Genomic DNA, 253,494 nt, shown 5'->3' with positions numbered 1-253,494 from the left:
CACGTGTCATCACTCACGTGATTGGCTTGTAGGGCACCTATAACTAGCATTAATTCCCTATGTTATCAGGCATGCAAGCCTTCCCAAAATAAGAGTTGATAGGGTGTGATAGGTTGCTCACGACAAGTGACCCAAAAAAGGGGAAAATAGTGATGGGACTTGTTACCAAGGATTAATACATCGCACGACTAGCTCATGCGGCCTTCTCGGAGACCTTAGTGGGCAGGAGCCAATGGATCGTGCTCCAACTGGCGACCACAAGAGAGGGGCATGAGTTCTTCCGCCTATGTCATTGCTATGTGGCAATCCCCGAATGGGTGAGTCGATAGTATAATGCTTACTTCATTATTTTTCCTATTAAAAAGGAAATGAGAAGAAGCGCGAAGCAACCAAGGGGGTGAGAGTCGGGCTTTTACGAGATGAGAGCTTTAAATAGAAGGTGAGGGAGATCTCTCGCTCCCTTCCTTGTGGGTTTCTCGTGTGTACTCTTACATAATTACTCGTAATCATGAGGTCTAAAATGAGAATGGAGATTTCTATGTAATTTTTAGGCAAATGGAAAGACCGCTATTTATAATATATGTTCCACAATCATCATCAATTACAAAAGATAAAAAGTTCATGAAATACTACTCTTATACAGGTCATATGCCTTCTAAGTTCCAAAAAACGAAACATCATTATCAAACATATGGCATTTTCAATGGTCTATTATATACCTTCTATACTTGGAGCCTATTAGTATTATAGATCTTATATTTAAAAAAATCATATTGAGAACCTTTTGAAAGTAAAGATTTTATATTTATCCTATATTTGTCGACTGCATCAACAAAAAATATAATATGTGACATCACATATTGGGTCGACATAAAAATGATAGATAAAAAAATAATTTAAATATATATTTTTTAAATTAAAACATCTTAGTCATTGTAAAATTAAATAAAAACTTATAATTATGATTTACAAGTGAGCTTTAAGTGAATGCTTCTCTTGACCTCTCCACGTTCCAGCTCACCCCTCCCACCCTCACTGTAAAACCAAAACCAGTGAAAAGAGAGAGAGAGAGAGAGAGAGAGAGAGAGCGAGAGAAGTGACGGTTCTCAAACGCCTCACTTGTTCACCTTCAATCTCTTCTCCCAACGACCCTCCTTAGTGCAACTGGCCATGGTCATGTTTGCCACCGGCACCATTTCCTCAGGCACAACCACCAACAACCCTAAGCTTAAATTTCCTCAGAACAATCACTATGGAGCTTCCCAAGGTTTTCTCCACCCGGCCATGGTCATGATTGCCACCGGCATCATTTCCTCAGGCACAACCACCAAGAACCCTATCATCTCCAGCCCAACAAGATGGTGACTATCGAAATTCATTAATCCAGAGAAAGTCATCACGGATGATGAGGACGCTAACATCCACGATCATGATCACACGCCAATTGCAAGACCTATCGTTGCATTGAAATGTACCATCTCATGGAGGCTACTGTTTCGGCATAGCAAGAGCAGCGAGGGGAGATGGTAGAGTAAGAACACATCGATGAGGTTATTGCCGTTAGCTCTCATGGCTCCCACAGTACTCTTAAGTACTACACGTGAAGATACTACAAATTGGTAACGTACAAGTTTTCAATCATTTTTATAATAAACTAAGACATTTTAATTTAAATTTTAAAAAAAGTTAAAAATATCAACCTTCATAATATCGTGTTATTTTCCATCAGTATAACTCACAACGTTAGCGTAAATTGGATCATTTATTTCACTTACAAAATTATAAAAGATTTAATATAAATTTTTTAAATATATGAATAAGTCCAAATAAAAGAGATAACAATGCAATTATAGCCTCAATTTCAAGGAGAACAAGTACTGTAAGTACACCATGGAGATTTCAAGTGATGATTATTGCTTTTTGAATACTGTTAAACACCACAAATTAATCGAATGGCTGAAGCTGGTTTTCACCTCCCATCAGAAAGCATATACGCTTCTGTAGCATTAGTTTTCCTCTCAACCTTCTAACTTAACCTGTATGATTGTTTTAAATGATGTACAGGAACACAATAGACCAGGATGAGCAATAGCACCTTGCAAATGAAAAGATAGGCTTTGGTGTCTGTTTTTTATTGTGACCAGCAGAAGCTTTCCACCATGATTTCATTTTTTTCCTTTCTGAAAAAAATCAGAAAAGAAAAAAGGAACAACCTACAATTATCAAGATCTAGTCCGGCAAGGCCATGCAACCCTGCATCTCAAACCTTCTTCGCAATTTGGTTTTGCGGAGACAGTATTGTGGATCAGCAAGTCAGTCCGGTAGTGATTACCTGTCATCAAACCTGAATGAAAACTTCATTGTTAGACACGAGTTTATTAACACTTCGTTGATGCAGGAGCTTATCAATGATAGTATTAAGCTTTGGAAAGAGCATTGAGACTGACCTGAGAGTTCCTTGATTTATGTTTTTGTAGCTCATCCTGCATGCACGCTAGCCTGCAGTGACAAGTAAATCATCTTAGCAAGCCAAGCCTTGAGACACCTTCTCAATTCATGCATAAAATGATTACCGCCACTGCAACTCAGCTATCTCCTGCATCAACTCCTTCTCCCTATCATGAGCTGCTTCTAGCTGCAAAGGCGTAGATTCACCGGTGCAGGGGAAGACAAATAAGAACAATGTTATGTTCCCAAAAGAACAAGTAGTGCAGCCATTGCTTCAAAGAAACAAATCAGCCTAACTATATTAGTCATCGTGTACATACCAACGACTTCTCACTTATCATAGAATGCCCACATAAGGATACTCCTTCAGCCAAACGATTGGATGAAGCACCAAAAAATGGTGATGAGTCACCAGTGGTCACTTGTCTCATCAAACTAAGGATATTATCCTATGAAATGTAAGGCATAATATATAAGCTACAAGAACAGAACTGACAAAGATAATTTATGTGACCATACCCTTTGAACAATGTTTGCCTGCAAGATATAATGCAGCTGTGGCAGCATAGAACAACCAAGATTTGATGTAGCATCAGCTGGTAATTGTACGGATGGTGAAGGAAGTTGAGAAAACATCTACATAACTCAACTTCTATTAGCTGTTTGATAAAACAAAGCATCTCATGACTAGTGAGAAATTGTGTGATCCTCATATAGTTACTGACCGGAACTGGTCAATTGAATAGTTACTGCCTAGCATGATAGTCACAATTTTGACACAAATAATTACGATACTACAAATAATATCAATGAAAAGTATCAACATCCTTTTTGTTTGCCTTAATATCAATGATTGAACGACACAAAACAGTTTGTGAACAGTGCTGATATCAATGAAAATGTACCATAACATGTTTAACTAGTGATAACTGCAAGCAAATATCCTTCATTAGTTTTAAGAACTAGGCTAAATGCACACATGCTTATTCCTTCCTATCCGATGTAAGGTGCGTTATAGCATCAGAAATTGCATATAATACACTTTATAGTGAATTAATTATATATAGGCAATGAGAAACATCAAGGTTTTGGTGCATTATAGCATCAGAAATTGCATATAATACACTTTATAGTGAATTAATTATATAGAGGCAATGAGAAACATCAAGGTTTTGGTGTGATGTAACCAATTTAAGCATATTGTGTGTTGCACATCTTGTTATGCTAACATCAAATTATCTCTTTGGCATTATTTTTTGGATTAAATTACTACAAAGACAATGGGAAAACACAAAATATGGGTAGGATAAAGTGCAGCCAGATGTGAGGGTGAAGACTTTGAATCGTATGACACTATGGACATTTTAGTTGCAAACAGTTATATATTGCACAATTATATAATAATTTAAGGATTTGAATTTTTATAACATTATTCACATTTGATATCCTATATTTTCTGACAAACATTCTAGCTAAATAGTACAACATACTAAATGGGATCTTACAACAAGAACCTAATTTTTTTTACAAAACTCCATGGAACAACCTGGAATAATAGTTATTTATTAATTATTTATGTAATTGTTTCTTGCACACACTGGCTCCGAACTGACCTGCATACTGTAACTTTTTTGAATGCCAAGAGGAGTAGGAGTAGGAGCCTGAAGAAAAAGTGGCCAACACATTAGAGCACAAAGAAATACATATTACATATGTATGTTTCCTCATGTAAATGATGATAAATAGATTTAAAATACTGGTAGATAGCTCACTCTATCCAAATCAACATTCTCAGATGTCACTTTAAAACGACCCTTTTGCTGCACAAGCGGAGGCTTCGATTTATCATCAAGATCATCGATAAATGATGCTGTGGCAGAAAATACTCAACTTAACAAACTATATACTCATCATAGGATTAACAAGCCTATTTAGGCAAAATATTCTGCAAGAAAAAAAGAATGTAATAAAGATGGACACTACGATTACTACGCATGCCTGATGATTTTGTTGTGTCAATTACTAGCGGTGTTAACCCTCCATTGCAGTTTCCTATGCTTTGCAGCTGATTTTGGGGCTTGAAACTGATATTTGACATGTATAGTCAGATCAAAGTCTAAACAAAAGAAAAGAGACAAACAGATTATTACATATATAATGTGATTTATGTGCTGGTGCTCACAAAAGTACTCTGAATGTGTCTCAATGCAGAAGTGAAATGTTTAATGAGAAGAAAACTCTCCTGCAAGTAGAAATACAAAGGCCATTCTAGTTAGACCTATTGGCAGATGGACTGACTAGTATAGAGTATTAATAAAGGTCTCCTTATCCTTTGTACCTTTCTTCTAGTTCATTAAAAAATTTTGAGAAATTTATAGCCTGCATATATGATTTCTTTGGCTTTTTAGATGAGACAAAATACTTTCTGGTCTTCTACTCAAAGGACCTCAAATTCTGATGCAAAACTTGTTGCATTTTTTATTAAAACGTGTAAAGAACATGGTCTTTATGGAAAATCTACTGCCTATGCTATAATTGCAACCAACTCAAGCCGTATCCCCTGCAAACATCATCCACCTGGTGTGCACATGCAGAAAAATGATATCTTGATTTGAGAAATTCACATAACCAAAATTACAATCATATGTTTGCAATTTCAGTTCTCCATTCAATACAAATAGTGTAAGATGAATAACAAATATCAATATCTATTTGATGATTATACAGATCAAGGAAGAACTTTTACATAATAAAACAAGAACAATCATAAAGATTAACTAGTTCAATGAAATGTGCGTTGATGTTAACAAAGTAATGTATGCCGGCATCTAAATAATAGATTAATTGGGTAATTTACATAAAAATGTAAGATGTAATAAACCTTTCTGCTTTTGCCACGGGAAGAACTTCTGACGAGCATGAACTTGTAGAAGGCTTTCGATCGTGACAACCATGTAGTGCATTTTCTAAATGATTTTCATCGATATCTGATCCACAGTTTCCACTAAAACCATTTCCCATCTCACTGTGGTGGAAATGTGAGCCATTCTGAGCATTCTGTTCACTTGTCCCAGCAAATTTAAGATCATTATCAGAGCCATCAGACTTGGTTCTGAAAGAAAGACACTAAATTTGTCATTGTCAAAAGGTATTTTACAAGCAGGAGTTCTGTAGTGTCAAAACGAATCTACACCCTAGCAGTGGCTTATATGAAAAAAAGATAAAAGAGAACTTGATGCTACCTCAAAATACATATGGAAGAAAGTAAAGATAAGATTACATACTGGAATAAAGTGCGTGATAATCAAGTTGCCATCTACAAAAACATGAAGAAAATTGGGCAAACCTTCTTACACATTACCTCTGATAAGTTGCAGTTTTATCAGGTGATGAGAGATTTGATTTATTATGCGGTGGTGCATTTTCCTGGTAGTGTCATATCTTGTCAGAAAGCAGCTGATGTCTGAACAATATAACACAACCAACTATGAAGGATTTGTACTTACAAATTCATCATCCTCCTTCAATGAAAGACTAGAAGATACGGTCATGACTTCTGGCACTCTTTCTTGCAATGCATCAATCTCAAACAAAGAGTTTTGGAATCCATTTGAATCTTTGTTGTCCTCGTTATCTGGAATCTGACAATGAAGCTTGGAATTTAATACAATAATCCATCAAAGTAATCATATTTAAGGATATAAATTTAAATGCTTACCAAGGAAGCCTGAGCCTTCAAATCCTCAGTATCAAAATTCCAACCACTGATTCCTCTTTTGTACTCATTCTATGCAAAGGGAAAAGAAGGCAACAACATTTTAGACATCAAACAGAACTACTGTTAAATAAATAATAGATATGACATCATGAATAGTAGAACATCACAAGGTTAGCATTCACGTCTATTAATAAAAAAATTTATGGCCTATTAGATAGCATCAATATTTCTTTTGTCAACAAACCCTTTAACTTTTCCTAGAATACAATTTTTTCTTAATGGAATAACTTAGTTTCACCAACACCATTTTTTGCCTTGGCATTTAAAGCAAAGAACTGACTGGACATTTGGTTCAGAAAAGGCAAACATGCACATTGGGAAATTAACGAAGCTTAATTCTTTAAAGCAATTCATCATATTTATTATATATATATTTATACACTTTTATTTTTTGGGCTTCAATGATCTATATAAAGAATTATCAGTTAACTTTGTTAAGGATATGAAACTCCAACCTGTGATATCTCCTCTTTTTTGCCGTAAGGCATTTTCTTTTGTGCAAGCAAGTCTTCTTCCTTTTCCTATAAATAACCACAATGTCATTATACGATATACCTAAACAAAAAAAATATTGGCAAGCTACAACAACAGAACTAGTAAAACACAGCTACCTTCAAAGCTTGATGGCGATCACCAAGAGTAGGCAAACCCTCTAAGATCTTCCGCACAATGTAATCCTGGGACCTAGCTTGCTTGAAGAAAGGTTGCTTTAATAGCTTTTGTGCAGAAGGCCTTTTTGAAGGATCTTTTACCAAGCATGTAGCAATCATATGTTTGAAAGCCTAATAGAAAGTACAATTTGTAAGAAAAGTTAGATGTTTGTTCATATAAAAAGAACATAGCTTGCATATACAGCAGTCGTAATACCCTAGAGAATTTCTTGTCTCTGTCATAGTCAAGGCTTGGAGGAGCATTTTGCAAAGTCATGAGCAAAACCTGAGAAGTGATCAGTTATTAATAATTATCCAATTGGAACTATGGAGTATGGACAGAATATATTATTTTTGCACAGAAAAACTTGCACTTGGAGATTCTTGATTAATCCATATCAGTTGCACCGACATGAAAAAACTTTACACTCATCTGTGCTAGGCATCATTTTGCAACCAAAATCCCTTTCTTTCAAAAACTCAATGAGAACAACAAACAATGACATCTGAGCTATATGGGATCAGCTATATGAATCTATTCCTATTACTAGAGCTCTATAGAAGGCAATATCTCAAGTTAAAGCAAGTTCATTCAAGTCTATTCTGATTGTTTCTAGTAAAAATCTTCTTAGGTCTCTCTATCTCCTTGCACCACTAATACTAATTGATTTGTCTTGTGTAACCACAACACTTTGTTCTATGTAAATATCATCTCATCTTAGACAATTCTCACTCATTTGGACCTCTAATGGAGTTGAACAAATCATTTATTTCTAAGTATATCATTATTTCCTACCTTTATAAATTAGGTATCTATAGAATGGTCATTAAATAATCTCCATCTTTCCTTAGTTTTCATATTATTAGAAAGTATCTTTTAGTTTTTATCCTTTATACACCAAAATTACATAAATCTCTAGTCTTTCTTTATTTGCTTTAGTAATCCAAAAAATAATTCTTCCCATCTTCAGCACCTTAGTAGAAAACTTTCATAAGCCTTGTATTTTGACACACTTATAGTTTTTCTCTCTTTCCAGATGCTATATATTTTATAAAGTTCCCTCATTTTCAAAAGCATGATCATTGATAGTGATCGTCTTTTATTCTTTATTATACTACTACCAGCTCTCTCTTTTCTTTAGAGTCTCTAAGAATCTTTTTTGTCATGCTCTTAAACTTCACTGCTACCAAAATTCACATGATACTAATATTGTTACCACCCAAGCTCCGGACCTCCTCTATGTTTTGTCAGAAATTAAAGAAAAAAACAAAATAGGAGGGAAGAAAAAGGAGACCATGGACAGATAAAAAAGATGGAAGTGTTGGAACCTTGTGAACAAAAATTTCCCAAAGTTTAGGATGACTGAAGTAGAAAGCCAAATCTATGGCAATGTATACCTTCAATGGAGGGTATTTTGAGAATGGAGCATGACCATGAGCTAGCTCCAAAGCAGTAATTCCAAATGACCATATGTCAGCTCTGCCAATAAGTTGTAGAAAGCATTTGCAGTGAGAACAATCCACACAAAAAACTAAATAAAAATATATAGAAGTCAGGTGGCCAACTAGAAATCTTAATCATGCATTAATAATTCATAAAAAGCATTTCTAGTGAGAACCATCCATGCAAAAAAAAGAAAAAATAAAGAAATATTGGTAGACCAACTTGAAATCATAACCATGTAGCTGCTCCATCACCTCAGGAGCCATCCTATTTAACAAAAAAGAAATATAATGTCAATTGAAAAGCCCTTAGCCATAATTGAATGAAAAAATAGTCAAAATAACAAACAGACTATCAAAAAAATAAGTAAAAGATAGCATATCCACCAGCAGGGTGTTCCCACGAATGTATTCCTTGTGCGCTGTCGATCACCTGAATCAAAGAGGCAAGCAGAAACCCCAAAATCTCCTAGTTTAACACCACCTCGTGAATCAACCAAAATGTTTCCAGCCTATAGAACAATGTCAATTAAAGTAATAAGCAGTGCACATTAACAATTTCAGACTAAGACAAGGTTAGAAAAATGTTATGTTCAAATGAAAAAAAAATCCACAATGAGATTCAGACAAAGTTCTTAAGGTGTGCATCCTGACAACTTTTAGGATACATCAGTGATGCTACTTTGTTATATTTATACGATTGCATAAAAGCACAACTCAAAGTCTTAAAACAAACCTAGTTTGGAAAATCTATCAAGGATTGCATGTTTACTAATGATTCTGATAGTATAGCTTCTGGTATTGACACATAACTAATCTTAAAATGAGTAGCTTGTGTTACTTCTAGCTCTATGCAACCTTATCAACATCATGTTATTGAGTTTTATCATGCCTCGCTTTCTCATGACTCATTTTCGACAAGCTAGAAAGGTAAATTATGTCAATCCACCGCACAAATTTAAGAGGACAAATTACATGTAAAATGAAGAAATCTATTAAATAGTCAATATACAGACTTTACAACTAAGCATTGTGATCTATCGATTGTTGAAAGCAAGGCATACGCATTAGGCTGCCCTTGATTACAAAGAAGCGACTTTGCCTTCACTTGATATATCACTTGGGTAGCTAGCTGTTGCTACAACTTAGGTGAATAGTCTTTGACTAACATGTCCATAATGTATTCAAACTATTCTTTAAGATAAGTACCAATTTACCTTCACATCACGGTGTATATGCCCATGACGATGAAGATATTCCAAGCCTTTCAGTACTTCACGTAATATGGTTGCAATTACAACTTCCTCAAATCCATTGGGATAGACAGACTTCATTATATGAAGACAAGAGCCACCAGCCATGAAAGGCATAACGACCCACAAGTTGTGATCATTTACGAAAGAACAATGTGCCCGGAGAACATTGGGATGGTCTATCAAGATCATAGTCTGTGCCTCCCTGGTGATGTTATTCTAACAAAAAAATAAACAAATAAATTAGATAGAAAATAAGACAAGAAAAACATTCTAAGACAGCACATGACAATTCTACCATATGCTTAATTTTTCAAATTACTCGACTCAAGAGCATTATCAATTATTAACTAAACTACATTAAGACAACAATAGTTTAGCAAAGCGAATATATGATACTTGAAGTATATTTGAGTCACATTTTCAATTATGATAGCATCTGATAGAATAACTTTCAGTCAAACAAGTACAACGAAAGAGCAGTTCTTAAAGTTGACTACAGCAATACTTTAAAATCGACTGCAGTTCCATTTACTTCAATTGCCTTGTTACAGTAATTTGTCTGCCTGGGAAAAAAAGAGACCAATTTGCAAACCTCAAAGGTTTGTATAGTGTGATATGAATAAGCATAGAGTGATGGTCCTACAAGAGTTTATTAAGACATTAGTCTCAGAGCATGCTGGTGATGTAGCATATAGGGTATGGTTGATATCATCTCATGGTCAACAACAAACGACAAGAACTAAAATGCCATACCAAATGCCTGCGTCCTCTTCCTTAACAACATGATATACAGGCAGGTGCACACCACATGGGAAAAAAGTATAGAAGCAGCAAAGATGTAGACACAACCCCCACATGGAACAGAAAGGACAGAAGATCGTAAATTGAAAATAGAAAAAAGAAAACATCTGTCAGGGATACCATTAAAGAAAACAGAACCATTAAAGGACATAACAAAAATAATAACCTAAAGAATTAATGATAAAAATGTCCCACTAGGCACTTCTTTAGCTGAAACTCAAAAAGTTCCTTCTAAGCATTTGTTAGGGTGAAACTCAAAATTTCCTTCCAACAATTGTTTCATTTACTTTTTTATATTACAACTGTCCTCTGTGTTAGTTTGTCCTAAAAAGACAACATATAACTACTGCTTATGCATCATTTAGTATGTCCACAATGAGAAAACGTATTGTTAAACCAACCACATCATTGTACACCCAGATCTATGTCCTATTACTTCGGTTTCATTTTCGACATTTGTGAATGTTACATGTCATGCTTAAGCTTAAGAAGGAAATAAATAAATCAAGCTCAAATCACATTTACAAGCATTTTGTATGTCTCATCTGAATATGCATATAAAGGCAAAATGTCTTATAAGGAAAATATGAGAGGGAAAAGATCATTTTGTAAGAAGAAAACAGCATGATGTCCACATTTTTTAGCACATAATGTTCACCTGCCATGGCTCATGCATGTTCTGATCACTTCAGCTTACATATTAAAGTGATTACATATGAAGATCATCAACAAAATTAAACAATTCCATCGCATAGACATTTTCCATCTCTTTTTACAGAAAAACTCGACAGGTTCTCTCTAACTTTCATCATCTTTTTTAAGCCACTCGTTAGTTCCCTCAAATATCTCTCTCGCTGAGATGAATCCTAAAATCTCTCTCTCGTTACAAGGCACAAGTTCAACCCAGAATCCAACAAATTGCATAAGTATCAGAAACGTTATATACATTACAGGTCGTATAGAATTTAATAAGATTTGAACTTTGACCACATATAAGTTGTTCTCTTATTAATATATTTGAAGCAGTGACTCCTTTTATGTAAACATAGACATATATACAAGAAAAGAATTGAGTTAGTCACTAGATATATACCATGATAGCTGTTCCATCCGTAACAAAAATCTACAGAAATTTGAATCACATACCAAACTTCAATATATTCCTTATATAAAATCGTACCAAAAAAGGACGGAAAAAAAAAAGCGAAATTCAGCTGAAATCGACCACCACACCGCATACCAGATCGCTGTTATTCCTCTCGAAATCGAGAATCTTGGCCGCGACGATCTCATCGAAAGGAACGCAAAGCGCTCGATAGACCTGCGCGCTGACCCCCTGCCCCACGGCCTCGAACAGCTGGTAATCTTCAACGCGGATAGGGTACTTCCTCCTCTCCATCCTCCCACCGAACACCGCTACCAGCACGACGAATTCAAACCCTAAAAGAAACCTGTTGCGAGATCCAAACGCGCCGCGGAGAAAAAAATCGTAATGACGATGGATGAACTCGACCGCGCGTGTGGTTCGGATCGGTCGAGAGCAGGAACCGGCTGGATGAGAGAGGGGAGGAGGAGCGGTCAATAGGTGGTGGAGGAGGAGGAGGAGGAGGAGGAGGAGAGATCGAGGAGGGTTTCTCGTGACGGAGGGAGCGACCGCGAGATTTGGGCGCCTTCTCTTTCTGCACCGTCCCCGTGGCAGTTTGTATGGGAAAAGCGCGCCACATGGGTGCAATCGCGAGCTCGGTTCCCTTTCCGGCCTTTACGCAGTGTACATTTGTTGGGCCCCACGATTGATGTTCCATTAGTATTACTGGTAAACATTGGGTAGTCGGAACAACGGTGGCAAAATGTTTGATCTCCACCCTCCGACGGCCGATCTTTTCGGAACAGAAAAGACTCTCGAACTCGAACGGGTATTACCCAACTCCTACTCACGTTACGCCTGGAGGCAGTTCAAGGTCCCACATGGGACCCACCTGTCGAGCTACCGACCTAAGGATGCTTGACGGCACGGGTGTGTCGAGAAAGAATGAAGAAAAAGTGGTTTGGATCTTAGAAATCCCGTGTACATCTCGGTTTGGGTCCCGCGTGGGGCCTCCCCCGTATCATGGCCAGTTAAGACCGGTAAAGCCATTGCGTCTTCCGCTGGCAAGACGGTTGGCCGCAGGTTGGCTGCTTGCCTTATACGGCACATCTTTTCGGAGCGACGGGCCCACCCGTGCCTCGTGCCACATGGCCTGACATGGATATGGTTGATCAAGTATGATGAACGATCGAGATGATACACGAGATCTGGTCCATAACTACGCTATTGTTCTCTGGTGTCTTCCTTTGTAATTTTTATTGGACATTATCTTATATGTTCAAGAATCTTTGAGCTTTCCAGCGAGGGGAGTCATTGTTGCCTCATCTTTACTTAATTCTTACTCTTCACCTACCATAATGTCTGCATAATGACCCAAGGATTTTGCTTACAAGCTCAAATTTAATATAGCGTCAGCTAAAAAAAATACTTGATTTTAAGAGAGAGAGAGAGAGAGAGAGAGTTATTTCTAAAAAATTAAAATATTTATTACAATAAATTCTCGAAAGACATCACCTATTATGATAGATCCTTTGTATATTGAGACATCCTAATCGATCGATCAATTGATAGAGGAAAGTTAATTAATACCATTTAATACATTGCATATCATTTAATGCCATAAACGAAAGTTAATTAATAAAAAATAAAGAGGAAACCTCACTTGGAAAATATAAGAAAGAGTGCTAAGGGCACGAGTCAGGCTCCCACGGTCTCCTCTATCAATTGATCTTTCCTAAGGAAAGCACGAGTCAGGCCCTCACGATACAAGAAGAGAGTACTAAGGAAAGCTCAAGTACTTTGATTACAAGAAAGTGGGAAGAATAAGAGGAAGGTTTAAGATGATAGTGAATGCTTAATAATCAAAGTTTCTAGAGGGTCACGATGACCGGTGACAGAAGGAAATATCTCAAGAATTAGTGCACACATGATCTTTAAGCAGAATTTTGGTTATCCAACTCGATCATGATTTTAGGTAAAATATTGAATTTACTCGTCAAGATTTGATAAAATTGTATTAAGAACGTACTCGTAAAAACCTCTCTAATGCTTAAGTTAGCGTAGGATTCAAATGACTTATTAAATATCGAATATGTAGAATGATTAATTTAGATTAAAATAAATATAATATAAGATGATCTGATGTGATATATTACATCCTTTGCTTGGTGACTTTATTTTCAGCCTCAACGCCCTTCCTCTCCACCTTAGTCAAATTATTCTTGAGCGTGTCTCGCTTGTTTATCAAGGCTACTACTATAGCGGATACGATGATTCTACAAGCATCAAAGAAGATGGAATCAGTATCAAAGACAAATATGAAGACATTAAGAAGACGAGGGATTCGACATTTACCATATCAACATGCTTATGAGTGTACGAGATGAGGTCCTCGTTTGGTCTCAGATACAGGTCCCATACCAACCCGAAGAGCAATAACGCATGGTGCCTTTTTGTGTAATGTCGTATGACTGATTCGTAGAATTAATCTACTAGTTATATATATATATATATATATATATATATATATAGCAGGCCAACCATACATGCCACATTTCAATCCGGAGACAATCAATCTATACATGCCAACTTCGTGAGCATCCGAAAGTATCCTATCCTTTTATGTTTTATGTTCACATTGCATTGGTTCATTAACATGAAATAAGTGCACGATTTTGCTTAGATTACTTGTCTTATTTAAATTCATGAATTCTACTTTTCTCACTTCCTTCCATATATTCATTTCATTAATGTCAGTCTTCCCAAAATTAAGACATACGTGTGTGTCGACAAAAAGATTTGGGACGTTATTATTCAGTCATAAAGAAAAAAGAGTATCTTCCCAATATTGTTGATGAACTTGCAAGTTATATCAGTTCTACAACTCCTGCACAGCAAAGACGGAACAACTGATATCAAAATATAAAACGCATATCAGGCATGGCTAGGCAGAAAAAAAACGAGTTGAGAATGAGTGAAGATAGTGTGCACAAATCTGAAATACTAGTGATGCAAATGATCATAAACTCTACTACAAGAGCTAAAGGTAATTAACGAATCTTGAAATACACATTTAATTGTCACTTCTAAACGTTTTGATCTTACATGTTAGTTTGCACGTTCGACTTTGTATGAAGATTCTTACACATGAAGCTTCTTAATGGTTTTGAAGTGGTCTGTTCTACAACAAGAAAGGAATGAGGTTGACTGCCTCCCAATTCCTTATGTAATAATTATTTCCAAAATCCAATCTTCTATAATTATTATTATAGACTATTATTATTATTATTAATCCAACAATCCAGTTTATCTTGGAGCAAGGGATATAGAGATAAATGCTAATATATATATATATATATATATATATATATATATATATATATATATATATATATTCTTTTACACATATAGAGTTAAATAGTTAACCACAATCATCATTGATGACAAAAAAAAAATGTCGGAATAATGATGAGGACTTGACACAAAATAAATTCGATATCTGACGCAATCCATGAGAGGGACTCATTTACTAATTCCTTTTATCACTCATAGGCTCAAATCTTAATCTGTTTCTTTCATCCAATCTTCTGTCACTTATGATTAGACCACCATGAAATATCCACCAACAAAATTCACATTTGCCTCATCCACTTTATCTTAATATAGATATTATCATTGTGCTTAGCTCCCACCTGCACCATGGCACAAAAGGCATTGCACTTACAACAAGCCTTTTGTAATGTCAATTGAGACCCAAAGGATTTAAGTACATTTATGTAACATCTTAGCATCCATTCCCAGTAAGTCATTAAGAACCTCTGTTGCCTTCATCTTACTGTATACCTTTCAATTGTAAATCCCACAGGTGCTACATTTAGCTCAAGGCAAACATGCTTGGAAGAACATAGGTTAAGAACTCAACTATAAACAACAGTGGAGAAACTAGCACCACCAGAAACTTGAAAAATGTTTATGATCATTGCAAAGATGTGACAATATTAAAATGCACAAGTTTACCTTCCATTGCATAATATTGCTACACATAACAGTAACACCTCAAAATTACCAATCTAAGGGAGAGGAACATTTAGCTTTTGATTAAAAATCTCACAGGGCACAATCATGCTTTCATGAAAAGTAAGGTAATTAGCAGATCAAAACTTAAGCTAAGAATGCTATTGCAATGTCCTTCTTACTTATTGCTAATAACAACCAATAGTTAAACGATTCCACAAAAACTTCAGCTTGAATACTCTCCATGACATTAAAGAATTCTTACAATCATTGCAAGATATATTTAACTTCCAATCTATATTATGCTTACACAGTTGTGTAATGAAAACAGATACATAACTTACAATTGGAAGAAGAAGAAAAAGCAGCAGACTTGATGAAGAATTCACAGAAATCACACTTACCTGATTGCCTGAGGAGCAATCTATAACAAACATTTAAAGAAAGTAAGATACAGGGTTGAGTGTACGCACGAAAAACGGGCTGCATACGGGTCCGTAATGGGTTCAATTGGGCCTTACGAACAAAAGTAAGAAAACATTGAGCAAGTCTACACAATGCGAAAGCCCAATTTAGGCCGATTATGGGTCTCGATATGCCCATTGAGAATTGAGATAATAACCAAATGATTTTGAAACCTTGTTATACCAAACTCGCAACAGATTAAATAAACTAACACACTCAAAAATAAAACAAAAACTATGAACAAGAATCCAAGAACCAATTCCAATGATTGCTTGCAAGAGACAAGATTCATAGCATACTCTATAGAACTACAAACAAGCATGGCAGGAACAAGAATGTAATTAGAAAAGCAGTTTTCGCATACCTTCCAATATTCTTGATGCACTTGTTAGTTCTATCAGTTCCACAATTCATGCACAGCTACACAAAATTCGCTGCAAAAGATGAACAGCTGATATCAAGATTCCGAAAACATTTTACATATGAGAAAGATGATCGATATTCTTATGATCTTATCTGAATTGTGATATTAAAAATATGCACAATTGCATGGAGAGGCCGAAACAAGAGTAGCTGAGAATGGGTCAGGATAGTTTGCACAATCATAAGTAGTCATTTCTGCATTAAATGTGGGACATAAAACCTTATGATGTAATGATCATTAACTCTAAAACAAATCCTAAAGACAATTACAGAAATTTGAAATATACATTTTGTTGTCAATTTTAAAATGTTTAGGCATATAAATTAGTTTGCATGTTAGAGTTTGTTGATGCAGGAAATGCCTGAGCAACAATTCCAATGAGGCTGAAGACATTTCAGGATAGCAAACTCAACAATTCCAGTAAGGCTGAAGACATTTCAGGATAGCATACTCAACAATTCCAATGAGGCTGAAGGCATTTCAGTATAACATACACAAGTTTTGATTCTCTGAAGTCCATTCAACCTGCAAGCAAAGTGACACCTTCTTAAATGCAAAAGAAATGGGTGAGTACCAAACCAATGGTAATCCTGATCAACACAAAAACTGGTCTTCCTAATTCCATTGAGGCCCCTGAATGCAAATATCACAATACATAACATAAACATAAATGGAATCTTCCAATTAGCACACAAGCAAGTTTGCATAGAAACTCAACTGACAAGATAACAACTCCTTGAAGACATCCAAATCCATAAATCCGTGAAAACTCACCTACAACAAATTATAGAAACAACACTTTGGCGTTTAAATTTTTTTCAGCTACTAAAATCATCAGAGCAAGTACTACTCCATGTAACTTCTCATCATCTTTGGTGGTGTATACATACTGCATAACTTAATCTGAAACATGGCTCTTTCACACTCACCCAACAACCAATAACCGATCCGGAATTAAGTTGGACAGAATCCAAATACCCGTTCAGAATCAATTTGCACAGAATCCAAATGTTCCTAAGATCCAAAATAATCTACATTGGACTGCTAAGCAGAATTTCTAAAACCTGCAGTTCACATACAAACCAACAATACTGTGCCAAACACAATCAGAAAATGATTCGAGCAAACATTTAGTAAGACAAAACAAAGTTGGTTTATAATCAATGCTAAACTAGCTTGTCACATAAAAAGAACCTCACACCTCAATAGACTTTTAGAGAAGCCATAGGGGAATAATCTACCTTCATCTATCAGAGATTTCAAACAGGCCAGGGACTTTTGCTTTGCAACAAAGAACAGACTTTTCCATGAACCTTAACGAGTAAAACTGGAAGACATTTTGTGTTGAGCACTGCATAAACCTTCCAATTACAACATTACTACCATATGACACCAAAGGAATAATTCTTTCACTGGACTGCAACTCAGTAGCCAAGGCTGGTGGTTGATGTAAGACAGCTTGTTGTCAAGGAAAAAGGTGCCGAATCACTGCTTAGCTCCTGATGAGAAATTCAAATGTGAGTTCGACCAGCAGCTAAGCCCTTCTCATCCTCCTCTGATACCAAATAAAAGGGCTCATTTCCCTTCACACTCACCTGCGACTCTCAAAATATCAAGAAGCTCAGGAACCTTTTCTTTGTAGGGTAGAACAATCTTCTCCATGAATTTTGTATTTGATAATTTCACATAGGACAAAAACGTGCCTCGTCGAGTCCACAAGCCTTTCGTATTCAACATCTCCAAAACACGAAACCGAGGAATTACCGTCTTCTGCAGACTTGATAGCAAGAGATTTGGATGGGAGGCAATGAAGGAAGGGGTGTACCCGACCACATTGATAAAAAATTCCACTTTTCTGCGCAACATATCGAGGGAGATGCATACGAAGGTGGGTGCTTTCCTGACTGCAGAAGAAAACTCCAACTCCGACCACCCGAAGCTCCTCATGAGCTCGGCCTTGGCCTCGAACGTTTCTTTGCTTAGCATTTGGAGAACATCAAGTGTCCACACGAACATCCGAGATAGCCGTGGCGTCCCCAGCTCATCGGCTCTCGCCACCAAAGCTCGGAGTGACTCTGGTTTCTGTAAGATTAATTGTGGGTGTCTTCTCAAGACGAGAGAGAGCCTTTCTTCAGGAATGCCGCACTCATCCCTCAAGAACTTTAGGTTAGGATGCAATGTCTTCTCAACGCTGGAGTAGAACAACCATCGGGTCTTCTTGAGATGCTTGAGAACGAGCTCTCTCGATCCCAAGAGACTTTCCCACATCTCCAATTTGGGGACGATGGAACGGTGAACGTTGTAGAGGAGGATGCCATGGTTCTTCAGGATGACATCGACGATATCCGACTCCGATAGGCCCAAATCGCGTAAGAACTGAAACTTCGGGGCGAGTCTCTTCTCCACGTTGTAGCATAAGTATCTAGGATCCGCAGATATCACCTTCCTGATACCAGCGCCGCCGAAGCCCTGAGATCTCATGAAGTTAAGGACGGCGTCGGGTTTCTCGGTGGATCGGAGGTGCGCAAGGGGTTTAGAGACCTTGGCTGCCTCGGAGGGGGAGAACCCGCAGGAGTTCACGAGGTATTCCACCATGAAGGGGGGATCTGGAGACATGGTGCCGCCTACGGCGGCGGCGGCACGGTCGACAGAGGAGGAGAAGAAGAGGAGATCTCGAAGATGGCAGGTTTCGAACAAGGGCAGCAGGCTATTGCGGCGGAGGACGGAGCGGAGAGTCGCAGCCGCCATTGTAGGAGAGAAGCGAGCACCCCAAGCGAAACCCTAATTCCTATATGCAGCGTGTGTAACGTTCGCTATGCTCAAGAAATACAAAATTACAGGAATAAATTTTGTACATCAAAATGGATAAAATGATGTATAAAATAATTATATAATTTTATCTTTTTCAGAAAAAACACACTTACTAAAGAAAATAATTTTGATTTTGGGACGAATTTTGACTGTTTAACTTCAGGTTTGTCTCTTAGAACGCTCTAAGTTTTAAAAATTATATATAAATATTTTTTTAAGAATGATCATCATACCACTATTCATTATTATTTTTTTTAGACTATAGGTAGGCATGTTTGATAGTGTTTTCGTGATTCTTTTCTTTACTCTCGAAAATAGCATCTCGAAACGTATAAAAATTTATAAAGAAAAAAAATAGCATCTCAAGTCAAACGGAATCCACAACCTTCGAGTCTTCTCCTACGTCATATAAGAGTTAAAACCTATCATAACAAATATTAACTGACAAGGTAACTTAACATAAGTGGAGATACGACTAAGTCAAACTTATATACAAAAATTTTCTATGTTATGAGATGACAATGATCTTTTCACACGATAAAAAGATGTTATATGAAAATTTTTTAAATTTGAAGTGTTACTGAAAAAAACACCAAAATTATATTTTTTTTTTAATTCATCCTTATCATTCACACTTTAAAATATAAAATTATTAATTGCCAAAGTGAAAAAAAAATATTTCTTTTGTTTGAATTAATATACCTTAATTAATATTTATGACATGTAAAAAGGTATTAAAAATTCTTGATTAAAGTTGATCATGCTTAACATATGTTTTAGTTAAATTTGACTGTACGTTAATATATTGTTAATTGAAGCACAACACATTTCATGACACGAATCTCCAGGCATCAATCTATACCGTGCACGTGTCTCAAAGCGCCACGGAAGTCGATCGTACTTGCACAGTAAACACCACGCGGGACCGAGTTGAGGATGAGCATCCGACCGTTATTCTAGAAATGAACGGTCTTGATCAAAATTGTATCCCCTTGCTCGTGATCTCTTCCACTTGATCACATTGTTCAGTGGTATCGCTGGTATCGCCGCCCCAACCCCCGCGGTGACGCCGCCCGCGTCCGCCACCACCTCCTCTCTCCTCATCGCAGCTCCACCCGAAGGGATGCCACTGACTACTCGCACGCTCCCTAGTCTCCGGTCGTCTCCTTCGACCCCGATCCCTCTTCGCAACCCGTTGTCGTCTTCCCACCCCGCGAGCCGTTGGAGTATGGGGAGGAAGCACAGCAAGCCTCGCTCGATCAGCTGCACCGTCCGGTTCCGCCCCTGCATCGACATCCACAAGGTACTGCGCATTCTTCTCTTGCTTTCTCCTCGGGTTCTCTTGGCACCGCTGAGTAGAACGAGATCCAAAGTGGTCGGTTAAAGTGAAACAAATCGTGGGATCCACGCTTCGTGATTCGACAGACGGCGGCGCGTCGGACCTGGTGACCAACTTCGAGTCGGATAAGTCGCCGGCAGAGTTTGCGAATCTGTACAAGAAGGACGGGCTCAAGGGTGGCCATGTCATAATGCTTGGCGCCGACGCCGCAAGCCAATCTGCGGCCTTCGAGGCCCTTCGTGCTTACCCTGGTAACTTCGTGATCATCCATAGGTATATTATCCTTCGTGTGTAAATGTGCATTTTGTTGTATGTTCACATTGTCACGGTTCATTAACATGGTATAAGTGCATAATTTTGCTTTAATAACTTGTCTTCTTCAAATTTATGAATTTTGCTTTTCTCAGTTCCTTCTACGTTCATTTCATCAATGTCCATCTTGCCAAATTGGAGACTTATGTGGGTCGACATAAAGATTTGACGCATTATCTTTTCCTTTCTACTTTAATGTTGGAGGTGGGATCAATGCAGATAATGCCATGAATTATCTTGAAGAAGGGGTAAGTCATGTGATTGTTACCTCGGTATGTATTCATTTACTTGCATGTAGAATGTTTGTAAATGTTTGCAATCCAATCTTCTTCACAAGCCTAAACCAACTCCCAGATCAAAAGATGATTATCGGGGGCAAAAGAAAGAATGTTTAGATAACTCTATTGATTCATCCTTTTTTACGTAACACATTGATAGTTCAATGACTTATTTATAGCTATCAATTCAACAGACCAGAAGGGATATGGCTCTTGTCCAGAGTCCCCTTGTGCATTTGGACATGGACACACCTCCTGTAGAATGTCTTTCACTCTTTCTCTTGACATATATACACAGTATAAATAGTAAAAAGAACTGGAAAGTCTGTTTTTAGATAATGCTTTATTTATATACAAAATATATAATAGAAATTTCTTATTGATTTTATGTCTTTTTTTTATTACATCATATTTTGATTACTAGTTCTATTATATGCTTATATATGTTGAATTATGATACCAAGAGCTACTTTCTCACTTTTATAAACATATAAAAATAATTAGGAGCTGAAACTATAGGTGGCAAAGTTGGGGGATAGCCTCAATTTCCTGATCCTCCAAAATCTTAAGAATTCAGCTGCAGTTATGCAGGCACTTTGTCTGTTGAAAATTGTATACTGATTCATTCCCATTTGTTGGGTCTAAACCACCAATACTTGTTAATCTCTTGCAGTATATTTTTAGCGATGGGAAGATGACCCTGAGCGACTTAAACATCTTGTCAATATGATTGGCAAGAATAGACTTGTGTTGTATCTTAGCTGCAGAAAGAAGGTATACTATTTCTTTGCTAGTAATTGTAGCATGGACTTGTATGCAATTGATGATGTCTACTATAAAGTTCTGATTTTGGAAACCTATTCGAGGAAAAGAGGGAATTTAAGGAGAAAGTTGACATTAGATTCTCCAATATCCTGATGGTTTCTCAATTTGAGAGCAACCTAGTAATACTGAGTCTGCATGGAAGACATGGTTGTTTTTCTCTTTCTTCCACATTTCTAATTGCTCCATGTCATTAAAGGCATCCAGGTTTAGAGCTTTTGGCGGATAGCTGCAAAGGTCGTGGTGAGGGGAAGGTAGTGGCAGGGAAAGATAAAAGAGAAAGAGAAAAGAAGGGAATGTAATGTTGCCAGAACTTACATTTGCTTTATTCACTAGCATGGTTTTTAGAATTTGTGGCTGGAGATGAGCACTACATTGGCATATGACTGAATACAAGAGTTGATTGAGATGAGGATTCTCTCTAATGAGATCCACAGTACTAGATATAGTGATGGTATGTTGCACTGCCATTATTTGTGATTTTTTGTTGATTGACATGACAGTTAAAATCCTCCATACATTGGAACGATCATGGTGGAAGTAAGAGTAGTAGTGATTGTCAATTTATTCAGCACATTAACTTATTGTTGTTATGATGGAGAAATCACTGTAGTCTGTAGCTACGGATAATGCTGTAAGCATAAGCATTGTGATTATGTGTCTTCTCTTGATGGAACGTTTTAGGACAACACCATTGATCGCAAATGTTGTGGGATGGTGAGTGTTCATTGCATTACTGTGAGACCCAAATGGGGTAGAACAACTATCCAAATTGGTAAAGTGATCACTCAAGTCTTGTGGCATGGCAGCAGTTTTATATCTGATTGTGAACAATCTGTAGATGACTTCCAAAGTATATATTCCTAAAATTTCATGTAAGATAATTGTGATGCAGCATATATGTGATGATTGACATTCCATGGAAATAATTTTGTTGTATATTGCATGTGATCAGTTGTAGAAAGGTTAATTATAGGATTCTGATGAACCCTTGATCTAATGAGGTAACAACAATGTACAAAGGGGGTTCTCATTGTGAAAAGTCAATCTACAACAAAAATAGTCTGATGAGAAGAATGTTTGATGCACATGGTCAAATATTTTTTTGACTAAGTTAGACAACTAGTTACAATGTTGGAAAGAACCAAGGAACTGAGCAAGGTGAGATATGTGAATACCAATCAAAAATTGATTGAATGTGACTCTGATATAACTCAAGTCTCTGTTGGGAATTCACTTATGGGTGGTTTGTCAAGTGAAGATTTCTATGCAAGGAAGTTGTGAGATTGTAAGAGTATATATCTGGAGATGCTCCTTGTAGTTACTCTCCACACCTCAAAGATTTGGGACGTTATTATTCAAGACATAAAGAAAAAAGAATTTTTGCATATCTTCCCAATAATCTTGATGAACTTGGAAGTTCTATCACTTCTACAACTCATGCACAGATTCTCTGTAGAGATGGAACAACTGATGTCAAAATTCAGAACACATCTCACGCATTGATAAAGATTATTGATATTCTTATGATCCTATTTGAAATGTGATAATAAAGATATGCACAATGGAATGTGCATTGTGCATACCTTTCTCCCAAAATGTGATCCATAATTAGAAGACCAGAAAAATAGGGAATTTATAATTCTGCCTAAATTGACTTGCCATTGGGCCAAGCCATTCATGACGAGGGAAACATAGACCACAGACTCCAAGAATGAAGAGATCTGCTAACCAAATCACAAAGGGTGGATGAGCTGAAGCCCCCGGAGGCAAGTCAGAATTTGTTGATGCAGGAAAAGCTTTAACAATTCCAAATGAGGCCGAAGACATTTCAGGATAGCATACTCAAGTTTTGATGCTCAGAGAAAAGTCTATACAAACTTGAAACAAATTTAGTGCTAAAGCTGGTGACTCCTGATCAACCCAATGCAACTGCTCTTTCAAACTCCATTGAAGCCACTGCATACTAATATTACAATGCATAAATCAAATTTCAATATCCAATTAGCACACAAATAAATAAGTATGCAAAGAAGCCTTCTTAGACATCCAAATCCATAAATCGGATGACGACTCGTTTCAAAACAAATTACAGAAACAACTCTTTACTGTTCTATGATTTTTTTCAGGCACCTAAATCGTTAGAGCAACTACTACTCAGCAACTTCCTGTGATCTTTGGTGATATTTTGTATATACTGCATTACTTGATCTAAACTATGACTCTTTGAGACTTACCCAACAACCAAAACCCCATCCGGAATTGGAATTAATTTGGACAAAAGCCAAAAGTCCCTACGATAGATCCGAAGGTCATCTCAGTTGGGACTGTTGGGTAGAAATTTTAAAACATGCAGCTTACGTACAAAGCAACAATACTATGCCAAAGACAATCAGAAAATAATTTAAGCTAACAATCAGTAAGACAGAACAAATTTGATTTCTAATCAATGCTAATCTAGCTTGTCATAAAAGAAAAATCCCACACCTCAATTCACCTTTTGATAAGCCCTTTGCATTCTATTTCCAAAATCTCAAATTAGGGGAATAATCTACCTTCGTCGTTGGCAAATTAGACCACCAGCTAAGCCCTTTCTCATCATCCGATACCAAATGAAAGGTATCATTTTCCTTTACACACGCCCGCAACTCTCAAAATATCAAGCAGCTCAGGAACATTTTCTTTGTGAGGGAGAACAAACTTCTCAATGAATTTGGTATCTGATAATGTGAGAATGCATGAAAACTTGCCTTGTCCAGTCCACAATCCTTTCGATTTCAACATCTCTGTGACACGAAACCGAGGAATTACCACCTTCTGCAGACTAAATAGCAAGAGATATGATTTGTCGGCGATGAAGGAAGGGGTGTAACCGACCACATTGATAAAAAAATCCACTTTTCTGCTCAACAGATCGAGGGAGATGCCTAAGAAGGTGGGTGCTCTCCTGACAGCAGAAGAAAACTCCGACTCCGACCACCCGAAGCTCCTCATGAGCTCGACCTTGGCCTCGAACCTTTCTTTGCTTACGTTGTGGAAAACAGTAAGGGTCCACATGAACATCCGAGATTGCCGTGGCATCCCCAGCTCATCGGCTCTCACCACCAAAGCTCGGAGAGACTCTGGTTTCTGTGAGATTAATTGTGGGCGATTTCTCAAGACGACAGAGACCCTTTCTTCAGGAATGCCGCACTCATCCCTCAAGAACTTTAGGTTAGGATGCAATGTCTTCTCAACGCTGGAGAAGAAAAACCATCTTGTCTTCTTGAGATGCTTGAGAACGAGCTCTCTCGATCCCAAGAGACTTTCCCACATCTCCAATTTGGGGACCAAGGAACGGTGAACGTCGAGGCGCAGGATGGCATCGTTCTTCAGGATGGCATCGACGATATCCGACTCCGATAGGCCCAAATCGCGTAAGAACTGAAACTTCGGGGCCAAGTTCTTCTCCACGTTCACGCATAGGTGACTGGGATTCCAAGATATCACCTTCCTGATACCGGCGCCATCGAAGCCCTTAGATCTCATGAAGTTAACGACGGCGTCGGGTTTCTCCGTGGATCGGAGGCGCGCAAGGGGTTTAGAGAACTTGGCTGCCTCGGAGGGGGAGAACCCACAGGAGTTCACGAGGTATTCCACCATGAAGTTGGGATCTGGAGATATGGTGCCGCCTACAGCGGCGGCAGGGTCGACAGAGGAGGAGGAGAAGAAGAGGAGATCTCGAAGGCGGCAGGTTTCGAACAGGGGCAGGAGGCTATTGCGGCGGAGTACGGAGCGGAGCGTCGCAGCCGCCATTGTGGGACGAAAGAGAGCAGCCGCCATTGTGGGACGAAAGAGAGCAGCCGCAACGGCACCCTAATACAAACCACCGGCTTTTATCTGTAGTGTAAATAACCTTCGCTAAGCACAAGAAATACAAAATTATAGGAATAAATTATTTATATCAAAAATATGGATAAAGTGATCTTAAAATACTAATTTGACCGTTTCATTTGTAATCAAATCTTTCAGTTTAAGTATAATTATTTATTTTTTATTATTAAGAAAATTTATAAAATAGATATTCAATATTTTAAGTTAATATTATGTTTTAATAATACACGCAGATGTTTTTATTATAATTTAATGATTGTATAATTTAAAATTAAAAAAATTAATTATGATTTGAATTGAAATCAATCAGTATATCAGACTCAACCTATAAGATAACCCACAAATTAGACCCATTCGTCAAACTAATATGACATTACGTTTGATAATTTTATTGGTTGACGACTTGATATGAACTTATTAAATTGATTTTTTTAAGAAAGGATTCTTTGGTTTCTCAGGTTTTTGTTCTTGACCTATGCTCTCTTACATATGGGAAGTATGTCATTGTTCTCGATAGATGGCAGAAGTTTAATGATGTTATTCTTAGTCAAGGAAAGATATAATGGAAATAAAATTTTGGTTTATAGGGGAAAAGGTGGTGTATGGGAAAAAAAAAGGTGATTGAAGTTACTCGGACTTTTTAAGTAACACATTTCAGTAACTGTGGTTTCTAATTCCTCCTGTTGTTTAGTGATCTCGCTTGGTATCCTGGGTTAAAAGTTAAATTACTCTTATTAAGATATGTCTTTCTTGAACCATTAATTTTTCTTTTTATATGGTGATAGAGCATATTTTGGTCCCCGGGTGAGTCACCACCGACGTCACACCTCACGTCCCAACTAGCGTCAGAATCCGACGCCACATGCCATCAGAACCCCATGGTGCACGTCACGTCGGGTTCCGTACCGATATACTATGCGACATGACTATCCCGAAGGCTAGGGGCGAAGTCGTCTGACGTCGCTCAGGCACCCCCAAAGACGTCAACTCATCAGAGAAGCAGTTTCATCCAATGAAAGTCAGCAGCCACACACCGAACCATCCTACGAAAGTTAGCGGCCACACCGAACCGAGGCGCAACCAATCCTCGCGCGATGGTATAAAAACCCCTGGCCGACACTCGACTGGAGAGAGGATGAAAAAAATAACACTCAACTGACTTGCTCGTCGGAGGGACCAAAGTCGGGGAGCACCCGACGAAGGCCATTTTTGTAGGGAGACGACCACCCCCGAGCGGCGAGCGTCTCAACCCGGGAATCGCCATCCGGTGCACGGAGGAGAGCAACCAATTGGCCCGGACCCCAACCAACACTCTTTCCCGAGGGCACAGCCACGTCACGAAGACAAGCTGCCAACCACCCCAGAGACGGAGGGACGCGACCCATCACAAAGGACACCCAGGTTGACGCACCATGGAGCGCGGATCAGCTTCCTCCCCCGAGGGCCCAGTTGACCCCGCTGGTCCAACTCTCGCCTGAGAAGCTCCAAAACGGCCACCCCCGAGCGGCGAGTGTCTCAAGAGATACCTCACGTCGCACCAGGGAGGGCAGTGGGCTATCTCGGATCCCGACCAACGCCTACCAATATTTCTTCCTATGGGCGCGGCCACCTCATCATCCTACTCACTCCACCAGAAGATCCCGACATCGGCCCGCGGACCTAACCATGCTGACTCATCAGCCACGATACTTTTGTTCACTAACATTTTGGCACTAGAAGGAGGGCCCGATGTCGCCAAAACGGCTGACAGGAGCCCTCCTCGGGAGAGAACCATCGACCGACCTCCCTTCCGTCGAACCAGAAAGTCAGGCCCTCCCCGGCCCTGGAGACGGGGGGATCCCGGCTTCGACGCCAGATCGCTACTGGCATCTGTTCAACGATCCGGGACTATCGTCCTTGAGGCTCGCCACAAGGCCCTCGGCCGTGACACCCGAGGCGTTCCTTAGCTTAACTAAGCAAGTGTAGGATATGGCGGGCATGATGCAGACGCTCGCTTCGATCATCCCTCAAATTGTACAACTAACGACGCCCCCGACCAACCCGACCCAGCAGCCCCCAAGTGGGGAGTAGGTTGGGATAGGAGAAGCCCGAGAGCGAGCAATGGACCCGAGGGGTCCTCCCGGGCAAAACATACCCACGCCCTATGAGTCACGCTATCTCATCTCGGCCATATCGTCCGACTCGGTGGACGACTCGCTTAGAGCCCAGCTGTCCCGAGCCAACCAACGCCTGGACGCGTTCCAGCACGAGCTTCGAAAATCGCGAAGCGAGTCTAGCGAAGACGACTCGGGCGGATCCCCTTTCACTCAAGAAGTACTAGACAAGCCATATACATATACATGTAAATACTATATACATATACATGTAAATATATACATATTTACTATATACATATACATGTAAATATACATATTTACGAACCTAAACATCGTAGGAGCTTCACCGACTATGCACGGTTTTATAAGACCTAAATGAGTGGATTCAACATTCTTCTTAAAAAAAGATCATGGTCGATCCGAGTCATTCTCTAAAATATATTTTAATATTCATAAAAATTCAAAAAATAATATAATTATTATTATAAATCAAAAATTAAAATATCATATCATATCAAAATTTCGACATTCGTTCGGTAGAATATTGTATATCAATATATATATATATATATATTCCGTTCGGGAACGTACGGTTGGTATACCGATCAGCTAACAAACTGATACGTATCGTCCGATACAAACGGTATTATTCAAAACTATATATCTTATTATAAATTATGAATATATCATCGAATATCAAGTTACTTTATATAATTTTATTTTAGATATTTGTAAAAGATAAAATTGATCTATATGGAGCTGCCACCTTATCAGCGATCATAACTGTCACGTGAACGACCATTTATATCCACAAATATTGGAGAAATTTTATATCCACAATTGGAAGGTACACACAAAATCACATAGATATGATTTGTCTACGAATTCAGTCTATTCAGACAAAAAAAAGAAAACTCTCTCTAATTTGAATACTATCTGTACTTCTCGTCCCATTTCTATTACCGAAAGTTAGCTGCTATATGGTCCTAGCAATCATGAGCAAGCTCCTTTAATAATAAGGTTATGGAATTTCTTCTCCACTGTTCCTTCTCTAATTTTAAATGAAACATATTTATTCTTTAGCAAACATATATCACGCGACTTCACGTTGAATTTTGTACCACATAAATTATTCAGCGTCCTTTCCGACACGAAGGTCACCAATTTTTTTATTCGGCTTGACTGCCAAATAAACCGGGCCGAGTCAGATTGTGAGCTCGAGCCCATATCCAACCCAACACTAAATTATTTTGAGAAATCCTAATCAAACGACCGACCATTCCCCTTCCGGGGCCAGATCCACTGTCCTGATCCACGTCTTACCGATCGTGGTCAACGCGAAGCACATTGCTGGCAGCTTGAGGAGCACCGTATCGTTTCCACTTAACCTATTCCTCCTCCAAGAGCAATAACTTAACATGATTCCGTAAATATGGGCCAACCAACCAAGTCTGCGTCCGGGGTGGGGCCTTCCACACCCTCCCCCCCCCCACCAAAAAATATAATAGCAGATTAATAACACTATAATTAGCGAATTTTCAGGTACAGAAAGAGGAAAGGGGGTAAGGCGTCGTGACCTTGGCAACCTACCCTGTGACTGGAGACGGAGGTGGGCCCGCAGTCCGTCTCTGCTCACTATGCACACACAAAAGAGTCCCGAAAGGAAACCTGGGCGGACCCAACCGTGAGATTAGGTGTCACGTTTAGGGCGATTTTTTTAGTGCGCGTGTTTGTCTAAAGCACTGCAAAAATAACCGCGTTCACGCGGCGTTCCTCGCGGTTATTTCGCCCGCTCTGCAAACCTTCCCTATTTATGCGTCGCGTCCCCCACACTTCTCTTCATAGCAGGCGCAGAAACTGATAAAAGGAAAAAATAAAGAAATATTTCTTCTGCCCTGCTTGCATTTCTATCTACGAATACGGATTGAAGTGCTGAAGGAAAGGAAACGAAGAGGGAAAGGTAGAGGCTTAATACCTGCAGATCTTTAAGAGGCGGACGGGTCGGGCAGAGGGTGATGATGAGGGTCATCGAGGATGAGCTGTTCCCTTCGACGCCGGGGAAGGTGAAGATAGAGAGGACGCATGCGGCCAGCAGGCAGTTCCATCGCTGCTTCGCCTCCACAAGTACTCTCTTCCTATGGGCGCTGCTCCTCATCGCCCTCACCGCCTCTTACCTCAGCTTCCAGAGCTTCGTCGACACGTCTTCTCGCTACTTCACTGCCTCCTGGGGCGGCCTCCACTGGGAGCGCCAGATCCGCGCCTCCGCCGCCGTCCGTCGCGACGATGGGATCGCGGTCCTCGTCACGGGCGCCGCGGGGTTCGTCGGCACGCACGTGTCCCTCGCGCTCCGCCGACGCGGCGACGGCGTGGTTGGCATCGACAACTTCAACGCTTACTACGACCCCTCCCTGAAGAAGGCCCGCAAGGCGCTGCTCGCCGGCCACGGAGTGTTCGTCGTGGACGGCGACATCAACGATGCCCGCCTCCTAGAGAAGCTGTTCGACACCGTGCCCTTCACCCACGTGATGCACCTCGCCGCCCAGGCCGGCGTCCGCTACGCCATCGAGAACCCGGCCTCCTACATCCACAGCAACGTCGCCGGCCTCGTGACCCTCTTGGAAGCCTGCAAGTCCGCCGACCCGCAACCCGCCATCGTCTGGGCTTCCTCGTCCTCCGTTTACGGCCTGAACGACAAGGTCCCCTTCTCGGAGACGGACCGCACCGACCGCCCGGCCTCGCTCTACGCTGCCACCAAGAAGGCCGGCGAGGAGATCACCCACATCTACAACCACATCTACGGCCTCTCCATCACTGGGCTCCGCTTCTTCACCGTCTACGGGCCCTGGGGCCGGCCGGACATGGCCTATTTCTCCTTCACCAGTAACATCCTCCAGGGGAAGCCCATCACCGTCTACCGCGGCCGCGACGGCACCGACCTCGCCCGCGACTTCACCTACATCGACGACATCGTCAAGGGGTGCGTGGCGGCCTTGGACACGGCGGAGGCGAGCACCGGGATCGGAAAGCAGAAGCGGAGGCCGGCGCAGTATCGTATCTACAACCTCGGGAACACGTCGCCGGTGACGGTGCCGGCGCTGGTGAGGATTCTAGAGCGATACCTGAAGGTGAAGACGAGGAAGAACATGGTGGAGATGCCAGGCAACGGGGACGTGCCTTTCACGCATGCCAACATCAGCTTAGCGTGCGCCGAGCTCGGCTACAAGCCGACCACCAACCTGGAGACGGGTCTCAAAAAATTCGTGAAGTGGTACCTCTCTTACTACGGCTACAGTCGAAGAGCAGGAGGTAAGCACCAATAACTTGTAGAACAACAATATTATTCTTATTTTTTGAACTCATTTTATTAGGTATGATTATGAATGGATGACAAATAATTCTATATTCTAAATTGGTTTATCCATCCCCCCTCCTGTGATGTCTCGTTCCCACTAATCCTGTGGCTGCCTGGAGATCCGATCCCGCGGATAGTGGAGGGGAGTGGCAGGACGGTAAATACCCCGTCGACGCCAGACATTTCTCTTTTTACTAAATGGTGGGTCCCACTTAAGGGGACACCCGAAACGTAAATTTGGGAGAAATATGCAAGTTTTGACACGTTTTCGGGTTCGACCGCTTAAAGTGTTCGCCGGCACTCCGTTGGTGGGACGGTGTCGGTTGGGATGATCATGACGTGGGAGCACGCTGCGGTGGTGTGGGGCCTGGGTCGTTGGAACGGCCCTGATGGCGCCACCAAACCGGTGTGAAAGGGTGGCGTGGCGTGCATCCGAAAACACCAAGCGACGGTGTGGCTTCCGCGAGAAGACACCGCTAGAATACTTCCTATGATATTATTTATTGAATTTAAGTTGAATATAAAATATTCTATTCACCTCCCAATGTAACACAATACAAGATTTATTGACTATTGTAATCAAATGTTGCATGAACCTAATTTTATTGAGAAATATCTCACCCACTTCCGCCATTAATGTTGTTGGGATGCATGTGGCGATGCGGCGGATTATAGTATATGAAACGATGCCATGGTTCATGGAAGGGCATGCGACGTGCCAATTGGTACGACTCATGTGGCCGTTGACTCACACTAGAACTCTCGGTTCACGTGAACATGAGCCGATTTGGGACTTGGCATCATTCTATCTTCTAATAGCGGCATTAATTCGTTACTTATGCAGCAAATCGAGCAAATCTTGATATTAGGGAAATTTTAGGAATGGGACCAAATAATTAAAATCCTAATATTGCAAATATCCAGAAGGATCTTGTATTTCTTGTATGTTTGGAAGGTTGGAAGGGGACTCAAGGAATTTTATAATTTTGGAAAGACTTTAATAGTTTTAAAGGGTATTATTTATGGAAGTTTATAATATTCATAATATTTTCAAGTATGAAAATCATATACTAGTGATTTTTTTTATTTTTTAAAAATATTTTTTATTTTCTCTGTTCTCATAAATATTCTTCATCGTCTCTCAAAGAAGATGATCATAATGGGATTTTTCGTTCCTCCTTTCTCACATGGACGAGAGCCAATGATAGCGAATGATGACAATGATGAGAGGTATTATAGGTATTATAAAAATTAAATACGAGCTGAAATCTCAAATTTTATAATTACCACCAAACTTAGCCATTAAAATTATTATTTTCATCATAGAGTGTCATGTGGGTTGATCACGTATAAAATTATTGTCATATATATATATATATATATATATATATATATATATATATAAGATTTGCCGTGATCGAGATTTAAGATTGTAACCTAAATATTGGTAACCATATGTCCTATCCATCGCATATCTAACCATCACTAACATTATAATCATAAGTAGATATATAATTGATGTATATAAGGTAATTCCCCTAAACATTATGTATTAATATACAAGTAGCCGTTTTTCTCAGGTTGAACTCAAAAGACTCTTCCTCACGTGATTTCGCTCATCACACTGAAGCATCACAAGGTTACAAGCCACTACAACGAACAATGATATATGTCATTGTTTCCTAACAATGATATATTAAGTTTCCTAACATTTTTAAATTAATGATACATGTCAAATCAAGGATTTTACTACATAAGTTGTGTAAATATTTATGGTATAGAAATTTAATCATCGAATTAGTTTAAATGAGTGGATATTTATGCCAAACTAGCAAGAGATAATGTTTTACATGATGTCTATGCTAGAAATTCTTACTCCCCTTTGTCATTGTCAAAAAGAAGGGAAGACCCTTACATCAATTTTTATATTATGACAAAGGTAAGTATCAATCTTATTTGTGCATTATTATATTAAAACATACACGATTTCAGAAACCTTATTTTTCATGCACGATACCGAAAACTAAATCAATCATCATTGATAGGTATATCATACATGATACTCAATCATTAAAATTTTTAAGCATTTATCAACATGTTGATCATGATACCAAACATTCATTATTTAAAGCATTCATGATACATATCAACATCATGGTATTTGTAATATATCAATATTATTAATTTCAAGACTATATTACTTTCACATTCATTATGGAAACCAAGACACAAAGTTTTCAAAGTTGGTATTATGAAATCCGACAGTGAGTAATGAGATTAAGCAATGTAACCCTGCATATTCTTGCATCAAGTAACCATATTGTGATCAAGGTGAGTAATAAAGAGTTTACAACAACGTAATTGTTACAACAAGAGGTTATTGTGTCCACATATACAAACGCTATTCAGGAGGTGAAAAATTAATATGCCTAAATAAAGAGTCAAATTGTCGACGAATTTGCTGTAGTTCAGATAGGATTTGATCTTGTTGGTGTTCAAGCCGATCTTGTCTTTGTTCAAATCGGTCCATCTGAATCCTAACGTCTTCAATGGATGATGCATGAGCTTGAGTGCCCATAAAGACTGGTGTTTCAAGTTCTGGTTCAGGTTGAGGATGATCGGTTCTTCTAGGCATTCTAACCCAACTACCATTTCTATAAACACATCTCAATCGATGAAGTAGATTTTTGTTTATTATGCTAAACCTATCCACTTTCATTACTTCTTCGTCGGGTGGGATTTGAATATCGTAGGCTTTAAGGATTCTAGTGATTATACCACCATATGGAAGCATCATGTCTCTGTTAGATAGTTCTATCATGTTTTGTTGAATGAGGTATCCAAAGCAGATGTTATGTCCTTTCATGATCCAATACATGATGCCTAACTCCAATTGACTTACTTCATCATGATGATATTGTTTACGGGAGAATGATGCTAGTTAGAATATAATGAAGTACTTTAGTGTTTAGTGGTAATAGGTGTTCACAGCTTTTATGAATTATCACTAAATTGGGATTACCGAAAATTGTTCCTAAGGCTTCAATATGTGTTGTCCCAACTGTTTCATTGTCCCATGATCCTCTAAAATAAAGTCCTCTATTTTTTAAGGGAATACCTATCATGTCACAAATGAATTTATCCGTAATGGAGATGTGTTGTCCTTGGAGATAGGTGGACACTCTTTCTTCTTCATCTACTTATAGATTGTTGTAAAACAATCTAACAAGTCTTGGATAGATGGGTTCACTAATTTGTAATATAGGGAGTAGATCTAGGTTGGCAAACCATTGGATTGTCTCTAAGTCTCTTAATTCATCTAAATCTACATGTTTTCCCTTCTGGACACTTCTAAATTCAAAGGAGGAAAATTTTTCAGCATGATACTTTGAATTAAAGAGGGTAAGATCAAAATCTTCCACTAATCTCCTCTTTCCTTTGTCCCTTGAGGATCTTCTAGAGCCCATAACTATTGTTATTTGAGAGGATAGTAATGAACATGAGTGAATGAATCAAAAACAGAATTTAGAGGGCTCTTAGAGAATACCTTGAGTGAGATCTTCAAGAGAAGGAGAGATTGTTGATCTTTTGCTTCAAAATGAGGAGGATTTGGGATGCTAAGATGGGAGAAATGGAGGTGGAGAGGCTTTGGAAGAGAGAAGAGGGGAAGAGAGTAAGTTGGGGTCGGTTCCACCGCCGGCCCTAGCTCGGTTTAATAGGGGGCAGAATTGCGAGCGGTTGCACCGCTGGCTGGGGCGGTGCAACCGCTTGCAACCCGTGACAGCCAGCGGTGCTACCGCCAGCTGGAGCGGTGCCACCGCCTGTAGGCAGTGAGCACTCGTTTTGACTGCTTTGTGGTTTATTTTGAATGTGTCTTATTTGAGAAGAGTTTTTATTCATGGAGCAGTCAACTTTTCTTTCGTAATTAAGCAAGAAATTTCATTTTAAGATGAAACATTTACACGATCAAGATAGATCTAGTGACGCGCATATTCTTCTTCAAATGTCGTTTTCATGTTTGTGACAGTCTATCCACGTTGGTAAGCTTTGCAAGTTTATGGCAAACTTTGCTTACAAAACGTAAAGTTCATGATTATAGTTGATTTTAAAAGTAACGAACTTATCAGTTGATGGGATCAGAAATCCAGTGGATATGTGAAGGTACATATGGATTTCCCATTCTGAGGGATAAGCAAGGTTTGTATTGCTTTTGTAATTTTAGTTTTCTAATCTTCTTTTTATTTACGCTTAGGGAGCATCACATGTTCTTTTTGGATCTCGGGCTATAAATATGGAGAATCCAAAGAGCAGGATATCATTTCTTGCTCACAACTTGTGATTGTGTATGTCTCTACGAGGAAGGATAATTTTTAGGTACCCATTTACTTTTGGGTGCCTCAAAAGTTGATCTATATTGTTTGTCATGTTGCATAGAGTTTATCATGGTTCCTTTAGGAACCCAAATTAATTTGTTCGGACTAATTTTCTTGAATGGACAATAATGCGTTTTGTGTCCATGCTTGCAACAAAAGTTGCATTTGCTTTGGTGTTGAACATGTAGGATAGGGCTTTTTATGAAGGTTGTTGGATTTAGGTGAGAATTTCTCACGAATCCGATTCCCCTTCTTTTGGGAACGTGACCCTTGTTTGTAAGGATCATGTTCAAAGACTTGCTACCAACCTCAAATTTCTTCAAGGTGTCCATGAGTAGCAAGTTTTGCTTTTGGATAGTTTCTAGATCATGGTATTTGATACAAGAGCCTAAACTATCATGATATTCAGTCTTTAACTTATCGAAATCACAATTAAGACTATCATGCTCCTTTTTTAGCAACTTGTATTTTCTACTAATAATCTTGCATTCATCAAATAAATCATGGAAGACATTTAATAATTCATCAAATGATAAATCTGCATCAATTAAATTTGTTACCTCTTCTCCGATAGCCATTAAGGCGTAATGAGCAACTTGCTCGGTGTTGGACTCCTCTTCTTCGGATGCGCTCGAATCATCCCATGTTGCTTTGAGCGCATTCTTCTTTGATGTTCTCTTCTTGGCTTGGGGACAATCACTCTTGTAGTGTCCCGGCTTTTTGCACTCATAACACATAACTTGGTCCCTTTTGGGTTCAAGTTTATTTTTTGTGTCATTTTTAAATTTATTTCTCTTAATGAATTTTTTGAATTTTTTTGTTAGAAGTGCTAAGTCATCGTCACAGTCCTCATCACTTGAGTTTTCTCTCAAGTGGTCATCAAAAGTTCTAAGTGTCATATCCTTCCTGTTCTTTAGAAGGATGTCTTCTTGCTCTTCATGAGCCTTGTATGTCATTTCATAAGTCATTAATAACCCGATTAGTTCTTCAAGACGGAAGTTGCTTAAATCTTTAGCCTCTTGAATAGCAGTGACTTTAGGGTCCCAACTCTTAGGAAGGGATCTTAGAATCTTATTTACAAGCTCAAAATCCGAAAAACTTTTGTCGAGTCCTTTTAGACCATTGACGACATCAGTGAAACGGGTGTACATGTCGCCAATAGTCTCGCTTGGTTTCATTCGGAAAAGTTCGAAAGAGTGTATCAAGAAGTTGATTTTTGACTCTTTCACGCTACTTGTGCCTTCGTGAGTCACTTCGAGTGTATGTCAAATATTAAATGCGGTTTCACAAACCGAAACACGATTAAACTCATTTTTATCAAGCGCACAAAATAAGACATTCATAGCCTTTGCATTAAGAGCGAAAGTCTTCTTCTCCAATTCATTTCATTCGATCATTGGAAGAGAAGATTTCGAAAAACCATTTTCAACAAGATTTCAAAGTTCAAAATCCATCGAAATAAGGAAGATCCTCATTCGGATCTTCCAATAGGTGTAGTCTGTTCCATTGAACATGGGTGGACGTGTAATAGAATGACCCTCTTGATTTCCGACGTATACCATCTCTCTTGGATTTTAATCCGTTTGAGAGTGAACCGAGCTCTGATACCAATTGTTAGGATCAAGAACACTAAGAGGGGGGGGGGTGAATTAGTGCAGCGGAAAACTTTCTACGTTTTAAAACTGAGTTCGGACAAAGCCGATTTCAACAGAAACTTCGATTCGTAAATCACTTTGACTTGTGATTTGGCAAGAGGCAACTAAAACGAATCTATTAAGACAGTTTGCTGTTGTGATAGAAATCAGAATGTAAACGTAAACTTAAACTCAAAAGACTCTTCCTCACGTGATTTCGCTCATCACACTGAAGCATCACAAGGTTACAAGCCACTACAACGAACAAAACAGCAACGACCATACACTAATATTAGAAATAGTAACCTCACATATATATATATATATATATATATATATATATATATATATATATATATATATATATATATATATATATAAGTATTAAGTTTCCTAACATTTTTAAATTAATGATATATGTCAAATCAAGGATTTTACTACATAAGTTGTGTAAATATTAATGGTATAGAAATTTAATCGTCGAATTAATTTAAATGAGTGGATATTAACATTAGTTAAGTGAGGCGGATATATCACTCACTACCTGACATTGAAGTAAATTTGTGTACAAAAGTATCACATGAAACCAAGTCCGTATCTGATTCCCTCTCATCGCCAACCAATTCGTCGTCTCTGTTCCCTCTGCAATTTAGTCTACTCTGCTCATGGAGGATCTGATTCCCGGCCTCACCAACGACGTGGCACGCGAGTGCCTCGCTCGAGTCCCCTTCAATGCCTTCCCCACCCTCATCTCCGTCTGCAAGCTCTGGCGGCAGGAGCCTCGCGACCCGACGTTCCACCGATTCCGGAAATCCACCGGCATCGCACAACCCGTGGTCGTTGTAGTCCAGTCTGTCCCTGACATCGCCCAGTCTGCCAGGCCACGGCCTGTGGTCTACCGCCTCGTCATCTTCGAACCGGCCACCGGTGTTTGGAGCTTCCTATCCCCCAGCCCCGACCTACCCTTTGGCCTCCCGCTCTTTTGCCGGCTCGCCGCTGTTGGTACCGAGCTCGTCGTCGTCGGTGGATGGGAACCGCGAAACTGGGCGACAACCGACAAGGTCCACGTCTATGACTTCCTAACCGGTGAGTGGCGCCGCGGGTCCCCCCTCCCGGACCCGCTGCGGTCCTTCTTCGCCTGCGCGGCGATGCACGGTTCCGACAAGGGCTGCCGAGTAGTGTACGTAGCTGGCGGGCATGACGAGAACAAGAACGCGCTGCGGTCCGCTTTCGCGTACGACGTGACGAGCGACTCGTGGAAGCCTCTGCCCGACATGGCGCGGGAGCGCGACGAGTGCTGCGCGGTGATCCTGCGCGGCAAGTTCCTCGTCCTCGGCGGGTACTCCACGGAGGCGCAGGGCATGTTCTCGCGGAGTGCGGAGGCCTTCGTCGCGACCGCGGGGAGTTGGGGCCCCGTGGAGGAGGCCGTGCTGGAGAAGGAGGCATGGCCCGTGACATGCGTCGCGGGAGAGGACGGGAGGATGTACCAGTGCACGGGGAAGGAAGTGATTGTACAGCTAGAGGGCGGCGCGTGGGCTACGGTGGCCGAGCTGCCAGGAGAAATGAGGCTGGTGCTCAACGCGGTGGCGTGGGAGGGGAAGCTGATGGTGATGGGGTTAGGAAGGAGCGGAGGCTCCCGTGTGGCGAACATTCTCGACATGAAAGCAACTACGACGATGACGACACCGGCTTCGGCGTCGTGGAGGAAGGTGGAGGTGCCACTGGAGTACCAAGGGCGCCTTCTGGGTGTGTGTTGCTTGGTGATCTAACCATGGAGCGTCGTAAGGGTTTGGAGATTCGTGCAGTCGTTGATGGTTTGTCATTTATTGTCGGATCAGGTGTTCAAAACCAAATTAAGCTTTAGATAACATCACACTGTAAATTATGTTACAGTTTGTTGTTATTATATATCTTATTTCTTTATATTTTAGAGAAAGATATTTTGCAACATCCTGATTACTAGTAAACATGTAAGGATAGGAAAAATTAGATAATATATTAGAGAAAGATATTTTTCAACACCTCGCAAAAAGGATTTAAATACTATAAGTAAACCAAATAAAATTAAAACATTAAAAATAATTTGATATAATATATTAAGATTTAAATATATATTTATGTTAGTTTAAAAAGAACATCATCCGAACACGGACTAAAGAGGAGGGTGAGGAGAAAAAGGAGGAAAAAGAAAAAGAGAATATATACGTCTATTTATAAATGAATAGTTTAAAAATATTAAAAAATTTAAAATAAGATTATAAATATTAAAAAAGGGATTACAAATGGTAATCTTGGTTTTATCCTTTTCCCTACTTAGGATGAAAATGTGCTTAGATTTTTGCTTAAGACCTCGTCAAAATACATGAATATGTTCTTTTAGGATGAACTGATCTGATTTAGCTTACTAAAATCCTACTTAATAAATTTATTCTCAAAATTAAAATAAATTACACTTGATTATATCATACATTCAAAATATCTCTAATTTTAATAATCCCAAAAAAATTGAAATTTTGATATTTAATTATCGTATAATTCTAAAAATATAGAAAAAAAGTATTAATCTTCTTAGAAGTATGTCATAGTTATTATATGAATGTTAGGGTTGGTTTAGTGAATATTGATGAAGTTACATTTAATATTAAATTAAATTTTACTCAATCACAGGACCTATTAAAAGATTTTTAAATTTAATAATTAGTTATCATAAAATATCGTAAATATAAAAGATGGTACAAATCATCTTAGAATCATAATTAGATAGTTTAGTCAAAGTATAAGTTGGTTTAATAGAAGTTGGCTAAGTTATACTCGCAATCGGACTAAATTATACCTCAACATATTCAAATTTTTTTTCTAATTTTAATAATTAATTATCATAATATCATAAAAATATAAAATAATAAAATAATAAAATAATAAATATTTTAAATATGCCCTAATCATTTTGTAGAAGTTGTTGTTTAGTGAAACTTGATCAAATTATGCTAAAAAAATGAACTAAGTTATACAATACCGATTCAAAAAATCTTAAATGTTAATAATTAACTATCATATGTTCTCAAAAAATAAGAATTGATATTAATCATCATAGTTATTTTGTGAATTTTTGTGTTAGTTTAGTAGTATTTGATCCAATTACATCCATTTCATAACTCATCCAAAACATCCCAAAATTGAGTTTGGTTCATAGGTTTTTTTTGTCACAAAGAAAAAATAAACCATCATCCTATAAAAAGTGAATAATGAAAACTTTCTTGATAAAATGACCAATAAACTAGTAGTGGATAATAAGTTAATTGTTGATTAAGTTAAATTTAAATTCATGATATTGTAGGATAAAAATTTAATCATCAAATTAAGTTAAATAAGTAGATAATAACATTAGGTAAGTGAGTAAGATATATAACTATCTTAGACTTTTGCTTAAATGACTTGGATGAATAAAAATGCATAAATCGATTCTTTTAGAATGAACGGATTCGATTTGATTCAATGACTTCCTACCTAACAAAATTAGATTCAAAATTGAAATAATTTACACTCGATTATACAAACTATTCAAATAATAATAATAATTATTATTATTATGATAATATCAAATTTAGATAATAAATTATCATAAATATCTTAAAAATTGTAAAAACAGTAAATTTTGATTGGTTTAGTGGAAGTTTATTAAGTTATATTCAAAATTGAACTAAATCACACTCTATCATAGAACCTATTCAAAAAATGGTTACTTTTAATTATTATTTATTATAAAATTTATAAAATAAAAGATGATAAAAATCATCTTAGAATCATGACCAAGTAATTGAGTAAAAGTTTGAATTGGTTTGATGGAAGTTGAAAAAGCCATATTCGAAATTATATTAAATTACACGTGAACATATTAAAAAAATACTTAATTTTAATAATAATTTTTTTCAAAATAAAAAATACTAGTCATCTTAGAGCATGTCCTAATGATCATGTACGGAAATGATTGGTTTAGTAGAAGCTTATAAAATTACATTCCTAATTAAACTAAGTAGCACTACAATAAAATACGGATTAAAAAACATAAATTTTGACATTTAATTATTGTAATTTTTTTAAAAAAATAAAAACATATAATAATATTAGTCATCTAAGAATCATCATGTTCTTTTCACATAAAATGACCAGTTATTCTTCTCTTTTTCAGACCACGAGGTTAGAAGCCTCTATAACGAACAAAACTGTAGCAACGACCATACACTGATACTAGAAATTAAATAAAACCTTACACGTATGTATTTATTTATAAGTGATCAATTATCAATAAAGTTATCCTAACATTTCTAAATCTATGATATATGTCAAATCAAGGATTTTAGTAGGCCATATAAATATTTATAGTATAGAAAAAAAATAAGGGAATATTAACATAAGGTAAGTGAGGAGGAGATTTCACTCACCACCTGACAGACATTAAAGCAAATTCGTGTGCAGTATTGTATGAATAACTCCGCTTCTCCTCCTCATCACAACCCATTCCCTCTTGATTGTATAGCACTCTGCCCATGGAGGATCTGATTCCCGGCCTCACCGACGACGTGGCACGCGAGTGCCTCGCTCGAGTCCCCTTCAATGCCTTCCCTACACTCTTCTCAGTCTGCAGACGCTGGCTGCAGGAGCTTCGCGACCCGAGGTTCCACCGGCTCCGGAAATCCAACGGCCACGCTCAAGCCGTTGTCGTTCTGGTCCAGTCTGTGCCTGACTTCGCCCGCTACACAGGGCCACAAACCTTGCCCTACCGCCTCGTCATCTTCGAACCGGCCACCGGTGTTTGGAGCTCCCTCCCACCCTGCCCCGGCCATCCTCATGGGCTCCCGCTCTTCTGCCGGCTCGCCGCTGCCGGTACCGAGCTCGTCATCATCGGTGGATGGAAACCTCCCGAGAGGGCCACAACCGACGAGGTCCACGTCTACGACTTCGTATCTGGCCAGTGGCGCCGCGGGTCCCCTCTCCCGAGCCCCCTGCGGTCCTACTTCGCCTGCGCGGCGACGCACGATTCCGACGAGGGCTGCCGAACGGTGTACATAGCCGGCGGGCATGACGAGAGAAAGAACGCGTTGCGGTCCGCGCTGGCGTACGACGTGGCAGGTGACTCGTGGAAGCCGTTGCCCGACATGGCGCGCGAGCGCATCGAGTGCCACGGGGTGACCCTGCGAGGTAAGTTCCTCGTCCTTGGCTGGCTCTGCGCAGAGGCCTTCGACGCGGCTGCGGGGAGTTGGGGCCCCGTGGAGGAGGCCGCGGGGGAGGAGTTCTACTACTCCAAGACGTATGTCGCGAGAGAGGACGGGAGGCTGTACCGGTGCTTGGGGACGGAAGTGATGGTACAGCTGGAGGGTGGCGTGTGGGCTAAGGTTGCAGAGCTGCCGGGCGAAATGAGGAGGGCGCGATACGCGGTGGCGTGGGAGGGAAAGCTGATGGTGATGGGCTTGGGGCACGATTATGGCTTTTTGGCGAACATTCTCGACATGAAAGCGACTACGACGAGGACGACAATGGCTGCGGCGACGTGGAAGAAGGTTGAGGTGCCGCCGGGGTACGGAGGATCCGTTCTAGGAGCGTGTTGTTCGGTGATCTAAGCATGGTGCATCGTTAGGGTTTGCAGATTCGTGCAGCCGTTTACGGGTTATGATTTGTCATGGGACGAAGGGTTCAAAATCAAATACAATATTGGGGTAATCTTATGCTGATAAATCATGTTAGAGTTTATTGTTATATGTCTTTTTCGAGGGGTAAGATTTAGGGTTCGAGAGAAACATATTCCGTACCATCTTATTTGATAAATGTATTATTATTAATTTGATCATAAATATTTTAAACTTGATAAATTATGAGTTGATTATCATATATGATAAAATTATAATAGATATTGTTGTGGGATCTAACTATCGATCATGGGTCGACTCGATTCAATCAAGACTTCAAGGCCCAGGATCATCCAAAAAAACTCACGCGACAATCTTATAAGGCGATTGGTCGGGCCTCGAGGTGACACCAAGATGGGTCTTTCAGGTGGAGTTCAAGCATTTCAAACGTATTCGAGATTGAACTGTCTCAAGGGGTGTTTTCCGATATGATCCTTTTGAAGGTCATGTTAGGTTTAGGGAGATTTGTGGTCTTACATTTCTTATAATTAGATTGATTGAAAATTTTAATACTAAGCCTACTAAACTGATTATTATAATTCATAATAAAAAAATATCTTTTAAATTATGCAAATCTTAAAATATAAATATGGATTAGATGCAAATACAACTCTATCTCAAATAGTAGTAACAAGATACTACTAGCCCAAGATTAAACTAAATAGAAGGAAAGAAGAAATTGAGATGGAAATAAAAACAAGAATATATTAAACTTTTCAAAAGAAAATTATTTATAACTTCTTACATCTAACCCTAGACTTGAGCCTTTTATAGGCATGTATACTTCAAACTTAGATATATCTTCATATATATAGGTTTCACCTACTTATAGGTTGTTGTTTGAATGTAATTGACTGAGTCAGTACAACTTGGTCTTAACCTGAAGGTGCGAGGTTATTCGAGAAACCTTTGTGACGGTCTTGCATAACAGTTGATGTGGTGCTAAGGTGTCTGACGTGATCTTTGAAGTGGCTTCTAAGGATTCGGGATGGTCCCAAAAGTTAGCCATGAAGTTTCCGGACCCAATCCCTCTGACACTTAAGTTGGCTATTTTAGGATTTTGAGTAGTGTGGAAGGATTTGGAGAGAGGCTCGACCATTGGGCAAGTGTTGGGGGTCAACTTTTATAATTGACTGGTTAAGGTAATCACTCATAACTGTCATAACAGCCTCTCCTTGACGCTTTGCATATGTGGGCGATAGAGTCAAATGGTCTCTTGCGAGTTGTCATCCACGGAGGTCGACCGAGAGAGAGAGGGGGGGGAGGAACAAATCTAAGTGGTCATCAAGGGACGACTGTCTACGATAGTGGATCAAATTGATCCATACGACATCTCATGGACTATTATCCACAAGGGTCCATAGGCCATTATTCCCCTTCCACATTGCTCCTTAACGACCGTTTGCTAGTGAGCTATGATTGGTACCAAATATTCCCTATCAAAGATGTAGAATAATAATTTAATCATGAAACTCTTATATCTAAAACCATATCTAATCAACTTATCTAAAAATTAAAAATCATCTTATCAATTTATCTTAAAAATATTTATCTTTAATCGACTTATTTAAAGATAATAATTTAAAATACTCCAAAAAGATATAGATATAAATATTTGCAGGACATCACTTACACCAAGCTATGAGCTCCCTCTACCCTTGTCCCGGAGTACCCTATGGGCTCTCGCTCGTATGCCGGTTCGCTATTGTCGGTACCAGTTCGTCGTCGTCGGTGGATGAAAACTTTCCATCTGGGTCATAATCGATGAGGTCCATGTCTACGACTTCGTATATGGCGAGTGGCATTATGGGTGTCCCCTCCCGAGCCCCCTGCAGTTCGTCTTCGCCTGCGTGGAAATGCTCGATTCCGACAACGATCGTTGAGCAATGTACATAGCCGGCGGGCAAGACGAGATCAAGGACGTGCTGGCGTATAATGTGGTGGCGACTCGTGGAAGCCCTGCCCAATAGCGTGCGAGCACAACGAGGTGATCTTGCGCAACAAGTTCCTCATCGTCAGCAAGTACTCCATGGAGGTGCAGGGCATGTTCTCGCGAAGCAAAGAGGTTTTCATTGTGACCGTGGGGAGTCGGGGCCCCGTGGAGGAGGCTGGGCTAGGAATACACAATGTCGTGTTATAAAGCATATTATTTTGGCATCCACCTCAGGCGACAAATCAGCTACCACAGCAGACTCGGTGTGGCAGTCCAAAGCCGACGTGTTGCGCCGAGCCAACTCAACACCATGAGCCCGAGGCCAGCCAGCCGCCTAACACCATCCCCCGCACCCACTCCTCTCAAGATGTACGGGGAGGTGCGACCAAGTATCGGGTCACACAAGACGTGGGAAGTTGTGTCGAACGAGACTGAATCGAGCAGATTAGATGTCGCATGCACCCAACGCACAAGCTGACCGCCTGCTGCGTAAGCGGGCATTAAACACCCACAAACGATGACGATTGGAGATCATTAAAGCTGCCACATACGATCGCATGCAGGAACAGTGCCGAGGGTCGGACCTCATATACACACACTCCAATTCTTACTGACTTAAGCATTATAGTGGTCGAGGCGGAAATCCTCCTCCTGATTCTGACCTATATGTTGGCACCCGACGAATGACGAAAGGAGTTATCTTCAACCTCCATCCGCGGGAACCCGAGTCGCAACCCTTTAGTCCGACTCTAAGCCACTATGCTTTATCTTAAAGATCGTACTGATAACCTTGTATATTGGGATAGATCGAATCGTACTGATACCTCAGCCACAATATAAAGGTGTAAAACACAGTGCATTGCGAGGGAGGACGGGAAGATGTATTGGTATATGGGCTATGACAGCTGATCTGCCACGTGAAATGAGGGTGGCGCTCTAAGCGGTGGGCTGGGAGAGAAAGTTGACAGGAACAAAACAATAATAATGGTGATTAACTAATATTAGACATTATATATATATATATATATATATATATGATCAATAATCAAACTAAACAGCCTAACATTTTTAAATTTATGATATATGCCAAATCAAAGATTCAACTATATAAGCTAAATGATATATTTTAATTTATGGTATAAAAATTAATCATATTAGTTAAATAAGTACATATCAACATAAGGCAAGGAGGTTAGATCACTACCATATATAGAATAAATCTGTGTGCAGTATTACAGAAACTAATTCCACTTCTCCTATCTCTCATTACCACCCAATTCGTCTTCGTTCCCTCTACAATTTAGAATACTCTGCTCATGGAGGATCTGATTCCCGGCCTCACCGACGACGTGGCACGCGAGTGCCTCGCTCGAGTCCCCTTCAATGCCTTCCCTACACTCTTCTCAGTCTGCAAACTCTGGCGGCAGGAGCTTCGCGACCCGAGGTTCCACCGGCTCCGGAAATCCACCGGCAACGCTCAACCCGTTGTCGTTCTGGTCCAGTCTGTGTCTGACTTCTCCCGCTACACAAGGCCACGACCCTTGCCCTACCGCCTCGTCATCTTCGAACCGGCCACCGGTGTTTGGAGCTCCCTCCCCCCCTGCCCCGGCCTACCTCATGGGCTCCCACTCTCTTGCCGGCTCGCCGCTACCGGTACCGAGCTCGTCATCATCGGTGGATGGAAACCTCCCGAGAGGGCCACAACCGACGAGGTCCACGTCTACGACTTCGTATCTGGCCAGTGGCGCCGCGGGTCCCCTCTCCCGAGCCCCCTGCGGTCCTACTTCGCCTGCGCGGCGACGCACGATTCCGACGAGGGCTGCCGAACGGTGTACATAGCCGGCGGGGATGACGAGAGAAAGAACGCGTTGCGGTCCGCGCTGGCGTACGACGTGGCAGGTGACTCGTGGAAGCCGTTGCCCGACATGGCGCGCGAGCGCATCGGGTGCCACGGGGTGACCTTGCGAGCTAAGTTCCTCGTCCTTAGCTGGCTCGGCGCAGAGGCCTTCGACGCGGCTGCGGGGAGTTGGGGCCCCGTGGAGGAGGCCGCGGGGGAGGAGTACTACTACTGCAACACGTATGTCGCGACAGAGGACGGGAGGATGTACCGGTGCTCGGGGAGGGAAGTGATGGTACAGCTGGAGGGTGGCGTGTGGGCTAAGGTTGCAGAGCTGCCGGGCGAAATGAGGAGGGCGCGATACACGGTGGCGTGGGAGGGAAAGCTGATGGTGATGGGCTTGGGGCACGATTTTGGCTTTTTGGCGAGCATTCTCGACATGAAAGCGACTACGACGAGGCCGACAATGGCTGCGGCGACGTGGAAGAAGGTTGAGGTGGCGCCGGGGTACCGAGGATCCGTTCTAGGAGCGTGTTGTTTGGTGATCTAAGCATGGCGCATCGTTAGGGTTAGCAGATTCGTGCAGTCGTTTACGGGTTATGATTTATGATTTGTCATGGGACGAAGGGTTCAAAATCAAATACAACCTTTGGGTAACCTTATGCTGATAAATCATGTTACAGTTTATTGTTATGTGTCTTCTTCGAGATGTAAGATTGAGGGTTCGAGAGAAACATATTCCGTACCATCTTATTTGATAAATATATTATTATTAATTTGATCATAAATATTTTATACTTGATAAAGAATGAGTCGATTATCTTACGTGATCCAGTCATAACATATGATACCATAGGTCGACAAGATTCAGTCAAGACTTGAAGGCACAGGACCATCTGACAAATCCACACGACAATCCTATGAGGGAATTGATCCAGTCTCGAGGTGACACCAAGATGGTCTTTCAGGTGGAGTTCGAGCATTTGAGATGCGATCGGGGTGTTTTCCGATCTAATCCCTTTGAAGCTCAAGTTAGTTTTAGAGAGATTTATGTTCTTACAAATCTTCTAGTTAGACTGATTAAAAATTTTAATAATATCTATCAAATCGATTATTATAATTCATAATAAAAAAATCTTTTTTACTAAGCATATCTTAAAACATAAATATAGATTACCACTCTTGTAACTGTACCATGTGAAAAAAGAGATGGATTAGATACAAATACAACTCTATCTCAAATAGTAGTAATAAGGTACTAACCCAAGTTTAAACCAAATTAAAAAAAAAGAAATCTAGATGGAAGTAAAAAAAAGAATATATTAAACTTTTTAAAATAAAAATATTTATAAAATCTTACATATAACCCTACACTTGAACCTTGGATACTTGAAACTTAGGTATATCTACACATATAGGTTCCATCTATTTATAGATTGTTATTTGAATACCGTCAACCATGAGTTGGTATAGCTTGGCCTTGACCTGAAGGTTCGAGATTGTCCGAGAAACACTCGTGGTGGTCTTGCACAACATTTGATGTGGAATTGAAGTGTTCGAGAAACACTCGAGGTGGTCTTGCACAACATTTGATGTGGAATTGAAGTGTTCGAGGTAATCTTCGAAGTGGCTTATAAGGATTCAATATGGTCCCAAAGTAAAACTCGAGGTAGGTTTCGGTCTCCTTTGTAGATTCTTGCACAAAGGTTAGTGTCCAAGAGTTATTCAATCCCTTTGACTCTCAAGTTGGCTCTTTCAGGATTATGAGTAGTGTGAAAGGTTTTGAAGAGAGGTATGATCCTTGGGCAAGTGTTGGGAGTCAGCTTTTATAATTAGGTGGTTGAGGAGATCAGTTGTAACTGTCACAATAGTCTCCCCTTTTGCTTTGCATATGTGAGCGATAGAGCCAAATGACCTCTTGTAGGTTGTCGTCCATGGAGACCGATCGAGGGAGGGTACAAATCTGAGTATCTATCCGAGGATCACTATCCATGATAGTCATCAAATCGATCTGAACGATCTCTCATGGACTATTGCCTACGAGGGCCGATAGACTATTATTCCCTTCCCATGTTTTGCCAAGTGGGAGGATAATCTGACCCTCATCCTCCATGTTTGTTCCTTGGTTGATTAGCTAGCTAACTATGATTAGTATCAAAATATTCTCCGTTAAAGTTGTAGAATAATAATTTAATTATAAAACTTTTATATCTAAAATCATATCTAATCAAATTATCTAAAAAATAAAAATCATCTTATCAATTTATCTTAAAAATATTTATCTTTAATCAACATATTTAAAGGATAATAATTTTAACTACAAAAGATATAGATATAAATATTTGCAATACGTCACTTACACCAAGCTATGAGTTCCTTCTACCCTTGTCCCAAAGTACCCAATGGGCTCTCGCTCGTATGTCGGTTCGCTACTATTGGTACCAGTTCATCGTCGTCAGTGGATGAAAACTTTTCACTTGAGTCATAATCGACGAGGTTCATGTCTATGACTTCATATTTGGCGAGTAGCATTATGGGTCTCCCTTCCCAGCCTCCTACAGTTCGTCTTCACCTGCATGGAAACCTCGATTCCAATAATGACTGTTGAGCAGTATACATAGCCGACGAGCAAGATGAGATCAAGGACGTGCTGGCGTGTGATGTGGTGGTGACTCGTGGAAGCCATGCCCGACATAGCGTGGGAGCACAACGAGGTGATCTTGCGCGACAAGTTCCTGATCGTCAGCAAGTACTCCATGGAGGGGCAGGGCATGTTATTGCGAAGCGAAGAGGCATTCGATGTGGCCGCGGGGACTCGGGGCCCCGTGGAGTAGGCTGCGCTAGGAATACACCGTGCCGTGTTATAAAGCATATTATTTTGGCATGCACCTCACGCGACACATCAGCTGCCACAGCAGACTCGGTGCGGCAGCCCTAAGCCAACATGTCGCACCGAGCACTCACTCCGCTCGAGATTGTATGGGTCGATGCAACCAAATACTGGGCCACACGGATGGTGGGAAATAACACCGAACGAGATTGAATCGAGCATATCATATATGTCGCCTACAACTAATGCACGTGCCGACCGCCTGCGACGTACGACCGCATGTAGGAACAGATATAAAAGCCACTCCCAGGAATAGCGTCGGGGGTTGGACCTTATACACACACTCCAACTCTTATTAACTTAAGTATTGAAAAGATTGAGTAGAAAATCCTCCTCTCGATTTTAACCTCTGTGTAAGCACCAGCGAACGACGAGAGGAGTCACCTTCAACCTCCATCCATAGGAACCTAGGTCACAGCCCTTCAATTCGACTCTAAACCATTATGCTCTAGCTTAGAGATCGTACTGGTAACCTTGCACATTATGATAGATCAAATCATGCTGATACATCGATCACGATATAAAGATACAAAACACTATGTATCGCGAGAGAGGACAGAAAGATATATCAGTATATGGGCTATGGTAACGGATCTGCCGCATGAAATGAGGGTGGCGATCTACGCGGTGGGGTGGGAGATAAAGTTAACGGGAACAAAACAATAATAATGGTGATAAACTAATATTAGAAATAATAATCTTATATATATATATATATATATATATATATATATATATATATATATATATATATATATAAGTGATCAATAATCAAGTACCTTACCAAACAGCCTAACATTTTTAAATTTATGATATATGTCAAATCAAAGATTCTACTATATAAGCTATATGATATATTTTAATTTATGGTATAAAATTTTAATAATCTTAGTTAAATAAGTACATATCAACATAAGGCAAGTAAGGAGGGTATATCACTACCTTACATAGAATAAATACGTGTACAGTATTACATAACCTATCTCTCGTTACCACCCAATTCGTCTCCGTTCCCTCTCCAATTTAGAATACTCTGCTCATGGAGGATCTGATTCCCGGCCTCACCGACGACGTGACACGCGAGTGCCTCGCTCGAGTCCCCTTCATTAACTTACGCACCCTTTTGTCAGTCTGCAAGCTCTGGCGGCAGGAGCTTCGCAACCCGACGTTCCACCGGTTCCGGAAATCCATCGGCATCGCTCAACCAGTTGTCGTGCTGATCCAACCTGTGCCTTATTACGCCCAGTCCACCTTGCCAGGGCCCGTGGTCTACCGCCTCGTCATCTTCGAAACGACCACTGGTGTTTGGAGATCCCTCCCCCCCTGCCCCTTCCTACCTCATGGGCTCCCGCTCTTCTGCCGGCTCGCAGCTGTCGGTACCGAGCTCGTCGTCGTCGGTGGATGGAAACCTCCCACCTGGACCACAACCGACGAAGTCCACGTCTACGACTTCTTATCGGGCGAGTGGCGCCGCGGGTCCCCCCTCCCGAGCCCCCTGCGGTCCTACTTCGCCTGCGCGGCGATGCACGATTCCGACAAGGGCTGCCGAGAGGTGTACATAGCCGGCGGGCGTGACGAGAGAAAGAACGCGCTGCGGTCCGCGCTGGCGTACGACTTGGCAAGCGGCTCGTGGAAGCCGTTGCCCGACATGGCGCGCGAGCGCTACGAGTGCCGCGGGGTGATCCTGCGCGGCAAGTTCCTCGTCCTTGGCAGGTACTCCGCGGAGACCTTTGATATGGCTGCGGGAAGTTGGGGCCCCGTGGAGGGGGCCGCGGTGGAGGAGGAATACCCCGCGTTGTATGTCACTGGAGAGGACGGGAGGCTGTACCGGTGCGCGGGGAGGGAAGTGATGGTACAGCTGGAGGGCAGCGTGTGGGCTAAGTTTGCAGAGCTACCGAGCGGAATGAGGCGGGCGCTATACGCGGTGGCGTGGGAGGGAAAACTGATGGTGATGGGCATCGGGCACGATTATGGCTTTTCGGCGAACATTCTCGGAATGAAAGCAACTACGACAAGGACGACAATGGCTGCGGCGACGTGGAAGAAGATTGAGGTGCCGCCGGAGTACCGAAGATCCGTTCTAGGAGCGTGTTGTTTGTTTATCTAAGCATGGCGCATCGTTAGGGTTTGGAGATTCGAGAAGCCGTGTACGGGTTGTGATTTATGATTTGTCAAGGGAGAAGGGTTCCAAATCAAATAAAACCTTATAACCTTATACTGATAAATTATGTTACAGTTTATTGTTGTTGATGCCTCGAGCCATCGACCAAATAATCAATACGGCATGGTACTGTTTCGAAAGCACGGACCCATCCATAAAGCCCAAGCGGATTGCGTGGGTATGATTCAAGTGTGAGGCTGGGTGACATGTAGACTCTCGAGGCTTTGCTAGCCCACGACGATCGACTTGCGACCCTTCGTGAGCATGGTTCGTCTATTGAAGGAAGCTCATAGTTGTCCCGAAGTGTGCCTTGGTCTTGTCTAGTGATGCTCCATTTCACCATGAAGTGCTCATTTGATGCTCTAGGGTCTTACATAATTGGTTAGCATCGAGAGATATCTTGACCAGACCTCTCCGATACTTCAATTAGTAGAGAAAGTGGATAAGGTTTAGTAAAACTTAGGAGTTTTTAGGTAAGTCTTCTTACCTCATTTGGTTTCATGGGTGGGCTTTTATACTGACATGTCGGTGGAGGGTGGTCAGTTGCTCGTCCCCCATTTAGCTTCTTGTATCATCAAGGGTTTATTTATGTCCACGACTAGTGAACACTCCTTTCGTTAGTTACATCAGGGAAAGACAATTGTGAGCATACCATATGTTAGAATAGGGGTATGCTTGAAATGGAAAAAGGATGGGGATCGACGTCACGTGCCCGAAAAGTCGGGCTATGTCATCAAAAATTAATACTTGTGCGACCCCTTTCAAAATATTGGCCGAGGGCGACGGATTGCTAGCGACTAGTGGCACGATCAAGGGGAAGCTAAGAAGTCGGTCTGGTCACCGTGTACCGATTATCGACTTGTGAGGGGATCATGTTCCGATTGACGATCACACGAGGGGACGGTGCGAGCTTTTGTGTACATATCGATTCCAAGTGACAGCCCATGATTGAGCGATTCAGCAAAGCAAAGCAATGCATGTGCCATTGCTTTTTCTATTATGCCTCATTTGTTACGGTAAGTAACTTTTTAAGCCGTGGCCTCGGGGCCGACGCGGCTCGGTTCTGGGGTCCGGATGTCGGGGATCTCGGGCGACGTCCCTCGGGGTCTCCCTGCGGTCGGGTACCGTGGTTCGGGTCGAGAGGAAGCTCCTGGGAAGAGGCGACACCGTCTTCGTACCTGCACACAAGTCGAGTCGGGGTGCTTGACCCGACTCCTCCGACGATCGAGTCAGAGAAGGATGTGGAGGGGGTTTTTGGAGGAAGAGAAGTAGAGGTGCTTTCTAGTGCCTTTGTCCCCCTTGTCCTCAGGACTCAGGGGTATTTATAGAGGAGGTTGGATATTACCTGACGTGCCCATTTGCAGGGGCAGGACAGTACCGTTGGTGGCGTCTAACATTGCCACTGGGGCTGCGTGGAAGGCCGAGCGGCTGCAGGGTATGGCGAGCCTCGGTCGGTGTGATCCTGTGCCTCGACCGAGCGCACGAGGTCAAAGCTAAAGTGATTGACTGAGGGCTGGTGACGTCGGCAAATGTCGAGTCTGCGTCAGTGCTTGCCTCCTCGGGCAGTGTGTCTACCAGGCGTGCTGACGTGTTACATCGCCATTTTTACCCCTATCATATGCCCCCCCCCGAAAGGAGCTATGCGTCGGTTTTTGCATGTGGGGAGCCCGATGCATGGCTTGTTACTTCAGGTAGGCTGTCTATGCGGAACCGAGGGGCACGACGCAGGCGGGCCGGCCGCGCGAACATGTCTCGAGCAGTATGAGGTCGGGGTGCGCAACTTAGTCAGGAAGCCGAGCAGGGTTGGACTCGGGGGCAATGGGGCCGATGAGGGTAGAGGAGCACAGCGCAGGCGGGCTGGCCGCGCGGGTGTGTCTTAGGTGGCGTAAAGTCAAGGGCCGATGAGCGTCGCAACACAGGCGGGGTGACCGCGCAGGTGTCTCGGAATGGCGTAGAGCCGAGGGCCGAGGAACACAACACAGGCGGGGTGACCGCGCAGGTGTCTCGGGATGGCGTAGAGCCGAGGGCCGAGGAACACAGCACAGGCGGGGTGACCGCGCAGGTGTCTCGGGATGGCGTAGAGCCGAGGGCCGAGGAACACAGCACAGGCGGGGTGACCGCGCAGGTGTCTCGGGATGAGGAGGTGCTTGGCTTGTGGCCGCCGATTGGTTGCGGCCGGGGATCGGCTGTTTGAACGCGCGCGGGCGCGGGAGGCTGGGTCGCCTTTCTTCTGGGGGAAGTAAAGGGTTTCCCCCTTTTGGGGCTGCCGGTTTTCGAGGCTGACATGATTGGGCGCCTTCGCACCGCGCTGCTGCCGGCAGCCACGTCATACTTCATTTAAGGCGAGGTGATGCTTTCTGTTTTCGAAGCGTGTTTCGGGAGACGAGGGGTTACGTTTCGGCGAGACGCGGCCTGCATATAAGCAGCCTGAGGTTAGCCGCTGGGGTTTCCTTCATCTGTCTTCATCGCGCTACTTCGTATACCCACACTTGTCTTGCATCAGTCGTTCCCTCTTTCCCTACTAAAGGTCAGTGAGAATGGCGTCTTCCTCCTCCCTTTCGTCCCCTTTGAAAACCGTGGAGACAGCGATTTCATCGAATCCCGCCTCGTCGTCCGATGAGAAGGCGGCCCGGGCCCTTGAGGCCCTGATGTGGTCGCACGACCATGACTCTACCGTGGGTGAGTCGTCGCTGAGCTTCCTCCGGGATCGTTATGGTATCCCGGAGGAGTTCGTCCTTTGTGCTCCTGAGCCCGGTCAACGGGCATATGGCTCCAGAGGCTTAGAGAGATCCTCCCAGCCTCCCGAGCCATCCGAAACATGTCCGAGCGGTGGTTGGCGGAGGCGGGTCTCAGCCCGGTGTCTCTAGGTATACCCCTCGGGGCGGTTTTAGGGGTTCTCTTTTCGCTCATGGGTTGCCCGCTTAACTGATTGTTGTTTTTGGCTTTTCCTTGCAGAGATGGTGCGTCTTGAGGCCCTTCGAGGGGTAGAAACTCCTGCGGCTGCGTCGGGCCGCTCGCCTTCTGTCACCAGGGCGGGAGCGAGGGAGGCCCCCGTGGACGTCGAGGCCGGTCAGCCTAGGAAGAAGGCGCGGGTGCTTTCGAGCGACGGTCCTAAGGTGGTCACGGCCTCAGCGGGAGGTGTCATGGTACCGGCGGGGGCTGAGGGCGTGGTGGCGCCGGCGGCGGGGGCTGAGGGCGTGGTGGCGCCGGCGGACCATGCCGCGGGGAGTCAGGCGGAGGGCGAGGCTGGTCCGAGTGGGCATGTGGCAACGGAGGCGCCTCGCCAGCCCTCCATTCGCGAGCTCCTTCGTCTTCCACTCGGGGGAGAGGACGAGCTTTACTTGGCGCGGGAGGTGGGCGCTCTTCCGCGTGGCGCGGCTACTGACCCGTTAGTCGGTCGGTGGGACGGTCTCACCCGGGGTAGCCGGGTGTGGGCCGATGGTGATTGCGCGGCCAGGTTCGTCCGTGGAGGGCTGCATCCCGACATAGCTCGGGATTTGTATACTTTATCCTCCGAGACTCTGCTTAGCAAGTCCGCCAAGTCGCTGTTGTGGGTAAGTGTTGTCTCGCCCTTCTGCTTGTGCGTTTTAGGACGCCTGATTTTGACCTCTTTCCTTCTCCAGGGTAACTATTACGCCGCCGCGCTGATGGATCGCGTCCGTGATGCGGGACGGGTCATCACTGCCCTGAGTAATCGCAATGCCGAGCTCCGGAAGCAGGCGGACGAAGCTCGGGCTGGAGCGGGCCCTCAGGCTGTCGCGGCGGCCGAGCGGCGCTTTTCGAATTTGGAGGTGGAGGCGGTGCGCCTTCGGTCGGAGCTCCAAGCATCCACGGAGCGGTCCGCGGAGCTCCAGATGCGGCTGGAGACGTCCGAGGGGCATAATACGGAGCTCCAAGCGAGCCTGAGAGCGTCGATGGCCGAGGCTCGTTCGGCGAGGGTGGACTCCCTCGAGCTGCTCCGACGCCTTGAGGAGTCGCGGGCCGAGGCGCTGGGAGCTTCGGAGGCTCTTGATGCCGAGATCCGCCAGAGGCCGGGGAGGGACAAGAAGCTGATTGAGGATTACAAAGGCTCCCCGGGATTCCAGCTCGGCCTTGTTTGGACCGGGCGGGTTTCCTACGAGTACGGGTATCGGGTTGCCCTTGCTCGTTTCAAGGTGCGCAACCCCGGCTCGGAGGTTGTGGAGGATCCCTTTGGTTCCGTCCCCGAGGACCTGGATGTCGGCATGCCATCCGATGTTCCTTTTGACGACAGCCCGGATGCCCCTGAGGGGTGATGATCTTTGTACTTTTTGTAACCCGCTTTTTTGAATGAACATGTTTTTTCCCTTCGAGTAGGTTGTCTGCGTCTCGGTCCGGCTCCATCTTTAGCCGGATTTTTCTTCACGGAAAGTATTTTTTGAGATTTTGGGCGTTCCAAGTCCTTGGCAGGGGATGACCTGCCATTGTGGTGAGTCGGAATGTTCCGATTCTAATGACTTCGGCCACCCGGTATGGGCCTTCCCAGTTTGGGGCTAACTTGCCTCGTGCCCTGGTCGGGTTGCTGACCTCGGTCCTTCACAGGACCAAGTCGCCTAGTTTGATGGGTCGGGGTCGCACCCTTCGGTTGTAAATCTTTGCAACCGCCCTTTTGTACGAAAGGGCTCTCACATGTGCGTTGGCGCGCCGTTCTTCCAGCAGATCGAGGGCTACTCGAAGTCCTTCGTCCGAAGCCTTCTCGTCGTAGCTTTGTGTTCGGAGGGTGGTGATGGCTACTTCAGGCGGCAGGACAGCCTCCGTTCCGAACGCGAGGCTGTAAGGGGATTCTCCGGTTGCGGTTTTGGGGGTGGTGCGCAGCGACCACAACACGCTGGGGAGTTCGTCTGTCCAGGTCGATCGGGCCGCGGTCACTCTTCTTTTGAGTCCATCCAGGATGGACCGGTTGGTTACCTCCGCTAGCCCGTTGGTCTGAGGATGGGCCACCGAACTGAATCTCAGTTGGATGCCATGATCGACACAGAACTCCCGGAATCTTCTACTGGAGAACTGAGGTCCATTGTCTGTGATGATGGCCCTGGGCAACCTGAACCGAGTCACAAGGTTCTTCCACATGAATTTCTCTATTTGATGCTCCGTGATTGTAGCTAGCGGTTCGGCCTCGACCCACTTCGTGAAATAGTCCACCCCCACAATTATGTACTTCCGCTGTCCGGAGGCTGGTGGGAAGGGTCCGAGCAGGTCCAAACCCCACTGCGCGAATGGCCATGCGCAGTCGATGGGGCTGAGCGGGACCGCGGGCTGTCAGGGTGTGCGGGCGTGCTGCTGACACGAACTGCACTGCCGAACGTAGGCTTTGGCGTCTTGGGACATGGTTGGCCAGTAGTAGCCTTGACGGAGTATCTTGTGCGCCAGGGTTCGCCCGCCGATATGCTCTCCGCATATCCCCTCGTGGGTTTCTGTTAGGACCATCTGGGCTTCGTCTGGCTCTAAGCATCGCAGGAGGGGGTAGGTGAAGGATCGTTTGTAGAGGCGCCCACACTCCACGGTGTACCACGCGTGCGTGCGACGCAGGCGCCGGGCCGCGACTTCGTCGAGGGGGAGGGTTCCATCTTGCTTGAAGCGTAGCAACTCTTGTACCCACGTGGCCGGAGCGCCGCCTGGGGCTGTAGTTGTTATTTCAACGGCGCGGGTAGGGAGCTCCTCGATCTCTGGCCATGTTTCAGAGACCGGTTTTGACGCCAGCTTAGCTAGTGCGTCGGCCCGCTCGTTCTCCTCCCTCGAAATGTTGGACAATGTGAAATAGCGAAACTTGGCAGTTAGGTCCCTTACCCGTGCCAGGTATTTTGCCATGGTCGTGTCCCGAGCTTCGTATCCGCCGTTGAGCTGCTCGGCCACAAGTTGCGAGTCGGTGAGGACGCGTATCGCAGCCACCTGCATCTCGAGGGCCAGTTCCAGCCCCGCCAGGAGCGCCTCGTACTCTGCCTCGTTGTTGGTGGCTTTGAATCCGAACCGAAGGGATCGCTCGAACGAGCGTCCATCGGGGGCGAGGAGGACCAGCCCTACGCCGGCGCCCTTTGGGTTGGCCGAGCCGTCAACGTGCAGGGTCCAAGCTTCGGGAGCTTGCTCGAGGCCTTCGTTCTCTAGCTGTGTCAGCTCCGCAATGAAGTCGGCTGCCACCTGGGCCTTGATGGCGGTCCTGGGCAAGTAGCTTATGTCATGTTTGCCGAGCTCCACTGCCCATTTGAGGAGCCGTCCTGCAACATCAAATTTTGTTAAGACCTGCCGAAGGGGTTGGTCGGTGATGACCTCCACCGGGTGTGCCTGGAAGTAGGGGCGCAGCTTCCGAGCTGAGAGCACCAGGGCGAGCGCGAGTTTCTCTATCGGCGGGTAACGCTCCTCAGGCCCACTTAGAATGTGGCTGACGTAGTAGATCGGGAGTTGTTGGCCGGAGCTTTCCTTGACCAAGACGGAGCTGACCGCATGCTGGGAGGCCGCCAGGTAGAGGCCCAGCTTCTCACCCGGGGAGACGGAGGCGAGCCGGGGGAGGCTGGCCATGTGCTGTTTTATTTGTTCAAAAGCTTCCTCGCATTCTGGTGTCCACTGGAAGCTCTTCGGGCTCTTGAGCGCCTTGAAGAATGGGAGGCAGCGATCGCCTGATCGGGCGAGGAAGCGAGACAGAGTGACAAGTCTTCCGTTAAGTCGCTGCAGGTCTTTAACCGTCCGAGGAGGCTGCATATTGATTATAGCTTGAACCTTCTCCGGGTTAGCGTCGATTCCTCTCTCGTGCACGATGAACCCGAGGAACTTCCCGGAAGTGACGCCGAAAGCGCACTTTGTGGGGTTGAGCCGCATGCCGTACCTGCATAGCGTCGCGAAGGCCTCGGCCAGGTCGGCAAGGTGTGTTATGGCCTCCTGGCTTTTCACGATCATGTCGTCCACGTAGACCTCCATGTTTCTCCCTATTTGATGGGCGAACATCTTGTTTACCGTTCTCTGATATGTGGCCCCATCATTTTTCAGCCCGAACGGCATGACTTTGTAGAAGTATACGCCTTGATCGGTAAGGAAGGCCGTGTGCTCTCTGTCTCCGGGTGCCATCCTGATCTGGTTGTACCCTGAGTAGGTGTCCATAAAAGAGAGTCGCGCGTGACCGGTCGTTGCGTCGACCAGCTGGTCGATCTTCGGGAGGGGGTAGCAGTCTTTAGGGCATGCATCGTTAAGACTGGTGTAGTCAACACACATCCTCCAGTTTCCATTGTGTTTCTTTACGAGGACTACATTGGACAGCCACTGGGGATATTTGGTTTCTTCTATGAAGCTTGCGCCCAGGAGCCGGTCCACCTCCTCTTGTATTGCACGCTATCGGTCAGGGGCCTGACGCCGGGCCTTTTGTTTTACCGGGCGGGCGTCAAGCGGGATGTTGAGGTGGTGCTCTGCGACCTCTGGGTCGACGCCCGTCATGTCCGACGGGGACCAGGCGAAGACGTCGGCATTTTCCCGTAGGAGACTGACGAGTTGCTCCCGTTCTTGCTCAGGTAGTTCCGATCCGATCTTCACGGTCTGGTCTGGTCGGGCTTCTACCAAGGGAATGTCGACGGTGGACCCCGTCGGCTGGGGATGAGGAGTCGGTCTTTTCGTTTCCCGCGGATCCGCCAGGGGTGACTTGGTCCTGGTTTTCTTGCCCAATGATACGGTGGTAAGGTAGCACCGCCGGAATTCTTGGGGGCTTCCCGTGGCTTCTCCGACTCCATCGTGAGTCAGGAATTTAATGGTCTGGTAGTAGGTCGAGACGACCGCTCTGACTTTGTTGCGGGTCGGCCGACCGAGTATGGCATTGTAAGCGGTAGGGAGGTCGACCACCAGGAAAGTGGTCATCACCGTCTTCGACCTCGGTGGGGTCCCAGAGTCAAGGGCAAAGTAATGGCCCCCAAGGGCGATATTGAATCTCCCGTAAAACCGGTGAGCGTTGAGCACATCGGGCTTAGGTTTCTCCTGGCCAAGCCTAGCTTCTGAAAGTTGTCGAGGTAGAGTATGTCGGCCGAGCTCCCCGTATCGACCATGATCCTCCTCATATGGGCGTTGGCTACCCTGGCAGATATTACCAGGGCGTCGTCGTGGTCGGGTTGCTCGGCAGCTCCGGTTGGGAAGGTAATCTCGGGCTTCGGCTCGTGCCCCGAGGCTTCGAGGGCGGCTCGAGCATACGCCTTCCTGCCTGACGTAGAGCCTCCTCCTGATGCAGGACCCTCGGCTATCACATCGATGTGCCGCTCGACGGGGCCCTCCGGGCGAGGAGACCGTTTTTTGTTCGGCCGGACGTACTGGCCGAGGTGTCCCCTGAGGATAAGCTCCTCGATTTGTTTCTTCAATTCGTAGCATTGCTCGGTGTCGTGCCCGTGCTGCCGATGAAATCGGCAATATCTTGATCGGTCCGCGAGCTCCCGCGGGTTCCTCATCGGGCGAGGGTCTTTGAGCAGCCCTTTCCCCTTCTCGTGTAGGAATATTTCAGTCCGGGACGAATTCAAGGCGGGAAGAGGGGGCATTGGGTCAGGTCTGTCCAACTTTCGCCGAGAGGCGGCGGGTTGTTGTTGTTGGGGGGGCTCTGACTTAACCTTTTTGTGTTCCTCCCGCCTTCCAGCCATCCAAGTCTCCGCGGCGATAAACTGACTAGCACGCTGGAGCATCTCGGGAACCGCGACGGGGGGTCACTCCACGAGCGACCAGAAGAATCTGGAGGGTCGGAGACCTGTCATGAATGCCTCCATCAAGAAAGAGGGGTGAGCGTCCGATAGTCCATGGATTTGGGTCGTAAATCGGTTCACAAAATGGGAGAGGGGCTCGTCCTCCTTCTGATTGAGCCCGAGGAGCAATGCCATGGACGGCTTGGGTCGGGCGTATGCCAGGAAGTTAAGTTGAAAATCTTTGGCGAGCTGGTCGAAGGAGGTGACGGTCCCTGGCTTCAGGCCGCTGTACCATGTGCGGGCCGGCCCCCGGAGAGTCGTGGGGAATGCCCTACACATCAGGGCATCAGAAGTTCCGAATAATGCCATCTGGGCGCGAAAGGCGGCCACGTGGTCTGTCGGGTCGGTGGCGCCGTCGTACGCATCCAGGGAGGGAAGGCGGAAGTGCGACGGGATCGCCTGCTCTTGTATCTCGGGGGTGAATGGAGATCCTTGGCGTCCGTCCACCCCGAGCTCTCCTTTTGACTTGCGGACTTCCTGTTGTACCTCGTCAAGCCTTTGACTGACAAGGCGTAGCTGAGCCCGCAGGGCATTAGTCAAGTCGGCGGTCGGAGCGTCGGGCTCGGGTCGACTCGGTGTGTTTTCTGCTTCTCGGCTCCCCGGCTGAGTTGCGGGGTTTCGAGGTGAGACGGGGAGCTCAGGGAGTGGCGCGTGAGTCTGGACAGGGGTCTCCTGTTGTGGCGAGGGCTGGGCCGCGTGCGGAGGGGTCCATTGGGAGACGATCGGGATGATGGTCTGGATCATGTCGGTTAGGGTCCGGACCTGATGGGCAAGGTCATGAAAAGCCTCGGGTGATACTGACGGCGGGCCAGCAGGTGCGCCGTCGGGAGGCGTCAAGCCTGGGTCATTGAACAGTTGCCAGTAGCGTTCTGCTACCGCTGCGGGGCGTTCGTCGCGGGCTCCGTCCTGCGGGGGGTGTTCCGCCGAGGCGGGGAACCTAGCGGGTGAGGATTCGCCGGGGTGGACTCGCTGGTCACCTGACATCTGGGGCCCTCCTTCTAGCGCAAATCTGTTACGGTAAGTAACTTTTTAAGCCGTGGCCTCGGGGCCGACGCGGCTCGGTTCTGGGGTCCGGATGTCGGGGATCTCGGGCGACGTCCCTCGGGGTCTCCCTGCGGTCGGGTACCGTGGTTCGGGTCGGGAGGAAGCTCCTGGGAAGAGGCGACACCGTCTTCGTACCTGCACACAAGTCGGGTCGGGGTGCTTGACCCGACTCCTCCGACGATCGAGTCAGAGAAGGATGTGGAGGGGGTTTTTGGAGGAAGAGAAGTAGAGGTGCTTTCTAGTGCCTTTGTCCCCCTTGTCCTCAGGACTCAGGGGTATTTATAGAGGAGGTTGGATATTACCTGACGTGCCCGTTTGCAGGGGCAGGACAGTACCGTTGGTGGCGTCTGACATTGCCACTGGGGCTGCGTGGAAGGTCGAGCGGCTGCAGGGTATGGCGAGCCTCGGTCGGTGTGCTCCTGTGCCTCGACCGAGCGCACGAGGTCAAAGCTGAAGTGATTGACTGAGGGCTGGTGACGTCGGCAAATATCGAGTCTGCGTCAGTGCTTGTCTCCTCGAGCAGTGTGTCTACCAGGCGTGCTAACGTGTTACATCGCCATTTTTACCCCTATCATCATTGACCTTTCTCTGACGGATAGTTTCCGCGAGTGGCTCATGTCTTTGCTTAGATGGTCTTTTCAGCCTTATGTGATAGGGTGAGTTAGCAGCATTGTTATTTTTCCTATCAATTATTGTATGTATTATTCTAAAGTTAAGATTTGGAGTTTGAGAAAAACATATTTCGTACTATATAAGTGTATTATTATTAATTTGATCATAAATATTTTAAGCTTGATAAATTATGGAGTCAATTATAGTACGTTGTGATACAGTCATAACATATGATACCATGAGTTATTGTATCGATTAGCTAATGGTTAGAATTACCATATGATCCCAAAGCATATGGTTCATAATCCATTCTTTTATATCAGAACTCATCAATAAATGATTCATAATCCATTCATGTTCTAGAAAATAATAATATAGTCCATTGCCACCTTGCTCTTGGCACGTATGATGGCGATGCTGACGTGCACTGCTATGGAAAACGAGAGTACACGGAAAACGTGGATCCCGGCCTTTGCCTTTGGGAAGGAACGTGACGTGCTAATTGGCGTGAGACGAAGCTGACAATCCACTCACAGTAAAAACTCATGTACCTGTGTGGTTTTGTAATGGAGAGAGGCAGCTGTGCTCACATCACATCCTTAAACAATTATCCGTCGCAAATGATGAGGACAAGTACACATGCTTTTACCAATTATGTGCTCCTCATCCAATTCGTCTCTGTTGCCCGGCCTCCCCGACGACTTGGCACGCGAATACCTCGCTCGAGTCCGCTTCGATGCCTTCCGCGCCCTCCTTTCTATTCCCAAGCTTTGGGAGCACGAGCTTCGTCGCCCCACGTTCTATTGGCTCCGGGCTGCGCTTGACGTCGTCCTCTCCACGATCTATTGGCTAGTACGTATGTTTCATGGTATATTTTATCTTATTTTTTTTTATATATATTTAATATAAAAATTAAGAGTATAAATAATTTTATATGTCGATCTAATTTTTATAGATTACATTGCAATATATAATATCAACTAATTTAACGCTCTAGAATCACCTACGTGGCATATGATTAGAAAGAGGTTTAAATAAATGCTGATCATTGGATTTATAATTTTATATGTAAAGCTTATTGTGACTTATCAATAATTGTTTGAGAACTTGTTTGAGAACTTGTGACTATTTGTTTGTGATGGGGATATAAAGAGGAATAACATTTGTATATGAATAAATACTAGAAGATCATAATACCAAGTGGAATAAAATGGAAACACAATCAAACAAAATACCAAGATATACGTGGAAAACCCCTTCAATGTGAAGGGTAAAAACCACGGGGCAAACTAGAGATAATCCACTATGAGAATAATGAATATACAAATCTCAATCTCTTGCCCAAAACTCTAACAACAACCACAAGAGATTAACTGGGATATAAGGATTACGTCACTGCCCACAATATCTAAAACCTCCCCAAGTAATCACAGCAAGAGTCTACTGTAGATTTGATCTAACCTGAGATGAGAACACTGCTAGATGATTGAGAACAGTCTCTCTGCGTTTTCTTTGTCTTCTTCCCTTTTTTTCTCTTATTTTTCTGCCTTGTTCTTCTCTCTTTGTTGCTACGAGGATGTCAACGTTGCTGCCCACGTTGCTGCCTTTTTCTGCCTCTTTTCTGCTTCTAAAACGCAGCCCCCACACCCCCCTTATATTGATCTAGGGTTAGGTCAAAGGGGTGTGGGTTATGGGCTGATAAAGCCCACCATGGGCTGAACCCACTTTGGGCTACCAGCCCAACAGCCTCCCCCTTCAGCCCATAAGGGAGGCTGTCCCATGACTCCTCAATGTGAAGTCATGCCGATCAACTGTCGGCATATCTCCTGTCTTTCTTTTGGTAAGGTCTTCGTCAACATATCTGCTCCGTTGTCATCTGTATGAATTTTCTGAAGCTGCAACTGCTTCTCTTCAAATACATTTCGAATTCAGTGGTATCTGACATCTATATGCTTTGACTTGGAATGAAACATTGGGTTCTTACACAAATGGATGACACTTTGGCTGTCACAATGCACCACATAATTTTCATATTTTAGCCCCAATTCTTGTAAGAATTCTTTCATCCATAACATTTCTTTGCATACCTCTGTAGCAGCAATATATTCTACTTCTGTGGTGGAGAGAGCAATACACCTTTGTAACTTGGATTGCCATGACACAGCTCCCCCTGCAAAAGTAAGTACATAACCTGAAGTGGACTTCCTCGTATCTATATCTCTTGCCATATCTGCATCTGTGTAACCTATCAACATAGGTGGTCCACCTCCAAAGCTTAAACAAACCTTAGAGCTCCCTCTGAGATATCTAAAAATCCACTTCACTGCTGCCCAGTGCTCTTTGCCTGGATTTGCAAGAAATCTGCTAGTAACACCCACTACATATGCGATGTCTGGCCTCGTACATACCATTGCATACATTAAACTTCCAACTGCTGAAGCATAAGGAACCTTTTGCATTTTCTCCTTCTCCTCATCACTTGACGGACTCTATTCTGAGCACAACTTGAAGTGACCTGCAAGAGGAGAACTAACTGGTTTTGCATTTATCATACTGAATCTTTCCAATACCTTCTCGATGTATTTCTTCTGTGATAACTAAATCTTCTTGTTTTTTCTGTCACGAGAAATCTGCATGCCTAGTATTTGCTTTGCTGGCCCCATGTCCTTCATTGCAAAAGACTCACTCAATTCCTTTTTCAACATGTTAATTTTAGACATATCTTTCCCAAGAATAAGTATGTCATCAACATAAAGTAAGAGAATAATAAAATCCTCACCAAACCCTTTGATGTACACACAATGATCTGAAGTCGTTCTTTTGCATCCATTTTCTATCGTAAATGAAGCAAACTTTCTGTACCACTGTCTTGGAGCTTGCTTTAGCCCATACAAACTCTTCTTCAACTTGCAGACAAAATTATCTTTACCTTTGACTTTGAAGCCTTCTAGTTGCTCCATATAAATTTCCTCCTCCGAATTACCATGAAGGAAAGCTGTCTTCACATCTAACTACTCAACCTCCAAGTCCTGGCTAGCAGCAATACCAAGAGCAACACGAATAGAAGACATTTTAACAACAGGAGAAAATATCTCTTCAAAGTCAATATCTTTCTTTTGACCAAAGCCTTTCACAACCAATCTAGCTTTGTACTTTGGTTGAGAACAATATTCTTGAGTCTTCAACCTAAAAACCCACTTGTTCTTCAAGGCCTTCATTCCATTTGGTAGCAGCACCAAATCATAAGTGTGGTTCTTCTGAAGAGCATCCATCTCTTCCTGCATAGCAACTAACCACTTCTCTTTCTGCTCACTCTCAACTGCTTCCTGGTAACTCTCTGGTTCACCTGCATCAGTAAGCATTACATACTCATCTGTAGAGTATCTTCTGGAAGGTTAACGTTGTCTAGAAGATCTTCTTAACTGAGGTTCTGCGGGAACTTGCTCTCCTACTTCTTCTTGCTCAACATGTCCTGCAGGTAAATCAACATCAGGCTCTACACTATTTTCCTGCACATCTCCCCCATCACCCTGATATACTGAAGGAATAACTGGGTCACAATCTGCTAATCCTTCTGCAGAAGTCTTGGCTAGTGCCTTCTTCTTCAAATCCTCAAAGGTTTGATCCTCAAAGAAGACCACATCTTTGCTCCTGAACACCTTATGCTTTTCTGGATCCCAAAGCCTGTAACCAAACTGATCATGTGAGTAACCAAGAAAAATACATTCTTTAGACTTACCATCCAGCTTAGACCTCTCATTATCTGGAACATGTGCAAATGCACAACAACCAAACACTCTCAAATGTCTGTAGGAAACATCTTTCCCTGACCATACATGCTCTGCAACATCACCATCTAGGGCTGTACATGGTGATAAGTTGATCACATCAACTGCAGTCCTCAAAGCCTCATCCCAAAACCTTTTGGGTAGCTTGGCCTGTGAAAACATACATCTGATTTTTTCCATGATGGTGTGGTTCATCCTCTCTGCAATTGCATTATGCTGAGGTGTACCAGGAACTGTCATCTCATGTTGGATCCCATGTGACCTGCAATAGTCATTAAACAATCCCGTATACTCACCACCATTATCTGATCTTATGCATTTCAATTTCCTTTCTGTCTCCCTTTCAACCCTGGCATGAAATTCTTTGAAGACATTAATAACCTGATCTTTGGTCTTCAAAGCATAAGCCCAAACTTTCCTGGAAAAATCATCTATAAAAGTGACAAAATAAAGTGCACCACTTATACCAAGAACATCAACAGATCCACCAGGAGTTTTTGTCCTCAAAGGACCATATACATCTGTATAAACACGGTCTAAGGCATGCATTTTTCTAGACAAAGCAGCACTAGCAAATGAAACTCTATGTTGTTTACCAGCCAAACAATCAATACAAGGGTTCAGATGTATACCTCTGAGATCTGGCAATACCTCTCTCTTGGAAAGAGCTTGCAGCCCCTTCTCGCTCATGTGTCCCAATCGCCTATGCCACAACTCCATACTAAAGTCTTTCTCTGTAGCATTTAACTGCTCACCATAAGCTTTAGCCTGCAACCTGTACAAAGTATGACATTTCTTTCCACTAGCTATAACAAGAGAACCCTTACTGAGCTTCCATTGCCCTTTGTGAAATCTACTTTCATACTCTTCATCATCTAGTCTTTCAACTGAAATTAAATTCAACCTCAAGTCAACCACAGGCCTCACATCCTGAAGTACCAACTTGCAGCCAAGGTTGGTCTTTAAATGGATATCACCCATGCCAACGATGTCTGTTGTGCCATAGTTGCTCATCTTGACAACACCAAAGTTTCCAAACCTGTATGTAGCAAAAAACTCCCTCCGTGGTGTAGCATGATAAGAAGCACCTGTGTCAATCACCCACTCAAAATCCTGACATACACAAGAAAAAATATCATCAGAAGGAGACAAAATCAAATAATCACCACTCTGCACTATAACTGTAGTATTATCTTTTGACTATGTAGACTCCACTTCTTTTCCCTTTTTCTTGTTCTTCTTAAGTTGCTTACATTAGTTCTTGTAATGTCCTTTCTCATCATAGTTATATCAAACAATATCTTTTCTTGATCTTGACTTGCTCCTACCCATACGTGAACTGCTTCTAGACTTTGACCTTCATTTGGTCTCTGAGATAAGTGCCTGTGAATCATTCTGAGATATTGCCGAACTCTTTCTTCTCAACTCCTCATTCAACAAACTGCTTGTTATTTGACTCATAGTGATAATACCATCTGGCGCAGAATTACTAAGGGAAACCACTAGTGTCTCTCAACTTTCTGGTAATGAACTGAGAAGTAACAATGCCTGCAACTCATCATCAAGAGACATTTTCATAGAGGATAACTGATTAGTAATGCTCTGCATTTCATTCAAATGCTCAGCAATAAAAGCACCCTCTCTATATTTTAGGTTCACAAGTTTTCTGATCAAAAAAGCTTTGTTGCCAGTTGTTTTTCTTTCATAGAGACTTTTCATTTTTTCCAAAGAGAATATGCAGAAATTTCAGTAGAAACATGGTGAAAGACATTATCATCAAGCCACTGTCTAATAAACCCAATTGTTTTTCGATCTAACCTCTTCCACTCATCATCTGTTATAGTTGTAGGTTTTGCACTATCCCCTGCAAAGGTCCATACAAATCTTTGCAATACAAGAGATCTTTCATTCTTGGTTTCCATATCATCCAATTGTTTCCATTCAAACTAATCATGCGAGAAACATTATTGGCCTCCATGTTCAAATACAAAAATTAAATCACCAAAACCCTGCTCTGATACCAGTTGATGGGGATATAAAGAGGAATAACCTTTGTATGTGAACAAATACTAGAAGACCATAATACACAGCGGAATAAAATAGAAACACAATCAAACAAAACACCAAGATATACGTGGAAAACCCCTTCAATGTGAAGGGTAAAAACCATGGGGCAAACTAGAGATAATCCACTATGAGAATAATGAATATACAAATCTCAATCTCTTGCCCAAAACCCTAACAACAACCATAAGAGAATAACTGGGATATAAGGATTACGTCACTGCCCACAATATCTAAAACCTCCCTAAGTAATCACAGCAAGAGTCTACTGTAGATTTGATCTAACCTGAGATGAGAACACTGCTAGATGATTGAGAACAGTCTCTCTGCGTTGTCCTTGTCTTCTTCCCTTTCTTTCTCTTGTTTTTCTGCCTTGTTCTTCTCTCTTTGTTGCTACGAGGATGTCAACATTGCTGCCCATGTTGCTGCCTTTTTCTGCCTCTTTTCTGCTTCTAAAACGCAGCCCCCACACCCCCCTTATATTGATCTAGGGTTAGGTCAAAGGGGTATGGGTTGTGGGCTGATAAAGCCCACCATGGGCTGAACCCACTTTGGGCTGCCAGCCCAACAGTTTGTTTTCTAAAGTTTTTATTTTCTTCTCTTTTACATACGAAATGTTTATTGAATTGCTTATAACACTATCCTTTTTGTGAGACATCAAAATTTATTAGCTGCTAATTTTTTAAACTAATTAATTTACTCCTTTATATACCCTTTAGGAGCTAAGTGAGATTACAACTAGGCTAACTCTTATGTGGACAAATAATGCAAGGATGTTTCACAACTTCGATAATTCCAATGAATTCCATCACATTGTGGTATTAAAGTGAGCAAGCAATTTGAGCAAATAATAAAACTTCACAATCTTACCATGGTGAAGCATCGTAGTGAATCAAGCAAGATTGGGCAAGCTAGATTATTGCCCTAAGCAATCGCAGGTAGGCTACAAGTGCAAACTCATTCTTTAAGCTATTAGAGTTGCTCAATAGGAGCGCAACAAGGAAAATGGTAAGTGAAAAGTTGACTATTCTCTGAAGAAAGTATAATTTGTAGTATCAATCAAAAAGAGAAACCCACATTGATGTCCTTAAAGTGAGTCTAAAAGAACTCTATCAAAGCCAATGAAGGTTTTTTTTAGTAGAGAACTTATAAGATAAGGTGAAATCATGGATCAATAATGTCGAGTCACAAGTAGATCGATTGACGAAATAGACCAAAGACTCCATGTAGCACCTGCATGAACTTATGACAAAACTCACATGCAGGATTATGTTGTTCATGAGGGCTCTTAATGAGGGAACAACACCCTTGTTACTCCAACACAAAACTTGATGCACCTGTGATATGCTATGGGAGTGCCAAGAATGCGAAGGAACTTATGAACTTTTTATTTAATATAGAATAATACTTTAAAGCTATGAGTCTCAATTCTAAAGAAGTCATAGTTTCAATAGCAATCATATATTTAAAAGAGATTTAGCAAGGTCGATATCTAGTGGACACATGAGAAGACTTGAAGTAAGAGTTGAGAACTCAATTCCTTCCTGAGAACACTGAGTTTATCCAAAAAGGATAAGTTGTTCAACTTCTTTGATAGTCTAAATCTATAGTTACAATAGAAACTGAATTGAAGGAATATCGTCGATTTGGTCGGACAATCACAACTACAAAATGGCTCACAAATTTTGTTTTTTCAAAGAACTCTAGGAGAAAGGAATAATCTTTAGGAAATTGCCCATCTAAGAATTCCTAAAGAAGAAGCCTGCAATAAAGCAAAAAAAAAGGTTCCCATAAAGGATCAAATTCAAAAGGCAAGGCTCGAAAACCTAAATGATATTTCTTATATGAAGGACCATACACGATGAAGGAGTGACCACAAAAATGAACACCTAATGCATTAACAATATTAATCTATCCTCCTATAATAGACAAAGACAAGGTTATCGTCCTTAGTTCGAGTAATTTAGAATTCACAACAATGATAATGAGTCACAAGGATCCCAGATAGGAGAAATGTGTTAAACGTATTGCAGGGACAAGTGGGAGACAATGTAAATATGAAGTAATTGAAAATAAGATCCTAAAATCAAAAGGATGCTTCTTGTGTGAATGACTGCATATGAAGAGGAGTACCCACAAAAGTATCCACTCAATATATTAACAATATCAATCCATCCCCTTAGATCGGACAGAGGCAATATCGCCATCCTTAGTTCGAGTATATCAAAATCCATAACAACAATAAGGAGTCACAAGAATCCCAGATGGGAATAATATGTTTGTTGGATGTGTTGCAAGGTTAAGTGGGAGAGAACGTGAATATGAAGCAATTGAAAGCAAAGAGCAATGAGCAGATATAAATGGACATCAAGTTAAATGATCAAATAACTCATGCAATGGGGAACACAGATGCTACCCACAATTTCATTGCTGATCAAGAAGTAAGACAACTTGGGCTAAACATAGAGAAAAACTCAAGTGGATAAAAGCTATAAACTTGAAGGCTAAAAATATCTTCAAGTTGCAAAAGAGATTCCTATAAAGATTCAGACATGGAGTAAAAGCACAAACATAATAATAGTGCAATTGAATGACTTTCGAATGATCCTTCAAATAAAGTTTATGTAGGCGATGAAGATGGTGTTAATATCATTCCTAAACTCTCTACTTGATTAGGAGGTGACAATCCTTGCATGATTCTAGTTTCTTGAGAATGAACTAAAGACCCACAACAAATATCAACTTTGTAATAGAAGAATGGGGTGCGAAAAGATGAATTAACTTTCGTGGCTATAATAAAATCGAAGCCACTTGATGTGGAACTCACTCATGAAACTATTGTGATAGCAAATATTTTGAAGAAGTTCACAGATGTTATACCACTTGAGTTGTCAAAAACTCTACCGCCATGCAGAAGCATGGATCACCATATTGAGTTAGAGCCAGGAGTGAAGCATTCAACAAGACTACCATACCACAGAACTTAGGAAGCAGCTAGATGAATTGCTACACGATGGTCTCATTCATAGTTCTAAAATACCATTCGGAGTTATAATCCTCTTTTAGAAGAAACAAGATTGGAATCTTCAATTATGGATTAACTACTAGGTCTTAAAAAAGATATAGTGAAAAATAAGTATCTCATCCCACTTATCGTGAACTTGTCAATCAATTAGGTAATATGACATATTTCTCTAAACTTGACATTCGATCGGGGTACTCATAAGTATGTATAGTCGAAGGTAATGAAGTGAATACTACCTGTTTGACTATTTATGATATGTTCGATTTTTTAATGATGCCTTTTGGTCAAACTAATGCTCAAGCCACATCATACTTTCTACAAGTTATAGAAAACTTAGGCTATGTCTTACATTCTTGAGGCATTGAGTCGATAGAGGATCCATTCGATTGGACAAATCAAAGTTGTCGACTATGACAAAGTGGCAAATACTATGACAAAGTTGTCGACTATGACAGATCATTCCTTAGTTTCAACAATTATTATCAATGCTTTATTGTTAGGTACTTAAAGCGCAGAGCACCATTGTCAGAATTATTGAAAAAAGAGTAGCATTAGCAATAGTCAGATAAATGTCAAGTGACATTCCAAGACTTCAAAACTATTGTATTAGAAGATTTGATACGTAAATTATCAAACTATAAAAAATCTTTTGAAGTCTATATAGATGCTTTGGACATTATTATTAGAGAAATACTTATGCAAAAGAGTCATCCGATAACTTATGAGAGCCACAAGCATAAAGAGACCAAGTGACGATCATTGGTATACGAGAAAGAGACAACAACGATAGTCCATTATCTATGAATATGATGACACTATCTTTTCATAATGTGATTTGTGCTAAAAACGAATAATATCACAATAAGTTATATCTAAACTCAAAATAACCTCTCACAACGTGGTGGACTTCTTCACTAAATTTAATATGATAATAAAACATAAACCTCAAAAGAGCAAATATCATGATCGATATATTAAGTAGGAAAATAAAGTGAATGATTCTCATACAACTAAAAGGCGGAAGCCAAGCAAACCAACTACACTCTGACTTTCTTTTCAGGATTAGAGATGGACTATAGTAATCCTCGGATAATAATCCTGATGTAATTGATAAAAAAGATAAAGTATGATGATGTTGGATCCATAAGAACTCATTTTGATAAGAATAAAATTTATATTTTATAAATATATAATTTGATGTATGAATTTTTGAAAGAGTATCACAATTCTCTCTCTTTGGATAGAACATATGGGTATTCACCTCAATTTTCATCGATAAGACCTTCTAATCACCGAAGACAGGGAGACGAGCGACGCTGACTAAGCAAGCGGCTGCGACGGCTGTTGCTTGATGATCAATGCGTCAGTGTTTGCCACATGATGCAACTCATCCATGGTAACTACCGTATAATTGCTAGCATCACATCATCATCACTCCAAATTCTAATCTTGATGCAGCACAGTGACGGAAATGTGATGTTAGATATCACAGCGTCATTCACTATTTGGCATGGATATGTATCCACGTGTCTACGTCGTAAAAATACAATTATGGTAATATTGTTCATTCGGTGGCGGATATTATTATCTACTACGAGACCAGTTTGCATATAATTTCCTATATATATATTTTTTTATTTTATTTTAGTTTTACTTAACATATGCGTTTTATTCTATTATTTTCAAAAAACGATAACAGACGACACAATTATGAAAGAGTTATACCATTTCCTATTTGCCGAACTATGAATTAGAAAAAGAAATTGAAAGATGATGAAATAAATAATTTATCACAAAAAAGTGACGATAGAAATATGTAATAAATAAACTTATGCACCAAATAAAGCCTGATTTGGGTTTTTATTGGGCTTGGGCTTGGACATCAAATCCCCATCTCCTTTGAACATCCACATGGCTCTGCTGACTTAGATTATATATTCCCAACAATTCAAGTGACCAATTAATTTTGTGAAAATTGATTCAATTATCCTCAAAATTATACTATATTATGTTCGACTAAAAAATATATCTAAAATTTTAATTTTAATAATTAATTATCATAAATTTTAACTATGATGGTTTTGTGAAGGTTTGGATTGGTTTTCGTGAAAATTAATCAAGTTTCACTCGAAATTAAACTAAATTATATTTGATTACAATATACGTTCAAAAAATCTCAAAATTTAGTAATTAATTATTATAAATATATAAAAAATAGAAAAACAATATTAATCATTTATGAATCATGTTCTACGTATTATGTGAATGTACTAAGAGTCTACCTTAACAACTAAACAGCCTAACAATTTAAATTTATGATATATGTCAAATTAAGGATTCTACTATATAAGCTATATGATATATTTAAATTTATGGTATAGAAATTTAATTGTCTGAGTTAAATAAGTACATATCTACATAAGGCAAGTGAGGAGGATATGTCACTGCGTTTGCATAGAATAAATGTGTACAGTATTACATAAACTTAACTCCGCTTCGCCTCTCTCTCTCTCTCTCTCTCATTAGCACCCAATTCGTCTCTGTTTCCTCTCCAATTTAGAATACAGTGGTGCGATATGATTCCAGGCCTCACCGACGACGCGGCACGCGAGTGCCTTATTCGAGTCCCCTACAGTGCCTTCCCCACCCTCTTCTCAGTCTGCAAGCTCTGGCGGCAGGAGCTTCGCGACCCGACGTTCCACCGGTTCCGGAAATCCACCGGCATCGCTCAACCCGTTGTCGTCATGGTCCAGCCTTACTGCACCTACGACAACTGTCCAGGACTCATGGTCTACCGCTTCGTCATCTTCGAACCGGCCACCGGTGTTTGGAGTTCCCTCCCCCCCTGCCCCAACCTAACCCATGGGCTCCCGCACTTATGCCGGCTCGCCCCTGTCGGTACCGAGCTCGTCGTCGTCGGCGGATGGAAAATTGACACCTGCGTCACAACCGACGAGGTTCACGTCTACGACTTCGTATCTGGAGAGTGGCGCCGCGGGTCCCCCCTCCCGTGGCCCCTGCGGTCCTCCTTCGCCTGCGCGGCGACGCACGATTCCGACAAGGGCTGGAGAACGGTGTACGTAGCCGGCGGGCATGACGGGAGAGCGAACCCGCTTCGGTCCGCGCTGGCGTACGACGTGGGAGGAGACTCGTGGAAGCCGCTGCCCGACATGGCGCGCAAGCCCTTCAATTGCCGCGGGGTGATCCTGCGCGGCAAGTTCGTCGTCCTCCACAGGCACTGCGCGGAGGCCTTCGACCCGGCCGCGGGTAGTTGGGGCCCCGTGGAGGAGTTGGTGCCTCCGGGGGAGCAATATCCGACGATATGCGTCGCGGGAGTGGACGGGAGCATTTACCGGTGCGTGGGGAGGGAAGTGATGGTACAGCTAGACGGCGGCGTGTGGGCTACGGTGTCCAAGCTGCCGAGCGAAATGCGTGTGGTGATGAACGCGGTGGCATGGGAGGGGAAGCTGATGGTGATGGGAATAGGGATGCGCAACGGCGCCCTTGTGGCGAAAATTCTCGACATAAAAGCAACTACGACGATGACGACACCGGCTTCGGCGTCGGCGTCATGGAGGAACGTGGAGGTGCCGCCGGAGTACCAATGGCACGTGGAGGTGGCTTGTTGCTTGGTGATCTAAGCGTAGAGGAGTACCCGTATGATTGCTAGCATCACATCATGAGCACTACAAAACCTAATCTTAAAGTAGCACCCAAAAAAAAAGAGGTGAGCAAAATGTCACATAAAGACACTAGTATTTTTAATATTCCACATGTTAGATATCACCGCGTGATTGCAAACGATGTGTATTGTCTATATGTCTGCAGCATTAAAAAATATATATATGGTAATATTTTTATATTTTCATCTACTATGAGACCAGTTTACACATAATTTTCCAAATTTTTTATTCTATTTCATTTTTACTTAACATAACCATTTATTCTATTAATTTCAAAAAAAAAAGAACTGTACCATTTCCTATCTGTGGAGCTATGAATTAGAAAAAGAAATTGAAAGATAATAATAAACAATTTATTAAAACAAGTAAAGATAGCAATATTTAATAATCTTAAGCTCGAAATAAGGCCTGCTTTGGGTTTATTATTGGGCTTGGGCTTGGGCTTTGGTTTGGACATCGGTGTTGATGTCGAACATCCATCCACATGATTGGATGATTGATCTGCAAGGCAGAAGGGACACGGATCCTTCATCTACTTTTCCACTGCCTCTTCTGCTCTTTCCTCCATCAGTGGTTTGGTTAGGTCAGTTTTATAACTCAGTTTTGGTTCTATTACTATGGTCACTTTGTGGGAGTCATCTCCTGGTTGTGACTTCCTCTTGGGGTCCAAATCCTTGGCTTTGCCCCACAGAACCATGTACAGGCCGCTCACCACTGCAACTGCACCAACCAAGCTGCAGGAGAAGAAACATGTCGTATGCTTCGGGATGAAGAAAGACGATGCGAGGTTTGGAATCCATTCGGAGGCAGTAAAACCATACCTTCCAAGATGGAGTTGCTCATGCAGCAGTATCAAAGCCAAGACTGTGGTGATGACTGTCGAAAGTGGGTTGAACATTGCAGAGAAGAGCGGTCCCCTCACTGATATGCACCATGATTGCAGGTAAAAGGTGACTCCAGACCCGAAAATTCCCTGCACACGCCCCTTTGTTCAGTCTTTTGGCCTCCTACTTGGCTGGCTGTGCGAAGGAATAGAGGGATGGATCAAGGGAGAATCTTCTTACCGCAAATAAGCAACTCAAGAGCTCAACCAGCGAAGTGATCTTCCATGAACTCAACTGTGGTTCTAAGAAAAATGTGATAGTGGCGGATTGGAAGGTTGATATCAAGCACATCCATGTTGACAGCGACAACGGGTCTAAGTAGTTGTTGCAGATCGGCACCTGCAAGATGAGCCAAAACGACCAGCAGCAGCTGCTTCCGATGAGGAAAAGTGCGCCGACGACCCACTTATCGGTTGCTGAACCCAACAGCAGGTGTCGAAACTCCATGGATAGAAGCCTCGGGCCTTTCAAGAATGCCATGGCGGTCGCGCCTCCAACGCAGATGACGGTGCCAATCACTTTAGCCATGCTTCTCAGGCTCCTCGCTTTCACTTTCTCTAGGCTGCAAACACCATGAAAGATTTGAATTCCTATTTTCTTTTGTGAGCGAGATGATTTGGTGAAGGATTTACCCCAGAGAGGCTGCCATAACAAATGTGATTGCTGGGATTAGGTTGGTCATTGCTGTGGCCACTGATGAGGACGCCAAGTCCATCCCTCGGTAGTAGAAGAACTGGTTGAGGGTGGCACTGTTTGTTTCACAGAGGAACACGCACGAGTCTCATGTGACCGTGATACCACCCAACAATAAGAACCCGAAAATGGAGTGCCAAGAGCAAGCATCACTTACCCAATCAGCGAAGCAAGAAACACCAAACAAAAGCCTCTCGTTCCCAAGTCGATCTGACCTATGTTCCCCCTGCACATCGACATCCATATCAAACACGCGTAGAGAGCGAGAGCGAGAGCGAGAGAGAGAGAGGAACCTTTTAGTGATGGTGTTTATAGGAAGCAAGACGAGGGAGGCAATGGCCTGCCGGTAGATGACGAATACCATGGGGCTCATGCCGTGGGTGAAGGCTGCCTTGGCCGAGAGGGCCATGGCGGCGTAGATGCACTGGACGGCCACCATGGCCAATCCGGGCTTGTACTCCTCGAGGAAAGTGTCAGCCATGGATCAACCTCGAGAAAGGAGGTGGAGGAGGAAGTCACGGATTTGCAGGCTTCGCGAGGAAGAAGAGCCGTATAGATCGCAGGCATTTATAGGAATTTGCCTTCATCATACGTGACACATTAATGAAATGTATACTAAACTAGAAAATTCTCGAGACTCATTTGTAGCCCAGCCGTGTCTCGATTCAACACGCAATTATTGAAGCGAGACAAGCCTAGCAAGTAGATTGATGATACTTAGAAGTTTGGCATGAGCTCGACTCGAGTCGAACTCAAACTAGACATGGCATTACCGAGTCCACATCAATAAGCATGATTTGAATCCAGGGAATAAGATAGATTGCATCGATATCAAATGATGTCATCTAATAGTTGATTGTTTCGTCCTTTATTTCCATTGTCGAATGGGTAGGGGTGCACAAAAGTCACTCGTCCGCACGATTCAACTGGCTGCTTGCTGAATTATTGTCCTGCGTTCGCTGCACCCCACACAGTGCATTACATAATTGTAGCCCCCATCAATTGCATGTGCGATTTGGGATTCCCGGCCCTCATCGTTCCACTCTTAATGGCCGCACGCATTGTCTTCCTATCGATATCTGCATTTGGTGGAGTTCCTTTTAGCTCCATCGTTTGACAACTTTCGGGTGCGTAATTGATGTTATCTCCAAAGTCCATCGTTCGGAGGAGATCAAGACGTAATCCGACCTGAGCTAAACCCGAAATATAGGTCGGCAAAAGTTTTCTGACTCGATACCTTCGTGTTATATATAATTGAGACTTTCAAACCGTAGCTTATTAGTAAAATTTTCTTCGAATCAAGCATGATTTAAAGAGTAAATTACTACTCGATATGTAACAATAATATTTGTACCGAACGTATATCTTGAATAAGTAGACTATTAAATCGGTAAATATCGTTTACACCGAAAGGATGACATCATCGCAAGAAGGCCACGTAAGTGCCGTAAACTTGTGTGGCTCTACTTTGACGGCTACGGTGGAGCTATGTGATGGTAATGCAACCTCAGTGCGCAGCTTTCGTGGATCTTATGGTATAAGTTGATCACACCAACGAGTCCTTTGTGCCGCGTTGACCTTTAAATATTATGGAGGTGATTTGACCCCAAACATTACAAGCCTTTATCGAAGAATGTGAGAATTTTCCTTCGTCGATAAATGAGACATGGAGGGTAAGAATAGTGTGAATGCAAATGGTATCATTGGGAAAGCAATTGTCTGTTTGAGTTGGTGAAATCAAGGCTTGAAATTTATATTATATGTCTTTTCGTTGAAATTAGATGAATGATTGAGTGTGGGGACATGCAATGTGGAATCAAGGCTTGAATCGCATGGTGTGAAAAGCAAGGTTCGAGTGGGGTTGTGCTCGTCTTGTGATGTGCCATGAGAGAAGGGACGTCTTCCAAACGATGGCCTATGTGAGGAAGAGCACATCAAATGGCGTTCAAAGAAAGGAGTAGGTCATTCTGCACATCAATGAACACAAGCAAAACGACGATGCTGTCAGTTTCTTATGCACGCTTTGATCAATTAGTGTGGGGGACATGCCACCGGAATCCTCCCGGCGTTACTAACGACACAAATCTAAAATATTTACGAGACGATGATGATTTAAAGAAAGGAAGAAATCACATGCACACGTAATGCAGTTATTTTTTAAATAATAGTAATAACATACTATTAGTCTAACATCAAACCTAATAAAAAAAATTATATTAAACTTTAGAAAGAGAAAAATAATCTTGAACTACTTTTGGACTTCTAGATCTAAATGCTCAAATTTGATGGATCTGAGTGAAATAACAATTTAAACTAAGAGACTTTTTATCTATGTAACTCTATCTAATCAATTTATTTTAAAAATAAGAGAAAAAATAATAATTTATTTTTTTTTTATTTTTTTATTTTAAATTATAACACTCCCATTTAAAGTATACTTTTAGATATATAGATCCCCACTTGCTACTAAGATCTTAAAAAGATCTTTTTGAAAGATATTTCATAAAGATATATGCGATACTATATTTGTTCTTAATCTCCACTTATTCTCAATAACTCCTTGAAGTATATTTTTTGGATGAAATAATATTTAATTTTAATATACTTAGTTAGATATATAATCAATTTTAATGTACTTTGATTATCACACTGTAAAATAGTTAATTTTTTTTAATTTGATAGCAAATGTCCTTGATTAAATACCTGAATAATATACATTTTTGAGTGGCAAATAAGGAAGCCTTGTATTTCGTTTGATTATAGAAAAAAGACTCATTGTTATTTCTTAGTATACCATGAGATATAAGTAAAACTATATAAAAAAAACATAATCAGAAGTGAGCCTATGATTATTCAAATCATCTCCTAGATCAGCAATTATATATGTATATTCTTCTTCTAGAATAATCCCAAATGAAGAGTAGAATTTATATATTTTAAACGAAACTCTTGAAATTTAAAAAAAAACTTCTGATTTGTCTTTTACAAATAGACCTAACTGAAACTTGTAAAGCCATCAATAAAAATAAGCATATAACCAGGACCTAAATAGGATGGAGTTTGAGTAAGGTCCATTAGATCACTGCGACTAAGCTACGAGAAAAAAAATATATCTAGAAACTGATCTCTCGAAAGGTTGCTTGTACATTGTTATATTTGTTGAATCTAGGATTTTGATAATGAAGTTAATTGTTATTTGTTGTGTAATCTATGTGTTGAGATAAGTGTGCAGGATTAACTACGATGAAAGTTAGACATGTAGCAGGAGTTGCGCCGGAGTCAAGACAATGATCACGTTGGGAGTTCGAGAGTTCGACGGAAGTTCGGACAGTCGTCGGAGGTTCTGCGGGAACAAATCCGAGAAGTCCATAAGCTTGCCAAAAGAAGCTCGTCGGAACTCGCCAAGTGAATCGTCGCAAGTCCAAGAGTTTGCCGGAAGTCCGCAGGAGCATCACCGAGGGTTCATCGAATGATCGACGGAAGTTCGCCGGAAACTCGCTGGAAGAAGCGATTGACGCACCGGAGCAAGCTGCAGAAATTGTCTAAGGAATAATCGTAGTTAGCACATTGATTAAGTTGGAAATGGGAGGTGATCCCATTAACTTAATCTTGGGGCAATTGGGCCCCTGAAAAACCCAAATCGGGCCGAATGGATCAACCCATTCGGACCCTGATTTCTGCCAGGTGGTTGAACCGCCCAAGGTAGGAGGTAGCACCGCCTGGGCTAAGTCTCCCAAGGAGACTGGGCGGTGCAACCGCCCCAGCCAGGAGGTAGCACCGCTTGGGCTCAGTCTCCGAGCGAGACTGGGCGGTGCAACCGCCCCTGACAGGAGGTAGCACCGCCTGAGCTCGGTCTTCGAGCTTTGGCAAGCGGTGCAACTGCCCCAGTCAGGAGGTGCAACCGCTTGAGCTCAGTCTTCGAGCTCTTGCAGAGAGGTGCAACCGCCCCTGACAGAGGTGGCACCGCCTAGAGGCTTAGTCTTCGAGCTCTGCCAGGCAGTGCAACCACTCCAGTCAGGAGGTGCAACCGCCTGATCCCGGAATTCCGGGAATTGACAGTTTTGAGCTCCAAATTTGAACTGGGTTGGGGCCTATAAATACCCTACCCATTCAGCACTGGAACAATAGACTTACATTCGAAATCTTGATCTCTTTCTGTGATTCTTAGAGCTCAAAATTATTGTAAAGGCCAAAAGTTCTCCTCCTTCTGTTCTTCAAAGTTTTTAGTTGTAAAGAGAGGAGAGAAAATTTCTGTAAGGGTTGTCTCATAAGCCCGTCAAAAGGAGTGAAACTGTAAAAGGGTGGTTGGCCTTCGTCTATTGAAGGAAGGCCTCTAGTTGACGTCGGTGACCTCGTCGGTGGAGGAAGCCAAAAGTGGAGTAGGTCAAGATCGACCGAACCACTCTAAATCTCGGTTTGCATTTACTTTGAGCATATTATCTTTACTGCAAACCTCCTCTGAAGGTTACTGCTTTCTGCGCATATACGATCGGGTTTCAAGCTTTGCACTTTCCGAATCAGCGTTTAGACGTAAATCTGCTTTTTCATACGATCATCATATTTCAGATTACGTTTACGTTTTGATTTTTACCATAACTGCAAACTACCTTTATACCCTTGCTTAAACAGAATCTCGCCTAATCAAGTGATTTACGAACGTCGTATTCAGTTTCTTTATACCTTTATACCATAAATCAGTTTCTTCGTACGAACGTCGTATTTCAGTTTGCGCTTATATTCTGGTTTTCATCATAACTGCAAATTGCCTTCATAGATTGACTTTAACATCATCTTGCTTGATCTTAAGTTAAAGTAATCCTAGAATCGACTTTCAAACAGAAACCGCTGCACTAATTCACCCCCCCCCCCCCTCTTAGTGCTCTTGATCATAACAATTAGTATCAGAGCAGGGTTAACTCTCTAACGGATTAAAACCCAAGAGAGATGGCATACGCCAGAAACCAAGAGGGTCATTCTATTACACGTCCACCCATGTTCAATGGGACGGACTACACCTATTGGAAGACCCGAATGAGGATCTTTCTTATTTCTATGGATTTTGAACTTTGGAATCTTGTCGAAAACGGATTTTCGAAGTCTTCTCTTCCAATGATCGATTGGAATGAATTGAAGAAGACTTTCGCTCTTAATGCAAAAGCTATGAATGCCTTATTTTGTGCACTTGATAAAAATGAGTTTAACCGTGTTTCAACTTGTGAAACCGCATTTGATATTTGGCACACACTCGAAGTGACTCACGAAGACACAAGTAGAGTGAAAGAGTCAAAAATCAATCTTCTGTTACATTCTTTCGAACTTTTCCGGATGAAACCAAGTGAAACCATTGGCGACATGTTTACCCGTTTCACGGATGTCGTCAACGGTCTAAAAGGACTCGGAAAAAGTTTTTCGGATTTTGAGCTCGTAAATAAGATTCTAAGATCCCTTCCTAAGAGTTGGGATCCTAAAGTCACTGCTATTCAAGAGGCAAAAGATCTACGTAACTTTCCTCTTGAAGAACTAATCGGGTCATTAATGACCTACGAGATGACTTGTAAAGCTCATGAAGAGTAAGTAGACATCCTTCCAAAGAACATGAAGGATATGACACTTAAAACTTCAGAAGGCCACTTGAGAGAAAACTCAAGTGATGAGAACTGTGATGATGACTTGGCACTTCTAACAAGAAAATTTAAAAAATTCTTTAAAAGAAACAAGTTTAAGAATGACACAAAAAATAAACTTGAACCCAAGAAGGACCAAGTTATTTGCTATGAGTGCAAAAAGCCGGGACACTACAAGAGTGATTGTCCCCAAGCCAAGAAGAGAACATCAAAGAAGAAGGCGCTCAAAGCAACATTGGATGATTCGAGCGCATCCGAAGAAGAGGAGTACAACACCGAGCAAGTTGCTCATTACGCCTTAATGGCCATCGGAGATGAGGTAACAAATTTAATTGATGCAGATTTACCTTATCATGAATTATTAAATGCTTTTCATGAATTATTTGATGAATGTAAGACAATTAGTAGAAAATACAAATTACTAAAAAAGGAGCATGATAGTCTTATTTGTAATTTCGATAAATTAAAAGCTGAACATCATGATAGTTTAAGCTCATGTATAAAATGCCATGATCTAGAAACTCTCCAAAAGGAAAACTTGCTACTTAAGGACACCTTGAAGAAATTCGAGGTTGGTAGCAAGTCATTAAACATGATCTTTGCAAACAAGGGTCACGTTCCCAAAAGAAGTGAAATTGGATTTGTGAGAAGTCATCACCAAAATCCAACCACCTTCATAAAAGGTCTCATCTTACATGTTCGACATCAAAACAAATGCAACTTTTGTTGCAAATTTAGACACAAGACGCATTATTGTCCATTCAAAAAAATTAGTCCAAACAAATTGATCTGGGTTCCTAAAGGAACCATGATAAATTCTATGCAACATGATAGAAAATGTAGATCTATTTGTGAGGCACCCAAAAGCAAATGGGTACCTAAAAATCACCCCTTCCTGTAAAAACATTAAAAACATAAAAATTTTAGGCTGGAGCAAGAAATAATATTCTACTCCTTGATTCTCGATAGTCATGACCCAAGATCCAAAAAGGAACTCGCAATGCTCTCTAGCCTAAATAACAGATGGAGATTATAAATTTAAAATCACAAATGCGATTTAGATACAACCTTATTTGACTTTTCAGAATTAGAAACGTATGATTCCCAAATTCACATATCCTTTGGATTTTCGAACCCATCAATTTCATCCGTTCATAACCTTCGAATCCAAATCTGTATCATGAAGTAACTAAGTCTGTCATGAACTTGCAAGGCTTACCAACTTGAACAAACTATCACAAACATGTGCACGATATTGAGAGTATGCACGTTAAAAGATCTATCTTGATCGTGCAAAAGTCCTTGCCTTAAAATGAAAACTCTTACGTAATTATGTAAGTAAAGTTGATTGCTCTAAATGAAAATTCTTCTCAAGACAAAAAAAAAAACTCTCAGATCAGATCACACTGATCAGAACAAGTGCTCACCGCCTACAGGCGGTAGCACCGCCCCAGCTGGAGGTAGCACCTCCAGCTGTCACGTGTTGCAAGCGGTTGCACCGCTCCAGCCAGAGGTGCAACCGCCCGCAACTCTGCCCCTTTTTAACCCAAGCTAGGGCCGGCGGTGAAACCGACCCCAACTCACTCCCTTCCCTCCTCTACTCTTCCGAGCCTCCTCTATCCCCATTTCACCTCTCTTAACATCCCAAATACCCCTCATTCCGAAGTAAAACATCAACAATCCTTCCCTCTCTTGAAGATCTCACTAAGATACTCTCTAAGAAGCCCTTAAACTTTTTATTCGTTTACTCTTGCTCATCACTATTCTTCTAAACAACAGTAGTTATAGGATCTAGAAGATCCTCAAGGGATAAAGGAAAGAGGAGATTAGTAGAAGATTTTGATCTCACCCTTTTCGATTCAAAATACCATGCTGAAAAATTTTCCTCTTTCGAACTTAGGAGTGTCAATGAGGGAAAATACGTAGATTTAAATAAACTAAGAGACTTAGAGATAATCCAATGGTTTGCAAACTTAGATCTACTTCCAATTTTACAAATTAACGAACCCATCTATTCAAGACTTGTTAGATTGTTTTACAACAACATACAAATAGATGAAGAAGAAAGAATGTCCACCTATCTTTTAGGACAACACATCTCAATTACGGATAGATTCATTTGCGACATGATAGACATTCCCATGAAAAGTAGAGGACTTTACGATCATGGGATGATGAAACTGTTGGAACAACATATGTTGAAGCCTTAGGAACAATTTTTGCCAATCCCAACTTAGCATTTGTTCCTAAAAGTTGTGAACATCTACTGTCTCTAAACACTAAGGTACTTCATCATATCCTAACTAGCATCATTCTCCCTAAACAATACCATCACGATGAAGTAAGTCAATTAGAATTAGGAACTATGTATTTGATCATGAAAGGACATGACATCTGTTTTGGTTATCTTATCCAACAAAACATGTTAGAACTATCTAAGAAAGACATGATGCTCCCATATGGTGGTATAATCACTAGATTAATGAAAGCCTACGATATTCTAATACCACCGGAAGAAGAAATAATAAAAATAGATAGACTTAGCATAATAAATAAAAATCTACTTCACCGATTAAGATGTTTTTATAGAAACGGTAACTGGGTTAGAATGCCAAGAAGAACTGATCCCCCTCAACCTGAACCAGAACCAGAAACACCAGTATTTAGGGGTACCCAATCTCCTCTGATCTGTCCCTTTAAGGAAACACATCCATTTGAGCAAACTCATACATCATCTGTCGAAGATATTGGGATTCGGATGGACCGATTCGAACAAAGACAAGAACGACTTGAACAACGACAAGATCAAATCCTATCTGAGCTGCAGCAAATTCATTGTCAATTTGACTCCTTGTTTAGGCACTTTAATTTTCCACCTCATGAATGAGCTTGTATGAACACAATCATCTGTTGTTATTGTAAACTCCTTATGTTACTCACCATGATGTGCTTTGCCTTAATCCTTGATATGGTTACCTGATATATTTTGAGCATATGTAGAGTTGTAAACATCTATCGTGGTAAATATATGCCTTGTGCCTTGTGGTAAATATAAACTAAATGGTTATCTCGGATTTTAGATTGAAACTAAAAGTTTTGAAAACCTTGTGCTTTGATAAAAATAGTTTGAAAAACTGATATACCAATACAGTTGATAAGTCATTGCCATTGATACTAAACATCAACTAGTTGACATTTTTACAAAACCTCTAAGTGAAGAACAATTTGATTTCATAAGAAGAGAATTAGGAATGTTGATGTGTCCGAATAGATAAACTAGTTAAAATTATTTTTCGGACTTTATTGAATGATCAAATCGCTTGATTGCCATTACATAACATGTGTTGAAATGTTTTGTCTTCATGATTGTATTTGAAAATTTGTAGCATAGTCTTGTCCGAATGCATGAAAGAGTTCATCTCATTTTCAGATTCGCTTAACATTTGGAATGCTAAAAATCAAATTTTCTCATACACTCTTATGAAAAATATTTTTTGAAATGGATTTGATGAAATGATTCCTGCTTATGAATTCCATCTTGAAATATGGATGATTGTATTTTTACTTGCAAGGATTTGTTTTACATACATATCTTGATCCTTGTAAAAATGAAGCATGAGTTAATCTCTCATCGATTCTAACTTCACTCGAAGTAAACTCACAAATAGCATGTATCACAAATGGCTTTCCTCCTTCATGCACAAAGGATTATAACAAAAAAAAGAAGGAAGAAGTATTCAAAGTAGTCTACGTATCATGCCCTCCTTTATATGCTTGATAACTTGCTTATATTGTTTTCCTAGTATCACAACTACCATGCTTTTTGTTGATGACAAAGGGGGAGAAATATATGAATTGATGCTATAAACACTGATGCTATGATTATGCCATGCTTGCATCACCAAGAGATATATGAACAGATTTGCATTATGCCTTGAGTTGATATCTTACCATATGAAGAAATACAACACTTACTAAAATATTTGAAATGTGTACATCATGTAATGATATCAAAATCTTACTTCACAGCTTTACATGTTGATATCTTACAATATGATGAATTATTACTATTGCCATCATTCAAACTTGTAATGTAAAATCTGAAAATGAATGTCAAGCCTTGACATCATCTTCAGAGAGATACATCATGATGAGAATCATGATGGGAGTATTGATAAGTTCAAATGATTTAACTTATCAATATGTCACTTGAATTCTTAGGTCTTGAATTCAAGAATGACTTATCTTAAGTATGGCATATAGACAGGAGGAGTTAAGGTTAACTCTATTATCAATTGATTGTCATCATCAAAAAGGGGGAGATTGTTGAATCTCGGATTTTGATGATGAAGTCAATTGTCATTTGTTGTCTAATCTATGTATTGAGATAAGTGTGCAGGATTAACTACGATGAAAGTTAGACATGCAGCAGGAGTTGCGCCGGAGTCAAGACAATGATCACGTTGGGAGTTCAAGAGTTCGACGGAAGTTCGGACAGTCGTCAAAGGTTCTACGGGAACAAATCCGAGAAGTCCATAAGCTTGCCAAAAGAAGCTCGTCGGAACTCGCCAAGTGGATCGTCGCAAGTCCAGGAGTTTGCCGGAAGTCCGCAGGAGCATCACCGAGGGTTCATCGGATGATCGACGAAAGTTCGCCGGAAACTCGCCGGAAGAAGCGATTGACGCACCGGAGCAAACTGCAGAAATTGTCTAAGGAATAATCGTAGTTAGCACATTGATTAAGTTGGAAATGAGAGGTGATCCCATTAACTTAATCTTGGGGCAATTTGGCTCCTGAAAAACCCAAATCAGGCCGAATGGATTAACCCATTCGGACCCTGATTTCTGCCAGGCGGTTGAACCGCCCAAGGCAGGAGGTAGCACCGCCTGGGCTAAGTCTCCCAGGGAGACTGGGCGGTGCAACCACCCCAGCCAGGAGGTAGCACCGCCTGGGCTCAGTCTCCGAGCGAGACTGGTCGGTGCAACCGCCCCTGACAGGAGGTAGCACCGCTTGAGCTCGGTCTTCGAGCTCTGGCAGGCGGTGCAACCGCCCCAGTCAGGAGGTGCAACCGCCTGAGCTCAGTCTTCAAGCTCTGGCAGAGAGGTGCAACCGCCCCTGACAGAGGTGGCACCACCCAGAGGCTCAGTCTTCGAGCTCTGCCAAGCAGTGCAACCGCTCCAATCAGGAGGTGCAACCGCCTGATCCCGGAATTCCGGGAATTGACAGTTTTGAGCTCCAAATTTGAACTGGGTTGGGGCCTATAAATACCCCACCCATTCAGCACTGGAACAATAGACTTACACTCGAAATCTTGATCTCTTTCTGTGATTCTTAGAGCTCAAAATTGTTGTAAAGGCCAAAAGTTCTCCTCCCTCTGTTCTTCAAAGTTTTGAGTTGTAAAGAGAGGAGAGAAAATTTCTGTAAGGGTTGTCTCCTAAGCCCGTCAAAAGGAGTGAAACTGTAAAAGGGTGGTTGGCCTTCGCCTATTGAAGGAAGGCCTCTAGTTGACGTCGGTGACCTTGTCGGTGGAGGAAGCCAAAAGTGGAGTAGGTCAAGATCGACCGAACCACTCTAAATCTCGGTTTGCATTTACTTTGAGCATATTATCTTTACTGCAAACCTCCTCTGAAGGTTACTGCTTTCTGCGCATATACGATTGGGTTTCAAGCTTTGTACTTTCCGAATCAGCGTTTAGACGTAAATCTGTTTTTTCATACGATCATCATATTTCAGATTACATTTACATTTTGATTTTTACCATAACTGCAAACTGCCTTTAAACCCTTGCTTAAACAGCATCTCGCCTAATCAAGTGATTTACGAATCAGCATTTAGACGTAAATAAGTTTCTTCGTACGAACGTCGTATTTCAGTTTGCGCTTATATTCTGGTTTTCATCATAACTGCAAAATGCCTTCATAGATTGACTTTAAAATCATCTTACTTATCTTAAGTTAAAGTAATCCTAGAATCGGCTTTCAAACAGAAATCGTTTTTATCGTTCGAACGCAGTTTCGTTTTAATCGCAGAAAGTTTTCCGCTGCACTAATTCACCTCCCCTCTTAGTGCTCTTGATCCTAACAATATTGACAACCTTCACAAACTATATTACTTTTAAGATCATTAATTAAATTTGTCTACATTATAATTTCTAATTTGAGAAAATTTAAATGACCAAGTATAGAAGCTTAACTTTATCAAGACTAAAAATAATATAATTTTTAGCATCAACTATATTAACAATAGAGAAAAGATTTTTCTTCGTACTTATATATGATACACACTCTTCAACATAATAAAATTATTATCTTAATCTAAGATTATTATAATGCTATCCTTTTCCACTTGATGAATAATATTATCTATCATGATAATTACATTATTACCTTCGTATTGATGAAGATTAATAAATTTGGTACAATCACTAATGAGATGATAATTATATCTTGAATCAATTATCCAGTCATATTCCAAATTGATAGATGCTACGAGCTTAAAAAATTTTAGCCATAAAATAATTGCTCCAATCTTTATTAGTAGTATTTGAATGGTCTTCTTTATTTATAATATTTTCTCTTTTAGTCTGATAACTTGTCATTTATATAATATTTAAGATTCTAACTTGCCTTAACATTATCCTTCTTTTTTTTATCACTATCCTTTTTCTTATTTGTAAAAAGGGCATCTAATTAGGAACTCTCGTTATTTTAATAAGAGTTAAGGATTCCCAAGAAACAAAAAAATTTCTAACTCTACTAAGGATGGTTATTGAACCATTTTTGAATAGATATAACATAATCAATATATTATTTTTAAAGACCATGAATAATATAACGCCTCATTCCTACATCAAACCATTTGGATATAAGAGTGATATATCTTAATATAATTTTTTAATCTTAAAAAAAGTATTGAGAAATTAAGAGATTATCTCGGATAGTATTTACTAAATTATTCTCCAAGAAGTCGAGCAATATTTCTTTTATCGAACAATGCATCAAGAGTAACCCAAATGTCTTAAATTGATTTATAATTAATAATATATTCAAAGAAATCATGAGAAATAGATACTTTTAATATAAATATAGCTTTCGCAACTAATGACCTTTATCTTTTCATAGCATCTCCCATCTAGTGTTATTGTTGCATTATCACTAATTATATCCTATAAATTTGCCCTGTGAGATAGGACTTCAAATAAGTATTTCATATTTTATAGTTAGATTAATTGAAAAGTTCAATACCAAATCTACTAACTCGACTATTGTAATCCATAGTCGAAAAATATTATTTCTTTACTAATGAGATTTTGAAATATAGGTTACCACTCTTGTAGTTCTGATACCATAAAGAAAGCGATGATCACATTCTAAGTGTAGCCTTTTTTTAAATAATAATAATAATAAGGTATTACTAATTCAAAATCATACCAATTAGATAATGAAGAAATCAGGACGAAAAAAAGGAAGAAAAGTTATATTGAACTTCTAAAATAGAAACATAGTTACAAATCATGAACTACTATCTCAACCTTATAGGCATGAACACTTATTTGGATAGATCTTCTCGTTTAACATTCTTTTGGATCTCATTTGTATACCCTTTAGATCTCATTTGATAACTTCTCTCAGACTTCGATTTTTGATGGCAAGATTTAAGGATTGAATCCTACTAATCATTCAACGAAATTAAGTCAAGTTTTGGTAACATTTCATCGAGTTCAAAGATACATTATTAGTTTATAATTTAGATATCAGAGTAGCAAGTGCTCGTGCTATATTTTGTTGTCATTCAGAAGTTGACATTTGTATCTATTGACTGATTTAAACTGAATTCGAATCCCATTGATTCTGAGTTAAAATGGATGAAGTTTATGAGTATTTTATCCGCCATCATTCATAAGATTGTCATTCTAAATATCGGAAGGGGTTTTTATCCTGTAGAAATGGGCTTCTATCCATCATCACAACCTCGTGGCTCATAACGGGTTTCTTTTATTTCTTCTGATTTGCCACGGGTCAACGCAAACAAGAGAAGAGAAAAAACAAAAAATAGAATCCAAAAAATATCTTATTTGCTCTCTCTCTCGATCGATCGACTTGTTTTCAAAGTATTAGCTGTTTGACGTGGAGGATGATTTGAATTCAATCGTAATTGTTTCTCGAGCCCATCACAAATAGATTCGGCGTCAAGAATGTCGAATCATCGAACTATCATACTAAGATGATGCAAAACTAGTTAATAATTGGGTTCGAAGGATTTAGTTATGTGTCGAATATAGTGAGAGTCGATCGTCGATGTGGTGCACCGAAGGCTTTTATATTACGGTGAATGACTCGGAGATATAATAGTTATGTATTGGCCGTAATTACTGTATCATTGGGACATGCATTCATCCAATACGATGACATGTGAGTAGACAGAGAGCCCACATGACATGTGAGTAGGCATTCACAGTCTGTCGAGTGACGGCTTCCCATATCACAAACTAATGAATGCATTACCGTCGCTAGCAATGGGAAGAAGGTCGGTTTAGTGTCACCGGTCGTCCATTAAGAGCATTCATGGGTTGGTTGGATGGACACACCACATGCAATCACATGCTGTTACTCTCCCAGTGCATGACCTGAGATTGATCCTACCAAGGAAGGAAGCTGTGGGCATGTAGTGAAGCATGCACGGTGGGAAGGCGACGATGGAGCTCGGTCCTCTTCTCGTCTCCTCTTCCACGTGAAGGTAGGTTGGCAAGATCCGGGAAACATGGCTGCCGTTCCCTTTCACCCACATCATGAGGCAAGCAGTGCAGTAAAGAAGACGTCCGAAATGACCCTCTTAATCTTTGGATTTGGCCACCTGAAACGTTCCTTCCATCAGCTCTCGCTGTTTCCTCCTCCTCCTCCTCATCATGATCACGTTCTCCTTCTGCTGCAACAGTAACTCCTCACCCATGAGAGAGAGAGAGTGCTCTCGGTGCATGCATCCAGTCATGGGGGGACACGAGGTGTGAATGGTGGCATTCAATGCGGCGTCTTTTAGAGGTGCAACGTATCTGATAGATTGACATGCAATCTAAGAACGTGAAATGTGGATTTCTTCTTTTCTTCCTCCTCTCGCGTCTCATAGATTTGACCACTCTAAATCTCGTTCTTCTTTCACTTCAGTAGTCGACAGAAAGAAGAGTTTTAGATCGAATCTATCTCGACGAAGCTTGTTGGTTGCATTTGGGAAGCTAATTCTGCTCCTCCTGCAAACCAAACGCAACAAAAAGATGGAATGCTGCATGTACCGACACAGTGGAGTACCGTACTGCTGAGGTTATATCCGCCCAAGTGATGATGTTCTGACAACACAAACTGGTCACTTGAATGATCGCATTACGGCATGCATATGATGTGTTTATTGAGTCCCATCGGATGAACTTTAAATCCAAAGTCGGCCGTGGTTGCAAGACAGGTCACGCACTACTATCCGATCAGCATTGTCACAACCTGTAATGCTTCAGAGCAACATCACATTATATCCGACATGTTGAAATATTAAATTAGATTGATTTTTTTTAATAATTTAGAAATCGATTACATCAAATCATTTTTTTTAATTAATTAATTTTGAAATATTTAAATGTTTATTAAAATCTTCTTACCTCTTTCTCTATCTCACCCTCGAGTTATAAGTACTCAAAACTTTTTAGGTCTTTTTTTTTGTTTGAAGGTCATATGTTAGAATACTAAATTATTATAGTTTCTATTAAAGTTTAGAGTACTTAAATTATAGATTTGTAAAATTTAAAGAGAGAGATGATATGAATTTTTTAAAAAAAGTCTTTCATATTTGGAGTTAATTTTGTAACATAAAGTAATAGCATACAAACTAATTATAGTATTTGAGAATATGAGAAAAATACATGTCAATTAAAGCAAGGAATTATAATATTTACAGAACAAATCGTAACACATTATATTCTTTTTCTTAGATCGAATCAAACTTCTAACCCATCTCAAACATTACCAATGGGAAGGAAGAATAATTTGCATCGGTAGTATTGGGATTGAAGGATACAGTTCTTCCAAAGAAATGGTCATTATATCCTACAATGTTATTCGAATACATACTGAAGCTTACTAGCAGAGACAAAGATACGATGAGTAGGACTAGAAAGGGGCATACAACTCTCTTTTCAGCCAAAGATCAACACGTTACACACCATGGAGGTCTAAAATCCTCTTAAGAACGATCACTTTCAGCTCCAAAAAGGATATGTACTCGGCAGTCCTCCGCAGCAATCCCTCTAACCCTACCGCATTCCTGCAGCAAGGAACAATCTTCTTGAGCTTCCTCAGTTTCTTTAGCACGAGACATTGCAGCTGGGGCTTCCTCTCTCTTAGTGGCAGCACTCTGCTACTTCCCCTTCTTGAGGCCCTTCTCATCGCCAAGGAACTATTTGTGCAAAAGGAAGAGATGAGAGATGGGGAAAGCAGGAATCGGAGGGTGTGAAGAGGCTTCAGGTGGCCATGCAAGTGAAGGCGATGGGAGATGGGGAAGGCAGCGAGTAGAGTATTAATAGAGATGAAGCCGGGCAGCTCACCGTGACAAGCGGATGGAATTATTGGGTTCCTCTCTCGCATTCAAATCCAGTCATGTCAAGCAATAGCAGCAAATGAAGCACTCCTGCACCGGAAGTTGACAACCGATCCACGTCTCGATTGCATCGTGTCAAGGAACTCACACAGGAAGTCATTCGACGCACTGTTCACTGCTCCTCCTTAGGGTTGAGGATGAACTGCATCTTAGTGAGAAGTGGCCATCGAGAAATGTGATGTCGGAGGAGTGCAATATTTGGTTCTATTTAACTGTATTTTTCTTTTTCAGTACAATATAAAATACGTGAGATTTTTATTTTACTTTAGGTAGCAAATATCATTATTATGAAGTTGAATTAATGCTCGTTAAGGTTAGTGCATGAGAAGACATCTCCGGTACATATTTTGTAGCAGTTGAGCAAGGTGAGGAAACCTTGGAACTCCATCTACAAACGGAGACTTAATGCCTACCATTTCATTGTGTTCCTCAGTCTGACACTACAATTTCGACAACATTGTTAAAGAAATATAATATCTGTTCTGATTTAATGAAAATTCAAGAAAAGATATCTAAAATGGATAATTCCAAAACTGACATATGGCCAATTTATCTCAATAATGAACGCTTCCACCTCAACAATTCGATATCACGGTTTCACCACATCAGCAGGCAATTGAGCCAGCTCAACAATTCGATGTTGTAGTGTGTTCTTCTTTGTAGTTGGATCCTTCGAATCCAATGAAGCTAAATTTAGTCGAGCTCATGGCTAGTTCTTATCATACAAAAATTTTAATGGAATTCAATTTGAGAAAGTTTAAAAGTAGAATATTTTTATCGTCCAAAACGGATAATTCCTCACGAATCTACGGACCGCACCAATGATCAACCGATCAAATTGTCACTTAGCCACATCAATAACTTATGCTAATATATTCCAGCATTATTTTCATTCTTTATCCTAATGTATAGGATAAAGAATATTTCTCTCTGTACTTATGACGCTTAGTGAGCCTATTTCTGTAGCAAATAATAATAATTTTTATTAAGCAAGCCCAAGAAGAATCAGCTAACTGAGGGTCGAAGAAAACCCGTGCTATGTATGTAATATATTTCTTTGATGTTGATGCTAATCATAATTGTCATCATTTCACGCTAATCCATCCATCAAGGTCCTCCACCACCCTAGACATACACACGCATCAATGCTACAGCCCCACCCTATGTATGGGTGGTGACCATCACAATGGATCATCTTCGATGTGTTTGGGAAAGATCTGCTGTTGCAATGTAAAACAAGAGATCTATCTCTTCTCATTTCATCAGTACTCATCTTGCATGTGATGCATGCATGAAGCTGGTTAGCATGCAGGCGTATACTAGGTTAGGGTTGGGGGGAAACCCTAGACGTTGTAGTGAGTGCCGTATGGGGACCTCACTCGCACACACTTGTCCAATCCGTCACCATCGACAATGTGCAGGATTCAACCCCATGTCACTGACATCTCCATCACACTGTTCTTTGCACCGCCGCCGCCGCCTCCTTCTCCTGTCCTGAGCTTTCAGTCGCCTGCATGCGTCATCGGTGCATGCAGCAGTGTCGACGAGCGAAGAAGCATCTATTTACTTAAATGATATATGATTGAATAATCACAAATCCTAAATATTTAAGCTGTTAGGAAATATCTTAATATATACTCTGATATCATCTCTCACGAGAAAGTCCGATTAGATTTGACATATGAAGTACCGCTCACGAGTAAGTCGGATAGATTTGATGTGTGACTGAAACCTAAATATATATAGTACAAAACCTAATGAATATAGCTCATGATTAAGCTTGTCGCGTGAACGAAATCCAATTATATGGTGCAAAATCCCAATGGCAAACAAGTACGAGATCGATTCGTATTGAATTAACAGGCAGACATGAGTGTTGAAGACGATGCAGTTGACTGATGGACTCCTGAGACCAAATCCTAAATCTCCTTCTTGATTCCATGAACTCATAGCGAGCCACCGACATGTGGAACGAAGAGGAGCTGTTTCCAATTGCTGCAATAAGGGAGTTAAAATGACTCGATCGAGACATGAAGGTGATGGATGTAATGGCGTGAGTCGCTCGTCTGAAGAACGAGAAGGACCATGCAATAGTAATGAACCGACCGTGTGGCTCACCTCAGTAATAACAGGATATCTTCACTTGGTTTGATACATTAAAAACAGTCCTGTTTTTATCTTTTATCGTCTCGATAACAAAATATCAAACATTTAGATGTTCTCAAGAGTACAAGCACTTGAAATGGGACGCATCAGATCATGGTCTGACAACTACAAAGATCTAAAACCATCTGATCCCGGGGCAGAGAAAATGGAAGCCACACAGGGAAACCAATACCGACGCTTTCCATCTCTATGACCATCGTCGATCATGGCAAGACCTTCCTGTATTTTCCAATGCGAGAATCATTAAGTATTTGCTATATTTAGGAATTAGGCATAAGCAACCGGCACTTACCTTCAACAGAGTCTCAAGAGCATCGATCGCACGACCAGAGGACCACGAAAGTCTCTTCTCCAGTTCTTCGATGGTCACATAGCCTTGAGCCTGCATGAGTATAATTCAACAGCAGGTATTAAATGTTGGATGCTCATGTCAAGCTAGATTATCCATTAATTAATTCTGAACTTAATAATGTAAAGTAATCCTATTAGCATAAGTATCGAGGACTGAGAGATTTATGTCAAAAAGTTCATAGGAAGTTGGTCGATACAGCATATATCACAGTGAGAAAATATCAAGAAGGAACTCCAAGATCTCAGATGGAATCTAAAGACTTGGGAGCTGTCACCACCAGGCACCAAGCCTTATGAACATGCCACCTTTTTCTTTTAGTCTATGCACCAACATGATAAGTAACATCATCATGACAACAAAGCCAACATGTAAGAGTATACTAATTCACCAAATTGTCCATTTCGGTGATTTAGGAAAAAATTGATTCGCTCTAGCTTACTACGGAAAAAGTTTCCTGTTATACTGATTATACTGATGCTTCTTGTTCGGCTGTATCTTGTAGCAGTTTAAATGTTGTTTCAGTGACATAATTTTCATTTCTGTGAAATTGTATGCAATCATGCACTATGTAGTAGTATATATGTTCCAACGAACAAACAATGAATATCATGTTACAAACAAAACCTAGGCCAATTTAAATAAGTATATATATTGAGAATTTTCCCAGATAACAGAGTAGCCAATACAACACCGATTATTCCTTTTTAGTGTGAATGGATGCAGATAGATCAACACAAATATGGTTCCATCAGAAGCTTGTTTTTACTGCAAGCTACTTCTCCCTTCACTTCAAATTTGATCTACTTTTTCAAGGCAAGTGAATTAGATATACTTCCTTTCTTTTGTATGCTACTAAAATCCTAGAGAACAAACCATCAGGAATGATGAAAGAAATTAAAGTGTAAATGGTGTAAGTAACGACTAAACAAAAAAACTGTACAACCCAAGACGACATCGTGAAACAGACAACAAACCTGAGCCACTTCAAGAATTTCATTATGATCCTTGTTCAATTCAGTAGGCACTGAACGAACAAGCTTTTTCTTGCCAACTGCTATAACTTCAAAACCGCTACCCAGGACCTGAAAATTTATAAAATGAGCAGACAAATCATGTCCGGTCAACATATATGTTCTAAACTAAGATCATTAGACGTTGCCAAAGGTACAAGAGACGGAAGCAACCTCAAGAAACACTCTACAAGAGATGGCCCTAAAACATCTTACTGAAAGAAAAGAAAAAAGGACAGCTCTGTATATAACCCATCATCAATTCAATACCTTTAGCTTACTTATAGCACGGAGGCAGTCATCTTCAGTGACAGCCTCCCGAGCAACTTTACGCCTCTGACAAAGAAGACTACAGAGCTCTTGCAAGTTGATTAAACCTCCATTGTGAGATCTAGTTGACAAGCATATGTCTACAATCTGAACTCCTGCCTTACCATATAGCCCACATTGGAAGAAATAACAAATTAGCACCAAACATAGTATACACTATACAGTATGAATCAGCTAATCCAAATCTAAAGTTGGTACCGGAAACTGGATTAAATGTTTGCACAGAAATTGTATGTGGAGTCACAAAAACTCACCAAGCTCATAATAGAAGTCACCAATCCCTAGCAACTCAGCCCAAAATCCCTTGTTTGAGGCCAGAGGATCAACTCCAACTTTGGCACACATCTCATGGAATTGTGATCTAAATGTGGGGTTTTTACGGATGTCATTCTGCAACCAACCCAATCATCAAACTGGAAGCACTTTAATCCCAAATCAAAAGTAGCTTTACAGTGATTCTCAATCAGGAATCTTAAAATGAAAAAAATAATAAATGACTTATTTAAACAGATCACAGCTAACAAGAGGAATTTCAACCTTACAGAAAGGGGAAGTAATCTGACTAGTCATAACAAAACAAGACAAATATATGAGCCTAACTGATTAATCTAGTAAATAAACCAAAATATAAATCTAACTTGATCCAATTCTATATTTTTAATCTTTCCTTGGATGGCTTCCTAGGACAGATATCACTATGCCTTAACCAAGAACAGCCCTTGTTTAACTAATCCAACTTTCTGTGCATATCAGTTACCAAAAACAATCTCAGAGTTATTTTTCTAGGCATCTCAAACCATTCTTATTATCTCTATACCGCCAGTTGATCCAGGAGATGGATTTGTAAACTGTTATGCACATCTTAAACAGAAATTGCCAACCAACTTTTTGAATAATAAAGACAAAACAATAAAGAGGTCAGAGGAAAGTTGATGCAGTTCAGTTTGAAGTTATTTTAAGAAAAAAAACTTCAAAGAAACATTGAGCACACAAATATTGACAATAGTCACCTAAAAATTCAAAATGTGGTTCCAATATTGCATAAACAGGTATTAAAAATCAAGTTATATTCCTAGTGTAAGAAACAAAGAGAACTGAGGAAACAATTCTATAACCATTCAATAATGTTCAGTAATGTTAATACACAATAAAAATATAAAAGAGAAAAAAATTTATTTGAACTGTAGATGTGCTGACAATATGCAATTGAATTGTAGTTTGCTATTTAACCTTCAACACATGCAGAAGAAGTCGAGTAGATCTTCATCACCAACTTCAACAAAAAAAGTTCCATTCTATTCAACTCTTACAAGATTGTATTCTGTAATTAAATATTTTGAATCAACAGCACAAGAAGTAATATGTTTCCACTTTTTTATGTATATATTAATGGACACAGACATGAAAAGGATCACAAGAATATCCTTCATGATTATTAATATACTGCTAGACAAAAAATGTAAAACCATCATTTTTCATACTAAACTCTAACAAACGTGAACTTCCATGAAGCTTGTAAGAAACAAGAATTTGTCAACCAAACAAGATGTTTTGTGCAATCTTCATCACTTGAATAGAATGACAACAACAAACTTCCATACAACTTCAAGAAAAGATCAAATTGTGATTTCCGGTCCTTTCAGTTTATCAGAAATGAAAGCTATAGTTTACACTTTAATCTCCAACGGAAGTTAATTTTGTATATTCACGTATGTGTATATATAAGTAATCAATAAACCAAAAGCATCTGTTTCTTCACCAACTCGGATCTAGAATCACTCTAATTCTTTCATAGTTGTTGCAAACACCCAATAAGCCACAACTCTTTCAAACAAATTTGCAAACCCCAATCTGGGGCTCTAAGTGAGACAAAAAGAGAACAGACAAGCAAAACACACAGATGCATGCTCAAAAAATCAACTATATTAACACAAACAAAACAAAGGACAATATGCAATGAATAATACTACCTTGTGCTTGCGAGCAAAATCCTCTAACTGAGTTCGAAATGTTTCGAGCTGTTCCTTCATGACATCTGCCCTGATCCTGGCAACATTTTCACCAACTAGTCGATATTGATCCTATTAATCAAACAGAAAATAACTATTTAAACATCCATGACGTGAACTAATAAGCAAGAACGTAGATTTTGGTTTATGATGATAAACAAATATAAGAAAAAATAAGTTATTTGAAAAAGAAAAATACAAACCGTGTTTTAACACATGTACATAAACACATCAAGCACAAAATCATAGTCAGAAACTAGTACCCGTGCAGCAGCCGCACTCTTTAAACCTGCAATCCCAGGTCTTCTCCTCATGCTTCTGAAACAACACAACAATATACTCAGAACAGCTCGGAAGTTACAGTTAATTACGCTCTAGACATAGTTGAAACTAGAAGTACCATCAGCAGGACAACAATTGCGGCCAATTAGATTAATTAGGAAGAATTGATAGGGCTCAAAAGAATAAGGAGCTATCCGAATGAATCAAGCAGAATAAACAGACCTTGAAACTCCCAAGAATCTAAAAGTTCCGATTAAGATCGATAAATTGGTGTTCTTTTCTTAAAAAAAAAATCTGTTATTTAAGGGTTGAACGATGGAGTTAGAAGAAACGGCTTTTTGCCCTAATTAGTCGAGGGAGAACCTTGATAAGAGGAGCTACGATCAAGCAAGGCCTTTCTCCTAGTAGGAAACCCGAGGTGAAGATAATGGCGGCAGTCGCAGGCCTCCGGTGAAGACTTTGGCCACGTGCTCTTTATCAGGTGGCGGTGGTAGTGATGGCGGGCCTACCGCTGGTGACAATTGACTTCCGACTCGAAAGGATAGGGAGAAGCAGCGTACGTCGCCGGAGGTGGAGTCGCAGAAGACCGATCTCTAGGGCGCCGGCGACGGGAGGAAGGGAGATAGAGAGATTCGTGCGATGACAAACTTGGGAATTCCGTAAATATTCGAAAAAACTATTAAGTAGAAGAATAAGTCTTTTACGTATTTGCCCTTTCCAAGTTTTCAAATAACCTATTTGTCCTAATAAATCTTAATATAACATATATTATAAAAGTTTAATTCAAATAAATTCTTTCTCAGACTATACTTTAAAGGATAAAATAGATCTAATCGACATGGGACCAATGTATTTTTTGGGATATGATTGACTTAAGCATCAGAAGGGCTGACTCGAGTTCTCTCGATCTCGATCTCAATCCTTTAGAAGGTCTTGAGTGACACTTTGAGAAATCGAATTTTATCGATCGATTTTTCTCTGTTCATTACTTGGCATCTCGGGACGTGCTGCCTCTGTAACATCCGAATCTGAGTTGAGTCATTTTTCTCTCTCTTTTTAGGAAAACTAACTAATAAGAAGGATAGGAGAGAGAGAGAGAGAGAGAGAGAGAGAGAGAGAGAGAGAGAGAGGAGGAGGAGGAGGAGAGCTGAGCACCGACGAGAGGGAGGCGGGCTTTGGCCCAAGACTGGCAACAGGAGGAGGCCGCCGGTGACAGTTGTGGAAGGAGCATGTCGACTATCGAGTCAGCTTAAGCATCTTTTATGTATGAATAATGTACAGATTGAGTACTTATTTCTCGAACATATTGCAGAATCATCTTAATTGAAGAAGCACATAAAATGAGCACATCTCAGATCAATAGATGCCATATAAAGTTTTCTCAGCTGTAAAATCTTTATGTAACATCTTCTTCTTGGCATTGTCATGTGAATCTGATCAATGTGGGCTACTGGTAAATGCATCTGAAGTTAGCAATATGTGAACCTTGGGATGATTTGGATGGACTCTCTCTATCTCCAGAACAGGGAGGGGAGGGAGACGTCAGCTACTGCTGGTTTATATTTGCTTCAACTAGGCCTTACTAACCTTTTACCCCCTTGAATTGATCTTTCTTTTCACTGTAATCCCGTGAAAACAGATTGCTTAATCATATATAGTAGAAGAGCAATCTAGCTTTGTTAAGCGATGGAAATGTCATCGATAACTGAGATAAGATTAAGATTAGAACATCTTATTCTAAAGCCACAGCTACTTTGTCATTGTTCACCCACAATAACAATTATGATCTTCCAACCAACCTTTAGACCAATTCAGCTCTCTCTCTCTCTCTCTGTCTATCTATCTATCTATCTATCTATCTACCTCCCTTTATTCAATACATATGGCAAGCTTGCAGCATCTGATTCCGCGTGAATGAGTTCAGTCAAGAAAAATATAACATAAGAATGCGTCTCGAGTAAAGAAAGGATGATAGGAGTTGCAGCTGCTCACACGTTTATCCAATCAATCACCCAATGAAACAATGTGCAGACAATTCCAGACGCAGCAGGCGAAGTGGACATCAAAGAAAAGAGTACTAGTGTGTTGACGATGACTCCTGGAGGGACCAATGACGCCGTGAGGGAGGACAGCATCCGAGCGAGAAGGAAAAGTAGAGCAGCAGTGGCCACCACATCGGAACTGCTCCGACCTGTGGAAGAAGATAAGAAGGGACGACTCTTCCTTCTCCAAGTGCCCCCACGCCTGACGAAGAGCTTTGGAGACACGGCAAGTATAACGTCTGCGTCCCAGTCTCCGGTGGGGAGTCACCCCTTCGTTCTTCTCGACAGCGACTTCCTCCTCCACCGGGCTTTACGTAGTTGACCGGATGAACACGTCTACAGGTGAGAACAGCTGAGGACGTACGAGTATACATGTGGCAGAGGTTGGATGCAGCCGTCTATTGTGCCGGTCGCTTCCACCACTGAGACTTCCACCTGTATATCTATCGATCACGTCTATGACTAAAGCTCTTAAATATAATAGTATTATTATTACATTCCAACACTTTTTGAATGTGACCAAATTATGGTGGTGCGAATGTTCAGTCTATGCTTCCTCTCAACCCTCACCAGAAGTTTTCCCCCACCAACCTGGCAACATTTTCTTTCATTAAAGAAAAATAAATTGTGATTTTTGAGGATACTTAAAAGGACAGCATGCAAGAGTGACATCTGAAGGAAGGCCAGGGTATAATTCGAGTATTCATGTTCTCAGATGATGATGATGATGATCTACTCACCAGTCTTGAATCAGTCATGATCTGAGGTTGGTCAGGTTGCTGGGACTTGAGAGACTCTTGGGCAGGGCAATGAACATTAACATCAAATCTGTTGCAATCAAGGAGTGATCCTCATGAATGCAAAAGGACTATGAATTGATTGACAGACGTAATCTGTATGTCTTCTAGTGTGAAACTTTGTCTCAGATATTTAACGCTGAAGCCATCAGCAAATAGAACAAGCAAGAGGAAAACAAGACCAATTTGTACAAGCAAACCGTCCAAGATTGATTGATTAGCATGAGACTGTAGGAATGGAAGTATGTATGGCAAGCATGATGGATGCTTGCCAATTATGCTATCATTACATACAGTATGTGTCACAAATGATTGGAAGAACATCTGTGTGAAATGAAATTTCTGTAACCATCTACAAGAATGAGCAAAAGGAAAAACAACAAAAAACACTTTTACCATATATTTACATGAATATAACTACAAAGTCTGGCTTTGGGTGTGACAGCTTCCTAAGGTAATCTGGATAGAATCTGAATACTTTCGTTCCCAAGCTTTCTGACCTCCCCATGCAGCTTCTGCATAATCCGCAATAAGTCCTCCTGTATTGTGAATTCCTAGTTTTTCACATGCATCCTCAACTCTTGTTTTTCACGGGCTGGTTAGCTCAACCCAGGCTGGTTTAGCTTAACCCGTACGAAGGTTGGATCATTTTGGAGAGATCTGACCGCAGAATACACACCCTCTTAGAGAGAACCTTCAAACGAGACTCGAAGCTGCACAGGTCTAGGCGGTTGCACGGATGATGCATTGGCTAGGCCCTGAAGCATTTTCACGACATCCACTGTATCGTCGAGATAATACTTTGCCTTGCTTGGTTTTTGGCCGACCGTGCATGCAAAGACTTCGGCAATTGCTGGAACTGATGAATTATTTGTATAACTGCTGATGCTCTCAAACATGTCTTCGTCTGACCTATCGTCACCTATGCATAGTAAAAAATCCGGTTCCTTTCCCGTACTCAACAGAGTTGCCATGAGATTTTCGACCACCCTGCCTTTGCTTATCCCCTACATATAAAAGACTGGTCAAGGCTGAATAAAACTAGCAAGCATATGCGAATAATAAAAGGAGACCTACCAAACCAAGCAAGCCAAGGCATGGTCAAAGGTTGAACAAAATTGAGGAATAATAAGTAATAAGAAAAGAAGACCTAGCAACCCAAGTAAGCCAAACCAAGGCTATCTATTCTAGATCTCCAAATTAATATTATTACTATTTTTAAGAAATCCTATCAGAACTTGTGGGGGCATCCATGCATGCTCAAGAGGTAGGCAGATATTCCCTCAAAGTCAATCCTAATCCATGCACCTTTATTTTGAAAGCTAAGCTTGTTAGATCACGATAGTGATATTTGGTTCAGATCTAAAGCAAAAAATTTAGTGAAGGAAACAGAACCAATATCAACTTCTTCATACCTGAGGGTTCACTTCTACAATATGTTGGCCTCTTTTTACAACTACAGGTTCATTGGCAAGCACATTCTCAAGATGATCAAGGAGTTCCTTTGCTTGACATGAACCAAAATCTGGATCAGCCTCTTGATGATGCCAAACTAATGCGCTTTCTTTAGGTTCTATGGAGGATCCATCTGTGGCCTCCATGTAGAGTCTCATCACAGGTTCTGCAATCTTCTTCCAATTGAAGTCTGTAGTCAACATGCACGACTCCCATGGAACATCTTTATTCCACCTGCAATCCAAAACAACAACCAACCAGTCAGTCATAAGAGAATACCACCTTCCCTTCAATTCAAATCATAACGCATGGTGTTGGTTAGACCAATCAATTCAGAATTTCACTTTTCATCACTTTGTTATCATAGCCAATTATATATACCACGTGATTATAAATAAATCAGCAAATAGACAAACTTTCATACCCAGTTTTTTGCTTGGCTTGTGTATCTTAATCATGACATAACAAGGATATTTCACTTCATCTTCTGAAGACAATTAAAATTATGTTACTGACTCAGGTTTTATCAGGTTCAAACATTTCGAAGCTTCTATACAATGACATGTATGTCTTAACTTCTGAAAGTAAAGTTTGTCGCATTCATTAATGTGGCACGTTCAATCACTTTCTTAGAGCTAACCGTGTCCACATCCTCCAAAATGAGTAGAAAAACCTTTGATCACAAAATGGTACTGTATATGCATAATAAAAAGGCAACCTACAGCATGAGGATCCCACCAATGCGAGATATAGGATGGTCAACCTAAATAATCTTATCTTAAAGCAAAGACACCACCCTCACACAGTTTGTACAATCTATAATATGGATATTATCAAAACACAAGAATATGAGAATATGAATTCTGTAAGAGATTTTATGTGTACTCCATGATTATATGTTGTATGTTTTACCTCATAACTTCTTAAAAATTATTTTTGACCATTAGACAAGGTACACTCTTCCCCTACCAAATTTGCTATGGTAAATAACAAAATGATGCCACCATTGAACAACCTATTAAAGTAATATAAAGTTTGCTATTTCAGTGCAGAATTATTACCTCGTGAAATATCCATGCTCCGCAGATATCCCTAACTTTTCACATGGTGCAAACCATCCGCTCAACTCATCTTTTCCCCGACCACTGACCAGAAAAACAACATTCTTTGGGTCACTGCATAATCCGTTCAGAACTGAAATAACTTCACTGCTTGGCTTTTTGACAATAGAAGTATGAGGCATCATGGTCCCATCATAATCAAGCAAGATAAGCCTGCTAACTGTCCTCTGGTATGCCGAAACAATATACTCAAGGGACAGCTTCCTAAAATTAGGACCAAGAGCAACGACACGGAAGCTCATTCCAAATCCAATCCCCCAACACCTTCTTAGGAAATGATCTTTGCAAGCTCGCTGCAAGTCCTGATCGAAGGACCTTGCCCAATATGCAACGTCGTGGGAACTGACATACTTATAATGCTTCTCATGCCGCAGCTGCTTCTCGGTCTCCGGCATCGTGATGGCCAAATTTATCGCCTCTGCCACCGCATCCACATTCCATGGATTGACCCGAATAGCTCCACTGAGGGAGGGCGAGCACCCAATGAATTCTGATACTACAATCATACTTTTCTTGGGAGAATGGACCAGTGCGGGGCTCTGATGTCTGCAGACTGTGTAGTCGTATGGGACCAAATTCATCCCATCTCTAACAGGATTCACGATGCAGCACTCAGCCACTGCGTAAAAGGCAACCTTCTCATAGGTTGGTACAGCATGGTAGATCAATACAATGGGCTCATATCCAGGTCTACCGAAACGTTCATTGATTCTCTTTGTGATAGATCCTATCTCATCCTGGACCTCTTGCACATCCCTCCCCTGGCTCCTTGCTGGATTAGCGATCTGGACCAGCACAACTTGCCCTCTCAACTGCGGATGCTCCTCCAATAGCCGCTCCACCGCAAGAAACTTCATTCCGATACCTTTGAAAAGATCAACATCATCCACTCCCAGCATCAAGATCCTGTCTCTGTAAACCTCAACGAGCTCTTGGACTTTGGCAGTTGTCTCCGGAGAAGATATCACTGATTTGAGTTGACCCATGTCAATCCCAACAGGGAGGATCTTGACGGTGACCGTCCTTCCATAGTACTCGATGCCAATATAGCCTCTCTTGGACTGGTAATCCAGGCCAAGTAATCGGGAGCAAGAGGAGAGGAAGTGGCGGGCATAGTCGAAGGTGTGGAAGCCAACGAGATCGGAATTAAGGAGGGCCCGGAGGAGCTCATCCCGAACAGGAATGGTTCGGAAGATCTCCGAGGAAGGGAATGGAGAATGGAGGAAAAATCCCAACTTTATGCGAGGGGAGCGCCTTCGGAGGAAGGTCGGGAGGGCGAGGAGGTGGTAGTCGTGGATCCACACTAGATCGTCGTCCGGGTTGAGGAGCTCGATGAGGCGGTCGGCAAAGAGCTTGTTGGCGGAGAGGTAGGAAAGCCAGAGGGCGCGGTCGAAGGGAAGGCCGCCAAGGGAGGACGGCGAGAGAGGGAGGAGGTAGTGGAGGAGGGGCCAGAGATAGTGCTTGCAAAACCCGTCGTAGAACCGGCGGTGGAGGTCGGCGGGGATGAAGACAGGAAGACAGCGGAAGCGGTCGAAGAGGATGCGGGAGACGGCGGCGTGGTGGACGGGGTCGACGGTGGCAGCGAGGGTGCCGACATGGACAACCTCAGCGGCGGGCGGGAGGCCGGAGTGCAGCTGGAGAGCAAGCGCGTCGGGGTCCCGGGAGAAGGATAGGCCGCCGGGCGAGGCGGGGTCAGTGGCGGCACGGAGGGGGAGGCGGTGGGAAACGATGATCCTCCGCTCCCGCTGCGACGGTGAGGCGGGGGGGCTATCATAGTCGGCGGCGGCGTCCATGAGGCGGGGGAGAATAGGAGGGCGGAGGGGGGAGGCGGCGAAGTCGGAGTCGTCGCCGGCTACCAGCTCGAGGAGGTTGGCGGAGGAGAAGGAGGGCATCGCCTGCGCCGCCGACGGATCGGGAGATTGGCCGCGGGTTATGGTTAGGGTTACGGATCACGGTGACGGTGAAGGCGGTTTGCTATCGGAGCGTGTTGCAGAGGAGGAAGAAGACGGAGGAGAAGAAGGAAGAGGCGGAGACGGAGGAGGGACGCATTTGCGGGGTGACGGAGAGGAGAGGGTTAGTTCAGTTGGGTGCCGCTAAGCATTGTTCTACAGGGATCGGAGAACCAGAACGGTGAGGATAAGCGAGAGGGGATCCGCTTCCTCCGCTTTCTTCGATGTCTATCTTTTCTTTGGGTTGAGGTGTCTGAGAGGGAGAAGAGAGGAAACGGCGGATGGAAACGGATAGGGGAGACTAAAAGGAGGATTTAAACTGGAGAAAGTGTTGGAGGTGGGTCGTTGGGCAGCTGGTGGGGGTGACCGACAGTAAACGGTGGCTTTTCCTATTACTCTCGCTCGGGGTTAGATTACGAAATCCGCCACGTCCACCAGGTTGCAGATTTTTCCTTTTTTCTGATATTTATAAAATAACAAAAAAAATATTTTTAAGAAATAAAAGATTTTTTTTTAATTCCTCTCCTACATAAATCCACCAAATTAGAGCTCATGGTTAAAAAAATATAAGAGATGAGAAAGGCCGAATGCATAGTTTGATGATGTGATGTATCATTCATGCGTATACTGTAGCATTTTATCATTCAATTTATTGGCCATGATTACCATTCAGAATTGTCCACCTTTTCGTGCTACTATCCGTTTCTATGATTCCTCCTATTCATTTCTAATATGCAACTTTCATGCGTTTGCCATTACTCGTTGGCTAATAGTACGATAGAACGGGTGTGGAACACCTTTCGCGGCCTGACCTCCAACCACGATCACAACGCCGACAACAACAATATTATTATTATTATCTTCATCAATATCATCATCAATTTAAAATTACCATAAATAACATCAGATTACTGTTTACGTCTAATTATTAGAATTAAAATAGACCTTTTGCGCCCGCCTCTCTTAAGTGGGTTGCATGAAAAGCTCGGAGGCGCCCGGCAACCCTGGGGGAGTGTTTCATAAATTTGGGTTGGAAAATTCCACTGCTCCCGACACGTGTCGGTGTTTGGGGGGCAGCGGCTGCGACGACGACGCCGTCCACGACTGAACACGTAAAAGAATTAGGTGCCCACAGTGCGCACCTACAGAAAGGGACCCACCGTCGGGAACAGACTAGCGACGGATGCGGCCTCCAGCGTTGAGAGGTACGTCGGATGGGCGACACGTGGCCAACCGGATGAGGTTGACGCAACGCTGACGCCGCCCGAGGCGTGTCACGCTCTTGACTGCGTCGACGTGATGGTTATCCAAACCCAACCCCCCAGTGCCCACGTAGCTGCCCCACTAATACTGCCTACGTGGACCTCATTTGGGTCCCAGCTTTTCATACCGATCACTTGCGGTCACTCCATTCCCCTGATGTTACTTAGCTAAGCGTGATCCGCAGACGGATAAAGAGGGATGACCTCTCAAGAAGCGAGGAGGCACACGTAGGATTAATTATCACACGCTAACGATGTACCAGTCTCTTTTCCCTGTCTCGCTGTTGGAGCAAGAGTGGATCTTCCTCTAGCAATATAACCTCTCTACGCTAAACAATTATCTTCTGCTGATTGAAAGAAATGGATTGTAGAAGATTTGAACCTCCATAGATAACATAAATGACCTTGTGGATGGTGGGCACCCCCCCTACATACCTAAGGAGAGCCTGGATAATTTAGTGAAGTAGTTAAAAAATCATGGTCTGATCCTAATCGGCCCCACTTCTGCATGTGGTGTGCGGAAGACAGAGAGAGGAAGATGGGGGGGATTAAATCTAAGTAATCCAGATTTGAGGATTAAGACCCGAGATTTGGGATAATGTAGAGTAAGTGCAGCTGTGATATAGGAAGTGTGAATAGGCCCATGTTGGCATATTAGTGCCAAACTTTTGATTATAGTATGTGGGCTTTAGGGCAGGACAACATCCTTTTGTCTTGTTGCCTTTGGACCCTAATGCACCAACCTTTGGTTTCTGCCGTGAGGGAGCCGATCTTTGACAGGAAGAGAGTGAAGACTTGCACAGGAGATGTTGAGCAGAAAGGAGATGCCGTATCTGATATGGAATTGGGTGCGACGTGTTCCATGCATGATGTCTTAGACTTGGACTACAGATTGGATTAGGCCTGGATTTGAGTGTCTAGCAGCCATTTGAGAACACCTACTGCGAAGCTTCGATGATGATAACCTATTGACTGGATTCACTTTGGAAATAAGTGGACGTCGATACTACTATCCAATGGCAGTCGCTTCTTGTATGATGGGTGATGATACATTGGAACGAATAAGAAGGGTGATGAAGGGTGGATAGGTTATGTATGATGTGCAGGCATTTAGTGGGGCGGCCTCTGTTACGGTAAGTAACTTTTCTAGCATGGCCTCGGGGGCTGACGCAACTTGGTTCGGGTCCGAATGCGTGGGGATCCGGCGCAGCATTCCTCGGGGCCGCCGGGGTGACCGGTTGCGGTGATCTGGGTGTCCCGTCAGGGGGAGAGCTCCGCTGCAACGTCAGGGAAGAGGCAACCTCGCCTTCGTTCCTGCACACAGGTCGGGTCGGAGGCTCGACCCGACCCCTCCGACGATCAAGTCAGATCATGTGGAAGGAAGCTTTTCTAGTGAAGAAGTCCCCCCGTTCGTTTAGAACTCTGGGGTATTTATAGATGAGTTTTGATGTTACCTGATGTGCCCGCTTGCAGGGGCAGGACAATACCTCACGTGGCGTCTGACATTGCCACGGGGATCCGGCGCGGAGAACCGGGCTGCCGCAGGGTATGGGCGAGCCTCGGTCGACGTGCTCCTGTGCCTCGGTTGAGCGCACGGGGTCAAAGCTGAGGTGGTTGGCTGAGGGCTGGTGACGTCGGCGCACGTCGAGTCGGCATCAATGCTTGCCTCCTCGGGCAGTGCATCCACCTGGCATGCTGATGTGGCGCGTTGCCATTTTTGCCCTTATCATATTCCCCCCCCCCGAAAGGAGCTATGCGTCGGTTGTCACGCAAGGGGAGTCTGATGCATGGCTTCTATCTCCAAGTAGGCTGGTCGCACGGGCGCAGTTTCGGGGAGAACGGAGCCGAGGGGGCCGAGGAGCACGACGCAGGCGGGTGAATCGCGCAAGTGTGGTCTCGGGCGGCATGAAACCGAAGAGGGGCGAGGAGCACAGCGCGGGCGGGCTGGCCGCGCAGGTGTGTCTCGGGTGGCGTAAAACCGAAGAGCCGAGGAGCACGACGCAGGTGGGCTGACCGCGCAGGTGTGGTCTCGGGTGACGTAAAGCCGAGGGCCGAGGAGCACAACGCAGGCGGGCTGGCGCGCAGGTGTGGTCTCGGGTGGCGTAAAATCGAGGGCCGAGGAGCACAACGCAGGCGGGCTGACCGCGCAGGTGTGGTCTCGGGTGGCGTAAAGCCGAAGAGCCGAGGAGCACGACGCAGGCGGGCTGGCCGCGCAGGTGTGTCTCGGGTGGCGTAAAGCCGAAAAGCCGAGGAGCACCACGCAGGCGGGCTGGCCGCGCAAGTGTGTCTCGGGTGGCGTGAAGCCGAAGAGCCGAGGAGCACGACGTAAGCGGGCTGGTCGCGCAGGTATGTCTCGGGTGGCGTAAAGCCGGAGAGCCGAGGAGCACGACGCAGACGGGCTGGCCGCGCAGACGTGGTCTCGGGGGGCATAAAGCCGAAGAGCCGAGGAGCACGGCGCAGGCGGGCTGACCGCGCAGGTGTGGTCTCGGGTGACGTAAAGCCTAAGGCCGAGGAGCACAACGCAGGCGGGCTGGCCGCGCAGGTGTGGTCTCGGGTGGCGTAAAGCCGAAGAGCCGAGGAGCACGACGCAGGCGGCCAGGCCGCACAGGCGTGGTCTCGGGTGGCGTAAAGCCAAAGAGCCGAGGAGCACGACGCAGGCGGGCTGGCCGCGCAGGTGTGTCTCGGGTGGCGTAAAGCCGGAGAGCCGAGGAGCACGACGCAGGCGGGCTGGCCGCGCAGGTGTGTCTCGGGTGGCGTAAAACCGGCGAGCCAAGGAGCACGACGCAAGCGGGCTGACCGCGCAGGTGTGGTCTCGGGTGGCGTAAAGCCGAAGAGCCGAGGAGCACGACGCAGGCGGGCTGACCACGCAGGTGTGTCTCGGGTGGCGTAAAGCCGAAGGGCCGAGGAGCACGACGCAGGCGGGCTGACCGCGCAGGTGTGGTCTCGGGTGGCGTAAAGCCAGAGAGCCGAGGAGCACGACGCAGGCGGGCTGGCGTGTTCGCGAGGGCCATGCGGCCGAGTAGCACGACGTGCGTCGGGCTGACCGCGCAGGCGTGGTCGCGAGGGCCATGCGGCCGAGGAGGTAGGCTCGGGCCGAGAGACAACTCAGGCGGGGGGGCCGCGCTGAGGTGAACTCGACGGTGAAGGGCCGAGAAGCTCGGCGTAGGCAGGCTGCGGCCGAGTGACACCGCTCAGGCGGGCAGGTCGTTCTGAGAGGAGCTCGGCAGAGTGTGGCCGAGGGGTTCGGCGTAGGAGGGTCGACCGCGCCGGTAGTCTCGGGAACATGGTGCCAAGGAGCACGACGCAAGCGGGCAGGCCGCACAAGCCTGTCTCGGGAACATGGGGCCAAGGAACACGGCGCAGGCGGGTTGGGGTCGTGCAGGTGTGGTCTCGGGTGGCGTAAAGTGAGGAGCCGAGGAGCACGACGCAGACGGGCAGACCGCGCAGGCGTGGTCGCGAGGGCCATGCGGCCGAGTAGCACGACGCAGGCCGAGGAGGTAGGCTCGGGCCGAGAGACAACTCAGGCGGGGGGGCGCGCTGAGGTGAACTCGACGGTGAAGGGCCGAGAAGCTCGGCGCAGGCAGGCTGCGGCCGAGCGACACCGCTCAAGCGGGCAGGCCGTTCTGAGAGGAGCTCGGCATAGTGTGGCCGAGGGGTTCGGCGTAGGAGGGCCGACCGCGCCGGTAGTCTCGGGAACATGGTGCCAAGGAGCACGACGTAGGCTGGCAGGCCGCGCAAGCCTGTCTCGGGAACATGGGGCCAAGGAACACGGCGCAGGCGGGCTGGGGTCGTGCAGGTGTGGTCTCGGGTGGCGTAAAACCGAGGAGCACGACGCAGATGGGGCAGACCGCGCAGGCGTGGTCGCGAGGGCCATGCGGCCGAGTAGCACGACGTGCGTCGGGCTGACCGCGCAGGCGTGGTCGCGAGGGCCATGCGACCGAGTAGCACGACGCAGGCCGAGGAGGTAGGCTCGGGCCGAGAGACAACTCAGGCGAGGGGGGCCGCGCTAAGGTGAACTCGACGGTGAAGGGCCGAGAAGCTCGGCGCAGGCAGGCTGCGGCCGAGCGACACCGCTCAGGCGGGCAGGCCGTTCTGAGAGGAGCTCGGCATAGTGTGGCCGAGGGGTTCGGCGTAGGAGGGCCGACCACGCCGGTAGTCTCGGGAACATGGTGCCAAGGAGCACGACGCAGGCGGGCAGGCCGCGCAAGCCTGTCTCGGGAACATGGGGCCAAGGAACACGGCGCAGGCGGGCTGGGGCCGTGCAGGTGTGGTCTCGGGTGGCGTAAAGCCGAGGAGCCGAGGAGCACGACGCAGACGGGCAGACCGCGCAGGCGTGGTCGCAAGGGCCATGCGACCGAGTAGCACGACGTGCGTCGGGCTGACCGCGCAGGCGTGGTCGCGAGGGCCATGCGGCCGAGTAGCACGACGCAGGCCGAGGAGGTAGGCTCGGGCCGAGAGACAACTCAGGCGGGGGGCCGCGCTAAGGTGAACTCGACGGTGAAGGGCCGAGAAGCTCGGCGCAGGCAGGCTGCGACCGAGAGACACCGCTCAGGCGGGCAGGCCGTTCTGAGAGGAGCTCGGCAGAGTGTGGCCGAGGGGTTCGACGTAGGAGGGTCGACCGCGCCGGTAGTCTCGGGAACATGGTGCCAAGGAGCACGACGCAGGCGGGCAGGCCGCGCAAGTCTGTCTCGGGAACATGGGGCCAAGGAACACGGCGCAGGCGGGCTGGGGCCGTGCAGGTGTGGTCTCGGGTGGCGTAAAGCCGAGGAGCCGAGGAGCACAACGCAGGCGGGCAGACCGCGCAGGCGTATTCGCGAGGGTAATGCGGCCGAGTAGCACGACGTGCGTCGGGCTGACCGCGCAGGCGTGGTCGCGAGGGCCATGCGGCCGAGTAGCACGACGCAGGCCGAGGAGGTAGGCTCGGGCCGAGAGACAACTCAGGCGGGCAGGCCGCGCTGAGGTGAACTCGACGGTGAAGGGCCGAGAAGCTCGGCGTAGGCAGGCTGCGACCGAGTGACACCGCTCAGGCGGGCAGGCCATTCTGAGAGGAGCTCGGCAGAGTGTGGCCGAGGGGTTCGACGTAGGAGGGTCGACCGCGCCGGTAGTCTCGGGAACATGGTGCCAAGGAGCACGACGCAGGCGGGCAGGCCACGCAAGTCTGTCTCGGGAACATGGGGCCAAGGAACACGGCGCAGGCGGGCTGGGGCCGTGCAGGTGTGGTCTCGGGTGGCGTAAAGCCGAGGAGCCGAGGAGCACAACGCAGGCGGGCAGACCGCGCAGGCGTATTCGCGAGGGTCATGCGGCCGAGTAGCACGACGTGCGTCGGGCTGACCGCGCAGGCGTGGTCGCGAGGGCCATGCGGCCGAGTAGCACGACGCAGGCCGAGGAGGTAGGCTCGGGCCGAGAGACAACTCAGGCGGGCAGGCCGCGCTGAGGTGAACTCGACGGTGAAGGGCCGAGAAGCTCGGCGCAGGCAGGCTGCGGCCGAGCGACACCGCTCAGGCAGGCAGGCCGTTCTGAGAGGAGCTCGGCCGTCTCGGACCGAGTCGTGCGAATGCAAAAAAGAGGGGGGTTAGACCGAAGCTAACCGTGAGCCAAGAGGCGGTCAGGCAAACATGGAGCCTTCGCTTGGAAGAGACTGATGAAGGGGCTAGATTCCTTGCACGAGGATTACACCGGATAGCAACCGCGGGTGCTTTACCGCTGCTACGGGGTCCGTCGCCCAGAGTCACTCTTCCTTGTGGTCACCAAAGCTTCCGCCGCGATGTACCGGTTGGCTCACTGGAGCATATTTGGTACTGTAGTGGGGGGTCGCTCTACGAGGGACCAACAGAATCTGGAAGGTCGCAAGCCTACCATGAACGCCTGCATCAACAAAGAGGGGTGAGTGTCCAGTAAGCTCTGGATTTGCGTGAAAGCGATCCACGAAACGTGAGAGGGGCTCGTCCCCTCTTTGTTTGAGTCCGAGGAGTAGTGTCGCGGAGGGCCTCGGCCGGGCATGGGCTGTGAAGTGGAGCTCGAAGTCCTTGGCGAGTTGGTCGAAGGAACTGATCGTTCCGGTTTTCAGGCCGCCGTACCACGCGCGGGCTGGACCTCTCAAGGTCGTGGGAAACGTCCTGCACATTAAAGCGTCAGACGTTCCATACAGTGCTAGTTGAGCACGGAAAGCGGCAACATGGTCCGCTGGGTCAGTGGCGCTGTCGTATGCATCCAGAGAAGGGAGCTGAAAGTTCGGGGGAACGGCGTGATCTCGTATCTCCAGTGCGAACGGAGATCCTCGGTGTGTGTCCACCCCGGGCTCTCCTTCTGAGTTGCGAAACTCCTTCTCTAGTTCGTCGAGACGCTGACTAAGAAGGTATAGCTGGGCTCGCAGGGAGTCCGTTGATTCCGGAGATAATACCTCGGGCTCCGGACGACCGCTCGGGTTTGTCCTTACTGGATCCCCGAGTGGGGTCGGTCTGACCCGAGGAGAAGTGGAAGGCTCCAGAAGCGTCATGTGGGCCCGAGCGGGCGGCTCTTGTTGTCGTAGCGGTTGAGTCATAAGTGGGGGTGTCGGTTGGGAGACGAGTGGGATGATGGTTTGCACCATATCCGTCAGAGCTCGGACTTGACGAGCGAGGTCGTAAAAGGCCTCGGATGACACCGGCGAGGGGACGCTCGGAGCGCCCTCGGGCGGAAACTGATCCGGATTGTCGACTGAACGCCAGCCGCGTTCAGGGGTCGCGGGGAGGTCGTCAGCCCACGGCCCGTCACGCAAGGGACGCACAGCCTGCGCCCCTGCTAAGAACGATCCCTCGGCGGGGAGTTCGTCGGGATCAGCCTGAGGATCCCTCGACATTCGGCCCTCCTTCTAGCGCTAATCTGTTACGGTAAGTAACTTTTTTAGTCGTGGCCTCGGGGGCCGACGCGGCTTGGTTCGAGTCCGAATGCGTGGGGATCCGGCGCAGCGTTCCTCGGGGCCGTCGGGGTGGCCAGTTGCGGTGATCTGGGTGTCCCGTCAGGGAGAGAGCTCCGCTGCAACGTCGGGGAAGAGGCAACCTCGCCTTCATTCCTGCACACAGGTCGGGTCGGAGGCTCGGCCCGACCCCTCCGATGATCAAGTCAGATCATGTGGAAGGGAGCTTTTCTAGTGAAGATGTCCCCCCGTTCGTTTAGAACTCTGGGGTATTTATAGATGAGTTTTGATGTTACCTGATATGCCCGCTTGCAGGGGCAGGACAATACCTCACGTGGCGTCTGACATTGCCACGGGGATCCGACGCGGAGAACCGGGCTGCCGCAGGGTATGGGCGAGCCTCGGTCAACGTGCTCCTGTGCCTCGACTGAGCGCACGGGGTCAAAGCTGAGGTGGTTGGCTGAGGGCTGGTGACGTCGGCGCACGTCGAGTCGGCATCAATGCTTACCTCCTCGGGCAGTGCATCCACCTGGCATGCTGACGTGATGCATTGTCATTTTTGCCCTTATCAGCCTCTATAAGGGTTAGGTTTTGGTTTGGTTAACTCTATCCAACACAATAGAGGTAAAAAGAAAAAAAAAAAAAGATAGAACACTTTTGAATCGTACCAGTGGAGACGTGAAGATGAAGTAGCTGGTGACTTTACCCAACCAAGTTCACTTTGCCATGTGGAAACAGCACAGCTGCAGAAGCTTCTTCCCGCTTTCCACCTTTGCCTGGATCCAGAGCGCAGAGGAAGCAGGTGGGAGACAGCATTAGGTGGTGGCAAAACCATGGACACCGGGGCCATGTCAGAGGACAGCGGAAGAGAGTCCTGGATCAAGTGAAGGCTTTGCCTTCATCTCACATGATGCTCATCCAGGAACGAGCCACTCTGCGTGGCACCTGTGGGAACAAAACATCCGGATAAGTACTCGAGACATTTTTGGAAAGAAAGTACAACAGGAAGGACTGCACCTAAGATCTTGACATTATCTAACTTGCAGGAGGACAAACATATGATACCATGTACTTCACACACCCATCCCATAATAGGATACATAAATATCACATGGTTCTCCTGCCTATCATTGTTGATCACCTTGATGAGTACATAAACAGGCCTCTGTTTATCAAAACAGTATCAAGAAATCATATCTGAAGAGTGATTCACATTCATAATGCTACAGTACCTAACAGGACAACAATAGATAACAAGAGAACTATCTATAATATGATCCTCTCACTGGTGAAAACATGAAGCCAATTTTGTAAGGATTCATGATGCATAAATGGAAGGATAGCAGGTAGAAAGATTGAACATGACACAACGCTACGTGAGTAACTGGAAGCTTCAAGATAATTCAGACTACATACCATACTCAGAGGAAAACGAAAGATATAGCATGAAATTTTCTCTAGCTTGGACCACATAAAAAAAGTAAACCATAGCAGAGTAAGCGTCAAACTATCCATTACCGATTTCACTTTCCAATTTTCAGTTACGCATGCTTATACTTCATAAATTGTATCAGCAAAGTGCTACTGGCATATTACATGATCCTCAACCCAAGTTATAACGTATTTGATGTATTTAATCCAATAAATTTCCCATATTTCAACCCACAAAATCGTGAAGTGGTTTACATGTAAACTCTTAAGTGAATACACCATCTGAATGCATCCTGAATCAGTGTTTCTCTCACATCCCTCTGAGTTTAATATTGTCATCAAGAAGCAGATGCATGATTATTGGTCTGTGACCCCTTTGCCTCCTTATTTTTGTCCAGTAAAAACGAAGTTCGAAACTATTGGGATCCGCTGCCTGGTAAAGTTGCTCTCAATACAACATATTACTCGATAGTCATTCAGAAATGAGATACCATATGGCCAAGTCATTATCAAGTTCAAATGATTCAAAGGCCAACAGTAACTGTATCAAACTCTTTCAATGAACAGGATTTACGCCAATTCACTAGAATAGAAAGCTTAGGAAACAGAAATTCTTTATCACGATATTTCTACTCTGAATAAGTACATTCATGAACTAAAGGTTTTGTGAGAAGAAAGTTACTCAAACCAATAGCAAAACTCTGCTAAATGATGAAGCAATGAACAGAGCTGCAAGAGAAACTTTATCACTTAGATTCATTTGAGAATTTAAAGGTATGATAGCATAAGACTCCCAACGTTGTTTTTCAAATTGGTTGCCTACTGATTAAACAGCTATTTAGGCAATTGACACCTAGAAAACTGGCAGTTCCATGGCTTACATATTTAAACCAAAATTTGGACGATCCTGAACCAACACGCTGTATATAAATCACTCACAAATCAGTCCTCCGCTCATCCTAACATAATTTAAATTCGTCAAAACAGTGAAAAGAAAGAAAGAAAGGAAAAGAAAAATGTACTAAGATCAGGGGGATGCAAGAGATGACACCACCACAAGACCACAAAAGAATAAAAAGATAATAACCTTTTCGTTCTATTATTTTTTCTTCTCTTCTTTCCTTTCCGCTTTTCCCCCCTCCCCTCCCATGTTTTCCTCACCTTTTTACATGAGCAAATTCTTCTGCACTTTCTCTAAGCTTCTTAATGAAGACCACAATATTCTTTTTATGTGGACTTACAAATTTTGTTGCATGTTCTTTCAAATGATTACGTTATCAATGAATCCAAGTGAAAATTACAGAAAATTTTGGGTCCTTTGCAAAGGCACAGCTGCGCAAACTGTACAACAAGGTTCAAGATGTTAGTAACATGGCCAGTCACACTATAATAGAACACCAAAAACCTTCTCCTAACTTAGCAGAAGTAGTACTTACTGTGTACATAGATATAAATCCATATTATGTATTCTATTAAAATCAAGATTATCTACAAAACATATATATATATATAGCATAATTAAGAACTAAAGGTAGTAAGCCACAGTGATAATGCCTTTCTAAACAATCACGAGGACTTCAAGTACCATCGAATACACAATTAGCAAATGTAATTAACATCAATTCAGCACTCAAAAGTGGAATACTAACAAGCTTTTACATGCTTTCATGCAGGCACGTCTCCTGCAACATCTAAACAAATCAAAATGTGAATGAATTTCAGCTGAGATCAAAATGCACTTAAGGAGATTCCAGGAAACATATCTGATCTTAGAATTGGGATTAATGCAGTTTCAATGAGTGGTTAATGCCTCATTATCTTAACAAGGTTAGACGAGTCCATCTGGTAGTCAAGATTTATTTATACAGGTCTAACAAGGTCTGCGAGAAACAAATAAAATACCAAAAGAACTTAATTAGACAAGTAAAATGTGCAGTATGGATAGAAGTTGAAAATCATGCTTGGTTCATTACCCATGAGACTTGGTCCGTTTGGAACCTGCTGTTCAAGCCTGCCATGGATGAACCCAATGGACTATATTTCAATGATAGGTCTTTATATGTAGGAGCTGCAATTATATGTTCCATTATGCCACAAGACCACTCTTCTCCCTCCCATCTTTGTCCATGAAGGCACTGAAATCAAGTTCGTGTTAGTTCTACCCAATATCAAATTCTCATCAAAGATATCATCAACATGAAAGGTAAGCCCAGGAATGCATTCTTTTCCATTCACATCGTACTCCTTGAATTCAAATCTATCTTCCATCCAAAGACTACATAGCGATGGACCCATCTCTCGTGGATGTGATGCATGGGAAACTCTAGATATGATGACCCGGAGTTCATTGCAGCATTGGAGAGTTTTTTTATTTTGCTAAATCCTGAATAAATTCCATTCCAATACCTCAAATCTAAACCACTGAGGATGTCTCGGATACCATCCTTCTTGAAATCCCAGTTGTCAATGACCCTTCCCGTCTCAATATCAACTCCAGTCGAATTGGGTTACCCTGTTTGTGGTGGGCTCATCAACAACGTATTAGAACCGCCTTCTCGGGGTGAAATACGATCCACAGGTGCCCCATTACCAAAAATCTTCACTGAGACAACTTTCCCATGAATTACATGGGCGAAATTATTCACAACCGGAATTCCTGAACCACACGCCAAGAAGGTATTATCGAGTGCGCCGAGCCCAAGGCTCTGTAACCCGCCCCCCATAGGCGTTCTCCTCGAACTCGTCAAGCAAGTTCTGCAGAGTCCGGAGGCGTCCTCCCAGAAAGCGCCGTCTGCTACGGCGACACTAGGAAATCCTCTCCCAAACCCTTGTCCAAACAGACAACTTGGAACTCCCGGTCCCGGGTCGCGAAGTAGATCTCCAACTACTCGTCGGCCATAAATCGAGGCAGCGCTGCTGGGAACGCGATTAAGCTGAATCCCGCGAACGTATCGCATCGACCATAGCCCAGACATCGTCTCCGACGATCAAGAACCACGTCGAGGAGGAAGCGATGGCGTCCTCGTCACAGTCGGAGCGCAAGGGCTTGAAAGAGGATCAAGAGACGGAATCGAGCATTTCGAAGACGATCCAACGGGTCGGTCGGGGAGGCGCTGTCGATGTGGAGCTAAGGCTCGACGGAGGCGCCAGGGGCGAGGGGCTGGCGGACGAAAGGAGCTTCCGGCGGACGTCGAGGGACGAGGCTGGGATGAGGTTTTCTCGAGCTCCTCCTTATTCTTGCTCGTATTCGTCGTCATCGAGTCAGAGAGCTTACGATCCTCGCGGAAGCCGTGACCTCCCACGGCGAAGAGAGGGGTACTCGAATTCGATCGAGCGAGAAACAGAAAGACTGAGCGAGGGGGAGAGAGACGAATTTGACGGTCGGTTTAATCGAGGCGCGGATCTTGGCGCAAACGATACATCGCGGGCATGGATAACAGTGTACGACCCGGCATCAATTTGATCCGGTAGCATTCGCGGGTACGCTAAATCAATGTTACTAGGTTAAAGTTCATTTTAATTTGTGCGATTTTAGTTATGAATTATTTAAGTCTTATAATTTACTCATATCTAAAATAATTTTTATATTTAAAAAATATAATATATAAGTTTTTTTTTTGTCAAATCTGAGTTAACAGATTTTAAAATTTATTTACATAAGATATACCAATTCATAATAAATTATTAATATAATGATATATATAATTTAAATAAAAAAAAAATTATTTTAACATATATGATTTTGGTTATGGACTATTTAAACTATTATGATTTTATTTATATTTAAAATAATCTTTATATTTTAAAAAACATAACATATAAATTTATTTTGTAAAGTTTGAGTTAATATATATTAGAATTTCCTTATATAACATATTGATTCATAATAAATTATTAATATAATAATATATAATTTAAATTTAAAAGGTTAAGGTCACCATTAATAACAAGAGGAGACATCGTCGTGGAAGTTACCACCAATAATAGCATTGAGCCACTACTGTCTAATAGAACGTCATACTCATATAATCTCTCTTGCACTAACAATAAGTTCAGGAGTTTCCAATCCTACATAAGGTAGATGTGCATAAATTAGTTATATGCAATGGTCTCCTAGTCCTTCTTCCTCCTCTTGGGTATCTTCATCTCCACCACTTCCTAATTCATCCTCTCATGCGCTCCCATCTATCCCACCTACGATGCGATGGTCTAGCTCTTTTTTACATCCGTATTCGACCTCTCTTATCTCTACCATTTCATCTTCATATGTCATTACAATCTCTATCGCTTCCTCTTCCTCGATAAGATATATATTTTTTAAACTTAAATTACATATCATTATATTAACAATTTATTATGAATCAACATGTCACATAAGTAGATTCTAACTTGATGATAGAAGCTTATATACTATATTTTTAAAAATATAAGAATTATTTTAAATATAAACTAAAATTATATAAATTAAAATAAATTTATTTATTTAAATTAATATATTATTTATATTAATAATTTATTATGAGTCAATATGTCACTTAAGCAAACTTTAACGTCTACAAGTCTGAGAAAGACTTATATATTATATTTTTAAAATTATAAGAGTTATTTTAGATATGAATAAATTATAAAGACTTAAATGATTTATAGCCAAAATTACATTAATCTGTTTTGATATCTGGATGCGGGTTTTCAATCCGTATTCTGAGTTCGGATCCAAGCGGCTCCGACATGTACCGATCCGATAACATGCACTCCCGCCCACCTTCCCGCCTCAGGTTTCGCTCTTACCGCCTTTCAAGTCTTGCGCACACCACCCTCAGTCTTCCGGTATCTATAGTTTCTTGGTTCTGATCTCCTCGCCCGCCTCCGGTGGATCGGAGAATCTTCCACCCAGAAAAAACTTTTCTCCTTTGCCGAATCCGATGGCCGATCTAGAAAAAAACCGACAATGGCTTCTCCCCTGCTTGGCTTCCGCTTCACGCTTGTTCGGAAGCTATGCGAAGGCCCCCCAACGTTGGGGACGTCAGGTGGGGTAAGCCGTGGTCGATAGAGCCCCCATCGAGGTCGAGATAGGATATAAAGCTACGGTTGGGTCGAGGAGAGTCGACGACAAGGTGGCGTTCAAGAAGGAGAGAGCCGTCAGGTATGTTCGGAAACCCTATCTGTCTTCCACTCCTGAAGTAAATTCCACTCCATTTTACTTGGTGAGCAAAAAATTGATCTTTTGATCTCATTTTTATGGGATTAGATTGGTTATCTTGGTTCTGTTCGATGAAATGCTAGAAAGCATCAAAGCTCATCCTAAATATGATTCAGTTCATGTGGTTAGCATTATGAGATCTCATTGTGGCCAAAGCCTGTAACGTTTCCAACCCTGCTCATGTTCAGAGATGAAGCAAACCATCTTTAATTCTTATTCTTTTATCGTTCATTTCATGTGATAGTTTACCTTGCTCGGGATTTGGCTAAGGCTTCTTCTTACATGCTATTTTCATGAGTAGGTTCTATCCTGGTGAGAGACTGAGAGCAACAAAAACCAAATACCAGGTCTCACAACCTGGTAGACTAATTCCCAGTAGAATTGATTCTGGGGACCCTTTGGGTTTCGAAGTTTTCATCGAGGACCATGATCCTTGGTGGAAGAGGATACTTGATCCAGGAAGGAACTTCTTGATGAAATGGAACCATATCTTCCTCGTCTCATTCTTGGTTGCACCGGTCATGGATCCTCTTTACTTCTAATTGCCGTTGGTCCATAAGAGCAGCACTATGTGTATCAAGACGGATGAGAATCTGAGAGTTACCATTACCTTCTTCCGAACTCTTGCCAATCTATTCTATATACTAAACATAGCTGTGAAGTTAGGACTGCGTATGTTGCTCAAAGCTTGAGAGTATTTGGACGGGGAGAGCTTATAATGGACCGCAAGAAGATTGCAATGAGGTATTTGAGATCAGACTTCTCTGTAGATTTAGCAGCTGCCCTGCCGCTACCACAGGTTTGCTCTCGTCCCTCTCTTGAAGTTTCAGCTCACATAGCCTAGAATTGTTCATGAATAATATACTTCTATCAAGATGATACTTAGTTGTCATCCTCGCTGAAAGCTTGATTGATCAAAAGTTACAGGTAGTTCATATATATAATAACTAAGTCTGCCATGTTAAAAATTAGCACTATGTTGAAGACGTACATAAACTCCATTCAGATATGGTAAGTTCTATGCAAGAGAGAAGCATCCATTTGGAATGATAGTGAGCTTTATGTGAAGGTTTGGAAGATTATGATTAAATCATGCAGTTTTATGTCAAAGTAAAATTTAGCGTGTTGCATGTTTGCTGAGTCAGTTCTTGCTGATACAACTTGCTTTCAAATAGTCACCCTTCCAACCAAATAGAAGAACAGTTTTTCAATAGCTGCAAACAGACACTTCATATTCATGCCAATTAGACTTAAACTAAGTGAAACTGTTGGATGTTTAAAGCCTTTGATGATGATGTCACCAATAGCACCAGAGGATTCAGAGTGAGTAGGATGTTGGTGGCAGGCAATGGATTCGGATGAGCTGGAGAATAATTTCACAACTTGGACAAAGCAAGTACTAGAAAACACTGGAAAAAAAATAAAATCATAGACTCTAAAAATTCGTGAAAAAATAAAATCCAGACCAATACTTGACATAATCACTGTCCTTGATGAATTATATGGTGTAAAGTTTTTTTGGCATGAATTTAGTTGTTCAGGTGTTCTTGGTGCTCCTTATTTTCTTGAACAGGTCTAGTTACTCTTTGGGTTCTGGGACAAATCTGGAAATAAACCCAGTTGATGTGCCATTTAAATGAGTTTGTTTGGGTCATTCATTGTTGCATACCATATGCTCAATCAAATCAACTATATTTTAAACTAGTTTTTGGTCTTGTCTATTATGCAATTACCATCTAGCCTGGCAATTCTGAATTGTTGTCCATGAGTTTTGTTGGGTTATCTATGATATGATGTCTTAGGATTTAAATGTACCTCGACCATAATATTTTGGCCATGGAGATATCCTGTTTTTAGCAGGAATATAAAAAGCCTTAATATATGCTTTTCCAACGGGAGGTTGCAGGAAAACGAAGGCCTTCATCATGTTTTGGAAAATGAATCATAAACAATCTCATATGTAAACTTTCTTTCAACAAAAACACTAGTATTTGAGGTAGAGGATTTCAATTTGCCCTGGAAGCTTTCGTTAAAATTGTGATATGTTTTGTATAAATTGTGTATTTGTCCCACCTGCATATCCATTCTTTCACGCAGATTGTTATTTGGTCAGTCATCCTAACAATCAGGAACTTAAGAGCCCAAGACAACAATAATGCACTTGCTTTGATTGTTCTAATACAATACATACCAAGATTTTATCTTATATTTCCCTTAAGTCAACAAATTATTAAAACTAATGGGGTTGTTACAAAGATTGCTTGGGCAGGAGCTGTATACAATCTTTTGCTTTACATGATTGCCAGCCATGTAAGTAACTCTATCACTTTCCCTTAATTATTTTGTATCAACCTTGAAAATTATGATGGATATATTGTCTTCATTCTGAGGAAAAAAGTTTTCACAGGATTTTATTGGAATTTGCAGGTTTTAGGAGCTTCATGGTCTTTGCTTTCAGTTGAAAGACAGAGGACATGCTGGAAATCACAATGCACTCTGGATAGACCATTATGCAAACTAAGGTTCATGATTGTGGCTTGTCAAGCCAACCGGAACGTCAAAGCTGGGTTAGTGTCGCAAAGGTTTTCAAAAATTGTGGTCCTAATGGCACTTTCAAATTTGGCATTTTTAAATCTGCACTAACAAATGAAGTTCTTACCACGAAGCTTGTCAAGAAGTATTTCTATCGTCTTTAGCGGGGATTGCAAAAGCAAAGGCATGAACTCTTACTTCCTATCTTTCATGTGAAAGTTAATATGACTTGGCACAATTATGGATACTCTTGATTTTTTTTTCTCATGCTATTTCCTTGATTTCAGAAAGATGCTACCGCATCCGGTGGATTGAAGCTCACTGTGCTCTTGTATTCTTGCTTGACAAGAAAAACTTTAGCAGAGGAGAGTATGATCAACATAAGCAGTACGCAATTTTCCATGTCTTTGAATTGCCCTTCTATGCAACACAATAGCAATTCTAACACTTTGACTAGTTTGTAGCAAATGAAAATTATAATTGCTAGTTTGGTTGTAAACTTAGGCATCTAAACAAGGAAATATGCTTTCTTGCTAAATCAAAAGCTGAATTAGCACTTTTCTTCTCATTTTCTGTTTCAAGATTCTCTATGTAAGTAATAACAATAACATGCTTCTTATAAGGTTATGTTGTTTATCTATCTCCAGCTCCTATAGCCAAACTTTGACAACGAGTGCTTTTGTTGGGGAGACATTATTTTCTATACTCATCGTCCTTGTTGGTTTTATTCTATTTGTTAGTTTGGCAAGTCCCACGTAGTTCCACATCAGGAAAATCAAGTTTGGTATCTCCCGTTTAAACTATAAATAAGAGCTTGAGCTTTGAAGTCAGATGCACCACAAGAAAAACCTAACTGTTTGTTTTGGGTTTAAGTCCACACTCAGTTAAATAGTTTGTCTTGTTTAATAGATTTGGGTATTTTATGGTCTAGGAACATCTTCCTAAGGCATTTGTAATAGTCCCTCTTTTATAGTAGTGATGTGCTCTTCCTTCGTATTTTATAGTAGTGATGTAGGTTAATTGGTCGAATCATGTAAATATGGTGTTCTTGTCGCTTTTATTTTTTTTCGCTTTCTTATCTTTGTTGGGTTGTCAAAATTATCCTTTGGTAAATTTCATGGGGCTAGCTCTAACAAACTGGTATAGTTTGGTTTCGGGATCTTTTGGCAATAATGACAATAACAAAGATCGTTGTCGAGAAATTCGACAGAAATGTCAACTTCGACATGTGGTAACTTAAGATGGAGGTCATTCTGGTTCAAGACGGAGTTGATTTGGCACTATAGAGAGCTGAGAATATTTCATATAGTACGTCAAAGGAAGATCTTGCGGGTATGGATAAGAAGGCCCGATCCAGCATTATTCTAAATCTCTCTGATGAGATTTTACGGGAGGTAGCTACGGAGACTACGACTAAGAGCATGTGGAACAAGCTTAAAGCCTTGTATATGAAGAGGACAGTAGAGAATCGTCTCTACTTAAAGCAGAGTTTGTATATGCTTTGGATGACTGAAGGTACATCTACACTCTCACATCTTGATAAATTTGATTCCTTGGTTATGAATTTAGAGAATATAGATGCAAAAATTGATGATGAGGATAAGGCCCTATTACTTTTGTGTCATCTTCCTCAATCTTTTAAGTATTTCCATGATATTATGATTTATGAAAAAGAAATAATTTCGTATCAGGAAATTAAATCTGCACTAAAATCTAAGGAGCAAATAGACAAAGATATCACTGGGGAAAGTAGAGGGAATCAGGCTGAGGGTCTGGTTGTCAGGGGTAGAATGGATAAAAGAGAATTTGATAATAGTAGATCTAAATCTAGACATAAAAATTTGGAATGCAGATATTGTCATAAAATGGGGCACTAAGGCTGATTGCTTTAAATTGAAAAATAAATTAAGGCAAAAGGAAAAAATTATTGAGAAAACTACTGAGTCTACTGAAGCTAGTGTAGCAGTTGATGAGAATGATGGAAATATTTTTTTTGCTACTGATGACGGGACGAGGTCTAAAAATGAATGGATTTTAGATTTGGGTTGTTCTTATCACATATGTCCTAATAGATATTTGTTTTCCACGTATGAATCTTGTAATGATGGAATTATTTTGATGAGCAATAATGCAGCATGTGATGTTGTTGGTAGAGGAACAATCCGAATTAAAATGCATGATAGTATTGTGAGGACGCTCACTAATGTTAGATATGCTCTTGATTTTAAAAAATAATCTCATCTCTTTAGGCATCCTAGAGGCCCTTGGGTGTAAATACACAGCTGAAGGTGGAGTTATGAAAGTTTCTAGAAGTGCTCTTGTTGTTATGAAAACTTGTAGGTCTGGTAGCTTATATATTTTGCAAGGAACTACTGTCACAGGCTCAGTTGCAGTCTCATCATCATCATTGTCTGATTCTGACATCACCAAATTATGGCATATGCGTTTGAGTTATATGAGTGAAAAAGGTTTGAGCATATTGAGCAAAAGGGGTCTATTTTGTAGACAGAGTACTGGGCCATTGGATTTCTGTGAACATTGTATTTTTGGAAAGCAGAAAATAGTCGACTTCAATTCTCCGGCAGTTCACAAAACGAAAGGTACTCTTGACTATATTCATTCAGAGCTTTGGGGTCCAGCTCATGTTCAGTTTAAGGGTGGTGCTAGGTATATGTTAACTTTCATTGACGATTATTCTAGAAAAGTTTAAGTTTATTTTTTGAAGCATAAAAATGATGTTTTTCTAACCTTTAAACAATAGAAGGCTTTGATTGAGAAGCAAACAGGTAAATAGATTAAGCGGCTTCCAACAGATAATGGCATGAAATTTTGTGAATGTGACTTTGATGAATTCTGTAAAAATAAAGAAATCGTTCGACATCGCACTGTTAGGATGATGCCTCAACAAAATGGTGTGGCCGAACGTATGAGCAGAACACTCTTGGAGAGAGCAAGGTATATGATCTCAAATGTAGGGTTGACAAAGGACTTTTGGGCAGAGGTGATTAATATGGCCTATTACGTTGTCAACCACGCTCCTTCTGTAGCACTTAACTTTAAAACTCCGGAGAAAGTTTGGTCAGGTACTCCTGCTGATTACTCTGATTTAAAAATTTTTGGGTGTCCAGTATACATGCATATAAATGAAGGAAAATTAGAGCCTCGAGCTAAAAAATATATTTTCCTTGGGTATGCTTTTGGGGTGAAAGGATGGATATTATGGTGTTCTGATTCCAAATCCCCAAAATTTATAATCAGTAGAGATGTTACTTTTGATGAATTGTCTATGTTATTTTCTAAAGAAGAATTTACTATTTGTATAAATGATAGTGCGCAGAAGTAAGTGAAGCTTGAGATTGGTAGTTCTAATTATTTTCAGTCTAGCTATTCAAAGAATGCCGGTAGATGGTCTTGAGTCTACTAACGAAGATGATCTAGAGTAAGAGCAATATTCCATAGCCAAGGATAGATCACGAAGAAATATTTCACCACCACAAAAATATGCAAATTTAGTTGCATATGCTTTATCTGTTACAGAAGAAACAAGTGAAGTTGGTGAGCTTATTACCTACTCAGATGCAGTTTCTTGTGATAATTTCGCTAAGTGGTTGATTGCGATGAACTAAGAAATTGAATCTTTCCATCGGAATAGAACTTAGGATCTTGTGAAGTCGCCTTTGGGTAAGAAAATTATTGGATGCAAATTGGATACTATTGCTGAGGGAAATGTCCTTGTTTAGAAAATTCATACGAAGGACAATCCAATTGATATGCTTACGAAGCCTCTTCCAGTTTACAAATTCAAGCAATGTTTGGACTTGGTTGGTGTTCATTATTGGTGATTGCCCATTGGGGCTTTTATGAAGAAGGTGGAGCAAGTTTTGTTGGACATGCCAAGGTGGAGATTTGTTAGTTTTGCAAGTCTCATAGTCCCACATCGAGAAAATCAAGCTTGTTATATCCTATTGGAACTATAAATAAGGGTCTGAACTTTGAAGTCAGAAGCACCATAAGAAAAACATAAGTATTTGTTTTGGGTTTAAGTCCACACTCAGTTAAATAGTTTAGACTTATAGTTTGAATTTTTCTTATTTAATAGATTCGGATATTTTATGATCTAGGAACATCTCCCTAAGGCATTTGTAATAGTCACTCTTTTATAGTAATGATTTGCTCCTCCTTGGTCTGTGGATGTAGGTCAATTGATCGAACCACGTAAATATGATATTCTTATCGTTTTTATTTTTTTCATTTTATTATTTTTATTAAATTATCAAAATTATCCTTTTATAAATTTTCTGATATTAGCTCTAACACTATTTACGCACCTGATAGTAAACATTCATGTGCATATTTAGTTTCCAAATTCTTTAGTTATAAATAAATACATGCAGAAGCTACAGAAGCCAGTAGAGCCTGACTTCTCTTCAGAACCTTATGACTAAAAATTTGAATCTGTTGCAGCGGCTGCTGTCATCGTTACGTGGGTTTGTTTACCAAGGAAAGAAGAGCGTTGGGAACAGGTGTTCTGACATCAACCAGCTCAAGATGTGGATGTGTCACCGGCTGCTATTGCTTTTGCGACCGTTAGAGATGCAGATCTGATGACTGTAGCAGGTGGAAACTCTGTGCGTTAATACACCGACAATGGTGTCGCACAAATTAGTGGCCTTTTTCCAACGGCTTGGCTTGGTTGGGGAGGCTTTATTTGATGCAATTGTTCGCGATGGCCCAACCACGTCTATTGATTGACTGCCACCAATATCTGATGTGACACCACAGTTCGACTGCTCATCAATTTATTCAATTTCAATTAAATATATAGTTATCCAAATGTAATTTAAATCCGATTCGAATATTTTATTTTCAATACAGTACTAATTTTTTCGAAGATAAAAAATATTTGTCTACAATATATATATATATATATATATATATATATATATATATATATATTATTAATTCTGGAATAGCATTACCGTAATCATCTTGCATAGCTCATCCGGTCCGTTCGTTTAAGGCGTACATCCTCCATGGCAACCGTCGGATCAAGGCGGGTGAGTGGGTCCGTCGCGGGAGTCCTCGGCAAGAAACGTCACGTGGCCTCACGTGCTTACAGTTGGCATTTGACTTGCGTCCTAATTACCAGCTGTGGATTTATGTACGAATTAAAAGGAACAGTATTTCCCGTCGTAAGAACATTTCGTCGAACAGCGACACGGCAAGTGGAAACAAGGCCTCCCTTCTCCCGCATTTCTCAACGCGTAAACCGCGAAGCTCTCTCTCTCTCTCTCTTTCGGTCGCTTATGATACGTATTGGGTACGTCTTTGACGGCACAGGAAAAGTGGGCGGGGTGGGTTCAATTACCAACCGCCGCCGGTTAAAACCGTGGCAGGCGGTTCTGTGATTTCCACCATCCGCAGTGTCACTTTCGCTTTCCTCTTCCACTGAGGGGAAAGACCTCTGCTGTTGCTCGTGGAATTCAAGAACTAATTAATTTAAATTAATATTTTTAATATGCAAGAATCGGAAGAAGAATATTATGGAGTCTTTTTCTTTCCCCTCTTAAAGGTCGAACCAATTCCGTCCGGGTTCCTTCTTGCTTACTCTTGAGCAACGATGGCTAGCGAGGGCGTGAAAAGCGAGATGTCGAACTCCAGAGGGGGTGCGGAGGAGGGAGGGACGGTGGCTGCGAGATCGTCGGTGTGGGAGTCGATCCGGGGGTGCGGGATCTCCGGGATGAGGATCGACAAGGAGGAGCTGAGGCGGAGGATCTTGATGCCGGCGTACCTCCGGTTGGCGATGGCGTCGGCCATCCGGGCCCGGGACGCGGACGCCGGCGCCGAGGCGGCGATGAAGGACGGGGCGGAGGGCCGCGGGGGCGGCCCGGAGGTTGACGAGATGCCGGAGGCGCCCATGGTGGTGTTCGTGAACTCCCGCAGCGGCGGCCGCCACGGACCCCAGCTTAAGCTCCGGCTTCAGGAGCTCATCAGCGAGGAACAGGTCAAGAAAGAAACCCCTCCTGTCTCACTTTCTTGTGGTTTCCTACTGCATTTTTACGAAGATCTTTTTGGGGTTCTTGAGGTCAAATATCGAATCTTGCTAGAGTGTGTTCTATTCTTTGAGTAATCTTTTTGAGTTACTGAAGCAAATCTTTAGATCTTTCAGTTCGTGATAAAAATTCCTAATGCGGCGTTCTTGTCTTCCATGTCTTGATCGATCTTTAAGCATTATTCAGAAGATTTAGAATTCTTCTCTTCTTTTCTTGGTGACTCGGAGTTTTTGCTAGCTTTGCTGCTTTGCCTTCGGTGAAGACAATTTCCCAAGGAGCCCGTAGAGTGGCAAACTATTTGTGAAAGCACCGCTTTGCATCTCTCAAGGTTGAAAACACTAAAGACTAAAAATGGAAAGACCAGGAATGATTATCACGTAGACGTCTAGAAGCGAATTTTGTGTTAAATCTTTAAAAAATTCTCAAGTATACGGCTGCTTTAAAAGTTGATACGGTGTCTTTGACACTGACAAGATTTTGAAATTTAGGTTTCAAGGTTGTCTTCGATTTAAGAGGAAGTCCTGATTCTGGATTTGCTTGGTGCCTACATCTTCTAGATGATCAGCCTATATAATATGGTTTTTCTTTCTCCTTTTGTCTTCTCGTCAGACTTATTAACTTTTACGGGAAGTATGTTTGCTTGTTGACCTATCATTCTTGTGGAAGAAAAAAAAGGAAATTGCACTATATGGGTCTTTGATGATGATGTTTAGCAATGAATTATGGTGGTCTAAGGTAGATTGTGCTGGAAATTGCCTTCCATTTAGCACCTTATGCTTCGCCTTCCCACTGGATCAGAGTTTGGTGTTATGAGCACAATGTGGACTTAGATGGCCATTTGACGTAATTTGTCTAGCTATAAAGTTTGTTGGAGTTTGTTATTCTGAATGATTATGGATGTGATATAATTGGTAAAAAAATTCATCCAAGTGAAGAAAGCCACCTATGAGGATGTTGTTTTAGATATAAGACGATCTAGTATGGTGTCAGCAGGTTGTGCATCAATTTCTAGTAGATAATGAGAACTTTATGGATGAATTGATTGCATGTAACATGTTATGATTCTCATATTTATTTACATGGTAAAAAATTGTGAGATGGCACTCTTTGGCCATTGTTCCGGTACGATTTACAACACATTTATATCAACAAAATGTGATCTACAGTGACTCTAATCAGGCCTCTTTTTCTCTTGACGATGATGAGAATTTTGTCCTAAGTTCATTTTAGTTATGTCAAAATTTTTCCATGGAAACATATCTAGGAGCATGATCTAACAGGTCACTATCTAATTCTTTATTATATTTAATCCAGGTCTTTGATCTTTCAGTTACACAGCCTCCACAGTTCGTTCGGTATGGTTTGACTTGCTTGGAGAACTTGGCTAATCTTGGTGATGATTGTGCAAAGGCCGTTCGTGAAAATTTAAGAATTATGGTATGTCACTCTGGTACTGATTGCTTGATGGTACCTTATGTTCTCCAGTATAAGTCAATTTTGTCCATTCATGCATGCTTGACATTCTCAGTCATGTATCATAGCGAAGCCTTTCATTTTTTGTGGACCTTAAGACTTCTATGCTAGTCAACCATTAAGACTTCTATGTTTTTTATTCTGCAATTATTTCTCCATTTGGTGGTTTCTTGTTAATCATGCATCATTTCTTGAATTATTTATTTTCTTTTGCAGGTTGCAGGAGGTGATGGAACAGTAGGTTGGGTATTGGGAAGCCTGGGAGAACTTTTTGTGCAGAAAAGAGAGCCAGTTCCTCCAACTGGCATTATTCCACTTGGAACGGGGAATGATCTTTCAAGAAGTTTTGGTTGGGTAAGGGGCTGCACATGATTGCCAGATTGACCACTGCAATTTCATTGAGATACACCAGTTTATGTGGCTACTCTTACTGCAGGGTGGTTCATTTCCTTTTGCATGGAGGTCAGCAGTGAAACGATCTCTTCTTAAGGCAGTTTCAAATCCTATTCAGCACCTTGATAGGTCAGCATAATATCCATTTTAGTTATCTTGTTGTTAATGTATTCGTTCTGCGTTCATTCTAGAGCTTATCATTGAATAACCAAGGCCCATCTTCTTTATCTTTTATTTCTCTTTCATTGGCAAGGGAAAGATGAGCTAGTTCATATTATCTGAGAATTAATATTTTATGCAGTTGGCATGTTACGATCATGATGCAAGAAACAGGATTAGATCTGCCATATTCTCTTAACCCTTTGCAGGACTATGATCTTACTCAGGTGTGATGTGGACTGACCTTACTGCCTCAAATTATTTTTTCTACGTATGATTCTTTGGTTAATTTAAATTGTACACTTCTCTTGATATATGCTAATTATTCCTTTCCTGAGAAAAGATTGCCTTGTTAGGACCTATGCTTTCAAATGCTTCTTTTTCACACTTCATATACCTTCCTACTTGTTTTGATTGATCAGGAAATAACTTTTGTGACATCCTTCCAACTTTCCAGAAGTACTTTATGTCATATTTTTTGTATTCACACAATTAATCCTGGTACATCCAGGATTCAAACTTTGACTAAGTTATCCTAGTTCTTCACTCGAGTGTTTGTGGGGGTCCCGTATGGCTTTGTGAGTGATATCTTTTAGCTCTTCTTTTTAATTTCCTAGTTCTAAAGCTGTTCATGAATCTGTTTAACCTGCCCGTTTGTAGTGATATGCCATTTCCTCATATGGTATCACCATTGCTGAGGTGATTCTGGGCTTGGTAGATTCCAGTCACACTCTTTACATGTTTGGATATTGATAGCCGTGTTATGCAAGTTCTGAGTTCATACTTCTGGTGAAACATAATTTGCTTCTTCTGTAGGATAGTCATGATTTAGAAGTTACATGAGAATGCTTCCTAGTTGTAATGCATCTAAAATGTTGTATGAATAGATGCTGTATGCCTCTTGGATAGGCCATGATGATTAGCGTATGTAGTTTGCATTTTTTTTCTTCATTTTCTGCACCTGCATAAAAATGGAATTAATTGTCTTGTCATTGTTATATTTAAATTTTTAAGTGCCTTTTAGTTCATGTAGATTGTCTTTCTGCCAGCAGCTTACCATCTATTGTTTCATAGGATTCACTGAATAGCAGATTGCACACAGTCACTGAACCATAAAAAATAAGTGGAATTTTTTAAGGAAAGAAGCACATATTGAAGAGATTGCTGATGAGAAAACTTTTTGCAATATTAATGTTTCACATCTCAGATGTGGGCTAAAATTCAAGTTACTTCTAGTAGTTGATACACACCATAAATAGCAACTTCTGAGTACTCTTTTGAATTTAGATACTATATAATTTCATATCTGTTTGGAGATTCAGTGGCTCCTTCATTGAGGATAGTGGTTATGAATTTGTTATACTATGGTAGTCTTGTGAATCACTCATGTAGCTGACATTATCAATTAACAGCCAATGCTAGTTCAGTGAATTATGCTTACTCATATAAGTTACATGTGGTGATCTGTCTGAAAAAATCAGCGTTGTTGCAGGATGTGGACATACAAAGAGAATTGCCAGAAAGTGTTTCTTGCTTTGGAGGAGTCTTCTACAACTACCTTAGCATTGGTATGCTCCATGGGCTATTATTTAAAATTTCATTTTAGAACCAATCCAATTTGAAAAATCAAGTCCACATATTCTTTATTTGTCTCCGTAACTGGTCCATATGCTAGATAATCTTAGCATATGGCCAATTGTTTTTTTTTTGGGTGTATTTTCAGGTTTTAAGACAGAATGGTATGTGTCTATACAACTATACAATGTTTGATAGCAGCCTGATTCCCAGTTCCTGCAAACTTATCTACAGTTCGTTTCTGTTCAAAAGATGCCTATGCTGCAGCAACTTGTTTTTCCTCAGGAATCATCATGTCAAGGGCTTGTCTTCCTTTAAATTATCTTTTCAAATCCTCCCAAGCTTTTGACAACGATTTCTTTGGTCATTCCTTATTTTCTCCCTCTTTCGAGACCTGGATCAAGATTGAGAACATGAACCATAGTATAACTTGCAGTGATTATACAAAAAGCTATCGTGAAGTTCAAAAAGTTAAAGAGAAACATCCAAAAGGATACTGAAATCTGTTTATCTGGTCATATGCTTTTTTTATCAATATTTTCCTGCAGTTGTGTTTTTCCACCATTTGATGTGTGTAAGTCCTTACTCTTTTCAATTATTTTAAATATAGGAATGGATGCTCAAGTTGCATATGGATTCCACCATCTACGTAACAAAAAACCATACCTTGCACAGGGTCCAATTTCAAATAAAGTATGATTCTGATTTCCTCTTTATCATTCATCATCTGCACTTCAGACAGACAATAACTGTCTTTAGTTGAATCTCAGATGCACTATATTGTTTGTTTCAGACTAAAAATTGGAGCTTCTTACTTAAAAGGAGTATAGTTTAAATCATGTCTTGCTCGTACTATGCATAAAATATTTATTTACACTAATCTTACATTCTCACTCATGGTATTTATGTTTTGTCATTTTTCCTAGAATATCAAAGTCAAATTGAAGGACACAACTACTCATTGAATGCCTCTCAGACCCACAAATATTGATATTGGACACAACAAAGTGAAAAAGAATAATATGTCTAACCACATTTTTTTACTTTCCCTTACAAATAGGGGATAGACGATTGGAGTCGAGCAACACATGAATAAAAAAAAAAAGAGAGAATATTCATGTGTAAGACGAGAGATTGAAAGAGGACTAAATAATAGTTCCTTTTTTTTAAGAATTGAAAGATTTGGATGACATACAATGGGTTTGGCTTACAACTTATTAAGGTTGAGCTTTTAAGTTAAGTTGGCGTCCGATATCATTGATGTTAAAAATGATCTGTTTGGTTTCTGTTGAGACATCCGGGCTGGTTAGTGCAATGTTGCATAAGTAATAGGTCTCATGTTTGAGTCCACATGTGAGTATCATGTACCCTCTTTGATGTAATAAAGATTTCTTCCAATTTAAAATAAAAAATGATCAATTTGACTGAGGCTTGTCATCATTATTGATTTTAGAATTTCAGCAAAATTGCATTCCTTGGTTAGAAGTACCATAAAGAGGAGTATCTCAATTCTCGCTGAGGTCAATATTGATGGCTGCTAAACTATTTGTTCTATATAGAACTCCTGTGATTGTTTCTCTCAAAATCTCAAGGATAGGTAGACACCACAGTTGAATTTTGTTTTTGCTAAAATTAATACTCTACAGAAGGTAGCATGACTTAATGCTGCATGTTCTCATTATTCCACTAGTGATGGTTGCCAGATGATCCTCAGTGTAAGTTGAAACTTTATATTGACCTTTTCCTGCTACAGTATGCAAAAGTTAAGACTTGATAAGCAAAACCAATTTACCTTTCAAGTCGTCAAAGTGACTTTTGTTTTTTATTTATCGGTGTCTCTTAGAAGATCCATGTAACCGACTCAAATAATTGGGACTTTACAGCTTTGTTATCGTAGGTGTCTCCTAGGAGATGCCTTCTTAAATCAAGGGGGTCATGTGTTTCTGAGATGAAAGTTTGGAGCTCTATGATTGAGATTTACTTCTTGAATGTAGGATATTCACAATGGGAAAACTTATCATCCAATTTCTCAACAAAAAAAAGTGATGTTTCTTTTTTTTGTACTAGTACTAGTTTAGTTCTCGTTCTTTTAACGAATGTGCACAAGCCAACTCCAACATGAATATATCTAGTTTTCCTAGTAATTTCAGTACTTAGTTCGCAAGATGCGTTAACCTTTTGTCAGATATGAATATGTCTAGCCTTCCTAGTTCCTGCACTCACTATGCAAACTACGTCTCAACCCCATCTCTATGTGGGACTTGGTTCTTCTGTTTCAGCAATGCATGATGACTAATTGATTTTCTATTTAAATTATTGGTTGAAATCAACCTCAATTGCCTATACTATGTTCTACATTTTAGATGTTCCTTGTGTCGAGTATTGAAAGCGATCCTCAATTTTTTTTTCAATTTAAGCATCTAGGTTTATAAATGCACAGGGTACCATTTTGACCCTCTCCTTTGACAGTTAATTTATGCTGGATATGGCTGCACACAAGGGTGGTTTTTTACACCGTGCATGAAAACTCCAGGGCTAAGGTTAGTCCATCATTCATGTGGATCATAATTTTTCACTTTCCTGATTTTCTCTTTTTCGATAGTGATTTTTGTTGTGAAACTAAGTCATCACAATCAATATTTTGCTAAGTAAAAGGACTAATGGGGAGTAGAAAAAATACTTTGGCATATATAAGTCAAATTAAGATCAAGTTTCAACTGAATTCTTGTATTGAGATTCAATGGGAAAACCTAAACCTCCGAATTATGTTTAGGATATTACTGAACCAATGTAAATTTTCTACTGAACTAAAGAATTCAATCAATTCCCCTCTTTGAACTGATAATGTTTACTATATATAGCATGGAAGAGACGTCGGGAAATTCTCATCACTGTTTCCTGACAGCTTAAAGCTTGATTTTGTTGAATTACTCCTTCCAATTCCTCCATCCACGTCACTAGTTATGCTAAAATTTCAGTTTAGTGTCGCTTTCATATGATGGCATTAAACAGCATGATTGTTGACCAAATAAATGAATATTCTTCTTTAATGTCTCGACTAGACCCTCAGTGATGATTTCTTGTTCCAATTTAATAATTGTTATATGCTAAAATTAATGGCATCAGCCTGGACATTACATTTACATGCTTCAAACCGTTATTAGATATGTATGATTCATTAAAATTGTGGTCAGCGCAACAGGATAACAGTATATTGCAGTGAGCATCAATTATATAATCAAACATTATTTCTAATGGAGCTGAGGTGATTAGCTTAGGGACGATTGGACAGTTCAGGCACTGCTTTTCTTTTCAATAATATTTTTCCTAATTTTGTGCCACAATTTCTTTTACCTTCTTGAACATTTTAAAATTTGGTAGTATGTAGCATTTGATTTCAATGATGGACGAATTCCACCTTTTGCTCGACTTGGTATACATTCTCCTGATGTTCTTATATTATATGTCAATTACTATCTACATGGAGAAGTTCAGAAGAAAGCTTATTTGTTGATCCTGTACTTCAAATGCAGAGGACTTAAAAACATTTTAGCTCTTTATATTAAAAAAGTCAACAGCAAAGAATGGGAGAAAATTCCAGTTCCTTCAAGGCAAGTTTACTTTCATGTTCTTTCATTGTCTATCTAATCTACTATGATAATGTTCAAGAGATGCATGTTTTATCTGTCTTTGCACTTCAATTTTTAAGTGCTGACTAGGTGTCAATTCATTTTTTTCCTTCTTCAATTTGATTTGCTTTGGACTTTTTCTCTTTCCATAAAAAAATTTGCTAGAGACTGTTATTCTGTTTTCAAGGTGAATAGAACAAAAATATGTTGGGTAATCATATAGTAGTACAATGATAACCAATAATCTACATTTTGTCATGATCTAACCCATAGGTGGGCCCTACTATGACTGATGATATCATTTATACGAATATTCAACATAAAAAACAATAACATGATAAATGATGATGTCATATTTGGTCGTCCCCTGGATGGGATGATAGGAGCTGACTTAGTGGGTCTTACTAGCATCTTGACCTGTGAGATAGGTAGAGGTATTAACTTCTGCTGCTTCTGCTGCGGTTACATCCCATGGCTGACCTTTGATGTAACCAGTCATGTATAGATCGCCCTTTGATGGGTCAGCCTCGTATGTTGATCACATATGATAGTCCTTCGATGGGCTGACCTCCAATGTGTCAACTTTTGATGTCATGACTTTGCCTCTTGGACATCACTTTTGTCACCAGCTATGGTTTCGTTGTGTCAGACATCTGAAATCTTTCTCAACCTGACTTTGCAGGTTGTTTATGTTTTCGAATTGTGTGCATAAATTTGTTATCCAGGATTTCTGTAATTATGGAAATGGTTTTAAATGAAAAGTGAAATTATACCTATAATTTTCTTTATCCGCATTCCCGTTATTTTTCTTGTAAAAAAGAGAGTAGAACACATAAGAATGCTATATATAATGTTATTTATATCCTATCTGTCATGTGTAACTTTTTTATTTTTTTGTATGGAATTAATTCTACAATGAGTTCTTGGGTTGCAGCGTTAGGGCCATTGTTCTTCTAAATCTTGACAGTTATGGAGGTGGAAGACATCCATGGGGACGTCCTATGCCTGAATATCTAGAGAAGGTCTGTGTTACTTTTGTTCATGAGAATTTTCTAATTGCTGGATTGATTTCTCAGTTATTCAATAGTCTCAATTCTCAAATGTCTAAGACTGCATGTCTGCTTTACCTTCAGTTCGGTTTGATATTTACTTTTTATTGGAAATAATGAGATGACGCTTGGGAGCAGTTCCTAATTTGTCATTGTACTACATACACCAGTAACAGTGCCAAATATAAGGTGCATTTTATTAAGCACTGATAAGAAATGTATCAAAAGATTTGACTTGTATTTGATATTTCCATGTTTAAATATAAAATTCTTGCTTCATAATCTCTTACATGCTATAGAACTATAATGAACCGATAATATAATATAAACTACTTTGGCTGGGGAGAAATTATGTAATTTGCAGAGAAGCACTGGGGTTTTTTATTTGTATGTTGGTAGTTGTAAATTATGCTTAGATTTGTCTCGCTCATGCTTAATCTAAAACCTGCCACTATCGTATTCAGATATCTCATTTTTATCTTAAGTTATTAAGCTTGACAGTTGTATAATTGGTTATTTATTGTATATGTATATGTATGTATGTATGTATGTATGTTTGTATATGTATATATTAAGGAATATGCACTGATGTACTAATCTTCTATTTGCTTAGAGAAATTTTTTTGAGGCTCGTGCGGATGATGGGATGCTTGAGATATTTGGGTTAAAACAAGGATGGCATGCTTCATTTGTTATGGTAGAACTTATTTCAGCCAAACACATTGCTCAGGTACCATTGTCATCTTGACCTTTCTGCTATCAGAGAACCATTTTAGCATTGTTATAATTTGATCGTTTCAATTAAAGTGTCACAAGTCTTGATGATTTGTTGTCATTCATCATAAATTGATGTCTAAGGGTGCTTCTCTTTAAAGCAATTAACATTGAAGTCAACTTTGTCTGAGGGGAAAGAAGCAGGATCCAGATGATTCCAGTTACAATATATAGAACAAAATGCACAAGAAATCTTGACTGACATGCACACACAATTATCGTCATTAAGTTAATTGTTGTAACATGGTGCTCAGATATGTGACCGACGTGTGAAACAAAGTGGAATCGAGGTTTACAGTAGCTTAGAGATGAGAAGATGAAAGGAAATAAGGAAAACAAGAAGCTGTTTGCTATTTTTTTCGAAGTGAGTGAGAGCACAATCGAACATAGGTAAAAATCTATAGGTAGTTGTACTTGATAAAAATCCATTTTGTTTTTTTCGTTTGCTTTGGGGCAAGCTTCTGTTTAATTTTCCTCTCGTTGTTCTTTTTATGTATCGCCAACGATCATTCATGACTCTGTGTCCTGAGATCTGTAGCATTGCGTGGCCAATGTCAACTGTAACGTAACACACAGTTGCTTGGTTACGCGGATTAAAGTTGGCAGTCATTTATACGCATCATATTAATCGCTGAGTGCAGGCGGCTGCTGTTAAGTTGGAACTACGGGGCGGTCAGTGGAACAAAGCTTACATGCAAATGGATGGAGAGCCATGGAAACAATCCATCGAGAGGGAGCACTCGACCTTCGTGAAGATAGAGAGGGTTGCCTTTCAATCGCGCATGATAAATGGGAAGTGAGTTTGGAAACCCCACGAACACAATTCTGTACAACCCGTTAATTTCATGTTGTGAAAACACTTGAAACAAAATTTTCAATTCCGTGTCTACAGCCTATGTATTTATATCGAGGAAGTTGATTGTGAAATCTTATTGCTTAAGATTGATCGAGTCTGGAATGCGTATACCAAATTTAGCTTTGATGAATTGGGTGTCACCTTTAAACTTAAACCCATATCATTAAAAATAATGTATATTATCGTCGAGCAAAATGCATGTTCTTTTTAATGATATTTTATAGATAAATATAAACCGTTTAATTTGATTGATACGTCCCATAATGCCATATGAAATCAATTAACTACAAACTGTTTAGCATCCCACTTTTTATAAATTAGATTATGTTCCAAAAGGCAATCTAAATCATTGGGACCACTCTCTCCTCACCTCCACCAAACCATAAATATCCTGGAAATAACAAATTATATATATATACATATATATATGCAGCTTATTGATGTCACTCTCCATCCCTTTTCCTTAGTGCGCAATACATTATATAGATATATATGTTCAGCTTTAAGCTGACAATTGCATAACTATATGGACAAAAATATATTGAGGGCCCTTTTGTGGATAAGTATTCACCTCATCTTCCAATTACTTCTCTCCACTCAACATTATTATTATTATTATTTTTACATCTAAAACCCTAAAGAATTAGCTAATCCACTCGAAGGAGCCAATTCAATCCTCCTTGCAAGGAAAGGAGAGATCTCACACTTGATGTTATTCCCACTCTACCCTCTCCCTAAAACTCTTAACCAATCTCCCTATAAATGACACGCCACCTTCCTTTCTATCCTCACCACCTTCGAGACCTCCATCCATCGCCCACCATCTCCTCCAATATCGCTCAGAGAAAGGGAGGCTTTCATTCCCTGTGAGTGAGAAGGGAGATGAGGGCGGGAGCAGGGTTCAACACGACGGCAGTGGTGGTGCCCTCGGCAGCGGCGGCGGCGGCGGCGGCGGGGGGAGGAGGTGGGCACTCGGAGTGGCACTCGCCGGTGCCCTACCTGTTCGGGGGTCTGGCGGCGATGCTGGGCCTCATCGCCTTCGCCCTCCTCCTCCTCGCCTGCTCTTACTGGAAGCTATCGAGACGCCTCGGGGGCCGCCGCGGCGGGGACGCCGAGCCGGACCCGAAGACGTGGGTGGGGGTGGCGAAGCCGGCCGCGTGCTACGAGGAAAAGGTAGTGGTGATCATGGCCGGAGACGAGAAGCCGACGTACCTCGCGACTCCCATTTCGAGCCCAGCCTCGTCGTCGTTCGGTGATCACTGTAATAAGGGCGATCATTACAATGACGAAGAGGAGGGGAAGAAGATCGAGGATTGCACGGGGCCGGGAAATGAGACGCAAAACAAGGAACAGATCCGTAGCCAAAGAGAGAACCAAAACTTGGGTGCATGAGTTTTATTATTATTATTATTATTATTATTATTATTATTATTTAGATCGCTTTTTCTGATTTTTATTTGCGGGAAAAATGTAATGTTTTAGTCGAAGAAGAGAGCCCCCTTTTTTGTGTTTTCCGGTTGCATAGAAAATGCATATTTTATGTCTTTCAGTGGATTTGATTCTATTATAGCAGAAAAATAAATGAATGATAATAGTAATAGTAATAGAAATTTGATGCACGCCAACGTTACTCCGCCATGATGCCTGGAAACTGTTTGTGTTATGGTGTCGACAGAGCGAGACGCGTGTTACCTACGAGATGCCTGAGAAGACAGATGGCACACAGTAGCTTTTTCCTTATCACAGTCGCTTATTCTACATGTTATGCACGAGAGTTATGCAATTTATTTTTGCATTATATATATATATATACTCTTTTTTTTTCCATTAGTATAATTAATTTTAAAACATCTTAAATATTAGTGACCATGAAATCTATAAATTTACTTGAGAGTCTGAAACTTAAATTGATATTTGTTGAAGATGTCGACATCGGTAATTTTAATTTAATTTTTATAAAAATAATAATAATTTTAAACATATTTAAGGGAAAAAAAAGAAGGAAAGGTCGAAATCCACGGTTGAATCACAAGCGACCGGCGGCAACAAATTAGCCACCCGATTTGTGCCCACTTCTCCATCGAAAGATTCGACTCGTTCCAATGATTGCTATATGCTCTTTAGGTGGTGGTGCGAATCAATCAATTGCCAATGGCTTTTCTTTCTCGTAGTGCAAAGCCGGGGTTCCGAATAAGGATGCGGCCATCCGGCCGAGAAGCTCTCTCCCCGCAGAACATGCACCCGTCCCCTCATCTTCTGTGGTTTTCTCCTCTTCTTGCCATTATAAATTATATTGTATGCTCATCCACTCCGAGGGGTTGACGTCCCACTCGATTTGTTTGTCAGATTATGGACGACAAATAAGCAAATGTTTACTGTAAGAAGATGAACATGGTGGTGATGTTGCATGGAGAGGTGGGAGAAAGCAAACCACCACCACCATTTTCCCAAGAAGATGAACATGCCGGTCTATGACCACCCTGCGAGAGAGAGGTATGATGTTGGTCGAGTGCCCGAGAAAAGTACAGCTGCGGGCGGTGGAAGCAGTCGGCGTCCATGTCGTCGTCTGAGCCGGACTCTCGCGTTACAGAATCGGGTGCTGAGCTCGGAAAAGATACCGGAGGAAGTGGCCGACAGACAGCAGAGGGACGTCGAACCAGTAGGACGCCGAGGACGTGCGCGCAAACAAGACAGAGAGAAAAAAGAATGATGTGATGCTTCCTTCTTTTGTATGATCCTAATGTAGTTTATGTAAACCATGGAATCGTATCGGATGCGGAAATGCTACGTTATTTGGGATTTTATTTAGAAATGTATATTAGTCTTTTACGGAATTATGCCTTCATAATTAAAATTTATTTGAGTGAGTCATCATATTTTTTATAAATTTAATAAAAATATCTTTTCATCCCCCCATTAGTTGCCTCCACTTTCGTTCGTTACCACTCTTATCATCATCGTCTATGCTATCGCTACCCCCATCGCTCCTGGTATATGTTATCTTTTCTCTTCTACCTTCTTCTCGTCGTCTCCTCATCCTCTTCCTTTTTCTCCATGTAACATCACTCATTATACTCTTCCCCCATGAGAGGTGCAGTACTTCGATCACCCGCTTCACTAGGGGCGTATGGGTAAGGACGATAAAGATAGATGTGATCGATGAAAGGTAGAAGAATATTTTTATCAATTTGATGAAAAAAATAAGATGTCGTTTAGTAAAAACTCAAAGTGAGAACTTATTCAGGTAAAATATTTTCTATTTAAAAACTCTACCAACTTATCATATAATTAAAAAAACATCAAATCATCTTTAACAAATGAATCTGATACACAAAATCAATATTTTAAATGTTAAAAATTTATCAAATAAAATCTCAAACCCTCCCATTTTGGAACTTTTCTTTTAATACTCTCCTCGATCTCTATCTCACATATTAATAAATATATCCTAACATTGATAGCGATCATTTGTAATATGTCTAATCTAACTATTTTTAATTCTTACTATATAAAACTATCCTCACGGGATCGATTCCAACATATCATTTCTAGATTTTTGACACTATGATAAGTCATATTTTATTTCCTGGATGAGTCACCACCAACATGCCTCGTCCCAACTAATGTCAAACTCCGACGTCATAAACCCCGTATGCACACCAAGTTGGGTTCCGTACCGAGATACTATACGACATGACTATCCAAAGAGCTCGGGGCGGACGTCGCTCGGGCATCCCCAAAGACGTCAGCTCGTCAGAGAAGCCATCCTATCCCACAAAGGTCAACGGTCGCAACGAACCGAGGTGCAACTAATTCTCGCATGATAGTATAAAAACCCCTATCCGACACTCGGCCAAGGGGAGAAAAAATCGAGATAAAAACATACCACTAACTTGCTCGTCGGAGCGGGAAGCACCCAAAGGCCATTTTGTAAGAAAGCGGCCACCTGTGACCAACGAGCGTCTCAACCTGGGAATTGTCATCTAGTGTACGAGGACGCGTTGTCATCTATCTCGAAGATGGAGAGATGTGACCCGCCATAAACGGAACTCGGGTTGGCAGACCGAAGAACGTTGATTAAGACCCCCTCACGAGAGCCCAATCGACTCCGCCAACCCAACTCTTGCCCGAGTCACTCCGAAACGGCCACCCCCGAGTGGCGAGCGTCTTGACCCAAGAGATACTTTTCGTTGCACAAGGGAAAGCAGTGAGCCGGCCTGGATCCCAACCAACGCCAACCAGCATTCCTCCCTGAGGGTGTGGCTATCTCATCATCCTACTTACTCCGCAAGAAGCTCTCGACATTGACCCGCTGACCTAACCGTGCTGACTCATCAGCCATGATACTTTTGTTCACTAACACACTATATTGTCTACACCACCGAGTAGGTGATTTAGAACTATGTTCTTTTATCAGTGAGGAGAGGCTTCAACGAGTACTATCTAAAAATGGTTATAATCAGGATTCTTAATTTCGATTTGTACTGTTTGATACGGAAGATACGTATCGGTATGAGAAGATATCGATATACGAATTGTCCTCTATCGAATAGTGCTAGTGTTTTGATCGGTATCGAGGCGTACCGTTCGATATCATTCCATATTTCAATTGTTACTAAGGCATATTGATCGATGCACCCTAATGTGATATATGAAGGTATTTTTAAGGTTTTAAAGTATACTATCGGTATGTCGTAATATACCGATGATATATATCGTCATGTATCGTAGCTCTGTTAGATACGTTGATACAGATGGATATTCAAAATCCTGGTTACAACTATAGTTCCTGACCACTTCAGCCCCTCGAAAGGATTCAGCCTGTAGATGAGATTGCATCAAAGCATGTGAATCTTATATCTATCCATTTTTTAATGTGTTGAGCACCCTTTATTCATTCGGACTTGCATCAAAAATTTGAGTCCCATTTAGACATCATGCCTAACTAGCTTTCTCATGAGACATGAAGGAATGTCAAAGTATGTATACATTGGACCTTTTTACTAATAGCTGAAGTTTTCGGATTACCTCATCACATCTTAAAACTCAGTCACAAGTTACCATATACTGGTGTGGATTTGCTGAATGATATATCCTCCAATTAGTTTGATGAGCAAGATATAGATTCTTCATGGTCATCATATATCCTCCAACTAATAGCTTAAGATCACAGTCTACTTGATAGATACAGTTTGTACGATTCACTACAAATTTTACAGTCACAACATGGATTCCACAATAATGTTCATATTCATTCAATAATACACAGTACCAAAGGCAGGCGTGCAGTCTCATCTAACCATTCGCTCCTTCCTCCACGTTGCTTGCATGCATGCATGAATGCGTTCTTTCTGTATCAGCCTACGTTTTCCCGCTTTGCTACCTACAAAAATCGTGCTAAAATCCATCAGTTTCGGATCCGAATCATAACACCAAACCTTATGTAAAGTGCGTTAATTAGGATATCATCAATACATCTCCTCTATTTTGGATGCTACCTAGAAGATATGGGAGGCTTCAGAATGATGGCACAACGCCGTAGTCGTCATCCGCCATGAGGGCCGCCACAGCATCCGCCGCCGATGAGTAGATCCGGCCGACCTCCGCCTCCACCTCCGTCCGCTTCGCGAACCGCCCCTTGATCCTTGGCCGCGCCTCCGCGTAGGCCTTCCTCGACGCGTACCTTATCGTCTTCTCGAACCTCCGGCTCTTCCGCTTCTCCCTGTATCGCATCAGCCGTGCCTCCCGGTCCAACCGTGCTGCCGCCGGATCACACGGGATCCCCACCGCCGATGGCTGCGACACGTCCGGCACCACGGCTGCCTCCGACGACGACACCTGCACCGTCCCACGAAGCAAAGCTGTGAGAACACGTTGCGGTGGCGCTTTTTTAGCTCGACGTGGATTGATGGTGTGGAGAATACGCTGTGGCATAAGGAATGATCGGCTTCTTGTTTGCATCCGGCGATATTGAGATCGAAATAGTCACCACCGGGTGCCAGGAAGAACGGCTGGTCCGCTCCCACGACGGTCTTCATCTCGTCCATCGACGAGCCGTAGTCGAGATCCAGGTAAGCATCAGCGTCGGAGAAGAAGAACTCCGCGGCCGATCGGAGCACCGGGCCCTCTTGGGGGAGGAGGGATGAGGCGGCCTCGGCGTCCGTCTCCTCGTCGTCGCCGCTACCTACGCGTCCGGTGGCAGGGGGCTTGGGGGCAGGGCCGAGGAACGGAAGCAGGGGGATGCGCTCGTGGCGACGAGCGAGGGGGTTGGCGGAGTGGATGTCGGCGTCACAGTCGGCACATAGGGCGGCGGCGTCGGCCTTGCAGGTGACGACGGCGGGGACATGCTCGCAGACCTCGCACAGCCAGGCGCGCTCGTGGCGGGAGGCCAGGCCGTTGGCGCCGTGCACGCGCGCGTCGCACCCGCGGCAGAGGTAGGCAGCATCGGCGCGGCAGTAGAGGAGGGCGGCCGACACGCGGCACGAGTCACAAGGTTTCGACGCCACGCTCAGGTACGCGCCCCCCTTCTTCTCCTCGACCTCTTCCCTCTTCATGGATCTCTCTCTCTCTCTCTCTCTCTATCTCTCTCTCTCTCACAGACACACACACAGCACGCCCTCGCCTCCCCCTCGCTCCCTCTATCTCTCTCTCTCTCTCTCTCTCTCTCCCTCACTACCTTCGGTTCTTTCAGATTGATTGGTTTATTTATGTATTTATTTAATGGGGTTTTAAGATCTTCCTAATTTCCCATTGGCCGGCGCTCTATCCTGATAGGGGCCCACGGATGGGAAACGTAGCCAATCAGAGTCGAACACGTTGCGTGTCTTCTGCCATTTGTTTCTATGACTTTCTGGTAGCGTAGAATAAATTATCCAAAATTAATATTAATAAAATATATGGACGAGACAAGAAGGGCGCTACTTAGTAAGCGACAGTGGGGCCCAGCGTCGATTAGTTGCACTTGGATTGGTCAGCTAGTCGTGGCAGCCCCATCACCGGCCAATTGTACCCGGTGACACGCAACGTCAACGTCGGACATCGACACCATGCTATTTCAAGGTGCGTTCCCCTGGCACGTTTCACGGGTGATTCAGAAACTGAGTTTTTCCATGGTAGTCCGATCCATGTAACTAATTCCCGTCCCGAAAACATGGACCCACTGGCTCACCCGTGGGCTCCACTGGTCGCTGACCAATAAAAGAAGGTTTTCTTTTTGGCTGTTCAAAAAATCGAATCCTGATTCAACTCACGGCTTTTAGTCGTGTCTTAAATCGTATCCTTATGTAATAATACGGCTGCGGCTTGCGACGCAAGGCCGACCGAACCCTTTCCCCTTCCGATCTCTCAAACTCGCGCTCGTTTCCCTTCGAATCGCTCCGCACCGACCCCTCTCTCCTCTGTTCCTCTCTCGCATCGCTTGCTTCCGCATCGATCCAGGGTTAGGGTTTCCCGGTCCTTTTGGCCATGAATCTTCACGATCTTAACAAGGTCTGGGAGATCAAAGCCCTCAAGAAGCCCGGCGAGGAAGAGGCACACCGCCTCCTCGATCGCATCGCCAAGCAGGTCCAGCCCATCATGCGCCGGCGCAATTGGAAGGTCAAGCTCCTATCGGAGTTCTGGTATTGTCGATCCCTTTGTTCTTCCTTCGCTTCTTCTTTTCTCTCTTCCTCCTCGTCTTACGCATGGAATGATCGATCCTCTTTGGGGTTTGGTGCAGCCCAGCCAATCCGGCTCTTTTGGGGTTAAATGTTGGGGGCGGCGCCCAGGTGAAGCTTCGCCTGAGGCGGCCCAACAGGGATTGGGATTTCTTCCCCTTCGAGCAGGTCCTCGACACGATGCTCCACGAGCTCTGCCACATCGAGCACGGCCCCCACAATGCCGCTTTCTACAAACTCTGGGATGTGTTGCGCAAGGTAATTCCTTCTGTTTCCCAATTTGTTTCTCTTTTTTTGTGTCAATGTTGTACTTCATAATATGTTCACCGAATCACAGAACCGATGACTGGTATAATTACTTGAAAAACAAACAGAGTTGGAAGCTTGTTTACTCCTTTGTCTAGTGAAGGTTTTATTCAACAGACATTACAATAAAAGTTAGTGTTCTGATTCTTCCTTCGACATACATTAGCTTTTGTGGAGTAAGAATTATGCATGTTACGTGATAATATGAGTCACTGATTTAATCAGTCATGATTGCATTTTGATTGTCCAATGTTACATTCTTTGTTCCTTTTACTTATCTCTCTGCTTTTTTTTGGTTAGTTTGATCATCTGGTCCTAGTTTCTGAAGTTCTTTTACATAATTTTTATTGATTTGAATTGGAATGTGAAAGTTTTGATCTCTCTTATAGCATGCACTTTTGGCCTTCCCAACTTTCCATCCCTGGTTTATTTTATTGTATTATGTTAATATCTAGTTGCTTCTTTATAGGATGCTTGTGTGAGGTGTGTAGTAACAGTGATTGATGATGACTAATAGAACCTGAGCATGATTTTGTTAATTCAAGCACATGATTTTCGCATTTTCATGATGTATTTGTGGAACTGGCTTTTATCAACTGATGCAGGAATGTGAAGAACTGGTTGCAAAGGGAATAACTGGAACTGGGCAGGGATTTGATGCCCCTGGAAGACGCTTAGGTGGCTTCTCTCACCAACCACCAGTAGCATCCCTTCGGCAGGCTGCAGTTGCTGCTGCAGCAAAACGGGCTCGTGTTGGAGCTTTGCTACCATCTGGACCTAAAAGATTAGGGGGAAACAGTGAAATTATGGATGCACTTAGTCCAATACAAGCTGCTGCTATGGCTGCAGAGAGAAGGATGTATGATGATATATGGTGTGGGTCTGTGTCAGATGAACCCACTGGTGCAGTAGAGAGTATCTGCGGAATCTCTAAGTATCCTTCATCTACAGAACAAGGTGATTCATCAAGAACTTCTGATGATGGGGTACAAGGGGAGGACTTTGTACTAAGGGGTCCTAGTAATATAGATAAGGTTGGGAGTAGCTCCCACTCTAAGTGCAAGAACCATGAGTCTACAACTGATTGCTTATCTGGTGGGGCACCAGTAGCTGGTGGATCGACATTCCATTACCCAAAAGATGGTGGTGAAGATCAAGCAATTTGGGAATGCAGCTTATGCACTCTATTCAATCAAGTAAGGCTTATGCTTTATCAACTAAACTATAGTCACCATTCGCAACTTGCATTTTGATCATTTTGCTGATTTTTCTTTACAAGCAGAACGGAAATTATATTATGTCAATCTGCAACATGGGATAACTCATGGATTCTTGCTCTTTCCGTATGTGATTCATCGAGATTGGCATTTTGTAGTCATTTGTTTTTTGTAACCATGTACCACCTTCTGGCTGTTAACATAGTAATAGTAACTAAAAGATGTTAATGGATTTGAAATATATGCTTTGCTAAATACATGTTAATTCATGAGATTTGTATTTTTTGACTACTTGTATTTCATAACTATTAAAGTTCAAAGGAGAGATGAGTTGTACATCATAACTATTGAATTTCAAATGAGTGAGTGAGTCAAGTTGTTTAGAAGTTTTTCTTGTATTATTAATCATCTTAGACTATATTTTCGGTTTAATCTTCCACATTTTATTCAATCACCACACAATTGGTGGGATATTAAATAACTCAAGGAATCTATTCTTTACCAGCTACCTAGTTTATGGATCACTTTATTTATGCAAATGACGTTCTTTTGCTCCCAACAACCATTTACAAAAGTATATCTTTCCCTTTCTCTTCTCGCTTAGTTTGAACATGATTGTTTTTTCTCAAATATTTCTCCTATATATAAAAATATGGATGTATGTGCGGAAACTAACTCATTTTTTATTTCATCTATATCGTGGACTTTTGCAAAATAACTTTGGATTTCTACAGCCATTGGCACTAATATGCAAAGCTTGTGGAGCTCAAAAACTGAAAGCTATTGGATCTAAATCTAAGACCTGGTCATGCAAATTTTGCACCCTAGAGAACAGCACTAAGCAAGACAAGTGTACAGCCTGTTGTCAGTGGAGATATTCATATGGTCCGCCGGTATCTACCCATGGACCCAATTATGGGACTTGAGTGATAGATGCAACTTGATAATGTAAATGGTGATCGTACTGTATGCTTGTAAGTACCTCTGTGTTTCTCGCTTTCATCATTTCAATACCAACACTAAAATAACTTATAGTTTGTTGATGGAATATTTGGCATGGAGTTTGGGAGCCTGAGCAATGGGATACCATTTTTGTGCCTTGGGTTACTGGTGAGCATATTTTGCTCTATACTAATCTGTCCTTTCTGCTTAACAAAGTTGTGTCAAGGACTTTTGGTTGCTTGCAAAATTACATTTTAAGGTGGTCCTACTTTTTATTTGTATTGCCAATACGAGTGATGATTTCTTCATTGTCTTGCAGGTCATAGTGCTTTTGTGGTTAAAATGTAGGTGAACAAGCCGAATGCAGGTCATTATTTCGATGGCCTACATTGTGGCTTCATCTCCATGGATATCGATCTGCCACAAAGCCTCCTATCTTTTTCAGTCTTCAGTTCCAGGTGCTATTTTCCTGACCAAAGAATGCTTTTGCTTATTTTACTTAATCTGTCTTATAGTTTTGCAATATATTCCTACATGCAAACTGTTAATGGAAGTCCAATCTTATACTATATGGAAATTTCAACTTGTGATTCATGTCATCCTCTGAACTAGCTAATTTGATGGTTTATACTCTTCGAATATACTTGTTAAGTCGATGAACTATTATTGCCTTGGATCCCTATTTCATAATATGATAAATTCAGCACAGAACATCCGTTAAGATGTCATCCTTAAATTTTTTTTTCCCCTTATTTATTCCATTAGCCAAGTGTTATTTGACCGAGAATAAGTAACAAAAAAACTCTGAGTTGCACCAGTTTTCAGTGATTAATATGGGAAATCCTCAGAGCCTTGCCCGTGGACAAAATAGACCTATTAGAGGTTTAAACCAAGGCATGTACCACGGACCATTCTCGCCATTGGAACCCGCCAACGTCACCAAAAAGAGTCAAACGAGTGCCATCTCTTATTAGATCTTTGACTCGAATCTGCTATCCATGTACATAAAAATCTGGCCGAATCAGATGGTTTGATGTATGTTTGAAGCAGAATTGATTCAATAATTGAACCAATCCGATCCAAGATCTGTTTCATGGTTTTCATGGTTGGACCGGCCAATCTCAGTAACTATCTTCTTGAAGAGATTCTGTCTCATCTTTTTATCTAAGCTTCAGGAATTTTACCCCCACTTTTTCTTTTGGTAGCAACCACATATGAGGGGCTGGTTTGTTCTTGATATATAAAAAACAATAATTTGGTCAGATTTAGAAAATTAAATAAAGGTTTATCACTTAAATATATGGTTAAATTAATTTATTTGAGTTAAAACAATATAAAATAACTTTGAATGTCTCCAATGTTCTTAGTATTACACTGAGTTTTTCTAGGATATTAATATAAATTAACAGTTAATCTATAGTGTTAAATGAACATTAATTAAAATGGCATTATGCAATTTTTTTGGTTTTGGGTAAATATACATGCTAAACAAAATTTTAGAGACATCAATAGGCCTTCAGAGGTGTGTGTGTGTGTGTGTATATAGTTATTGGGACAAAAAAAAGGGGAGTGGGGAGTAGTGAATGAGATGCCACTGTTTTGGGTTTCATGGTCATCCGACCAAACATAGGTTTACATTTCTTTAGTCCACTGAATCACATTGCTACAGGCAAATCCCTCCCCATTTAGCATGAATCATAAGCAGTCTCATGTGAGATGGTATCCGGTGCAGTCTTTTGTGTTGACTGATGGGACCAACCTATCAAAAGCCTAGTTGGTTGTGTTCCGTAGTTTTCTGTTGCCCATCCAAAATAAGGTGTCTGAGGTTGAGAAACTTGCAAAGGCCAAGCGTAGTTCATGAGCGCCATATAATTCACCGACTCCTTTGGGAGGAATATGTTTCACCAAAATGTTCTTGAAGGGTACATGAACGTATGGAGAAGAATCTTGTGACCAGCAGGCATGAATCATGTACTGATGACATTTTGTTGGACACTGAAACGGGATAGTTGTGTGCAGACGTTCTTCTGTATCCCCCTCCCCAACTATTTCTGTGAATGGCAATCATGTAGGCTGTTGGGGTTTTCTTGAGGCTAATCCTGTCTAGTACAGTAGTTGGTAGACTACTGTGGACTCATCCATAGGTTGTTGTGTTCCTAACCACTCCTAACGACAAAAATGGGTCCAAAAGGAATGTGCAACTCATCCTCGCAAAACTTTCATCCTGTCTTTGAGATATCGGTAAAAGTGAGTTCCTCCACCGAGGGGTCGTCTTCTTCTTCTTATCTATATATGACTTGCTTACCCGCTGCTCTACTGCCCATAGTTCCCTTCATGCGTCCTCCACGCTATGACACTCGTTTCACACGCCATGGTCTCCCGCCTACCCTGCTCAGCTTCACTTGGCATTGTCGCCTTTCCCTTAGCAACCATACTGCCCTGCTTTCGCTCTTGCCTGCGCCATCGCTGCTTGGCTCTACCCTGGCCTGAGGGGCAGTTCCCTGACCTTCATCTCGTCCCCATCGCCGGATGCCAGAAGGCACGGTGGCGTTGGAGTGGGAGATGATCAGGATGTTCCTGGTGGCAATCCCGGGTAAGCTGTTGACGTGTGTGGTGAGCGACGCGTTCCTGTTGATGGCGGTGGAGGTGGCGGAGGCAGCAGGGGTGCCGTGGGTCCCGCTGTACACGGACGGGGCCGGCCTCGCTCGCCGCGAATTTACACACTGAATTAGCTCCGCGACGTCCTCCAGGTGAGGGAACGAGGTTTGTGCCATGTTCTCCGTCACCTTCTTGGGATGGCCGTGCATGTCGTGAATGTATGACATTTAAGGGTCAACAAAATCCCAATGGACACAAACTTATGCCACGATTACGCATGCAATGCCCATAAACATAAGAATAGCTTATTCGTATCTTTCATTGCTTGACGTAGCCGTCGTCCGCGGGAGCAGCAGCTCCACTTCATTCCCGGCGTCTCCGCTCATCGAGTCTGCTACCTCCCCGAGGGCATCGTCTTCAGCCCCGTCGACTCCTCGTTCTCGTGCCTCCACCGCATGGCCCAAAACGTCTCCAAAGCTGCCGCCGGCCTTGTCAACATTTGCGAGGGCCTCGACCCCGCCATGAACGCCGAGTTGGCCGCCAGCTTCGCCGACTACCTGCCATCGGCCCCCGCCACCTTTTCTCACCGCCCGTCATCCCCACGCGGGACACGAACCACCGTCTCCCCTGGCTGGATCGCCCCGCGACGGCCACCGTGGCCTACGTAAATTTCGGTTCGGTCGTGACCCTGCCGCCCTCCCAGCTGACCAAGCTCGCGGAGGGGTTGGAGGTCAGCGGGCGGCGTTCCTCTGGTCGCTCAAGGGCTGGCCGAGGAGCTTCTGACGCCGGGATTCGTAGACCGAACCAAGAGGGGGGGGGGGGTCCCTCGTGGTAAGCTGGGCGCTGCAGTCGGACGTCCTGCGCCACGCGGGCGGTGGGAGCGTTCGCGACCCACTGCGGCTGGAACTCGGTGTTGGAGACCATCACGGCCGGTGTCCCCATGGTGCGCCGCCCCTTCTTCGGGGACCAAAGCATGAACGCGAGGTCCGTCTCCTTCGTGTGGAAGATCGGAGTCGAATTCGAAGGCTGAGCGATGACAAAGGAAGGGGTGACGAGGGCTTTGCACACAGTGTTGAAGGCCGAGGAAGGGAAGGGGATGAGGACGAAGGCGGCCGAGCTGAAGGCCATGACGACGCTCGCAGTGCAGCCCGGGGGAACCTAGTCGATCAACTCTAACAGTCGTATGCAGTTCATTTCGTCAGTGTCACTGATGCCGGTAAACGTGAACGATACAATAATAACAATAATATACGTTATGTAATGTATTAAAAATATAATAAACTAAACAAACTCGGATCGAGTTTGGTTTCTCTATTTGATCTGTTTAAGTAACATTTATTTCTGGTCGATGATCTAACAAAGATTTTGGTGTTGACGGAGTCAACCATGTGACCCACCTAAATCGAGAACCTAAAGAGCGTGCGATTTAGTTGGACCGAAACTGTATGAGCTTGATTTTTTAGTTGGAACCGGTTTCAGTCAACGCCGAACCCGTTTGACTCTTTTTCGTGACGTTGGCGGGTTCGGATCCTCCACACGTCACTCCGCAGCCGTTTAATGTGCGAATACTCGACGCATTAGGTGGTAGATTTGGGCAGCGGGATTTGTGGAACTCGATGCTTGGAGGTGACGTGGCACGCGATCCTTCCTGCGACTATAAGGTATCACGAGGTTAACCGCGGCTTTCATGGACACCACAGGTTCGTTGGCTTTCTCGTATTTAGACGCGCGTTGTCCCATAGCTGAAATCATCACCACCTCTTAACTCGCGATCCTTCGGATTGCTCCGCTCTGCCGCCATGACCGCTGTTCACCGCTCCCCCGCCCAGCCTCACGTGGCCTTCGTCGCCTTCCCCTTCGGCACCCATGCCGCGCCGCTTTTTGCCCTCGCCCGCGCCATCGCCGCCGCGGCGCCGGGCGCCGCCTTGTCCTTCCTCAGCACCGCCCGGTCCCTCGCGTCCCTTCCCCAAGCCCAGGCGCTCGGAAACATCCGCCTCGTCCCCATCGCCGACGGAACGCCCGAATCTTCCGCGGAGCCGCCTCCGGCGAGCGAGCAGGCGAAGATCGGGATGTTCCTGGCCGCGATGCCGGGGAGCCTTCGGGCGGGGATGGACGACGCGGTGGCGGGGGCGGGCGGGGCGGCGGTGAGCTTCGTGGTGAGCGACGCCTTCCTGTGGATGGCGGGAGAGGTGGCGGAGGCGGCGGGGGCGCCTTGGGTCCCGTTGTACACGGGCGGCCCAGCGTCTCTCTCCGCCCATTTCCACACCGATCTCCTCCGCGACACCATTGGGGTTGGCGAACGAGGTAAAGTACCCTTGTCCTCCTCGATGGTAAGTACAAGAGAGGCTTGCGCGTCGACAATCCCGATGCAAACGTCATGGTTGCACTTACCAAAGTGTCGTATGAACTTGCAAGTGTTCCTTCCATGGTCACCTAATTTTGAGCATTTATGAGAAAGCTGACATATACCCAAATGGCACCAAGATTTCTTCGCTTCGAATTAAATTCAATGTGCTCTATCATGTGATATAAAAAGATCAATTAGGTTATGTGGAGGAGTTCGTAGCCACTCAATTAGGTTGCTCACAACACCAGAAGGAGGTTTGGCTTCTTAGCATTTATTTGAGTTGGCCTTTCTTTAGTGATTTACCAACCTCCATTGCCACTGCTGTCATTCCTACTGTATCAACCTTCGTATTTTTGCCTTCTTAATCCATGCAAAGACGATGTTTATTTAGAACGAGATTAATGTCTATAATCATCGATTAAATTGGCATGGCATATCATATTTTTCATGCATTAATGCTATTTGAACTCGTTCCATGTAGCCATCGCCCGTAGCAAGGAGCAGCTCCACTTCATTCCCGGCCTCTCCGCGCATCGAGTCTGTGACCTCCCCGAGGGCATCGTCTTCGGCCCCCTCGACTCTCCGTTCTCCTGCCTCCTCCACCGCATGGGCCAAAGCGTCGCCAAAGCCGCCGCCGTCCTTGTCAACACTTTCGAGGGCCTTGACCGCACCATCGACGCCGAGTTCTCCGCCAGCTTCTCCAAGTACCTCCACATCGGCCCCCTCCACCTCCTCGTGCCTCCCGCCGGCCCCACGCCGGACACGCACCACTGCCTCCCCTGGCTGGACCGCCACGCGCCAGCCACCGTGGCCTACGTCAGCTTCGGCTCGGTCATGACTCCCCAGCCGGCGGAGCTGGCCGCGCTAGCCGAGGGGTTGGAGGCCAGCAGGGCGGCGTTCCTCTGGTCGCTCAAGGACCACGCGAGGGAGCTCCTGCCGCAGGGATTCTTAGACCGGACCAAGGAGAGGTGCCTCGTGGTCAGCTGGGCGCCGCAGTTGGACGTCCTGCGCCACGCGGCGGTGGGTGCGTTCGTGACTCACTGCGGCTGGAACTCGGTGTTGGAGGCCATGACGGCCGGCGTCCCCATGGTGTGCCACCCCTTCTTCGGGGACCAAAGGATGAACGCGAGGTCCGTCTCCCTTGTGTGGAAGATCGGAGTCGAATTCGAAGGCGGAGCGATAACGAAGGAAGAGGTGACGAGGGCTTTGGACACTGTGCTGAAGGGTGAAGAAGGGAAGCGGATGAAGGCGATGGCTTGCGAGCTGAAGGCCATGACGACGCGTGCACTGCAGCCTCAGGGGAGTTCGTCGGTCAACCTTAAGAGACTGATGCAATTCGTTTGATGTCGGTGTCTCTGATGCCAATAATAATAATAATTATTATTATTATTATTTAATAATATTATAATCATGGCAGAGGAATATTTACGTAAACATGGGAGACACGTACGTGCAGAGCGTACGTGCGTACGTTTCCTTTATTACTCTCAGGCCCCTCAGAAAATAAGTAAATCGGGATCGGTACTCACTGGCATTAAACACAGGCGCACGCTTAGCGCATTGTTACGAAAAGATCCCTGTCATTATTTGTTTCTCACTTTACTTCCTGTTTGTGCTTTTTCACGTACGATTCGTTGTCATAATAAAGGTTGACTGGGAAAAAGATATAGGAAGGACTCTTTCATAAATATTGTAAATGACAGTGGCCTCATTGTTAAGTCGAACGCAGGCGTGAGATAACAACCTTATCTCCGCCGTCCATTTCAAGACTCCTTAAACTTCGGACGTCCCCGCACCAAAAAAAAGGGCAGCGATTTTTACTACCTACTATTAACTTACCCTCTCGCGTACAAACCTAATGATCGGACGTTAATTTGGGCTCCACGGGAATCACGAGGATTAGAATCTGCAGGGTGATTTTTGTGGATAATGAAAAGTATCTTTTTTTTAAAAGAAAACCTTCCATATAAGCGCCCCCTCCCTCTTCGATTCCTTCTTTTCCGCTAATTCTCAACAAAGATTCCCCCTTTTAATTCCCTGATACAGACTCCAGCGATTTGGAACTTGGAGGCCTGCGGGGTTTAAGGTTAAGGAAGATGCCGATTCCGTGAGGGGTGGGGTTGGTTCTTGATGCGGCTTCATGGCGGAGTGCGGAGCTGAATCTTCCTGGAAGAACGAGTTCCCGTTGGGGATGCGGGTGCTGGCCGTGGATGACGACAGGGTGTGCCTCCGGCTGCTCGAGACCCAACTCAAGGAGTGCGGATACCAAGGTATGGGTTCTTCTTCTCCGCTGTTGTTGTGTAGTAGTAGTAGTTGTTGTTGTTCCAAGATGTGTGGTTGGATTCTATCCAAGATTGGGGTTTGAACTCCGATCTTGGTTTCGTTATTCCTGTTTCTGTTGTTCTTTAGAGAGTCGTGGATGGTTTCTTGGTTGTTACTTGTGTCGGGCTTTGAAAGGCTTCGTAGAAATTGGCTTATCTGAATTTGATGATTCACGGAGATGGTTGCGTGCCAATTAATCTAAAACAACGATTTAAACGAGCAAAAGAAGAGAGTGCGTGGATATTAGGGTTCGACAAAGTAATGTGAATATATAGAATTTTGTTGAGCGCTAAACAATATTTTCTTTTGGTATTTTGTTTTATGTTTTAGTGTTTCTCTTCTTTTAATATACTATGGGCATTGATTTATCATATAAGCTTTTTGATTGAATGATTTCTTGAAACCCAAAATTGCTATTTCTTTTATGAATTACCAATAGGGACATTGGACTTTTCTTAGCCATGCCGCTTAGTGTAAGTGATTCAATTTATGAGAGATATAGTGAACAAGGTCCTTGTACCTGTTATGTAGTCTTTGTGATAATGCAATTATTGCATCTTCAAGTTGTTGGTAGGAGGAACAGAAAAGAAGGGTCTTTGAATGCATTAAGCATTTACTACCAGAATCACAAACTTCAAATATTTTCTAGATGCAGAAACATGTATAGATACCATAAAGGACGATGTAGTTCCGACCTGCTTAGCTGTGCCAAAATTTACCCTCAAGAACTTTACTTTTCAACTCAAATGTGGTCAGCTTCTGCCGGATTCTTCACAAAAAAAAAAAACTTGATTCATCGCACAATGTGACATATTAAACACATCCTCTCCATTTTCATCAACCTTCTCTGCTTTAACCTTGAATTTGACAGTGCAGTTCCAACTTGTTCCGACTCCAGTTTTTTTATTTCAGTGCCACATGCAGAATCTATGTTTGGTTTTTCTGGTAAATGTCATGTGAAGGCACCAAAATTATACAAAATTATAGCACTGCTTTGCGATCACCTGCTGGTTTCCTGAAACTTGCTGTTCTTTAACCCTAACCTTTATCCATCAAATCCCTGTTTTGATGTTTATTTCCCTTTCTGGGTTGTTTTGTTCTACATTGATATCTGAGAGCGAGATTAATTATTAAGTTCTGCTGCATAACAATTATTTCTCAACATCGATTATCAATACATTACTATATATACATAAGGAGACTTATCATGAACAGACTTACTCTAATATTCATTAATGATGTACAATATGCAGTTACTGCAACACAACATGCATTGACAGCTTTAGAACTTCTAAGAGAGAACAAAGACAATTATGATATTGTGATAAGTGATGTTCAAATGCCCGATATGGATGGCTTTAAGCTTTTAGAGATCATTGGTCTTGAGATGGACTTGCCTGTCATCAGTAAGTGGACGCATTATATTATTATATCTTTTTTCCTTAGTTTTGTAAATCTAATACCATATTTATTTTAGTGTTATCTGTGAAGAGTGAAACCAGTTACGTGATGAAAGGTGTACTGCATGGGGCTGTTGACTACTTGGTGAAACCTGTTAGGCTTGAGGATCTCAAGCTCATATGGAAGCATGTAATCAAGAAATCACTGCTCGTTAAGAAAGAGAGCAATGACCCTAGCAACACTCATATTCAGAAACAGAAGGCAGATAATGATCGGTACTCAATAACAACAAGAAAATCCATGGATAAAATAAAGGAGAAAGAAGATTCTGCTCATGAAAACTCAGATGGTGAACCATCAAAACAGAAAAGGCAAAGGGTTTCTTGGTCTGCAGATTTGCATACTCACTTCGTCAAGGCTGTCAATCATCTTGGCTTTGATAGTAAGACATGAATGTGAATTGATTGGTTAGACTGAAAATTTCTATTCAACTCTTAAATGACTTCCATTTTACAGGGGCAGTACCGAAAAAGATACTTGACCTCATGAATGTTAAAGGACTTACTCGAGAAAACATTGCGAGTCATTTACAGGTCCAATTAAGTCAACTACTCTCAACTCATGCTCTCATTAGAAATATCTAAAGCTTGCTCCATTACATTGGTATCCCTTGTGCATGTAGATATCTACAATTTTATATATTAGATCTGAAAGTTCTAGTATAACAAATTATAATCCGTCATGGAAGTTTCAAATTCAAACTTAGGCATGAACTGTTGACGTCCTTATTTCATCGCGACTTAATTATCAAGTATCTTATATGTTTCTTCATGTCCTGTGACTCAGAAATATAGAAAGACACTTAAGAGGAATGGAATAGGATTGCAACGACAACATTGTGGTGGTCCTCATCCACATGGTTTTGGTGTGAATTCTCCAGGTTCTGTTATCTTGTCTTTTAATCCACAATTTCATGCTAAACTAAATTTTCTTGAAGAACATGGATTGAATGAGTATCAAAAAGATAGTATGATGATCTCACCAGGCCCCTCCTGGTATACCAACAGCAGTGTGGCCCCTTCACCATTCCAGCATTTTGCATCATTTCCTCAAGCAGGTCATTTCAAAATGGAACAAGATGGGTATTCATCAAATTCTATGGGAACCGAAAGAGCATATCCTCTCTCAGGATTTAAAAACTTGACCTATCAATCTCTGAGACCAACATTAGATCAAGTTGAGTGCTCCATGAAGAATTTTCACCAAAATTCCTTGATTGTTGGTGGAATTTCTCGTCCAGATTCATCTTCCCAATTGCATCATCCACCGAATGAAAATTCTTTTGAAACATTGCTTGAGAATAACAATGCAGGACTTGATGCCTCAGCCAAGCTGAATCCAGTTATGCCTAGTAAGTAACTTAGATCATGTAGCATATCTTACTTCTTGTAATCTCTTTTTAATATTTATTTACCTTTTATAATCTCTTTTCAACTATGGTTTATCTTTCTGCTGTGTAACATAAAAAAATATTTTTTTGATGATGTAGCAGGTCTAGATATGTCAGCCCAAAGCAGCAGAGATATGTTGGACATGCAGATATATGATGGAGACACGTTTGAAGATACTTTCCAATCAGAGTTCGCAAAGCATCAACCTGAGGATTCTTCAATCGAATCACTATTTTTCCTTGACAAATGCAATTCTATGGATGACCTTAATACAGTCCTCAAGCAGGTATTCCATTTAATGAGTTCTTTCATCTGTTGGTGGTGGCTGTATTTTCAACATGTAGATGAACTTAAATTATGAACTCATCAAAATGTCTTTCAGATATGCATATCTTATTTTTACCAAGATAGTTAATTCCGAGGCTTTGCTTTTTTTAGTAAAGATATGAAATACTTTAGTTTGTTTCTTAATGCAATGTTTCATTTTTCACATTCTTTTAAGCGTTCTCAATTAGTCGCTCATAGTGGTTTTCTATGTGGTTTTCATTATGTATCACGGTGATCATTATCATAATAGAAGAAATATGAAACAGTAAACTTTTTAAGAACGAAGAATAGAGTCAAATCGCATTGTCATGCTTCTCCCTTTTGGTGCCATAGCAAGGATCAAAGTTCTGGTGCTAATGCTGTTTGTTGTTCCTATTTTGAACACTTTGGCTTACCAAGCGTTCATTTGTTCTTTCAGCCTCATCATTCATGGAATCCTGATGTCACTTCAATGCTTTTGTTTACAACCATTTGTTTGATCTCCTGTCTCAATGTTAAACTACACCTGCTTATCAAATACCTGTAGAAAGGAACTGATCATTTTTTGAGTTGCAAACCTGGAAATAGCAAGAAGATTTTATATGCTGCTTCCCTTAATTGGTTTCACCGGGCATTGTCAGAGACTTATTCCCTTCTTATAGCTGCCAGGCCATATTTGCATGAGCAGTTATTTAGAATCTATGATTCGTTTGGATCATTTAAGCAAAGCTATAAATAGCTAGAAGCTTTTATATGCTACTAGTAATCTTTGTTCGTTTCACCTGCCATTCTCATAAGGTTGAAGCTACTGCTTTCAGCATATGCAGTTCTTTAGAATCTATTATAAATTCTGATCTTTTATTAGCCAATATTAAAGTCATCATATTGCCTAAAACCCATCTAATTTTTGTTGCCTTTACGATATTGGCTTGTCTACGTTAGTTTCAGCAGCAGTAGGGATGGATGAGAGAGGCGGCCACCGAACAGAGGTTGCTATCATCCCACCAGCTTAATCAGTCGACTGTGGCTATTTTATCACTAGATTTGAGGAATTCCTGCAAATTGAATATATTGATTTGTAAATAATCTGCCCCTTTTTTTTGTATTTTGTATTTTTTTTTTTTTTGAATTTGACAGATTACAACGGTTAGGAGTTTTCTGTGAAGAATTTTTGACACAATGTGATCCCCAATAAATTATGTTAGCAAAATGTCATCCCCAATAAATTATTTTCAGCATGGCAATATGACGTTGTTTGATACAGAAAACATAGAGAGTACAGGAATGATCAGAAGCAGCAGGCATGCAGAGAGCTAGTAAGAAGTAGGTGGCCAAGGAGGAAGAAGAGACTACTGCAGTTGTCTGCTGCAGTCAATGGATGTGGTAGAGCTTGGAGGGCTTGAGGCCCTGTGTGACGTTGAAGTAAGCCAGCGTCGCCGCCCACCGGGGGTTGTCCTTGAGGCGGTGCACCACGATGGTGTCGGGGATGAAGGGGCGACTGTAGCAGGGGCCATTGTCGTAGTAGATGTCGTACATCCGGGGGTTCACGTCCACCCGGTTCTTCCCCCGGTTGCCGTCCCTGAGCCAGTAGGCGAGCACCACGTCCTCCCCCAGCGGGTGGTGCACCTTGTTGTTCCTGGGGATCTCCGACTCCAAGATCCACTCCACCAGATCCCACGACAGTGCGTACGCCATCCCCGTCATCCACCCGTCCGGATCCGAGATGTTCTTGCAGGGGATGTAGAAACCCATGTACAGATCGTCCCTCGGCATCTCCTTGAGCGTCTGCGCCAGCGCGTCCACCCTTATGTACGAGTCGTCGTCCGCCTTCAGCACGTAGTCGTAGGGCGGCTTCCCTCCCCCGGTGCCGTTGAACAGCTTCGGCATGCTGGAGAAGTAGGTGAAGGTCTTGCCGTCGTTCAGGTTCTCGGCGCAGTCGAGGATCACGATGTCGTCGTAGCGCAGGATCTCCAGCGCCACCAGCACCCGCTGCTCCTCCTTGGTCAGGTTGCACAGCACGAAGCGGACGTCGACGCGGGCGTTGATGCTCACGCTCGGCTGCAGCGCGTACGCGTTGCGGAGCAGGTGCCGCCGCTCGTACGTCTCCGGCTTGGTAAGGATCCCGACGAAGATGCGCAGCTCCGGCTCGGGCGGCGCCGCGGCGGCGGGGTCGGCCAGGTCGGAGCGCCGCGGCTCGCAACCGCCCGGGACCAGCGACTGCATCCACGACTCGTCGGGCTGGACAACGAGGAAGATGACCGCGATCAGCGATATCGGCAGGAGGACGAAGGCGGTGGTGGACGCCTTAGGGAGGATGAAAGAGATCTCCGGCGCATGGAGGTGATGTTTCTTCATCGTCGGTGCTACCCGGTGGGGAGGCCTCGAAGGCCATACTGACACCCACACCAATATAATGAAACAGTTTGGACCGTTGACTTTCATCTCCCAGTGATCAAGTCAACTTTTCGGGAGGAGCGACGCCGTGGATCCGGTCTTGACTTCCACACCGATGCCGCGCCTGCAAGTGCGCACGGCACATGCAGTCACCGGAGCTCAAGAAAGCTTCCCTCCAACCATCCCCGCGAGGGGTTCGCATCGCACGTATGTTGACATTGGCTTAGGAAAATAACACAGCAGAACAGAAGACGCATTAAAATTCTGATATAGAGAAATCGTAGGGTAGCTTAGACTCCTACATCTATTTAGCATCTACACGTTATATATATATATATATATATATATATATATACGGATCCCATGAACATGCATGCCGAAACGTGTATAAGAATTGTTAGTGTAAACAACTTTATGCCGTGGTCTCGGGGTCGTCGCGGCTTGGTTCGGACCCGGTTGACGAGGGGATCTTTCCGAATCGGGCTTCGACGAACGTCTGGGTTGGGGGCGTGCGGTGTCGTTGGCTCCTCCGGGAGGTGGCCCCTCGCCCGGGTGCTTGGCGGGAGGTCGTCGCCTTCGTACCTGCACAAAGGTCGGGTCGGTGCCTCGGCCCGACCCCTCTGACGATCAAGTTAGACGATGGGGAAGGGAGTTTTCCTCGTGAAGCCCCCCCCTTCCGTTCAGAAGGTGAGGGTATTTATAGGGAAGTTTACTGTTCCCTGATGTGCCCGCTTGCAGGGGGCAGGCTGGTAACGTCTGACATTGCTATTGACGTTGCGTGGGGAACCGAAATGTCGCAGGGTATGGGCGAGGATCGGTCATCGTCCTCCTCTGTCTCGGTCAAGCGCGCGGGGTCAGGCAACGATGAAGTCGTTGTCTGAGAGCGGATGACATCAGCGTATGTCGAGTCAGCATTATTGCCCTCCTCTTTAGACAGAGTGGCGCCCAGGCGAGGCCGACGTCGTGACGCGTCCTGTCGCCATTATTACCCCTATCAAGAATCATGCCAAAATGATCGTGATGCGGAAACGTAATAGATTATTACGTGATATATGTTATTTAGTTCTTCAAAAAGGTTGAAGATAATTAATTTTAATGAATTAATCTTTTTGCATATAGTCGAAATAGTTGATCCTTATATGTTTTGCTAGTGATATCAGACGTGAATGATTCTGATAGTCATACTTCTCGATTGAATCCTTCTCGATTGATGTCGGAGTAAATATAATTACGACAAGGGAACCAAAGTCTCATGAATCCTTCTTCTAACTTTAATTGTTAATCTAAATTTTGATTATCTGACATAGAGGGTGATCTGGATCTAATCATGACCCTTTTTGAGTTTTGTTGATGGATTAGGATATTCCTCAAAAGCAACGAGTATATTGTATGATAGTAGGAAACAGAGACATGGTTATGGATAACAATAGTAATATATATCATTAAGTAATGAATTAGTTAAACCCAATAATCATGAGACTTGTTGTTACGTCTTTAAGTCTCATTAATCATGTCACCTATCTCGTGCGTCTAGGACTCAAATGACGTTTGAGCTCAAGTGACGACAACTCGCGGGTAGAATTGTGATACCCTTCACTTATCGAGTGGATTTTATTCTTTATTTTTTATTTTAAAAATGAGAGGTTACATGAGTTGGTAAAATTAGTCATCTAAATTATACTTAAAGTTTAAGTACAACTTTGTGTTAAATGTTGTTTTCTTATACTAATAGTACATCATTAATCTTTGGGTCTACCATCAAATGATAAACATCAAAATTTTTATATCCTTATATCTGCCTTAATTTTACCCTTCCAATGCGACAAATCTCAAGGCTTAAATGTCATCGTTTTATCTGCACTCTGTACTCTCTTATACTGTTATTAAATGTTTCTTTTTTTTTTGGTACACCTTTTTAGAGAAAGTTAATTACCGTATAAAATTAATGTTGATTGAAACTCTTTTTTTTTTTCTGACTCATATAAAATCATGAAAGAGATAAATTCTTTTAAATTTATAGTACCCAATAGATACATTTTCTTTTCCAATGACATATGTGGGTTCCACCTACCTACATATACATTATAAAATCGATTTTGTCACTATCCCTTTATACACTCCAAAGGTGGTAACTTTGTATCATAACGAGTTCAATTTACCAACATTCTTTTCATATACGATCTACTAGGCTACGACATAGTTCTCTTAATTATCCACCCAAAAATATTCAAATGCTAGAAGAATCAATCTTAATAGTAAATTCTAATCATAAATTATAATTATTGTGTAAGTCATTCTAGTCTTAATTACTAGCTTCATAGCACCACTAATATATAATAAGCATGGTCTAAGTTATAAACAATCTTTGTCGATTGCTCTTGCATCACCTCAACTAGGTCACTAATCAGTTATAAAAACTTCATATTATTTCTCGATCCACTCCTATAATATATTATGAAAATATCAGTACTATCTATTTATGTGTCAATCCGATTTTTCACTCATGAAACATATTATCATCGACTTTTACTTTATTAGAAATTAAGTTATCATACATGAACTACTTATCTTTTTATATTCACACTTTTGACCAATTAACATACTCTTTTATAAAGCATCTGGCTCGTAGAATATTTTAACTACATCAGTCCAAGATTGACAGTATTAATAAAAGCTCGAGGGTATGATAAAACATCATGATAGAGGTAAATATGAAATAATAACTTTCTATTCCTTATATATTCTAATCCTCAATCAATATATGATTTATAATCGATAATAATAATATATATAGATGATACATTAGAAAAATATTTTTCTCTAGAAAGGAAGAGACAGAGAAATGGTATAAATCTGAAGAAGTTATTGCTTCAATTGATAAATATTGTAGAGGTTGGAAGGTCTCAACCCCACGGTGAGGTTGAAGTAATCCAAAGTCTTCGCCCACTTGGTGTCGTTCTTCAGCTTGTGCACCGCAATGGTGTCCGGGATGAAGTCGTGACTCCAACATGGCGTCGGCTCTTCGTAGTAATCGTACATCCTGGGGTTCATGTCGAACCTGTTCTTCCCCAGGGATGCATCCCTCAGCCAGCTCGCCAGTACCACGTCCTCGCCGTGCGGCGGAAGGGTCTTGTGGTTCCGCGGGATCTCCGACCTTGCGATCCACTCCACCAAGTCCCACGACAGCGCGTACGCCATCCCCGTCATCCATCCCATCCGATCCGTGATGTTCTTGCAGGGGATGAACAACCCCATGTACAGATCCTCCCTCGGCATCCCGTCCAACGTCTTCGCCAACGCATCCAGCCGTATGTAGGTGTCGTCGTCCGCCTTCAGCACGTAGTCGTAAGCCGGCTCGCCGCCGGTGCTGCCGTTGAAGACCCCCGGGAGGTTGGAGAAGTACGTGTAGGTCTTGCCCTCGTTCATGTTCTCCTCGCAGTCGAGGATCATGATGTCGCCGTGGCGCAGGATCTCGACGGCCACCAGGACTCGCTGCTCCTCTGTGGTAAGGCCACAGAGGACGAAGCAGATGTCGATGCGGGCATTGACGGTGAGGTTGGGCTGGAGGAAGTAGGCGTCGCGGAGGAGGTGGCGGCGCTGGTAGGAGTCCGGGACGGTGAGGACGCCGATGAGGATCCGCAGCTGGGGATCCGGGGTCGGCAAGGCCACGGGGTCGAGGAAGTTGGTGGAGCGCAGGCGCCGGGGCTCGCATCCGCCCGCGACGAGGGACTGGAGCTGGAACTCGTTGGGGTAGACGGCGAGGAAGACGAAAGCTGTGAGCAGCATCGAGAGGATGACGAAGGCTGCGGTGGATGCATTCGAGAGGGGAATCCTCGGCGCAGGGAGGTGAAGCTTCTCCATTGCCAATGGTGGCAGCCCAAACGCTGAAGAGCTAATTATATATACATGACGATCGACACGCCCACGGCGCTCGGCCGTCGATCTTGGCTATCTTAATCACAATCCTGAGATCACAGCCGTCAAATAAGATTGCCACTAAATGGTTAACGTGGTGTATTCTGGTCAAAGACAAATACAAACGCTACGTGAGGAGGACGAAGTGGGCATGTTGAGTTTTGCTCATTCTATTATATTGCTGTTGTCGGCGGTGGTCGTGTTAGATTGAAGCTGCGATTGGAAGAAATCTGTGTGTGGTGCAGTATGTGAATCCATTATCATCAACCATCCTCTCGCACGAACTACAAAGTATGATGTATAATCTATAATTAAAGAATGAAACCAGATTCCATTTCATGTTTGTGGTCTATTTGCAGACTTGGCACGCAAGTCGATTTTCTAGGTTTTTCTGATTGTTTTTCAAAATATGTCCTCTGTTTTGATTTTTTTTTCTTCGAATAATATTTCTAATTAAAATAATATTTAAAATATTTCTTGTAACTCTAATGATATTTTTTGAATCATCATAGTTGTCGGGTAACTTCATGGTCGAGTTGTCAGCACGACTTGGTCCATTCCGAGTATGTAAGAATGTTAACGTGGCATCTTGGTTGGAGAAGGTCGGGACGTTGTTTGCCTGATCCACCCGAGGTGGAGCTGGGGGTCATTCCTTTTCTTCGAACAGTGGGCTCCTGCACAGGTTGAAGTCAATAGGGGATTTCTCGACTCGATCAATTCGATAGTTAAATCAATAAAAAGAGGATTTTCAGAGTATTCGAGTGTTTGAGGTCCGACCTCCTTGGTGTACTGTTCGATGGTTAAGTCATTGAACTTCATTGTATGCAACTGTTTGATGGCCGCTGACGTCTCAAGTGGTCAGCCCCGTACGCCTGGTGCAAGCTCAGGCCGACCTCTCCGATTTTGCACTATGCGGCGCCACCTTGCACTTCTTGCGATGCTGCTCTGTACAATTTTGAGCAGTGCGAGTGGATTATTCTATCGTAGTCCCTGCTCGGGCATCGGGATGACCAAGATATAACTAAGGCCCAGACAGGCCGTGGAGTGGGTCGGACACCTTAAGTTCATCTACTTCTTGCCTTGACGGTCCTTCTTATTTCCTCGATCTGCTTAGAAGGGTAACTCATGGTGGGGCCTCTTATGCAACTCCTCGTGTTGTCCAGTCTTGCGCTATGTGACACCGCCCTACAATTCTCGAGTCGCTAAGTATTGGGCATCATCGCTTCGTACAACCTTTAGCAGCACGGGAGCAATAGGCCGATGACACAAATGACAGGTGACTATCCCGTATAGATCCAATGCCGAGTCGACGCACCACATCGGCTATAGAATGCCATGCTAGCTTCGTCGTGGCGGATGACATACATCGTGGGATTGATGTCGGAATATGTCATATCAATAGTATTTTTATTTGGATCATTTATAGTTTTTTATTGAAGTGCTAAAAATAACATAAAGCTATTGAAAAAAAAAGGGTAAATAACATAAACCTTTTGGAAAAAATACATTTTTATTTGAGGGAAATCGCCGTTGTCTTTTAAGATTGGAAAAGACTCGGCCGAATCAATTCGGAGTCATTTTACGTTCAATAGAAACACATATACAGAGAGACGCGGAAAAGAAATAAGAGGGGCAATCCTGTCGGTCAATATGGTGAGAGATCTGAAGTCTCGAGATTGTGTGTCACGTTGAAGTACTGCAGCGTCTTCGCCCATTTCTTGTTGTCCTTCAGCTTGTGGACGGCGATGGTGTCGGGGATGAAGGCATGGCGGAAGCAATTGTCCGGCCCCTCCGGGTAGTCGTACATCCTTGGGTTCGTGTCGATTCTGTTCCGCCCTCGACCTGCCTCGTTCATCCACACCCCCACCATGATGTCCTCCGGCCCCATCATCTTCCTCCTCGCCAGCTCCGACGTCGAGATCCACTCCACCAGGTCCCATGACAGCAGGTAGCCCATCCCCGACATGAACCCTTCCTCTGTTCTGTGGCAGGGGACGCGGAGCCCCAGGTAGAGGTCCTCCCTCGGCAGCGTTCTCAGCGTCTCGGCCAGGTTGCCCAGCCGGTAGTATGTGTCGTCGTCAGTCTTGATGACGTAGTCGTAAGGCCGCCGGTCGTCGGCGCCGCCGAGAGTCCTCGGCAGGCTGGAGAAGTAGTTGTATGTCTTGCCGTCGTTCACGTTCTCGGTGCAGTTGAGGATCATGATGTCGCCGTAGAGCATAATCTCCATGGCCACCAGCACCCGCTGCTCCTCCTTGGTGAGGTTGCAGAGGACGAAGCGCACGTCGACGAGGGCTTTGCCGATGAGGCTGGGCTGCTGGAGGAGGTAAGCTCGGCGGACGAGGCTGCGACGCTCGTAGGCGTCGGGAACGGTGAGGACTCCGAGAAGAACCCGGAGGTCGGGACTCGGGGGGGAGGGCGAGGCCACGGCGCCGACGAACCTGGGGGCACGCAGAGGTCTGGGTTCGCACCCGCCCGTCACGATGGACTGGAGCCGTAGATCATTAGGGTAGACGACAAAGAAGATGACAGCTATCAGCGACACTGTAAGGAGGAGGACGAAGGCGCCGGTGGCTGCTCTGGTGACGGAAATCGCAGGGAAGGAGATCTTCTCCATGGTCGAGAGCTGGAAGCAATTAGAGTTGTCATATACGTGATACTGGACGTGAAAGAGTCGGTAGAAAAGGCCAAACTATCCGTCTTGTCTTCCACGCTAACTCTGCATATAAGAATATTTCTCGTGACACTATCCGTCTGTAAGAATTGTAGTGAGATGATTAACCGCGTCTATTGAGGCAGAGGACTCACGTTCATCATGCTTTGACTAGGGAGGAGAGAGAACTGGCCTGACTTCCTTGAAATCAATGACCTCGTTCAAGGTTTCCACATCCATCTCATTGACCAGTGAATCATGTGGCAGCTCAGAACTGCTCTGTGGGCGTCTTGCTGCTGCTTCACCCATGGACGAGACATTAAAACAAACACATGGAGGAAGGTTCTTTGATCGAGTTCTTCGTATAGGGCTCTGTTACAATAGTAATTTAGAGAACCAACGTTGCAGTATCCATCGTGTATATATATATATATATATATATATATAGAGAGAGAGAGAGAGAGAGAGAGAGAGAGAGCTTTGGTAAGTGGGAAAGCACATGCCAAGGCTTTCGAAATTGGATCCCTGTGACGTGTCTCCCTAAGTATGCCACCACAAGCGAAAGGAATTGCGGACTCATCCAATTATTTTTGTGATTGGATACTACATATATCATGTTGGTTTGGGTCGTAATCAAGTTGATGCGTGAACGATTGAATGAGTTGGACTTTTATGATCGAGTGGACCAAATGGTCATATTCAATAATGGAATTGATTGAAAATGTAATGTTTTAGATTTCTTTCATAATATTTTTATTTTCTACCGACCATGCACATTATTAGTGTTCGAATCAGTGGCTTAATCTACAGAATATAATCTTTTATCCACATGGAATGATTTCTGAGACCTCATCTCGGTTTATTGACCACATTATTGGATCGGATACCGATTCTCATCGGTAATGGTTCCTCATAGCGGATCTACGAGCTTATTAGTTTTGGGTTTACATGGATCCGAACCAAATCCGACCCGTTAACTCCACGTACAAAATCCTCAATCCGCCAGTCGTTGATGTGACCAATCAGCTGCGAGGTTTCTTAATCGAATGGAGAGAAACGCTTACACACGGATCCTAAATTCATCCGACGGTTGCTGCAGCGCTTGCTGCTTTCTATATATTGAAGCCGCTCGATTTGGTAGACCGCGTCGCTTCGGGTTCTACGCAGCAGAGGAAGAGTTTGCGATCGGCGGCCATGTCGGGGCGGGGTAAGGGAGGAAAGGGGTTGGGGAAAGGCGGCGCGAAGCGGCACCGCAAGGTCCTTCGCGACAACATCCAGGGGATCACCAAGCCGGCCATCCGTCGCCTGGCGAGGAGGGGTGGCGTCAAGCGTATCTCCGGCCTCATCTACGAGGAGACCCGCGGCGTGCTCAAGATCTTCCTCGAGAACGTCATCCGCGACGCAGTCACCTACACCGAGCACGCCCGCCGCAAGACGGTCACCGCCATGGACGTCGTCTATGCCCTCAAGCGCCAGGGCCGCACCCTCTACGGCTTCGGCGGCTAGACGTAGCCGTCTTTTCGCGGAAGGGGTTTGGTGAAGTGCTTGCCTTCTTGGATGAGTTAGGGCTTTATTTGTAGTCTACATGTTCCTTGTTAGCATAGAAGTCGTCAGATGCTGCTTCTTTTAGACTTCTCTTGCTGTTCATACTTTGTCATCTTGTCTTCTTCGTTCGATGAAACACTTATTCGGATCTCATGCTGAAAGCATATTTGTTTGATTGTGGGCTATGCTATGATTGTGTCTGTTCTTGTAGCTTCGAGAATTATGCGATTATAGGTACAAAGTAACGCTATCAACATGAAGATTATTATGCACAGTCTCGTGGTTTACTTTTCATGTGTAAGTCTCGTGGTTTTAGTCGAATATATATGGTTCTTTGACAGCATTTTTCTTCCTTCGTAATTGATAGGATACTTTCTTTTAAGCAAATTGTAAAGCGATGTGGTTTGTTGTGTGAGGATGTGTGGTAGCAGGCGACAGTGATCATACACGATCGAATGAAGAAATGTCTTTGTATGAACTTGATTGAACAAATGTTGTTTTATCTAGTTTTGAGTGATTTTGATGCGTTTAGGGTTAAACTGTGTTATGAGGTGTCAGTATCTATTTTTTCTTAAGACTGGAAGTGTAGACTGAATGCAACAATTCTCATAGAGTATGATATTTTTATGTTTTGGTTTAACTGGGCAGCTTTGTGATGGATATGGTGATGCAGAGTTTTACAAGGTAATGAACACTGTTGAAATATAAGTTGTGCAATTCTTGTGAAGGTAGACAATCAAGTATTATATTGGTTCACAAGGATGCTTGTTGAATACTTTGTTTTTATGTTCTGCATGGTTGGAAAGTCTCATGTGTTCCTTATATGATTGCAGATAATTTATATTTTCTCTCCGATATGAAAGCAGATATTTGCATATGCATTCAGACTTTCTATTAGTTGTTTCCTTGAAATTAGGGTTCTGCTTGTTTTTTTGGAAGCTAATGTTTCTGTGTTTGTTATCAACCATCAGGGGTTAGACAAATGAAATTGTTTGGAGTTAAATTAATGCTATTGCTAGAATTATTTTTCTTGTCTATGATATTTCTACATTACCTTCAATTTACATTATCATTGTGTATGTAGCTGTCGAAATATACCTCTTGTTCTTGTATTAGCAAAGAAAAGACTAGCTTGTTGAAGGGGTTCATGAAATTTGGTTTCCTTCTCACATTTGTTGGTACAAGGATAGTCTCTTGAGCTTCAATGTCCAGCTGATGCAGAAAGAGAAAATTAGGTGGCTTCGACATGCATAACATCAAAAGTATTGACAGATGAGGTCACTGCATTGCAGGAAGAGGTGAGAAGTATAATCCCAGATTAGTGACAACTTGTTGTCTCAGCTGAATGCCACAGTGAACGTACGCTTGTGATACCCATTGTTGTTGTTTGTCACTTTTTTGGTTCAAAACTAACAGATATGTTATGTAATTACAAGAAAGGTAATGGATTCCCTTGACTGATCGCACTAAGATGTAAAACATTAATTTTAATCATGATATGGAAACAAGATCAGGTTTAGATTCAAAGAGAAATGTCAGGTTTAGACTCAGAGAAATGTAGCAGTGGTCTGATACAGATGCAGAAACTAGTGGCAGGGAATGTTCAATATGTTTCAGATGATTCTTTATGTATTTAATGATTCACTGCGTGTTGTATTGATCATGTTGAAGCTCTTATTGAATTTACATTTTCTTGTAGGAAATTGATGAGTAATAAAAGGAGACCCACCAATCTATTGTAATGGAATTTGGTAGCTGGTATATTGCAAGAATTTGAGGACAAGAATCTGAAGTCACTTGATGCATTGCACCATTCTTATTAACCATGCCAATATCTCAGCGATGAGATGATGAAGTTGGTCGCAAGCAAATCTTGACCTGCTTTTCTTGGGATGCTGGGTCCAAAGTGAGGTACCTGAGCTAGTGAAAGGTTCTTTTATTATCCCAGAAATTATTGGTGTTGCAGTGGAAATAATACTTGTATGTTCATCCATTAGATGGGGTGCTATACAGTCTTGCTCTGTATTTTATGGGTAAAAGATCATCCATTAACTGCATGTTCATCATCAACTTGTGTTTTGCTTTAAACTTATCCACAGACTTCTGGTGCTCTAATTTCTAGAGAGGTCATGGACTTCCGCTCAAGTAGAGGTACTTGATCTCTTGCTCCAATTTATTTATTATGTTTGATACCATTCAACCTTTAGATTTATATTCTAATTCAACAATTACGAGTTCTCTTGGTTTGGGTCCAGATCTGATGTTGCTTGCTTCCTTTCCTTTCCAATGATGCAGGCCACCACTTCTTTGTTGGATATTGAGCCAAGGTAACCTGAGCATGCATCTCATTCCAAGATCTCATTACTTGAGATCACAACTGTTGGTGTTTGACTTTATTACAACAGATGAGCATCCTGTCACCTTCCCAAGTATATATAAACTGTCATTTCTAACTACTATTCCAGTCCAGTCGCGTAACCTAATAAAGAGAAGCAATGTCAACTGCATGCAGGTGAAGGTGAATTTTATAGGCTTTCACTGGTGAGAAATAGTTGTTGCAAACTATTTGTTGGTTCAGAAACAATATCAAGACTGTACGACAGTGCAGTGAAATCTGATGCCAGAACTTTTATTTTCCAAATTTATCATCGTAATTTATATTTGCTAAGATCTCCGTAGCATATGACTCTGCAACGTTCAATTTCAAGTAATTGGCTTTCAAAGATATCTGAAAATGAAAGTTGCCTTAAATCTTAATCCTATTTGGTAGGGATGGGAGGTTAATTATATATTATCCTTTGTAGTTATATTTTTTTAAATATTTTAATCTTTAGATTTAAAAAAATATATTAAAATTTTTATAGTTATGGAAGTGATTTATTTAATTTTATTTATTTTTAATGTCGTTGGTTTTATTAATGGATGATGTACATCATGTGATAACATACGTAATAACATGTATATGAATGATATGAGAATGATAAATAAAATGATAATTTTATTGGTGGAACGAGAACACTACAATGGTTAGTTTTGTTGATGTTGATTCGAATATCAACATAAGAAGAAGAGAAGGTAGAGCGATGAGATATTGTGTCGGAAGAGAAAGAGGTTGTATCATTGTATCTCCTCTTATTCCTTAATAGTTTTGCATTGTTGTGCCTCCTTTTTCTCCTCTAATGTTGTTTTGTGTCTATATTGATGAAGAAGAAGAAGCAAGTGAGGTATTTGCGTCACGACATCTGTGTCAGTGTCGAGCTTTGCCTCCTCTTCATTCTCATCGGTCATCGCATTGTTTGGTATGGTGTTACATTGCCTCCTTTTCGTTCTCAATGACCATCGCATCATTCGGTGCGACGTTGCACTAACTCCTCTACATCGACATCGTATCATTATCTCCTCTTCATTCTTATCGACTATCGTGGAGGTAGAATAGTGCCACATCGGTGCAAATGCCTCTTCTCTTCCTCCTTCGATGTTATATCGTTTTGTTTTTTCTTGGTTCTCATTTGTATCGTTCAATGCAACATCGCACTTCCTCCTTTGCGTCTGTATTGTTTTGCTCTGCCTTTTCTTTGTTCTCACCAACTATTACATCGTTGGAAGAGGAAGAGGAGGTAGAGCGGTACGACGTCGTTGTACCTCACCTGCCTCCTTTTCTTATTTTGGCATCATGTCACTCTGTCTCATCTTCATTATTGTTGACCACTATATCATTTAATGTTGCATCGCACTACCTCCTTTGTGTTGGCATATCACCACTCTATCTTCTCTTCGTTCTTATTAATCATCTTATCATTGAAATAGGAAGAGGAGTTAGAGCGGTGCTGTGTTGACTCAAATGTCTCACATCCTTCCTCTCCTCAAATGTCTCACATCCTTCCTCTCCCTCCTCCGGTGTCGATACAAATGCATCATTGCTTTGCTTCATATTCTTCCTTGTTGTCGTCGATGTTCGGATCGATATCAACAAGGTCGACAATTGTATAAAAATTTTAATATAAAATTTTTAAATAAAAAATTAATATTATAAAAGATCTAACTATAAATGCTAATATGTAGTTAACCAAGCTGTCAGTTGTTACGACCCCGAGAGATTTGTTGAACGAAGCACGTGCCAAGGATCTTAGCAATAGCAAAAGCGGAGGTAGACCAAACATGACATGACATGAGATGACACGAGCCAAGCGTGCGGTCCCGTCTCGCCGGTCTCTTCTTCGCTTGCGTTTTCTGTTGTCACTCTCGAGAGTTCATTACTCCCAGCTGGAAACTTGGTTGGGCACATGCGAGCGATTAGCTCGTAACAAAGTCGCCATCCACCGAGAAGAAGAGAACAAAACATGTAGCTTAACATCACAGCCAAAGACATGTGAGCACTTCAATGAGTATAGTTAAAAGATGGAACAGTGTTGGCCCTTCGTTGTCCTCTCCTGTTGCTACTACACTTGAGAATCAAGTAAGCCTTTCGAGCCCGATCAGATGTCATGACATGCCCACAGTGAGATGATCATCCCGAAGGGACAGTAAGAGAGTCAAACGGCGAAGCGTTCGGCGGCCGCTGCGGCATTACAAGAAGAAAGGGCACCGACGTCTCTTTCACGCCTTCCTTCCAATCCCCAGAAGAACACAGTACAAACACCCATCACTTCCATCTCCCCCACCCACAAGCCCTCATCATAGCAACGGCATCGTCTTCTTTCTCGCTTGCAAGCAACCACAGCGCTGCCTTTAGAAAATATTGCTACGCACCAAAGCCTCACTAGAAAGACATATAAGCATTCAATTCACACCCTTTACTCTTCTTTCGACAGTGTGGTAGTTGCACATAACTACGACACTTCACCCCGTTAATCTCTCTCTCTCTCTCTCTCTCTCTCTCTCTCTCTCTATTATTTAGGTGGGGGGGAGGGGTGGCAGCTAGGAAGCAAGGCCTGGGTTCAGCGACGAGGATGAGCAGGGTTGAGTTGCACCATGCAGCGCCGAAGCGTCGGTGGGACGAGCAAGGGACCCTGCACCCCGGCGCCGCTCCCTTCCATCAGCGGTGCGGGGACGTCGGTGCGGCCGCAGCGCCTGCTCAGCCCCCTCGCATGAAGCTCTTGTCGCTCTCGGCCATGGACGACGAGGCGGCTGCGTCGGTCACCCCCCCGGTCACCGTCGTCCTTGAGGGGCGCTCCATCTGCCACCGCATCTACCTCGACCAGCACACCAGCTACGAGAGCTTGGCGACGGCCTTGCGTCGCATGTTCGTCGATTTCGATGGGGGCGACGGACATGGAGAAGGGGGAGACCAGGAGCTGCAGCTGGCCAACGCAGTACCTGGCTACATGGTGGCCTACGAAGACATGGAGGACGACCTGCTCCTCGTGGGTGACCTTAACTGGAAGTGAGTCGATGTATCTGTTTCACTCTTCCTCCATAAACACAAACATCGCCATGATCTTTCCATTTCCTTGTTCCCATGTTTTCAGGGATTTCGTTCGTGTAGCCAAGAGAATCCGAATAATCCCTGCAAAGGACGGTCGTCGGAAACACTGTGGAGGGCAATAGAAGAAGATGTCGACTTTTGTTAAGATATACATGCATTAAGTTTAGATGTCAACTGTTAAGAGCAGTACTTGACGTCTCTCTGTGGTTTACTCGAACTGTGTTTAGTGCTTTTCTGCTTTGTCTCTATCATTATAGTCGTAAACATGCTTCTATTTACTTCAGTCAATGGCATAATGAGACAACCGGCATTGAAGTATGAGATTATTCTTCACATTGCTCCTATCAGTATTGCTGGATATATATAACTTCTATTTACTGCATCATAATTATTAACTCTTTTTGAAAATTGGACTTCCATAATACATAGATCTATCAATGAAACTTCATATTTTGAAGGAGTTTACGTAATATTTGAGGGTTTTAGAGGAGTACATTAGATATCATCTCTACAAGACAAATCAGTGCTAACTATTGTGAGCATGTGATCCACATAGACAGCTTAATGTATGTTGCTAAAGTTTTGGCTTTGGCTTTGGCTACCACTTGGTAGTACATCCAATTAAATGCAATTAATTCCCCATGTCTCCTTGTGTTTTCAGATCACCAATGTGTGTGGTTGTGCTGACTGACTTCATCTTACAAATTGGCTGGAAATATTACCTCACATATGAGCTTATAGATGACCACTAATTAATGTACAAGTGTTTCTACATGACACCAAGTTTCATCATCTTTTTTTGATGCGAACAGTGATACATCTCATAGAGCTGTTCCCTTTATCCTTTGCTATGTTGATGTGTCAACTAACCAGTCGAGAGCCTTTCTTCTTCTTCTTTTGCATCATAGTGGCCATCATTGTCATCAAACAATCCACGTGAGCTTCTGTTTGATGCTAAACATGCATTACATATGTTAGAAATTATTGATGTATAAGACGAAGAAAGATACAATGATATATAATTTTATATTACTAAAGATCGAAAGAATCATGTTATCTATATTAAGTTTGATTAACATTCACAATCCGACAAAAACAAGTGCTGTGATTGATAATTCGATTTATATTTTTTAATGGAGCGGATATCTGATTTGATGTTGGATCCGATAATATAGTAGGGTCCGGATCCGAATCAGACGACCACAGTAGAAACCGCATGTCTGTAGTCGTAAAATTTCTATTCAATCGGCCGGTTTAGATTTGGGCCAAATTAAATTAGCTGGTCTAGCATTGACTGGATCGATTGAGCCCTAAATTCCTGTTGAAAAGGCCGGTTTAGTTGGCGAAGCCCAATTAATCGGTCTGGTTTTTTACACTGTTTGAGCCCACGGCGGGTCGGAACGTGAAGCGTTGGAACCCTAACTCGAGAAGAACCCTCCTCCGTATCAATTGCAAGGCGGTAAACCCTAAGAAAGATCGGCTCTTTCCTCTTCTCGTTGGTTGTTCGTCCGTCCCTACAAGCTTCACGTTTCCTCGCAAATGGCGGTTAGTTTCTTCCCCCCCTTGTCTCTTTCTCTGTTGTCCCTTTTCCGATTTGAGATTACATACCAGATTGTAGACGCCTACGTAGGTTCAAGACATTTCGAGGTTCTCTTGATGGCATCAGAAGCTTTAGGTCTATAATTTGGTTTGTTTCTGGAGATCTCCCACCCAGGAATCTCAGATTCAGTCAAAATCTCTTCTGTGAGCAAGAACATTTTATGATGAGAATGGGAAGTTAGATTTGTGTAGTTGTCCGGTTTGAAGTCTCAGCTAGTTTCCATGCATATGTAATTAAAGGTCCATGACTGACACTAGAAGAAAAATATTTTGATATTTGGTGCCAATTGATGCCAAATATGTAGAGAGTTGGATTTTAAATTTCTTGATGCAGTCCTAGGGCTTAGTTATACAGAAAGAACATATCACACTTAATTTAAATATTTTATTCTTCTCTTTTTTTCAAAAATTGTATTCTGTTAAATATACTGTAGTTGTTGTAGCATAATTCTTATGTCATCATTATTGCTGTATGCACTGTTATCTTTGTCGTGCGTTTTAATAGTGTACGTTTAACACTTGTATATGGGCAAAAGGCGAAACAAATTTCCAGATAGTAAAAAGGAAATGCCGCTACTATTCTATCCCAAGACATATACATTGGCTAGCTAAGAAGCACGGAATATGGACACGGGACATGGGCCATGGGGCATACCTATTTGTTGAGGTCAAGTCGTCCATGGTGTCCGTGTTGTGTTCGTGTCCCGTGTCTTAGCTAGCCAATGTATATGTCTTGGGATAGAATAGTAGCCACATTTGGTCCATGCAAGGTTGCAGGTTGCTCTTTAACGGTTCTGGGATTGTCAAAAATTTTTCGACAGTGGCACCCATCTTCAAATGAACCCCTTTGCTGATCGTGATCTAATATGAAGAATGGTTCTGTTCTTACTCTCTCTGATCAAATCATGACATTGGTCATTTTTCCAATGTACAATTCAACTTATTTGGTTTAGTATTACAATACTTAATATGTCAATGATCTGCTTCTCCAGATGAAATTTAAAAAGTTAATGCTTATGATTTAGGTCATATGGATCTATTTTTATTATGGTCAAATCAACAAGGTTCCATACCTTGCACTGGCAGGAACCTTGTGCGCTTGGTTCACCCTTTTCAAGATTATTCCTCTAATCATATTCTTTGGTGACACGAGAAATCTTCTGGATAATTTTCTAAACATGATAAATTTAGAAGCCCTAGATTTTATTCATCACTGAAGTTTGTGATTGTAGGATCCATCAGATGTAATTTTTATCTCAACTTGGGGCCATGATTTCATACAAATTTTATCATGATGGGGATATATCCTTGCAAAAAATAATTGGCCTTCAACAATAAATTCGTAGTAAGTGCGAGTCATTAGTTTATATTGATTGCATAATTGCTCTTTGTACGCATCGTTTGTTTCTTACTTTGATAGACCAATCATTTATGATCATACCAGTGGATTCTGATACGCTAATCAAAATTTAACATTTATTACCTAGGTATATACCATACTTTATGGGCAGGCTATATGTACCACTTTTGTTGACCTTATTACAACATACAAAATCTAAAGTCACCAATTTTTCATGTTTATTATTGCAGACTGTGCCAGTGAACCCAAAACCTTTTCTGAACAATTTGACTGGGAAGCCTGTGATTGTGAAATTGAAGTGGGGAATGGAATACAAAGGTAATTTAGATGCATGTCATCTTGTTTGAGCCATTGATATGCTTTTGTTTTTCCAACAAAATCATCTATATTGTCAATGCTTGTATAATTCAATTTTCTCTCCGTGTTATCTCAGGTTATCTCGTGTCAGTAGATTCCTATATGAACTTACAGGTATTAAACAAATTTCATCAGTTCATAACAAAATGGCATATCTCAATGCGTAAATGTTATTTATTTTCTTGGTTTTCGTATAGTACTATTGGCAAACAAGATGATTGCTTGAACTGATGATACTAGATTCGGAATGAGATGGTTTACCGACATCTGCTTTAACTCTGTTATCATTTTACTGTAGTTGGCCAACACTGAAGAATACATTGATGGGCAGTTCACTGGAAACTTGGGGGAGATTCTGATAAGGTAACGAAGTTGTGCATATTCTGCTGTTGGGTACAAGCAGTAGGCTGCTCGTGCATCTTAGAGTAATAACACGAGGAATGATGCAAACTATTACTTCATTTTATATGTAACTCAAAAAGGCATGATGAACTAGTTGTAACCTTAGATGCAAAACATAAATCCGATCACACAATGTCATATGTCTCTCTAACCACATTTGCATTATCAAGAACAAGTTTGCTGATATTGATCCTTGGAAATCATGACCATGCTGCCTTTTGGTTCGTACAATTTTGTTTCGTTCGCAGGTGCAACAACGTTCTGTATCTACGCGGTGTACCAGAAGATGAAGAGATTGAAGATGCCGAGTGAGCATGAGCAAAAAAAATTTCATGGATTTCGGTGAGCAACTAATGTATACTCATCTAAAGCTCATTATAATTTTCTTGTTTGTATTCCCTTTGTGATGGATGCTTGTAGGTTACTTCTTTATCCATAAGCTTTATCATCTCATAATTGTGCCCTTTAAGAAGCGTTTACCATCTGCAGGATTCTTTTTTTTTTTTTTGTAGTTGTATTTTAGCTAAAATTTGATCACATCTTTTATCCTGTGTAAATTCATCATTAGGCAATGATAAGTTCTACCACTAATTAATGGGACGTGTCACAATTATTGCATTTCATTTATGAGTGTCCTTTTTTAGGTGCTTCATCCGAGGTTTGAATCTATATCAACGAATAAAGAATTTTGCTGAGGGAAAATAGAATTTTAAGAATGTTATATAGACTTTAAATTAGTGTCCAAACCAGAATAATGAGACCCTTGAAACCCATATTACATGTGTGCTAGCAAAAGAACCCGTCCTACACACCTCATAAGCTTTAAAGAGCTCCCAAGACGTAGACTCCCATGACAAGCCCCATGACTGCATCGACAATAGTTCTCGTCGCCGAAGAAGGTTTGTCTGAGCCACTCGGTGCTTCTGTTGATTTTGCATGTGATGAAGTTGTGTCCGCATCTGCATTCTTGCCGTCGACGGGTGACGCTGCGCTTCCCGTCGGACCCTCGATGGGAGCCGCAACAGTGGGACTCGACTTTGGAGCTCCCGTGGGCGTCGTTGCGCTTCCTGCTGGGCCCTCAACGGGAGCTGCAACAGTAGGACTCGACTTTGGAGCTCCTGCGGGAGCGCTAGGACCTGTCTTCTTCCTTGGTGCAATCGTCGGAGCTTGAGCTGGTGCCAACTTTCGCGTGGGCGACGTTGTTGCAACACTACCAGAGCCGGATGGCACAATGGCGGCACTGATCCCAAGCACCGAGATGTCGTACGGATGCACGGCGACCACCTTATTCAACTCGGAGTTGAGGGGGGCGCCAGGGGCGGCCGAGCCGAATACCATCTGCTCCCCAGGTAGCTCGGTGTAGTTGAGGAAGCCTAAGCGATCGGTGGCGTGGCCAGAGGCTTGGAAGAGGGTGGTGAGGAGAGCAGTCTTGTTGGGGAGATTATCGAGCGTGTAGGGGTCGTAGTAGTCAAGGATGACATGGACGGAGATGGCATTCTTGAGGGCGTCGCCGGAGAGGGAAGAGAGGGGGGCGATGGCGGAGTCATTGACCACGAGGACGGTAATGGTCTTGCGGCGATTGATCTCATCGGCCACCTTTGTTTGGGTGAGGTACTTGGTGAAGGTGGAGTACTCCGGGTATGGTTGGAGGATCTCGACAATATCCAAGGCGGAAGACGCGGAGGAGACGAAGAGGAGGAGGAGGAGGAGGAGGACAGAGGCATGGGCTCCGAAGGCCATTGTGGCTAAGAATCAGGGTTTGGACTAGCCACAAGGCTTGCTTGCGATGGGAGCTGTAATGCAAGAGAGGAGGAGCGGATATATATAGGAGGAAGAGGGAGTTGCTATCTTTGGAGCTGTCTCCCGCCAAACTTGGAGAGGTGGAACATTTGGATGGTGGAGAGGCAAATGCCGTTCTTCGTGATTGAGTTGTTCTGTACGAATACATATCGATTGGTTTGACTTGGTATTAGCAATATTTGAAGCAACGGCGGTATCGTGTAAGCACAATCAACTTCGATGATCTTTTAAGAATGAGAAAAATCAGCTTCTTCTACATTATATATTCGAATGAATATTTTCGGACTAACCCGACTCACATTCCACTTAGAATCTCCAACATTAAGTTGCTACCCAAATCGTAGTCCAACTTTATAATTTTCTAGTGATGTGATGCGAGTCTAATCTCTTAACATATTCTTATCCTTATCGATCTCTTCAACATACATCATTAAAAGGCATCTATCACGTAATGAGTTGTCGCGTTCTCGTGCTTTATATCACATATCTACTAGTGTGCTATATATTATAAACTCTCTATAACTACTCCCACATAAGTCCACTTTAATCTCTCCATCTAAATATTGGATTTGACTTTTGAGTTCATGTGGATGAGCTTCGTAGGTTTAGGTAGTAGTGAGAGATGAAGGCCCAAAGGATCAGCAACCACGTAGGCGACTTAATTAATGTTATATTAGTTTGATATATAAATCATAGAATGATCGACGCTTTATTAGATTACAATCAATGTTTGATAATATCCGATGACTATGAAACCATTTTCCCATTAGGTATCGATGATTATCAAAATGATCTATAAAAGAACTTTTATATATATATATATCCCGTTGTCTCTCTCTTATCATTGATATACTTGTGTTTTAACTTAAGCATCAAAAGAATTTTTTTCTTGATCTATTTCTTAGTGTAGGACTTTCAACTCGAATCCATTTGTTGACCCAAAACTTTGTGAGATACCTCGATACACATCGAACAATCGAAAACTATATCAACAAATATGATGAATTGTTCCACCATCGTCATCGTCCTCATCCTCGTACGAGACTACGATACACAATCATGTTGTTTTCGGAGTTATTATTGTACTGCAACAAACAATTTGCACTAAAAAAAAAAAGGACAATCGTCTCATGCCAAGCTTGTTAATCAAGTGATCAATAATGGATATGACACCCAACACATCGTTGTGTTACTCATCTCCACCTCTCGATGCAATTTGGTGGCGTTGCTTTCGATTCCAAACAGTGACAGATGACCGGACGCAGACTTTGAATCCTTCGTCATCGATCGGGGAGAACACGAAGCAGCAGTAGCGACGTTAAGCAGCGGTTGGTCTGCCGTCGCGTCGCTGCACGCCGTCTAGTGTTGGGGTAGCTCTACCGTAACTTCCCTTTCCATGGGTCGATCAGGGCCGTTGGTTTCCTGACGGTCAGGATTTATCGACCGTCGGATCTTGAGGTTCGTCAGCCACAATCGATCCGATGACTGATTTAATTTTCTATGTTTTCTTATTATACAATTGACGAGAGAAGATTTATACGTATCGGTTGATCGATCGATCCATCCAATGACACATTGGTCATATTCTCTGACCCAATCTTCGAAACTAATAAATCATGTTAAGAGATAGTTGTTGGATCTATTTTGTCACTACGATTACTTCGAAATATATGAACATTTTATTATCCTCTTTAGAGGTACATTATAATTAATGTGATAGAATAGACAATAAAAAAGAGATAGCGTAACTCGATCGTCAATCTCCTACGATAAAACACCCTCTAATTAACTCGAACATCAATCTTTAAGGAAGACAAGAATTAGAAACACGAAAATTAAATAGAAGTCCGAATTCTTCACGAACTCGTCCGTTGCATATCGGTAAGGATTAGAAACACGAAAAATCGAGGAGAAATGATATGAGGAGAGAACAAGTAGGAGAAGAGAAGGCTCAACAGTTAAACGCAATGAGCATTTAATGGTGGAGGTCCCAAAACATTAAACCGGCATTGAAGGCTTGCATCGTTGGGGGTTACTCTGTCATGATTTCATCTATTCGTACGGTTTCCCAACTCATCTATCTATCTATCTATCTATTTAACTCATTCCATCTCACAAAAAAATTTCTCTCAACTTCTTTAAATTTATTAGAAAGAAACTTTAAAAATATGCAATATATATATATTCTCGTCGGATCCAAAATTTTTAGGATTACTTTGTTTGTATAACAATCTTTTCAATCTTGAGAAACTCGAAATCTCTCGCGAATCATAATAGTAAATACAAAAGAATTATAAGAATAAATTATAAGAATATATATAAATTATAGTAAACCTCTTTATATCTATCAAAAATAAATTATAAGAATACATTCCGTCTATGATTTACTCAGACGTTTTTATTAAAACTAAAAAAGAAGAGAATAAATAAAGAGTTGGTAGAGCAAGTGATTAGGTGATGGATTCATGGAAGCAAACATCAACCTCGAGGACAAAGGCTCACACCATTAATCTTTGCGTGGTCCATCGGAACCTCCGTAACACACTCCCTAATCACACCCAAAAGCTTCAAAGACGCAACACCGCTTTGTTGTCCCTCCATATTACAACCACGTTTCCATCTCCTCCTCCACGAAATCAACTCTCATCTCCTCCCATTTTATCTCAACAGCTGTGGACGTGATATGGACGGTCTACCTCTCTCTCTCTTTCGTCCTCGACTCGCCATCGTCGATGACACCATATTTGTATTATTATGTTGACGAATTCTCGGAAGTCGATAGGCTTTGTGGTGAGGGAGGAAATGTGGGTATGGATATGATTGTCCAATGAATGGGATCGGACCCATTTGGGAGCCGTCGTTAGCTGTGTGGGGAGCCGTAATTAAGTCCGCCATGGCCCCCTTTCAACCGATCTCAAGCACCCGAGTAATGATCGACTAATTTGGTGGGAGTCATAGGTCCAGAGGATTACGACTCTCACTGTGATACATATATTGTAAGATGATCTATCTTATTTTCCTCGTTAATAGAGCTAAGTAGCAATATATAAATTTGAGATTTAAGATGATCTCTCTCTCTCTCTCTCTCTCTGGATGTACGATTACCTTCACATCTAACATGCGAGAGTTGATGAATAGACACAAGCCAATGAGACATTACTTAACGTTAGTCCTTTGTGTCGAGGAAGCTCAACAAAAACATGCGAATCACATTCAGCTATACCATAAGAAATGACGTATATGAAGTGAAGTCTCGATCTATGGGGAGAGAGAGAGAGTTGAGATTAGGCGGTACGTTTTGTGGTGTCTTCAGGTCTTCGTGTCATCGGTCTGCTCGCACTGTAGGAGTCAGATACCAAATACAAACCATTGCGAATAAATGCTTCCTTTGTATCCTTCAGAAAGCAAAGTATCCGCCCACCTTTTCCTACACGACCGCTTTTAAAGCCATTACACCCTTACCTCCATTCATTTTGATCGTCGCCTTCTCTCCTTCTCTGTTTTGGGTCACCACCTGCGTTCCAACCTTTGCATAGAAGACGGTAGGCGGAGAGGAAGAATGAGGCAGTTGTATACGAGGAGCCGAAGGCTCAAGCGCCTCCTCTCGGTCACTCTTGGAAGAAGGAGCCGAGAAGAAGCGAGCACGGAGGAGGATGACTCCTCTGTTCGGGCCAGTACATTGATGGAGCCTTTGCTTGATGCGAACCCGCCCCTGAAACCCACTTGGAGATGCTTCTCCTATGGCGAAATCCACAGCGCGACCAATGGTTTTCATAAAGGTCTGTCTTTTATGGGATTCGAGGAGTGTTTCGATGAGAATCGCTTGTCAAAATTTCATCTTGTGCTTGTTGCTCCCGGATTTTGTCGGAGCAGATAACTTGGTGGGCCGAGGTGGGCACGCGGAGGTGTACAGGGGAGTGACGGCGGACGGGCAGGCCGTGGCCGTGAAGAGGCTGATGAGGGCTTCCACGGACGAGCAGAGGGAGAAGGATTTCCTGACGGAGCTCGGCACCGTCGGCCACGTGCGGCACCCCAATGTCTCCGCCCTCCTTGGCTGCTGTATCGACCGCGACCTCCACTTGATCTTCGAGTTCTCTTCGCGCGGCTCCGTCTCCTCCAACCTCCACGGTAGTAAGCTCAACGAGTTGCAGAGGTTGCCACGGCCTCAACAACGGATGTGGAGGTGGACTCACATCTGTTCTCTGTGCGTGTTGCAGACGAGAACTCGCCCCCCATGGATTGGAAGCTGCGGCACAGCATCGCCCTCGGCACCGCCAGGGGGCTTCATTACCTCCACAAGGGGTGCCAGAGAAGGATCATCCACAGAGACATCAAGGCCTCCAACATACTCCTCACATCCAATCTCGAACCTCAGGTACCGCTCATAGAACCTTCTCGCTGCTCAATCCGATGACTTCCTGCGATCATGCAACGCGTTCGGTGTCTGAATCCAATCTCAGATCTCAGACTTTGGCCTCGCCAAATGGCTTCCGTCGGAGTGGACTCACCGTGCCGTGGCACCAATCGAAGGGACATTCGGGTACGCATCTCCGTCTTCTTCTTGGATTCAAGAAAGGACCGGCAGCATGTAATGGAGTTTATGACGCCAACAGGTGCTTGGCGCCGGAGTACTTCATGCATGGACTCGTGGGCGAGAAGACCGACGTCTTCGCGTTCGGCGTATTCCTGTTAGAGATGGTATCAGGGAGGAAGCCAGTGGATGGTTCCCACAAGAGCTTGCTCAGCTGGGTAAGACCCAGGATTCCTGTGCCTCATTCACTCTGTTCCTCTAGTTCATGACATGATCTTTCGACAAACTCGCATCTTTTTTGCAGGCCCGACCTTTCCTAAAAGATGACACGATACAGATGCTGGTTGATCCAAGATTAGGAGAAGAGTACGACATGGGGCAGCTGCGAAGGCTCACCTTCGCGGCCTCTCTTTGCATCAGAGCCACATCAACATTGCGCCCTTCCATGACCGAGGTAAGCTGCAATTGCCGCAACTCAGTTTCTCTCTGCGGCTCTTTCGGTCTTGCACACGAAATCGAACGCTCAGAATTGACTGGGGGCTCACAAGTGTTCTGAGCTCGATACAAAGTAGAACAGCTAAAGCAGTTTTACCATCGAGATTTCTTTGATCCTCTCCTAAAGAATAGTTGATTCTTGCACGAAGCATAATTGCCAGACACTGACACGGTAGAGCACAGTGAAGCAGAACAAATGAGGTCAATAGTGAGACTGCAGGATGTCAGTGGAATGTGTCTCTTGCTAGTCTACAATATTTGCTGCACACACTTTGTGGGTCCAAAATGATGAATCTGCTGGCACACTTCAATCACTAGGTTGTCATGTTAGCCTTAAGCCCACTGCATTATGGGGACTGTGATCTCATGAAACTGTGGTTTTTCCAGGTATTGGAGCTGTTGGAAGGCAGTGAGATCTCGCAAGATCAATGGAAGATCCCCGAGGAAGAAGACGAACAAGAGTTTGGGGGCTTCGATGATCTCGATGATGACGATGACGACGATGATGATTGCGATACTCCATCGACGTCTTCGACGGGCAGCTCCCAACCACAGTTCTCATAGATAGCCCATTTGTGTGGGATGATGAGAAGCAATGTAGCGTATTAGCACTGCAACGTTGATATTATCTTAAACACATGCAGCTTGGAGACAAGTGGAGAAGAGGTTGTCTGCACAGAACGCCATCAACGGACTCTCTTCCATTATTTGCTCAATTGGGAAGAAGGAAGATGAAGCAGTTTTTGTGTAGGTGGCATTTTTGTCCAGCTTCGTGACAGACAAGATTAGTAGAGATGCTTTGGATGGAAGGAAGCTAAATGATTGGTTGAGGTAAGGTTGGATGTTGCCCACCTACTGTGGTGGGTTGGACAGGAAAGAAGAAGAAGAAAAAGAAGAAGAAGAAGAAAAAGAAGAAGAAGAAGAAGAAGAAGAAGAACAACAACAACAGCAGCAATGGCATCAGTGTGTTGGAGTAGTGCATAAACCAAAAAGCTTTGATGAGGAGGAAGTTGACATGGATCCAGTGACAACGTTCTTAAGGAAGACAGGAGGTATCTTCTCATACCAACCTGGACCTGCTCTATCTCAGACAAGTTGCAGAATAATGACCTCCCAACAGCTGAAGGTGATGAATGGCCAAGCTGGAAACTCACGGATTGTTTGGGATCAAGAATTATTATTGTTTGGCACTTTCATATTCCCACGCTAACATTAGAACGAGTAAATGATACATTTAATGTATGACCTCTGCAGTTTCTGAAGCATAGGCCATTTCAAATCTGCCTACCATTCTTGGAGCTCAACCTAACTCTCAAACACATGGATGAGAGTTTCAAACAATGCCAACAGCAGTGGCGTGCAGATGTTTGAAATAATGTTGAGCTTCCCATACAAGTTACAAGGACATGTGATTGATGAGAGATAGAGATAAGGAAGGTGGTGAGATCTTCCAAACTCTTGTGATTCCCATTGATGCATGCACTGGCACTAAGAGTACACTTCTTTGACCTAAACAGTGTGCTCTTCCCTAGAAAAACTCTGTAGTCCAAGACTTTGAATCTCTACTGACAAACCTCAGGGACACCTGAGAGATCTGATCAAGCTGGTATTTTTTCTTGTACAGTTGTTCTGCATCTTTGCATGACAGCTTCTCAGTCAAAGCATAGTTGGCACAGCACACACAAATCAATACTGGGAACATGAGAGCTCCTGATGGATCTACAGAATGATAGATTTCATTTGAGGCAATGCACAGTTGTAAATTGTTGCATCCAAGACACCCATCGCATCACCAAAGAACCCCACTCTGACAAGTCAACTGAAGGATGCATGCATTGCTGTATTCACAGGGAACTTGGCTGAGGGGGTTACTGATGCATAGGGTGGACCTCCTGTGCATGCATCATTGCATGGTCCAGACCATACCAAATGCAGACACAAGCATTGGCATCAGAACAAGCTAATATTAGTAATTGTTATTGGAAGAACTCTATTTTGTTCTATTATTGTTGGGAAAATTAGAGCTGAAAAAGATATGGTTGGCAGAGATTCAATAGTTTTGATTGATTGATTAGGACAATGATAAATATAACAGAATACTTGGGCACAAGGAATGATTCGGACCATCTTCTTGTGCACCTCATTCAATTCAGGGGGTGGGCAGAACAGGACTAACAATTCCAAAACAGATATAGTAAGAGCCCCACAACTGTGGAATTTATAGTTTTGTCTACATTGAGTACTAAAATATGATATTATAAAATCATTGATGTATCGGTGATAATGAACGATAGTGGCAGGAGAGTGATGACAGACCATTCAAAACATCTAAATGTCATCAAAACATCACAATGCACTCAGAAATAATAGAGTGCATGATTCAGAAGCTTTTGCTCTGATCCTTGGTAATGAATAATGAGAGTCATGAGGAGACAAACAACTCTAAGAAGCTACTGCACAGCATCAGGGTTCATATTAGAAACATTTCCAATTCCTCAGCTTCCTTGGTGAATATAAGACAGGAAGAAAAGGTCGGCCAAATTGCTGCATCACCCACTGTACACATTGCAGATGTGAAAGTATTGCAAAATCTTGCTCTTTGGCCAAGTACTAACAGAAAGGTTCTCATGAACACCTAAAATTTGTGTGATCTAATGGTACAGTAGACATTCTCCCCATACTGCAGGAGGTGATGTTTGATAAGTTGAAATTTCCATTGCAGGACTAATATGGAACGTTCCTTGGAAGGTCTCTGATGATATGTTACTCTTCATCCCAATCTTTGAGCGCATAGCTTCAACTCCGTGCCGGTTCATCTCCCTCAGAACTCTCATCTCCACAATCTTCTCCTTGTATTGCACTGTTGCCAAGTCCATCCTCTGTTTCCTGCAGCATCATAACTTGTATTATTGCAAGCTGTTATGCTGAGTTGTGCAGTTTGTGGTTCTAGAATTTATCTTTCAGCCAAAAGCTTTCATTTGTCAGACAACTTGAGTAGACCACAAGAAAACCATAAGCTGACATAATTCATTGCTACTGGGAATAAGCAGAGACTTGCACATGGAGTTTGTGTTACTGACACAAGCTTTCTTAATTTTTCAGCAACAATAAAATTAGGATCAGCTTATTCAGACCAGAAAAGGTCAAAATCATTGTTTAGATACAGATAGTATAGTGGCTAAAAGAAACCACAATCATAGTCTGAAATTAAACAAAGGTCCACATCTGGAAGCCAATTACCTCTTGCAGACAAATAATGGGATTCATGCTGATTTCCTGATACCTTAATTAATCGAACAAAGAATGCAGCTTAACTAAGAAAAGCTTCACAAGAATGACAACAGAAATGTCAACAATAACACAGTACTTGCATAAATATGTTACCTCTTTATGCTATTCATGCTGATTTCAAAGTTATTATTCATTTTGTATCAACTTCATCTAAATAAGCAAGCAGATCCAAGCTTTTTCAGGCAGAGACAGGAAGTGAAACAAGCACCATAAAACTTGTTCCTTCATCATATAGTGTTTGACAACTAAGCACCACATACAACCATCATATCATAGGCTTGTTCATAAAATACTATAGATTTTTTACTAATCAATACATATCTATGGAGTCAAGAAACAGAGGATGCAGGTACCTTGAAGCCAATGAAAGGGCTAATGCAAGGTCTCTTGGCGGTGGAGTTTGGCAGTAATAACGAAGAAATTCCTGCTATCCTAGAGCTTGAATGAGAACCCCATTCTCAGTTTTCCTTGTAATGATAGGGTCAGATCCCCCACTCCCAAGTTCAACATTGTTCCTTGTGTCATCTGATACCACCAACTGCTTACCATCCTCATCAACATAACTACAAAAAAGGGGACACAAGAATAAGATTCCAAAAAATCTTAATATGTCAGATAAAAATCAAGTAATGTGAATGCGAATCTAAAACCGTATGGACTTGTATTAGAAACTAAAGCATGCTTAAATACTACTCTCATGCATAAGTTTCATTGCTGAAAAACAAGTAGTCATCATTATGTAACTACAGATTGTATCATTCAGAATGTCTCTTGAGGTAATTATCTTCCAAGTTCTAAACATTGTCTGTGCCTTTGGATCTTAATGTAAACAGAAGCCTATGAAGTAAAGATAATGAGCACACAATAATTTTGTACACAGGATAGATATTAATGAACTGGTTTGCGGTTTCGGAATAATTCCAACTTGACTTACAATTTCTCTAGTGAAATTTGGGACTCTCTACAAGTGTTATATGCTTGCACAGGGTACATGAATTTTGAAAGCAACATTAGCAATCTGGAAAGGAAAAAAACAAAAGTCACTGTTGCAGTCAAGAACCTGCTCCATTTCTACACAAAACCTCCAATTCTTACCTCTACTCACAAATGGCTAAAGTAAAGAGAATGGAAACATAGACAAATTAGAATAAAAACCTGCTGCTACAACCATACAAGTCTTCCAAATCACTGTCTTCATCATCAACCTCCATCTCCATAGCGCAATGTGCAGTGACCCTTAGCAATCATATGCTTTCTTCCTCACAGCCTCCAAACTTTGGAAAGGATGGGCGTCTATCATTACAGTACAAGCAAGTGAAATCCCTTTTTGACCTGATAGAAGAGGAGAAGAGGATGTTTTCAACCAGAAAAGATTCAAGAGCAAAGTATTGAGCATAAAGAACACAAAGAAGACATTCACCTTTAGACCAACACGCATAAGGAGACCCTTGGGATCCTTCAAATATTCAACATCAGGAATGAAAAATCCATGCTTCTTTTGCATATGGACCATACAGCTTTCTATGCTTTCATGCTTTAAATCACAAATGAAACAGCAAGAAGCATCCAAATCAACAAGTGGTTTTATTGTGGAAATTCCTGCAGCCGAAGGACCCAACTCCTGTGATGCTCTCAAAATATGAGTTGGTAATTTAAGATGCTGAGCATGAGCCCCTTAGCCACAAAGAGCACATCCATATAACACAGGTGTGGCACTCAGTGTCTCAGCTAGAGCTGACTGCCTAGCCTGAAATGACTCTTCTGGTACTCCTAGGATTCCTGCAACCAGATGCACATCACACCCACAATTAATTACCTTTGAACTATTGATCGACAGGAAACAACATAATCACATACAGAAATTGGGATACAGTGTACATATAGAATAAACCTCAAACTTGAGAAAGAATCCAACTAACTAATAACCATTACAAGTTCCATTAATTTCATCCTTTTTGAGGTTCTTCTAGGAAGTACTCCACTTAAAAGAACCAATTGAATCATAATTACCACCCAAACCCAAAGATGAAACAATTCGATGAAGAACTAAATGAAAAGGTCACAAACAGCTCGGTGGTAAGAAAAAGATGACAAATTTCTTATCTAATACAAAAAGATAGGGCACAAGAGGAACAAATATCCTCAAGAAAACGAAAGAATCGGGCATCCGATAGGCAAATACCGGGATATCTCAAGCACCAAGAAGCTAGTAATTAGAACCAATTACCTTTCGTTTGAGGTTCTAGCAGTGCCATTAGAATCTGTGGTGAAGCTTCTACTGCACGTCGTCCTCGAACTTCTTATTGCAAGCATTGCATGCCAGGACCGCCCGTACCCTTCTCACTCTCTCTTCGAAGGCGATCATGAGACATGATACGAAATGAGTTGCACAAGAAGCCGCAAATCCATCACCGGCTCTAATTTGTGGGTCATACTGCCCATAGTTCGGCTCAATTGGCCCAATTACTAATATATGTGGGTTCAACCCGAACCCTTAGTCCTAATGTAGTAATAGTATGCATGTTTTAGATGGATCTAATTTTTACGCATATTTTTTGTGGTCTTTTTATTTCTTATACACACCTTAAATATTAGTATATGCATCATAATTCTTCAAATTATTTTTAAGAATAAGAACAAATAAATTATCTATTGATAATATCAAATTTAGTCCTTAATTTAAGTTGATGAAATTCATTTGATTTGGCTTGAGTACTATCAACCTAATTTTTATGTGTATTTTTTATGATATTTTTATTTCTTATACATAAGGTACGATACTGAATATCGAGCGATATATATATATATATATATATATATATATATATATATATATATATATATATATTCCTCTCTTATGGAGGTCTTGAACACTTGATGATTTTTCTCTTTCAGAGTATGATATTACTTGAAATACGAGTTAGGTCGAATCAATTTCATCAACTCAAATTTGATCTTATCATGTACGGATTTCATCCGACTAACTACACAAATTGTTGTACAAAAATACAAAACTAATTTTGGTATTTGCTTTTCCACAAAACCAAACCAAGTTTATGCAACTCATTGGCATCAGTTATCTGTTCTTGCAAGTAAGATTAAAGCCGAGTTTAATCAGTTGTAATGGTTCTAATATGAAATCTCCTCCTCTTCTTCCTACAACTAACATATATTCCAGAAGCGAAGAACAATAGGTTGACAAAAGATCATATTATATGTTTTCATCAGTTCAGGTTGTCTGATGCAGATGATGTATCAGATGGAGTTGCAGAGAGAAACAACCAAGAAGCGTGTCAAACAGTTGCAGATACTTTTCCGAGTCAACAACAAAATCTCCAACTTTGAATTGTTTCAGCCATCACCATAGCAAAGTCAAAGGCCAACCAGTTGAAAGCTTCACCTTTTAAATGTGATGGAAACCATACGAATTAATTATTGAAATGACACCTTTTAATTGTTTCAGCCATCATAATGTTCAGACCCACTCTGATATTATCCCAAAAACCAGTTTTGTGATCCATTTTGAAGGAGCAAAGTCATGTGAGATCCATCCGAGAGCGAATTCTTACAGATGATGATGACAAATGTTGTATGATTCTCGTCAAAGAGAGTTATTATTTTTCATGGTCAATCCTGTAAAGTTAAAACTGAAATCGTATGGACTTATCCCCAAGTTGACGATTCCTTACGATATGAATTTGTTGAATAAAGATGATACTCATGACTATAACAATAAAATAAACTACAGATTGATCATTAATTATAATTTGTGTGGCGACTATGCTAGGAGCAAAGGGTAGCATGAACATGCAACTATTTATATATGATTTGGTGATCATTAATGCATGTCAAAAAAACGATGACCACAATTTTCTGTGGATTCTTAGCTCATGTTAAATGTTTACCTCCAACTTGGAAGCTTCGATGTGAACCTCCACAAAGACCAAAGAGGCGACAGATACTGCTTTCTTGGACATAGTCAGCAGTCTACTATAGCAGGCATGATTCCTTGGAGGGTAGGAAAACGCATTTCGATCTTCTCTATACCACGCATTTGGTGCATCTAACACTTCTGCTGGTACAACCTTTAGCTTCAGTAATTGGACCTGAAGCTGTGAGAAGAACTGGTGGATGCAGATACGTTGAGCTGTTGCAGAGCTAATCAAGAAGGTAAGTTTCCCTCCCTGTACTCCAACCATCCTCTCTTCAGCTACTTTTAGGCTTCCCTTTGGAATCTCCCCCTCTTCACGATTCATCTTTCGGTTCAAGGAGCTTTAAAATCAAAATAAGAGTTTAAGGAATCATGACTTGGCTTTGCTCTGGCAAGTTTGTCAAGTTCTCCTTTCTTGTATGCTTCATGAATATTGTAAATCAAAGGTGGACAACTCTTTGGGGGGTCGACAAAAGGAACTTTACTGGAAAGTAATTGTAGCAATATTGTGTTTTGATTACTGTCAGTTGATTTATAAGCTTTGATTCATAGATGTGGTTGGATACAATTGTGTGCACTCCAAGTATCCCTCACAAAGGGGAAAGAAACATAGTCAATGCATCATGAACCTAAACATAGCACAAAGCCCCAACTACTTGTAATCAGAATAGTAATGAAGAGTTCGAAGCCAATCTAGTTAGTCCATCAAGGTTGGAAGACCTTACGCTCGATGGAGCCAATTGCATGCAAATTGCAGTTGGTATCATGCAAAGAGCGTGCAAGCTCGAGGCCTTTCGTTTGGAGATGATCACAAACTGAAGCAGCTTTAATGGTTGACACAAGTAAAGACTATATCTAAGTTGATTTCTTGGCCTTCTCAAAGATGATATATTTTTTCTCAATTATGGCAGCAGACATGTCTTCTACAAACAACAGCACCCCATCACCAAGCTCAAATGGCGATCAGGTGACAGCCGCAACAGCAGTCACTGCAATAAGTAAGCGGATCTAACTTTTTTGCAGCAAATGTTGTCAGTATTGGATCCTCATGTTCTTCTCGTAATCTCAGTATTGTCGATCGTGGTTGGCGTCGTCATAATCGTTATAGTTTTCCTCATCGTGAGGTGCTACCAGAAGACGAGATCGCAATCTGCCAATGTAGCAGTAGCAGCAGCAGAAGAAGACACCATCAATGCTCCCGGTTCTGCACCTCCTTCGATTAGTATTGCCGTAACGAACGACTCGAGTGCTGCAGCTGAACCAATCGAGAGATTCCTCGATGACATGATGAGAGACAAGCCCATGAGGTTCACTGCACAGGATCTCGAGCGCTTCACTCAGAACTATGACGAGAAACTGGGATTCGGCGGCTTTGGAGTAGTCTACAAAGGCCGGTTCCCCAACGGCGTGCCGGTGGCCGTCAAGGTTCTGAAGGCGGCCATGAACAAGAGAGCCGAGGAGCAGTTCATGGCGGAAGTCGGCACCATAGGCAGAACTAACCACATCAATCTGGTGAAGCTGTACGGCTTCTGCTTCGACAGGTCGATCAAAGCACTGGTCTACGAGTACATGGAGAATGGATCCCTCGACCGGTTCTTGTTCGACGAGAACCACCGCATTCCATGGGGGAAGCTGCAGGAGATCGCGCTGGGCACGGCCAAGGGGATCCGATACCTGCACGAGGAATGCCAGCAGAAGATAGTGCATTACGACATCAAGCCGGCGAACGTCCTCCTGACGACCAACTTCAACCCCAAAGTTGCCGACTTTGGACTGGCGAAGTTCTGCGACAGGGAGAGGAGTTACGTGACGCTCACCGGCGGCAGGGGAACTCCCGGCTACGCCGCGCCGGAGCTGTGGATGCCGATACCCGTGACTCATAAGTGCGACGTCTACAGCTTCGGGATGCTTCTGTTTGAGATCCTGGGGAGGCGGAGGAACCTGGAGTTCCTGGAATCAGTTGAGAGTCAGGAGTTTGAGTGGTTCCCTCGGTGGGTGTGGCAGAAGTTTGAGCAGGGCGAAATGGAGAACATAGTGTCAGCTTGCGGTATAGAGGAGAAGGACAGGGAGAAAGCAGAGCGGATGTGTCAGGTGGCTTTGTGGTGCGTGCAGTATCAGCCGGAAGCCAGACCTTCGATGAGCAGCGTGGTGAGGATGCTCGAGGGCGAAGAGGAGATCGTGCCCCCTACGAATCCATTCCAGTACATGACTTCCCTCAGTGTGAGCCCCGCTTCAGGTACCGTGAGCACAAATGCTTCCACGAGCAGAGGAACTGGAACAGATGACAGTGAGTCAAGTAGTTCAAGACCATTAATAAGGAATTCAGCTTGAAGCGCATACTCTGCGAGTGAGTTTGATGTGATCTGCAATCTATTTAGGCCATGAATTTAGTGTTTCCTAGCAGTAGGTGATGTGTAAAGGTGCTGAAATGTTTTCTTTGTGGGTGGCTTCCATGTCCCCCTTCCAACATCTTGACTTACCTTGTCCAATGAAGGCATGGCTGCTGCAATCCTCTCTGCCTTCTCTGTGTGTTTCCTTCCTCGATCACGCAGCTTGAGATGATCTCTTTTCAAGGTTCCTCAAACCTGACAGGTACCTGGCAAAGGTAGAACAAGTGAAAGGTACTGTTACGGTGTTAACTGTTCAAAGATCTGTAGAGTATCTCATGCACAAAACAAGCAATTCACACCACTGGAACAAAGAAAAAAACATCATTCAGGTGAAGTAGAAGGTTAATATGCATCAATCTACGATGCATGGACTTGGAAAAATAAGCTGGCTGTTTTGGATCAAGTCTCAGATGACTGGTTTTGATAGGGGCAATCAAAATCAAGAAACTCTGAGCACTCAAAACTACTTGTAATTGACTCCCATCTCTGGCATATTAAAGGCTCATGAACCACCTCATTTTGATAAAAAGGTAAGGCACTATAGCTTCGATGGTGATCGCGAGCGAATAATCCTTTGCAGTGTTCTTATGAAATGGCATTTCATCAAGCAGATTTTCTTTTACTAATCAGACAGATTGCAGTTTGGTAACTGGTTTTAGTTTGCAACCTTCCTTCTCCTGCAGCAACAAGAAAAGAAGGAATTTGAGACTTTGGAACCACATAGCAAGATGCACTCCCAACGCAATGCCTTCAATCCTCAGACAATCAATACATTGGAACATAATGTTGTAGAATCCAGAAATTGTAGGAAAGATAGACTTGTGCATGCCGGTTAAAGGGAGAGTGATGCACGAGATGATCACTAAAGCCAAAGGAATGCAGAGTTCAAATATGAGTACCACCCTTATTAAGAACATGGCCTTGCATAATGCACCATCAAAGGCCATCACACTAATCCCATACATATAAGAGCATTCTACAAAAGCATAATACTGTACCATCATAAGCAAAGGAAAATATGCTTAATGAAAAGATGGCCATCCTCAATGCACCATCATTGCAATATCATCTAAAGCCATCACAATAATCTCAAACATGTTAGGAGGCATGCCACAATGTCAATCCTATAATCGATCATACTATTATACCATTTTAAGGTTCCTTTGCATAAGCAGCGATACATTTTCTGCTACATGCACTTCCACAAATCTGAGAAGCCAGACACAGCAGGAAGATAACCGAATCAAAAGGAAGATGGCACCTAATGCCACAGAGAGAGAAGGACACAGTGACCTGAATATAAATCCACCTGGGAAGCCAGGTTATTTGCCATAAAGGAAAGATCACATGCTAAGAACCTCAATGTTGAGCTATGCCTTACATGACCCAATAAAATGCAATAAGAAGGATGTCCTCACTTTTCGGCTCCCACAACTGCAAGATATGACAACCACAAATCCTGGCTGCTGCCTGCAGAGGCATTGTGTGTTTGATTGGCCGAAAGTGGATAACAGAGGTAGCAGTTGGTAGAAGTGGCCAACCTTCATTTGGTTGTCATTCAAAGCCATCTTGCAAGTCACCTTATCGAAGGTGATCAGATGAAATCTTCAAACTCTACCTAAACTTTGTTGACTTCTGATTGTGGAGATCCAAAATGATCAGAATTAGACTCTTCTAATAAGTATATTCATGCTCTGTGATGGCTACAGCAATTGGATTGTGTCATTGGTAACCAAATATAAAAAATTGTCATCTGTAAATCCATCAGCAATAGGCTGCCCCCAGTCAACAACTGACCAGCCAAACATGTTCCATTGTCATGTACCAGCAAATGGTCATGGCCAAGCCAGTATAGACATTGGCAGTCGATTGCTTACCCACTATTGATTGTTCCAATTAACCCAAATTGAGTGGAAATCAACCTATTAACAACTGCAGACTAGGAGACTAATTTATATAGCTAGCCCACCAGCAATTTGGTATCACAGCCAGCAACTCGTTAATCAGCAAGATTCAATCAATAACCAACCAGCAATTTACAAGTCACCAAACTGTCACCAGTTGTGGGTCTGCCAGCTATCAACCCCAGTAATTTCCAATGACCATTGAGAATCCATCCATCAAATATTGGCTTACCAGTGATGTAAACCATTATGTGAATGTTTTGTGGCCTTTGTGGAATATCCTTAATATAGTCTCTGTTGCTCAAGTTGTAAATGTAACTAAGTGGTCTCATTGGTCTAGATCACTAAGTTAGGCTACTTATGTATCAACCAATTTGCTAGAACTAGGACTCTTGGTTTTTGATTGGATACAGAACTAGCTTTCTTTTTGTATCAAACTTCCCCTGATGTAGCTCCCATTTAAGTTTATAAATGAATGGTTTCTTTCTTTCAAGACAAAAATATTAACTAAGGGTAAAGAACACGAATAATGGTTTTCCCTTTCCATCTTAATAACAGTCAAGAAACAAAACAAAGAATAATCCATCAACTCAAAACAAAGAATAAATATGATTTATCCCCTAATGTAGTCCTTTTCCAACGACTAGCTTTATTTATAGTGAATGTTACTAATGAAAAGAATAATCCATCAACTCAGAAACTAGTTTTATACTCTTTGGGTACCTTTATATATCATTTTTTTTCTCTGTAAACTAAAGTCTTTCACCATGTGATGCAGAAGGTTAAGTGGAACTTCACAAAATAATGACTTTGTGCCCACTTACTAAATATATAGAAAATATTTGTTCATCTAAGACAACAAGGTCGTTTTGTTTAAAATCCACTATAAGAACTACCAATGTTAAATGACAGTAATTGTCTAGACCATTGTCATTGGATCGAAAAATTCACCTCTAACACACAGAAAAGGGGACTGCAAGTACAATCCCCAACTTCCTGGCGCACCAAAGTAAGGTTACTCGCATACAACTGACAACATTTTGCTACGCTATCATTCAGAAGTTATCAGATAAGTTTTCACCTTTTACAATCCAATTCAAAATTTATGGTGTTTAGAGATTAACAAATTGATATTGGCAAACAACGCATATATCAACACAAGATGATCATAAATAATAACATCATATTCAATATTAAAAACAAAAAGACAATAAAAGGAAAATCAAACTCTGAAATTATGACCTAAACGAGTTACTAACCTTTCCATTGTTCCCATAGTAATCGTTTAATGCCCACTGGTACTTCGATTGGTTCAACCCAAACCAGTCTGCCAAATGCTCATCCAAGCTTGAATGCGCTACAATGAAAAGCATCAAAAGTCGGGCGAACTCGCAAGAAAACGAACGAACTAAGCGCTAAATCTAAAAAGGTACCATCTTGGACCCTCGCGATGGCGTCCCAGAAGAACCCGAACACCGATCCCGACGAATTCGCGTCCACCTTATCGAACTGCTTCGGCGGGACCTGGACCGGCAACGGCGAATGAAGAGCATCGACAAGCAAAGGATTCGCCTTTGCAGGGCGGGCGCTCTCTGCTCTCGGGGCCTCGGAAGGCTTCGAGGCAGGCGGCGGGGTGATGAACACCGTGTACCTCCCTGCCTTCCCGATCACCGGACGCGGGGTCGATCCTCGCGGGCGCTCGGCAGCCATGCCGGGCGGGAGAAACTGCCACAAGAGATCGAAGAAGAGTTCTTAGTAGGGTTAGGGTTACGATATAGGCAGGGAGAGGAGAGCGAGGGAAGGTCGAGTCGCCATTGCCGAGGGAAGGGAGTTCAAGCTTTAAACGGTATCCAATGCTCGAGCGAGAATCCTCTCCAAGTGTTGTTTAAACCCTACTTTAATCGGACGGTTTCCAGTAAACATTGAGCAAGTATGGGGAACTCAACGGTCACGATGCCAAAAACAAGCGATCCGGTAAAAGAACTATTTCATAGGATCCGCCCCTTCTTGTAGGGAGGCAACTTTGGTCGTCCTGATTAAATTGACTGTTTCACCGGAAATGCTGTTTCAGACTCAGAAACGCAACCATAAATATACCCAGATGATCGTGACCGTCGATCTTGTCAATCTTGCAATGATTTGAGACCTTTCCCTCGATTACTGACTACTTTGCGCTGAGGGTGTCCTTCGGGTATCTTTCGTGGGTGTCTTAACTCGCTAATCGTTTCTTTCGACATAAAGGTCTCGATTTGAAGATAATAGCGGAAATGTCAGCGAGAGCCCGCGGTAAATGTAGAATTCTTGTGGGGGTAATTTGGTAACTTCAATAGTAGAAGTGCTTCGCCACGCCGCCCGTTTCTGAGATGATTGATTACGTCATCATGTCAATACACAGCATTAGCTTTTAATGATTCGACTAATCCTCACTGTTTGGTGTAATAAAGCTCAATGTGAAGATTAAGCATCAGAGAGGGTTGCTGTTTGGGAAGAGGAGAGTACTTCAAATACTTTCTAGTACAGCTTTTGACCTTTCTTTATGAAAAATAAAGGTTGTTTTTTCCTCATAAAAAGAAGGAAAAAATTGCTGTCATGAAAAAAAAAATACTAAAAACACAGAGCTGCTTTTTTTTAAACAACAAATTCCAATGGTGAGGAAAAAAAAAATAGTACAGCATTACATCTTGGAATCATTGTTTTTGCAGAGTGCTTCAAATGGTAGGCAGCAGACTGAGATCCACCATGAGATTTCATGTCCTTTCCAATTATGACAAACAGTGGATGATGACATTTATTGATCCAATGAGGATGAGGGATAGCTCATGTTTGATGCCTCACAAAACAGTAAAGTTAAAAGAGGAACAAACAAAAGAGACAATGAAGCCAGAGGCTGATCATGTATGAAGCTACAATACAGCAGATCAATCCAATAATAAAAGCCCCAATTTCTCTCATTACAAGGTCTAATCCACCAGAGTCAGAGTCCACTCTTGGAAGATACAATGTCACCATGACATATTCATGATCAAATGTAATCATGTACATGATACACTTGGTAGTGTTGAATTCAGAGTCCATTACCAGGTTCTTCACATTCACCTAATTTCTTCTTTTGACACAGTGATTCCAGCTTTTTCAGACATGGGAAGGCCCCTTGAATCTCTAAACATCATGCCATGATTACAACAGCTCTTTTTTTTGTACAAGATCTCTTCAGCAATGAGATGCCATATGGTTTCTCCATCATACAGATGTTCCAATGTAAGGAGTAGTTAACCTCAAGTCTTTACATCTTGCTTAGATACAGATATTAGTAATGCAGAAACATATTATCTTTACATGAAGATAAAAATGATAGGATCACTATTCAAGTCTCCTATAATACAATATATTCAAAAAGTTATGATCATGAGTTCAGAAAGAAGGTTTTTTTTTTTTGGGCTCGCAGCAAATACTTCAGTTGTACAACTTGAGAGAATCATCAGTAATCATCTTCGTCAACATCTCTCCGCCCGAAAAGTCTTCTGATTACCGCTGCAACAGCACCAAGCACTAGAAATGTAATGAAGACGTCGAAACCACCACCAATGCCTACTGCAACGCTTGGCCCTGGGGCGAAGAATGTGAAAGGTGACCAGCCCCATCCACCATAGAATGGCACACCATATCCATATCCGCCAACAAGAGGTGGAGCTACCAGGGGATTAATGTAGATGTTTGTCCTGCTCAATACTAACACTTTTCAGTCATTCCTGGTCATTTAATTGGAATACAGTTACATTATTATTTAAGATGATTTAATTGAACTCCAGAATAGAATGTGAATCTGATAACACAGAAATTGAGTAACATATGGCAACATTTGAGCAGAACATGTTGTTTCATATATATAGAAGGTAAAGATGGCTTTTAAATTATCACATATCATGACCTAATATGTAGATGTAAAATGGCCCCTTTGCGTTATCCCTTTCAAGAATGCATGAACCTATTCTGCATTCACCAAACAGCCATAGTCTTGGTAATTAGCACTACTTCAATTCAGTAAAAATGTTGATTGGGGCACTATATACAAATCTTAGAAGGAAATGAGGCTACACATTCAAAACCTTCAGGATTCAATATGGATTTAGGAGGAAAGTTTATTCAGAGATATTACCAAGATACCTTGACCACTGTGGATCAAAAGTGTCCATTAAACTGGTATCATGATGCTATTGTGTTACCTCTTTTGTCATTGTAGCAAATATTGGTTCTTCGCAACTTCGATACAACACCCAGTCTCTAGCCTCGACATAGTTGCCGCTGATACTCATTTCATGCTATAGAGAAATCAGGGAGATTGGGATAGAAGCCTCTTTAGAACTTATCTGATGTTGGAGCTTGTTCAAGACTTCAGCATACTGATTTTGCGATTGCCTAATGTCCTCTTAGGTGCTGGGCAAGATAAACATTTTCGGGAGAATGATGGAGGGTGTCAATTTTCTGTTTTCTCTTTATAAGTTTCTAACCTCAAGTAGAAAAAGTCAGACATATGCCTCTCTTTACTGGAAGATAAGTTGTCCTCTCAAATGTAAGTTGTTCATTTGGCTCATTTTTAGAGGAAAATATACAGAGTTGACCCGCTATCTCGTGAAGGTAGGAATGGAAAAACAAATTGCTTCTTTAGTAATGGTGATAATGAAACAAACTATTATCTTTTCAATCAGTGTTTGCAAATCAGAGAAACTTGGAAGATATTATGTTCTAAGCTCAACACTGATTCGACAAAGTCTCTATAGATAATCTCTGGTCCTCTCGGAAATACAATTTAAGCAAAAAACTCAGAAAAAGATTGATATCTATAGCTACTGCAGTTATACTGAGAGATATTTGTTGATTCTTCTATGCTTTTCTAATAAAATGGGAGTATTATAACTCATTCTTTCCTTCAAAAATAAATATTAAAAATGACTCTTAATTTGAATGTATCAAATTGAAAACAGAAAAGGGAACAATGAAACCAGCTGCATTTGCAGAATCTAACCAAACTTTTATAAGGAATACAAAGAGTTCAATGCCTTTTGAGAACTTAGCTGTGGTCTTAACTTTCACTTGTATGCTGAATTATAACATGCTGCAATTAGATGACTATTGTTTCGTACACTCCAACTCTTCACTCTAAAAGCTCACCCAATTACTACAGGGCTACACAACACCAAAACTGGCATAACCTGTGGAGACTATAGTTAAGAAACAAGATAATCTGATTGAAGCTAAAAATTTCAGCAGAACACTAACACCATGTATCCCATCTAAGATTTTTCATCCAAGTTAGTCCTTTGGCTACCTTGAGTTGTTAATCCGGGGGCCGGAGACCCTGGGAGCTGCTGACCGGAAGGCCTGACCACCAATTCTGCCACCGGACTTCGCGGCCACCGCCGGTTCGACAGATCCAAGCGTCAGCACCCCCGCTGCTACTGCGACCATCGCCAGTTGGGCCAACTTCATCTCACTTCTCTCACTGCTCCATTGATAGAGCAAAAGCAACAAGATCAATAACCAATCTAGCCAACAACTGGAAGCCAAGAGTAAGCATAAAAGACTGTACCTTGATGAGCCCTTGTCCATGGAGGACCTGCATGGCTTCAGTGGGATCAGGTGTGGCTTCTTGTTGTGCTTGGGGACAGGGGGGAGTGGCCTTCCAGTGAGAAAGCTGAGCTGAGAGGAGGCTAAGGCCATGGTGTTTGATGGAGGAACTGTTTCTTTCTTGCCTGGTGGCAATCTGTTCGTATGTCACAGCTCTGAGAACAATGGCTTGATATTGCGGAACGCAAGCTGAGGTTGGATTCTCTGCTTTCTACAGATCCAGAGCTAACCACGTGGCAGAAGGATAATGGTTTGTGTAAGTTTCCAGAGTCAAAGATCTTTTTAGTTCTTCCTGTTTACTGGCTGTTCCTATTTTGATGAACAAAACAACCTCAGAAATATCAGATATGTGTTAATTTACTGGTTCTTTTTTTGTGTAGAGCAATGCATGGAGCATAGGAAGAACAGATTGCAATGTGAATAGCATCTATCTCTTTAAGAAAAGCTATGCATTGCAAGAAAACCTGCAGCCTATTCTAAATTACAGAAATAATCCATTTATTTTCAATTTCAGAGGTAAACAATACTTATCAACAATGTGATCTATCTTGCATGCAAATGTTTCAATCCTCAAAATTATGAGTCCTCCATCTAAATATACAAGATAGCACATAGGACTAATCTGAAGTCACTTCCAACATTCTTCACCCCAACATCAATTTGATCAAAAATATTTTAAGCTGATTTATCACAAACCGACACCAATAATCCTAATTAGGCTTTTTAAATTCTTAAATAATTTCAGCTGGGAAAACAGAGGTAACAAAGCATATAGGAGCTGCTTCATATGGCATTGTCCCACACAACATTCTGAAAGTTGTGATACATGTCTGGGGAATCAATCAGACATGAGGAAGAATCCTAGATTTATTACAAGTCTGTATTCACAGAGGACACAAACGGCTGAGGTTTTAGCCAGATTACTGTGATGGCAGGACAGATGACTTGCAGATCGGGCACCAGTTCTTCCGCCGAAGCCACTGGGCAATGCATGTGGCATGGTAGCGATGCTCGCAGGACAACTTCCCTATTTCGTCCTCACCAATGTATTCTTCCTGAAATGGAGATAGCACATCAACCTCAACCAGAAAAATGAACAAGGACATAAATGGCTAAACTTCTGAAGATTGCTTGGGCATTCTAGAGAAAATAATTAGCCAGCAATGATTAATCCACAGGCTGTGAGCAGATCAAGCACAACAAAATGTTATGTGGTCAAGGCTAGATTTCATTCACCGGTTCAGGCCAGTCAACAGACCACCCGAGCACTTGCAGCAGATGGCAACACTTGACACAAATAATGGATCAACTTGATAAATTGAAGGTTAACCAAAAACTATCACCTACATGCCTGAGCAGTAAATAACCTCAGTACACCACATTACACTTGGCCATCAAATATGTCCACATACACAATCACTTCATATTTTTGTACATACAGTATATACAAGTATATGATTCATTAAGAAAATACTATTATGAAGTATAAACTTATTATCTTACTTCTATGAGTATAATTATCTTTAGAACCTATAACATATCATCCAGGTGTTCTGGATATAAGTACTGCTGTAACAAAGTTTCAAGTTACATTGAAATGAAAATTTTTCAACATCCATGCGGAAATTTCGTAAATGATAAGATTGATTTTGAGCCATTGCCTGGGCTATAGAATAGGTCTGTTGCATGGGGCTGCAAAGGTTATACACGATAGTTGGACATTGTTTGTTTCCATATCATGTCCTTCACTTTCGAAATGTATGGGTGCCAGTAAATCATAAATAGCTCGTCTGTAAGGTATGTACTCTACTGATACTAAACTAATATGCTACACTAATTCCTAGATACAGGTAAAGATCAAAATACCTGACATATGCTGCATTTCATATCCTCATCAAAGCAGAAGGTAATTCCAGTGGTCAGATGGGTAGGTTCATATATGCTTCTTTCAAGACATTTAGACAATTGCTCCTCTGACAGGGCTGTGCTTACAGTACCCATTTTCTCCTCAAGGGCTAACAGTTCCTGACCATCAAAGATTCATAATCAGAAGTGACTCCTAAATGGGGAGGAAAACAAAAAAACGAGGAAGCAAAGAACTTCATATTCCACAGAACAGAGATCAATATGAAGTTACACTGTGGAAAAGCTATCAATTTCTTTATACTATTTTGCTATCTTGCTTTGTTTACATAAAGCAAGCCACAACAGAAAATAACCATTTACACATTTGGGGAACCTAACTCGAGTCACGAGTGGCATATCAAAAAATTAAAGGGCATCATACTGTACAATGCCTACACCTGACTAGCACAGAATTACTCCAAGATAAGAACATACGAAGAAGCATGCATAAGCATCAGTTATGTAAACAAGAAAAATCTAGACAGCGAGAATCGGTAATCAATTCACAGAAACCGCCCACAAAGGTATTACCTCGTAGGACATATTATCAATGTCCATTCTCAGATCTCTATGATGATCATGGAAGCTAAGCCGACCAAAAAGCAAACTTGTCTCCAACATCAACGATTGCTGTAGGAACAGAGATAACCTCATTCAGATGATAAAAATAAGAATACAAGGTCTCACAAGTAGAGATCAAGAACCTCATGTGCCAATGCCTCAACTTGTTCAATCCGCTCTAGTGCCAAGAGAACCTGCATGTATATGAAACAGTTTTTGGATCTAAGGGCTCATTTCAAATGTACAATACAAAATATAATTTCATTGAGTGATGACACCTAAAGGATGTCTAGCATCTCTTGTCGATGTTGAAGTAAATACTGCAAATTGCTTCTAGAAAACATGTAAAAAGACAATTTGTAACCATACAGTAAAAGAGTCTATAGAAAACCTCTGCAAATCCATCCATGTTGAAGCGACGATAAACATCTCTATCTCTCAAAGAGCCATAGAACATCCGTGTGCTGTTATCTTCAGGTTGAGATAGTAATGTACTTTGAGAAGCCCGATTGCCTGAACCTGGTCGTCCATACAAATTGTACAAAGCAGGTGATGATCTTGATGCATTTTCAGGTGGTGTATCTGGACTAAAAAATTGTGCCCACTGATATTCAGGATTCATAATGGGTTCATGCAATAGAAGGGTGCTATCATCACCTTGAACAGACAACCTCATTTGATTTTCTTCAGTTGAACCCCTATGAGTTCTAACTGAGACTGACCCGTCCCTGATGGTAGGCTGGTTTCTGGTCCTTGACATGGGCTGATGCATTGATTGATCCCTACTAGATGAACTTGAGCCAGCACCAGTATGCATGGGAACTACATAACCTCCACCGGATGATGCACTTGCACCCTTGCTTCTGGCAGCAGAGCTATCTCCACCAGATGGCCTCTTTCTTACTGCATCAGCTCTCCTATGATGTGTGAAATCAGAAGATGAACAACCTGAAGGAAGAATATCCGATATTGATGTGCAACTTAAACTTTTAAGGCTACATGTCTCTGGCCCAGAGCTCAACCTTTGAGAGATCGGTTTAACAGCATGACTGGAGTTCCTATGCGAAACGTTTGAGTGATGGAGAAAGGAACTTGAAGAAGGATCTTGCTTTCCTGTGCCAAATTGTCTATTGATTCGTCTATGTGGTTTTGGAACTGATGCACTGATGCTTGACTCAGTTATATTGGTAGAAATGTTCTGAAGAACTGAAGGTTTGAAATGCTCTGTGGTCACAGAAATGCCTTCTGAATCTTCCAACCTCCTTTGTGATTCAGAATTCAGAATCTCTACATAAACCTGCTGGTCAATGTTGATCAAATCTTCACTCTCATCTTGCTTGGTGCTACTTTCTGCAATAGTTGATTCCCTCAGCAATTCTTTGTTCTTCTGTTCACGGAAAGACCTACCACAGCCACTAGAAATAGGAGATGATCTGGAAGAGCTAGCATCCATGGCTTCACAGTTCATGGAACTGAAGGGAGCCCTTGTATATTTATATTTTTCTTGACTACCAAATAGAGCACCCCTTGTGGTATTTTGCCTGGCACCGCATCCTAGCCTGTCAGGATAGTGAACACTACGGCCTCGGTTATTTTGGTTTCTAGAAGCAATGCTGGGCCTTCTAGGAAAGTTATGTTCTCCAGCTGCTCTCTTGCCCAAGTACTCATCCATGTCGAGATAAAAATATGGGGCAGACGGTGAGGTTGCAGACAGTGGTAGAACTTGCTCTACAACAAACATTTCCAAGGTGTAAGAATCACCATGTACAGAGAAAACTTATCGGCAGGGCGGGATACTCAAAATAAGTAATTAGATATATTCGTCAAGTATACATACGGACTCTGGTCCACCAAAGCACCAACTGGAGATCGAAAAGCAGGCCAATGATCAAGAAAAGGAACCAGAAAACCCAGATAAATAAATGCTTCTGTCAGCTACTAGGGAATTGGTTCACGCTCATGATACGAATTGTAAGAAATCAAATGCTAACAAAATACGCATGGGTGGACAAGATTAGATGACACACGAAAAGAAACAACCAGCTCGTCTTATCTCATCATCTGTGTAATGACATAGGATTATACTTATTATGCCGGTGTGACAAAACTTGCATGATACAACCAACAGAATATGTATGACATTTTTTTCATGTCACCAAAAGAGTCTTCTTGGAATAAAATGACACCAAAAGAACACACGAAGAACAAAAGACATGCTAAACTAGTCATTTCAAAGAAATATAACTAGAAAAGAAGAAATCTTTAGCTTCCATAGGCAACCTAATATTCTGTTTTCCTATCAAAACATTTATTTGAAGTTCTCATAATCAACCAAAATTGTACCATCTCAGATACAAAATTACAATAAGGAAAACCAATATGCAGGAAGTGTACGTACGTATACGAGGGCAACCTAGACAAGTCGACCAAACAAAGCAAAAGCTTTAATCCTTATCAGAATATTTAAGCTATTCTAACATCATCTAGATTAGCGCAAAACTATACCATCAAAGAACAACACCTGAGGCCACGAAAGGGGAAAAAAAAAATCTCAAACCCTAAAATCGACGTACTCAAAAGCAAAGATCAGATTTTTTCTGACAAAATCTGGAACTATGGAGCCAAAGCGATAAAAAAAATAAGAGAATCAACAAAAAGTAGAATCAAAATCCTCTTTTCTTCCCAATCTGAACCAAAATTCGACATGCATAGGCAGAAAGATCGGATCTTTCAGACGACAATCAGGATCCATCTCAAAAAAAGAACCTCTTTTTTGTCCTCCTCGCCTCGTACCTTCAACCGCCGCGTATTCTACAGCGACGAACACGGAGGAGGGCAGAGAGATTGGAATCGGCCTAGTCCACAACAAAGAACCCGCAGAAAAAGGCAATGAGTCGGGAATGGGCTGAAGACAGAGAGAGAGAGAGAGACCTGCGGATTTAATGTTCGACCTGCCAAAGAGGACGGACGAGCTCGTAGCAGCGAAGCGGAGGCGGTTGTTGGATCACGCTTCGAGGGGAGCGGGGTGGAGCGGACAAGGGAGAGAGAGAGAGAGAGAGAGAGAGGAGCCCACGACTCAAAAGACTTATCTGCCGTCCCATTCATTAAAGATCCAATTTTTTTCATCCGCCTCCTCTTTCTCAATCTATTCCTTTCCACTTTCCCTTTTCTTGTTGCTCCTTTTTGAACAATTTGGACCTCCCAAGAAACTTTCCGAGGTAAAGATAAATTAAATTATTTTTTATTTATTTTTAATCTATTTATTTGATGGATTTTTATAATATTTCGATCCCTAATTATAAAATATAATATATTCTTAAAATCTCAGTTAAGTTGTTATATATATATAATCAATTAATTAATTAATATTGGGGATCTAAGAAAACAGGATGGCAAATGCAGCTACTAAATTTGTCTCAACATCAGCTTCTATTCTCAGTATGGCTTCATGTCAGCTTTCTTTTTATTAGCTCACCTTTCCTCTTGCTCTTACTTTGTCCTAGTTGAGATGAAACTTAAGGTGCCATTTCGCCACCAACTTTGCATCCAATTCTAGGCACAGTGTCTGTTCTTGATGGCGAATGGTGTACAACCTTAATAACTTTATGGTGTGATGTACCACCATGTCATCATTATCTGATTTATTTAATTGGAATCATTGACCATTATTAGTGAGCATAATCATCTCACTAAAGTGCTTTAAGAAACCATTAACTTTGCTTAATCTTAGTTAAGAAAAGGAGGGCATTGACATGTCCACATCATGTTCCCTTTGATATCCTTCTTCTCCCTCACTCCACACTGCCTTCCTAAGGGAGAAGAGGATTGCTTGCAAGAGAGACGAAAAGGATTACAAGCAGCACAATGCTTCAATACAAGTCTGAATTTTTTGATGTGATCTAAAAGGTCATTATTTTTTCCAAGACATAGAGATTAATTAGTGTTTGCATTAGTGGTGCGAGTTCTCTGAGTTGACTTTCCTACTACTAAATGTGACTTTCATATGGACAAAAAAGTCATCTGATCTTATCGTATCACTAATCTTCGTTGGTGCAATCTCTCCGAGCTGTAAAGAATCGTCCAAATGAACCTCTCATCGTTTTGCCTTATTTGAGATGGATCCTATAATTGATTCTTTAGTGTTGTATACAGATCAAGCTCAGTTTAGGTATGAAATATCACATCTAATAGAGGAAGCAGTTTAATGCCCTTTCTTCTTGAAGACGGATTTCCGTCTGCACTGTCTCCATTGAGATATCTTCCAAATGCAAAGAACCTGACAAGGAGCTCAGAACTAGTGAAGTAGCTACTTCCGCTGGAACGATAGAAATGGAAGCCACGACAAGGCAGTGCTTGGAGCCTTGCCATTAATCCTCTTTGTCCTCGCCACCAACCTAATCTGTGCATGCCGGACATGGCCGGCTGCTACGTGGATGGTTCATCTCATTCTGCCTGTAGTAAAGAACACAGTCCTCACGGGGACCATCACCACCTTATTGCCGGTACACCGGAACCCCATCAACTCTAGTTACTTTTTCTCTCAGTCAATGGCTAGTATTTCCAAAGATATGATACTTCCAGGCATTATTTGAGAAGATGATTCCAAAATGCATTATTGTCATCCGGACAAGCTATGATGGAACTCCATAATGCTATCCTTTCTTTCTTATTATTATTATTATTATTATTATGGGTCTGGGTAATTGATCTGGTTGGCTTGATGCTTCAATTACAAGCTATTTTGGTTGATTATTACTTTGTTATGTTCAATCTAAAGAATTCTGATCATGTTATAAGCTATTAGTTCTTTGTTTAGAACACTCATTTCCGGGGGATCATATAAACAACGAAGGTAGCAGAAGAACGCACTGAATACATCTCAGTCAACCCCATCGAAGGCCATGCAGGGTCTTCCTACGATCTGCTTCCTCTCCGTTCATGGCACAGCGGCCGCGGAACCGACCGTGCCGAAGACGACGAGGTCCGACGCGACCACGCCGGCGTCTGCTTGCTGCCCCTTGGAGCTCCCGCGAGCTCCGCCGCCGACCTCTGCAGCATCTCCCACATCACCTGCACGTCCTCGTACCCGCACGTCTGCACCTCGTTGCGAAGCTTCACCAGCATGCCGCGTCCTGCACCTATGAACGCACTGTTCTCACGTCATGTCCACAGATTGCAGGATGTGAGAGAGAGAGAAAGAGAGAGAGACTTGCCGGCCTTTCTGGTCCTGACACGGGCGGCGACGGCGACGAGGGCTCTCTTCGCCGGCAGCACAACCATGCGCTGCCACCAATCCATGCGCCTCGCTGGCCCTGAAAGTAGGAATGACGAGGAGGAGGAGGCTTAAGAACGGCGCGCGGGAGGGGGGAGAGCGCCACCTACCCTCGTCGTGGAGATGGCAACACGTTGCCTCGTGCCGCGCGTCATCACACAGTCCCATTCCTCTCCATCGCCTCCATCTTTATCCAGCCTCCTGCCTCTCTTGTCACATTACCGCATCTTTTGTCCTCCTCCGCGGGATGTGTTGTTCCATTCATCTCTCGTCCGGAATCACATCGATGAGGTTGTTGACCACCGGCGCGGCCACGTAATGGTCGTGAGAAGGGACTGCGTTTTGTTCTAACACTTTCGTCATCTTTCTCCCTGCATTCAGCACGAGATGCTCCCACCACCACCAACAACAACAATAATGCATGACTACTAGTAGATTTAAAGTATAGATTTTTAAATACCTATAATGATTAATTACAAAAAGATAAAAAATGCACGACAATTCTGACAATAACGCCAAATACCTCAACTCCATGAAGTATACATCTTCATCGTGCATCATGCAAAATTATTCATCCCCATTAAAAAAAGAACTATGAAAAATAGTACTGAAATTACTGATGTTTCCTTAAGAGTAATAGGATCCAACTGCGTTCATGGACTCTACGTTGACTGTTGACTCTTCCACCGAGTTGTTCTACTGTCTTTGACTAGTTTGACCCTCCGGGTCTTGCATGGACATGACGGTCTCAAACGCTCCGACCAGAGCACTCACGTTGCTCTTCTTCCTCTCCAACAGTTTGCATCTCGTCTCCTCGATCACGTCGTTGCTCATCTGCGCCTCCTTCTTCTTCCCCTGCATCGCCGCGGGCTTCTTGGACGCCGCTACCGCCGGCGACGACTCCACTGCTTTCTCATTTGCAGCCTTACAAATTTCCTCTGCGTCAACTTCTACGTTCTCGGTGATGGTCAATTCTGCCACCACACTCTTGTCCTCCTCTGCGTCATCTTGTGTGTTTTCAGTCTCACACTGTTCACCTCGAGGCTCTTCGATGGTCTCGGTTGCCGATTTCTCTTCCGAGATTTGCAGGAGCTCCTCGTTGGCATGATGATGCACATTGATCTCTTCATGATGGTCACCATGTCCATCATCATTCACTGTGGGCTCAGGTTCTTGCCTCGGAGACCTTGGTTCCTGTAGGTCAGGTTTTTCCTCGACGATGTCGTTGGTCTCGTTGAGATCTTCATGCTCTTTGACATCGATTTCTGCCTCCTTTTGATCTTGCTCTGCTGTAACAGTCGGTTCAGGTTCGTGCTCCCCGGCGTGGATTTGCGCCTCTGCTTGATGTTGCTCAACGACTGGTTTATGTTCGTGCTCTTCAACAGGAATGACTGGCCCGGGTTCGTGTTCCTCAACGTGGATTTGTGCCTCTGTTTGATCTTGCTCAACGACTGGTTCATGTTCGTGTTCCTCAACAGGAATGATTGGCCCGGTTTCGTGTTCCTCAATGTGGATTTGTGCCTCCTTATGCTCCTGCTCTGTAACACCTAGTTTTTCATCCGTACTTGCAGTAGTCATCCTGGTTTCCTTTCTCATGGAGATGACACTCCCTGGGCTTCTTGCCGTTACAGATGGTTGAGTCCGCCCGACACCGTGAGTTCTTGCTTCTTTGTCTGTAGCACTGGCTGGCTTCGAAAATCCTGCAGCTCGTGGCATGGAGGAGGAGGAGGAGGCCCTGATCGATGGTCTCTCTTTGACGGTGTTCGTCGCGGGCATTTTGTGTGGCTGGAGGGAAGGCGACGGAGGCTTCTCCTGCGGCTTTTTTGCCAGCAGGCGCGGCTTGGTGACATTGGCAACGCCACCAGATGGCTGCTGGGGAAGGCTCTTGTCTCTTTTGGTGCTGTCACTGCTCGATCTGATCAATGCCTTGCGCTGTGGTGGATGAGTCTCTCTTTCAGGGGAGCTCGGGACCGGTGATTTGGAGGTTCTTCGATTCTCTCTTTCAGGAGAGCTCGGGACCGATAATTGTCCCGATGATTTGGAGGTTCTTCGAATCTCTCTTTCAGGAGAGCTCGGGACCGATGATGGTCTCGATGATTTGGAGGTTCTTCGAATCTCTCTTTCAGGAGAGCTCGGGACCGATGATTTAGAGGTTCGTTGCCGGCGCGAGTCACCGGTGATGCTGTGAGCTGAAGAGACCAGCTTGCTCTTTTCTTTGAGGGGAGTGCTTGGCTTGGATGTAGCCATGGCTACCGAATGCATCATGATGAGAAACAAAAGATTAGAAATGTGAATGAGCATTGTTTGTGCTCGACTTCAAACAAATAGAAAAAATTATCACAAAATTTCTTTGATCAGATTCGGACACAATCATGATAACGATGAGAAGGATCACTTGTATCATCAAATTCTTGGACTTCAGTTACAAGAAAACTGCAGTAATAAGAGGAACAGAAAGATTTAACACGGTGAATAAACCTTTACCTTGACAGGATCAATCAATAATGCATGGATCTCTCAGAATCATGCATGCCTCCTATTTCTCTCTCACAACCCAGATGCAATTTTATTTCAGCAGGTGGTGGCAATGGTTTTTGAGGCCTGCAGAGGAGTAGGGAGAGAGAGAGCGAGAGAGGGGAGGAGAGAAGAAGTCGGGTTTCCCAGCACCGTGCTCTTCTACTTCGGGGAGGGAAAGACCAGGTCATGTTTGAAGCAGTTTGTGAGGTGAAAGCTTATACTTAGATGTGTAATTAGAGAAGATTAGCTACCAGCCATGAAGGTATTACGTGTCTCAAGCTATTAGATTTTATGGGTCCCCCAAACAGAACATCTCACAATTTTATTTTACGTGCATATATATATATATATATGTCAATTTAAGTATATCGAATTGTCGATGGTTGGTATAATAACATAAAAAAATTAATTCATAATAGAATTAACTTTTTATTTTTAGTTACTAAGATTTTCGAATTCATTTTATAACAAAGAGAAACGATTGGAGTCACGACGCAGACACGGGCATGTAGAAGGGAGGGGAAGGAACCGTGCTTCTTATCACGATTGAATCACCCAGGAAATGGATGATGACTTTTTATGGGTCCCGGTTTCTCTAATCGGACCTGGGCCGAACTCGAACCCGATGAAAGGGTTATGTAAGACAAACCCGACCCAATATGATCGATCCATTTGTTTGGTACAAGCCCGTTAATCTTGAGTTGCGGATCCTAAAGCATCGGGTCGGGCGCGTAGCTCTTAAAACCCTATCATTGTCGACCGACCACAAGAACCCACCTCTTTCTCGTTGAAGCCATGGGCGACGCCCCGGGGGAAGCTTCCACCTCCTCCGTCATCAGAGACGGAGCCGTCTCCGGTGTGCTTCCGGAGACCGCGGTCTTCGCCGTCCACTACCCCGGCTACCCTTCATCAACCGCTCGCGCCATCGAGACACTTGGCGGCCTCCCCGAGATCGCTAAGGTTCTTGTTGCCCTTAAAGATTTGATCTGTCCTTGTTTCCTTTTGCCTATGATGGCTCAAAGAATGTTAGCTTTTCCTTTCGATAGGTTAGGAGTTCGGAGACCGGGAATTTGGAGCTTCGTTTCCGCCCCGAGGACCCTTACTCCCACCCGGCCTTCGGTGAACTCCGGTCCTCGACCGGTCTTCTCCTCAGACTCTGCAAAACCAGGGGAGGAGAACATGGATCCCGAGGCGGAGCCTGTGAAGGCGGACACAGCGCGCAGCCTCCGCCAGCAGAGAGTCTGTCAGCGGAAGTCGTTGCACGGGTGAACCATGCATACCATTTTGAAGGTGGGCCTGGCTCTGGTTCTGCCCATTACCTGTTTGTCCCAGAAAAAAGGGCCTTTGCTCTTCCTTCTTTTATGGTGTTTATGCTTAACAGTTGTGTTGGACTATGCCCCAGGAATGGTGGACTACCAGCATGTTCTTGGCGTCCATGCTGCAGAGGCGAGAAGAAAGAAGAGACCTTGGGCGCCGGATGAAGCATCAGACCCAGGTACTGGTACTTTGGTGTTTCTGGATTTTACCTCATGATTGTTCCTGGAACCATAGTTTGAACGCGTGCATTCAGTTTTATTTTTAATATCAAGAACTTTCTGATGCTATGCTCTTTGATAATAAACCATTCATCTTTTTGATGTGCAGAAAATGCTGGCACTATGGACATGGATGGAGCAGACGTAATGATGATGGTGCCACCACTCTTCTCATTGAAGGATAGACCGGAGAAAATCGTGTAAGATGTTCTAATTGTGTTGTGGTAATATCTTATCATTTTAATGTTTAATTCACCAGTTGATCAGGGAACTACTTATGAGCTTAAGAAGGAATGAATTACTCCATTCCATATTGTTTTCCTGTATGTGGCACTTTCCATATTTTATAGCTGCTATGGCAACATGATCATGAATTTTTAATTGGCATTGACCCTGTCTTTTCTTTTTTTAAATTTTCTTCTTGGCATACAAATTTCCTTCTTCTTTAATCCATACTATCATCCTGTACTTGTCATCCAGGACATAGATGAATTTCACATCTTTAGTATGTTTGTCCTTGCAGTTATTCAAACATCATTCACCTTCTAGAAATTTTTTGTTAATTTATATGAATGAAATACCCTTAACTATTTTAATTGCTACGATTTCATCTGCCTTTAGGTGCAAGTACTGTCTTCCCATTGACACCAATGTTCAAATTCATTCTGTTTCTTCTATTGGCATCTCTGATGGCGTTCCCAATTCATGTCTATCTTTGCATAAAAGAAACTTGTTATCACTGACATGCTAAAGTGGAGACATTGAAGACACATTAGTGATTTAATGGAGTGTGGATCAACATACCGAATATGCATACATCTTGAAAATCTCAGACTTGAGACAGAGTTATGTTTTGATAGTTACTTATAATTTTAAAGGTTTTTTTTTCCATTTTCATCAAGGCCATGTGTTTTTTTTAATGGTTGTGGTGATTTTCATCATTGTTATGATTATTGAGAATTTTCTGTAGTTGTCTACTTATCTATTTATCAAGTTATATATCCACATTCACCATGTGTTCTTTCTATCTATTCATGTATATAGGCTTAACCCACCAGCAAATTTGTTCTCAAAACACATTCAAAGAGGAGTCATGGAGCACAAGTGGGAGGTATCTTCAATTAGCATTTAGTTCCTTTTCATGCATTTTTTTCCCTTTTTTGTCTAACACTGTTTCCTCTTTTTTTGGATTGGAAGGTCGGATAGTTAGGAAACATGCACAAAAGTTTAGTGTTGCCAAGATAGGAAGTTGAGATGGATGAGTCTAGTAGAAAAGAAAAAGATAAGAAATGGTTTACAACCATTAGCAATCTGGTGTACTACGATAAAAAGGATGACCCACTGCTCCACAACCTTACCCCTATAAGCGTAGAGACTATTTTGTTACTTGAAACTTGATCATCTAGGTTGCAAAGAAGCATCCTTTCTATTGTACCAAGACTCTCTCTATAACTATGTTAATTTGATATACAATAAAATAAGGGAATACTATTTAAATGGTGTTAACATGCTCTATGAAGCCTATTGATGCCTTAGTTTTAAGTCAACTGGAGTTAATGATGGAGGGAAGGTGAAGAGAGACCCACAAAGACTTTATTGGAAACACGAAAAAGAGATTTGATTGCTCTAAATTTGACTAATGATATTGCTGTAAGTGGCAGGAAAAGATCTATCTAACCAACCTAAGTAGTTGAGATATATCTTGTTGTTGTTGTTGTTATAGTAGTAGTAGTGGTAGTACATCTCTAACTGAAAAGAAGTCATCAAACTCACAAAAATAACCACTACATCTCTATGAAGGTGCACTAAGATGTCCCTGCAATATGAACTGAAAATCTCCGTCATCAAACTCACAAAAATAACCACTACATCACAAAAATACTAAGACATGTCACCAGTGAGCATGTTATGACAAGTAATACATAAGACAATACCAAGGCTAACAAACACAGCCAGCTGCAATAAGTCATTTTAGAACAAGAAATACACCCATTTTTGAGAAGGATAAAATTTGACAACTACTGTGCCACTGACAAAGAGTCACATACAACTCATATCCTGTAAATTAGACATGTGCCCTGTGATTGCCAATGAGAAGATATTTAAAAAGGTTTTCCTATTGTGCGAGTTTTATATGTTATATCTTACAAATAGATGCATGCATTTCTTGATGTATAGTTTCTTATTGTCTTCCTGTTGGAGATATTGGCTGTTTATCAACTGTAAATGTAGTGGAGTTCATTGTTGTCAAGTTGCTAAATCTTTTCTATGTTAAATAGCTGTCAAATTTTGTAATTTTGTGTAACTTAGGAACTTAGATCTTTCATATTTTATGCATAGTGTCTGCTTATGAGAAAATAATGCCAATTGGCCTCATGTTTTTTGCATTGCAGATAAACATTGAGCGGTGCCTTGCAATACCTTTCGACATAGAAAATATCCTTGTTGGCCTTATTTCCCTTAAGCCTTCATATGAGCTTGTTGTATCATTTTTTCCATTAATAATGTTATCAATTAATTTGAGAATAATTCTCATAGTAATTGTTTGAACCATTCTACTTTTGCCAACCAACAAGGAAAATTTTCTTCTCAATTTGTATTGTTTAGTAAATAGTTTAAACAAACACTTAATTAGGCAGGAATATTCATCTAAGCTTTAGGATGGAGAATAAATTGAATCTATAGGGTTGTTCTATTGAATCACAAACTTACAATGGATAAGCATGATTAACATTTCTTGAGATTTATCACTCCCTAAAGAGGTCAAAAGTTCATTCTTTTCTTGGCGTTGTCCTTTGTTCCAGAAGGCATAAAATTGCAATTAGGATTTATTGTTTTCACTCTCCTCCTTTACAGTCTCAAAAGCATCGTATGATTAACAGCTTAAATGATGATTTATTGTTTCTTGGAAATTTGCCTTCAAATAAGTTCTACATATGTACAACCATATTTATTATTTTTGTCAGTGACCACATAAAGGCTTGATTCAACTCATCCTCCCTATGATCATTAATGGTTTTCCGTTTTCCTGACGTTTGCTGGTCATCTGAACACTTTTTATGTTAACTTAGACAGATTGCTTTTAAATTTTGCTTCTAAATTAGGCTTCTGGTTGTTGATAGTTTCCATCTAGGTTATAGAAATCTTATGATAAAAAAGGTTCTAACATTGAGCTCAATAGCTATATACTGATGAAGCTACAGGCAACAGCTTAGAATGATGTGAGTTTTGTAATCTGGTTGTAGTATTTCTAATAGATTACTTTAGCTTAGATAAGTATGAAATGGTAATAATATACATGTTATATCTGAAATGTAGCAAGTTCTGCTTTGTTTTTTTTTCTACAACTTCCATTTCTCGAGTTCTTGTTATTTGTGGAACTTAAGGTACATAAGAATTCCTGAAAAGTTCAACTGGGAAGATCACATTTCAAGAGACAATCCTGAATGGGAGTGGCAAGTTGCTGTATCAAAACTTTTTGATGAAAAACCCATATGGCCCAGATGGTCGTTTCATGAGCGCTTGCTGGATGATGGCCAGCAGGTCTCTGAAAACCAGCTGAAAAGGTCTTTCTATTCCTTTTCTTAAGAATTTTATTCACAACAGAATTTTAAATAATTAGTTGACAAGTTGTTCTCAAAGTTTGTGTTGGTTTACTCTGTTATCTTTATATACTTTCTTTGCTTCCTGTTTCCAATGTCATATGTTCTTAAATTCATGTTCATGCTATCTTGTTTGTTCAGGCTTCTTTTTAGAGCTGGATACTACTTTTCTACTGGACCATATGGTCGTTTCTGGGTCAGGAAAGGTTATGATCCTCGCACTGATCCTGAGTCACGCATGTAAGAAATTACGCTTACATATGTTGTGGATGCTTGTCTTTCTGTGAGGATATTCTAGTAGTCTGCAAGATGCTTTCTGGTGCACTTAGAAGGCTTCCATATGTTACAACTGAAGGACTATGGTGATATAGCTTTACATTTTTTCACTCTACAAGTGTTTATCGGTCATTCATAAGTATGGTTTGGTAGATTTGTTGACCGCATAAGTATGGTGTCGTAGATTTGTCGACCCTAAGATTGATTATCCCATAATGTCTTGTCTGTTCATCTTTCCATTTCTTTTATATTATTTTACTTGTGATTTAGCTGATATTCCATGTGGGATCAGAAATTTAATTTAGAACTTTTCTGTGACCAGCTAATGCACATCATTATAAGTAATGTGTAATGTTCTCCTGATTCCTGAGTACAAGCATTTGATTGTTACGAGCATGCTATTGATTCATGGTCTAATTTTTTGCCATGTTTTGGTTCATTTATTGTGCTGCCTTCTACTATTGTTTTTCAACTACTACACTTTTTTTGCTAATCATTTATAGTTTGTCCCTTCCCCATCTAATTGCATCGTTGCATACTTCTGAAGCATACCTATTTGCATATTTGTATCATCTGTTTTCACAAGCATATTTTTTTGTTAATATAATAACAAATTGCAGCTTCAGTTATATACATATTGTAGTATAGAACTTGTACATTATATTTGACATGAAAACCCTTTTTCTGGTAAATATTTTTATGTTGGATGTTTTTATCATTATGAAATGCTAGCCTTCTTTCACTTGGATTTGTTGAATGAAATAAAAAGACATTATAATTTTATCCTGAAAATTCATGTGAAGTCCAAATTATATATATATTTTTGCAACCTGGTTGAAGTGATATATATATTTCCTTTTAACATGCTCTAAAATGTCTTTAAACAGATTCCAAAAGGTTGATTTCCGAGTACCACCTCAATTAAGAAATCTTGAGGATAAGATTGCAAAGACTGAGTGAGTTTTAACTGTTTCCTGTATATCCTAGTTTATAATTAGTAGCTGTATATCATGCTATATTTTTATACTTTCATTTTTCTTTACAGAAAAAAAATTATATAATTTCAAACAAGGTACTATCTATCTAATGTTGTAGGCATTCAAGTACATTCTGCTTAATTTGGTGATGGTGAAGATGGGTAAATTGTGATTTATCAAAATGAGATTTCTAGCTATTTTCTATATGGAGGGTTGAAAATTAAAGTGTATACAAAAGCATGCATTTATATAGACTTTCAAAGGTTACACATCCTTATGTTATTTATCAACCACTGTGTAATGAACTGAATTAAGTTCTGATTCCATCCTTATGTTACTTATCTGAGTAGCAACATTTCTGAAATGTCCTGTAATTCTTTCTGGTTAAGACTTAAGACTTAAAAATTACAGCAGCCTGATACTTTTCCTGTTCTATTTACTAGAGATTTACCTGTGAAGAGCTTGCTGATATTATATAACCTTAGGATCTCTTTGCAGATTCTCTTAGTGACAAGGCAGTGAAAGAATGTATATAATATGGATTCAATACTACTTTGTCAGTAAATGCTTTCAGATTGCTGTCAAACAATTTTTTTAGCTGAGGAATCACGAGTTTGCAGCTTCATGTTGATAGCAAACCACAACATGAAGGCACGTCTAGGGACTTTAAGTCGTACAATCTTATGCCACCATAACTTGGGAGATATCCTTCATATGTAATTTTAAGAGATTTAAATAATGATTTATTTGTGTAAATATTAATATGCATTTAAAAGCATACATTGATAGTAAGTGTGCTATCTGATGGTAATTGCAAATTTGCAAATTTAAGTCAAATATGTTATATATGGTAGCATATATTTGTAAATGATGTTATGTATGGTTGTACATATAGTCTTATACATGGATGTTGTACAGGTGAACACTAATGATACACGTGAAATGAGGTTATATATCGTATATACACATGAAATATGACTACATTGACTATGAATATCTATGATACCGATCAACATCTGTGTATCTAAAAAATATGTGTATATGTTAAGATGTCTTTGATGTTTCTTATCTTTATGAACAATAGAAACTTGAATTGTTGTAAACCAACTTTAAAGCTTTTGACTAGGTAAGTGTGACAGCTAGACTACAGTAACCTCTATCAATATTAACTACTCGCAAAACTTTATATCTACTAAAATAGTAATGACTTATTCTGTAGTGATATTTTTTTGTCATTTTTTCATGTATCGTATATATTGCAACTTAGACCTATATCTAAAAGATCGTCAAATCTCTTGCCTTAGAAAAGAAGGAAAATTTTATTGGATATCATATATATGCAAATTTGTGGAAAGTTTATTAACTTCTGATAGCTAGATAAGGGAGTGACTGGCCGATGTCAAGTTTAATATAATGCTTCAACTGTGTGCTTGATGCCTTGAGTTGGTTAGATTATTGAACAAATAAAATCTCATTTCCTAGATAAAAAAGACTTGCAATTTACAAATACTAGCAATACTGGAACCCGTTTCCTTTCTAATTTTCATGGCTGAAGATTACCAAGAGTTCATTGCATCCATCATACTTGTTTGGTTAATTTATTTAATTTGATGAAACATCTTTTTCTTTGATTCTAATTACCTAAGCTTGAATATGTTCCAGTTCTTATAACTTCCGCTACTCGTACTGCTTTGTTTTGCCAACAGGTTAAAGCAGACTCAGAAGGAGCTCTGTCACTTTAAAGTATGGCCGTCTAAGAGTTTTATTTGCTTACAACTTTTTGAACTAGATGATGGCTTTATTCAGCAAGAAATTAGAAAACCTACGAGGCAGACAGCCTGTTCAGTAAGTTCTGGCATTTTTCATGTTGAGTGGTTATCTGTTTGTACACGCTGATGGCTGTGAATTTGTTATTCTTCAAAGAGCTGTAATTTGGTGGTACTTTAGATTTAAATTGATTCAGTTCATCCTGTTTAATGCTGGCTCATACTAAGAGACCCAGATCATCTTGATTGAGCATGATGTTATATATGCTTATCTAAATATATAGTTTGTGATTTTGTGACATGCAACTACATGTATTTAATGTCAGTAGGGACGTCAAATTGCTGTCATGATTTCATTTTAAATTATCAATGGCTTTTGTTTTTAGTTTCCATGTCCTTGTAGGTATTTATAGTTGAACTCCCATATTTTCAATTTTTCTTTCACAACACATGATGCTAGTAGAGTTGCAGTCAACATAAGTTGGTAAGTGATAATACATGGGCTATGTTTTCTAGTTAGGGAAAGATGCTGCCTCTTCATCTGTGTCATAGCATCCTATCCAGCTAACTATGCCATCTGGCACCTGGAAAAAATCAATTTTCAGTTTTGACATATGGGCATACCCATGCGAAGTTTTGGGACTGGTAATGTATGCAGCCTTACCTCTGAATATAGAGAGGTTACCGTTGTACTAAGGCCCACCCTCGCCTCTTTGATATATGAATAGACATGATAATCTGTTGTCCGCTTTTGTAATTCATTCACTGTAAAGGCTGGTGTTGCTTCTAGTGGTCATACATCTTGTTTGTGTCAAAATTGAGAATTTAGCATCTCAAATACTGCATTTTTTTTGGAACCTTTTTGCCATGCATAATCACCTAACTAATTTGTTTGTAGCACACAACAGGTTGGTTCTCTGGGGCCATTCTTAGAACCCTGAGATTGCATGTGAGTATTAGGTTTCTGTCGCTATATCCTAATGATGCTGCAAAGCAGCTGACAAATTATACGCGTGAGCTCTTTGAGAGGTCCAAGAAAAATGGAGCCTTGAGCAGACTTCAAAAATGTGAAAAGGAAGATCAACTTGTAAACAGAGGTTGTTTTCATAACCTTCCATTGTATTGAGACCTTACCTAGCTGATCATAGCAATGCAGATATATGCCATATTTTACTGATTTGTGATGGAACATTGGATCCTAATTTGTTATCTGCAGATACTACTTGTTCTGCTGAGGTGACGTCTATTCAATCTAATGAACATGGACATATGGATCCAGACAGGACAGATAACTGTGAGATTGAGGATGAAGAAGAGGAAGAGGAATTGGATGGATATGAATCCCCACCTGTAATATATTAAGTCTTAACTTATTTATTCTCTGTAAATTTCTCTTTGGTCTTAGTTTTTCAATTAACTTTGGCTTGTCTTTTCCCTCTGTAGGCATGCGAAGATGGGTTTTTTCCTGATGGTGGTACCTCCTGTATCCTTCAAGCTCTTTTGTATCTCACATATAGAATCATTTTACCTGACCAAAGTTTTTTAACAACCTTTTTTATTATTCCAGTAGAATAATGTTTGTCGATGAGAGTTGAACTAGATGTGGTTTATGCTTCAATCTTTTCTTTCTAATGTAGATCAATGCTTGCATATTTCTATGATCATGTTACGTGTCCCTACATGACAAGGGTTAGCTAGCACTGCTAGTTATATGTTGTTAGATCTGAAACTATATTTGTAGATAAGGCATAACCAGCTTATATAAACACTACACGTCTATATTTGCAGCATCACTTCAATTGATTGGTATGCCATGAGCAAAATTTCACGATGCTTACTAAGATGCAGTTTGTGATTGGATTGAGTCACATGTGCAACATATGACCGGCATGGTTCTAAATTGAAAGTACCATGATAACTATGTCATATTTTGGGATTTCTTCTCTGCTGTCTTGCTGTCTCCTTAAAGCTATTTATGGTGCAGATGAATTGTTATATTATGGATATAAGTTTATAGATTTCTGTCACAGCTGTTCTCATCTAGTATGCTCTCTGAAGCCTCATCTTAAATCATTCTGCGGCACCAGTCACATTTCTGAATTTAGAAAATCAAGTTACTTTAATTGTGTTTTTGTAGTGTTGAAAACAAGATGGACAAATTCATTAGATGTAATAAATAAACTTAGGTAAATATAAACCTGTGCTTTTTATGGACCTTGTTGTGTGGTTATACAAACATATTTTATACTTAAAATAAACTGCCATTCGAAGATACGAAAAAATATCAGGTTTATGATTCAGTTCATTTTTTCATATGTATGACATGCTAATATATACGTGTATGTGCATGTCTTCCTTTACTTGGTGTTCTGCGAGCACAAAAAATGATGTTTTCTTGTGGGATGTTGTAATGTTTCTACTGCTTTGGCATCTTTATAATGCCGATTATGAGGATAAGGAATTTCCTGTATATGAAGCAGGTAACCTGGGAGAGCAGATATCGAATGATTACCTGGAGGAGCTCCTACGGGGATTCCCATTTAACAAAGAATCCAAGGATCGGCGACCTGATGATGCCGCAGGTGCCGGCGACAGTGATGGTGAATACCAGATCTTCGAACAAGACAGTGATGACAATGAAAATTTCCTCGATGATGATGACGGTTTCTCTTAACACCGTCAAGTAAGCAGGTGTCAGCACATGTAGATCCATGTAGTTCTTTGAATGAACTTATTCTAGGCTTTCCAAAATGACTGATATATTTGGGCTAGCTGTCTTTGTTGGTTTATTGGAGAGTAATTATTATTTGCTATGCCCATGTTTAAAACTTTTCAATGTTGAAATTAATGTTATGACTTTGTGCCCTGAAATCAAAGACAACATTCTTGAAAGGTTGAATGAAACATGGAGTGGGTGCTGTGAAAAGTTATAAAGTGATACAAAAGGTTTTTGTCTTATAAAATACTAGTAATCTTGATGTAGTAGCAATTAGTGTAATAGTTATCTTGTGGCATTTCTTGAGCAGCCCTTTTTAAGTGATTGTGCAAGTGATGCTAGTAATGTTTCTGTCACTTGAACCAGCATAAAATTTCTTATCTGGTTTAATAAACTAGAATTACGTACTAACAAATTAGAGCATCCAAAATGGTTATAACTGTATTTGTGGCAAAAGACCATGAACCTTTTTGAAGTTGCCATGTCTCCTTAGCATTACTACTGAATCACCTAAAAATCTGAACATGTATCCTATTTTATTCTTCTTTATATTATTATATTTTATTCTATTTGAAGAATATTGGAGACAAAAACATTATTTTTATTAGTAGTAGTAGTAGTAGAATTATTTTTATAAAAAAAATTAATTTTATGAAATTCATATAGCACCTTCATTTTCAAAAATTTTCACCAATACCTTTTCTTTCGTACAAAGATCATTTTGCAGTTCGATGGAACCTTTTCTTACATCATTTTGCACTTCGTTTCCATTGAACGCACCATTAGCTCTTGTCGATGATTGTGTATCTTGTCCTTCTCATCTTTGATCGTGACACAAGTGATCAACAACGGAGGTGTGGGCAATCAAGAGTCTGTGCTGAAGACGCGGCTAGAGGTTTACCTTGTCACAAACTTAGTTAGAATTGCTTAAGTCATGAAATATCTTTACGTTATATATCCTTAAATAGTCAACTTGGTTGTAACCTTACATAGATCCCAAAGGAATTATAAAAGAAAAAATTGATTAGTTCATGAACAAACGATGAACAAGTCTCGAAGTCGTGCAAAAATAATAACTTTATAAGCAATTCAACAAACGCTTAGTGTATAAAAGAGAAATGAGAAAATAAAAAGTTTAGAAGGTAAATAAATAATCGTAAATCTACAAAAGACTACTCACCGAGTGTCGGGTGCATTAGCAAGTTTTCGTAGACTTGATGCGCGAATTTGTGAATCCAATCAATATCCAACACTACGTCAAACCTTTATCCAACCTTGTATCACTTGGGATTTCTAAGGTAGGTTAACGTTTTGCTTTACATCACAACCTATAGAAAATAAGCCGTGACATGTAAAAACTGAATCATTCTGGAGCAATTTTGCTCATTATGATAAGGGATAGCTATGCAATTGTGCAAATTGTTCATGCTCATAATTTTCAAGCAAAAACACACAAACAAATCAAAACATGCTTCTAAACATATGTATAAATAAACAAAAACGACGAATGATCTATTGACGAAGGTGTCACAGGTATGTAACGATCATCCATGACAGCTTGAGCGAAGACAAGCAAACGACAAAAGTGTAGGCGATTAGAGCTCAACCAATGACATATAAGCATAGGCATGATCAACATGTGCAAGTGCGAAGGCAATCAACGACAAGTGCGACCAAGGAAAAAATCATCATTTACAAAGAAAAAAAACTATAAATTTTTTTTGAAAATGAGGATACTTTCTAAAAAATTCTCAAAATTAAATATATTTTTTAGGAATTTGCTATAAGTATCATCATTATGATTATAATTATTATTGACCAATGACAAAATCAATTTACGAAGAAAAAAACTATATATATTTTTTAAATGAGGATACTTTCTAAAAATTTCTCAAAATTAAATATATTTTTTAAAAATTCGCTATCATCATCATCATAATGATAATAATAATAATAATTATCATCATTATTATTATGCACCTTCCCCTTCACAGTCTCTTCCCCTCGGGATTCCAATCCTGCCCACCAAATGATCAAAGAAGACAGTCAACGCGTCCACTCCACCAACAGCTGGAGAACACCTCTGTCTCAAGCGCGTCCAATAAAGAACTGCATGGAGCATACTAATTAAGCTGCGTTACTCGCTGGCACTGCACCAACTTTAAGTAGCAGATCGCCATTGGACGTGCAATTGCAAGCTGGCCATGCGAAACCCCTCACCACCTTCTTTCCACACGAACTCTCCAGTCCATTCCCAACCTATACCATGGCTTTCTCTTTCCTCGTCTCTTCCCCCTTTATAAACAGCTCCAAACCTCACTCATCCCATCACCCACTCTCCACTTCTCTTCCTTACAGCTACTACTGCTGCTACTTGTGTTGCTCACAATGGCGATCCGGTTTCTGCTGATAGCTTCCTCTTTGCTGGCCATCGCCGCCGCCGGCAACTTCGACCAGGAGTTCGACATCACCTGGGGCGACGGCCGCGCCAAGGTCCTCGAGAGCGGCCAGCTCCTCACCCTCACCCTAGACAAGGCCTCGGGCTCGGGATTCCAGTCGAAGAACGAGTACCTCTTCGGCAAGATCGACATGCAGATCAAGCTCGTTCCGGGGAACTCCGCCGGCACCGTCACTGCCTACTATGTATGCCCCTCCTTGCCCGTCTCATCGTACATTCTCTTCTTCCTTCGTTCTGAATCTTCTGCAACTAAGTGTTCGACGCCGTGTCGCTTGATGCCTGCAGTTGTCCTCGCAAGGGCCGACGCATGACGAGATCGACTTCGAGTTCCTCGGAAATGTCAGCGGAGATCCCTACACCCTCCACACCAACGTGTTCGCCCAAGGGAAGGGGAACAGGGAGATGCAGTTCAAGCTCTGGTTTGATCCCACCGCGGACTTCCACACCTACACCATCCTCTGGAACCCTAGCCATATCATGTGAGTACCCCGCCGGTCCATGCTTTGCCCAGCTTCGTTCCGGTACGCCGTCGATGCCGATCTCACACTCTGTCGCCTCCTCTGCAGCTTCATGGTCGACCGCACCCCGATCAGAGACTTCAAGAACCTGGAATCGAGGGGCGTCGAGTTCCCCAAGAACCAGCCCATGAGGATCTACTCCAGCCTCTGGAACGCGGATGACTGGGCTACCAGAGGCGGCCTGGTCAAGACCGACTGGTCGCAGGCACCGTTCACGGCCTCATATAGAAGCTTCAGGGCCGACACTGTCCCCAGCAGCAGCGGGTGGTGGAGCCAAGAGCTGGACACCACAGGCCAAGAGAAGATGAAGTGGGTGCAGAAGAACTACATGATCTACAACTACTGCAGCGACCTCAAGAGGTTCCCACAGGGCCTGCCTACAGAGTGCTCCTTTGCCTGATAGAAAAGAGAGAGAACAAATCTTGTTATTCTTTGATTCATTTAATTCATATGTTGGCTGCTGAAAGTATTCTGCTTGATACTACAAATTCAGAAGAAAACTACTTCCTTACATGTTCCAGCACAGCTGCTATTATTATTATTTTTTCATCATGAATTTGACACTTAATTAATATGAATCCTATATGTTAGTACTAAAAAAAATTATCATTTTTAACATTTAAGTTTTTATAGACAAATCATTTCATCTTGATGAACAACAAATCAGCTAGAGCACAAATGAAGATTTTGAGAAGACCATCATTATCTGAAGACACTCAAAACAAATGCTCATCACTTCAGATCCCTAGTTCATACCTATAATGAAGGAAAAATTTTCTGAAAATATTCATATTGGAAGCAAGTTATCCATTGCCATTACATCTAAACAATCTTTTCATATTAAAACCAGATAAACTTTTGGTTCTAATGTCTTGGACAGGATTGCACTCTTCAGTAACATCTTGCCTTCATATAAAACACCTTAAGCACCATCTAAATGTGCATGATTTTGGATGATATCCACCTTTTCCTGAAGTAACAATATATGGTCTAAATCTAGCTGGCTGTAGTAGATGGAACTAACTGTTATCACTGATATGAAATTTGCAATGAATTGTCCATAAAGAACTTTGGAGGACTTGTATCAAAGCCTCTTAAGGCCAATCTCTTCCTACGAGCAGCAAATATCAGATGAATATGAAGATCAAGAAAGGTTGATTAGCTGTACATTTGTCAATGATAGCACAGGTTTGGATCTGAAATTTAAATACTAATACAAGGCTTTAAAAATGGAGGACATCTTCCTCCAAGGAATTTGTTTTTGCCCGCACTATCTGAAGCACAAATAGAGATTTTGAGAACAACATTATTACCTGAAGACACTCGAAACAAATGTTCATCGCTTCAGATCCCTAGTTCATATCTAACAATGAGGAAAGAATTTTCTGAAAAATATTCATTTTGGAACAAGTTATCCATTGCCATTACATCTAAAAAATCCCTTCTAATTTAATCTAGATAAAATTTTGGATCTAATATCTTGGACAGGAATGCACTCTTCATCAACATCTTACCTTCACAAAATAAAAGGATTTAAACACCATCAAAATACATATGATTGTGTGCATCCACCTTTTCTTCCAGTAATAACATATGGTATAATCTAGTTGGCTCTAGACAATGGAACTATCTTTTATCACTGATCCGAAATTTGCCATCAAATGTCCTTAAAGAACTTTGGAGAAATTGTATCACTAGGCCTCTATAGGCCAATCGCTCCTATGGGCAGCGGAGATGAGAAGAATACCAAGATTGAAGAAGCTTGATTAGCTGTAGCTGTCAATGATAGCACAGATTTGGAGTTCACTTATCGTTATTCTTGCTTCCTACTCTTGTTGAGAACCTATATCAGATGAGTTCCAACATGAATTGACCTTTATACTAGGTTGAGCAACAAGGCAATGCCAATTAGGAAAATAAGGATAACACAAAAGGCATTAGCAGATTGAAATATCAATAGTAATATGAACTTCTAAAAACAGATAACGACATCTTCCTGCATCAATTTGAATGTCAGAAGCAGCTTGCTTGTCTACAGGCATCAAGCAGTGTGTCATACTAACATGATGCATTCAGGCAGTGCAAAGGAAAGAAAAATTGTCATCCAGCAATAATCAAGACTATGATGAAAATGATGTCCGAGAGTGGTTGCAAATTTGCTACTTGTCCATTGCATGCAGAAATCTAATTAAAGTTCAGAGTAATAAAACAAAAAAATAGTGGGATAAATGTTCTATATGGTAACAGTTACATATATACAGATTCACATCTTTAATGTTACTAGCAATGAGCAATTTCCAAAGCACGAATCAGAACCATATTCGATATTCTTTGTCTCTAAATGATGTGTTTGAAAACCTTTAATAGCACTATCTCCATGGTCAGATTTCCCTAACGATGTGACATGAACTTGGGAATCACATGAAGCGACCAAGATTGTTCTTGATATAATTGTCAGATCATCGAAGCAAGATCTTTAACGACAATTATGCAAGTAGAAACGAATTGCAAGAAGTGGTCGAGGGTAAGATTAGATACGCGAAACTGGAACCATCATTCCATTAGGTTATGCAAGAAAAAGAAATCGAATCAAGAAACCTGCGGCGGCGAGGGACTCCACTTGATAGGAGGGGAACGGTGCGCGATCGGGGATTGCGGCTGTGAATGGACCTGTTGTTGGAAGATCTTAAGAAGGATCGGAGGCGACGGATGGGGAGGGGCAAGACATGATCGACGGTAATTTTAGATACTCGAAACTGAAAACCATCATTCCATTAACTGCGGAGGAACAGTATCGAATCAAAGAAAAAGAGCGTGGAGGAACAGTATCGAATCAAGAAACCTGCGGCGGCAAGGGACTCCAGTTGGTCAGCGAGGCACGTTGGGCGATCGGGGATTGTGGCCGTGAAAGGACCTGTTGTTGGAAGATTTCAAGAGGGATCGGAGGCGACGAGGGCGAGGGGCGAGCGGGTGAGCGAGATGAAACCATCGCTGGACGGAGGCGATTATGGGAGGGGCGGGCGGTGGAAGGTTGAGCACGTGGTTATGGTCACCTCTTCTTCTGATAGCATTTTTTTAAAGGAATAAAATAATAATAAATGAGAATAAATAAAAAATAAAGACACAAAAATATAAAATGGATAAGAAGAAATGAGGATAATTTAATATTTTAATTGAATAATATATGCCAATAAACCTGTATAAAATGCCTTTTAATCCTCCTATGTATACAATTAAGCATTGCATTGGAGATTTATACTAACTCATGGAATAGCCCACACAACCCGGTGGGCCCCAAATAAAGTTTATATATCTAATCCTAGCACAAGTGTTTTACCAACGTTGCACCTTTCTTGGAGATGGACCCCACTGTTGTTACCTCCAATCACAAGGTAGATATATGTAAGGAAGAGTAACGTTATAACAGCATTTTCCGAAACATAACTTGAGGCGGTACGCTCACCGGTTAGCATTACTTGTTGCTTTCTTCCCCCTTAGGGTTTCGATCAAGCGCCTAGGGTTTGAGATCGAGGGTTCCTCAACTGGTGGCGCCCATGGACGCCTCCCTCTCCGGGGCGGTCATCGCGAAGCGCCTCGCCTCCTGCAACAGAACCGCCCGCGACCGCGCCGTTCGCGCGCTCTCCTCGTGGCTCTGCCGCCAGACCGACGATGCCGTCTCCGACGCCGACCTCGCCAAGATCTGGAAGGGTCTCTTCTACTGCGTCTGGCACGCCGACAAGCTCCCCGTCCAAGTCGACCTTGCCGGCCGTCTTGCCGCTCTCCTCGAGTCCCTTGCCGCGCCCCTCGCTGCACGGTACTTTGAGGCCTTCCTCGTCACCATCCGCCGTGAGTGGGGCGGCATCGACTTTCTCCGCCTCGACAAGTTCTACCTACTCATCCGGAAGTTCCTCCGCCATGCCTTCCTCCTGTTGAGGAAGAACGCGTGGAATCCGGACCTCGTGGCCCGGATGATCGGCATCCTTTCAAAAAAATCGCTCCTTGCGATGGATAGGTACCCGGCCAATGGCGTTAACTATCACGTCACCGAGGTCTTCTTGGATGAGATTGAAGATCTCCTTCCGCTCGCTTTGGAGACTCTGGATTCGATGCTGAAGCCCTTCATTTTGGTGGTGGGGAAATCTACTGATAAGGTGCTGGTGAATAAGATCAAGGTGAATATTTTTGACCGATTGCTCGACAATGGAAGGAAGCTGTTGAATGTTGAGAAGGCTGGAAATCGGGTAGACTTGGGCAGTGAAGTCGACAGACTTGGAAATTTTGCTTTGTTGCTACAATTTGCAAAGATGTTCTTCGATTCAGCTTCAGCTTCAGAGACTCTTCAGGGGAATCGGAAAATCTTATTTTGTTTGCATGAAGATTTTCTCAAGTTGGAGAACGATTTACAAAAATCTGGAATTCATATCTCAGCCCAGCAGTTGGAAAATGGGAGCTCAGGAAATATGAGTGGTGTAGTGATTTCAGAAAGCACTGAGCAGATTGAGGTGAACAATGGAGTTGTTGATGGTGGCTCACATGATAAGCCCATTAAGAAGCTGAAGAAATTAAAGGAAGCTTCAGATGGAATCAAGAAGAAGAAGAGTAAGACTGGAAAAAAGAAAAAGTCTATGGATTCAATTATGAACCGTAAGATTGTCGAGATCGCAAGTGAGGTTAGCGATGTTGTTAATAGTACAAGTTTGAAGGAGGATATGGTGGAAACCCAACAGTTGATTGATTTCAATGAATGCATGATCTCTAATCTTCAAAGACAATTTGAGAATGCTGCTGTTGAAGCAGGTATGGCAAATGATGGTGATCAGTTTAGTGTGCTGCCGGCAACAGCTTCTGCTGTTCCTTCTCTAAAGAAGAGGAAAAGAGCGAAGAGTGCAGATGCGAACGCCAGTGAGAGTGGGAATACTGCTAATGGGACTGTTGGAAAGAGTGGTGAGAAAAGTGTTAAGAAGGTCAGATTTTCAATGAAGAGTAACCTGGTCTGGAAGCCAAATAATCCGTTGCCTCCACAGTGCTTGAGATTGCCACCATCTGTTACTCCAAAAGGTAGTGCACTTAAGAAAGGAGTTCCACCTGGACCCATCAGGGAAACCCCTCCCACGATTAAAAAGATTAAGGTGAAATCAAGCTCTATGAAGAAGAGTAAGAAGGGAGTTAAGAGTCCTTCTTCAGCCATGAAACGCCTTAGAAAGCTGCAGAGCCTTTCTGTGTAGAGCTGCATGATTTGTGGTTATGGTTTGTGCTTTGGGTTTGAATTTTATCTCTGCTGCTGTTTCTTTTTTCTTCAGAGTTTAGCTCTACAGTATGGTGCTGCTTCTTGTCATCATTTGGGTTTTGAGTGTTGGATGGATATCAACTATAAATTGTTGATTACACCTGTAACAAGCCACAAGCTGCTATTTTGAATATTGTACTGTTAGCATGCGTTGTTAGCAAGCTTCACGGTGAAAAATTCATGAGCTAGGTATTAAGGCCATTCCCATTTTCTTGTTCATCTATCCCAATTTATGCTGAAAATATCTGAGTATCTATTTCAGTGCCTAATTGAAGATGTTCGAGTAACCCATTAATCAACCTTTTTGTCAAATTTTAGCCCTTCATTTACATAACTTGATGCAAATTATTATGTTTGATGATATGTAATATAGTCAGGAACCTTTTTGTGGTATTTAAGCTGATGATGTTGCAGCCATTATCAACTTCATATGGTTAAAAAAAGTTTTGATCATTGCTTTTGCAATTTAAGGAAATAGATATTGTGGTTGTGATTCTACCTACTACTTTGACATTATTCTTTTGCTATGCTCAGTTAGGTATGACTGCAGCAATGTTACTTTATTATTTCAACTGTGCCACATTCAGATAGGAACTTCCAAGTGGAACCAAATCCATCACCTTAAGCCTCCAAATCTGTCATTGCATGATTACTAACCTGAAGAAAATAGTCCACAGATAACATGTGCAGTATGCTCCTCTAACTTGTTCATAGATTCCAACCCTAGATCTTCTTCCAATCTTCCCACTAAATTGATATCATTGTCTTTAAGTTGCTCTTGAGTACTATGCTGCCATTTTGTATCCTAGATTCTGTGATTTAGAATATATTCTTCTCTCTATAGAAAAGTCATATAGACAAGAATATCGGTGTATGAGGCCATAAATATTCTTATCCATATGCATGATTAGATTCTGCATCATGCACCAATTTAAGAATTATTTGTCCCCAATTATTGTTTCTTCCAAATGATTGAGTATGGTGAATTCCTCTTGAGGATTCCTTCATACTTTTGTCACCTGGAGTCTGGACCACCTGAATGCATGCATTCTAAAGTTCATCCTTGATCATTAGCCTCCACTCACAGTCTCTATAGTATAAAAATTGCTAGTTAGATTGTCCATTGATGCTTTGCTCTAATTTATCTTTGCTAATGTCCTATAGAAGGTGGCAGGTATGTTGGGATGAACCCTAAAGGTGCAATTGCAGATATGAATGGAAACGGTTTTTGTTTACAAAAACACAGCAACAGTTTCATCAGTGTGCTGATATTGCTAATTTGATGCCAATATGATGCTAATAGGCCCCATCATGTCATCATTACACAGGTGTGAGCACATTAATGATTTTTGTATGTACTTTTTCTGAAGCAGCAGGAATCTATGAAATCAAGGTAAAGAAAAACCTAAGATTTCTGCCAAATTCTTGTCTAGTTATAGATTCCATTAGACATGGGAATCTGATTTTGATTGGATTCAGAAGTGAATGAAGATTTGGAATATTGTTGCATGTGATATGATATTGTTGGAGATTATCAATGTGATGTGAAATATATAACATATTATATAAGGAACAGTGCTGTGACACCAAACTTAAGAGACATCTTACTCATCTATCAGGTGAAGCTTTCTTCTTATCAAAATCTTCATCCAATCCATCAAATCATTATTCCACTGCATCACACACATACATACACACACACACACACACATTTATATCCTCTCAAATCTCCATAATAGACTTGTTTCCTCCTCTTGCCTATATATGTACACACTTCTCTCACGATTTCTATGCATAAGCACAAGTGCTCTGTTCTTAAGTCACAAGCTTGCTCGCTTGAGGGCATGGCCTCCTTTTCTTCCTGTAACAAAACTGACCTCTTTCTCTTGCTTGCATTGCTCTCTGCTTCTGCAAGTGCTGCTGCATCAGCTGTAAGTTTCTACCGGGACGTAGACATCACTTGGGGCGACGGCCGTGCCAAAGTCCTAGACAACGGGCGGCTCCTCACGCTCTCGCTTGACCAGTCCTCCGGCTCTGGTTTCCAGTCGAAGAACCGATACGTATATGGGAGGTTCGATGTGCAGCTCAAGCTCGTTCCGGGGAACTCTGCAGGAACAGTCACCACCTTCTATGTACGCACCTCTCTCTCTCTCTCTCTCTTCGTGTTTTTTGCTGTACTGAGACGACGGAGTTGCCGCATTGAAGCTGTCGTCGGAAGGGGTAATGCACGACGAGATCGACTTGGAGTTCCTCGGCAACCTCAGCGGAGACCCCTACGTCCTCCACACCAATGTGTTCAGCCAAGGGAAGGGGAACAGGGAGCAGCAGTTCTTCCTCTGGTTTGATCCCACCAAGAACTTCCACACCTACTCCGTCTTATGGAATCCTAAACACATCGTGTGAGTAATCGTGTACTGATCAACATATCCTAATCTTTCATTTGGGCTAAGCGTTTCCTGATGCTGCAGCTTCTACGTGGATGGCACGCCGATTAGGGAGTTCAAGAACAGGGAGTCGACGGGCGTGCCGTACCCGACGAACCAAGCCATGAGAATCTACTCGAGCCTGTGGGACGCAGACGACTGGGCCACCCGAGGTGGCCTGGTGAAGACGGACTGGTCCAAGGCGCCATTCACTGCTGCCTTCAGGAGCTTCGACGCCGATGGCTGCCTCTGGTCTTCCGGAGCTTCCTCCTGCTCCTCCGGCAGCAGCTCCTGGATGTGGCAGGAGTTGGATGCTACCAGCTTGAAGAAGATGAGGTGGGTGCAGCACAACTACATGATCTACGACTACTGCACTGACGCAAAGAGGTTCCCTCAGGGGCTGCCCCTCGAGTGCTCTGCCAGGCCATGATCATTGTTGGTGGCAGATAATGACACCATTTGAAGTCAGCATGCGTTGCTTGTCCATGTATTGTTCATGTATATGATGAAGTGCTTTGACATTGTAAGAATAAATAGCAGATCCAGTATTGTCATTTTCACAAACGCCTCAATGGCTTCTAGAGTTGACTTTATTTCTAACTAAGATGGAGAAATTCCTATGCCAAATCTACTCTTTCTCTCCAAAATTGTAGGTCTCACTGGAGCTGAAGATGGTGGAGTCCTGCATGTCAACATGGCAACTATTTCTGACATTGGAGGCCTCAAGCTTGGATGTGGCTGAAGGCACAGCAAAGCAACATGGCAGACTTGTAGCACATCTTTTTCCAGGGCACCTTCTTCTAACAACCTGGAATCCACAAGGTCTGTCATCTTTGATCTCTCATATAACCTCCATGCCTGTAATACATACATGATCAGCATTTCTTCCTGTGCAGATGCAGATATGAAGAACACATGAGGGCAGGGATTTACATATTCCGGTAGATACTGCATCTCATTTGGAAGAGAAAGATCTGTGTTCTTTCTGCAGCTAATGATCTCAAGCACCAGAACACCAAAGCTATAGATGTCAGCTTTTTCCGACAACTCTCCTCTCAAAGCATATTCAGGTGCAGAATAGCCTCTGAAATGTAGTATGAACTCAATTCTCAGCATGAATGAATTGCAAAAGTGCAGATATAATATCCAATTTTCCACTTGTTATGATATTAACAGCTCATGATCAACTTACAGAGTTCCTGCGAATCTGGTGCTGAGATATGCTTCGTCTTCAGGGAAGAACCTGGCCAGGCCAAAGTCACTGATCTTAGGTTGGAATTTGTCATCAAGGAGGATGTTGCTGGCCTTGATATCTCTATGAACAATCCTCAAGTTTGAGTCCTCATGCAGGTACTGCAATCCTCGAGCGACCCCGATAATGATCTGGAATCTAGTCTTCCAGTTTAAAGATGTCTCACTCTTTCCTGTTCCTTGCAATTGTTAGCAGAGAAATTTCTAATTCACAGCAACATGAAGTGATGGTTTCCTCAAAGAAAAGATGAACATGTCAAAGACAACAACAAGAAAAGATTGAGACAAAATTGAGCACGATATCATGTAGCAGATTGAAGCACAGACCAGAGAATATGCTGTTCAAGCTTCCATTTGTCATGCATTCATATACCAGCAGCCTTTCTGCACCTTCCGAGCAGCATCCAATCAGGTGAACAAGATTCTTGTGCTGGATGCTGGTTAACATCCTTACCTCAGCAAGAAACTCTCTCTCCCCTTGCTGAGATTTGCCAACCGAGAGCTGCTTCACTGCAATTATTCTTCCATCATCTAATGTTCCCTGTTAGAAGATCATTTGCAGCTGTTATAGTTGAAATCAAGTAAGCATTCTCCTCTACTAATCATCACCTTATAGACTGGGCCAAATCCTCCTCCTCCAAGCTGGTTCTTTGGGTGGAAATCTCTTGTTGCTTTCTTCAGAGTTCGATAGTCAAAATAAGAAATGGTTCGAAGATTACCGCTGAAATTATCTGGAAATACAGACATGAGAAGGCTTAAAATATGATTCTTGTTTTGTTCATGCAGTGAATTGTTACCTGCAGGGCTTGTGGTAGAATTGGGAGTCTTCCATGTAGGCTTTGGTTTTCTGGATTTCCAGCAAAGCGCCAACAGAACTAAAACGACGATAAGAATTGCAATCACGCCAAATGACATGAGTGATGCTTGAGCAATTGAATGTGCATGTGAGAACTCTGCAAGAAGGTGGTCAGATGATGATGATGATGATTGAAGGCTGAGTCATGTTATTTAGTGTGTAGATTATGTTCTGAGTAATATATTTGAGATTCTCTTGCTAATGTTTTTTTTAGCTTTGATCATACAGATCAAACCTGACATAGTTTCTGCCAATTGCAGGGAGATGGAATGACCGCTACCAATCTTTGGATCACCAGAGATTGCATCATCTTTCATCGAACTGTTATATCGGTGTACTGAAAAAAGTCTGTGTGACTTACCTTGCAATAACCGGCGAGCCATTTCGCGTCCTCTCACGCAGATGAGGTATTCATCTCTTCCTCGCTACAGAACGAGTGTGTGTGTGTGTGTGAGAGCGAGAGAGAGAGAGAGAGAGAGAGAGAGAGAGGTTGTGATATGGTTGGCTCACTTGCACTGATGTGGTCGGCGTCGTGGGGAACGAGGAGGGCCGGCAAGGAAGCTTCGTTGTGTAGCGCAGCGCGGCGAGTTCTCCCATGACGCCTTCGCTTCTTCTTCTCCCACTGAAATCGGTATATATATATATATATATTCCGGCGCTCAACTGCTTTTACATGTCTTCTGCCGTACTGCAATGCCTTGCCATTGTTTGATAGTATCAAGGTGGGGCACGAGAAAGAGCGCTAAGCCGAATGGTACTTATGAGAGTTATCCTTCACACATTATTCTCACTTTTATCACTTGTATATATATTTGATAACGTGTTTAGGGCTGCAAAGTGATTGTCAACCAGAATAGATAAAATTATCCTAAAATGATCTATTTTTCACATTCCATGATTTGTTTTATGTAGGTTACAATGCAGACCAAAATGTCAATTATGTTAGTACCCAAAATGTTAGATGAGGGTTTGGGATAACGATAGGCATAGATTGGATTTATAAGTTCGCACGGAAAACTTATGGAAACTTGCTAATGCACCCACCTCCCGGTGAGTAATTATTTGTGGACTTGTGACTATTTATTTGTCTTCTAAAATTCTGCATTCTCCTTTCTCCCTTGGGTGAGCGAAAATACAAACATGATAACGGTGTCATTGGACGACTTCTAAATGACCCTCAAAATAGAGTTTATGCATGTGACAAAGTTGATGCTAATGTCGTTCCTAAACTCTCTATATCTAAGGGGAGGCGACGATTTCTACGTAATTCTAATTTCTCGAGGAGGAACCAAAGAACCACGATAAATATCGGTTCTACAACTAAAAAAAGAGATATAAAAAGGTAAGTTAACTTTCATGGCTGCAAGCTAGAGCTACTTGATATGAAGGCCACTCATGAACTTACTATGGTGGTAGATATTTTAAAAGAGTTCATAGACATTATGACACTCGAGTTATCGAAAACTCTGTCATCACATAGAGACGTGGATCACCACATCAAGTTAGAGTCGGAAATGAAGCTTCTAGCAAGATCATTATACCACATGGCCCCTCCAAAACTGATAGAGCTCAGGAATTAATTAGATAAACTACTAAGTGGTGGCCTCATCTACAGTTCCAAAACACCATTTGGAGCTCCAGTTCTCTTCCAAAAAAAAAAAGAAAAAAAAAGGAGCCTCTGATTATACATTGATTAACAGGCCTTAAATAAAATTACAATGAAGAATAAGTATCTCATTTTTCTATTTTGCTCATCACATATTTGTTCGACCAATCGGGTATGACAAAGTACTTTTTCAAACTCGATCATTAATCGGGGTACTAACATGTGCACATAGTTAAAGGAGATGAAGCGAAGCGAAGACTATCTATATGATCAATTATAAAGTATTCGAGTTTTTAGTGATGTTTTTTTACTTAATCAATGCTCCGATCATAAATCAATTATTCAAGAAGTATATATGCAAGTTTGTCATCATCTACTTGGATGATATTGTTATCTATAACCAAATACTCAAGGAGCATGTCAAATAACTTCGAATAATATTTAAGATTCTCAAGATAAACACTTTGTTCATAAAAAAGGAAGAAGTGCTATTTTGTATAGATGGAGATATTATTCTGTTAGTCATAGGTGTCCAGCAAGCCAATCACGTGAGTGATGGCACGTATGACTTAATATAGAATCTTTTTGCTTATTATATTTTGGCATATATCACTTTATAACTATTGCATAAATGCATACATATATCGTGATGTCCTTGGATTTGTACAATGGGAATCGGATCGTGATAAAATCACGATAGTGAGATCGATTCACCTTTAAACACATATTCTAAATAATCCCGGTCATAGGTTACTCGAGAGGGATATCATGATAACCGGACAGACTGGTGTGCTGTATACCCGTCCATATGATGGATGCAGCTACTCTCATAGCTGCTTTTGTAGGGACACTAGGGATACAGTACAAGTGCTAATTGGAGAATGAGTTCACTGATTGATCCGCTTACGGAATGCTGGATGGTTGATGATGCCTTATTGTCAGACAGCGATTCCATAGTCCTAGTGGTGTATCTGGTCCTTAGACTTGAGACACTAAGGATGTCATGTATGAGTGCTCCGCTCTTTGATACCAGACTTATAAGTTTGGCTGTCCTAGATCTAGTACAGCTGGTCATTGGGAGTGGTAGTTGACCTTACGAGGGCTATTAAGTATCGATAGAGGATCATCCACTCTCGACGTCATGAGAGGAATATCCCATATGTTCTTGCTCAGACAAATCCCTGACCAGGGTCATTCGGGTTGAGAGAGAAAGAGTTCTCCGGGAGAATCCAATTAGAGCGAGACTCAAGTAGAAACCGTGTGGGTCTAACAACACCATGCTCGATATACGGTCTCTGGTATATTAGGTGGATGGAGGACTATAGGTACACGGTAATTGAGGACAGACAGATCCAATGGATTGGATTCCCCTGTATCGTTTGGGGACTACGGCGTAGTGGCATAGTACGTCCGTAGTCGATGAATCGAGTGAATTATTACAGAGATAATAATTCATTGAGTTAGAAGGAGTTCTGATAGGTATGACTCACGGCCAGCTCGATATTGGGCCTAGAGGGTCACACACATATGGTAGACATTACGATGAATAAAGGTTCGGATATGAGATATCCGACGGAGCCCTTGTCTTATTGGATGCAGATCCAATACCCACTAGGGGAGGACTCATTAGGGTTTGACAGGGGACCTCTATAAATAGGGGGGATTCATAGCCCCATGGGTCAGAGAGCTTTTGTTTGCCTTTTTCCTATTCTCCTCTCCATCTCCACCTCAGAGTAGGTATGGAGTTTTGAGGAGCGTCGTCGCAACCCTACTGTGTGGATCACCGCTAGAGAGGAGGACGCTTGACCTCCTTCACCCTCTCCTAAGGATCTGCAAGGAAACAGGGATATACGATCTCCCTAGGTAACACAATCTACTCTATATGCAGTTTCATGTTTCGCGGATTTTTGCGTACCAAACTTCGCACGACGACGAACATCTCTTTGGGAATCGGGGATTTTGTTTTTCTTGTTCTTCCGCTGCGCATATGATGTCGCCCCCAAGGATTTCCCAACATATTCATGTGGTATCGAATCACTGAAGGATCCATTCAAATGAACAAATTGAAAGTGCAGATTATAGCGGAGTGGTGAACACCAAAGAAAATATCGTAGGTAAGATCCATCCTTGATTTTGTCAACTATTAATATACGCTTCATAGTTAGGTACTCGAAGCACGTAACTCCACTAATGGAGTTGCTAAAGGAGCAACCTTAGATATGGTAAAATAAATATGAAGCGACATTCTGGTACTCAAATTATCAGATTATGATAAGCTTTTCAAAGTCTACACTGATGCTTTAGATTTTACTATTGGAGGAGTACTTTAGGAGGGTCACTTAGTGGCCTTCGAGGGCCACAAGCTCAACGAGACAAAGCGATGGTATCCGGTACTAACAATAGTGATCTATATTGTCTGCGAGTATGATGACATTACCTTCTTGGAATATGATAGTTATTTCTAAACTCAAAAGAAGCTCTCCTAAATCTAAGCATGGTGGGAGGTCTTTTTGGCTAAATTTGATGATAATGGAGTATAAACCCAAAAGAACAAGGATAATGCATTGAGCAGAAAAGTAGAGTCGATGAATGCTATGAAATTAAAAGACGAAGGCTAAGTAAGTCAGCTATATTCCAACTTTCCTTTTAAGATCAAGGATAAACTGTACAATAATCCCCAAGTAGTAACCCTTATACAACTCAGTAAAAAAGGTAAGACATGATAATTTTGGGTCCAAGAGGGACTCATCTATACCAACGAAAATAGATTTTATGTTCCTCAAGCGAATAATTTAATACTTAAACTCTTTAGAGAGTGTTATGATTTAAGAAGCAAAGATTGCTAACTTGCTTATTTCAAGAAGAAAAATTATCTTCTTGAACATCACTATCTTGAATATCTCAAGAAGCAAAACTTGCAATTTGCACATTGCAATAGGAAGCAAGAATCATGAGCTTACACAAGAAATTTATCTTGCATTTGCTTTCGAAATTTTTGCTAGCTTATATATTGTGAAACTTGTATATCATAAGAATTGCTAGCTTGTTGGTCTAAAGAGAAGCAAAAAGTTGCTATCTCAAAAGAAGAAAATGTGCTATCTTGCCTATCTCAAGAGGCAAAAATGCTAACTTGCGCATCTAGCAAAATGAGCAAAATTTTCAAGAAGCAAGAGTTGCCTTCTTGAACATCTCTAATTTGCTAGCTTGCATAATATAGAACTTGCTATCTTGAACATTACCAAAAGTGCTATCTTATATGCTATAAAACTTGCATATCTAAAACTTGATAGCATGAATGTTCTAAGCATGATGTAACACTTGCTAAATCTTCTAGCTCCAAGATTGCATGATGATAAAACTTGATATTATGATTTTCATGCAAAGAGTTGAACCAATATCACACACAAACACTTGATTGTGATACTTCTCCTTTTTGTTGATGACGAAGGGGGAGAAGTATGTTGATGAAAGTATGTTGATGACATGACATGTGATGCATAAGTTTATGCATATGTTCATGTTGATGTATTGCAAGTATTCATGATAATATTGCAATGACTTGAATTCAGTTTGAATTCAAGGTTCTATCAATATGGCATATTGATAGGGGGAGTTTGTTTAAACTCCGGGAGTTAAGTTTAACTCCGTCATCAAGTGGTTGTCATCATCAAAAAGGGGGAGATTGTTGAATCTCGTATTTTGATGATGAAACTACTTGATATATGCTTATGATTTAATCTGCGTTTTGAGTGACGCAGGATGCTTCGATCAGGATGAGACAATTAAAGCAGGAAAATCATATTGTGCCGAAGGAACATGTCAGAAGATTGGACGTCGGGCCGGTGGATCGGTCGACGTATCGACAGAAGGCTTCGGGCCGTGGACTCGGGCATCGGGCCAAGAAGAGCGGGTATTGTGCCAAGGATATCGGAGTTGCGGAGTCAACTGGCCGATTGGGCAATAGGCTGCACGAGAGGACGATGCACCGAAGAATCGGACGAAGCGTCGAGGGACCAATGACATGTCGGACAACTTGGTTAATTGCTTAGGATTAATTGTCTCGATTGAAGTTTTGTTTTGGTGTGCAGGATTAACTACGATGAGAGTAAGACAAGCAGCAGGTGTTGCGCCGGAGTCAAGATCATGATCACGTTGGGAGTTCGAGAGTTCGACGGAAGTTCGGACGGTCGTCGGAGGTTCAGCGAGAACAGATCCGAGAAGTCCAGAAGCTTGCCAAGCGAAGCTCGTCGGAACTCGCCAAGTGGATCGTCGCAAAGTCCAGGAGTATGCCAGATGTCCGCAGAAGGATCACCGAGGGTTATCGGATGATCGACGGAAGTTGGCCGGAAACTCGCCGGAAGAAGCGATTGACGCATCGGAGCAAAGCTGCAGAAGTTGTCTTAGAGTTAATCGTAGTTAGCATGATGATTAAGCATGAAAATGGGAGGTGATCCCATTAGCTTAATCTTGGGGCAATTGGGCCCCTGAAAAGATTCAAATTGGGCCGAATGGAGTGAACCATTCGGACCCTGATTGCACCAGGAGGTGCAACCGCCCCAGCCAGGAGGTGCAACTGCCTGGGCTGTGGGGTTGGGAGGTGCAACCGCCCCAGCCAGGAGGTGCAACCGCCAGGGCTGCGAGGCTGGGAGGTGCAACCGCCCCAGCCAAGAGGTGCAACCGCCCAGAGCTCAGTCTTCGAGCTAGACTGGGCGGTGCAACCTCCTCTGCCAAGAGGTAGCACCGCCAGAGCTCAAGTTTCGAGCTCTGCCAGGCGATGCAACCATCGAGCTCAGTCTTCGAGCTCTGGCAGAGAGGTGCATCAGCCTGAGCTCAGTCTCGAGCTCTGCCAGGTGATGCAATCACCGAGCTCAGTCTTCGAGCTCTGGCAGAGAGGTGCATCAGCCTGAGCTCAGTTTCGAGCTCTGCCAGGTGATGCAACCACCGAGCTCAGTTTCGAGCTCTGCCAGGTGATGCAACCACCAAGCTCAGTCTTCGAGCTCTGCCAGGTGATGGAACCATCGAGCTCAGTCTTCGAGCTCTGGCAGAGAGAAGCAATCGCCTGAGCTCAGTCTTCGAGCTCTGCCAGGCGGTGCCACCTCTCCAGTCAAGAGGTGCAACCGCCTGATCCCATAATTCTGGGATTTGATCGATTTGATCGTTTTGAGCTCGAATTTTGAATTGGGTTGGGGCCTATAAATACCCCACCCATTCAGCACTGAAAAGATACAGACCTACACCGAAATCTTGATCTTTTCTGTGATTCTAAGAGCTCAAAAGTGTTGAAAAGCCTTTAAGTTTCCTCCTTCTGTTCTTCAAGTTTTCAGTTGTAAAGTGAGGAGAGAAAGGTCTGTAAAGGTTGTCTCCTGAGCCTGTCAAAAGGAGAGAAACTGTAAAAGGGCAGTTAGCCTTCGCCCATTGAAGGAAGGCACCTAGTTGACGTCGGCAACCTCGTCGGTGGAGGAAGCCAAAAGTGGAGTAGGTCAAGGCTGACCGAACCACTCTAAATCTCTGGTTTGCGTTTATTCTCGAGCACTTTATCATTACTGCAAACCTCCTTCATTACTACTGCTCTCTGCGCTTTCACGAACAAGTTCTAAGTGCTGTTCTTCCGAATCTGCATTCAGACGTAAATTCGTATTTTCATACATTACAGTTTACGTTTACGTTTGATTCTGCAGAACTGTCTTCCGTGCTTTTACGAACGAGCTTCTTTGCAGTTTACCCTTACATTTTGATCCTATTGATAACTGCAAACTGTCCTCTACAATTTTACGAACGAGTTTCAACATTTAGACGTAAAACTGCATTCAGACGTAAATCGGCTTTCCTCGCACAATCATCATATCTCAGTTTACGTTTACGTCTTGATTTCAACTGCATACTGCTTTCTGCGAGTATACAAACAAGTTTCAAAGTTTAGACGTAAATCTGCGTCTAGACGCAAAACTGCGTTTAGACGTAAATCTGCGTTTAGACGTAAAACTGCGTTTAGACATAAATCTACGTTTAGACGTAAATCTGAGTTTAGACGTAAATCTGAGTTTAGATGTAAATCTGCGTTTAGACGTAAATCTACGTTTAGACGTAAATCTGCGTTTAGACGTAAAACTGCGTTTAGACGTAAATCTGAGTTTAGACGTAAACTGCGCTTAGACGCAAAACTGCGCTTAGACGCAATCTGCGCTTAGACGCAAACTGCACTTAGATACAAACTGAGAATTTGCTTTTGCATCATAATACTTTTTGAACGAACGCAGCTTTTGGTTTTTTAATCGCTGTAAGATTTCCGCTGCACTAATTCACCCCCCCCCCCTCTTAGTGCTCTCGATCCTAACATAAGGATGTCATGTATGAGTGCTCCGCTCTTTGATACCAGACTTATAAGTTTGGCTGTCCTAGATCTAGTACAGCTGGTCATTGGGAGTGGTAGTTGACCTTACGAGGGCTATTGAGTATCGATAGAGGATCATCCACTCTCGGCGTCATGAGAGGAATATCCCATATGTTCTTGCTCAAACAAATCCCTGGCCAGGGTCATTCGGGTTGAGAGAGAAAGAGTTCTCCGGGAGAATCCAATTAGAGCGAGACTCAAGTAGAAACCGTGTGGGTTTAACAACACCATGCTCGATATACGGTCTCTGGTATATTAGGTGGATGGAGGACTATAGGTACACGGTAATTGAGGACAGACAGATCCAATGGATTGGATTCCCCTGTATCGTTTGGGGACTACGGCGTAGTGGCATAGTACGTCCGTAGTCGATGAATCGAGTGAATTATTACAGAGATAATAATTCATTGAGTTAGAAGGAGTTCTGATAGGTATGACTCACGGCCAGCTCGATATTGGGCCTAGAGGGTCACACACATATGGTAGACATTACGATGAATAAAGGTTCGGATATGAGATATCCGACGGAGCCCTTGTCTTATTGGATGCAGATCCAATACCCACTAGGGGAGGACTCATTAGGGTTTGACAGGGGACCTCTATAAATAGGGGGGATTCATAGCCCCATGGGTCAGAGAGCTTTTGTTTGCCTTTTTCCTATTCTCCTCTCCATCTCCACCTCAGAGTAGGTATGGAATTTTGAGGAGCGTCGTCGCAACCCTACTGTGTGGATCACCGCTAGAGAGGAGGACGCTTGACCTCCTTCACCCTCTCCTAAGGATCTGCAAGGAAACAGGGATATACGATCTCCCTAGGTAACACAATCTACTCTATATGCAGTTTCATGTTTCGCGGATTTTTGCGTACCAATCTTCGCACGACGACGAACATCTCTTTGGGAATCGGGGATTTTGTTTTTCTTGTTCTTCCGCTGCGCATATGATGTCGCCCCCAAGGATTTCCCAACATATTCATGTGGTATCGAATCACTGAAGGATCCATTCAAATGAACAAATTGAAAGTGCAGATTATAGCGGAGTGGTGAACACCAAAGAAAATATCGGAGGTAAGATCCATCCTTGATTTTGTCAACTATTAATATACGCTTCATAGTTAGGTACTCGAAGCACGTAACTCCACTAATGGAGTTGCTAAAGGAGCAACCTTAGATATGGTAAAAAAAATATGAAGCGACATTCTGGTACTCAAATTATCAGATTATGATAAGCTTTTCAAAGTCTACACTGATGCTTTAGATTTTACTATTGGAGGAGTACTTTAGGAGGGTCACTTAGTGGCCTTCGAGGGCCACAAGCTCAACGAGACAAAGCGATGGTATCCGGTACTAACAATAGTGATCTATATTGTCTACGAGTATGATGACATTACCTTCTTGGAATATGATAGTTATTTCTAAACTCAAAAGAAGCTCTCCTAAATCTAAGCATGGTGGGAGGTCTTTTTGGCTAAATTTGATGATAATGGAGTATAAACCCAAAAGAACAAGGATAATGCATTGAGCAGAAAAGTAGAGTCGGTGAATGCTATGAAATTAAAAGACGAAGGCTAAGTAAGTCAGCTATATTCCAACTTTCCTTTTAAGATCAAGGATAAACTGTACAATAATCCCCAAGTAGTAACCCTTATACAACTCAGTAAAAAAGGTAAGACATGATAATTTTGGGTCCAAGAGGGACTCATCTATACCAACGAAAATAGATTTTATGTTCCTCAAGCGAATAATTTAATACTTAAACTCTTTAGAGAGTGTTATGATTTCCTTTGGGCAAGACATCGAGTGTTCATCAAATGTTGGTTTTTGTGGAGAGAGCTTTCTATTGGCCGAAAATAAGGACTAATGTGGAAGAATATGTTTGGACATTCCTTATTTATCAATAAAATAATGTAGAGCAACGAAAGCTGATCGGACTTTTAGAGTCATTCCCCATACAAGAAAGACCATGGAAGAGTATTTCCTTGGACTTTATATCAAGCTTACTAGCGTTAGAGAGACTTAGATCAATACTTATAATGGCCGATCGATTTTTAAAACATATAACATTTTATGCTGCACCCCTACATTATTCAATGGAGGAGACAGTCAAGTTGATGATGAAGAATGTGATGAAGTATTAGAGAGTCCTACATAATATTATTAGCAATTAAGATGCATAATTCTTGAGATGATTTTGGACTGAGATGTTCAAATTATTGAAATCTAAGTTATACTTATTTATAAGTCTCCAACACCAAATGGATGGCGAAACTAAAAGAATAAATTTGCTCTTTAAGCAATATCTTAGACATTACATAAGTGTCGACCAACGGGATTGAATAAAGTTATTAGGCATAGTTTAATTTTCTTATAACTTACAATGAAACTATGTATCCAACAAGAGCCTCTTTGAGATCATTACAGGATAGTAGTCATTAACTCCTCGCACCTTGGCAATTGTTTATATCATTGGCATATCACTTTGCAAAGAAATGATATAAAAAATATAGATATTTCTTAAATTTACTTAGAGAAGACAATAAAAAAGATGAAGATGTGAGCAAATGTGAGAAGATAACAACAAGAGTTTAAAGTCGACGACTTGATACTAGTGAAGCTCCAACTAGTATCACTCTGATTCTCTTGACATAAAGTACATAAGAGATTGATATAGGATTCTTCCCGATTATCAGTAGGATAGGTAATGTCTCCTATAAGTTATAGCTTTCGATGTAGCTCAAATTCACAACATCTTCCACATAAATAACTTAAAAGCCTACCACTTTCATATGCAAGATATTTCCCAAAGTATTTCAACTCAGTTGCCCCCACCAGAGCCTCGTATACAAAATAAGTTAAAGTCATTTTAACATATCACAAAACAAAGTTATCCGACTGACTAACGACTGACTAACGTAGTGCAGATCAAGTCCTTGATAAAGTGGCAAAAGCTTGATAAAAGTCAATTTAGAGTGTGAAGATGTCTTGCAATAGGAAGAAGCAATTATGAAGGCTTGCAAGCAAGCATCGACAGATTGTTCACCCGTAACACCTTCCTCAACATATCATTCATAATTAATTAATTAATTAATTAATTAATTATATATATATATATATTCCATGCGGCTCAACTCAAGCTTGAGGACCTCCCAACAACTGTTCGGAGTCAACTCAACGTATTACAAGGGGTCTGTTGACTCGTTGAGTCCTCTACCTAATTCCGAGTTGACCCAACAAGTCAGTCGTAAGCCTTCAACCTCTTCCATGGAAATCTATGATCAGTTCCTTCTTCTTCCCCACTGTAAAATGATAACATGAGCTTCAATGGAAGTGCTTTAATGCATTAATCTTGAGAAAATAATGTGTATATGTATATAATTCTTCTTGTGAACAAGGATGATAAATAACTTGAATTGGTCTTCTTAATCTTCTCAGGAATTGATGGTGCTCAGTAGACTGCTCTCTTTCTCATCGCTCGTCATCTTCTCGCACGAGGAACACATCCTCAGCCGCGCTGCCTTGCGGTGCTCTACGGAGAGCTGCGGACCGGGCTTCACTACTGATCGCATCTCCATCAGCTCCCTCTTCAGCCTTCTGTTCTCGTTGGCCAGCCTCTCGCAGCACCTCCTCAAGAACCCGCAGTCTACCTCCGTCTGCTTCAGTTTGGTCCTGCATGCGGATAGATCACACAGCCTCACGTCCATCACCACCACCACCACCACCTTAAGACACATTACGTGATTGAGATAGGGTTGAAGAGAGTAACTGCAGCACCTGGCTCTCCTGTTCTGAAACCATACTTCCACTTGCCTCGGCTGCAAGTGCAACCTCTGCGCAAGCTCTTGTTTCTGGTCCTGCCATGAGAGATCTATCAGTTAGTGCCGATACATATTAGGGTTCAACAGGTGCACGTACAGGAGCAAGCGTGCTGTGGGCTCTGAAGCTGTCTTCAAGCAAGGCCAGTTGTTCTCCGGAGAGCCTCAGCTTCTTCCTCGTGCCGCCACCATCTCTCTTCTCTTCCTTCTCTTCTTTGAACGAGGTCTGATCCAGGTTTTTGATGAAGGGCAAATCCCCAACTCCTCCTATCGCAAGACTGAGGGATACATTGCACTCTTCTTCCTGCATGGTGAGGTGTGGAGAGGACGGTGGTGCATATGAACCTGTTGGGTTCAGATGGTTGAAGTGGCGCAAGGTGATGGATGAGGAACACATATAAGAAGCAGTAACAGGTTCATGAGAGAGAGAGAGAGAGAGAGAGAGAGAGAGAGAGAGGCAGTTTCCAGTGCTTTTAATGTGGGAAATAAGTGGTGTGCGTTGGGTTGCAGCACAGTGATGGCTTGTTGGACCAAAGAAAACAAAGACTACATGGGTCCTCTTTACAAGTCAGCATAAAAATTTTCCTGGCAGTTTCAAGGTCCCAATCAATTGTCATTCTGTGAGATGTTGTGGTAACTGATGACATTCACATTAATCAAATGACTTTATGACTTTACTGCCTTAATTTGTTTTGCATGATGTAACAACACACTGAATGCAGAGTATTCCAATTCCCATGTATCAGTATGAATCTTTAAGATAATTGCAAAGAAGAAACATGACATATCAGTTCTGTCCTGACATGGACACAAATCAGAAGAAACTTAAGCTGATAAAAACAACAATAAAACCATAAATCCTCACCTTTTAGAATCGTATTCATCGGAATATATAAAAAAATCAAATTCTCAATAAATGTGTCAGGATAATATGAAAAAAGAGAAATGGAGGGGAATCTCCAATACAATTTCATTTGCTTATGCATTTACTTGGACACCATGTTTGAGCCTTATTGCCTGAGGTATACAAGTTTAGTACAACAAAACAAGGCGTTTGAACCAATATCAACATACACTTAATTTATTTTAGACTACAGGAGCTGAAGCATGTTCACATCCAAGTCTTTACCAAACAATATGAATTTCTCAATATTTATGATGATGTGAACAAAGAGGATTTAATGCTTGACAAAATAAAATACTGCTTCCCAAATAATGTTTGATTTCCAAATTATCGGTTTGGTTTAACCATTAACCATCATCACACAGACTTAGTATAAAGTCAAGAGTGGATGAGAATGTTTTCTTACAACAAAATTCCAACTGACTTTTCATATTCCTCCTTCAAGAATGGTCAAAGAAATAGTATGGATTTGATTTCTTCTTTCCATGGGGAGAATCCATCCACACTTGCCATTGCCCAATTCCTGTTACTACCTGCTTTTTGTATTATCCGGTCATGGTCATATGAGTAGAAGGCAAACTTCTCACAAGAGACAAAACAGTGGAGAATTCCTGCAAAGATTATGTGGTACTTGGGGAAAATCTAGGAAATTGTCATGATTTGAGAAAGAGAATGCACTTGATCACTTTGTTCAAAATCATCTTTTGTTGGATCCATTGCTAGCTAGCTTCACTATGACGAGAAGAATATCCAGTTCAACATAACATGAGAAACGTGTGCATGTAATGTTATAGCACACAGTCTGGAAATAAGGAAGCAAATTAAGAGCTAAATCACAAAACAATTAGTAATAATTAAAAGCATACTAGCAAAAAGTAACTTTCTCACTGTATGATTCAGCAGTGGTTAATCAGGTATCTAAGCAAATATGATAATTAATATCTAATTATCTTTATTGTCTCTCCTTAATTTTTCCTTGGCGGATTAAGGACATGCTGTTCTGGCACTCCAGTCAACATATATGCCATCACAGAGTAGTCCTGTGCCACTAGTGAAGCACCTCAGCATGATGCAACTTATAAATGCAAAACCTAAAACTAGGAGTTCTAATCAGGGTGAAGTAAACTACTTTGTGTTCAAGTTTCCACCACTATGGTTGCAGGCAATACCAGCATGTCGTTACCGGATGAGATTCTTTTGAAGGAAAGAGATCATAGACCACAATGGAATTAAATCTATAACAAGGCTTTGATGTCTTTGTAAATTTATGTCTAGTGGAAGATGGATATGGTGAATCTCTTCAATACGCTAATCCCCTTAGGAATAAGTAAGCACATGTCAACCATGAACAGACTTAACAATCATAGAGAATGTACGATTTTAACAAATAATATAGCCTTCCAATATCCTTGTTCTTGTACTTACCACAATCAAGTCCACGCTGTCCAACTCTACAAACAATGATAAGGTGTTTCCATGTTTAGATAATAGAGAGACACCTGAGTGTCGTAATATACATTTATACAAAGCTTGGTCTAAAATAAGAACTATATCTATCATCCTTTATATGTATCTATGATTATGCTATAATTTTCAAATTGTGATATGTAGCTCAATACTTCAAACATCATATTCGTCCCATTACTTAAGCCATGTTGAAATTGCTTTTCTGTTAAAGAAAATATCAAATTTTCTTTAACACTAAGAGAAATCAACTAATAGGAGCTGTCGATGACAAAGAACCAACATCGTCAAACCTCAATGTAAGATGATAAGAAAAAGACTCATTATGACTGTTCCTAGCAAGTATTTAGTCTGACACAGAATGCATGTACTACCAACACGGCACAGTTTATGATGCTTGATTGACAAAAGGATTAAATCACCACACTAATATAAGCATTTATACAAGTAGCATTCACATTTCAAGCTAATTATTATGCACACAACTTCTACTAAAAGAGTCACCACAGAGCTAGAAAAATAAGAGCAGCACAGACAGACAAAAAGCTTATTTTGAATTACTCGACCGGAATTACACAGCAGAGTTACTCAATTAAGTAACAAACTACAACAACATTAAAAGCAGAACGAAAGAAAACCATGAGATCTGTACACATGTGAAGGTAAACAGTGACAGAAATCAGTGAGCAACGGGGGAAAAAAAAAAAAGAAGAAGAAATTTACTCTCATACAGGAGGAATGTTAGAAAACGAAAAGCCTTTGTAACCCTTGTAAGCGTAGTACGCAATACGCGTGTAGTAGAATCCCGGGATGAACAGCATCGACCCCAGGATCGCAAACAAAACTCCTAATTCCACCAAAAACAGAAGAAAAATCAAAAGTTTAGCGAGAAAAGAGGGCAGGCGAGTCAAATTCCGGCCAGGGTTTAGGAAAGAGGGGCAATTGAGTGGGATTACCATGGGTTCGGTCGCCACCGACCTCGTTGGCGGCCATGATGATGCCGAGAACGACTCCGAGGGCGCCGAGGACGAGGAGGCCGACGGCGAGGGCGATCTCCTTGACGGGGGGGCGGTGGTGGACGACGTAGGCTCCGTCCATCGTGATGCCCTCGTCCGAGATCGAGAAGGCCCTGTCGACGTACGCCATTGCCGACCACAAACTAGCTCGATCGATCGATCAATGGCGCAGAGAAGAGACCAGAAGAGATCGTGGGAGGAACGGGGAGTAATGTAGATCTCGAAGGATGAGCGCGAGATGCGCTAATGTGGTCGAGCGATAAAACCATGTCATTTTATTGAAGGGTTGCAATCGGAAGCTTGTCAAAGTGACTACGAATCGCTAATGCCACTCTCTTTAATATAAAATGATTGACCAGGGTCAACAATTTTGACTCCGCAAAGAATTTGATGTCTACTAATTTTAAGAACATGGATCCAATTTTATCTATATATATATATATATATATATATATATATATATATATATACATGCACATGTTGCCATATATTTATATATGTTTATATATTGCCCCTCACGGCAATTTCCAAGATTCGTGTCTCAATCAAACTTAAATGAACAGTAGAGATGTGATAGAGGGAGCGAGATGGACGGTGGTCTGGAGCCCACTGCTTACAACGGCTCATGCTCTCGTGATTGCCGAAAGGCCAGGGCTCCAGATGGGGCCTACTACTTACAACGGCTTACGCTCTCGAAATCAACGGCTCCGGGTTCAGTCATCGGTGATCCAACGGATGATTCCGTCAGCGTTTGCTAATGGCCCCACCGAGGGTTGGTCAACACTCGCAGCTGCCAAAGCCAGCGCTTTCGTCCGCTTCGATATATTAGCCACACCCAGACAACGCTTACCCAACCCCGCCCAGAGATCTTCGGACACCCAAACCTTTTCTCCTTCACAAGTT

The 253,494-nt window shown here is 42.0% G+C and overlaps 37 protein-coding genes, 3 long non-coding RNA genes and 2 pseudogenes across 74 annotated transcripts; 22 read left to right on the top strand and 20 right to left on the bottom strand.

Annotated features, from left to right (window-relative positions):
* Positions 1-1,893: 1,893 nt before the first annotated feature.
* On the bottom strand, positions 1,894-12,053 carry LOC103969078 (serine/threonine-protein kinase BLUS1-like). Of its 4 annotated transcripts, none has more exons than XM_065129819.1 (20): positions 11,617-12,053; positions 9,537-9,791; positions 8,707-8,831; positions 8,543-8,587; positions 8,275-8,356; positions 7,094-7,162; positions 6,838-7,008; positions 6,682-6,747; positions 6,167-6,235; positions 5,955-6,089; positions 5,810-5,874; positions 5,330-5,560; positions 4,447-4,532; positions 4,221-4,318; positions 4,062-4,109; positions 2,968-3,107; positions 2,769-2,883; positions 2,574-2,635; positions 2,448-2,499; positions 1,894-2,344 (listed from the first exon to the last, which is right to left on the bottom strand). In XM_065129819.1, exons 1-20 carry the CDS (start codon positions 11,773-11,775, stop codon positions 2,339-2,341), a joined length of 2,079 nt encoding a protein of 692 aa, XP_064985891.1. In that variant the 5' UTR covers positions 11,776-12,053; the 3' UTR covers positions 1,894-2,338. The 4 variants fall into 4 exon arrangements, 2 of the variants coding, with proteins under 2 accessions (XP_064985891.1, XP_009380774.2); XM_009382499.3 differs by having other exon boundaries at positions 2,769-2,897; positions 2,968-3,084; XR_010491959.1 differs by lacking the exons at positions 1,894-2,344; positions 2,448-2,499 and having other exon boundaries at positions 2,968-3,084.
* Positions 12,054-15,497: 3,444 nt separating this feature from the next.
* On the bottom strand, positions 15,498-19,169 carry LOC103975000 (transcription termination factor MTERF15, mitochondrial-like). Of its 5 annotated transcripts, none has more exons than XM_065129820.1 (3): positions 17,605-19,169; positions 16,815-16,888; positions 15,498-16,373 (listed from the first exon to the last, which is right to left on the bottom strand). In XM_065129820.1, exon 1 carries the CDS (start codon positions 19,109-19,111, stop codon positions 17,939-17,941), a length of 1,173 nt encoding a protein of 390 aa, XP_064985892.1. In that variant the 5' UTR covers positions 19,112-19,169; the 3' UTR covers positions 15,498-16,373; positions 16,815-16,888; positions 17,605-17,938. The 5 variants fall into 5 exon arrangements, with proteins under 5 accessions (XP_064985892.1, XP_064985893.1, XP_064985895.1 ...); XM_065129821.1 differs by having other exon boundaries at positions 16,820-16,888; XM_065129823.1 differs by having other exon boundaries at positions 16,858-16,888.
* A 4,122-nt stretch (positions 19,170-23,291) lies between these two features.
* On the bottom strand, positions 23,292-25,792 carry LOC103975001 (uncharacterized). 2 transcript variants are annotated; one of them, XR_010491957.1, is made up of 2 exons: positions 24,481-25,792; positions 23,292-23,891 (listed from the first exon to the last, which is right to left on the bottom strand). XR_010491957.1 is itself a non-coding variant. In XM_065129818.1 (2 exons), exons 1-2 carry the CDS (start codon positions 25,745-25,747, stop codon positions 24,703-24,705), a joined length of 954 nt encoding a protein of 317 aa, XP_064985890.1. In that variant the 5' UTR covers positions 25,748-25,792; the 3' UTR covers positions 24,283-24,702. The 2 variants fall into 2 exon arrangements, 1 of the variants encoding a protein (XP_064985890.1); XM_065129818.1 differs by lacking the exon at positions 23,292-23,891 and having other exon boundaries at positions 24,283-24,711; positions 24,803-25,792.
* Positions 25,793-29,757: 3,965 nt separating this feature from the next.
* LOC135625272 (UDP-glucuronate 4-epimerase 1-like) lies at positions 29,758-31,846 on the top strand. Its single transcript, XM_065129817.1, has one exon. The coding sequence runs from the start codon at positions 29,910-29,912 to the stop codon at positions 31,212-31,214; it is 1,305 nt and encodes a 434-aa protein (XP_064985889.1). The 5' UTR covers positions 29,758-29,909; the 3' UTR covers positions 31,215-31,846.
* A 6,003-nt stretch (positions 31,847-37,849) lies between these two features.
* Positions 37,850-39,121, top strand: LOC103969878 (F-box/kelch-repeat protein At1g15670-like). Its single transcript, XM_009383516.3, has one exon. The coding sequence runs from the start codon at positions 37,919-37,921 to the stop codon at positions 39,020-39,022; it is 1,104 nt and encodes a 367-aa protein (XP_009381791.2). The 5' UTR covers positions 37,850-37,918; the 3' UTR covers positions 39,023-39,121.
* Positions 39,122-41,800: 2,679 nt separating this feature from the next.
* LOC103969877 (F-box/kelch-repeat protein At1g15670-like) lies at positions 41,801-42,871 on the top strand. Its single transcript, XM_009383515.3, has one exon. It carries the CDS (start codon positions 41,801-41,803, stop codon positions 42,869-42,871), a length of 1,071 nt encoding a protein of 356 aa, XP_009381790.2.
* Positions 42,872-46,126: 3,255 nt separating this feature from the next.
* Positions 46,127-47,324, top strand: LOC135625639 (F-box/kelch-repeat protein At1g15670-like). The gene has a single exon (XM_065130696.1). It carries the CDS (start codon positions 46,187-46,189, stop codon positions 47,255-47,257), a length of 1,071 nt encoding a protein of 356 aa, XP_064986768.1. The 5' UTR covers positions 46,127-46,186; the 3' UTR covers positions 47,258-47,324.
* Positions 47,325-50,636: 3,312 nt separating this feature from the next.
* Positions 50,637-51,704, top strand: LOC103969875 (F-box/kelch-repeat protein At1g15670-like). The gene has a single exon (XM_009383513.2). It carries the CDS (start codon positions 50,637-50,639, stop codon positions 51,702-51,704), a length of 1,068 nt encoding a protein of 355 aa, XP_009381788.2.
* A 7,904-nt stretch (positions 51,705-59,608) lies between these two features.
* LOC135625788 (uncharacterized) lies at positions 59,609-60,415 on the bottom strand. Its single transcript, XM_065130876.1, has one exon. It carries the CDS (start codon positions 60,413-60,415, stop codon positions 59,609-59,611), a length of 807 nt encoding a protein of 268 aa, XP_064986948.1.
* Positions 60,416-73,581: 13,166 nt separating this feature from the next.
* On the top strand, positions 73,582-74,646 carry LOC135625787 (F-box/kelch-repeat protein At1g15670-like). The gene has a single exon (XM_065130875.1). The coding sequence runs from the start codon at positions 73,582-73,584 to the stop codon at positions 74,644-74,646; it is 1,065 nt and encodes a 354-aa protein (XP_064986947.1).
* Positions 74,647-75,019: 373 nt separating this feature from the next.
* LOC135625269 (WAT1-related protein At4g30420-like) lies at positions 75,020-76,845 on the bottom strand (annotated as a pseudogene).
* Positions 76,846-94,650: 17,805 nt separating this feature from the next.
* On the bottom strand, positions 94,651-99,323 carry LOC135585141 (vacuolar protein sorting-associated protein 22 homolog 1-like). 2 transcript variants are annotated; one of them, XM_065130701.1, is made up of 8 exons: positions 99,040-99,323; positions 98,658-98,712; positions 98,356-98,466; positions 96,640-96,775; positions 96,326-96,480; positions 96,020-96,127; positions 94,986-95,075; positions 94,651-94,912 (listed from the first exon to the last, which is right to left on the bottom strand). In XM_065130701.1, exons 2-8 carry the CDS (start codon positions 98,706-98,708, stop codon positions 94,799-94,801), a joined length of 765 nt encoding a protein of 254 aa, XP_064986773.1. In that variant the 5' UTR covers positions 98,709-98,712; positions 99,040-99,323; the 3' UTR covers positions 94,651-94,798. The 2 variants fall into 2 exon arrangements, with proteins under 2 accessions (XP_064986773.1, XP_064986774.1); XM_065130702.1 differs by having other exon boundaries at positions 99,237-99,304.
* A 2,553-nt stretch (positions 99,324-101,876) lies between these two features.
* LOC135625268 (probable alpha,alpha-trehalose-phosphate synthase [UDP-forming] 9) lies at positions 101,877-106,339 on the bottom strand. Its single transcript, XM_065129814.1, has 3 exons — positions 104,032-106,339; positions 102,931-103,204; positions 101,877-102,522 (listed from the first exon to the last, which is right to left on the bottom strand). The coding sequence occupies exons 1-3, from the start codon at positions 105,981-105,983 to the stop codon at positions 102,199-102,201; spliced, it is 2,550 nt and encodes an 849-aa protein (XP_064985886.1). The 5' UTR covers positions 105,984-106,339; the 3' UTR covers positions 101,877-102,198.
* Positions 106,340-119,307: 12,968 nt separating this feature from the next.
* On the top strand, positions 119,308-128,184 carry LOC135624221 (uncharacterized). The gene is made up of 3 exons (XR_010491620.1): positions 119,308-120,771; positions 121,130-123,747; positions 127,825-128,184. It is a non-coding gene; the product is annotated as an uncharacterized LOC135624221 (long non-coding RNA).
* A 715-nt stretch (positions 128,185-128,899) lies between these two features.
* On the top strand, positions 128,900-139,415 carry LOC135625267 (diacylglycerol kinase 4-like). Its single transcript, XM_065129811.1, has 12 exons — positions 128,900-129,364; positions 130,728-130,850; positions 131,103-131,240; positions 131,323-131,408; positions 131,581-131,665; positions 132,931-133,006; positions 133,624-133,706; positions 135,483-135,553; positions 136,547-136,624; positions 137,577-137,664; positions 138,305-138,421; positions 139,107-139,415. The coding sequence occupies exons 1-12, from the start codon at positions 128,981-128,983 to the stop codon at positions 139,263-139,265; spliced, it is 1,488 nt and encodes a 495-aa protein (XP_064985883.1). The 5' UTR covers positions 128,900-128,980; the 3' UTR covers positions 139,266-139,415.
* A 708-nt stretch (positions 139,416-140,123) lies between these two features.
* On the top strand, positions 140,124-140,870 carry LOC103969071 (protein GLUTAMINE DUMPER 2). The gene has a single exon (XM_009382492.3). The coding sequence runs from the start codon at positions 140,204-140,206 to the stop codon at positions 140,711-140,713; it is 510 nt and encodes a 169-aa protein (XP_009380767.2). The 5' UTR covers positions 140,124-140,203; the 3' UTR covers positions 140,714-140,870.
* Positions 140,871-144,442: 3,572 nt separating this feature from the next.
* LOC103969070 (zinc finger protein CONSTANS-LIKE 3) lies at positions 144,443-145,995 on the bottom strand. Of its 2 annotated transcripts, none has more exons than XM_009382491.3 (3): positions 145,246-145,995; positions 144,820-145,159; positions 144,443-144,704 (listed from the first exon to the last, which is right to left on the bottom strand). In XM_009382491.3, the coding sequence occupies exons 1-2, from the start codon at positions 145,873-145,875 to the stop codon at positions 144,839-144,841; spliced, it is 951 nt and encodes a 316-aa protein (XP_009380766.2). In that variant the 5' UTR covers positions 145,876-145,995; the 3' UTR covers positions 144,443-144,704; positions 144,820-144,838. The 2 variants fall into 2 exon arrangements, with proteins under 2 accessions (XP_009380766.2, XP_064985882.1); XM_065129810.1 differs by having other exon boundaries at positions 144,443-144,700.
* Positions 145,996-146,630: 635 nt separating this feature from the next.
* On the top strand, positions 146,631-150,040 carry LOC103969069 (uncharacterized). 3 transcript variants are annotated; one of them, XR_001975816.2, is made up of 6 exons: positions 146,631-146,940; positions 147,039-147,234; positions 147,888-148,478; positions 149,234-149,473; positions 149,535-149,609; positions 149,761-150,040. XR_001975816.2 is itself a non-coding variant. In XM_009382490.3 (5 exons), the coding sequence occupies exons 1-4, from the start codon at positions 146,786-146,788 to the stop codon at positions 149,423-149,425; spliced, it is 1,134 nt and encodes a 377-aa protein (XP_009380765.2). In that variant the 5' UTR covers positions 146,631-146,785; the 3' UTR covers positions 149,426-149,473; positions 149,790-150,040. The 3 variants fall into 3 exon arrangements, 1 of the variants encoding a protein (XP_009380765.2); XR_670545.3 differs by having other exon boundaries at positions 146,632-146,940; positions 149,562-149,609; XM_009382490.3 differs by lacking the exon at positions 149,535-149,609 and having other exon boundaries at positions 149,790-150,040.
* A 2,206-nt stretch (positions 150,041-152,246) lies between these two features.
* Positions 152,247-153,371, top strand: LOC135625786 (anthocyanidin 3-O-glucosyltransferase 7-like; annotated as a pseudogene).
* Positions 153,372-153,777: 406 nt separating this feature from the next.
* On the top strand, positions 153,778-155,808 carry LOC135625265 (anthocyanidin 3-O-glucosyltransferase 7-like). The gene is made up of 2 exons (XM_065129808.1): positions 153,778-154,343; positions 154,868-155,808. Exons 1-2 carry the CDS (start codon positions 153,839-153,841, stop codon positions 155,728-155,730), a joined length of 1,368 nt encoding a protein of 455 aa, XP_064985880.1. The 5' UTR covers positions 153,778-153,838; the 3' UTR covers positions 155,731-155,808.
* A 580-nt stretch (positions 155,809-156,388) lies between these two features.
* Positions 156,389-160,960, top strand: LOC103969872 (two-component response regulator ARR10-like). 5 transcript variants are annotated; one of them, XM_065129806.1, is made up of 8 exons: positions 156,389-156,656; positions 157,962-158,114; positions 158,186-158,551; positions 158,626-158,702; positions 158,956-159,049; positions 159,155-159,520; positions 159,662-159,846; positions 160,809-160,960. In XM_065129806.1, exons 1-8 carry the CDS (start codon positions 156,527-156,529, stop codon positions 160,821-160,823), a joined length of 1,386 nt encoding a protein of 461 aa, XP_064985878.1. In that variant the 5' UTR covers positions 156,389-156,526; the 3' UTR covers positions 160,824-160,960. The 5 variants fall into 5 exon arrangements, with proteins under 5 accessions (XP_064985878.1, XP_018674613.2, XP_064985877.1 ...); XM_018819068.2 differs by having other exon boundaries at positions 158,956-159,520; positions 159,659-159,846; XM_065129805.1 differs by lacking the exon at positions 160,809-160,960 and having other exon boundaries at positions 159,659-160,018.
* A 135-nt stretch (positions 160,961-161,095) lies between these two features.
* Positions 161,096-162,243, bottom strand: LOC135625266 (beta-1,3-galactosyltransferase pvg3-like). Its single transcript, XM_065129809.1, has one exon. The coding sequence runs from the start codon at positions 162,219-162,221 to the stop codon at positions 161,238-161,240; it is 984 nt and encodes a 327-aa protein (XP_064985881.1). The 5' UTR covers positions 162,222-162,243; the 3' UTR covers positions 161,096-161,237.
* Positions 162,244-165,122: 2,879 nt separating this feature from the next.
* Positions 165,123-166,121, bottom strand: LOC135625785 (uncharacterized). The gene has a single exon (XM_065130873.1). The coding sequence runs from the start codon at positions 166,119-166,121 to the stop codon at positions 165,123-165,125; it is 999 nt and encodes a 332-aa protein (XP_064986945.1).
* Positions 166,122-167,636: 1,515 nt separating this feature from the next.
* On the bottom strand, positions 167,637-168,940 carry LOC103969066 (hydroxyproline O-galactosyltransferase GALT5-like). Its single transcript, XM_009382486.3, has one exon. The coding sequence runs from the start codon at positions 168,787-168,789 to the stop codon at positions 167,821-167,823; it is 969 nt and encodes a 322-aa protein (XP_009380761.2). The 5' UTR covers positions 168,790-168,940; the 3' UTR covers positions 167,637-167,820.
* Positions 168,941-169,975: 1,035 nt separating this feature from the next.
* LOC103969065 (histone H4) lies at positions 169,976-170,545 on the top strand. Its single transcript, XM_009382485.3, has one exon. It carries the CDS (start codon positions 170,020-170,022, stop codon positions 170,329-170,331), a length of 312 nt encoding a protein of 103 aa, XP_009380760.1. The 5' UTR covers positions 169,976-170,019; the 3' UTR covers positions 170,332-170,545.
* A 4,328-nt stretch (positions 170,546-174,873) lies between these two features.
* Positions 174,874-176,139, top strand: LOC103969064 (auxin-responsive protein IAA33-like). The gene is made up of 2 exons (XM_009382484.3): positions 174,874-175,753; positions 175,839-176,139. Exons 1-2 carry the CDS (start codon positions 175,320-175,322, stop codon positions 175,915-175,917), a joined length of 513 nt encoding a protein of 170 aa, XP_009380759.2. The 5' UTR covers positions 174,874-175,319; the 3' UTR covers positions 175,918-176,139.
* Positions 176,140-177,170: 1,031 nt separating this feature from the next.
* LOC135625384 (probable small nuclear ribonucleoprotein F) lies at positions 177,171-179,976 on the top strand. The gene is made up of 5 exons (XM_065130122.1): positions 177,171-177,340; positions 178,985-179,072; positions 179,188-179,225; positions 179,410-179,474; positions 179,762-179,976. Exons 1-5 carry the CDS (start codon positions 177,335-177,337, stop codon positions 179,823-179,825), a joined length of 261 nt encoding a protein of 86 aa, XP_064986194.1. The 5' UTR covers positions 177,171-177,334; the 3' UTR covers positions 179,826-179,976.
* A 244-nt stretch (positions 179,977-180,220) lies between these two features.
* LOC103969869 (fasciclin-like arabinogalactan protein 14) lies at positions 180,221-181,268 on the bottom strand. Its single transcript, XM_009383507.3, has one exon. The coding sequence runs from the start codon at positions 181,251-181,253 to the stop codon at positions 180,336-180,338; it is 918 nt and encodes a 305-aa protein (XP_009381782.2). The 5' UTR covers positions 181,254-181,268; the 3' UTR covers positions 180,221-180,335.
* A 3,321-nt stretch (positions 181,269-184,589) lies between these two features.
* On the top strand, positions 184,590-187,960 carry LOC135625263 (probable receptor-like serine/threonine-protein kinase At5g57670). The gene is made up of 7 exons (XM_065129800.1): positions 184,590-185,092; positions 185,187-185,441; positions 185,531-185,688; positions 185,774-185,853; positions 185,927-186,062; positions 186,149-186,298; positions 186,727-187,960. The coding sequence occupies exons 1-7, from the start codon at positions 184,873-184,875 to the stop codon at positions 186,901-186,903; spliced, it is 1,176 nt and encodes a 391-aa protein (XP_064985872.1). The 5' UTR covers positions 184,590-184,872; the 3' UTR covers positions 186,904-187,960.
* A 5,655-nt stretch (positions 187,961-193,615) lies between these two features.
* LOC135625262 (rust resistance kinase Lr10-like) lies at positions 193,616-196,070 on the top strand. 2 transcript variants are annotated; one of them, XM_065129799.1, is made up of 3 exons: positions 193,616-193,800; positions 194,476-194,559; positions 194,631-196,070. In XM_065129799.1, the coding sequence occupies exons 2-3, from the start codon at positions 194,478-194,480 to the stop codon at positions 195,890-195,892; spliced, it is 1,344 nt and encodes a 447-aa protein (XP_064985871.1). In that variant the 5' UTR covers positions 193,616-193,800; positions 194,476-194,477; the 3' UTR covers positions 195,893-196,070. The 2 variants fall into 2 exon arrangements, with proteins under 2 accessions (XP_064985871.1, XP_064985870.1); XM_065129798.1 differs by having other exon boundaries at positions 194,473-194,559.
* Positions 195,698-199,651, bottom strand: LOC135625264 (uncharacterized). 2 transcript variants are annotated; one of them, XR_010491956.1, is made up of 4 exons: positions 199,289-199,651; positions 199,115-199,212; positions 196,042-196,157; positions 195,698-195,833 (listed from the first exon to the last, which is right to left on the bottom strand). XR_010491956.1 is itself a non-coding variant. In XM_065129801.1 (3 exons), exons 1-3 carry the CDS (start codon positions 199,563-199,565, stop codon positions 196,578-196,580), a joined length of 426 nt encoding a protein of 141 aa, XP_064985873.1. In that variant the 5' UTR covers positions 199,566-199,651; the 3' UTR covers positions 196,259-196,577. The 2 variants fall into 2 exon arrangements, 1 of the variants encoding a protein (XP_064985873.1); XM_065129801.1 differs by lacking the exons at positions 195,698-195,833; positions 196,042-196,157 and adding an exon at positions 196,259-196,628.
* Positions 199,652-201,104: 1,453 nt separating this feature from the next.
* Positions 201,105-203,658, bottom strand: LOC135625261 (FLUCTUATING-LIGHT-ACCLIMATION protein 1, chloroplastic-like). Its single transcript, XM_065129797.1, has 3 exons — positions 203,443-203,658; positions 203,182-203,355; positions 201,105-201,574 (listed from the first exon to the last, which is right to left on the bottom strand). Exons 1-3 carry the CDS (start codon positions 203,571-203,573, stop codon positions 201,334-201,336), a joined length of 546 nt encoding a protein of 181 aa, XP_064985869.1. The 5' UTR covers positions 203,574-203,658; the 3' UTR covers positions 201,105-201,333.
* A 527-nt stretch (positions 203,659-204,185) lies between these two features.
* LOC135625260 (uncharacterized) lies at positions 204,186-209,066 on the bottom strand. 5 transcript variants are annotated; one of them, XM_065129791.1, is made up of 7 exons: positions 208,878-209,066; positions 207,784-207,808; positions 206,338-207,674; positions 206,090-206,140; positions 205,917-206,015; positions 205,347-205,505; positions 204,186-204,535 (listed from the first exon to the last, which is right to left on the bottom strand). In XM_065129791.1, the coding sequence occupies exons 1-7, from the start codon at positions 209,049-209,051 to the stop codon at positions 204,401-204,403; spliced, it is 1,980 nt and encodes a 659-aa protein (XP_064985863.1). In that variant the 5' UTR covers positions 209,052-209,066; the 3' UTR covers positions 204,186-204,400. The 5 variants fall into 5 exon arrangements, with proteins under 5 accessions (XP_064985863.1, XP_064985867.1, XP_064985866.1 ...); XM_065129795.1 differs by lacking the exon at positions 207,784-207,808 and adding an exon at positions 208,713-208,801 and having other exon boundaries at positions 208,898-209,040; XM_065129794.1 differs by lacking the exon at positions 207,784-207,808 and adding an exon at positions 208,740-208,801 and having other exon boundaries at positions 208,898-209,040.
* Positions 209,067-210,718: 1,652 nt separating this feature from the next.
* Positions 210,719-211,793, bottom strand: LOC135624228 (uncharacterized). Its single transcript, XR_010491623.1, has 2 exons — positions 211,160-211,793; positions 210,719-211,078 (listed from the first exon to the last, which is right to left on the bottom strand). It is a non-coding gene; the product is annotated as an uncharacterized LOC135624228 (long non-coding RNA).
* Positions 211,794-211,799: 6 nt separating this feature from the next.
* On the bottom strand, positions 211,800-213,815 carry LOC135624227 (uncharacterized). Its single transcript, XM_065127645.1, has 2 exons — positions 213,703-213,815; positions 211,800-213,467 (listed from the first exon to the last, which is right to left on the bottom strand). Exon 2 carries the CDS (start codon positions 213,463-213,465, stop codon positions 211,915-211,917), a length of 1,551 nt encoding a protein of 516 aa, XP_064983717.1. The 5' UTR covers positions 213,466-213,467; positions 213,703-213,815; the 3' UTR covers positions 211,800-211,914.
* A 692-nt stretch (positions 213,816-214,507) lies between these two features.
* Positions 214,508-224,783, top strand: LOC103969057 (uncharacterized). Of its 4 annotated transcripts, none has more exons than XM_009382474.2 (14): positions 214,508-214,695; positions 214,782-215,025; positions 215,138-215,230; positions 215,380-215,470; positions 216,315-216,381; positions 217,664-217,706; positions 218,665-218,836; positions 219,014-219,112; positions 220,036-220,104; positions 221,832-221,970; positions 222,790-222,988; positions 223,108-223,241; positions 223,335-223,362; positions 224,372-224,783. In XM_009382474.2, exons 1-14 carry the CDS (start codon positions 214,531-214,533, stop codon positions 224,563-224,565), a joined length of 1,737 nt encoding a protein of 578 aa, XP_009380749.2. In that variant the 5' UTR covers positions 214,508-214,530; the 3' UTR covers positions 224,566-224,783. The 4 variants fall into 4 exon arrangements, with proteins under 4 accessions (XP_009380749.2, XP_009380748.2, XP_018675301.2 ...); XM_009382473.2 differs by having other exon boundaries at positions 223,335-223,365; XM_018819756.2 differs by having other exon boundaries at positions 223,335-223,365; positions 224,369-224,783.
* A 2,212-nt stretch (positions 224,784-226,995) lies between these two features.
* LOC103969056 (probable xyloglucan endotransglucosylase/hydrolase protein 25) lies at positions 226,996-228,103 on the top strand. Its single transcript, XM_009382470.3, has 3 exons — positions 226,996-227,250; positions 227,351-227,544; positions 227,632-228,103. Exons 1-3 carry the CDS (start codon positions 226,996-226,998, stop codon positions 227,981-227,983), a joined length of 801 nt encoding a protein of 266 aa, XP_009380745.2. The 3' UTR covers positions 227,984-228,103.
* LOC108951560 (uncharacterized) lies at positions 227,816-230,638 on the bottom strand. The gene is made up of 3 exons (XR_010491955.1): positions 230,426-230,638; positions 230,182-230,339; positions 227,816-227,979 (listed from the first exon to the last, which is right to left on the bottom strand). It is a non-coding gene; the product is annotated as an uncharacterized LOC108951560 (long non-coding RNA).
* Positions 230,639-231,014: 376 nt separating this feature from the next.
* On the top strand, positions 231,015-233,071 carry LOC103969055 (uncharacterized). The gene has a single exon (XM_009382469.3). It carries the CDS (start codon positions 231,138-231,140, stop codon positions 232,806-232,808), a length of 1,671 nt encoding a protein of 556 aa, XP_009380744.2. The 5' UTR covers positions 231,015-231,137; the 3' UTR covers positions 232,809-233,071.
* Positions 233,072-234,339: 1,268 nt separating this feature from the next.
* On the top strand, positions 234,340-235,934 carry LOC135625258 (xyloglucan endotransglucosylase protein 7-like). Its single transcript, XM_065129788.1, has 3 exons — positions 234,340-235,002; positions 235,076-235,269; positions 235,339-235,934. Exons 1-3 carry the CDS (start codon positions 234,661-234,663, stop codon positions 235,721-235,723), a joined length of 921 nt encoding a protein of 306 aa, XP_064985860.1. The 5' UTR covers positions 234,340-234,660; the 3' UTR covers positions 235,724-235,934.
* Positions 235,870-237,087, bottom strand: LOC135625259 (cold-responsive protein kinase 1-like). Its single transcript, XM_065129790.1, has 4 exons — positions 236,872-237,087; positions 236,486-236,717; positions 236,227-236,377; positions 235,870-236,151 (listed from the first exon to the last, which is right to left on the bottom strand). Exons 1-4 carry the CDS (start codon positions 236,990-236,992, stop codon positions 235,894-235,896), a joined length of 762 nt encoding a protein of 253 aa, XP_064985862.1. The 5' UTR covers positions 236,993-237,087; the 3' UTR covers positions 235,870-235,893.
* An 11,427-nt stretch (positions 237,088-248,514) lies between these two features.
* On the bottom strand, positions 248,515-252,894 carry LOC103969051 (homeobox-leucine zipper protein HOX17). Of its 10 annotated transcripts, XM_065129784.1 has the most exons (5): positions 252,532-252,894; positions 252,307-252,422; positions 249,308-250,913; positions 249,159-249,246; positions 248,713-249,061 (listed from the first exon to the last, which is right to left on the bottom strand). In XM_065129784.1, exons 1-3 carry the CDS (start codon positions 252,719-252,721, stop codon positions 250,809-250,811), a joined length of 411 nt encoding a protein of 136 aa, XP_064985856.1. In that variant the 5' UTR covers positions 252,722-252,894; the 3' UTR covers positions 248,713-249,061; positions 249,159-249,246; positions 249,308-250,808. The 10 variants fall into 10 exon arrangements, with proteins under 10 accessions (XP_064985851.1, XP_064985853.1, XP_064985856.1 ...); XM_065129779.1 differs by lacking the exons at positions 252,307-252,422; positions 252,532-252,894 and adding an exon at positions 248,515-248,691 and having other exon boundaries at positions 248,801-249,061; positions 249,304-252,298; XM_065129781.1 differs by lacking the exons at positions 252,307-252,422; positions 252,532-252,894 and adding an exon at positions 248,582-248,691 and having other exon boundaries at positions 248,801-249,061; positions 249,167-249,246; positions 249,304-252,298.
* Positions 252,895-253,494: the final 600 nt, after the last annotated feature.

This window comes from Musa acuminata, chromosome BXJ2-10 (genome assembly GCF_036884655.1).
Source record: "Musa acuminata AAA Group cultivar baxijiao chromosome BXJ2-10, Cavendish_Baxijiao_AAA, whole genome shotgun sequence".
Taxonomy (NCBI): Eukaryota; Viridiplantae; Streptophyta; class Magnoliopsida; order Zingiberales; family Musaceae; genus Musa; species Musa acuminata.
The sequence above is the reverse complement of the archived record's forward strand: the minus strand, read 5'-3'. Positions and strand labels throughout refer to the sequence as shown.

Excerpts from the sequence above, each read along its gene's own strand:
- LOC135625265 (XM_065129808.1), top strand. The coding sequence starts at position 153,839 with ATGACCGCTGTTCACCGCTCCCCCGCCCAGCCTCACGTGGCCTTCGTC. Across the intron at positions 154,344-154,867 it reads CATTGGGGTTGGCGAACGAG|CCATCGCCCGTAGCAAGGAG; the intron begins GTAAAGTACCCT and ends CGTTCCATGTAG.
- LOC135625788 (XM_065130876.1), bottom strand. The coding sequence starts at position 60,415 with ATGCTCCAGCGTGCTAGTCAGTTTATCGCCGCGGAGACTTGGATGGCT.
- LOC135625268 (XM_065129814.1), bottom strand. The coding sequence starts at position 105,983 with ATGCCCTCCTTCTCCTCCGCCAACCTCCTCGAGCTGGTAGCCGGCGAC. Across the intron at positions 103,205-104,031 it reads GAGCATGGATATTTCACGAG|GTGGAATAAAGATGTTCCAT; the intron begins GTAATAATTCTG and ends TTTGGATTGCAG. Across the intron at positions 102,523-102,930 it reads TTGTAGAAGTGAACCCTCAG|GGGATAAGCAAAGGCAGGGT; the intron begins GTATGAAGAAGT and ends TTTTATATGTAG.
- LOC135625259 (XM_065129790.1), bottom strand. The coding sequence starts at position 236,992 with ATGTTAACCAGCATCCAGCACAAGAATCTTGTTCACCTGATTGGATGC. Across the intron at positions 236,718-236,871 it reads CTTGAACAGCATATTCTCTG|GAAAGAGTGAGACATCTTTA; the intron begins GTCTGTGCTTCA and ends TGCAAGGAACAG. Across the intron at positions 236,152-236,226 it reads TGCAGTATCTACCGGAATAT|GCATGGAGGTTATATGAGAG; the intron begins GTAAATCCCTGC and ends TATGTATTACAG.
- LOC135625266 (XM_065129809.1), bottom strand. The coding sequence starts at position 162,221 with ATGAAGAAACATCACCTCCATGCGCCGGAGATCTCTTTCATCCTCCCT.
- LOC135625263 (XM_065129800.1), top strand. The coding sequence starts at position 184,873 with ATGAGGCAGTTGTATACGAGGAGCCGAAGGCTCAAGCGCCTCCTCTCG. Across the intron at positions 185,689-185,773 it reads CATCCAATCTCGAACCTCAG|ATCTCAGACTTTGGCCTCGC; the intron begins GTACCGCTCATA and ends ATCCAATCTCAG. Across the intron at positions 186,299-186,726 it reads TGCGCCCTTCCATGACCGAG|GTATTGGAGCTGTTGGAAGG; the intron begins GTAAGCTGCAAT and ends TGGTTTTTCCAG.
- LOC135625262 (XM_065129799.1), top strand. The coding sequence starts at position 194,478 with ATGTCTTCTACAAACAACAGCACCCCATCACCAAGCTCAAATGGCGAT. Across the intron at positions 194,560-194,630 it reads AACAGCAGTCACTGCAATAA|TATTGTCGATCGTGGTTGGC; the intron begins GTAAGCGGATCT and ends TCGTAATCTCAG.
- LOC135625272 (XM_065129817.1), top strand. The coding sequence starts at position 29,910 with ATGATGAGGGTCATCGAGGATGAGCTGTTCCCTTCGACGCCGGGGAAG.
- LOC103975000 (XM_065129820.1), bottom strand. The coding sequence starts at position 19,111 with ATGGCGGCTGCGACTCTCCGCTCCGTCCTCCGCCGCAATAGCCTGCTG.
- LOC103969078 (XM_065129819.1), bottom strand. The coding sequence starts at position 11,775 with ATGGAGAGGAGGAAGTACCCTATCCGCGTTGAAGATTACCAGCTGTTC. Across the intron at positions 7,009-7,093 it reads GAGACAAGAAATTCTCTAGG|GCTTTCAAACATATGATTGC; the intron begins GTATTACGACTG and ends ACTTTCTATTAG. Across the intron at positions 2,884-2,967 it reads AGGCAAACATTGTTCAAAGG|TTTGATGAGACAAGTGACCA; the intron begins GTATGGTCACAT and ends TAATATCCTTAG.
- LOC135625787 (XM_065130875.1), top strand. The coding sequence starts at position 73,582 with ATGATTCCAGGCCTCACCGACGACGCGGCACGCGAGTGCCTTATTCGA.
- LOC135624227 (XM_065127645.1), bottom strand. The coding sequence starts at position 213,465 with ATGGCTACATCCAAGCCAAGCACTCCCCTCAAAGAAAAGAGCAAGCTG.
- LOC103975001 (XM_065129818.1), bottom strand. The coding sequence starts at position 25,747 with ATGGCGGCTGCTCTCTTTCGTCCCACAATGGCGGCTGCGACGCTCCGC.
- LOC135625261 (XM_065129797.1), bottom strand. The coding sequence starts at position 203,573 with ATGGCCTTAGCCTCCTCTCAGCTCAGCTTTCTCACTGGAAGGCCACTC. Across the intron at positions 203,356-203,442 it reads ATGGACAAGGGCTCATCAAG|TGAGAGAAGTGAGATGAAGT; the intron begins GTACAGTCTTTT and ends TCAATGGAGCAG. Across the intron at positions 201,575-203,181 it reads CCCCGGATTAACAACTCAAG|GACAAACATCTACATTAATC; the intron begins GTAGCCAAAGGA and ends AGTATTGAGCAG.
- LOC135625267 (XM_065129811.1), top strand. The coding sequence starts at position 128,981 with ATGGCTAGCGAGGGCGTGAAAAGCGAGATGTCGAACTCCAGAGGGGGT. Across the intron at positions 131,241-131,322 it reads TTTCAAGAAGTTTTGGTTGG|GGTGGTTCATTTCCTTTTGC; the intron begins GTAAGGGGCTGC and ends CTCTTACTGCAG. Across the intron at positions 135,554-136,546 it reads ATGAAAACTCCAGGGCTAAG|AGGACTTAAAAACATTTTAG; the intron begins GTTAGTCCATCA and ends CTTCAAATGCAG.
- LOC103969872 (XM_065129803.1), top strand. The coding sequence starts at position 156,527 with ATGGCGGAGTGCGGAGCTGAATCTTCCTGGAAGAACGAGTTCCCGTTG. Across the intron at positions 158,115-158,185 it reads GATGGACTTGCCTGTCATCA|TGTTATCTGTGAAGAGTGAA; the intron begins GTAAGTGGACGC and ends TATTTATTTTAG. Across the intron at positions 159,521-159,658 it reads GCTGAATCCAGTTATGCCTA|CAGGTCTAGATATGTCAGCC; the intron begins GTAAGTAACTTA and ends TTGATGATGTAG.
- LOC103969071 (XM_009382492.3), top strand. The coding sequence starts at position 140,204 with ATGAGGGCGGGAGCAGGGTTCAACACGACGGCAGTGGTGGTGCCCTCG.
- LOC103969869 (XM_009383507.3), bottom strand. The coding sequence starts at position 181,253 with ATGGCCTTCGGAGCCCATGCCTCTGTCCTCCTCCTCCTCCTCCTCCTC.
- LOC103969877 (XM_009383515.3), top strand. The coding sequence starts at position 41,801 with ATGGAGGATCTGATTCCCGGCCTCACCGACGACGTGGCACGCGAGTGC.
- LOC103969066 (XM_009382486.3), bottom strand. The coding sequence starts at position 168,789 with ATGGAGAAGATCTCCTTCCCTGCGATTTCCGTCACCAGAGCAGCCACC.
- LOC135625639 (XM_065130696.1), top strand. The coding sequence starts at position 46,187 with ATGGAGGATCTGATTCCCGGCCTCACCGACGACGTGGCACGCGAGTGC.
- LOC135625260 (XM_065129791.1), bottom strand. The coding sequence starts at position 209,051 with ATGAATGGGACGGCAGATAAGTCTTTTGAGTCGTGGGCTCCTCTCTCT. Across the intron at positions 206,141-206,337 it reads ACATGGATGGATTTGCAGAG|GTTCTCTTGGCACTAGAGCG; the intron begins GTTTTCTATAGA and ends ATATACATGCAG. Across the intron at positions 204,536-205,346 it reads TGAAATGCAGCATATGTCAG|GAAGAATACATTGGTGAGGA; the intron begins GTATTTTGATCT and ends TCTCCATTTCAG.
- LOC103969878 (XM_009383516.3), top strand. The coding sequence starts at position 37,919 with ATGGAGGATCTGATTCCCGGCCTCACCAACGACGTGGCACGCGAGTGC.
- LOC103969065 (XM_009382485.3), top strand. The coding sequence starts at position 170,020 with ATGTCGGGGCGGGGTAAGGGAGGAAAGGGGTTGGGGAAAGGCGGCGCG.
- LOC103969064 (XM_009382484.3), top strand. The coding sequence starts at position 175,320 with ATGAGCAGGGTTGAGTTGCACCATGCAGCGCCGAAGCGTCGGTGGGAC. Across the intron at positions 175,754-175,838 it reads GTGGGTGACCTTAACTGGAA|GGATTTCGTTCGTGTAGCCA; the intron begins GTGAGTCGATGT and ends CCATGTTTTCAG.
- LOC103969875 (XM_009383513.2), top strand. The coding sequence starts at position 50,637 with ATGGAGGATCTGATTCCCGGCCTCACCGACGACGTGACACGCGAGTGC.
- LOC103969051 (XM_065129779.1), bottom strand. The coding sequence starts at position 249,604 with ATGTGTTCCTCATCCATCACCTTGCGCCACTTCAACCATCTGAACCCA. Across the intron at positions 249,247-249,303 it reads CAGCACGCTTGCTCCTGTAC|GACCAGAAACAAGAGCTTGC; the intron begins GTGCACCTGTTG and ends CTCTCATGGCAG. Across the intron at positions 249,062-249,158 it reads CAGGAGAGCCAGGTGCTGCA|GACCAAACTGAAGCAGACGG; the intron begins GTTACTCTCTTC and ends ATCCGCATGCAG.
- LOC135625264 (XM_065129801.1), bottom strand. The coding sequence starts at position 199,565 with ATGGCTGCCGAGCGCCCGCGAGGATCGACCCCGCGTCCGGTGATCGGG. Across the intron at positions 199,213-199,288 it reads CATCGCGAGGGTCCAAGATG|CGCATTCAAGCTTGGATGAG; the intron begins GTACCTTTTTAG and ends TTTTCATTGTAG. Across the intron at positions 196,629-199,114 it reads ACTATGGGAACAATGGAAAG|GAGAAGGAAGGTTGCAAACT; the intron begins GTTAGTAACTCG and ends TTGTTGCTGCAG.
- LOC103969069 (XM_009382490.3), top strand. The coding sequence starts at position 146,786 with ATGAATCTTCACGATCTTAACAAGGTCTGGGAGATCAAAGCCCTCAAG. Across the intron at positions 146,941-147,038 it reads AAGCTCCTATCGGAGTTCTG|CCCAGCCAATCCGGCTCTTT; the intron begins GTATTGTCGATC and ends GGTTTGGTGCAG. Across the intron at positions 147,235-147,887 it reads TCTGGGATGTGTTGCGCAAG|GAATGTGAAGAACTGGTTGC; the intron begins GTAATTCCTTCT and ends CAACTGATGCAG.
- LOC103969056 (XM_009382470.3), top strand. The coding sequence starts at position 226,996 with ATGGCGATCCGGTTTCTGCTGATAGCTTCCTCTTTGCTGGCCATCGCC. Across the intron at positions 227,251-227,350 it reads GCACCGTCACTGCCTACTAT|TTGTCCTCGCAAGGGCCGAC; the intron begins GTATGCCCCTCC and ends TGATGCCTGCAG. Across the intron at positions 227,545-227,631 it reads TGGAACCCTAGCCATATCAT|CTTCATGGTCGACCGCACCC; the intron begins GTGAGTACCCCG and ends CCTCCTCTGCAG.
- LOC103969055 (XM_009382469.3), top strand. The coding sequence starts at position 231,138 with ATGGACGCCTCCCTCTCCGGGGCGGTCATCGCGAAGCGCCTCGCCTCC.
- LOC103969070 (XM_009382491.3), bottom strand. The coding sequence starts at position 145,875 with ATGAAGAGGGAAGAGGTCGAGGAGAAGAAGGGGGGCGCGTACCTGAGC. Across the intron at positions 145,160-145,245 it reads ATCATTCCTTATGCCACAGC|GTGTCGTCGTCGGAGGCAGC; the intron begins GTATTCTCCACA and ends GGGACGGTGCAG.
- LOC135625384 (XM_065130122.1), top strand. Across the intron at positions 179,073-179,187 it reads GTGGGGAATGGAATACAAAG|GTTATCTCGTGTCAGTAGAT; the intron begins GTAATTTAGATG and ends GTGTTATCTCAG. Across the intron at positions 179,475-179,761 it reads TTGGGGGAGATTCTGATAAG|GTGCAACAACGTTCTGTATC; the intron begins GTAACGAAGTTG and ends TTTCGTTCGCAG.
- LOC135625258 (XM_065129788.1), top strand. The coding sequence starts at position 234,661 with ATGCATAAGCACAAGTGCTCTGTTCTTAAGTCACAAGCTTGCTCGCTT. Across the intron at positions 235,003-235,075 it reads GAACAGTCACCACCTTCTAT|CTGTCGTCGGAAGGGGTAAT; the intron begins GTACGCACCTCT and ends GCCGCATTGAAG. Across the intron at positions 235,270-235,338 it reads TGGAATCCTAAACACATCGT|CTTCTACGTGGATGGCACGC; the intron begins GTGAGTAATCGT and ends CTGATGCTGCAG.
- LOC135625785 (XM_065130873.1), bottom strand. The coding sequence starts at position 166,121 with ATGGAGAAGCTTCACCTCCCTGCGCCGAGGATTCCCCTCTCGAATGCA.
- LOC135585141 (XM_065130701.1), bottom strand. The coding sequence starts at position 98,708 with ATGAGGAGAAGACCTGGGATTGCAGGTTTAAAGAGTGCGGCTGCTGCA. Across the intron at positions 98,467-98,657 it reads AGAGTGCGGCTGCTGCACGG|GATCAATATCGACTAGTTGG; the intron begins GTACTAGTTTCT and ends TTTGATTAATAG. Across the intron at positions 96,481-96,639 it reads TGACTTCTATTATGAGCTTG|GAGTTCAGATTGTAGACATA; the intron begins GTGAGTTTTTGT and ends ATGGTAAGGCAG.
- LOC103969057 (XM_009382472.2), top strand. The coding sequence starts at position 214,531 with ATGGGCGACGCCCCGGGGGAAGCTTCCACCTCCTCCGTCATCAGAGAC. Across the intron at positions 220,105-221,831 it reads GATAAGATTGCAAAGACTGA|GTTAAAGCAGACTCAGAAGG; the intron begins GTGAGTTTTAAC and ends TTTTGCCAACAG. Across the intron at positions 223,375-224,371 it reads TCCTGATGGTGGTACCTCCT|GTAACCTGGGAGAGCAGATA; the intron begins GTATCCTTCAAG and ends TATATGAAGCAG.